Here is a 273,957-nt window from a genome sequence, read left to right as displayed (position 1 = left end):
GTGAAGAATAGGAGTTCAGGCAGCCTGGGCACCTTGCTCAGATCTGGCTGTCTGAAGCAAAAAAGGCTGCTGAAGTCATTGCATACCCTCCTTTCCCAGCTCACTTCTGGGTCATGGAGAAGGTTTTCCCATGAATCACAAGTTCCATGGAACCAGCCTGCTGCTATGAATGAGCTGAGCAGGAAAAGCCCATCTCTTCTTATGCGTCCTCATTCATTCATTCTTTCATTCAACAAACACTGCATGACAAACCAACCACTCAGTCTATCAGAGGAATGGAGATGAATGACACTAGGTCTCTGCCCTGAAGGAGCTAGCCTGGAGAGAGTCAAACTGGACACCACGTTCATTTTGGCCTCCCTGTACATCTCCTTTCCTGCTCCCCTGAATTCCTTCTCACATAGCAGTCACAGGATCATCTCAGACAAAGTAGACTCCCAGCTTAAACCTTCTAGAGACCTCGGTGAGGCCCTCCAGGATAGGGGGAGGTAGAGGAGCAGAAAAGCTTGTATTGAATTTAGGGCACCTGGACTCTGTAGGACTTCTACAGAGCTGCCAAGCAATTTGGGTATCTGTTTCTGTCCCAGCTCCTAAAATCACTACTTAGGGTGCTGAAGTCTGACCAGGGACAGAGCAAAGGGTAAAGATACACATGATAGACGATTCAAATCTCAAATCTGTTGAGTTGCAGTCTGGCTTATGGGAGAAATTCTTTATTTAGATGCTTCAGTGACCAAAAGATAGAGCATAAGCACGCACGTGCGCGCGCGCGCGCACACACACACACACACACACACACACAATACACAAAGGCATTTACAGGCGAAGGGACAGGGAGTGGAGGGAGGAGCCCACGAGAGCAGCTGTGGACTTCTCTGACCCAGTGAGAAGGGACCCAGAAGGTGACCCTCCATGGAACTCCTGTTTGAAAGCTATGAGGTAAAGTCCACTCCCAGTGAAGTCCCAGGCCATAAAGCACAGCAGTGTTGTAGAAACCTACATTTGGGGTCGGGGACATAGCTGTTTCCTCACTGCAGAAGCTTACACCAGCTCTCTCTTCTATTCCTCTAAGGGCCCATCTTGCTCCTTGGTCTCCAGAATCTCCTAGTGGACGATGGGGGAGGACTAGCACCACAGCAGCCTGGGAGGATGGTCCACTGCGCAAGGGGAACAAGAGGACCAGTAGGGCCGAAGGACAGCGGTCAACCTCGGAGCCGGCTGGCGTGAGGGCAGTTTCCCTTTAAAGGGAGAGAGCCACCCAGGAAATTTTTACGTGGGGACCTTCCCACATGACCCTGTGCCAGAGCACCTCTGATGGAGGAGGGGAAAGGCCTCTGTTGGCATTTTCTGTGATCCCACTGGGCACTGAGGCCTCCTTCGGCTCTAGCTTGTCCCCAGTTGCTGCAGGTCCTTAGCACCATTCAGGAACTGTGGAGAAGGGGAAAGAGGGATAGCAGTGCTCTGCCAGGACTGTGTCACTGCTCCAGGAGGAGACTTCACAGTGGGCAGCAGTCTGGACAACTGGCCAGCATTGGGTACTAGGCTCAGGAAAGCTCACGCTCTTTGGGGGGCGGGAAGTGTCACATGAACTCCAAGCCTCCGTGTGGCAGCCACTTCCATCTGTCCTTTCCTACCCAGGCCAAGGCCTGGAGTGAAAATTTCGGGTTTCACTGGAGATGCCTAGCGCTTAGGGAGACCTCTGTTCTTTAACTGCAGGGAGTGGTCCAAAAGTGACCTCTAGTGGAAAGACAGGCCTGGGGTCTCATGACATACGGCCCGGAGGGGCTGACAAAGGGGAAAGGTCATCCTCCAAATTACCACCCTGGGAAATCCCAAGTCCTGTCAACATCTCTGCTTCCCTTACCCTGACCTACAAGGCCGATTCCAAAGGGGAGGAGGAGAAGTAGATTTGCCTGGGCCGATCAGAGGCTGTCTATGGTCTACTCCTGCCTTAGGCCTGTGTATTCTCCAGGTGTAAGAAAGGAGGAAGAGGGAGCCAAGGGCTGACCATAGTAACAGGAAGCTGGCTCATGGCTGGTTCAACCTGGGTTGCTGGACAGAAACACCTTTAGTTTTCCAAGGTGGTTGAGTCTTTCTGAATGAGTTGCCTTTGCACGGGAATCTGGCCCAGAGGTGATGCCACTGTTTTTGGTGACCTGTGATTTGAGAAGGAACAAAGGCATAGGGTTAGTTTGTGGTGGTTGTGATGGTATCCCAGGTAGCTTATTCTAATGACAGTACAGCTCTTTCAGGGTGTGGAGTAATAAGCAGGGCAGCTCTTCTTTACTGAGGGCCACTGCATGCCAGGCACAAGGCCGGGTGTTCTGTTTTCAGTATCCTGTTTCGTTCTCATGCTAATTTTGCCAGGCAGGGGGACCAGCACCCCCATTTTATATAAAAGGAAACTAAAGTTCAGAAAGTATAAGTGACCTGCCCACAATAAGCTGTTTTAAAGTGTGGTAGATTCAGGACTGAAGCCCATGTGTTTCCTCTATACTGAACCACTTTTTCTGCCTATGGGCCCCTACATGACCTGGATGGGACAGGAAGACCATTCTCCCCAGCACATGGAATCAAGTGGCTCTCCAGTCATGACCTCACTAGTATCACCTGATACTGTCTGATTTGTTTTGGATTTGTTTAGGATCTCTTTCTACCATCAGAGAGGGATCAAAAGGATCAGAGAAAAGCATTGGTCTTGGTTCCTACCATAGCCCTGGTGCTCAAAACAGGGTTTGACACATAATAGGTGCACAATAAATCATTGGTGAATGAATGAAAGCTTTTCTCTAACAGCTCCTCTTATCAGGACTAGGACTTCACATATATTATCTCTAACATTTACTTCATCCCATAAGGTGAGGAAGAAGAGCTCCATTTGGAAATAGCAGAGCAAAATGAATGGGCTTGGAGTCAGAGGTTTGAATACTGGGTCTAACTCCAAGTAACCATGAGATCTATGGCAAGTTACTTAATCCATCTGATATTAGGTTTCCTTGGGTTGCAAAGGGTGGGAGTCCTGATTCAGAGATGCTGTTGCAAATTAAATGAGACTGAATTATGTGTTCAAGAAATTGTACTATAATCTTTGTTTTTTGTACCATAATCTTATAGAAAAGAAACTGGAGGCTCAAAGAGGTTTATTGACTCACCTAAGGTCATACAGCTGGAAAGTGTAAGAAGAAAATAGTAAACAACACTAGCATTTTCAAGTCTGGGTAGCCCCACGGTAGGGTTCTGACTGGTTCCAAGTTGTTTGCCAAAATTGCCACCAGCTAAGCTGCAATGCTGAAAGTGAGACGCAAGCCAAGTTGCGAGGGCTTGCCTCGAATCCATATCTAAGGGGAGCCTCATGAGTTCTCCCAGTTAAAGACGTATCTATCAATAAAGCCACAGTGTGGGAGAGGAGACTTCAGGCAGAGTAGAGAGGACCAAGAAGAGGACCAAGAACGTTTTGAGCCTAATACTCTGCATTTCTACCACCTTTAATTCACTTGGCCCTGTAAGCAATGCAGAGCCAGTCACCAAAGTCAAAGCAGTCATCTCAGCAGATCTGCCTGAAACTGTTTCCTCATCTGTAAAACAGGGATAGTTCCTATCTCTGAAGGTTATGTGTGGCACACCGTCCACACTACCCTGAGAAGCAAGGACTGAACCATCTGAGCCCTCCCAGCCGGACCTAGCCTGTTCATATCTCATGGCGCCACAACCCCCTGGTCAGCACTGCCCCAGAGGAGCATGCTGCGAGCCTGCCAAGCCTCAGTGTGAACAGTAGCTCTGCCTCGTAACACCACTCTGAGTGGTGGTCGCCTATGTCTGTAAATCAGAATAATAACCCTTTCCTCCCAGGACTATTGTGAGGATTACCTGAGAGAATCTGCTTGGCATATGGCCTGCAACAGACCAGGAGCTCAACCAAAGAATGTGAGTCATTTTCAAGATTATTACAGACAGACAACTCTTCCCTTTAAGTCTCTTCCCTTATCACCATTTGTAATTACTGGTGGTTTGCATGGTCATTGTTTTTGTCTCCTCCCATCAGAATGTTAGGTTATCAGAGCAGGGACTGAGTCTGTCAGACTGGGTCTGTCTGGGCTACCACTCAGAGGTGTACAGTATTTGATCAAGGACAGGACTTGGTCATATTTGGTAATAACCTGTAGAGGGAGCTCTTGCCACAGAACTAATGGCAGTGAAGACTAGGGTCTTCAAGCCAGTGGTGGGTTGGGGTTGGGGAGTGTCCCCAGTTCGACTGTTAACATGTTGCCAAAAAATTTAGGAGACCACTAAGGGAATCATTTATGTTTTTCTACTAAAACCTTCAGCTCAACAGATCTAAAGGCTGGGGAGAAGCTGACAGGAGAACTCACATAGGGGATACTTCTGTTGACTGACGGAGCTTCTGCTAACTAAAAAGAAGACTGCCAGGATTCCTTTTAAGCCAAGGAATACCTGGCTTTGTTCTGATTTGGAAGCCCTGAGCTCCTGCTGCAGACCCATGAATTTCAAAGTGTGATTACTTACTGGTTCTTGTGTTTGAAGCCGCTGACATGAGCTTGGTACTGTTCTATGGAGTTCAGCACTATCTTGCATGTCTTGCAGGGGTAGCCCTTCCCGGCTGAAACACACGTAAAAGTCAAGATGCTTAGTAATCCAATAAGAAGGGACCTGGGGACTCTGTGCTTTTGACAGCACGTGCAAATGCTCTTCTGAAGATGGTAGAGTGGAGGGAGCTTAGGTTGTTGGTCCTGGTAAGAATCCCAGAGGCCTCAATGATCAGGGGCACATGTATGCCTGTATGTTCCCTGGAGCTGAGAACTTCCTTGTCCGCCCCGTGTCCTGTACCCTTAGTCCCAGCATGGAGCCTGGTCCAGAGTAGCTATCTGCTGAGGAAATAAATGATTGATAGAACAAAGAGGTGACATTTGGTGTAACTGTCTTTCCCACTTTGACTGTGCCCTTAGATGAGAGATCTCTGGGAAGGCAGCCCTCTCCTTGGGCTTGCAATAACAGTAATTAATGAGAAGGCCTATAAGGAAAATTAATCTTTCTCTCTACTGTGGGGCTCACAGATACCCTTTCTCACTAACAGGGCTGCTCCAATGACAAAGTGGCCTTTCCTCACATGGTCTAGCAGAGAGAGCATGGGTCAGGAGCCAAGAAATGGGGCTGGACTCCTGGCTCTGCATTCATGTGACCTTGGCTAAATTCCTTTGCCTTTCTGATCCTCAGCTTTTCTCAACTAAAAACCAATTATACCATACCCATAATACTTACAATAAAAAGCAGTTATTATTTACTAAGTGCCTGATATAGTCATGCACTTCATATTATTTTGATTGATGCTCATAAGGATCCTATGAAAACCATCCTTCTCTTACAGAGGAAGAAAATAAGGCATGGTCACATGTCCACGAACACAGTTAGTGAATGGCAAACAGGAGTGGCTGACTAGGAGGCTCTACTTGCCCAGCATGCCTGGTGCCAGCTGCACAAGGCAGGCCACTGTGCACATGACTTCACGAGCCCTTTGACACACCTTTTGTCATCTGCCGTCCTAAAATCTCACGCTCTGGAGTGAGATCACCAAGGTTCAAACCCCAGCTCCATCATTTCTCATCTGTAGGATCACAGGCTAGGTGCTTAATCTCTCTGAGATGTGTACAAGTGGGGCTTCCCTGAGACTTAGGTTCCCTACCTATAAAATGCAGTTAATATTAGTGTCAACCTTATAAGGTTATTGTAATCATTCAAATAAAAGTAACTGACACATAGTAAGTGTCCAGCAAGTATGAGGTTTTGGCTTATTTGTATTTCACTCTTATATGTTCCATGAGTGATGCTGGCAAAAAAGTGGAGAGTATCTTTTAACCAGCCTTCCAAAGCAGCTGGGAACACCAACAATCTCCTCTAATTCAATAAGCTAGCCAATGTTCCCAGCTACCTTTGTTTCTCTTGTATCTTCAGGTATTTCCTGGAAGACATATCCTTTTAAAGCATTTAAGGGGAAAATTATTGCAATCAGAATTCAGGTCTTTTTTAGACACTGAAGGCCAGAATTCATGTTCAACACAAACAGGCAAAAGACTCATAACGGACTAGCAGAACCACCATCCCTGCAAGGCCCAGGGTGGAGCCGGGGGCTGGTGTGGGGGTAACGACCACCAGTGGTTAAGAGTCACTGATGCCCAGACTACAACAGCTCACTCATCATCTATTAAACACCAAGCGCCAAGACAAAATTTTGGATACTTATACCCTTGGATTCTTATAATAATGCTGGAAGATAGGTAGGTGGTGTTCTCCATTTATCAGAGCAGAAAGCAAGCTCAGGGAGGTTAAGTGACCTAGGATCAGAGCTGGATTTGCCCTCTGGTCTGTGCAGCCCCCATCCTTTCCTCTGTACCACAGGTCTCTGGACTTTCCTATGCAAAGTACATCTCACTGCAGAGTATACTGATCTGTAAGCTAGATTCAAATCATCACTTGGGGTAAGTGAAGAATTCATTGGTGCTTCTAAAAAACAGCTTTGTTCAGTACCCAGACTCATCCATTTTTATCTGGTTTTCATTTGACTTGTTTGATATTCTGGTTTCCCCCTGTGATTTTATGAAGAATAAATCACTAGAGCTCATTTTAAAACATCTGATTTATTTGGAAAAGCACCTGTATCTCCTCCCTTTTACTGCCAAGACTTTGAAAGCCCTGTTTACAACTGCTTCTCCATTTCCTTGTCTCTCAATTATTCTGCAACCTATCCCCCTACACACATACACTCTCTTTCTGAGGCCAATGGAGGCTTCCCTGTATCTAAACTTAATGGACAAAATGGATGCTTATGCAACCTTTTAGTATTTGGCTTCTCAACAGCGCCGGACAGCATGGGTGAGCCCCCTCCACCGTCTCCTGCCCTTGCTTTCGGCATGCCACACTCGACTTTCCTTTGCTGGTCCTTCTCAGTTACTTTCGCTGTCTCTTGTTTGACCTCCACCATTTACTATTGCCGGTTTCAGAGGTTTCAACTTGGTTTTCTTTCTTTCTTCTTTTACTATTTTAAATTGTGGTAAAATACAAATAACAGAAAGTTTACCATCCAATCTATTTTAAGTGTCCAATTCAGTTAATGTTAAAGGACAGTTCTGGGTTAGAAAAATTTGTGTTTTCATCATGTTAAGTAATTCACATTACTGTGCAGAACTTTTGTCATTTTTATGAAATTGCCAATCTACACCCATTAAACTCTCCATCTTTCCCTTCTCCTAATCCCTGGCAACCATATTCTACTTTCTGTTTCTATGAGTTTGACTACTCTAGATATTTCGTACAAGTGAAATCATATAGGAACTATCTTTTTGTGACTGATTTATTTCACTGTGCATAATATCCTCAAGGTTCATCCATGTTTATAGCATATCAGAATTTTCAGAGGGCTCAATCTTAGGCCCTTTGCTCCTTTCTCTCCAAACTCTCTAAGGGATCTCATTCATTTCCCTGATTTCAAGTACCACTTATTAGCTTCAAACATATGAAACAACCAATATTTAGCATTTTCTAACCACCAAAATGGTGGTATCTCTAACCGAGACCTTTCTTTTAGATCTACATCTATATATCCAACTGCCTCTTGGACATTCCTATTTGGATATCTCACGGGTATCTTAAACTCAGGCTGCCAAAACCTGGTTATTCACCTCGTGGCTTAAGGCTAAACCTTGACTGCTTGCTTTCCTTTAGCTCCCACATTGGATGGCCAATTCTACTTCCTACCTACCTCCTGAATCCATTTACTCCTGACTATCTCTACCAATGCTACCTTAGTCCAAGCTCCCATATTCTCCACTAAGAATTATTGCAACAGCCTCACTGTTTGTCTCTCTCCACTACCCTTCCTCCTCATTCTAAACCATTCTCCACTTTGTAACTAGAATGCTCTAATTAATAATGCTGAAGATGTGAATGGCTTCCCAGTGCTCTTAGGATAAAGGCTCAAATCTCAAACATGACCTACAATGCCATGATTGGACACCAGCTCATCTCCCCAGCATCATGTTGCCTCACACTATCCCTTTTGCTTCTGGGAGCCTTTGTACCTTGCTCCTTCATCTTAAGTTATCTTCATAGCATACCATTTGTTTCTTTTACTAAAGCTTGCCACACTTGTAGTTAATTGCTCAATGCCTGTCTGCTCCGCTAGACTCTAAGCTCTGTAAGAACATGGACATGTAATTAATATATGTTATATACACAATGCATGGTGTATATTAGGAAGGAGCTCAACAAACGTTTCTTGACTTTATATGAAATGAATAGACCTGAAAGCCTGTCCCATGTACAGAGGTTGAATCCTGCCAACTAGGGGATCAGAACGGGGCAGAGAAAGCCGACCTGATCTGTGCAGGAGGCAAGGCCCTAAAGAAGGGAGCGAAGGTGATGGGGGGTACAGAAAAAGAGGATTCCAGTAACCCAGAAGGGACGTTGAGAGCTCCAGTGACTGGAAGGATTTGGCTACCTGAATGATACGAGGGCTTAGTTTGGCATTCTTAAGTAAATGAGAGAAATGTGGGCCTGGAGTACAAAGCAAACTCCAAGTCTTGTTTAATCTGCTTGGTAGATGCTGCATCTCACCCTGGTGGGAGACATCTGGACACTCTGGGTCATCTCACATTTGACCCATACTTGTCATGATACACGCCAGAAACCCCGTGGAAACTATTCTGTGGACCTAACACAGAATCTTACCTGGATTTCAGTGTTGGCTGCCACAGTCTAGCATGGGAACCAGAACAAACCATTTCATCTTTCTGATGTTAATGTCCTCATTTGTAAAATGGGAATAATCAAATGTGCACAACACAGTTGCTGTGAGGATTAAATCAGGTAATTACATGTGAGAGCATCTAGCCTAAGGCCTAGACTATGGCAGCTATTGGTAAGTGCAGGATGACTGTCTGAAAGAATGAATGAACAAGGGTGGACTGAAGCCAGCAGGGAAAAAAAGCCAAGCTGCTAACAACCTAAATCGTTTAGGAAGGCAGAAGTCTTGTCAGTGGAAGTCCCTGCTTGCACATCCTAGGTCAACACCCCACCTCTGTAAGTAAGAAGGGGGTCAGAGTCAGTTCGATGTTTCTGCTGAAACCCTGTACTTGGAGCGCCTCCAGCCAAGTACACTCAAAGCTGGAGGCAGGGGGAGGGAGCTTAAGTTTTGGAATCAGACAGAGCTAGAGACCCCAACTGATGCTGTCATTTATTAATATCAGGTCATATCAGCTGTAAGACCTGAGCATGTCACTCTGAATTTCATCTTCTTTATTTGTAAATTGGGAAAATCACATTTTATAGAAATGCTGTGGGAATCAAATTATGCTGTATATATTAATATCAAAGTGGGATGTGATATCCTTTCCCCCCACCTAGGTTTTCATGAAAAAATTTAGTTGATCTGTAAAGAAATCAGATGATTTAGGCAAGAAAAAAATATCTAGGATACAGTTCTAGGATTAAACATGGTAATTTAGCCTTAGACAAATGGAGGAGGGTGAATACAAGGAGAAGGCTTTGGCTTGAGATAAAGAAAAGAATGGATACAAGTTAAGATAAGCGGCCTGAAACACTGCAGTGCCTGAATCCTGCCAATAAAAGAGACAGAGGGAATGGCCAGGCAGGACCAAGTAAAGGAGGGGCAGGGACTAGAGCAAAAGAGGGTCAGCTGTAAATCTGGCTTCCAGAGTCTTTCGAAAAACTGAAAGATACGGTAACAAATGTTTAGCACTGCCTAGGAGAGGCACGAACTCTTCAGCTGACTATACCCCTTCCTGGCTTTTTCACTTATCAAAATTTCCCATCTAGCTTTTGCAAGCATTTGAATTTGCAATGCTTGCTTCAGAAGACCTAAAGAGGAAAGGCATGCCTTTGATGGTCCAGGGAGCTCTAGCAGTCAAGCCCTGAATCAGCTCTGGGTGTGAGCTAGGCCCTTACCTGATGAGTCAGTGACAGCAGGGTCAGCCAGCCGTCCGTAGTGTGCCATAAGCTTGAGTTTGGTCTCCTGTTTCCTGTGTTTCTTGCCCACATAATGTTGCTGAGCCATGACAGGGTCATTGAAAGTCGCGTGGCAGAGGCTGCAGAACTTGTCTGGGTCTATCATCTCTCTATTCTGGTGCAAGGCTAAGGTGGAGGCCACAAGGAAAGGGTTTGTAAGGCGTTTCGACAGAGCTGTGGTGAGAAAGTTCAAACAGAAACAATGAAAACACCCAGAAGGTGCCAGGCTTTCATGTATGCTGAATGCAAAGAAAGGCTGGGTCACTAGTTAATCACACTTGCATATGGGGCACTGCCTGTGTGAATCACACAGTGAAAATCTTCTCTAATTGAGAAGATACGGGGGAACCCAGAGACTGGCTCCTTTGTTTGGCAGCTTAAACTACTTTAGGCACATGAATCCCTATTTTCTCATATTCCAAGGAGGTTCTGCACTTCTGCTACCCATCTGCCAAATTAAAATAGATGAGAGATGTACATGCTTGCAGTCTTTTTATCCCTCAGAACTCCCCAGAATGTCACACCACATAGAACAAGAAATGTGGGTGTTTTATTCCTATCCTTAAAGTACCCCAGTTATAGATCTGGAAGCCAATGCACAGATGTACATCCTGAGGGTCTAGAGGGTCATGTAGAAAAGGCACCACACTAAGGGGGCCTTTTAAGCTACACTGCCTTCTAGGCTGAGTAGGGGAGAGGAGAATGACACTGACATTTAGTTACGAGCTTTGTATATATATTTTCTCTTCTGGTCCTCAGAATTATGCTCTGCAGTAGGTATCATCTTGCCATGATACAGAGAAAAACCGAGGCTTAGAAGGGGGAAATGACTTACCCAAGATCACTCAGTTAATGAGTGAATCCAGGTCTGTATGATCCTAAAGACCATGACTTCTTTGCTATGCCAGGCTGCCAGAGTATGGCAGGGAGACAAGAAGGCTACAGCCCATGTGTTTACCTACAGAAAACACCCCTGGCTCGGGTCTATGAATTCAGTTAATCAGAGCCTGGTATGGACATATGTGTGAGCCTCCTGTGGGCCAACAAATGTCCTGACTATAGGCTGCACTGCTGCTTTAAAAAGTGGATGTCATGGCTCACTAATGAGCCCACATGGCTGGAATGGTATCAATCCAGTAACCACTGCTTTAAGAATGTGGCCTAGAACCCCCACCAATGGTGGAGGAGGGGTGGGGTTCAGCAGCACTCACACATGCAGATGCTCTTTCATCTCTTCCACTTCAATGGGGGAAGTTTTGAGGATTTTCAACAAGCCAGAAGAAAGTTGCTGGCTTTTCCTACAATGGTTTTCTAGTACAGAGACTCTTAATTCCCCTGGCTATTAATTTTCCTTAGTCATTATTTCAACAAGTCACTGGAAAAGTAATGTACATGTTGCAGAATATTCAATAAAAGAAAAAATATACAGTATGTGGTGTTGAGTGAAAAAAAAAAAGCAGGTTACATAGTAAACTATTTCTTTTGTCCTTAGTTCTGTAAAACAACTGGTAATGTGCAGAGAAACACCAAGAGCATTGTGTAAAAAGATACTTCTCAGTATTTTCCACCTTTTCTAGAGTGAATGTAGATTTTTGATATCAGAAGAGATAATCAGTCATTAAAACATAAAGGTCATTCTTTAAAAGATACTAAAGAGAACATCAGAGGTGAATGGTTAATTAAAGTTGGAGGAACCATTTAATGGACATCCAATAAAAATGAGGGCTATGGGAGTCTTCTTTCAGGAAACAACTTGAAATATAGAAAGAGAATTCTACAGGACTGTTCACTGTAGTGTTATTTATAAATACCAACAAAGGAGAGGGAGAAAACATAAATATTCATCATTAGAGGATGGTTAAATGAATGTGGTGCAATGGGATATTGTCATTAAAAATGTTTATGAAAAACTTTTTAATAACATGGAGAAATACAAATGTTCTATTAGCGAAAAGACTATAAAAGAAAATTATATACACAATATGATCATATCATTACTAAAAGACATATGTGCAATCTGTATGTGTGTACTGCTATTTTGAAATGCTGCCAACATATTAACAGTGTTTCTCTCTTGGTGGTAGGATTTGGGTGGTATTTACTCTTCTCTTTGTACCTTTTGCACTGTTTGAACTAGAAGTAACAATGAGGAGTATGCATTGTTTTTATAAAAACAATAAGGTTAAAGTATTTTACATTTATATACATAATCTAGACATACATAAAACAAATATAGACACAGATATACACACATACACATAACAAAAGATTATAGGAGAAACAGTACTCCAAAATGTTAACAGTGGTTGTCTTTGAATGGTAAAAATTATGGGTATTTTTCTTTCCATTTATCTATATTTTCCATACTTTCTACAATATTCTTGTATTACTTTTACATTAGAGAAGTGTTTAGTTTCAGAAATATAGTTATAAACTCATGTGTAACATGGAAATGTGCTCTAACTACAAAATTAAAAGTTAAAGCAGGATACAAATGGTACATGAACTATGATTATAACTATATAAAAACACATCTGTTATGTGGCAAGGGCCAAAAGTAAATATGAAAAATAAACTCTTGAATATGGAAACTTTGGACCAGGAATATTCCAGGGAATTTTCCCATTTATGGAAAGACAAGTTCATATAAATCTAAAGATAAATGATCTTATAAAGTTCTGTTCTTAAGCTAGTTTCCTTTGGCTTAATGTTTAATCTTTTTGGTACCATAAATGGTACCTACACTGACTTCACAAAAAAGCAACTAGTACTAGTATAACTTAATGATGAACAAATCAGAAGCAAGGCCAATGACATGCTCTGGGTGGTGAATGCCTGATCAACCATTGCATTTTATGTGGGGATTCCACTCACTATCTTGATTGTGCTGATAATACTGACAATAGGACCTGCTGGGTACTCTCTGGCAGTCCAGTGGTTAGGACTTGGCGCTGTCACTGCTGGGGCCCAGATTCAATCTCTATGTGGGAAATGAAGGACCTGCAAGCTGTGCAGCACGGCCCAAAAACAAAACAAAACAAAACATCCTAAAATGTCATTTATTGAACATCTTTATGTCTCAGGGCCCTTATATACATGATTTCATCCTCATAACCTATGAAGTAGGTGATATTATCAACATTTTATAGGTGAGAAAACTCAGGTATGAAGAAGGTCAGTCATACAGATGGTAAATAGCAGTGCCAGGATTTAAACTTGGGCATCCATGACTTTATCTGTTGTTTCATTGCTAGAATACTAGATTTGGGTGTGGTAAGACAGTATAATTATGAGTGATTTTTTTTTTTACCCTATTCTTCAAAGTCTTCTAAAACATAATTATCTTGTTTTCATAATACAGCAATTCAAAAAAGTACAAGTATTACAGATAGTATAGTCTACCTCTTGGTCCAAAATAGAGAAGAAAAATTACTTAGAAAAAAATGAAATAAAGATCAAAGAACCTTCAGTCTTGACTAACTGCAGTTAGCAGAGATGTAAAATCCTAAAAAGTTAGCAGTTAATGAGATGAAAGTGAAAGCTGAGCCCCAGTGGTGACAAGATAAAGGGGGTTATTTTAGAAGTCACTGCACTGGGAATGAATTCATGGCAGTTGCGAACACTGTTTGTTGGGCAGTAATGGCAGTGCTGAAGTATTTAGCTTTGAAAGGCAAGTCCTTGTCTCGAGAACAGGCAGCTTTGAGGATTAAAGTGAACAGGGCATAACCTGAGCACACAAAAAAGACAAGAATCTAACTTTTAACTTGGAATACATGGTAATAAGGGCAGGTGGATGCTAGGAGGGAAAAATCTAACTGAGAGAGGCAGGAGATAGAATGCTCTCCTGGTGTGCATAGCCTGGAGGACTTGGGCACTCCTGAGTTATAATTATTTGTCAGGACAAAAGCTCAGGGCTAAGAAGCTTCTATAGAGAAAGACTGATATAACCAAAGAAAGGAAGGTTAGGTGAGTATGACTCTGAGACTGCATTTCAATGAAGCTGTGTCTACTCTGATATTTTTAAGGGCTCTCAAAAGCAGTTCAACCTCTTCCAGTCTGTGGCCCCAGCGAGATTTCTGGGAGCACCTGGCATTGGTGCCTTGAGGACGGGAGGGGTCCCGATATAGCACCGCTCAGGAAAACCAGTACCTTCCACCTTAGTGGATTGCTGCTTCAGCTTTAAGTTCTTTGCGTGGGTCTTCCCCAGGTAGTGCGACTGGGCCACGACAGGGGAGGAAAAGGTCATGTTACAGATGGGGCAGCACTGGTTCTTGTCTTTGCTTCTGCTGCTCTTCTGGTTAGGAGAAAGAACACAGGTCTGATCACGCCACTGCCCAGCCGGAAAATCTCCACTGGTTCCCCACTGCCCGTAGGAGAATGGGCCTTCAAGGCCCTCTTCACACACTCACCCCAACCTACCTTTCTGGATTCTTTCTGAGCGACTTCATCCCATGTGCTACTCACCATTCCCCGTTTTGTTCTCTGCTACTTCCGTGTTTTACTTGGGCCATTCCTACTGCCTAGAATGATCCTCCTTTCTTTCCTGCCTGGCATATGTCTGCTTAGCCTTCAAGGCCCAGATTAAATTTATCACCTCTTCTGAGAGACTTTTACTCAAGAAAATTACTCAGTAAAGAATTATCAACCTGCTTTGTGTGATTATTCCGGAAAGAATTAACTTCATTCTTCCTCTATACTCCTGGAATACATTAAATAGACCTCTATCATACCACGTGTCACCCTAAACTGACAGTGTCATAGCTTAGGAGACTTTCCTGTGGACTAAAGTTCAACGTCTGGGCAAAGACCGTTAGACTCATCTGTGTTTCCTATCCTTAGCACCCTGGTGGAGACTGGCACACAGCAGATGTTGAGGGTTCACTGAACAAGCAGACCATTGGATTTTATTTGATGATTCTGACTGGGCTAGAAAACAATGTATTTCAAGCCTATATTAAGGGCTTCCAGGATCTCTTTCAGGTCTGCTCTCTGAATAAAATATTCATATAAGATAGGATTTTTCAACCTTGGTACTATTAACATTTGGGGCTGAATCATTCTTTGTTGGATGGGGAGGAGTCTGTGATCTCATTTGAACTACTGGACCACTCCGAGAGTTGAGGGATTGGAGATATAAAGAGATGAAGTGACTTGCCCAGAGCCACAGAGCTGATCTTGCCTTTCTGAATTCCACATCATAAGGAGGGCAACTAGGGGGTTAGTCCAGTGAATGTGGAGAAGGGATAAGCAAGGCCCTTCCAATCCTGTGGCCGCTGTGATAGGGAGGCACAGTTTGTCGTATAAACTCTAACTCACTGAACATCCATTAGGAATTGTAATTTGACTTCACAATGCCCTTACAAGGTAGCAACTATTCTCTCTACAGTGAGGTTAAGTAACTTGTCCAAGGTCACCCAACCAGTAAGTTGTAGAGCTAGTATTTGGCCCTAGTCTGCTGACTTCTCATCCCATAATATTTGCACAGCCTGCCATGGAACAAAAATAATGGTACACCTGAGGGATTGGGGTTGTTTCAGCATAATTCTCACAGTATTGCTAAGGCAAAAGCAAACATGTTTACATCTTGATCAGAGCAAGAATTTGGAAAAGTGTTCCTTCTACTTGTTTATTCCCAATATTCAAGGGCTAAACTCAGTTCCTTCCACTGGATCTCAAGAAAGTAAGCATTCCGGTTTCCTTCTGCTTTCTCTTCTTGAGTAGGGCATGGACAGCTGTCCTACTCTAACAAACCATTCGGTGTAATGTATAACATTGGCTCCATTTACTGAGCCCCTACTATGTGCCAGGCTCTGTGTTGGGGGCTTTAATAAACCTTCCTTCATTTTTGTTTAGAAAAATCCTAAAGGGTAGTTGATATTAGCATCCTCATTATTACAGAGGAAGAAATCAAGCCTCAGAAAGGATCAAGACTTGACCAAGTCACACAACAGGGCCGGGATTTGAAGCCAAGTCAGTCTGACTCAAAGCCCACACTCTTTCCACCACACCAACCTGCCTGCTGGCTTCATCAGGAAGCGAGTGGTCTCAACATGGCAGCTGGATTACCTGATCTGAGTCTAGCCTCTTCATTTCCCCCTTTAGTGTCTCCATTCCATGGATTGCTAGGTATCTCTTCACTTTGTTCGCATGTTTTTTGCTCTGTAAGAACCCAGGAAAAAAATCAAAGATACCCAAATGCCATTTCATACCTAAGGCACTCAAAAATATCTACTAGATTTTCAGTGGTTCATCCTCACAGAAACTTTTGAGGAGAGGGTAGGGGGAAAAAATAGTTTGTTGAATTCCTACTTTCTATAAGGTACTTAGATGCTGCCCAGTCTAATCATAAAAATTTATGAGAAAATTATCATCATCTCAATCTTATAGATAAGGAAACTGAGGCTGAAGATAACGAGGTTTCTTGACCAAGATGAGTAGCAGAGTTGTGATTCGACTACAGGTTTATTTAAAGCCAAAGCATAGACTTTCTACTATACCAAGCTGTAAGGGAACATATAAGTACAATGATCTTGATTTGGATGGAGAAATGAGACTCAGAAAAATTAAGTCAATCAGTCAAATTAAGACAATCAATCAAATTAAGACTCAGTCAAAAATTAAGCCAACATGCATGGAGGCAACATCTGGGTGGCTAAGAAGGAATTCACTGTGCAGAGAAAAGAGCAGGCTTGGCGTTGGGTCTAGAAAGTACTAAGGTACAAGGGCATACCTGATAGTGTGCCAGCTTCTGAGACTCAGAAATGAGCAAGGCGCAGCAAACCTTACACTGGGTGTTGGTGAAGAGACACTGGTTCTTCTGGATCATGTGTTCCACTAGAGAAGAAAATAAAAGCTGTGTGAGTTAAAAACCTGCCTCAATAGCACTGTCTTTGAACGCTGCCTCAAATGCAGGCACTGAATAATGGAACGCCATACTATTAAATCTGCCACCCCTCCCCTGAGGGCTTTCATGACTCAGGCTATATTCTTGTGCCACCGAACCTGTAACTTACTTTATAATTTTATGTAGGCCAACTTTCTTTACTAAATTCTTTTAAAAAGGAGTCTTTAAATTACAAACTTAAGTAAAAACCAATAAAAATGAACACATTAAAAAGAAAATAATTCCAGCTAGATACTGGTGTGAGAAGCTTGCAGAGCTCCGTAAAAGGAACATTAATAGAGCGGCAACTGGGAGGAGAGGTGTTAAGACGTGGTAGCAACCAACTGAGATGTCTTCTCAGGTAGAAATGGAAGGATTGAAAGACTTGAAAAGGAAATAATTCTCTTACTGTTCTTGATCTGATTTTGAAATATCTAAAATTACTCAACATGTCACGTAAGTTCCACACTATAGGAAACCACAGTTTTAACCTGTGCTTAATTGTCACACCTGAAAAACAAGGCCTTACTTTTTGAGGAGGGAGTGAAATCTCACTCCAGACATTTCTGTCATCATGACATTGATAATCTGAGGCAGGGGTAAGTCTAGAAAACCATGATGAGATGGAAAATCCATCTTTTTTATCTTCTACTCTAGATCAAAAAGTGGACAAGATTTCCTGGAGGGAACTTTTGGGTGGGGGACTTTCAAGGTACTTCTTATTGGGGAACTTTTAAGGTACTTCTTGGTGGGGAGCTTTTAAAGTACTTCTCCCACAAGAACTAAAGCTTATTTGTAATAGCCCTTTTGGGAAGAAGGGGTGTTGTCTGGCTATATTTCTGCTTGTTGGGGTCCCTTATTTATTTCCCCATTTTTCTCCTACAGTGTTTGGTAAATTTTTCTGAAAGACTTCAGCTGCCTCAGCCATCCTCAGAGAAACAAAAGGAAGTGGATCCATGAATAGATCTGGGCCAGAGCTTTTTAATTTTTATATATTTATCTTTGGCTGTGCTGGGTCTTTGCTGCTGTGTGCAGGCTTTCTCTAGTTGCAGCAAGCAGGGGCTACTTGTTGCAGTGCGAAGGCTTCTTATTGCAGTGGCTTCTCTTGTTGCAGAGCACAAGCTCTAGGGTGCATGGGCTTCAGCAGCTGCGGCACACGGACTCAGTAGTTGTGGCTCCTGGACTCTAGAGCACAGGCTCAATAGTTGTGGCACATGGGCTCGGCTGCTGTGTGGCATGTGGGATCTTCCTGGATCAGGGATTGAACCCGTGTCTCCTGCATTGGCAGGTGGATTCTTTACCACCAAGCCACCAGGGAAGCCCCTGAGAGCTTTTTAAAGGGAGGGCGAGAGGTTCCTCAGAATGCAAAGCCCACAAGGGGAAAATGTTAGGTCCAGTCATCCTCTCCTTGCCTAGGGATGTTGGATTATTTTATTAAAGGAGATGGGGTTCCCTCTCAAGATATTCAGAATCTGATTCCCAGAGACTAAACAGGGTAAGGACCATGTCATTTATGACTTTGTATCCCCAATATCTAATAAAATGCATAACCCAGAATGGTCCTCATTAAAAAGTCTACAAATAACATGTGGGTGTGGAGAAAAGGGACTCTCTTACACTGCTGGTGGGAACGTAAATTGGTACAGTCACTATGGAAAACACCATGGAGGTTCCTTAAAAAACTGAAAAAACAGAGTTGCCATATGATCCAGCAATCCCACTCCTGGGTATATATCCAGACAAAGCTATAATTCAAAAAGACACATGTACCTCTATGTTCATAGTAGCACTATTCACAATAGCCAAGACATGGAAACAATCTAAATGTTCATCAATAGATGAATGGATAAAGAAGATGTGACACCTATATTCAATAGAGTATTACTCAGCCACAAAAAAAGAATGAAATAATGTCATTTGCAGCAATATGGATGCACCTAGAGATTATCATACTAAGTGAAGTCAGACAGAGAAAGACAAATACCATATATCACTTACATGCAGAATTTCAAAATACGACACAAATGAACCTATCTATGAAACAGAGACAGACTCACAGACATAGAGAAGAGACTTGTCATTACCAAGGGGAGGGAGTGGGAGAGGGATGTATTGGGAGTTTGGGATTAGGAGATGCAAACCACTATATGTCGAATGAATTAAACAAAAAGGTCCTACTGTATAGCACAGGGAACTATATTTAATACCCCATGATAAACTATAATGGAAAATGATGTGAAAAAAAATCACTTTGCTGTACAGCAGAAATTTATGCAATATTGTAAATCAATTATACTTCAATAAAATAATCAAGTCTCTGAGGCAGGAATAAGCCTGGAATATGCAAGAAATGAAGAGAAGGACACTGTGGATACAATATGGTGAATGAGTGAACAGTGGTAGGAAATAAAGTGGGAGAGACAGCTTGAGGCCCACCAGATAATGCCGAAGAGTATAGGCTTCATAAACCATGGTCTGAACTATGGATTTTATTCTTAGTGCGATGAGAGGTGACAAGATATGGCTTACATTTTGAAAAGATGAGTCTGTTCATTGTGTCAGCAGACTGTATGGGAATAGGAATGGAAGCAGGGAGAGCAGGGAGGAGGCTGTTGCAGTCTTCTAGGCAGCAGATGACAGAAATCTGGACCAGGCAGGTTGTCAGCAGAGATGAGGAAAAGTGGATGGATTTGGAATTATGTTCTGGAAGTAGATATGACATCCAATTTCTCTGACTGGATGGCATGGGTAAAATAGGACAGGAGTCAGGGGTAACTCCTAGGTTTTGAATTTGAGAAACAAGTCAATGAGAAGTGGAGGAAGACAGTGCTGGAGGGAAAATTAAGACTTTTCCTTCAGCTATATTAAACATGAGTGGTCTATCATACACATGGGTAGAGATATCAAGTAGTTACTTAGAGATGCAAGCCTGGAGTTCAAGGGAAAGGTCAGAGCTGGAGATACAAATTGAGAATCATCAGTGTATTTATCACGTTTAAAGTGGTGGACTAGAAGAGGATGCCTAACGTAGCTAGAAAAGGAAAGAGTTCTTGGGACTTTAATAGTTATTTATTTATTTATTTTGACCGTGCTGGGTCTTTGTTGCTGTGCGGGCTTTTTCTCCAGTTGCGGAGGGTGCGGGCTTCTCATCGCAGTGGCTTCTCTTGTTGCAGAGTCCGGGCTCTAGGGTGCACAGGCTTCAGCAGTTCCATCTCGTGGGCTCAGCAGTTGGGGTTCACGGGCTCTAGAGCACAACCTCATTACTTGTGCCACACAGGCACAGTTGCTCTGCAGATGTGGAATCTTCCTGGATCAGGGATTGACCTAGTGTCTTCGGCATTGGCAGGCGAAGTAAAAATTCTTTACCACTGAGTGGACTGGATTCTTTACCAATCCCAGGGAAGCCCGTCGGCTTTTGAGTCCTGGACCCTCCAAATTTAGAAGTCAGGCAGAGAAAGTGAAATTGAACATAAAATGAGTATAAGGTGGAGCTTGCAGCTATAATAGAGTGAGGAGATCTTCTTCACCCAGAGCAACTATAAAACTGGACAAAGTTGACAGAAACAATCCCTTCAGTACTCTGGAAACTGATCAAAGGCACTTAACAATCTGGGAAGCAGTTATGCTTGTACATCTGCTGAACTCTGGATGAGAATAGCAGGGATCTGGGACTGCTCTCATCACCTCCCACACTCAGTAAGAGCAGAGGTTCTACCAGGAAGAGGCAGGATATGAGAACCAACAGCTTCCCCATGAAAGAGGGAATTACTTGAGTTGGAGTGGTGCACAATGCCCCGATCTTTTGATAATGTCAGTGGAAGCGATGGTCTCAGAGGCAGGTGAGCAGCAAAGGCCAAAGGCTCTACTACAACCTGAGGTTGGTCATGTCTGTGGCTGAGACTGGTGGCAGTGGGGACCTAAGAGGGCCTAAGGTGGCTAAATACTCCTGGCCAACTCTGGTTGTTCACATGCACAGAAGTGGTGCAAAAGAGCCTGACAGAAAGTAAATGTTAGGGGTGACTTTAAAATGGCCTGAACTTTGAATGCCCTTTCCTACATACCCACAGATCCAGCTGCAGAGGACTGAGGCCTTACTGGCTCCAGGTGTTACTGAATCACTGGCTGACCACTAAACAACATATAGATATGTGGAAGACATATTATAAAAATGAACCAAATTGGGAATATTTGCTCTTCAAGTTTTATTTTTTTAAATATGGAATGCTTCATGAATTTGCGTGTCATCCTTGTGCAGGGGCCATGCTAATCTCCTCTGCATTGTTCCAATTTTAGTATATATGCTGCCAAAGCAAGCACTGTTCTTCAAGTCTTAAGCCACTACATAGGCAGTTTTCTTCCAAGCTGGGAGGAAGCCCTAACTATTCCATTATGAAATCACATGGAGAGACCCTGAGACTACATGAAAAAAAGAGACACCTAGTCTCTCCAGAAGTTCCATCTACTATTGTTTCAGCTCTAGCCACCATCTGATTGCAATTGCAAAAGAGACCTTGAGTCAGAACTGTCCAGTCAACCCTTTCCTGAATTCCTGACTTAACAAAAATCTGCAAGAAGTTCATGAGGCTGGAGGAAGGTAAGGTCTACAGAGGGGAAAAAGAACTTACATGAGTTATCAGAATTCTGAGAAGGTGGCCTGAATGTGCATCCCTGTTGCTCAGATACAACTCTAATCCATCTACCAATTACCACAGGGAACAGGTTTGATACAAGCAATTAGGTGCTTAGAAAATATTGGAAAGACTGAAGGTTCTAGGCTGAGCCTTCTGGAAATGTCTCCAGGAACAATGCATGCAAAACTGTTCCAACATGTGAGCTACAGTCACTGAGGCCTCCACTGCAGCCTTGCTGAAGTAAGAAGCTCCATGTCACTGAACAGGCCTCTTAACCTATGAAGCTGGAGAATGGATGCTGGAACACTGATGTGGGAAGACCTTATAGTTTTACAATTTTTCTTGATAGTACCAATAGTCTTAGGAATGTGATTTTCACATTTCTGCCATCCAAATCTTATGAGAAAGCACCTAATTGGTAGGATTTACTTTGTATCTATATTGTAGATAATCAGAAGACCTATGGGGCAGAGGCTGAGAGATCTAGAATGGGAAACAGAGGGCTGATTTTCACAAGTCATGAAGGAGGGACAGCAAATCTAGCCATATCAACAGCTAAATTAAATGCTACTAGTTTAAACAGCCCACTGGACAGGCAGAGATCATTAGAGGATAAAAAAGCAAGAATCATACAATGGAGTTCTACTTAACAATAAAAAGAAATAAAGTATTAATACTCACTACAATTTGGCTGAACCTCAAAAACATGCTGAGTGAGAGAAACAAAATGCAAAAGACTATGTATTATATGTTCCATTTATGTGAAAAGTTCAGAGAGGGCAAATTTATAGAGACAGAAAACAGATTAGTGGTTGCCAAGGGCAGGAGGTGAGAGTGGGGATTTAATGTAAAAGAGCACAAAAGAGGGGCTTCCCTGGTGGTTCAGTGGCTAAGACTCCACACTCCCAATGCAGGTGCCCTGAGTTTGATCTTGGTCAGAGAACTAGATCCCACATAATCACAACTAAGACTTGACGCAGCCAAATAATAAATACTGCTGCTGCTGCTAAGTCACTTCAGTCGTGTCCAGCTCTGTGCGACCCCATAGACGGCAGCCCACCAGGCTCCTCCATCCCTGGGATTCTCCAGGCAAGAACACTGGAGTGGCTTGCCATTCCTTCTCCAATACATTAAAGTGAAAAGTGAAAGTGATGTCACAAAGTCATGTCCGACTCTTCATGACCCCATGTACTGCAGCCTACCAGGCTCCTCCATCCATGGGATTTTCCAGGCAAGAGTACTGGAGTGGGTTGCCACTGCCTTCTCCGAAATGAAAAAAAAAAAAACGCACAAAGGAACTAAGTGGAGTGATGGAAATATTCTAAGTTGGACTAGGGTTATGCAACTCTATACTTTTACTACAAATCATTGAATTGTACAGTTATATGGGTGAATTTTATGGTGTGTAAATTACAACTCAATGAGAAAACAGAAATTATAACTAAGAGAAAACAAAAAACCCAAGGTGAGTAGGACCTGGTGTTATAGGTATCTATCTAGACCTCAAACAAATCACTGGAGAAAGTGAGATCAGAGAAGTGAATTGGTCTTTTAGTGACTGTGTGCACTCATACACACATAAACAGTTCACTTTCCAGAGCACAGCTGCTGTGTTCTCTGCTTCAAGGTCCAGTGCATGCCTGCTCTGTCCCCTGAGGACAAAGGTCACTTCCTCTATGTGTACCCCCAACTCTTAGACTTTCCTCTTTACTGCACCCACTACATCATACTGCAACTGTCTTGGCATCTGCTTCCTGGACTAGACCACAAGCCCGTCCAGGGCAAGGACAGTATTTTCATCTTTGCAGCTCTGATTTCCAGCCAATCCTGGGAAGACAGTATTTGTCAAATGAATGAAAGGAAAATTGTAACTGTGCCAAACAAGTTTGAAAGCATAAGAATGAGGGAGATAGGAGCCTCATATTAATTTAACAGTCACACAAGACTACTTTAACTGGTAAAGTATATACAGGGTATAGGTCTGTCGTGTGTACCACCCCAAATTTAAACATATCTTCCTTGGATGTGGTCAAAAACCTCATTTTATCCCATGGCAATCAGTTCACAAGCAATAAATTAACTTCCAAGATTAGTCTGCTCAGCAAGCAAACAAATCTTTAGAGAAATCTGATTTCTCTGCAGATTACCTGACGGGATTAGCACAAAAGCCCAGTTTGTGTACTTCTGGGTTAGAGTTAAGCAGCTAGCTCTGCTAAGAACTGTGAAGTGGGTCACAAAACAGGGTCACAGCCGTTCTTTTTATTCCCCTCTTTCTATCTCCATCTTATCCAGGGCCAGGTCAAGTGCAGAGCAAGCTGGGAAGCCCAGAAATGCCCCCCTAGGTGGCCTTGTGTATTCTATTCTCCTCAACTTTGGGTCAAGCGTGGGATACAAACAAGAAGCTGGAGCCAAAGAATGCCCTGGCCAGGTTCTCAGGCTCCTGGCCCCCATATTAGAAAAAGGACCCAGTTGGTGGACACAAGAAAAGAGACACCAAAAAACAAAGGTAAGCCAGGACTCAGTCACCAAGTCCAGAAGGAACACTGAGGTAAGGAGGCGACCTTCTACATCTACAGCCCTCGGAAGTGTTGGGTATGAAAGAAGGGAGCCAAGAGGCATTAGGGATGGGTGAACCTGGAAACTGGGACGGTGAAGGGGCTACGAGGCTGGTAGGGAAGGTTCTGGGGGTCTCCGAGATGACCTAGACGGCAAGTCTATAGATTCCAGTCCTCGAATTCTGGAAGAGATGAGCTCTGGTGGGTGACGACGGCGGGGGAAAGAAGCCCACGGCCACAGCGTGAGAAGGCCCTTGACCATCTGCGCGCGATTCTTGGGGTGCCGCAGCCTGGATTTTTCAGGGGAGCTGGCCCACGGCACCCACGCCATAGAGTGGTGCGCTTGTCAGGGAGTCCCCTGGCGCCTCGCGCAAGGGGGCGGGCCGAGCGCCAGGGGGTGTGACCGTAGACCTGGGGGCCGGTCCACGTCCCCGCCCCGCGCTTCCGCCACTCCCCGCGAAACGAGAAGGCGGGCGAGGGGCTTCCAGCCTCTGAAGCCCCCGGACTCACCTTCCTCCCTCCCTACTGGTTGCGACCCGGACACTGCTTCCCAGAGGCGGCGCGCCCTCTCGCGGTCGAAGCGCAGCCCATCCGGTTCCCGGCCCTCCCGCTCCTCCGAATTGTTGTACGACCGGGCCCCGCCGCTGTCCGCGTTCTCCACCGTGCTCAATGCAGGATACTCCATCTTCCCCGCAAGCCCTAACCAGCCGATAGCCGCTCATGTATCTTGATCTCGCGAGATGTGGCTGGGAAGATGACTTTGCCCGGCCAAGAAATCTCGCGAGGTTTGGGCACCGCAGGTTCCTTTGCGGCTTTGGCACGCGCGCTTCTTTTTTGTCGCTGCGGAGCTCGTGTGGTGGATTCGAAAGTCGGTCTTTCCACGGCAGTCCTCTCCTCTGGGGCAGGGCCGTGCGGTCTTGGCTCAGGGTTCTCACCTTGCTCGCGGCCAACTTTTGACACTTCTCATTTTGTTCTCATGAAGGCCCTGTTATATGGGAATATCCTTTTCATTTCACTAGTAGGGCAACAGAGCCTCAGAACCTAGAAATGATTTACTCACGAGTTCGCTACTAGTAAGCGATAGAGCTGGGACTCGATAACTTTTATATTAGGTACCATTTGATTTCCAGGTGCTGACGCCTAGGCCAGAACTCTCCCTAAACTCCACTCCAAAATAACTGTCAAAAGTCAAAATGTAATCTTCCAACCCCACACCTGTTCCTTCCCTAGTCTTTCGGAGCCCCAATCTCTTGCTATGGTATTTGTAATGTCCTTACTGGTCCCTTCACTTACCTTTCAGGTATTCCCAAAACTGCAGCCCCAGCGATCCTCTTAAAGCAAGCCATATCGTGATACCCCATGCTTAAATTCTCCAAAACCTTCTCATCGTTCTTTCGTAAAAGTCAAAGTCCTTGGTTTAGTCGATAGGGTACTATACAATATGAATTCTCTTAACCTTCCTGACCTCATCAGCTACTGTGTTAGCCTCCAACCCCTATATTCCTGTCCCACTTATCCTGTTTTGGAATGTACTTCCCCCACATACCATCATGGCTCAGTCTCATTACTGTGTGCCCCTCCACATACACTTCATATCCTCCTTTACTGCTCTCTTTATTTTTTCTCCTTAAAACATTATCAGATATAACATGTACTTCTCTTTTTATCTTGTTTGTTTCCCCACTAGAAGGCAAGTCCCAAGAAAGCAGGAATTTTGTCTATTTTGTTCTCAGCTGAATCTCCACCACTTTGAAATAAAGCCCGAATCCTCGTAGGTGCATACAAAATATTTGTTGAATAAATGAAACTTTTGATATAAAGTTATTTCAGTCTTATTTATTCAGATGTTTGTTGAGAGTTTTCTATGAGCTAGATGTTTTGGGGCATTGGAATACAGTGGTGAACAAGACACAGAGGAGGGACTTCCCTGGTGATTCAGTGGTTAAGACTGCACTCCTAATGCAGGGGGCTCAAGTTCAATCCCTGGTCAGGGAACCAGATCCCACATGCTGCAACTAAAGAACCACCATGCTGCAATGAATATCTAATATCCCACGTGCCACAACTAACACCTGATACAGCCGAACAAATAAATTAATTTTAAAAAAGACAAGGAATTTCTAGTAGTGTTTTTTATTCTAGTGAAGGAGAGTGTAAAAAGTCAACAGGTAGAGAAAATAAAACAGGAATATATATTAGGTGAATGATAGGAGAGGAACATTAGTTAGAGTGGTAAGAGAAAGCCTCTGAAGAAATGACGTTTGGCTTAAGACCTGACTGAGGAGAATGGAATGTCCATGCAAAGAGCTGGGGAAGAGTGATCCAGGCAGAGGAAACAGTAGGTGCAAAGGCCCTGAGGCAGCAGTAAGCTTGCTGTTTAGGAGGACAAGAAAATGGACAGTATGACTGTAGTCCAGTGAACAAGGATGACAGTGATATCAAAGGAGGAGGAGGAGGAAGTACAGGAGAAGAGAATTTTGTTGCCTGAGATCACACAACTCATCAGTTACTTACATAAGTCTGTGAATTTTGAATTCTAGCTCTGTGCCAGGTCTCATGCCAGGCTCTGGAGCTTCCAGTGCAAGAGATGACTGATGTTTGTGCAGTGCTTTGTAGTTTATGAAGCACCTTTAGCATTAAAAAAAGCAATGACTTTATTTATAGTTGACTTAAACACGAGATCTTGGATTCTGAATCTGTGATGCTTCCAAGGTCTCTTGGTCGAATGGGGCAGCAGCCAGCAGGGAAACCAGTACGGGGGCCAATCCCTGTTATCTTACTCAAGAGCATCACACCGAGCACGGGGAGGCCTGCAGAGGCAGAGGTAGAGGGTCTGATTCGGCCTCCCTTCGGACCAAATCTCCCCACACTGTGAGAGCACCACAGGCAGCTTGGTCATATTGGTGGGGCCTGTGGGAACATTCTCAATCTTTCTCATCACCAAAAGTGCATCAGTGATTTTTCCAAACACCATGAGCTTCCCATCTAACCAATCACACTTAGAGCTGGTGATGAAAAACTGGCAGCCATTTGTACTGGGACCACTGTTTGCCATGGAAAGCAGGCCTGGAGCTGAGTGTCTAAGCTTAAAATTTTCATCTGCAAACAGCCCCTAGTAGACACTGGTGACTCCAGTACCATCTTCATTAACAAAATCTCCACCCTGAATCATGAAATATTTTATGACCCTGTGGAAGGTGTTCCCTTTGTATCCTATTGGAAGCCCATCTTTTCTGAATTCTGTGTAGAGCTGCCTAAAATTCTCAGCAGTCTTAGGCACAATGTCTGCAAAGAGCTCAGTCTTCAGGCAGCCAACTTCCTGGCCGCCAATGCTGTCATCAAAGAATACCATGGGATTGACAGGGCTTGAATTTGCCACCGCCATGGCTCTGACCCAGAAGCAGGTGAAGCATCTTTAACATTTAATCGTCACGGTGGTTCTCTTATGATAGATTCTTATTTGTCAATAAAGGCAGAGAGGTAAAGGTTTTATCAGGGTCACACAGCTGATTAGTGACAGAGCCTAGTCACTCTTGGACTTGAACATACCAGTCCTCAGGCTGCAAATCCGTGTCTTTTTGCCAATAACAGATGACCTAAAAACTGATGACTATATGTTACTTATCTTAAAGAGTATTTCTAGATACTTATATTTTCATTTTGTTGCTTGCTAAGTCACTTTAGTCATGTTTAACTCTGCAACCCTTTGGACTGTAGCCCACCAGGCTCCTCTGTCCATGGGATTTTCCTGGCAAGAATACTGGAGTGGTTTGCCATCTCCATCTCCAGGGAATCTGAATTATTCAGTTAGAAATACTGAGGGATAGAGAGCATCTCTGTTTAAGTCCCAGAACTCAAGCATATATAATTTAAAAAAACAACAACATGGTGGAGCAAATCTTGAGAACGGGATAGTTAAGATGCTTTAGGTTTTTGAGAAAGAATCCCCAGTTCCTCACTGTCAATCCAATCAGATACTCAAAATAATTTCCATTTATTCTCCAATGAATGCTGTCACGATTTGCCTCCTGTGTTGTTGCTGATGCAGAGTCCTGAGCCACAGCACTATCTGAGCAGCCATGTCACCGGTTTGCATCTTTGTCTCTGTGTAAATGCCTCTACTATTGGTCTAGGCCTGGACTCCTTATTGGGACTCAGTAGTCTAGGTAATGCCTTGTGTTTGTGGGGCAGACTTTTTTATTTCTTCCCTGTGGGAAATGAGAACCACTTCTCTGCATATCCTATGGCGTACTGTTGCTATGGGAGAAGAACAATCGCAAGGAAATGGCTTTGCCAAGGAACAGGAATTGACCACAGTTCAGCAAATTAGTTGGATACACACCAATTGTGTGCATTCTGGGGCATGCAAACCCATACTACAGAGCTTTTTAGTAAAATATGGTTCCTGCTCTCAGGGAGATTAGACTCTGGAGATGAAAGTATCTACTATATACATAATATCTGAGAGTATATGTTAACTGCTATAATGGAAGTGACAAATGTTTTGATTGTGCCCAGTACTTAATTTATAGAGGTGGCTGAGTTATGACACAGGAGTCCAATGCCATTGAAAGTTTTATTATGCAGAGTTCCCAAGAGGCACATGCAGGGACCTAAGCCCGAAAGTTGGCCAGGAGGCAGAAGGTGTGTATAGAAAGCTTTGCCCAGAGACTTTATTATGGTTTCCACAAGAAGGAATGGGTGAGGCAAAGAAAGAGATTGAGTTGGCTACTCTGAATAATTTTTCTTTTTTTTTTTAAGAATGTTATTTTAAAATATGCATTTATTTTTATTTTTGGCTGTGCTGGGTCTTAATTGTGTGTGGGCTTCCTCTAGCTGTGGTGATCGGGGGCTACTCTTTACTTGTGGTGTGTGGGCTTCTTATTGTGGTGGCTTCTCTTGTGGCAGAGCAGGGGCTCTTAGGGTGCACAGGCTTCAGTAGCTGTGGTGCATGAGCTCAGTAGCTGGAGCACATGGGCTTAGTTGCCCTGTGGCACGTGTGATCCTCTCCCACCAGGGATTGAACCCATGTCTCCTGCATTGGCAGGTGGATTCTTAACCACTGGACCACAAGGGAAGTCCCAGTTTGAATAAGCTCAACAGGGCTCTGGGCCATATGGGTGATCCCTAGTTTTCTGGTACCTGGCCCTGGGTGATTTAGGGCAGTGAGAATATTGGTTTGGGGCATGAGAGTCCATAAAGGAGGTGGTTAGGCATATTGGTTTGGATTGGTTGGTTTGCACAAAAAAGTGTGATTGAAGGCAAGTTGTTTTCTATCTCTATAAATTAGTGAACCCTGAGAGGGACAGCTCCATCCTGGTCTACAAGGCCCAAGACATTCAAAGCATCAATAAAATAAAACAGAAATGGAGAAGGACATGGCAACCCACTCCAGTATTCTTGCCTGGAGAATCCCATGGACAGAGGAGCCTGGTGGGCTACGGTCCATTGGGTCGCAAACAGTTGGACATGACTGAAAAGTGACTGAGCCCACATGCATCAAGCATCTACTGTATGTCCAAGTCTGTTTTGGGTGGAGGGTCAAAGAAATAACTACTACTGAGTTTGGGGAGGTCAGAGCATCAGCCAAATCACTGCCTCACAAGAAGTCAGGGCTGAGGAAGTCCTCCCAAAGAAGGGACTTCATAGATGGAGGAAACTCCACGTTGAGGCCGGAAGAGAGCAGGGTGGTAGCGAGCTGCTCTGAGAGGGTCTGCCGTGGCTGAAGGAAGGTGGGCACCCCCATGAAGGGGGCGATGGGAGCAGAAACATGGGTGCTGCAGGAGCAGGAAGGGGTATCTCGTCCACTTTTCCAGGTGGGCAGGGTCAGGACAGCTGACCCACAGGCCATTAGAGGCAGTGAGGCCAGAGTTCCAGGGACTGGTCCGAAGGCACACCACAGCCAGGTGGCCCCAGGACGCCAAAGCGTCCAGCCAATCATCTTCCAGCAGGGGAGAGGAGGCTGACCTTTGGCTCCAGGTGGCCAGGGGGTCCTTTGGGAAATGAGTGGTAGGACAGCATCCTTTTGGGAAGCCCAGATGGACCTGTTCTTGGTCTCTAAAAAACAGAAAAAAAAAAAACAAAAAACAGAAAAAAAAAAAAAACATGTCTTGTGTGGATAGGGTGGAACAATGAAGCCACAGTTGTGGGGATCATGATGGTTTCTGGGCTACCCTATATGAGGCAAACACATCTCTAACTGTTAGAAGAGGTCATAGATTAGTTGTTTGTTTGTTTTTTTAAACAGGATATGACCAAGTGTTATCTCAAACCTGAAAAATTAATCTAAAAAACAGCACGGGTGTTCCTGAGGGAAATGGTGGAAAAGCCACACTCTGGGAATGATCTTTGCTACAATCCTAGTCTATTTCTCAGGCTGGGTCATTTTTATTAGTGTCTTCAGGGAAGCAGTGTCTTCAGCAGATGCCAAATTTTAATTCAGTGGCTTTCCAAGGACAGATTGAGGGTATACTGGAGTTTGCTGATCCCAGATTGGGATTTCCAGAGGATTTTGAGAGGAGGAAGATTAGACTGGTTTCAAGTAGAGCTGCTCAACTTTTTCAGTGTCATAGCCCACTTAGAAAATGAGCATGTCTGTATGGCAAGTTAGAGTAAACAGATAAGACTGCTTCTTCTCTTCACCCTCGTGGCAGCCTAGGGATTCTAACCATTTTAAGCTCTACCAAGTCACCCTTGGGGAAGAAGAGGTGGATAGTCAGAGCCATATGCGGGGCAGTGGATGGTCATGATGTTTTGGACCTAGATGATATCTGAGGCAAGCCGCTGGGGATTAACCTCAATAATCTCTGAGGAAAAAAACGAACAAACAGGCAGTCGTTTAAAGCTGTTAGGTTCTCAGCTTGACGTCAACTGCTCCATTCTGCTCCCATGACTTCTGTGACCTTAGGTAAATTGTTTCAAATTTGTAAGTCGGTTTATTCATCTGTAAATGAAAAAATGATAGCCATTTTAAATGGTGGTTGTGAAGATTAACAAAAATAATCTCAAACTATCTAGCACATTGCCTGGCACATAATACATGGTAGTTGTTACCGGTTTATTCCAAGACCCACATTTTCCTGTAATTTAACAAATTGATGCTACACTCTAGTCTCCATCTCGGTAAAGACTGTATCACTTCAATCCTGCTTTTCTAGAGCCAGTTTTAGATCCTATAATTCTGAGAACCAGTTTCAATTAATAGTCTGTACATTTGATTGTGGGTCAGAGTGATATAGTCTAGTTAATGTATCTAATGAAATCTAGAATGGCTTAGAATGATCAATGAAGTTCTGTCATCTCTACCAAACGATTTCCAAGAAATTAGTATGGATCTTGAACTGGCATAGTAGTTTTAACCACATCAAATCAGCAGGCTTTATTTAGAGCCTACTACATTATGTGCCAGTGTCTTAGTCCATTTGGGCTGTTGTAACAAACTATGATAGATTGAGCAGCTTAAATGACGAGCACTTATTTCTTATAGTTCTGGAGGCTGGAATGTCCAAGACTGAAGTGCTGGCAGAGCTGGTGTCAGGTGGGGGCCTTCTTCCTGGTTCATAGATAGTCTGTCTTCACATGGCAGACAGGGTGAGGGAGCTCTCTAGGATCTCTTTTATAAGGGCACTAATCCCATTAATAAGGGTACCATCCTCATCACCTATTCACCTCCCAAAGGGCCCACCTCCAAGTACCATAACAGGGATATTAGGATTCCAACATCATAATTTTGGAAGGACATAAACAGCCTGTTTCAGTTAGGCATTGTACTATGCCCCCTCACTGACAAAGCTTTTGTCTCCCCATTGCTTTCAGGACAGGGTTAAAATGTCCCACTGTGGTGTAAGAGGTTCATTATAGTCTGACTCTTTCCCTCTCCACTTCCTTCTTCTGGTATTTTCCCAAGCATCTTGTTCAGTTCAGTCATTTAGTTGTGTCTAACTCTGCGACTCCATGGACTGCAGCACACCAGGCTTCCCTGTCCATCACCAACTCCTGGAGCATACTCAAACTCATGTCCATTAAGTTGGTGATACCATCCAACCATCTCATCCTCTGTCGTCCCCTTCTCATCATGCCTTCAATCTTTCCCAGCATGAGGGAGGGTCTTTTCCAATGAGCCAGTTCTTCACATCGGGTAGCCTAAGTATTGGAGCTTCAGCCTCAGCATCAGTCCTTCCAATGAATATTCAGGACTGATTTCCTTTAGGATGGACTGATTGGATCTTCTTGCAGTCCAAGAGACTCTCAAGAGTCTTCTCCAACACCACAGGTCAAAAGCATCAGTTCTTCGGCACTCAGCTTTCTTTATAGTCCAACTCTCACATCCATACAAGACTACTGGAAAAACCATAGCTTTGACTAGATGGATCTTTGTTGGCAAAGTAATGTCTCTGCTTTTTAATATGCTGTCTAGGTTGGTCATAGCTTTTCTTCCAAGGAGCAAGCGTCTCTTAATTTCATGGCTACAGTCACAATCTGCAGTGATTTGAAACCCAAAAAAATAAAATCTGTCACTATTTCCCCATCTATTTGCCATGAAGTGATGGGACCGGATGCCATGATCTTAGTTTTCTGACTGTTGAGTTTTTGTTTTTTTTTAAACTGATTGACATTTTAATAAAAATTTACAATCATCTCCATGGAGTATATAAAATTTTGCCTTTTGCTTTTCTTACTTATATTCAATTCACATTTTCAGTAAGCTGGTCAGAAAGGACTTAATGTCTTATTCTGGTATGAATTACAGCACAACCCTACTTGTGTATGTCTGTATTCAAACATAATAGGCCTGAATCCAAAGATGCACAAATATGAGTCCCATCATGCGTTCAGATCTGTATTCAATCTCCTGTCAATCTGTATGACCATCATGTATGTACATTATCAATGATTTGTAGATCTGTAACTATACGCATGTATGTCTGTATATGTGAAGGAATTTTCCAGGTGGCTCTGACTGTTGAGTTTTAAGCCAACTTTTTCACTCCTCTTTCACTTTCATCAAGAAACTCTTCAGTTCTCCTTCACTTTCTGCCATAAGGGTGGTGTCATCTGCATATCTGAGGTTATTGATATTTCTCCTGGCAATCTTGATTCCAGCTTGTGCTTCATTCAGCCCAGTGTTTCTCATGATGGACTCTGCATAGAAGTTAAGTAAGCAGGGTGACAATATACAGCCTTGATGTACTCCTTTCCCGATTTGGAACCAGTCTGTTGTTCCATGTCCAGTTCTAACTGTTGCTTCCTGACATGCATACACATTTCTCAAGAGGCAGGGCAAGTGGTCTGGTGTTCCCATCTCTTGAAGAATTTTCCACAGTTTGTTGTGATCCACACAGTCAAAGGCTTTGGCATAGTCAATTAAGCAGAAATAGATATTTTTCTGGAACTCTCTTGCTTTTTTGATGATTCAACGGATCTTGGCAATTTGATCTCTGGTTCCTCTGCTTTTTCTCAAACCAACTTGAGTTTCTTGGTTTACATACTGTTGAAGCCTGGCTTGGAGAATTTTGAGCATTGCTTTATTAGAGTGTGAGATGTGTGCAATTGTGCGGTAGTTTGGGCATTCTTTGGCATTGTGTTTCTTTGGGATTGGAATGAAAGCTGACCTTTTCCAGTCCTGTGGCCATTGCTGGCATATTGAGTGCAGCATTGTGTTTTAGGATTTGAAATAGCTCAACTGGAATTCCATCACCTCCACCAGCTTTGTTCCTAGTGATGCTTCCTAAGGAGACCCACTTGATTTCGCATTCCAGGATGTCTGGCCCTAGGTGAGTGATCACACGATCATGATTATCTGGGTCATGAAGATCTTTTTTATATAGTTCTTCTGTGTATTCTTGGCACCTACATACCATTTCTGCCCTTTATTGTGCCCATCTTTGCATGAAATGTTCCCTTTGTGTCTCTAATGTTCTTGAAGATATCTTTTGTCTTTCCTATACTATTGTTTTCCTCTATTTCTTTTCACTGATCACTAAGGAAGGCTTTCTTATCTCTCCTTGCTATTCTTTGGAACTCTGCCTTCAAATGGGTATACCTTTCCTTTTCTCCTTTGCTTTTCGCTTCTCTTCTTTTAACAGCTATTTGTAAGGCCTCCTCAGACAGCCATTTTGCCTTTTTGCATTCTTTTTCTTGGGGGTAGTCTTGATCCCTGTCTCCTGTACAATGTCATGAACCTCCATCCATAGTTCTTTAGGCACTCTGGCTATCAGATCTAATCCCTTGAATATATTTGTCAGTTCCACTGTATAATCATAAGGGATTTGATTTAGGTCATACTTGGATGGTCTAGTGGTTTTCCCTACTTGCTTCAATTTAAGTCTAACCCTAACCCTAAGTATCTTGTGCTCCACACATATTGAAAGGACTTCCCCACTGTGGTTTGTTACCCAACTAGGGCATCTTTTCATACCTATTTACCTTTGCACATACTGTTCCTACTGGCTTTAATGCTCTTTCACCACATTACTTTATCCATTTGACATGTTTCTTGAAGTTTCACCTCAAATCTCAGCCGCAGTATTACTAACTATGCAGAAAAAAGTTGATGTAGCAGGCCTGAGACTGTTGTTCTCTGAAAGTCCTGCTTTCAAGGTTGGCCTTTGGCTAGCATCTGGGAATTTGGATTTTAGGAGGGTTTCTAACTACCCTAACATATAGCAGTGGATCACTGAGCCTAAACTGTGCTAGCAATACGGTTTATGCTAAACACCTGCTTTCCTTTTGGAAGTCTGAAATTTTCGTGCATGCTTGGCAGAGTGCCTACACGACTAACCTCTGATAAAAGCCATGGATTCCTATGCTCAGGCATGTTCCTCTGGTAGACAGCACCTCACAAGTGGGGTTATAATTTCATCCTGGAGGTATTGATTATGTCCTGTGTGACTCTACTGGGAAGGGACTCTTGGATGTTCATGCCTGGTTTCCTTTGGACTTTGCCGCGTGCCCGCTTTCCCTTTGTTGATTATTTTTTGTCTTTTGGCTAAAATATATCATAGCTATGAGTACAGTTATATACTGAGTCATCTGAGGTCTTCTAGTGAATCACTGAACCTGGGGACTCCTGACACACCTACTAGATGAAATTCTCCTTAATGTTTCCTCTCTTCCAGGAAGAAGTAAACAACTCATTTTCTGCATGCTCCTATAACATTTTCCACTGCCTTTTTCTTTATTTACAAATATTTTGTTATCATATTTAATACATATAAAATATTACATATAAATTATAAACAGTGAAAATATAATGAACATTCATGAAGTCACCATCCAATCTGAACTAGGATGTTATCTGTCTCTCTACCTCTTCCTAACTGTTATTTTGAATTTTGAATTTATAATTTCCTTGCTTTAAACAAGTTGCATATATGCTTAGACAACATTTTGTTTAATTTTGTTTGCATTTGAGCTTCATAAGCATGATATCATACTGCTTGTATTTTTTTCTGTAATTGTCCTTTCTCATTTAACATTAAATTTCTATGTTGTTGCAAGCAACTATGTTTCATTCATAGTCACTAGGGGACAATATTTTATTGTGTGTATATACCATAATTGCTTATCTGTTCTACTACTGATGGACATTTGAGATGTTTCCAGTTTTTGCTTTTCAGCAGCGCTACTATTAACATTCTTATAATTAATTCTTGGGGCATTTGGGCAGGAGCTTCTTAGGATCCACACCTAGGAGCTGAATTGTCAGGTGGTAGAGTATGTGAGGAGAAGGCAATGGCACCCCCACTCCTGTACTCTTGTCTGGAAAATCCCATGACGGAGGAGCCTGGTAGGCTGCAGACCATGGGGTCGTGAAGAATCAGATGCGATTGAGCGACTTCACTTTCACTTTTCACTTTCATGCATTGGAGAAGGAAATGGCAATGCACTCCAGTATTCTTGCCTGGAGAATCCCAGGGACGGGGAAGCCTGGTGGGCTGCTGTCTATGGGGTTGCACAGAGTCAGACACAACTGAAGCGACTTAGCAGCAGCAGCAGCAGCAGAGTATGTGAATGATATACTTTATAAGCTAACACCAAATTGCTTTCTAAAGTGATTGCATCAATGTATATTCTCATCAGCAAAGTATAAGGGTTTCCACTGATTTTCATTCTCTATAGCACTTGGTACTAGCTAACTTCTTTATCTCTTGCCAATCTAATTGATGTAAATGATATAGGGCATGAACAACAGTACCTTAGCATAGAGAAACTTAAAAACCTGGTGAAAGTCAATGATCAAAGAGTACACACAACTGAATGAAGAATGAACATAAACTGATATTTGTTTAGGAAGAATTAGTTATTTGTCATATATGCTTTTTCTACCACAAAGGGAATCTTAGATTCCATGCAGATACCCATGCCTCAACTACGAATGCTATTTCAACAGGAAATAGAGAATAATGCTTTATTCAAATTTTATGATAATAAAAAATTGAGTCAGCACGTATATCCTTAGAATAAAATTAATACTGGTGATCAAGTCTTGCTCTGTACCTTCTCAGACTTATGACTATCTAAGGCAGTCATCAGTGGACTTTTTGTAGGCACACAAGGCAGCAAGCTTATAGTTACAGAGGCAGTATTGAGGCCAGTAGCTTAGTTGCCTGCACATGTGGACTTTTCTCGACAGGAAGGGCAAGGATATTAACATGAAAAGAAAGCAAACTTTTAAACAATTATTAAAACTGGTTAATCCACTCTTGAATGAACTTATAATTTCTAATACACCATAACCAACTAATTAAGAATAGAAAATGGTTAGAAGCATCCTATGTCTTAAACAAATATCAATCTATCTGTAGAGTGTGAACATGAAGCTGAAAATGAGTTCGTTAATTAATATTTGGCAGGTCCTCTATGATTCCTTGAATTTTATTAAATGGATAAGAAAATAAACAAATGGGTCTAATTGAAATCTTAATAGCTTTTGCCAACAAAGGAAACTATAAGCAAGGTGAAAAGACAGCCTCAGTTAGGGAGAAAATAATAGCAATGAGCAACGACAAAGGAATTAATCTCAAAAATATACAAGCAACTCCTCCAGCTCAACTCCAGAAAAATAAATGACCCAATCAAAAAATGGGCCAAAGAACTCAACAGACATTTCTCCAAGGAAGACATACAGATGGCAAAAAAACACATGAAAAGATGCTCAACATCACTCATTTTCAGAGAAATGCAAATCAAAACCACAATGAGGTACCATTACATGCCAGTCAGGATGGCTGCTATCCAAAAGTCTACAAGCAATAAATGCTGGAGAGGGTGTGGAGAAAAGGGAACCCTCTTACACTGTTGGTGGGAAAGCAAATTAGTACAGCCACTATGGAAAACAGTGTGGAGATTTCTTAAAAAGCTGGAAATAGATCTGCCATATGACCCAGCAATCCCACTTCTGGGCATACACACTGAGGAAACCAGATCTGAAAGAGACACATGCACCCCAATGTTCATCGCAGCACTGTTTATAATAGCCAGGACATGGAAGCAACCTAGATGCCCATCAGCAGACGAATGGATGAGGAAGCTGTGGTACATATACACCATGGAATATTACTCAGCCATTAAAAAGAATTCATTTGAATCAGTTCTAATGAGATGGATGAAACTGGAGCCCATTATACAGAGCGAAGTAAGCCAGAAAGATAAAGACCATTACAGTATACTAACACATATATATGGACTTTAGAAAGATGGTAACGATAACCCTATATGCAAAACAGAAAAAGAGACTCAGATGTATAGAACAGACTTGTGGACTCTGGGAGAAGGCGAGGGTGGGATGTTTCAAGAGAACAGCATCGAAACATGTATATTATCTAGGGTGAAACAGATCACCAGCCCAGGTTGGGTGCATGAGACAAGTGCTCGGGCCTGGTGCACTGGGAAGACCCAGAGGGATCGGGTGGAGAGGGAGGTGGGAGGGGGGACCGGGATGGGGAATACATGTAAATCCATGGCTGATTCATTTCAATGTATGACAAAAACTATTGCAATGATGTAAAGTAATTAGCCTCCAACTAATAAAAATAAATGGAAAAAAAAAAGTATGTTAGAACTTTTCATTCTATTCTTTATTTCTCCCTCCTTTTTTAATTCATTAAACATTTATTAAGCATCCTCCATGAACTAGACGGCTTCCCAGAGGTTAAAATCCCGTCTGTCAATGCAGGAGACATAAAGAAATGCAGGTTTGATCCTTGGGTCGGGAAGATTCTCCTAGAGGAGGGCATGGCAACCCACTCCAGTATTCTTGCCTGGAGAATCCCTTGGCCAGAGGAACCTGGTGGGCCACAGTTCATGGGGTCACAAAGAGTTAGACACAACTGAAGTGACTTAGAATGCAACCATAAACTAGATATTTTTTAGGTACTAGGGAATTTAATGTCTTTTTTCTTTATATGCTTTTTTTTTGGCGGCACCACATAGTTTGTGGAATCTTAGTTCCCTGACCAGGGATTGAACCCTGGGCCCTGGCACTAAGAATGCTGAGTTCTAACCACTGGACTGCCAGAGAATTCCCAATGTCTTTTATTCTAATTTACATTTAAAAAAATTAGCAGCTATCGGTTTATTTTCTTTTAAATTAATTAATTAATTACTTTTTGGTTGTGCTGGGTCTTTGCTGCTGTGCACGGGCTTTCTCTAATTGCCTTAAGTGGAGGCTACCATCTAGTTGAGGTGCATGAACTTCTCATGCTGGAGGCTTTTTTTGCTGAGGAGCACAGGCTCTAGGGCATGCAAGCTTTAGTAGCTGTGTCACAGAGGCTCAGTAGTTGTGGCTCACGTGCTTAGTTGCCCTGCAGCATGTGGAATTTTCTCAGATCAGGGATCCAAGCTGTGTCTACTGCATTGGCACATGGATTCCTAACCACTGAACTAGCAGGGAAGTCCCTCTAATTTACACTTTTATATACAACTTACTTAAAGTGTATAAATCTAAATCTTGAATGAATTTTATATATAAATACACCTGTATAACCACTGCCTATATTAAGATATAGAACATTCAGAGTCTCAGAATGCTCACTGTCTGTTCTTATCCAACAGAAATTATCTTCAATTCTATTTCTGTAGATTAGTTTTGCCTGATCGTGAGCTGTGTATAAATGAGTTGCTTAATTTCCATATATTTGGGGCTCCTTTTGATTTCTTGTTAATTTATTATTTAATTCATTGTGATCAGAGAACATACTATGTAAAACTTCAGTCTTTTGAAGTCTCTTGAGATTTGTTTTATGTGCCAGCATATTGGTCTATTTGGTGAACATTTCATTTGTATTTAAAAAGAATGTATTTTGCAGTTGATGGGTATAGTATTATATAAATATTCAGTTATGCCAATGTAGTTGATAGTAGGTTCAGATCTTCTGTATCCCTACTGATACTTTACTAGTTCTGTCAGTTACTGAGACGTGTGTGTTCGAGTCTCCAATAATGATTGTGGGTTTGTCTACTCTTTGGTTCTGTTATTTTTTGTTTCATATATTTTATTTCTAAAGATACAATTAGAAACTTGTATTTTCAGCTATACAAACACTTTTATCAGTGTGAACTTATCTGAAAGCTTATTTTGCCCAATAATAATTTAGCTAATTTCTTCTGTTTGTATTCGTATGGCACATCTTTTTTGATCCTGTTTTTTTGTTTTCTTTTAACCTTGATGACCTTATATTTAAAGTGTGTCACTTGTAAATAGCATATAGTTGTATTTTTAAAATCCAGTCTGATAATCTTTATTTTTTATTTAGAGTATTTTACTTCATTTCCATTTAATTTTGTTATGATATAGTGTGTGTATTTCTACTATTTTGCTATTTATTTTATTTGTTCTGTCTGTTCTTTGTTCCTTCATTCTTTCTCTTTTTTGTCCTTCTTTTGTATTGAACAATGACTTTAAAGAAAGTTATATATTTATTTTTGGCTGCTGGGTCTTCGCTGTTGCGTGGGCTTTTCTCTAGTTGCGATGAGCAGGAGCTACTCTAGTTGCAGTGCACGGGCTTCTCACTGCGGTGGGTTCTTTTGTTGAAGAGCACAAGCTTCAGGGCACATGGGCTCAGCAGTTGTGTACACTGGCCCAGTTGCCCCAGGCATGTAGGATCTTCCTGGGCCAGGGATCGAATCTGTGTCTCCTGCATTGGCAGACAGATTCTTTACTGTTGAGCCATCAGGGAAGCCCTGAACAATGATTTTTATCATTCCACTTTTTAGTCTTTATTTTCGTTAGCATTTGACTATTTAGATATTTGATTATTATTTGATTACTCTTTTAGTGGTGTGAACTGTGGTGCTGGAGAAGACTCTTGAGACTCCCTGGGACAGCAAGGAGATAAAATCAGTCAATTCTAAAAGAAATCAACCCTGACTATTCATTGGGAGGACTGATGCTGAAGCTGAAGCTCCAATACCTGGGCCGCCTGATGTGAAGAGCTGACTCATTAGAAAAGACCCTGATGCTGGGAAAGATTGAAGGCAAAAGAAGGAGGAGACAGCAGAGGTTGGATGACATTGCTGACTCAATGGACATGAGTTTGGGCAAACTCTGAGAGATAGTGAAGGATAGAGAAGCCTGGCATACTGCAGTCCATGGGGTAGCAAAGAGTCGGACATGACTTAGTGCTGAACAACAACATCTAGGGATTATAATAAACATTCTTAACTCACCATAATTTACCCTAAATTAGCATTTTTCACACTTCTTGAATAATGCTAGAGAATTAAAATAGCTTAATTCTAACAACTTTTGCTTTTTATGCTATTGTTTTATAACTAATTAATCAATTAATTAATTTTTGGTTATACCCCACATCATGGGGAACTTCCCTGACCAGGGATCCAATCTGTGCCCCTGCATGGAAAGTGTGGAGTCTTAACCACTGGATGACCAGGGAAGTCCTATATGTTTCAAAAAAATATACAATTATTAGGCTGCCAACAATCAGCTCTTCTTTAAAAAAAAAAGTTTATTTATTTATTTTGGAGAAAGAAATGGCCACCCACTCCAGTATTCTTGTCTGGGAAATCCCGAGGGCAGAGGAGCCTGGTGGGCTACAGTCAATGGGGTCGCAAAGAGTTTTACATGACTGAAGCAATTTAGCTCGGCAGCAGACTACTAGAATCCAGGTCAGACAGACTCTTGTTTACTGTAGCCTTAGTACATTGTGTTATTCTTCCCTGATGGTTCAGAGGGTAAAGAATCTGCCTGCAATGCAGGAGACCTGGGTTCAATCCCTGGGTCAGGAAGATCCCCTGGAGAAGGGAAAGGCTACATACTCTAGTATTCTTGCCTGGAGAGTTCCATGGACAGAGGAGTACTAGGGCACATAGTTGGCTTTCAGTTTTTATTGACTGACTGATGGAAGAAGCACCCAAGTGTCTTGAATGGAGAATCAGCGAGGAGATGTTGATTCTGAGCTTTGGAGGGTGATTACACATTCTCTATAGGAAGGAGAGAAAGTTAGTTTTAGATAATGGGAAAACTATGTATAACAGACAGTAAGGCATGTATGTGTGACCCTAGGAAATGGAAGCTGGAGTCTAGTCTGGAGACTGATAGGAGCTAGAAGTAGAAAGTTATGCTGAGAATACGTTGAGAGAGCTGTGCTTGTTCTGCGGGCAATGATGAGATTAAATATTTTTATGCAGAAAAATGATAGGATTGGGTTTTAAACATAAAGCTGGTGATAGTGCATAAGCTATTGCAATATGGCACCTGGTCCCATCACTTCAGGGCAAATAGAAGGGGAAAAAGTGGAAGCAGTGAAAGATTTTATTTTCTTGGGCTCCCAAATCACTGTGAACAGTGACTGCAGTCATGAAATTAAGACACTTACTCCTTGGAAAGCTGTGAAAAACCTAGACGTCATATTAAAAAGCAGAGACATCACTTTGCCAACCAAGGTCTCTAAAGAATATAGTCAAAGCTAGAAGGAAATGGCAACCCACTCCAGCATTCTTGCCTCGAAAATCCCTCGGACGGAGGAGCCTAGTAGGCTACAGTCCACGGGGTCACAAAGAGTCGGACATGACTGAGCGACTTCAATTTACTTCACTTCACTTCATGGTTTTTCCAGTAGTCATATACTGATGTGAGAGCTGGACCGTAAAGAAGGCTGAGCACCAAAGAATTGATGCTTTCGAACTGTGGTGTTGGAGAAGACTCTTGAGAGTCCCTTGGACTGCAAGGAGATCAAACCAGTCAATCCTAAAGGAAATCAGTTCTGAATACTCATTGGAAGGACTGATGCTGACACTCCAATGGTTTGACCACCTGATGTGAAGAGCCAACTTACTGAAAAGACCCTGATGTAGGGATAGATTAAGGGCAGGAGGAGAAAGGGGTGACAGAGAATGAGATGGTGAGATAGCATCACTGACTCAATGGACATGAATCTGAGCAAACTTCAGGAGATAATGAAGAACAGGGAAGCTTGACGTGCTGCAGTCTATGGGGTCACAAAGAGTTGGACATGACTTAGTGACTGAACAACAACATGACATGAGAGGGACCTGAACCAAGGCAGAGGCAAAGGAGGGGGTAGGTCAAAGTGCCTTTCTGAATTCAAGAGTCCATGACCCATAGAATGTGCCCAGGAGGGTGGTCCAAGAGGCTTCTAGCTGGAGGGAATACGCACAATAGATAGTATGTAAAGCCATTAACAGAGATAAGGAATATTTTAGGTGTGCAGGTTTAGAGGCAAAGACAATGAATTTTTGTTTTTTCCCCCAACTTTGTTATTCTGGTAAAATACACAGAACATAAAATGGTTCCTACCGTAACCATTAAATAATGTTTTTTTATTTGTTTATTTTGGCAGCTCCATGAGGTTTGGGGGGATCTTAATTTCCCAACTAGGGATCAAACCTAGGCCCTTGGCAGTGAACCATTGAGTCCTATTAGACTGCCAGAGAATTCCCCTATTTTAACCTTTTTAAAAAATGTTTGATTATTTATTTGGCTGCATAGGGTCAGAGGGAAAGAACCTGCATACAATGCAGGAGACCTGGGTTCAATTTCTGGGTCGGGAAGATCACATGAAGAAGGGAATGGCAGCCCACTCCAGTATTCTTGCCTGGAGAATCCCGTGGACAGAGGAGCCTGGCAGGCTATAGTCCAGAGGGTAGTAAAGAGTTGGACACAACTGAGCGACTAACATAGGGTCTCAGTTGCGGCACATGGAATCTTTGCTGTGGCATGCAGGCTCCTTGTTGTGGCTCAGGGATGCTAGAATGTGTGCAGAGGCTCAGAAGTAGAGGTTCACAGTCTTAGTCCCCCTGCTATATGTGGGATCTTAGTTCCTTGACCAAGAATTAAACCTAAATCCCCTGCATTGGAAGGTGGATTCTTAACAATTGGACTACTAGGGAAATTCCCTTAACCATTTTTTTTAAATTTATATTTTTTTATTTGGAAATGTTTATACCAGTACAGTGAAACTAAATTTTAAACACTGGGTGTCATTAGCTTGGATATCCTTAGTTTATTATAAAAGAGAAACATGGAAATTATTTACATGATGAAAGATTTCAGAACTTCAGTGGAATGGGCAGCTTCACGTGGTGCCATTTCAATAGTGACTTATTTCAGTCAACATATTTCCCAAGAATGTCACCATCTCTAAATAAGAAATAATCCTTGTCGTCTAGAACTACTTTGGTGCCTCCATATTCTGGGAGAAGAACTTTATCTCCAACTTTCACACTAACTGGTTGAATCTCTCCACCCTTTCCTTTAGAGCCTGATCCAACAGCTACCACCGTTGCTTGCAATACTTTTCCTTGTGATTTTTCTGGAAGCATAATGCCTCCTTTGGTTACAGTTTCGGCTGCACTTCTTTCAACTAATACTCGGTCAAAGAGGGGAAGAAACTTTCTAAATGCCTGTCCTGCCATGACTCCGGCTGCCACAGTTCGCACTCTGCACTCACGCCGCAGGCAAAAGGAGAGACCTACTGTCGGACCCTCCGGACACGTGAACTCTCTTAACCATTTTTAAGTGTCCAGTTCAGTGGTATTTTGTACATTCATACTGTGTAATCATTACCACCATCATTTCCAGATCTTTTTTTTTATCTTGTAAAATAAAAACCCATTAAACAATAACCTCCCATTTTCCCCTTCCCCTAACCCCTGGCAATCACCATTATACTTTCTTCTTTACAATTTTGACTACTTTAAGTACCTCATGTAAGTGGAATCATACAGTATTTGTCTTTTTGGGTTTTTTTGGCTTCACTGGGTCTTTGTTGGGGTGTGCCAGATATTTAGTTGTGGCATTCGAACTTTAGTTGTGGCATGTGGGATCTAGTTCCTTGATCAGGGATTGAACCCAGGCCCTTAGCATTGGGAACTCAGATTCTTAGCCACTGGACCACCAGGGATGTCCCAGTATTTGTCTTTTGGTATCTGGCTTATTTCACTCAACAGAATTCTTCAAGGTTCATCTGTGTTGTGGCGTATGTCAGGATTTCCTTCCTTTTTAAGAGTGGATAATGTTTCACTGTATGTATGTATATGCTGCTTTTTATTGATACTTATCCATTCATCTGTCAATGGACATTTGGATTGTTTTTTTTTTGTTTGTTTTATATATTACGAATATATACGCTGCTATGAACATGGGTTTATAGATATCTGAGACCCCACTTTCAATTCTTTGGGGTATATACCTAGAAGTAGAATTGCTGGATCATATGGTAAAACTGGGGCTTTCCAGATGGTGTTAGTGGTAAAGAATCCGCTTGCCAATGCAGGCGATGCAAGAGACGTGGATTTGATCCCTGGTCAGGAAGATCCCCTGGAGTAGGAAATGGCAAGCCACTCCAATATTCTTGCCTGGAAAATTCCATGGGCAGAGGAGCCTGGCAGGCTATGGTCCATGGGGTCACGAAGAGTCAGACATGACTGAGCGTGCTAATACTGTTTTCAGTTTTTAAGGAATCTTGATACTGTTTTCCACAGTGGCTATACCATTTTACATTCCCACCAACAGCGCACAAGGGCTCCCATATCTCCACATCCTCAACCAACACTTATTATCACTTGTCTTTTTGATAAGAGCCATTCTAACAGATGTGAGGTGGTATCTCATTGTGGTTTCAATTTGTATTTCGCTGAAGATTAGTGATATTGAGCACCTTTTCAAGTACTTGTTGTCCATATGTCTTGTTTGGAAAAATGTTTATTCAGCTATTCTGCCTATTTTAAAACTGATTATTTTTTCCTATTGAGTTGTGTGAGTTCTACATACATTTTAGATATTGTGAGTCCCTTCTTTTAATTATATTTTGATTATACACTAAGGAGTGGAATTGCTAGATTGTATAGTAATTCTGTGTTTGCCTTTTTGAGAGACTATTAAGCTGTTTTCCACAGTGGTTATACCATTTTATATTACCACCAGCAATGTGGTAGGATTCCGCTTTCTCCATTTCTTATTTTCCTTTTTTAAAAGAAATATTTATTTACTATTTGACTGCACCAGATCTTAGCTGGGGCATGAAGGATCTTTTAGTTTGGGCATGTGGGATTTAGTTCCCTGACCAGGGATCAAATCCAGGCCTCTTGCACTGGGACCCCTGAGTCTTAGTCACTGGACCACCAGGGAGCTCCCTTCCCCTTTTAAAAAAATAACTATCCTAATGGATGTGAAGTGGTATTTCACTGTGGTTTTGACTTGACTAGTAATGTTGAGCATCTTCACATATGCATATTAGACATTTGTATATCATCTTCGGTGAAATGTCTATTTAAGACTTTTGCCTGTTTTTGGATTGGGGTTGTTTGTGTGTGCTGTTGTCCTTGAGATGTGAATTTAAAATTCTAGACATTAATCCTTTACCAGATTTCAAAATTTCCCCCCTATTTTGTGGGTTGTCTTTTCACTCTTTTGATGGTGTCCTTTCCCGCACAAAATTTTTTCATTTTGATGAAGTCAGTTTAATTTTTGTTGCCTGTGCTTTTGATGTCTTATTCAAATATCATTGCCAAATATAAGATCATGAAGATTCCCTCTGTGTTGTCTTCCCAGAGTTTTATAGTTTTACCTCTTAAGTTTAGATCTTTGATCAATTTTGAGTTAATTTTTGTATATTGTGTGAGGTAAGTGTCTAATTCCAATTGTTCCTACACCATTTATTGAAAATACTGTTCTTTTCCCATTGATGGTCTTTGGACCATCCAACTTTGGTCCCAAGGTTGGGTTAAAATCAACTGACCATAGATACATGGTTTTATTTTTGGTTACTCATTTCTATTCCATTGATCTGTGTGTTTACTCTTTTCCCAGTACCAAATTATCTTGATTATTGTAATTGTAATAAAATTGTAATAAATTTGAAATAGGAAAGTGTGTTGTTTTGGCTATTCTTGGTTTTCTGTATGAATCTGAGTGTTAGCTTGTCAATTTCTACAGAGATAGAGATGGTATTGAATCTGTAGATCAGTTTGGGAGTGTTGTATATTAACTGTTAGTTCTGATCAGAACTGGATATTTTTCCAATTATTTGGATCTAGTTTAATTTTTTTTAACAACATTTTGTAGTTTTCAGAGTATAAATTCTACATGTCTTTTGTTAAAGTTTTGCCTAAGTATTTTATTCCTTATGATGGTATTGTAAATGCTATTTTTAATTTCATATTCAGATTGTTCATTGCAAATGTATAGAAGTATAATTTATTTTTATTAATCTTTTACAACTTTGCAGAACTTATGTTTTAATTTTTTTTAGTGGAAACCTTAGGAATTCCAACATACAAGTTCATTCCATCTGAAAATGGAGATAATTTTACTTCTTCCTTTTCAATCTAGATACCTTTTATTTCTTTCTAATTGTGTTGGCTAGCACTTCCAATATAATGTTGATTAGAGGTAGCAAGAGTGGAACATTCTTGTCTTGTTCTAAATCTTAGTGGGAAAGCATCTAATTTTTTACTGTTAAGTGTGATGCTAACTGTGATTTTTTCATAAAATTCCATTATGAGGTTAATTCCTTTATATTCCAAGTTTGTTGAATTTTTTTAATCATAAAAAGGTATTGGATGTGATATATTACGGATGTGATATATTACTGTTGTTATGTACCATATTAATTGGTTTTCAGATATTAAACCAACCTTGCATTAATAGAATAAATCCCAGTTGAACACGATGAGCAAATCTTTTTTTTTATTAATTATTTATTTTGTTTATTTATATTTGGCTGCACTGGGTCTTTGCTGCTGTGCATGGGCTTTCTCTAGTTGTGACAAGTGTGGGCCACTCTCTAGTTGTGATGCGTACTCTTGTCATTGTGGTGGCTTCTCTTGTTGCAGAGCACAGGCTCTGGGTGCAAATGTTCAGTAGTTGCATTGTACAGTCTCTGTAGTTGTGGCTCATAGGCTTAGTTGCCCTGCAGCATGTGGGACCTTCCCCATTCAGGGATTGAACCTGTGTCACCTGCACTGGCAGGCAGATTCTTAACTACTGGACCACCAGGAAAGCCTGAACAAATCTTTTTATAAAATGCTAAATTTTGTTGAGGATTATTGTGCGTGCGTGCATGCTTAGTCACTTCAGTCGTTGTCCTACTCACTGCAACCCCGTGGACCGTGGCCCGCCAGACTCCTCTGTCCATGGGATTCTCCAGGCAAGAATACTGGAGTGGGTTGCCATTTCCTTCTCCAAGGATTACTGTAACCATATTCATAAGAGATATTGATTGGTAATTTTCTTTTTTTATGATGTCTTTGATTTTTGGCATAAGAGTTATATTGGCCCTGTGAAATGACTTGGGAAATATTCTCTCAACTTCTATTTTTTGTTTAAAAAAATTTAAAAATTATTTTATTTTAGCTGTGCCATGTGGCACGTAGGATCTTAGTTCCCTGACCAAGGATTGAGCTGGTGCCCCCTTCAGTGGAAGCATAGAGCCCTAACCACTGAACTGCTAGAGATTTCCTTCTCCTTTTTTTGTGTTCTATTTTTTACAATAGTTTTTGAAGAATTGTTATGAATTCTTTAAATGTTTGGTAAAATTCAGTGATGAAGCCATCTGAGCCTGGGCTTTTCTCTGTGGGAGGTTTTTTAATCACTATTTCAAACTCTTCACTTACTTAGATAAACTCAGATTGCCTATTTCTTCTTGAGCCAGTTTTGGTAGTTTGTGTCTTTCTGGGAATTTGCCCATTTCATCTAATTTATAAATTTTTTGCCTACAATTCATAGAATTCTTTTATGATTTTTTAAATTTCTCTAAGGTAAATAGTAATGCCCTTCTTTCACTTCTGATACTGGTAGTTTAAGTCATCTTTGTTTTTATCTTGGTTAATATCACTAAATGTGTATCAATTGTGTAGATCTTTTTGAAGGGTCAGCATTTGATTTCACTGCTTTTCAACGTTTTTATAGTCACTATTTTAATAATGTCTGCTGTATTCTTTATTATTTCCTTCTTCGCTTGCTTTAGATTTAGTGTACTCTTCTTCCAGTGTGTTGAAGTAGAAGTTTAGGTTACTGATTTGTGATCTCTCTCTTTTTGTTTATTTATTTATTTTTGGCTGCGCTTGGTCTTTGTTGCTACGTGTGGGCTTTTTCTAGTTGTTTGAGCAGAGACTATTCTCTAATTGCTGTGTGCAAACCTCTCATTGCGGTGGCTTCTTTTTTTGCAAAGGATGGACGCAAAGGCACACAGGCTTCAGTAGTTGTGGCTCACAGAGTCTAGAGCAGGGGCTCAGTAGTTGTGGGGCACAGGCTTAGTTGCCCAGAGGCATGTGGAATCTTCCCGGACCAGGGATAGAACCTGTGTCCCCTACATTGGCAGATGAATTCTTAACCAATGGAGCACCAGGGAAGTCCTCTCTCCTTTCTTAATAACTCCATTACAGTCGTAAATTCCCTTCTAAGCACTGCGTTTAGTTGCATATAACAAGTTTTGGTATGTTGTGTCTTGATTTTCATTCATCTCAAATTACTTCCTAATTTCCCTTTAGATTTCTTCTCAGACCTGTTATTGTTTGGGAGTTCATTGTTTAATTTCCATGTATTTGTGAATTTCCCTTTTTTTTTTCCTTGCAGTTGATTTCTAATTTCTTTTTATTGTAGTGGAGAATATATCTTGAGTTATTTCTAGCCTTTTAGATTTACTGAGTTTTCTTTTTTTAATGGCCTAGTATAATATCTATCCTGGAGACTGTTCCCTGTTCCTTGAGAAGAGTATATATTCTGTTGCTGGGTGGAGGGTTTTATAGTTGTTTGTAAGGTCTAATTTTAGTGTTGTTGTTCAAGCTTTATTTTATCTCATTATATGAGGGTTTGTTTTATCCGTTATTGAAAGTGGGGTATTGGATTCTCCAAATTTGATTGTTGAGTTATGTGTTTCTTCTTTCATTTCTGTCAGTTTTTGCTTCGTGAATTTTGATGATCTGTTATTAGATGCGTTTATGTTTGTAACTGTTATCTTCTGATGTACTGATATTTTTATCATGATGATGTATCCTTCTGTGTCTCTAGCAACTTCTTTTTGTTTTAAAGTCTGTTTTGTATGATATTATTAATATTATAGCCATTCCAAATTTCTTGTGGTTGCTGGTTTTTGTTTTTGTTTTGACTGGGAAAATAACTTTATTTAGTTTGAGGCAGTGGGCAAGGGACCAGTCTCAGAACGTCTGGAACCACTTCATGGTTCCGGTAGCCTTGGTGGACTTGAGCATGTTGAAACACACAGTCTTGCTTAGCACTCACCCACTGTGACAATGTCGCTGATCTGGACATCCTTGAAGCAGGGGGAAAGGTGCACGGACATGTTTTTATGGTGCTTCTCAAAGTGGTTGTAGTGAAGGTAGTCTTGGCAGATGACAGTTGTCACCGTGCCAGACAGGATCTGCCCTCCAATGGAGACGTTACCAATAAAAGGGCATTTTTTTGTCAATGTAGGTGCCTCGATGGCATCATTTGGAGTCTTGAAGCCCAGTCCAGTGTTTTTGTAGTATGGAGGGAGCTTTTCCTTTCCAGTTTCCCCAGGTAGGACCCTCTTCTTATTTTGAAAGATGGCCGGTTGCTTTTGGTTCCCACGCTCATCTTCCAGGTTGCCTGAAAAAAGGCCTTGTTTTTTTGAATGTGCTCAGTTGCTCAGTCGTGTCCCACTGTCTGCGACCCCATGGACTGTAACCTGCCAGCCTCCTCTGTCTGTGGAATTTTCCAGGCAAGAATACTGGAGTGCTGGAATGGGTGGCCATTTCCTTCTCCAGGGAATCTTCCCGACCCAGGGATCCAACTGCGTCTCTTGTGTCTTCTGTGTTGGCAGGCAGATTCTTTACCACTGTGTCACCTGGGAACTCCTTCCCACCTCTTTTAAAAAATATAGACAGTTGGAAATCTATTTTTAAAAAAATATTTAGGGGTACTCTTTCTGCCCCCTTTTGATGCCTATGTCAGAAACTTTCTCTATCTCCTTTATACTTTAATAAAACTTTATTTCACAAAAGCTCTGAGCAATCAAGCTTCGTCTCTGGCCCTGGATTGAATTCTTCTCCTCTGGAGGCCAAGAATCCTGGTGTCTTTTCATGGGTCAACAACAGCCTTTCATCTTGGGGGCTCATCCGGGATCCTTCATGACAGGGTAAGGATGCTTGGAGCTCTAGTTCTTTGTTCTCGTAGCGAACACGTTTTCTGCTGCACTTTACTAACTCTACGGTGTGCTTGTGTTAATGAATGAAATGCCCTGCGCGAAGTAAGTGAGGAGCCCTGTTCTGCGGTTCCGCGGTGATCTCATACAGCTTACGGCAGAAACCTGTCGGGGGTTTATACCGACCTGCCGATGCCAAGAGGCATCCAACGTCTCCTTCGGGGACCGACCAGAAATGGGCAAAGCGTGTGTACTGAACTCTCCTTCTCGGTCAAACTTTCTGGTCTCTGACCATTTCATAACTCCTTGGGAATTAGAAGTACTAACCTAATCTATCGGATCATAGACTTACGGTAATATGCCCTTCTACAAGATTCAAGTTAATTGTTTTATGGCCTGGGATGAATCATCTGGTGCCAATATTATCCCAAAATACATCTCATGGATGAGCGGCGTGGTGCCATTCTGAGTTTTAAGACATTCCTTTCTTTCATCAACAGACTGCTGCTGCTGCTGTTAAATCGCTTCAGTTGTGTCTGACTCTGTACGACCCCAAAGACAGCAGCCCACCAGGCTCTCCCGTCCCTGGGAATCTCCCAGGCAAGAAAACTGGAGTGGGTTGCCATTTCCTTCTCCAGTGCATAAAAGTGAAAAGTGAAAGTAAAGTCACTCAGTCGTTTCCAGCTGCTAGTGACTATATAACATCCAGCTGAAGACTAGCAGGGGGTTATTCTTTCTGTCCCCTTCTGATGCCTATGTCAGAAGCTTTCTTTATCTCCTTTATATTTTAATAAAACTTTATTACACACACACACACACAATATTTATTTATTTGGCTGCACCAGGTCTTAGTTGGATCATGTGGGATTTTCAATCTTTGTTGTGGCATGTGAGTTCTTTAGTTGTGGCACTCAGGATCTTTAGTAGTGGTAGGCCAACTACACAGTACTGCTTCCCTATAAGTAGATATCACAGCTTTGCTTGGTTGCCTGGCCCTTGGTATCAAGACATTCTGACTCTCTTTTTAAAAAAAAAATTTATTTTTGGCTGTGCTGGGTCTTCGTTGCTGCATGGTCTTTTTTTTCTAGTTCCAGTGTGTGGGCTTCTCATCGCAGTGGCTTCTCTTGTGTGGTTGCCAACCAACCATCTCGTCCTCTATCGTCTCCTTCTCCTCCTGCCTTCAATCTTTCCCAGCATCAGGGTCTTTTCCAATGAGTTGGTTCTTTGCATCAGGTGACCAAAGTATTGGAGTTTCAGCTTCAGCATCAGTCCTTCCAAAGAATATTCAGGACTGATTTCCTTTAGGATGGACTGGTTGGATCTTCTTGCAGTCCAAGGGACTCTCAAGAGTCTTCTCCAACACCACAGTTCAAAAGCATCAGTTCTTCGGTGCTCAGCTTTCTTTATAGTCCAACTCTCACATCCATACACGACTACTGGAAAAACCATAGCTTTGACTAGATGGACCTTTGTTGGCAAAGTAATGTCTCTGCTTTTTAATATGCTATCTAGGTTGGTCATAACTTTCCTTCCAAGGAACAAGCGTCTTAATTTCATGGCTGCAATCACCATCTGCAGTGATTTTGGAGCCCCCAAAAATAAAGTCTGACACTGTTTCCCCATCTATTTCCCATGAGGTGATGGGACTGGATGCCATGATCTTAGTGTTCTGAATGTTGAGCTTTAAGCCAACTTTTTCACTCTCCTCTTTTACTTTCATCAAGAGGCTTTTTAGTTCCTCTTCACTTTCTGCCATAAGGGTGGTGTCATCTGCATATCTGAGGTTATTGATATTTCTCCCGGCAATCTTGATTCCAGCTTGTGGTTCTTCCAGCCCAGTGTTTCTCATGATGTACTCTGCATATAACTTAAATAAGCAGGGTGACAGTACACAGCCTTGATGTACTCTTTTTCCTATTTGGAACCAGTTCGTTGTTCCATGTCCAGTTCTAACTGTTGTTTCCTGACCTGCATACAGGTTTCTCAAGAGGCAGGTTAGGTGGTCTGGTATTCCCATCTCTTTCAGAATTTTCCACAACTCTTACGAGCTGTCAAATGTTGAGATATATAGTACTCATTTATGAGTCTTATTTGCAATATTTTATTATAGAACATACTGCTTTATTCATTCACAGCTTATTGTACATTTCTTTTTATACTTTTCACAAGGAAGCGGGCCTGAACATGAACACGTCTTCTGCACCCTTGTAGACATGAAATTGCTGGGTCATAAAAATGCAGATTTTAAATTTCAGCACAAGTGGCTGTTCTTATTTTATGCTTCTACCTTGCATCTGTAAGAGTTTTCACTTTCGAGTCCCTTCTTCTCCTGAAATGGTCAGACTTTAATAACATTTACCATTTGGAGATTGTTTTCCTTATCTTATGAACAGATAATTTCAGTATAACCTTAAGTTACACGCAAAAACAGGGCCAGACGAGGCTTGATGTGGCAGAGAAGACTTTCAAGGTTTCACGGTAGGGTTTCGCGGACTCCGTTACTACTACTCTTTGGTTTCTCTCAAAGTACTAGCAAATGGTAAAGCAAACGAATAAACTGCGAGACCACTGGGAGGTGCCCAGTTGGCTCTTGGAGATGAAATCTGCCTCCGGTTGATGACGACCCCCCCACCTCACACAGTTGGTATGTCCTGGTGGCTGCCTCCCCCCTCAGTGCGGATTGGTTCTGTCCTTGGTCGCCCGCGCATGCGCCCGCCCCGAGAGCGCGTCGCAATCCCGCGGTGTTCCAGGTTCGCGCGTGCTCGCCCGCCTCAGATTCCTGACGTGCTACCGGAGCTCGCGACCCACTGGACCTGAGAGGAGGGGCTCATCCGCGCGGCGCGGACGGTCAGTGAGTACCAGTCGTTTCGGCACACCTCCATCCGCCTTCTTCCCGCCTCCTTTTCTCCCTCAGTGGGGGCGCGGCCCACTCTTCTCCGGAGCGGAGCCTGTGACTTGTGGTTAGGACTCTCTTGATGCTGAGGCGGGTCTCTTTGGACGCTAAGGTGGGCGCCTCCTGACAGGACGGCCCTTCGGGACGCCAGGGTAGGCCCGTTAGGACCCCGAGGATGGCCCCTCAGGATACTGGGCGCTTCCGGACGCCGGGGAGTGCCCTCGGGACGCCGGTTGGGCCGCTGGGGACCTCGGATGGTCTTCCTCCCTCGACTGCCGGGCCCGCTCCCCTCAAACCGAGGGTGCGGCCTTCATTCTCCCCGGGTCCCTTTCGGCCCTTCTGGGTCTCCGGCGACCGGCTCCGGTCCCCGCTCACCCCTCGAAGGCGTCTTCCTCACGCTGAGCACCCAGGGAGGGGGCTCCGTTTATGCCGCCTCCTTCCGTGGGGCCTCACAGCCGGGACCTCTCTCGGAGTCAGGTTGACTGGGTCCCCCACCCCCTTTCTCCTCAACGCTCCCTATCTCCTCCAGGCTACTGTTTTCTCTTGGTTAGTGGTGTAAGTTATTTTTCCCAGAAATTAAGATTTTCCTTGGGAATCCTTATCGTCGTTTACCACGTTCCCCTGCCACAGTAGTAGTATGTTTCCGTTCTGTACGATGATAGTCTGTGTTTCAGGCCTTTTACAGATACACATTTGTTGAACGTTCACTACAGTCTTATGCTATAGGTACTCTTACCCTCTTTAACTTATGTATTAGATAACTGAGGATCAGAGACACACATGGTGTAAGCGGTTGAGTTGGTTTTGAATCCATCCAGCCTGACTCCAGTGTTCTTGTATATAGTCACTGAGTATGAATAAGTGAAAGTCTACTGTCTTTATTTTTTCCTGTCAGAGGTAGTGCCTTTTAGTTGAATCAAAAAATGCCTTTTTGAAATCAGATACATTGTACTTCAATTATCAGCATTCCCATTTTGAATTTAAGAAATTACCAGATGTTTGATTTTGAGTTTCCTAACGTGTAAAATCATGATAAAAGTGTCCTGAAATAATGAAACCTACCACGTAGAGTTTTCGGGAGGAATAACCTCTATAATGCTTTTGAGGTACCTAAAATAGTGTCCAAGGACCCAGTAAATAACTATTATTCACTGTGTTTGGATTCTGTTTTTACGCACTTATCTTAAACTGAGGCTGAGTATAAACTGGGAAATAGAGCATCAGGGTTGTGTGTGTATGTGTGTCTGTGTAGGCATGTAGAGCATCAGTGTGTGTGTGTGTGTGTGTGTGTGTGTGTAGTTGTGCATTTACTTTTTTTTAAATTGGAGAAACAGTAAAGCTCATGTGATCAGTTGATGAAGAGCTTGGTACCAGATTTCTTGAATGGTAACTTACTTCTAAAGAAGTAAGTCAGTCAGTCAGAGAGGATTGTTAAGGTCCCTATGCCTCCAAGCTTTCAGAGCAGTTTTGACAGGTTTGGTAGGTAGAATGTCAAGATTTTAAATTTTCTTGTCAGTGATTGATCTTCACATAGATCAAGATGATGGATGTGTTGAACAAAAATGACAAATAATATCTTACAAATTGGAGATTTTCAAGGATACTACCAACTGTAATATAACGAGTCTCATCTTTGGGTCGCCTTTCCTGCCTGTGCATTCTTTAAGAGACGTTTTGTTTCTGTTGTGATTGAGAAGAGAGTGTTGATATCTAGACTCTGTTCCTGCTTTGCAGACACTTAGTGGTAATTCTTTCTATAGCCTCTATTCAAGTAATTGAAGATAAGCCATTATTTTAGTGATTTTTTTTTTTTTCATTTTGAAAGATGGCAACTTTAGGAGTTGAATTATGTTAGATTGCTTGTTTAAATTGGCTGAACAGTGACTTCTTTAGGGACTTCCCTGGTGGCTCAGCAGTAAAGAATCCGTCTGCAATTCAGGAGCTGCAGGAGACATGGGTTCAATCCCTGGGTTGGGAAGATCCCTTAGAGGAGGAAATGGCAACCCATTCCAGTATTCTTGCCTGGAGAATCCCGCGGACAGAAGAGCCTGGCAGGTTACAGTCCATGGGGTTGTAAAGAGTTGGACACAACTGAAGCAACTTAGCACGAATGCACATGACCTTTTTTATTCTTAGAATTTCCATGGAAATAGTGTGGCTAAATGTCATGAAGCACTGGAATTTTGGGATCTGTCTGTGGGGTGCCTCTAACTTAATGCTTATTGATCCCTTATCTACTATGATTCTTTGAAAACCCACTTTGAGCTTGTAGGTGGTTCTGTGCTAAGGAGAACAGTTTTTATTTCGTTACGTATCTTTAAGAAATTAGATGTATTTGGTGGTGTAGCACCATTGCTATCAGATTTGAACATATTGGTTTCAATAATTAAATGTATAGGAAACACTTTAAAAGATGAAAGCTATTCTGTGCAAGATGTTTTCCTAGGGCACTATGATTCCTTCTGTCTGACCCATACTCATCCCTATTTCCAAGTCCTGTTCAAGCTGTTCTCTTAGATTCAAGGATCACCTCAAGTCTTATTATTCTCCATATAGCACTTGTTTCCTTCGACCTGTAATTTAGCCTTTTGTGCCCTTTAGCATTCAATATTGTGCCTATAGCATTCAATAAGTTAAATATATATAATTTAAGCATTTTATTGAATTATATTTTATAATTTAAATATATAGCATAAAGTATGCTAAGTCACTTCAGTTGTGTCTGACTCTTTGCAATCCCATGGACTGGAACTCGCCAGGGTCCTCTGTCCATGGGATTCTCCAGGCAAGAATACTGGAGTGGGTTTCTGTTTCCTCCTCCAGGGGATCTTCCTGACCCAGGGATCAAACCTGTGTCTCTTACATCTCCTGCACTGGCAGGTGGGTTCTTTACCGCTAGTGCCACCAATTCATCTAATATTTATGTGTCATACCTTACATCAGAAATCCAAAGATTAAGTCATGGAGTATTGGAGTCAGGATTTAGAGTCAAGAGATAGAAATGCAAGTCCCTGCCTTGTGACTTTGGGCAGGTTAGTGTTTTGAACATGTTTCCTCATAATAATTATATATACTTCTTAGGTTTCTATTAGGATTAAATAAAATAGTCATTCACTCACAAATATTTATTATTAAAAAAGTAGTGTTTGCCTATAGTGAAATGAACCAGTCTTAATTGTATAGCTCAATATGTACATCCATGTAACTGCCACCCAAATTAAGATATGAAACATTTCTAACACCTCAAAAGGATCCCCTGTGCCCCTTTCCAGTTAGTACCCTCCAAAGTTAACTAACTCCAAAGGTAACTAGTGTTCTGACTTGGTCACTTAGTGGTCTGACTTAGCTTAATTTTTTTAAACAGTTTATTGAGATGTAATTCATATACCATAAAATTTACCCATTAAACTGTACAATTCAGTGACTTTTAGTATTTTCACAAAGTTGTAATAACCATCACAACAATCAATTTTAGAACATTTCTTCACCCCAAAGAGAAATTACACACCCCTAATTCATCAGTACCAATCCCCCTGAGCCGTAAGCAATCACTGATCTACTGTCTGTGTATTTAGATTTACCACTATGGGTATTTCATGTAAATGGAATCATACAGTATGTGGTCTTTCTGGCTTTGTTTTACTTATCATAATGTTTTCAAACTTCATCTGTGTTGTTGCATGTATTAGTGCTTCATTTCTTTTTATTGCTGGATAATTTTCTATTGTATGGATCTGATATACATTTTATTTATTCCTTCATCTGTTAATGGACATTTGGATTGTTTCCATTTTGGGGCTCTCATGAGTAATGCTGCTTTGTGAATATTTATGTACAGGTTTTTGTGTGGACATAAATTGTAGTTTCTTTTGGCTGTTTACGTAGGAGTAGAATTGTTGAGTTGTGTGGTAACTCTAATTTCAACAGTTTGAGGGTCTGCTAGACTGTTTTCCAGAGACTCTTCTCTGTTTTACATATCAGTAGTGTATGTGGGTTCAGTTTCTCCACATCCTGGCCTACATTTGTTACTGTTTATCTTTTTGATTATACACCCATTCTGCTGGGTGTAAAGTGGTATCTCATTGTGACTTTGATTTTCATTTCCCTCATGGCTAATCTTTTTTTTTTTCCATTTATTTTTATTAGTTGGAGGCTAATTACTTTACAATATTGTAATGGTTTTTGTCATACCCTAATGGCTAATCATATTGAGCATCTTTTCACCCGTTTATTTGCTGTCTGTAAATAATCATTAAAGAAATGTGTACTTAGAGTCTGTGACTAATTTTTATTGGGTTATTTGCTGTTTTATTTTTGAGTTATAAGAATGTATATATATTCTAAATACAACTCCTTAACATATATGTGATTTTTAAGAATTGTCTCCAGTTCTGTGGACTGTCCCTTTGCTTTCTTGATAGTGTCTTTGAAGCACAGAATTTCTTGATTTTTGATGTCCAGTTTATCTAGTTTTTCTTTTGTTGCTTGTGCTTTTGATGTCATATATAAGAAGCCATTATCGAATTCAAGCTTGAAAAAATTTGTCTGTTTTCTTCTATGAATTTTATAATTCTGCTTCTACATTTAAGTATTTGATCTCTTTTGAGTTAATTTTTGTATGGTGTGAGGGTAGGGATCAGGTTTCATTCTTTTGCATCTGGCTGTACAGTTTTTCCAGCACCATATATTAGAAAGATGATTCTTTTCCCTATTGAATGGTCTTGGCACTCTTGTTGAAAATAAGTTGACTGTAAATATGACTGTATATTTCCAGTTCTGTTTCATTGATTTGTGCATTCATTCTTAGCTCCAGTGCCACACTGTTTTGATTACTGTAGCTTTGTATTAGATTTTGAAATCAGGATGTTTTAGTCCATCAACTTTTTTCCCCCAAGATAGTTTTGATTGTTTCAATTATTATTTTGAATTTCCACATCAATTTTAGGATCAACTTGTCAGTTTTCACCAAAAAAGTCAACTAGGATTTTATTAGGGATTGCACTGACAGTGTATGTCAATTTGAGAAGTATTGCCATCTTAGTATTGTCTGAACTGTTGCTGCTGCTAAGTCACTTCAGTCATGTCCGACTCTGTGCAGCCCCACAGACGGCAGACCACCAGGCTCCCCCATCCCTGGGATTCTCCAGGCAAGAATACTGGAGTGGGTTGCCATTTCCTTCTCCAATGTGTGAAAGTGAAAAACGAAAGTGAAGTTGCTCAGTCATGTCCAACTCCCAGTGACCCCATGGACTGCAGCCTACCAGGCTCCTTTGTCCATGGGATTTTCCAGGCAAGAGTACTGGAGTGGGTTGCCAGTGCCTTCTCCGATTGTCTGAGCTAGTGGAGGTGATGGAATTCCAGCTAAGCTTTTTCAGATCCTAAAAGGTGATGCTGTTAAAATGCTACACTCCTTATGCCAGCAAATTTGGAAAACTCAGCAATGGCCAAGGTCCTGGAAAAGTTTTCATTCCAATCCCAAAGAGAGCAATGCTAAAGTATGTTCAAACTACTGTACAGTTGTGCTTATTTCACATGCTAGCAAGGTAATGCTCAAAATTCTTCAAGCCAGGCTTTAACAGTATAGGAGCTGAGAACTTCCATGGGTACCAGTTGGATCATAGAGAAAGCAAGGGAATTCCAGAAAAACATCTACTTCTGCTCCATTGACTATGCTAAAGCCTTTAACTATGTGGATCGCAACAAACTGTGGAAAATTCTTAAAGAGATGGGAATATCAGACTACCTTCCTGTATGTGAAGTATGTGAAACCTGTATGTGGGTCAAGAAGCAACAGTTAGAACTGGACATAGAATAACAGACTGGTTCAAAATTTAGAAAGTAGTACATCAAGACTGTATATCGTCAACCCTCTTTATTTAACTTCTATGCAGAGTGCACCATGAGAAATGTTGGGCTGGATGAATCACAAGCTGGAATCAAGATTGCTGGGAGAAATATCAACAACCTCAGATACGCAGATAATACTACTCTAATGATAGAAAGTGGAGAGGAACTCAGTCTTTTGATGAGAGTGAAAGAGGAGAGTGAAAAGCTGGCTTAAAACTCAGCAATTCAAAAAACTAAGATCATGGTATCTGGTCCCATCACTTCATGGCAGTTAGATGGGGAAAAAGTGGAAACAGTGATGAATTTATTTTCTTGGCCTCCCAAAACACTACAGACAGTGACTGCAGCCATGAAATTAAAAGACACTTGCTCCTTAGAAGAAAAGCTGTGACAGATCTAGACAGTGTATTAAAAAGTAGAGACATCACTTTGCATCTGTAGAACTGATGCTTTTGAATTATGGTGCTGGAGAAGACTCTTGATATCCACAGCAAGGATATCAAACCAGTCAATCCTAAAGGAAATTAATCCTGATTATTCATTGGAAGGACTCATGCTGAAATTGAAGCTCCAAGATTTTTGCTACCTGATGCAAAGAGCCTACTCATTGGAAAAGACTTTGATGCTGGGAAAGATTGAGGGCAGGAGAAGAGGGTGAAAGAGGATGAGATGGTTGGGTGGCATCATCGACTCAATGGACATGAGTTTGAGCAAACTCTGGAAGATAGTAAAGGACAGGAGAGCCTGATATGCTGTAGTCCATAGGTTCTCAAAGAGTTGAATACAACGTAAACGACTGAACAACGACATTTGTTTTCTAGGCTGTCTTCACTCTTTCTCACTCTTTTTTTTCTGTTTGCTGCTGTGATTGGGTGAGTTCCAGCGCCCTGTTGTTAAGTGCAGTGACCCTTTTTTTTCCTGCTTCATCTGGTCTGCTGTTGAACCTTCACATTATTTTTTCCATTTCAGTCATTGTATTCTTCAGCTCTGTGACTTCTATTTGGTGCTTCCATTTATTTTCTGCCTCTGTTTTGAGATTCTCACTTTGTCCCTCCATTTTTCTCTTGAGCTTGGTGAATATCTTTATAACCATTCTTTTGTACTTTTATCAGGTAAATCACTTATCTCTGTTTCATTAAGGTCTTTTTTTGAGGTGTTAACCTTGTTCTTTCACCTGAAACATATTTGTCTGTTTTTTCATTTTCCTTGACTATGTGTTGGTTAGATACGCATTAGTTGGTTATGCATTAGATGAAATAGCCACTCTTTAGTTTTGAAAGATTGTCTCTGTGTAGGGGATGAATCTTACCATTCAACTTTGCCTTAGCTCTTGGTTGTCTCTCAAACCTTTGTGAATGTCCAAGCAGCCTACTTTATTTTCAGTGGCCCCCAGTAGTTTAAGATGTGCTAAGCCCTGTCAGTATCCCAAAGTGGAAGAACTCTGCTCCTAGGTAAAGGCTGATTAGAAGCCAGACTCTTAGGCTGCTGCCTTTAAATTATGCAGATAGGGACTTCCCTGGTGGTCCAGTGGTTAAGAATCTGCCTTCCAATGTAGGGGACATGGATTTGATCCTTGGTCAGGGAACCAAGATCTCATATGCTGCAGGACAGCTAAGCCTGTGTACCACAGCTACTGAGCCTCTGTGTTAAAACAAGAGAAGCCCTCGCTACAACTAGAGAGAAGTCCATGTGTCTCAACGAAGAGCCTGCACGCCACAACGAAAGATCCTATATGCTGCAATGAAGATCCCATGTGCCATAACTAAGAACTGATACAGCCAAATAAATGTTAAAAAAACATGCAGATTTCTTAAAAAGCTGGAAATAGAACTGCCATATGACCCAGCAATCCCACTTCTGGGCATACACACCGAGGAAACCAGATCTGAAAGAGACACGTGCACCCCAATGTTCATCGCAGCACTGTTTATAATAGCCAGGACATGGAAGCAACCTAGATGCCCATCAGCAGATGAATGGATGAGGAAGCTATGGTACATATACACCATGGAGTATTACTCAGCCATTAAAAAGAATTCATTTGAATCAGTTCTAATGAGATGGATGAAACTGGGGCCCATTATACAGAGCGAAGTAAGCCAGGAAGATAAAGACCATTACAGTATACTAACACATATATATGGAATTTAGAAAGATGGTAACGATAACCCTATATGCAAAACAGAAAAAGAGACTCAGATGTATAGAACAGACTTGTGGACTCTGGGAGAAGGCGAGGGTGGGATGTTTCAAGAGAACAGCATCGAAACATGTTTATTATCTAGGGTGAAACAGATCACCAGCCCAGGTTGGGTGCATGAGACAAGTGCTCGGGCCTGGTGCACTGGGAAGACCCAGAGGGATCGGGTGGAGAGGGAGGTGGGAGGGGGGACCGGGATGGGGAATACATGTAAATCCATGGCTAATTTATTTCAATGTATGACAAAAACTACTGTAATGATGTAAAGTAATTAGCCTCCAACTAATTAAAAAAAAAAAAAGAACTGAGGGAGTGGTTACAGCAAGAGAAATCTGGCAGGAGGTCAGAGAATACAGGGCATACCATGTAAGACCATATTAAGAGAAAAATGTCTTAAATATGAAACAGTGAAATATTGAAGTTTTAAATAGTGGAATATTATTTATTTTGTTTGTTTTGGCCTTGCCATGTGGGTTGTGGGACCTTAGTTCCCTGTCCAGGGATTGAACCCTCCAGTCAACAGTGAAAGTGTGGAGTCCCAACCCTACTGGACTGCCAAGGAATTCCTAAATTGTGGAATAATTTAATATTTGCAATTTTAAAAGGTGAAAGCTTCAGTGTATAGAGAAACTTGGACAGCAGGTGGGGCAAGGGTGAAAGTAAGGGACCTAGTTAAGATATTGTTCACATGCGAGTTGCTGGTAGCTTGGAACTAGGGTGGTAGTGGAAATGGACTATGAACTTCCAGATGTTCAAGTTGGATTTAGAAAAGGCAGAGGAACCAGAAATCAAATTGCCAATATCCATTGGCTCATTGAAGAAGTAAGAGAGTTCCAGAAAAACATCTCCTGTTTTATTGACTACACCAAAGCCTTTGACTGTGTGGATCACAACAAATTGTGGAAAATCCTTAAAGAGATGAGAATACCAGACTACCTTACCTGCCTCTGGAGAAATTTGTATTCAGGTCAAGAAGCAATAGCTAGAATCGGACATGGAACAACAGACTAGTTCCAAATTGGGAAAGGAGTATGTATATTGTTATGTATGTATGTATATTGAGTTATGTATGTTATGTATATTGAGTATGTATACTGGGAAAGACTGTATATTGTTACTGTGCTTAATTAACTTATGCAGAGTACATCATGCGTAATGCTGGGCTGGATGAAGCACAAGCTAGAATCAAGATTGCTGGGAGAAATATCAATAACCTCGGATATGCAGATGACATCACCCTTATGGCAGAAAGCAGAGAACTAAAGAGCCTCTTGAAAGTGAAAGAGGAGAGTGAAAAAGTTGGCTTTAAACTCAAGATTCAAAAAACTAAGACCATGGTATCTGGTTCCATCACTTCATGGCATATAGATGGGGAAACAATGGAAGCAGTGAGAGACTTAATTTTTTTGGTCTCCAAAATCACTGCGGATGGTAATTACAGCCATAAAATTAAAAGATGTTTGTTCCTCAGAAGAAAAGCTATGACCAACTTAGATAGCATATTAAAAAACAGAGACATTACTTTGTTGATAAAGGTCTGTCTAGTCAAAGCTATGGTTTTTCCAGTAGTCATGTATGGATGTAAGAGTTGGACCATGAAGAAAGCTGACCACCAAAGAATGATACTTTTGAACTGTGGTGTTAGAGAAGACTCTTGAGAGTCCCTTGGACTGCAAAGAGACCCAACCAGTCCATCCTAAAGGAAATCAGTCCTGAATATTCATTGGAAGGACTGATGCTGAAGCTCCTGTATTTTGGCCACCTCATGTGAAGAAATGACTCATTGGAAAAGACCCTGATGCTGGGAAAGATTAAAGGTGGGAGGAGAAGGAGACAACAGAGGATGAGATGGTTGGATGGCATCACTGACTTGATGGACATGAATTTGAGCAAGCTCCAGGAGTTGGTAATGAATAGGGAAGCCTGGCAAGCTGTAGTCCATGGGGTCGCAAAGAGTCAGACACAACTGAGTGACTGAATTGGAAGAGAAAGCTTGCCCCAGCTTTTACTTTCCTCAAGGACTCTCAAATTTCTACTCTGTATACACCATCCTGCTGCCAGGTTTATATAGGAAACTTGGGTCTGCTGTGGTTTTTGCATGCATGTACACAGCCTTTCATCAGTCTGGGATATTTGGAGACTTTATGAATCCTCTTATGGCTGTCTGTCTTCTTGGAATTTCCTGATAAATGTTTGATTCACTCTCTGGTTTGTTGCTTGCCTCATATAGGACCCAACCACAGGCTGTTGGCCACTAAGATAGACTAAAAATGTTCCTACCTAGTGAGTCCCCACCAGCTGTGAAAGTGAAATTGTTTATATTCATGTCCTTCCTTTCCTTGGTTGGTAGAACTAGGGTTGGGGGATATACGGGAGAAGCTCTTAGTATGAATTGCAGAGATTCATGGTGTTCTTACCCAAAGTTAAGTAGTTTTCATGAATAAATATTTTAAATTTTGTTATATTCAGTTAGTTTCCAAGCTGAAATTTGTCAGCTTTTTAAGTTTCTGTTTGAGAAAAGATTTATTAACCTCTTTATTGTCATGAGAAGTAATCAGAAGTCTGTGGTTGAATTTTGGTCAGAGTATCCACCTGTGTAACCACCTCCTTAATCAAGATACAGAACACTTATCTCAAGAGGTACCTTTATGACTTTTACCAGCAATTTCTCTCCCTCCCCCATTCTGGCCTGAGGCAGTTACTTATTACTTGTCTGTATTTTTTTTTTTTTTCCCCACTATTGATTATATTAGTCTTTTCTAGAATTTCAAACACAGGCATCCCTTAAATACTGTGGTTCAGTTCCAGACCACTGCAGTAAATCAAAATAAAGTGAGTCACATGCTTTTTTTCCCCCCCAGTGCATATAAAAGTTATGTTTACACTCTACTGTAGTCTGTTAAGCTTGCAGAGTCTAAAAAAATAATTTTGTTGTTGTTCAATTGCTTAGTCATGTCTGACTCTTTGTGACCCCATGGACTGCAGCACACTAGGCTTCCCTGTCCTTCACTATCATCTGGAGTTTGCTCAAGCTCATGTCCATTGGATCCATCTCCAGTCGGTGATGCCATCCAACCATCTCATCCTCTGTTGTCCCCTTCTCTTTCTGCCCTCAATCTTTCCCAGCACAGGGTCTTTTCCAGTGAGTCAGCTCTTTGTATCAGGTGGCCAGAGTATTGGAGCTTCAGCTTCAGTATCAGTCCTTCCAATCAATATTATGGGCTGACTTCCTTTAGGATTGATTGGTTTGATCTCCTTGCTGTCCAAGGAACTCTCAAGAGTCTTCTCTAGCACCACAGTTCAAAAGCATCATTTCTTTGGCGCTCAGCCTTCTTTATGGTCCAACTCTCACATCCATACAATGTATATATTTAATTAATGGGGAACTCTACCCAATACTCTGTAGTGGCCTATATGGAAAAAGAATCTAAAGAGTGGATATATGTATAACTGATTCATTTTGCTGTACACTTGAAACTATTAATAACACAAAATTTATAAATTGACTATAATGAAAATGAAAAAAAGACTTGCTAAAAATTGCTGTCATCTGAATCTTCATTGAGTTATAGTAGTAACATAAAAGAAATCACTGATCAAAAAAAAGAAAAAAATGAAAAAAGTCATTGAAAGTGGATCACCTTGATAAATATAATGAAAAAGTTTGAAATGTTGCAAGAATTACCAAAATGTGACACAGAGATACAAAGTGAGGAAATGCTGTTGGGAGACTTGCTTCACATGTGATTGCTACAGATATTCAGTTTGTAAAAAATGCAATATCTGCAAAGTGCAAAAAATGAAGTATGCCTGTAAATGGAATCATATAGTATTTACTTATTTGTGTCTTGCTTCCTTTGTTCACCATAATGTTCTGTGTAGTTTAATTGGTGAAGTAGTTTTCTGTGGTATGGATAGACCACAATTTGTTTATCCATTCCTCTATTGGTGGATATTTGGGCTGTCTAGAGATTTCGCCTATTATGAATAGGGCTACTATGAATGTGACTTTATTTCTTTTGGGTAAATAGTTTAAATGGCTAGGTCATGTAGTAGGTGTATGTTTAACTTTTTACAAAACTGCCAAACTGTGTTTTCAAAGTAGCTTTATATTCCTACCAGCATTGTATTAGAGTTCTAGCTGTTCCTGTATTCTTATCAATGCCTGATTTTTTTATTTTAAATTTTAGCCATGCTAGTAGATATGTCGTGGTATCTCATTTTATTTTTTTCCTTATCAATTTTATTGCAAAATGATTTATATGTAATAAACTGCATCTATTTGAAGCATATAGTTTGATGAAATTTTCCAGTTGTATACACTTGTAATACTGTTGCCAAAATCATGATACAGTGGGTTCCCATCACCCTCAAAAGCTTCCTCATGCTCTCTTCTGTCCTTCTCTTCTTACACTCCTGAACATTAGTAACCACTGATTTACTTTTTGTCACTATAGGTTAGGTTACATTTTATATAAATGGAATAATACGACCTGTACTCTTTGTGACTGGCTTTTTTCTTTGGCTGTGCTGGGTCTTACTTGCTGTGTTTGAACTTAGTTGCAGGATGTGGGATCTAGTTCTCTGACCAGGGACTGAACATGGGTCCCCTCCTTTGGGAGCATGGAGTCTTAACCACTGGACCACCAGGGAAATTTTTCATTCAGCAAAATGATTTTGAGATTCACTCGTATTTTTGCCTGTGTCCTTTTTATTGCTGAGTAATAATCTGTTGTATGAATAAATCACGATTTGTTTATTCATCTGTTGATGGACATTTGGGTCATCTCATGGGCTTCCCTGGTGGCTCAGAGGGTAAAGTGTCTGCCTGCAACGTGGGAGACCTGGGTTCGGTCCCCGGGTTGGGAAGATCCCCTGGAGAAGGAAATGGCAACCCACTCCTGTACTCTTGCCTGGAAAATTCCATGAATGGAGGAGCTGCAGTCCATGGAATCGCAAAGAGTTGCACATGACTGAGCAACTTCACTTCTTAGTGCTTGACATTGTGTGAAAAGCTTCTGTGAACATTACCGTACAAGTCTTTATGTGGTGATAGGTTTTTGTTTCTATTGAGTAAATAGTAGTAAGCAGAATGACTGGCTTGTATAGTAGTATACATTTAATTTTAAGAAACTGCCAGACAGTTTTCTGTAGTGGCTTATAACATTTTATATTTCCATTGACAGTGTATGAGAGATCCATGTATTCCTCATTCCTGCCCACATTAGTGTTTTCAGTATTTTTAATTGTAACCATTATAATGGATGTGTAATGTTATGTCATTGTGGATTTAATCTCTATTTTGATAACTAATGATGCGGAACATCTTTTTCTGTTTGTTTTGCCTATTGGCTATTAGTACATTTGCTTTTGTGTCCATAGCTTGCTCATTTAAAAAATTGGTTTGTCATTTTATTATTGCATTATGAGAGTTATTTGGGCTTCCCTGGTGGCTCAAGTTGGTTAAGAATCCACCTGCAGTGTAGGAGACCTAGATTTAATCCCTGGGTTGAGAAAATATCCTGGAGAAGGAAATGGCAACCCACTCCAGTATTCTTGCCTGGAAAATACCATGGACAGAGGAGCCTGGTGAGCTACAGTTAATGGGGTTGCAAGGTTGGATACGACTTAGCAACTAAACCATCACCACCATAAGAGTTCTTTATATATTGTGACTATGAGTCTTTTGCAAGATATATGCATTGCAAATATTTTCTCCCATTTTATGACTTGTCTTTTTGTTTTCTTATTGGTGTCTTTTGAAGAACATAAGTTTTAAGTTTCATTGAAGCCTAGTTGGTTGGTTTTTTAAAAATTCTGTGTCTTTTACTCTTTGTATCCTGAGAAATCTTTGTTACTCAGGTCACAGAAATTTTACCTTTAAGTGTTAGAAGGCATGCACAAACAAAAAAACCCCAAAATGTAAAAAGGTGAAATAGTCATAATTCTTAAACACAAAAACAGTAGGAGACTGGTTATGCGTGTCAATTTAAATCTTCGGGTTGTTTCTGAAAATGAAGGGGTTTAACTAGATCATTGGTAGTTCTAAACTCTTTTGGAGTTTGAACTCCTCCAAGAGTTGGATGAAAGCTATAAGAATTCCCCCCCCCCCCGCCCCCAAAAAAAGAATTTTTCCCAGGGTGCATACAAAAACAAGACAGTTTTGTACACAGTTTCGGGAGATTGTGAATCCCTTGAAGCCTAACCATAGGTCCTTTGAGGGCTTGTGAATTGACAGGTTAAGACCCCTTAGCCAGCAGTTCTTTAAGTATTTATCTAAGATTTATGTCTTTAATTTGCCAAATTCCATTATACTTTCCCCTCAGATGTCTTAGCTGTTTCTTTCTTGGTCTCCAAAGAGGTTTGTTTTGTTTTCCTTTGGGCAATTTTCATTATGGCAGTAACAGACCTAAGTCTAAAAGGAGGGATAGAGCGAGTGGTTAAAACTGAAAACTTTAGTGATTTTAGTAATTTGTATTAGAGTATGGCACCGTTTATACAAAGTTTTGTGTTGTGTGTGTTTTTTAAAATATCTGTTACAGTTTGGTGTTTGAAGAATTGCTCCCACAACTGCAGGATTATCATTAAAGTTAATTAAAATTAATTCATTTTACTTTCAGTTCAGTTCAGTTGCTCATTCGTGTCCGACTCTTTGCGACCCCATGAATCGCAGCATGCCAGGCCTCCCTGTCCATCACCAACTCCCAGAGTCTACTCAAACTCATGCCCATCGAGTCGGTGATGCCATCCAGCCATCTCATCCTCTGTCGTCCCCTTCTCCTCCTGCCCCCAATCCCTCCCAGCATCAGGGTCTTTTCCAATGAGTCAACTCTTCACATGAGGTGGCCAAAGTACTGGAGTTTCAGCTTCAGCATCAGTCCTTCCAATGAACACCCAGGACTGATCTCCTTTAGGATGGACTTGGTTGGATCTCCTTGCAGTCCAAGGGACTCTCAAGAGTCTTTTCCAACACCACAGTTCAAAAGCATCAATTTTTCGGCGCTCAGCTTTCTTCACAGTCCAACTCTCATATCCATACATGACCACTGGAAAAAACATAGCCTTGACTAGACGGACCTTTGTTGGCAAAGTAATGTCTCTGCTTTTTAATATGCTATCTAGGTTGGTCATAACTTTCCTTCCAAGGAGTAGGCGTCTTTTAATTTCATGGCTGCAGTCACCATCTGCAGTGATTTTGGAGCCCAAAAAATAAAGTCTGACACTGTTTCCACTGTCTCCCCATCTTATTTCCCCTTTAGGAAGTAAAAATATGTCCAATTTGTCTAAAAATTTGTCTAATAGTGTTATAGGTTAAATCTTTCCACATATTCATGTTTGATGTATTTTTTTCCTTTCAAATTGACAGTTGATGTCTCGTTATCTAATAGGATGTTAATATTTTGTGTCAGTTTGTATTTTTTAAATATAATCAATAGCTTTTTTCATGTATGCTATAAATATTTCTCTAATTTTGTTGTAAGTCTATGTATTTAAATATATATAGACTCAAAAGTTTAGGTGGCAGGTGCCTGGGCTGGTCCCTAGCTGAGCCATCGCCTGGCTGGCTGGTCCCTGAGGCAGCTGCTGGGGTGAGGGGTGGGGGTGCCGGGCATGCGGCCTTTCGCCATGTACACCTTAGTGGTGTGTGATGAGAACAGCAGCGTCTATGCCAACGAGGTGTTCCAGCTGCTGCTCGCCACCGGCCACTGGAAGCGGCTGCGGCGGGGCAACCCCAGGTTCAAATTGATGCTGGGAGGAAGGAACCGGCTGCCCTTCGGGAGACTGGATCTTGAGCCTGGGCTGATACAGTTGATGAATTATTACAGAGGGGCTGACAAACTGTGTCACAAAGCATCTTTAGTGAAGCTCATCAAAACTAGCCCAGAACAGGCTGAGTCCTGCACATGGTTCCCTGAGTCCTACCTGATTTATCCAACCAACCTCAGGACCCCAGTTGCTCCAGCTCAGAGTGGAATCCATTCACCGCTCCATAGTTCACGCACAGACAACAGAGAATTTTTCCTGACTTCATATAACAGAAAGAAAGAGGAGGGAGAGGGCAATGCTTGGATCACAAAGTCATTAGCCAGAGCCAAAGGTGAAGGCATCCTCCTCTCCTTAGCGGCTACAGAACTGTTGGATTTCATAGACAATCAAGGCCAGGTGCACATGATCCAGAAATACCTGGAGTTCCTGGATCTGTTCCTGGAGCCTGGTCATTGCAAGTTAGACATACGAAGCTGTGTCTTGGTGGACCATCAGTTTAATATCTACCTCTATAGAGAGGGTGTTCTGCAGACTGCTTCAGAACTGTATTAGGTGGATAATTTCCAAGATAAAACCAGCCACTTGACCAATCACTGCATTCAAAAGGAGTACTCAGAAAACTATGGGAAATATGAAGAAGGGGAATGGAATGTTCTTTGAGGAGTTCAGTAAGTACCTAACAAGTGCTTTGAACGTCACCCTGGAAAGTAGTATCTTACTACAAATCAAAGACATAATAGAGATACCTAATCCTATCTCTTTTGGTTAAATGTGTGTTGATGGAGCTTTGGGAGTTTGTGCTTTCAAGGAATTGTTCCATTTCAGTTGTCGAGTTTAAGGACAAAAATTATTTGTTATCTCCCTTTATTATCCTTTTAATATCCATATGATCTGTGGTGATGAAACTTTTAAGAATCCTTATGCTTAATCCTTTAATTACCTTATATTGGTAATTTATATCTTCTCTCTTTCACTTGCGGAGATTGGTTAGAGGCTTTTCAGTTTTATTAATCTCTTCTAAAAATCAGCTTTTGACTTTATAGATTTTCTCTGTCATTTTTGTTTTCAGTTTCTTCGTGTTCTTTATTATTTTTATTCTTCTGCTTTTGATGGACTGGCTTTTCTTTTTCTAGTTTCCTTAAAGTATAAGGTCAGGTCACTGATTTGAGCTATTTAGTTTTTTTTTAAAAAATACAAGCATTTAATGCCATCAGCTTTCCTATAAGAACTCCTTAGTTGCATCCCACAGATTTTGTTTTCGTGTTTTTGTTTTCATTTTATTAAAATACTTTCTAGTTTCCCTTGTGGAAAAAAGAAGTTTATATGTAGTTTAAATTATTAGAGAAATGTAAATCAGAACCACGATGAGGTATTACTTCATACTGGTCAGAATGACTAGCGAAAAGCCTACACATACCAAATGCTGGAGAGGGTGTGGAGAAAAGGGAACCCTCCTACACTGTTGGTGGGAGTGTAAATTGGTGCAGCCACTGTGGAAAACAGTATGGAAGTTCCTTAAATAAAAGTAGGGCTGCCATATGATCCAGTAACCCCACTCTTAGGTATATATCCAGAAAAGATGAAAACTTTTAATTTGAGAAGATACAGATACCCTAGTGTTCAGCACTATTTACAATGGCCAAGACATGGAAACAACCCAGGTGCCAATCTGGTTGGTAGGTTTAAGATGTGCTGGTGGAGGAGTGGGAGCTGGGGAAGGGGGTGTGCATGCACATGTGTGTGTGTGTGTGTATCTGTGTATAAATGAAATGGAGTATTGTCCATAAGAATAAATGAAATAATGCCATTTTCAGCAACATGAATGGACTTAGAGATTATCATACTAAGTAAAGTCAGATAAAGACAAAATATTATATAATAACACATGTGGAGTCTAGAAAATAATACAAATGAATCTATATATAAAACAGAAACAGACTCACAGACATAGTAAACAAACTTATGGTTACCAAAGGGGAAAGGATAAATTAGGGGTAAGGGATTAACAGATATAAAATGCTATACATAAAATAGAGAAGCAGCAAGGATTTACTGTATATCACAGGTAACAACAATATTTGATATCTTGTAATAACCTGTAAGGGAAAATAATCTGAAAAAATAACTGAATCACTTTGCTGTATGCCTGGAACTAACACGGTATTGTAGATCATCTATACTACAGTAAAAAATTTATGTGTAGTTTAATATTTTCATCATTTTGTGTGATTTCTTCTATTTCTTCAAGACTTAAGTCATTTAAAAATAAACATTAAGAATAGAAAAGAAATTTGTGTTTAGCTTCTATTTTTACGATAGGGAATGATATTGTGAGTGACTAGATTGGAAGAGTTTGCGTGTGTCCTTTCTTACTGTCCCTCCCTTACTACTCAGGTTGTCCAGATGTTTTTTGACAATGAGGTGTAACGTTTCTCTTAGGAGTAATTGAATGATTAAACAATTTGAGAAGTTTGTAACACAGTTAACATTCTTTTTAAATCAGTATTTCAGTCAGTGAGTCTCTGCTTTGGTTATACTAGAAAATCATCTGGGAAGTTTTTTTTTTTTTTTTAATTTAGGTAGATTTCATAGAACGTAAAATCCAGCAGTCATCTTTTTAAAGTGTATAATTTAATGGCTTTTTGTACATTCAAAATGTTGTGCAACTACCACTGTGTTCCTTTTTTTTTAGATTTATTCATTATTTTTGGCTTTGCTAGGTCTTTGTTGCTGTGTGTGGGCTTTCTCTAGTCGTGGCAAGCAGGGGTTATTCATTGTGGTGCGTGGTCTTCTCATTGTGGTGGCTTCTTTTGCAGTAGAGCATGTGCTCTAGGTGCGTGGGCTCAGTAGTTGTGGCTTGCAGGCTCTAGAGCACTGGCTCAGTAGTTGCGGTGCACAGGCCTAGTTGCCCCAGTATATATGGAATGTTCCCAGGCCAGGGATTGAAACTGTGTCCCCTGCATTGGCAGGCGGATTCTCTGGACCATCAGGGAAGTCCACTTTCTAATTCTAAACATTTTCATCACCCCAAAAAGAAACCCAAGGCCATTAAGTAGTTACTCTGTATTTCTCTCTCCTCAAACCTCTAGTTTTCTTAATCTGCTTTCTGTCTCTGTAGATTAGTCCATTCAGGATGTTTCATACAGACAGAATCATACAGTTTGTAGGCTTTTGTGTCTGGATGCTTTCACTTAATGTGTTTTCCAGGTTTATCCATTTTGTAGCATGTATTAGTACTTTGTTTCTTTTTAAGGCTGACCAACATTCCATTGTATGGATGGATGTACCACATTTTGTGTATCCATCCATCATTTGAATTATTTCTGTTTTTGGCTATTACGATTAATGATGTTAAGAACATTTAAGTGCAAGTCTTTGTTTGAATACTTGTTTTTAACTTTCTTGGATGTTTACTTGGGAGTTGAATTACTAGATGTATTTTAATTTTTTGAAGAATTGCCAAGTTGTTTTCCACAGCAGCTGCAGAATTTTATATTCACACTATGAATGAATGAAAGTTTTAATTTCTCTGCATTCTTGCCAACATTTGCTGTTTTCTCTAAGGAAAAAAACGCAACTTTATCGAGATATAATTCACTTACCATATAATCCATCCACTTAAAGTATACAATTGAAATTAAAAAAACAGAACTGCTGTATGAGTCAGCAGTTTTACCTCTGAGTATTTACCCAAAGAAAACAAAACACTGATTTGAAAAGATATATGCATACCAGTGTTAATTGCAGCATTATTAATAAAAACCCAAGATATGGATGGAGACCTTTTTGCTATTGAGTTGCAAGAGTTCTTTATTCTGTATACAATTTCTTTATTATATAGATGCTTTAAAGATATTTTTCTCATTCTTTATTTTTTTTTAAACTTGTCTTAATATTGTGGTTTGGAGCACAGAGGTTTTTAATAAGATGAAGCCCTGTTTATTTATTTTTTCTTTCATTGCTTATGCTTTTGATAACATATTTAACAAACTCACCTATCCACGATTACAAAGCTTTATGCTTATGTTTTGCCTTAGAATTTTATAGATTTTGTTCTTTCATTCAGGTCTTTGATCTGTTTCATGCAATTCTTTGTTATGTGAGGTAGAGGTCCAATTTCATTCTTTTTACATTTGGATATCTAGTTGTCAGAGTACCATTTATTGGAAAGACTTATACTTTGTCCATTGAATTATCTTGGTACTTTTGTTGAAAGCAGTTGACAGTAAATGTGTGGATGTTTTCTGAACTCCCTGGTCTTTTGTTCCATTGATCTTTACTTTTATTCTTGTGCCAGTGCCACACCATCTTGATAATATAGCTCTGTAGTAAGTTTTGAAATTGAGATGTGTGAGTCCTTCAGCTTTGTTCCTTTTTTTCAAGATTGTTTTGGCTGTTCTGGGACCTCTGTTTTTCCTCTGTTTTGCCTTTCCTCTGTGAATTTTAGGATCAACTTGTCTGTCAACAAAAAAGCCAGTAGGAATTTTATTAGGAATTATGTTGTATCTGTAGAGCAATTTGGGGAATATTTAACAGTATCAAGTCTTCTAATTCATGAACATGGGGTGTCTTTGCACTTATCTTTTATATCTTCCAACAATATTTTATAGTTTTTGGTTGCAAGCTTTACACTTCTGTTAAATTTTGTTAAGAATTTTTTTATTTTTGATGCTATTAAAATGGAATTTGAAAATTAAATTTTTGGATTATTTATTGCTTATAGATAGCTGTTCAGTTGATTTCTGTATATTGACCTTGTGTCCAACAATCTTACTGAACTTGTTCATTAGTTGTGATGGTTTTTTAGTGGATTTCTTAGTTTTTTTTTTTTTTAATTGAAGATCATGTCATCTACAAAAAGCAATAGTTTTACTTCTTCCTTTTCCATTTGGATTTTTTATTTCTTCTTATTCCATAATCTACCTGTTTAGAACCTGTGGTATAATGTTCAGTAGAAATGATGAATGCAGACATGCTTGTTTTATTCCTATCCTAAGAGGAAAGCATTCAGTCTTTTACCTTTAAGTATGATTATTTGCAGTGGATTTTTTAAAAAAGATGTCCTTTTTTGGGTTGAGGCACTGATATTAAAGAAAAAAGCTTTTAGATGAATAATAATATGCAGTCAGAGAGCCAGTTATTTAAGTTAATGCTTAAGGAACTATGATAAATTATTATATTATTCCTATTGAAATGTCACTAAAAGAATGAAATTTATATATGTATTTTTTCCTTTATAGAAAAAATACAAATTTTAATTAGTAAAAGAGTTCAGAAATCCAATTTTACTTCTGTTAGATAGGTATCTTTTTCTTTTATATGACCAAATGTTAATAGCATCTAGAAAACTTATATATTAAGTAAATTATTTTTCCTTCTGCTGCTGCTAAGTTGCTTCAGTTGTGTCCGACTCTGTGCAACCCTGTGGACAGCAGCCCACCGGGCTCCTCTGGCTGTGGGATTCTGTAGGCAAGAATACTGCAGTGGGTTGCCATTTCCTTCTCCAATTTTTTTTTCCTTCTATTTCAGACAAAAGGATGCCGCGGAGAAAGAAAAAAGTTAAAGAAGCCTCTGAAGCTCAGAACCTGGAGAAGAAAGATGTAGAAACTACCAGTTCTGTCAATGTGAAGAAGCGTAGACTTGAGGATGCATACATTGTGATATCTGATAGTGATGGAGAGGTCAGTATTCTAAAGAGTAGAGCTCTAGGTCTCAAACTGGGCCTCCTTATCTGTGACTGGTTTGTTTGTGAGACTGAACTTTAATGACATCTTGCCATACCATGCGGCTTTTACTCAGCTTTGTAAATGGAATTAAAAATTACTTAGAAGAAAGTAGTCACACAGTTTGGTTGAGGATGGATCATAGCTCCTCAGTTTTATAATGTATTAACTGAAGGTGATATTTTAAAACCATTTGAATACATCAAATATGAAAATTTTCATTTGTCTGTAAAGTGAGAGAAAGACAGCTTTTTAAGTCTCTAGATATACTCTGTCCAATGTGGTAGTAACTAGCCACCTGTAGCTATTTAAATTTTAATTAATTAAAATTAAATAAAAGGAAAAGTCAGCTCCTCTCTTGGACTAGTCACATCTAGTGTCTGCTGTGTTAGCGCAAGTATAGAATATTTCCCTTCATTATAGAAAGCTTTGTTGGACAGAGCTGTAATATATTTTAAATCTTTCCCTTGGTCTGTGTTTCCATTTGTTTATTGGAGATTTTGCCTGTTTGTAGGTCACATCCAGTAAGGCAGTAAAGTAAGTCACTTTTTTCATCTAAGTTTACCTCTTACTCTCCTTTATCTACTGTTTCATTTGCTGGTAGAACCACTCATTTGCCTCAGGTTATAAAGCTCAGAATTGTCTCTGACTCTTCCTTTTAAATTGAGTTGCTTTTGTGACTGACTTCTTTCACTTGAAAAAGGAAATGGCAACCCACTCCAGTATTCTTGCCTGGAAGATCCCATGGACTGAGGATCCTGGTATAGTCCATGGGGTCGCAAAGAGTTGGACACGACTGAGCGACTTTACTTTCACTTGACATATGTTTTCAAGGTTCATTCATATTGTAGCATATAACAGTACTTAGTTCCTTTTACAAAATTTTTATGTATTTATTTATTTTTGGCTGAGCTGGGTCTTTGTTGCTGTACACGGGCTTTCTCTAGTTGAGGTGAGCAGGGGCTACTTTCTAGTTGTGGTGACAGACTTCTCATTATGGTACCTTCTCTTGTTGCAGAGCACAGGCTTTAGGGCGTGCAGGCTCAGTAGTTGTGGGGCAGGGGCTTAGTTGCCCTACTGCATGTGAAATCTTCCCAGATCAAGGATTGAACCTGTGTCCCTTGTGATAGCAGGCAGATTCTCAACCTCTGGACTACCAGGGAAGTCCTCTTCATGCCTTTTTTCCCCTACAGTGACTGCATCATTTTACATTCCCATCAGTTATATACTGGGATTCCAGTTTCTCTACATTCTTGCTAACACTTGTTATTTTTAAATGTTTAATTTTTATATCACCCTAGTAGGTGTGTAGTGGTTTCTCATTGTGGTTTTGACTTACATTTCCCTAATGGCTAATGAACTTGAGCATCTTTTTTGTACTTGTTAGCCATCTGTATAGCTTCTTTGAAGAAATCTCTGTTCATGTAAATCCATGGCTAATTCATGTCAATGTATGACGAAAACCACTACAATATTGTAAAGTAATTAGCCCCCAACTAATAAAAATAAATGAAAAAAAAAAAAAAGAAATGTCTGTTCAAGTTCTCTGTCCATTTATACATTGCAGTTTTTCTTTCTGTTGTTGAGTGGTAAGTTTTCTTTTTGTATTTTGCATATTAAACCTCTTATCAGATACATTATTTGCAAATATATTCTTCCATTCTAGGAGATGTCTTTTCACTTTCTTGATAATGTTTGATGCACAACTGTTTTAAATTTTAAAGAAGTCCAAGTTACCTGTTTTTTTCCCCTTTGGTTATTTAATGATTTTGGTGTTATATCTAAAGAATTATTACCAAATCTAAAAAAAAAAAAAATTATTACCAAATCTAAAGTCATGAAATTGATCCCTAAGAGTTTTCTAATTTTAGCTCTTAGAGTTTGGTCTTTGTTCCATTTTGAAATAATTTTTGTGTATGGTATGAGATGGTGTGTGTGTGTGTGTGTGTAGTGGTAAAATGTACATAACATAATTTAGGATTTTAACCATTTTTAGGTTGTACGTATTCACATATATATTGTTGTTGAATGGTGAAAGTTGCTCAGTTGTGTCCAACTCTTTTCGACCCCATTGACTCTACAGTCCATGGATTTCTCCAGGCCAGAATACCAGAGTGGGTAGCCTGGAGATCTCCCGAACCCAAGTCTCCCACATTTCAAGCAGGTTCTTTACCAACTGAGCTATCAGAGAAGCCCTAAACATGTTTCTGCCTGTTTTTGAACCGGAGACCTTTTGTGTATGAGGTGAATGTGATAACCGCTACACTACAGAAATGCCCGTTGAATTGTAGGGGTTCTTTATAGATTGTGGACAGTTAGCCCCTTGTCAAATATATGATTTGTGCATATTTTCTCCCATTCCATAGGTTGCCTTTGTACTCTGTTGATAGTCTTTTTATGCAGAGTGGTTTTAAATTTAGTCCAGTTTACCTGGTTTTTGTATTACTGCTTGTGCTTTGGTGTCATATCCAAAAAGTCATTGCCAAATCTTCCATGTCATGAAGCTTTTCCCCTGTGTTTTCTTCTGTGTGTGCTCGGTCATGTCCAGCTCTTTGTGACTCCATGCCAGGCTCTGCTGTCCGTTGAATTTTTCAGGCAAGAATACTGGAATGGGTTCTCATTTCCTTCCCCATGTTTTCTTCTAAGAGTTTTAAAATTTTAAGTGTTATATTTAGGTCTTTGATCGATTTTGTGTTATTAGCTTTCGTGTATGGTCTAAGGTAGGGATCTGACTTCTTTTTTGCTTGTGAATATCCAGTTTTTCCAGCACCATTTGTTGGTATTTTAACCTCGATATTTGTTTATATTTTATTTGGATTTCTTGCAGGTAGCATACGGTTTGAGGTTTCTAATTTTATACCGTTTGAGAATCTCTCTTTTAAATTGATGTGGTTAGATTATTTATATGTAATAAAGTCACTGAGGTACTTTAAAAGGTACCATCCAACTGATTGTTTTTGCATTGGTTCTTTGTTTTCTTCCCATTCTTGTTGATCTAATTTTATTTTTGCACTATGTAGAAAATTGCTTTATTGAATAAGTTAAATCTACAGAGAAAGATATATTCAAGTTATCTTGCTTCTCCATTCTGTACACCCTATTCCACATCCTTCACTCCATTGATAACCAATTTCATTAATTTTTTTTTGTTTCAACATTGCTTTAAAGCAAAAATAAGCCCATTCATGTTTTCCCCCTCTCTCTTTAAATATTTCTTTATTTGGCAGTACTGCATCTTAGTTGTGGCACATGGGATTTTCGATCTTTATTGTGACTTGAGGGATCTAGTTCCCTGATCAGGGATCAAACCCAGGCCCCCTGTACTGGGAGCGCAGGTCTTAGCCACTGGACTCCAGGGAAGTTCCCATTCATGTTTTCTTAATTCTGCTTTTTATGTGAAATGTTGCATATCTATTTGCATCTTGTTCTTTTCTCAGAACAGTGTATCTTGTAGGTTATTCCTTTCATTTTCTCATTGTTTTCTTGTATTTCTTTAGTGGCTCTTTCAGATTTTTACTTGAATCTGTTTTCCTTTGGAGACCCCCTTTTTTTTTTTTAAATGCAAACCCTCTTGCATTGTTGGTGGAAATGTAAATGGATACAGCTACTATGGAGAACAGTGTGGAGCATTCCAGATCAGCGGCAGCATGCAGATTCTCAGTTGGGGCATGTAGGATCTAGTTCCTCTACCAGGGATCGAACCTGAACCCCTTGCATTGGGAGCTAAGAGTCTTAGCTCCTGGACCACTGGGAAGTCCCCAGTTTTCTTTTTTGATATGGTTTTATCTGTGTTCAGTTTGGGTTTTATGAAGTTTCAATTTATTTGTTCCTTTTTTGGTTGGTTTATGGTTTGAGTTTTCTGATTCTAGGCTTTTCTTAATCTGTAGATGATTCTTTAAAATTTTTTGGGGGTGTGTTAATTTCCTTTTCTGGGTTGGTGATTAGAGGAGAATATTCATAAACTTAAATGTTTATATTTTCTCTTTCCATTTTATAGTTGCTTGGTTTGAAATTTCTTTTTTTATTCTTGTATTTACTGGATAAAAGCTTCCCTTTTGTCTTTTCAGTGTACTTCATTTTAGTTTCTTTTATGGATGGTATTGTTGATATTAGAAGAGAGGTTGGCATGTTTATTTTTTTTCTTCAGGACCTGTCATTTCTTTCCTCCTTTCTTTTATGAAATCTGAGGAATACCATTTCTTCTTTGTGTATCTCCCTCTTTTCCATTGGTAGTACGTCTTTGAGGTTGCCATTTTTGTTCCTCTCACTTTCAAGCCCTTTAAAATGTAGCTGATTATGTGAAATACCACCTCTTGGACCAGTGTTTTGTCTTAGTGTCAGACATTTTGATTTTGAAGGTGGTTTTGTCTGTGTTCTTAAGTTTTTCATCTCTTTTTCTTATTTTTCATATAGTCTCTTAAGTCTTCTCTTTCTTTGTTCTGTTTACTCATAGATTTGCAGTAGCACTGGGAACTCTGTTAGAATTGGCTATTTCTCTGCTCACTGGTTATTTGAATTCTGTGGTATGTTTTGTCTCCTAATAATGTTGAAGGTGTTGGTCATAGGTGGTGTTATTTCTGGTTCTTATTGCATGCTAAGTCGCTTTAGTCATGTCCAGGTCTTTGTAACCCCATGGATTGTAGTCCATCAGGCTCCTCCGTCCATGGGATTCTCCAGGCAAGAGTACTGGAGTGGGTTGCCATTTCCTCCTCCAGGGAATCTTCCTGACCCAGGGATGGAACCCAGGTCTCCTACGACTCCTGCATTGGCAGGCAGGTTCTTTACCACTAGTGCTGCCTGGGAAGCCCTGTTGGTTTTGTGGTTTTTCTGGGAGAATGTATGGAGAGGTGGCTCAGTGGTAAAGAATCCAGTGCAGGAGATGCAGGGTAGATTCCTGGGTTGGGAACATCTCCTGGAGGAGGAAATGGCAACCCACTCCAGTATTCTTGCCTGGAAAATCTTATGGACAGGAGAGCCCAGCTGGCTACAGTCCACAGGGTCACAAAGGGTCAGACACAGCTAAGTGACTGAGCACGCATACACAATTACTGTTATCTTCTAGACCTTTCATTTTCAGCCATTCTGGATCCCTTTGTTATAACCCAGTCTCTTAAATATATATATAGCATTGAGTTTAATTTTTTGTTATATTAATTTTATTTCTTTTTCTATATTCTTTGATTTTTGACTCTGCTTTTGGCATATATTTTGGTATATCTTATTTTAGAGTTTATATAAATGCTTTTCATAGTTCCTTCCTTTTTTTTTTTTTAAATTTAGCTTTCTGTAATTTGGTTTGTCAGTTGTAAATAGTATCCTTTGACTTTCACTTACAGTGCATGCAATAGAAAATGAAGTTATTTTACTTTCCATTTCTGATTTCTCTCATATATTAGTTGTGTCATTTCTACATATAATATTTACACATTTTCTTCTATTCTTATCTCTACTTCGGTTTTAGTCTTAGTTCTAAAAGTAAATATGTTAAATACTACTATCAATTCTTTTGCCAGATTTCTCTAATCATTTTTTAGTTGAATAGTGCTTGATTTTTACTAGATTTGTCAAGTAGGCCTTGTGACTATATTATTTCCTAAGTTGTTAAGTTTTTGATACTGTTTTTCTATAGTCTTGTTATCTGAAAGACTGCTTGATGGGGTCCAACATCCTTGGTTTAAAATTTTCTCTTTCCCCTTGAGTTTCTTTAAAATGCTGCCTTCTTGATTTTTGCTTTGTATGTTATGTTTGGTAAGTCTGGTTTATTTTCCTTTTTTTTGGTAAGTGACTAGTCTTTTTTGTTAGTCTGAATGCTAAGAATTTTTCTTTAGGGTGAGATAGGTATATTATGTGTATGTGTTAGGAAACTGATTGGTCAGAGTGAACTTTCAATATGTCAGTTCAGTTCAATTGCTCCGTCATGTCTGACTCTTTGAGACCCCATGGGTTGTAGCTCGCCAAGCTTCCCTCTCCATCACCAACTCCCGGAGCTTGCTCAAACTCTCATGTCCATTGAGTCGGTGATGCCATCGAACCATCTCTGCGTTTTTTCCCTTGTAAATTTTATTTATTATAATCTTAATGTTAGTTTGTTTCATTGTTTGTTTTCTTCTTCAGAGATCCCAGTTATACATTTATGGGATCACCTTTGCCTGTATTCTTTTTTTTTTTCATTTTTAATGATATTTATTGTTTTTATCTTAATTTTACAAGCAATACCTGTTGATTGTTTGAAACATATAAAAGCCTAAACTAAAAAATGATAACCACCCACAATTCCCACCCTGTAGAGATAACCACCATTAGCATTTTGATTCATTTTCTCCCCCCCACCCCACACACAGAGTAATTAAAGTATAATTTACCCACAACACTATATTAGTTCCAGGTAAACAAAATAGTGATTTGCATCCATTTTATCCAATCTTTGGTACTTGTTTCCTCACAATAAATATTTTATGGAAATTTTCATTTTTACCATTGGTATAGATTAAAAAAAGATACCTATATAATTGTGAATTGCATTTCCATATACATACAAGCTCTTTGTGTATGTTTTTCTGTGAAGTATTTTTTGCCTATGGGAGGATGCTTTGTATTGATTTGTAAGAGCTCTTTATATATAAGGAAAATTAGCCCTTTATTCTAATAAATATGTTACATACTTTTCCTTGGTTGTTCTGTTGCTTTTTAAAGTACTGATTTAAAAGAAGTGAGTATGCACTGGGCTTAAACTTTATTACTGACTTTAAAACATTGAATCAAGCTTTCTGTGAACTTGGGTGCATACTTGCTGGTATTTTATAGATAGACCAGTTTTTATATGAGTTTGAATATGACATAATTATATCTGTATATTACAGTTTTTATTTTTATTGGTTCTGAATCTACATTTTTCTTTTTCTACCATAAAAATCTTTTTCTGATGTTTTCTTTGAACATTTACAAAAATGTTACAAAACATTTACAAACATTTATAAAAACACTGATTCTTTAGAGGTTTAGTAGCCTCTGTTAGCTGTACAGGAGGGTAGAAAGAGTACTACTTTTAATGACAATCAACCTGATCATGTTTCTTGTTTTGCAACAGGAGCCACAGGAGGAAAATGGATTGCAGAAAACGAAGGCAAAACAGTCAAATAGAGCAAGGTGTTTGGCTAAAAGAAAAATTGCACGTATGTTTTCATTTTTGTATTGAGAATGGTTTGGAAGTTTCAGCAATCATAGAATTGACACTAGTTTCTTCATTAAGAAGAGGTTTCTCTGAATAAGACTGTGTGTGGTTCTTGTTAATTCTGGATTCCATTAAAATTTGTGGGGATCACAGTTACCTAGGGTGTATACAATTGATTATTAAAGGCAGCATGTTGAAATTAAGAATGTGCCCTTTCAGAGTTAGGCACACTTGGTTTTGAACCCCTGCTTCCACTTACTATGTGGACTTTAGTCAAGCCACTAAAGCCTACTGCTTTATGAAGTAGAAATGAAGATAACACGTAGAAAATCACTTACTGGCTCCGATAATGGTGTTACTGTTTTGATCACTAAAATTCTATGTGTCTACTCTCAGCACTTTATTCTGGTCATCAGATGTGTAAAGTTTTTTTTTCTCCCCTACACCAAGCAGTTCTCCAACTCTTTGCCCTACAAACTGTCCAAACTGGGTGCCCTACAGTTTACAGAAATATGACACTGTCAGATCCCACAAGCTAAAGGCTTAGTTCTGCGTGACTTCCCCTTCTTTCAGATGACAATTGCAAGTCCAGGTTGTTACCTGTGCTTCTGACTGACTGGCTATAAATCAGAGGTTCCTGTGACCCCTTTTTTGTGTTCAATTAATTTGCCAAAGTGGCTCTCAGAACTTAGGGAAACATTTGCTTATTAGATGACTGGTTTATTATAAAGGATATAACTCAGTAACGGCCAGATTGACTTCCCCGGTGGCTCAGATTGTAAAGTGTCTGCCTACAGTGTGGGAGACCTGGCTTCAGTCCCTGCGTTGGTAAGATCTTCTGGAGAAGGAAATGGCAACCCACTCCAGTATTCTTGCCTGAAAAATCCTATGGACGGAGGAGCCTGGTAGTCTACAGTCCATGGGGTCGCAAAGAGTCAGACATGACTGAGCAACTTCACTTTCACTTTTATTATAAAGGCTATAACTCAGTAACAGCCAGATTAAGATATAGGGCAAGATATAGGAGACCTGGGACCTCTTTGACCTACCCAGGCATGTCACCTTCTCAGTCCCTGTACATGTTCACCAACCTGGAGACTGACCAAACATTATAGTTCAGGTATTTTATGAAGGCTTCATTATACAGGTATGATTGATTAAATCATTGTTCATTGGTGATTGGTCTAACTTCCAGCCAGTTGCTCTTCCTACCTGGAGGTTAGGGAGTTGGAATAAAAGTTCTAATCCTCTAGCAGCTTGGTTGGTTCCCCTGGCAACCAGCCCCAATCCTTAGGGGCTTTCCAAAAGTAAGTTCATTAATAGAATCTCTCGTGTGCCTAAAAGGTAATTGTTATGAATGACAAAAGATACCTTTATTGCTCTTTTCATTTAGAAAATTCCAGTTGTTAGGAGCTGTTAGGAGTTGTTAGGAAATTCCAGCATTATTAGGAGCTCTGTGTCAGGTGCCAAGATTCAATATATATTACTATGAATCACAATATCACAAAAATTATTTATTGGAAGTTTCTTCTCTTCTGACTTTGTTACTCAATTGTGAAGTTATTTAATAATAATGATTGTATTTTTGCATTTTAATGTCATGTGAGATGTTTAAGTATTTCAGTCAACTTGTTAAAATGTATGTTAACTAGCTGAGATTATTACAAAACATTGAAGATAAAGCAGAATTTTTTCACATTCATTTGAATTTAGGTGATTTAAAGTATAATTCTCAGCCTTATAAAATTAACCATAATTGTTGTTTTTGCTAAATCATTGTGGTATATCTAGAGGTGGTTATCACTATGATCTCCATGAGGCAGCAGTGAGCAGTGGCGTGAAGTAAGATCTTAATTCCCTGGCCAGGAATTGAACCTGGGCAATGTGGATGAAAACCAGGAATCCAGACCAGCAAAGGCTAGAGGCTATTTTTTTTCCTGGATCTTTGCCCCTAGTGAAAGATGCATTTATCATGGAGACAAAAACTGTAAATGCAGGTATAAAGTTTATTATTAGAGACATAGCATAAGAACAAGTGGGAGAGCATACAGAGAAACTGTTTAGTTAAGATAGAAGCAAAGCAGAGATGCACCTGGAGAGAAGGGTGTGGGCATCCCCCATATTGAGGAGCACAGAAAAGAGGCTGTTAAGTCATTTATATAGGACAGTTCTTCCTAATCTTCTTTAGCCAATTATCTGGTTTCTTTTTCCACACTTGACCTGTCCTAACCCTCCCCTGGGTGTGCACAGATATTTCAGTTAAGATGGATCCCACCGAAAAGGCTTATGGAAGGGGGTGGCAAGGCTTAACTGATCTGGCGTCCCCTGCCCTTTTGACCCCATGAAGGATTTTTGCATATGCATAGTGTCTCCTTTGCCCTAAGGATGGGGGAGTGTGTGACCTCTTAATCTTTTAACAGGTTTTAGTCCCACTCTGTCCCTGCCCTAAAACTGCCCAATATCCAGTTATTTACCCTATTCTTGTTGGTTTTTATATTGAGGTATAGATCTTGAAATATAGACAGGAGTCCAGTCATAAATATGTAGTCCTGGAGCCCATATGTCTCTTATTTCAGGAAATGTAAACAGGGGCTGGTAATGAATGACCGACCCTAGGAGGTATGAACTGGAGGCCAGTTGTAGATAGCTGACCTGGGGCCCATCTATCTCCTGCCTCAACTGTGAATGTGTATTAGTCACTCAGTTGTGTCTGACACTTTGTGATCCCATGGACTGTAGCCCACCAGGCTCCCCTGTCCATGGGATTCTCCAGGCAGGAATACTGGAGTGGATTGCCATGCCTTTCTCCAGGGGATCTTCCTGACCCAGGGATCAAATGCAGGTCTCTAATCTGCCTTGACAGGTGGGTTCTTTACCACTAGTGCAACCTAGTAGCTCAGACAGTAAAGAAGCTTTATGTGTAGTAGGTTTTAAAGTCAGGTAGCAGCAGTCCTCCTGCTTTGTTCCTTTCCTTCAATACTCTGTTGACTATTCTAGATCTTTTGCCCTTTCCGTATAAACTTTTACTTTTTTCATTCTGAATGCCTTAATTTGTATTAGTTAATAAAATATGTAAAGATTTAAGTGGGCAGACAATTCCCATCATCTTAATAAAGGCACTGTTTCCTTTGGAAAAGAAATTAGATCGAAGTAGTTATTATTACTTTTTATCTGAGCCTGGCTAAAAGATTTATTTCTGACGAAGGAGTGAAAGAGGTCTCCACATACACAAAAAGGACTGTAAAAGGGAGATGAGAAAATGAAGCTTTCTTCCTGAGATGATTTAGAGAGCAGAACTAGGACACAGACCACAGGGAAGATGATTTGGTTTCAAGAAAGAATTGTGTACTAGCTGAGCTGTCCAAAGATAGGGTGGGTCACCTGGCCAGGTAGGCAGAAAGCTGGCCTGGATGACTTTTAAGATTCTTTCCAGCTCTGATATTATATGAGGCTCTATTAAGTACAGAAGGAAAAAAAAAAGACCACGCTTTTTAAACAGAATATCACAATTCTGGGGGCAAAAGTTGCTTCTGATGGTTTTCTGTTGGCTGACAAATGAACATTGCCTATGGAGTGTGGAAGAGACACATTCTTAGTAGTGAAAATTAGGTTTACTCTGGGCCAGACTGGAATCAGCTTCTTTTTACATGCAAAATCTTAAAAAAAAATTTCAACCATATACTTGGCATATAGTGGGGGCTTTATAAATATTTATTGAACATTAAGAACTGGTAGCTCTGCTTAAGATTATTCCCATTTTAGGGAAGAAGAAATAGGCTGAGGCCAATTAAGTGACTTTTGTAAGATTATCCAACCACTAAGTGGGTGAGTCTTTATTTAAACAAGGACTATTAACCATCATACTCAGGTTCAATGAGTGAAAGAAGTATTTGATAGGAGTTTATCTCAAGCTGACACATATGTGTGTGTGGACCTGATGGAGGCAGAGCAGTGATCAGTGCCTTTGTCTGAGACCATGTTTCTCTTGGGAGACAAGCAGACTCCAGAGAACATGTCCTGGGACTGGTCAACTCTCCAGATGACCATGCCCTCCTTCTGATGTAATCACTCAGCTTAATCCAAATCGTTTCACTGATGTCTTAGCAAAAGCAGTGTTTTCATTTTAGTCCAATGTTTAATTTGGTAGGTGGGGGTGTGGGGCATGGAATGCCCCAGGCTGGCAGGCAGCATTGGTTGGGGTAGGTGGTTTGCTTTTGTTGTTGTTGTTTAGTTGTTCTGTTGTATCTCTTTGTGACTCCATGGACTGTAGCCCGCCAGGCTCCTCTCTCCATGAATTACCCAGGCATGAGTACTGGAGTGGGTTGCCATTTCCTTCTCTCCATATAAACTTTAGAATGAGTTTGTTTGTATCTACAAAATACACTGGAATTTTGAATTCAGTTATATTGAATCTACAGATCAGGTTTGTAAAATTGGTATCTTGACATTATATAAGTCTTTCTATCCCATGACATGGAATTCCTTTAGTTAGTTAATTTTTACTTGATTTTGTTAATCGGAGTTTCCTAGCTTTGCTCATATGGATCTTGTACATTATTTTATTACCAATGTAAATGGTATTGTGTTTTAAATTTCAAATTCATGTGTGCATATAGTGCCTGACTCTTTGCAACCCCTGGACTGTAGCCCACCAGGCTCCTCTGTCCATGGAATTTTCTAGGCAAGAATATTAGAATGGGTTGCCATTTCCTACTCCAGGGGATCTTTCTGACCCAGGGATTGAACCTGTGTCTGTTGCATCTGCTGCAGTGGCAGATGTATTCTTTACCATTGCACCACCTGGAAAGCATGATTTCAAATAACACTTATTCATTTCTGGTATATGGAATGTGATTGACTACTATTCTTGTATATCATAACCTTAGTATAGCCACTTCTAGGAATTTTGTTGATTCTGTTGGATTTTCTACTTAGATGATAGTATGATTTGTGAACAAAGACAGTTTTACTTTTTTCCTCCCTTGTCTGTATGCCTTTTATTTCCTTTTCTTGTCTTATTGCATTAGCTGGTATGTCCAGTACAGTGTTGAAAAGGAGTGATGAGAGGGCCATTGTAGCCTTTTTCCTATTTATAATGGGAAAGCTTTGAGTTTTTTCCTTTTAGTATGATGTTAGCTATAAGTTTTTCTTTATTATTCTCCATCAAATTGAGAAAATTCTCTATTCCTAATTTATCAAGAGGTTTTATCATGGATGAGTGATTTTATCCATTGCTTTTTCTGAATCTGTTGAATATGATCATGTGATTTTTCTTTTTCATTCTGTTTATGCATTGCATTATGTTACTTAATTTTTGAATGTTGAACTAGCATGCACATCTGGGGTAAATTCCATTTGGTCCTGGTGTATAGTTCTTTTTATGTATTGGTAGGTTCAGTTTGCTAATATTTTGTTGTTTTGCATCTGTGTTCATGAGACATATTGGTCTGTACTTTTCTTGTAACGTTTTTGTCTAGTTTTAGTGTTAGGGTTAATGTGATCACATGGAATAACTTATGTAGTATTCCCTCTGCTTCTGTCTTCTGAAAGAGATTGTAGAGAATTTGTATAATGGCTGTCTGAGGAGGCCTTACAAATAGCTGTGAAAAGACAGGAAGCGAAAAGCAAAGGAGAAAAGGAAAGACATACCCATTTGAATGCAGAGTTCCAAAGAAGAGATAAGCAAGGAGAGATAAGAAAGGCTTCCTCAGCGATCAATGCAAACAAATAGAGGAAAACAATAGAATGGGAAAGACTAGAGAGCTCTTCAAGAAAATTAGAGATACCAAGGGAACATTTCATGTAAAGATGGTCTCAATAAAGGACAGAAATGGTAGGGACCTAACAGAAGCAGAAGATACTAAGAAGAGGTGGCAAGAATACACAGAAGAACAGTACAAAAAAGATCTTCACAACCCAGATAATCACAATGGTGTGATCACTCACCTAGAGCCAGACATCCTGGAATGTGAAGTCAAGTGGGCCTTAGGAAGCATCACTGCGAACAAAGCTAGTGGAGGTGATGGAATTCCAGCTGAGCTATTTCAAATCCTGAAAGATGACGCTGTGAAAGTGCTGCAGTTAATATGCCAGCAAATATGGAAAACTCAGCAGTGGCCACAGGACGGGAAAAGGTCAGTTTTCATCCCAATCCCAAAGAAAGGCAATGCCAAAGAATGCTCAAACTACCACACAATTGCACTCACCTCACACACTAGTAAAGTAATGCTCAAAATTCTCCTAGCCAGGCTTCAGCAATACGTGAACCGTGAACTTCCAGATGTTCAAGCTGGTTTTGGAAAAGGCAGAGGAACCAGAGATCAAATTGCCAACATCCGATGGATCATCGAAAAAGCGAGAGAGTTCCAGAAAAACATCTATTTCTGCTTAATTGACTATGCCAAAGCCTTTGACTGTGTGGATCACAACAAACTGTGGAAAATTCTGAAAGAGATGGGAATACCAGACCACCTGACCTGCCTCTTGAGAAACCTGTATGCAGGTCAGGAAGCAACAGTTAGAACTGGACATGGAACAACAGACTGGTTCCAAGTAGGAAAAGGAGTACATCAAGGCTGTATATTGTCACCCTGCTTATTTAACTTATATGCAGAGTACATCATGAGAATGTACTGGGCTGGAGGAAGCACAAGCTGGAATCAGGATTGCTGGCAGAAATATCAATAACCTCAGATATGCAGATGACACCACCCTTATGGCAGAAAGTGAAGAAGAACTAAAGAGCCTCTTGATGAAAGTGAAGGAGGAGAGTGAAAAAGTTGGCTTAAAGGTCAATGTTCAGAAAACGAAGATCATGGCATCCGGTCCCATCACTTCATGGCCGATAGATGGGGAAACAGTGGAAACAGTGACTGACTATTTTTCTGGGCTCCAAAATCACTGCAGATGGTGATTGCAGCCATGGAATTAAAAGACGCTTATTCCTTGGAGGGAAAGTTGTGACCAACCTGGACAGCATATTAAAAAGCAGAGACATTACTTTGCCAACAAAGGTCCATCTAGTCAAGGCTGTGGTTTTTCCAGTGGTCATGTATGGATGTGAGAGTTGGACTATAAAGAAAGCTGAATGCTGAAGAATTGATGCTTTTGAACTGTGGTGTTGGAGAAGACTCTTGAGAGTCCCTTGGACTACAAGGAGATCCAACCAGATATCCTAAAGGAGATCAGTCCTGGGTGTTCATTGGAAGGACTGATGTTGAAGCTAAAATTCCAGTACTTTGGCCACCTGATGTGGAGAGCTGACTCATTGGAAAAGACCCTGATGTTGGGAAAGATTGAGGGGAGGAGGAGAAGGGAATGACAGAGGATGAGATGGTTGGATGGCATCATCGACTCGATGGACATGGGTTTGGGTGGACTCTGGAAGTTGGTGATGGACAGGGAGGCCTGGCGTGCTGCAAGTTCATGGGGTTGCTAAGAGTCTGACATGTCTGAGTGACTGAACTGAACTGAACTGAACTTAAATATTTGGTAGAATTTATTAGTGTATCCACCTGGGCCTGTTGCTTTTTGTTGTTCAAGGTTAGTTATGAATTCTATTTCTTTAATAGATATAGGTAGACTGTCTTTTTTTTTTTTTTTTAATGTGAGTGTTGGCAGATTGTGTCTTTCAAGAGAATTGGTCTATTTCGTTGAGGTTATCAAATTTGTGGACATAGAGTTGTTCATAGTATTCCTTTATTATTCTTTTAATCTCCAAGAGGTCTGTAGTGATGTCTCCTCTTTCATTTCTGATACTAGAAATTTATGTCCTCTCTTTGTTTAGTCAGCCTAGCTAGTGGTTTATCAATTTTACTGATTTTAAAAAAAAATACATCAGCTTTTGTTTTGGTTCATTTTCTCTGTTCACTTCTCAATTTCAATTTCATTGATTTCTGCTGTAGTTTTTATTATTTTTTCTTCTGCTTACTTTGTATTTAATTTGCTGTCTCTCTCTTATTTTTTTTTCCTGGTTTCCTAAGGTTAGATGATTGACTTTAGATCTTTTTTCCCAGTGTATGCACTCAATGCTGTTAGATGATTGATTTTAGATCTTTTTTCCCAGTGTATGCACTCAATGCTATAAATCCCCTCTAAGCGCTGCTTTTGCTGCATCCCAGAAATTTTGATAAGTTTTGTTTTCATTTTCATTTGATTCAAAGTATTTTTATATTTGTTTTGAGATTTCTTCTTTGAGCCGTGAGTTATTTAAAGTATGTTGTTTAATCTCCATTTATTTTGAGATTTTCCTGTTATTTTTCTAATTGATTTCTAGTTTAATTTCATTGTGGTCTGAGAGCAGACATTGCATGATTTCTCTTGCTTTAAATTTGTTAAGGTACCATGCCTGGTACGTTGTGGGAGTGACAGAGTCCTGTTTGTGGGAGGAGGTGGAAGATGCAAAGCAAACAGGTGGATCTGTAAAGAAACCAGCCTCATAGAGGGAGGGGAGGAGCCCAACTGTGAGGCGTGTGGGCTGAAGAACCATGTCCAAAGTGGGAGTACGTTAATCGGGAAAGTTATGAATTGGACAACAGCTTCTGGTTAACCAGATTCATTTAACTGAAGGGCTCCGGCTTCAAAGGGCTCTAAGATGTCCTTGCAGAAATTGCTGGAGTCCTTATGGGAGAACCACTTCCAAGAAGAGCAGTTTCTTGTAGCGGATATGCCAAGATTTGGATCGGGATAGACACTTGTGTCTTTCCTCTGAGGCATGGCAGTCTTCCCTTGGTTCAAACTGCAGATTACATTTAGCCCATGGTTGCTGACCCTTATATGATGGGCAGGATGGCCTGTGCCAATGTCCTCAGTGACCTCTGTGCTATGGGGGGCACAGAATGTGACAACATGCTGATGCTTCTTGGAATCAGTCATAAAATGACCAACAGGGAAAGGGATAAAGTAATGCCCCTAAATATACAGGGTTTTAAAGATGGAGAAGAGGAGGTGGGAATGTCTATAATGGGTGGCCAAACAGTAAACCCCTGTATTGCTAAACCCATGGATTGTTGTGGATACAACTGTCTGCCACCCCAATGAATTTATCATGCCAGATAACGCAGTGCTGGGTGTGCTTGTGCTGACAAAACATTTGGGGATGCAAGTGGTCATGGCTATGCACCAGTGGCTGGACATTCCTGAGAAATGGAATAAAATCAAGCTAGTGGTCCCTTAGGAGGATGTGGAGCTGGAGTACCAGGAGGCAATGATGAACATGGCCAGGCTCAACAGGACAGTGGCCGGACTCGTGTGTACATTCAATGCCCATGTGGCCACCAACATCACAGGCTTTGGGATTCTGGGCCACGCACAGAACCTGGCCAAACAGAGAAACAAGGTGTCCTTTGTGATACATAATCTTCCTATCCTGGCCAGGATGGCAGCTGTGAGCAGGGCCTGTGGAAACATGTTTGGCCTTATGCATGGGACCTGTCCGGAGATGTCAAGAGGCCTCCTGATCTGTTTACTTTGTGAGCAAGTAGCTCAGTTCTGTGCAGAGATAAAATCCCCCAAATACGGTGAAGGCCAACAGGTATGGATTATTGGGATTATGGAAAAGGGTAACCACACAGCCAGAATCACAGACAAGCCCCAGATCATTGAGGTTGCATTGCAGTTGTCCACCCAGAATGTGAACCCCACACCTGGTGTCACCTCTTAATCTGGGCTGAAGCAGCTGTGTGGTTTTGTTTTAAATAGCTATTTCCTTTATTATCATTTCAATTAGAGACTATGAACAAAGAAAGAATAAGGAAAATAAAAGTTTTTATTTTTTCTTCACTTATTCCTTCTTTGGTATTCTTCCTTTGTTAATATAGGTCTGAGTTTCTGATCTAGATAATATTCCTTCTGTCTAAAGAACATCTTTCAACAATATTTTACTCTGCTTTCCTATTGCTTGTGTGGTTTCTGAGAAGTTGGATGTAACTCTTATCTTTGGTGCTCTATAGGTAAGGTGTTTTTTCCCTATGGCTTTTTTCAGCACTTTATCTTAGATTTTCTGCAGTTTGAAAACTATATGCCTTGCTATAGTTTTGGGGGTGCATTTTTGCTGGTTGGTGGTTTTTTTTTAATTGAGGGATAATTGCTTTACAGTGTTGAGCTGGTCTTTGCTGTACATCAACATGAATCAGTCATATGTATATATATGTATATATTTTTATATATATATATATCCCCCCTCTTGAGTCTCTCCCTATCCATTCCCTTGGAGGAGGGCATGGCAACCCACTCCAGTATTCTCACCTGGAGAATCCCCTTGGACAGAGGAGCTGGGCAGTCTGTAGTCCATGGGGTTGCATAGAGTTGGACAGGACTGTGTGAATAAGCATAGTGTATATATGTCAGTGATACTTTCTCAGTTTGTCCTACCCTCTCCGTTCCCCAGACCATTCTCTATGTCTGCATCCCCATTTCTTCTCTGTAAAAAGGTACATCAGTACTATTTTTCTAGATCCATGTGTATGTGTTAATATACAGTATTAGTTTTTCTCTTTCTGACTGACTTCACTCTGTGTAACACGCTCTAGGTTCGTCCACCTCACTACAACTGACTCAAATTCATTCCTTTTTATGGCTGAGTATTATGCCATTGTATATATGTGCCACAACTTCTTTATCCATTCATCTGTTGATGGACATCTCGGTTGCTTCCCTGTCCTGGCTATTGTCAGTAGTGCTGCAGTGAACACTGGGGTGCTTGTGTCTTTTTGAATTGTGGTTTTCTCAGAGTATTTGCCCAGTAGTGGGATTGCTGGGTCATAGAGTAGTTTTTTTACTAGTTTGTTAAGGAATCTCCATACTGTTCTCCATAGTGGCTGTATCAATTTACATTCCCACCAAGAGGGCGGTACGGTTCCCTTTTATCCACATTCTCTGCAGCATTTATTGTTTGTAGTTTTTTTGTTGATGGTCATTCTGACCGGTATGAAGTGATACCTCATTGTAGTTTTGATTTGCATTTCTCTAAGTGATGTTGAGCAATTTTTTCATGTGTTTGTTAGCTAGCTGTATGTCTTCTTTGGAGAAATATATGTTCCTGCTGTGCATTTTTCGATTGGGCTGTTCATTTTTTGATATTGAGCTGTATGAGTTTCTTATATATTTTGGAGATTAATCCTTTGTCAGTTGCTTCATTTGCAGTTTTTTCTCCCATTCTGAGGGTTGTCTTTTAAAATTGCTTAATCTTTCCTTTTGCAAAAGCTTTTAATTTTAATTAGGTCTCATTGATTATTTTTGTTTTTATTTCCATTACTCTAGGAGGTGAGTCAAATAGGATCTTGCTGTAATTTATGTTGAAGAAAGTACTGCCTATGTTTTCCTCTGAGAACTTTATATATAGTTTCTGGCTTTACATTTAAATCTTTGATCCATTTTGAGTTTATTTTGTGTATGATATTAGAAAGTGTTCTAGTTTCATTCTTTTACATGTAGCTGTACAGTTTTCCCAGCACCACTTATTGAAGAGGCTGTCTTTTCTCCATTTTATATATTCTTGCCTGCTTTGTCAAAGATAAAGTGCCCATAGGTGTGTGGGTTTATCTCTGGGCTTTTTATCTTGTTCCATTGGCCTATATTTCTGTTTTTGTGCCAATACCATACGGTATTGATGACTGTAGCTTTGTAGTATAGTCTGAAGGCAGGAAAGTTGATTTCTCCGGGTATGTTTTTTTTGAGATTGCTTTGGCTGTTTGGGGTCTTTTGTGTTTCCATATCGATTGTGAAATTTTCTGTTCTAGTTCTGTGAAAAATGTCATTGGTAGTTGGATAGAGATTGCATTGAATCTGTAGATTGCTTTGGGTAGTATTATCATAATAATAATTCTTCCAATCCAAGAATATGTTATATCTCTCCATTTGTTTGTGTCATCTTTGATTTCTTTCATCATGTCTTACAGTTTTATGCATAGAAGTCTTTCATTTCTTTAGGTAGGTTTACTCTTAGGTATTTTATTCTTTTTGTTGCAATGGTTAATGGAATTGTTTCTTTAATTTCTCTTTCTTATTGTTAGTGTATAGGAATGCAAGGGATTTCTGTGTGTTTTATATCCTGTGACTTTACTATATTCATTGATTAGCTCTAGTAATTTTCTGGTGGCATCTTTAGGATTTTCTATGTATAGTATTATGTCACCTGCACATAGTGAGAGTTTTATTTTCTTCTCCAATTTAGATGTTTTTTATTTCTTTTTCTGATTGCTGTAACTGGGACTTCCAAAACTATATTGAATAATGGTGAGAGTGATTACCCTTGTCTTGTTCCTGATCTTAGGGAAATACTTTTAGTTTTTAAACAGTGAGAATAACGTTTTCTGTGGGTTTGTTGTATATGGCCTTTATTGTGTTTAGGTAGGTTCCTTCTGTGCCTACTTTCTCGAGAGTTTTTGTTTATAACTGAGTGTTGAATTTTGTCAAAAGCTTCCTCTGCATCTGTTGAGATGATGGTATAGTTTTTATCTTTCAGTTTGTTAATATGGTGTTTCACATTGACTTGTATATTGGAGAAGCCCCAGGATAAACCCCACTTGATCGTGGTGTATGATCCTTTTACTATATTGTTGGGTTCTGTTTGCTAAAATTTTGTTGAGGATTTTTTCATCTGTGTTTGTCAGTGATATTGGCCTGTAATTGTCTTCTTTTGTGATGTCTTCATCTGGTTTTGGTATCAGGGTGATGGTGGCCTTGTAGAATGAGTGGGAGTTTTTCTTCCTCTGCAGTGTTCTGGAAGAATTTGAGGAGGATAGATGTTAATGCTTCTCTAAATGTTCAGTAGTATTCACCTGTGAAGCCATCTGGTCCTGGGCTTTTGTTTGTTGGAAAATTTTTGATTATAGTTTTGATTCAGTGCCTGTGATTGGTCTGTTTTTATTTCCTGTTTCTTCCTGGTTCAGTCTTGGAAGATTATACTTTTCTAAGAATTTGTCCGTTTCTTCCAGATTGTCCATTTTATTGACATAAAATTGCTCCAAAGTCTACAGTCTCAGGCTGATAGCAGGTATTTAATCTGCTGCACCTGTAGCTGCAAGAGCACCTTCCCTTCCTCTTTGTTCAAATAGTGCCTGGGGCTTAGCTTTGGTTTTGTTCCCACCTCTGTTGAAGCTTCAATACTTTGGCCACCTGATGAGAAGAACCAACCCATTGGAAAAGCTCTTGGTGCTGGGAAACACTGAAGACAAAAGGAGAAGGGACGGCAGAGGATGAGATGGTTGGATGGCATCACTGACTCAGTGGATGTGGATCTGAGCAAACTCCAGGAGATGGTGGAGGACAGAAGGACCTGGCATGCTACAGTCCATGTAGTCACAGAGTCAGACACAACTTAGCGACTGAATACCAGTAACAGCTGCTTGTAGGCAACCCTCTGGTGTCTGTTCCCTGCCAAGACAAGAGGGGGTGAAAATACCAGCTTATTATGGCTCACCTTTCAGTCAGGCTGGGGAGATGGAGGGGTATGGCAGACACAATTGGGGTGTGTGGGGAGTACCTGCTTCAGCAGAGGCCTGTGAGAAGTTGCTATAGTCTGAGGTGGTTCATGCACTCCCCTAGGGTAGTTGCTCCCTGGTTGTGTGTCCCTTGTTAGAGCCAAGCCGCATAAGTTCACAGGAAGGTGTAGACTGTGACCTCTGCCTCCTGACAGCTTGGTGGCAGCTGCTACCTTGGGGTTGGGACCGCAGCGGCAGTTTGTTTCCTGCCTATTGCACTTACCTTGGCTTTGACGGTGCCAGTTGGCCTGAGTGCCTCTTTCTGGGATCATAAATTGCATTTGCGGCTAGTGCCACTTCTGGCCCTTGTGCCGGCTTTGGTGGTGGCTGGCCAGCGTATCTCCCTCTGGGGTTGCAATCCACAGCTGGGGCTTGTCCCACGTATGGCGCTCTTGAAGGCTGGGTCCTGTTGTCAGTGAGTGCACAGTTTTTGAGGATCCCCACAGCAATGATCTCCTGTCTCTCTGTCAAGCCCAACTCCCTGGACTCCCTCAGCTTTGTTGTACTAGCCACTTCAGAGTATCTTCACAGCAGTCAACCCCAGTCCTCTCCCTGAGGTCCAACCCCCAAAGCCCTCAGCATCCAGCCCATACTGGCTGCAGCAGGGAGTGCCAGCAGCATCTTGGCTGGTAAGTGCTGGTCAGCAACAAGCTCGTGGTGATTTCTCTCCATTTGCCTTCTGAGCACATGTTGCTGCATTCCCCTCTGAGGTTCCACAGCTCTTCCCCAGCCCTGCAGTGAGGGGGTTTCCAAGTGTGCAGAAACTTTTTCTTCTTCACAGCTCCCTCCCCAAGGGTGTAGGTCCCCATCCCAAATCCTTTGTCTCTTTTTTCTCTTACAACTTTTCCCCTACCTCATTCTGTGGAGATTGGTTTGCCTTTTTGGAAGTCTGGGGTCTTGCCAGCTTTCAGAAGGTGTTCTGTAGGAGTTGTTCCATATGCAGATATGTTTTTGACATATTTGTGGGGAGGAAGGTGGCCTCCTTATTTTACTCTGCCATCTTGTGGAATCTCCCTGTTTAGTGTTCCTTAAGCTTCTTGGATCTGTGGTTTAGTATCTGACCTTAATTTAGGGAAATTCCGAGTCATTATTATTTCACATAATTCTTTCGCTTCTGTTTTTCTCATCCTTCTGGCAGTTGCATTATGTGTTTTATTACTCTTTTTGTAGTTCCACAGTCCTTGAATATTGTCTTATCCTTTTCAGTCTTTGTTCTCTTTATGTTTTAATTTTGGTGGTTTCAATTAACTTGTCTTCAAGCTCAGATTCTTTTTTAAAGGTGTGTCCAGTCTACTGATAAACCCATCCAAAGCATTCTTCATTTCTGTTGCAGTGTTTTTAAACTTTAGTATTTCTTTTTTTTCTTTCTTAGGATTTCCATCTCTCTATTTACATTTGCAAACAATCTGTCCTTGTTTGTGCTCTAATTAATCCTTTAAAGCCCTTATATTAATCATAATTGTTTTAAATTTCTAGCCTGATAATTCCAGCATTAGCACCATGTCTGGTTCTGATGTATAGTCTATCTTTTCAAATTGTAGTTTTTGCCTTTTAGTGTGACTTGTAATTTTTTCCTGATAGCTGGACATGATGTACCAGGTAAGAGAAACTACTCTAAATAGGCCTTTAGTAATGTGGTGTTGCTGCTGCTGCTAAGTTGCTTCAGTCGTGTCGGACTCTGTGCAACCCCATAGATGGCAGCCCACCAGGTTCCGCCGTCCCTGGGATTTTCCACGCAAGAATACTGGAGTGGGTTGCCATTTCCTTCTCCAGGGGATCTTCGTGATGCAGGGATCGATCCTGGGTCTCCTGCTTTGGAGGCAGATTCCTTACCATCTGAGCCACCAGGGAAGTTCCCTAATTAAGTCTCACTATTTCAGTCTGTGGACTTCACAAGTGTTTCTAATTTTTTACTCCCTCTTTAGGTGGGCGAGGATGGCTAGAGTAGGTTGGAGTTTGGTATATCCCTTCTCACAGGTCAGTTATACTGTTAGTCTAGACTGATTACTTAGTTTCTGCTAGGTCAAGCCTTGCTGGAAAGAACAGAGTGCCCTGATATATTTCAAAATAGCTCCTCTCCTCTACCCTCTTTGGGACATTTAAGAGGAAGTTTCTCCTACATTTATTGTGAGAACCTGGTTAAAATCTTGGAAATAAAACTTACAAGTCTGTGGGCCCCCTTTGACTGAGTTTCCCTGGAATTTTTAACTCCCAGACTTGTCCACACCAAGCCTCCAGCAATTTGTCCCTTACAATTCAGATTTTCTTGGCACTGATTTCTGTGTTAGTTTTTACTCTTGAATCTCTGCTCTGATAAGCCATGACTCCCTGTATTCCCTTGTTTGTCTCTCCATCTTGGGGGCAACAGTTTGCCCTGTGCCCTCCTTTCTCACAGATCCAGGAAGAGTTGTTGATTTTTTCATTTGCTTTATTAATAGCTTTTTATTCTTCAGGACAGAGCAATGACTTACTTCCAGGTTTCTTATATATGGAATCAGAAATTGGTTCTATAATTTCCATTATATTTTCATATGGCTTTTATAGACTTATCATTTTAATATATCTTCATGATTAGTATTTTGATAACATATGAGTCTCTTGAGTTAACATGCCTTATATAACTTAACAGTGGCTTTGTTTTTAGGAAACTTTAGTATGTGTGTGTTTGTGTTAGCTGCGCAGTCGTGTCCAACTCTTTGTGACCCCATGGACTGTAGCCTGCCGTGTTCCTCTGTCCATGGGATTCTATAGGCAAGAATACTGGAGTGGGTTGCTGTTTCCTTTTCCAGGGGATCTTCCCGACCCAGGGATTGAACCTGGGTCTCCTGCATTGCAGGCAAATTCTTTTACCATTGAGCCTCCAGGGAAGCCCAGGTTATAGTGTAATGAACATACTTTTGTGTGTAACACATTTTTTTCTTTTCAGTGATTGTTCAGGATAAATTCCCAGAAGTGGTATCACTTTGTTTGAGAATGCACATCTATACGGGTGCCTACACAGTGCCTTGACGCCTTCAAAAGTGTTCTATAAACTTAAATTGTAACTGGCAGTGTGTAGATATATTAAATTTATCACAGTTGCAGAGCTATGTCTATTTTGCAAAGAAAGTTCTTTGGAAAAGATTTGGGTAGGAAGATAATTTATCTTTTGTTGTTGCATGAAATGTGCCCTGTCAGAACATTTGTTCTGTTCTCTTGGTTTACTTATTTATTTAGGCCATGCTGGGTCTTCATTGCAGTGCACAGTCTTCTCAAATTTTGTCGTACAGTCTCTAGAACACGCAGGCTCATTGGTTGCAGCACATGGAGTTGTTGCCCTGTGGCATGTGGGATCTTAGTTCCCCAACCTGGGATCAAACCCCCATTTCCTGCATAGGAAGGTGGGTTCTCAACTGAGCATTGGACCACCGGGAAGCCCCTCAACCTTTTTAAATAACCACAAATTATACAGGTTATATCTATTTTTGTGTTCTGGATTGTTTGGATTGTTAACAGCCTGTTTGCACATCTCAGTGGGCCAACCTGAATGTTGGGAGATGGTAATCATCATAAATTTTGAAGAGCATAATCAGAATCATTTGATAGGTTAGTTGAGCCAATTCAGTTAGAGATTCTAATGTTGACATTTCCTCCTGGCTGGAATTCCAGTTTATTTCTCCCTTTCTTCTAATGGTTGGGTTCTTATATTGTCGAGAGGTTAGGTAAAATATGTCCTAGCCAGTAGTTTTTATTAGACTTTAGTCTCAGGTCATGGTTATATAAAAAACAAGAGTCAGTAACTAGTGAATAGGAGTGTCCTTTTAATTCTGATTGTGGTTAAAGTAAATAGTAGTGGTAGCTTTGTCAGATTATGTGCTTGTATATTATTGTTTGTTGTTTAGTTGCTAAGTTGTATCTGACTTTTGTGACCCCATGGACTATAGCCCGACAGGCTCCTGTGTCCTTGGGATTTTCCAGGCAAGAATTGTGAAGTGGGTTGCTATTTCCTTCTCTAGGGGATCTTCTTGACCCAGGAATCAAACCTGCATCTCCGGCATTGGCAGGAGGATTCTTTACCACTGAGCCACCTGCGAAGGCAGGTGTTATTGTTAGTGAAAGATAATAATCTGAAGTTTTGGATTTCTTTAAATAATACATAATAACAGTAAATAATTTGTTAATTGATAGTAATGATAAACAGCTATTAGACACTTGTTATGTGCCAGGTACTATTCTAAATATTTTTCATGTATTATTTAACCCTCGTAACAGACTTAAATACAATTACCTCTGTTTCTCTTGTGTGTGAAGTAAAACAATTATTATTAAATCGTATTTATATGAGAATTCTAATGTTAAGATTATGTTTACATTTACTTTAGATACATGGTCATGCAGATTAAAAGACACAAAGAAAAAAGAGGGAGGGAGGTTATCAGAGACCAGCACCAGTATCCAGGTTTAGAGGATAAATAACCTGCTCAAAATTTTACAACTAAAAAGGCATGCAATCAGGAATTAAACCTAGGTAGTCTGGCTGTGGGGGCTTCCCTGGTGGCTCAGGTAGTAAGGAATGCGCCTGCAACGTGGGATACCAGGGTTCAATCCCTGGGTTGGGAAGATCCCCTGGAGAAGAGAACGGCAACCTACTCCAATAGAATTGTCTGGAGAATTCCATGGACAGAGGAGCCTGGCAGGCTACATACAGTCCTTGGGGTCGCAAAGAGTCAGACATGACTGAGGGACTTTTATTTCCTTCCTCAGTCTGGCTGTGGAGCTTCATGTCTATGTAGTTGAAAACAGAATCCTTACTAAGTTCTTGTTTTCATGTTAACGTAACAGCAAAGCCTGCATCTCTCCAGAATCTTTAGGAAATATGTTGTTCTGTCGTTCAGTTGTGTTCGACTCTTTGTGACCTCATGGACTGCAGCACACCATGATTCCCTGTCCCTCACCATCTCCTGAAGTTTGCCCGAGTTCATGTCCATTGTATCGGTGATGGCATCCAGCTATCTCATCATCTGACTCCCTCTTCTTCTGCCCTCTGTCTTTCCCAGCATCAGGGACTTTTCCAGTGAGTCGACTATTTGCGTCAGGTGACCAAAATACTGGAGCTTCAACTTCACCATTAGTCCTTCTAATGAGTACTCAGGTTTGATTTCCTTTAAGATTAACTGGTTTGATCTCCTTGCTGTCCAAGGGACTCTTAATTAGGGAGTACAAGATATTTTAAAAGACTGAATATTACAAAGAACTCATTTTGCATTATTACATGGTTTTGGTTCTCTTAAATTGAACACAAAAGATATAATCAACATCAACATTTTCTTGATGACTTAGTGACTTCATTATGAATGAATAATCATGTTGTAAGAATGTCAGTCTTTTCCATTTTATCCATTCTATTGATATATAGTGGTAGTTCATTTTAACTTGCATTTTCCTCATGATTAATGATCTTTTCTTATGCTTAATGATTGTTTCTTTTGTGAAGGATTTGTTCAGATCTGTTGTTCATTATTGATAAAATTAGATGGCTTGTTTTCTTACTATGAAGTATAGGTATTTCATATACTTTGGATACAAGTCTTTTGTCAGATTATATATATTGTGAATATGTTCTCCCATTTTGTGACTTACCTTTTTCTTTTCTTTCTTTTTTACTTAAAATTTTTTTTAATTAAATTTTTTTTTTACTTTTTATTTTTGTAACAAAGAGAAGTTTTATATTTACTTTTTTCTTTCTGTATCACGTCTAAGCAAAATTTGACTACCCCTCAGTTACAAAGATTTTCACCTGTGTTTTCTTCTAGGATTTTTATAGTTTTAACTTTTACATCTAGATATGTATTCCATTTTGAGTTAATTTTTATATATAGTGTGAGATAAGGATTAAAGTTTCATTTTTTTTTCCTTATGGATATCCTGTTGTTCTGGTACCATTTGTTGAAAAGGTTTGTTGGTGGAAATCAATTGAAAAAAATTTGTGCATCTTTTTCTGAATTTTCTATTACATTATGTTTAATGAGCTTGTTTGGATTTTCATTGGGATTGTGTTGAATCAGTTTAGGGAGACTTGATATTTTATTTTCTGAATTATGTTGCTATTATTTTTTTCTTTAGTTTTTATTAGAATTGACCAGTGGTGAATGTCAGATAGCTTTGGATTTTCTTTATAGTGAGGTTTTTAATTACAGATTCATATTCTTTAATAGGTATAAGGCTGTTCAGATACTCTTTTTCTTCTGTGTCAGTTTTCATAATTTATGTTTTTCAGTGGGTTTTTAAAATTTGTTTGTTTCACTTAAGTCAGTGTTTCTCAGTCCTCTTTTCATTACTGTTCCCCGAAGGATCCTTTTTAGGCTTTTTTTTTCCTAGCCACCACTCTCCCCATGAAATTTTAATGCCATAGATAATGCTATATATCCTATTTATGTACCGACTTGTACACCTCTGTTTTATATATAAAGAGAGCAAGATTTCTTGGACTTCCGAGAACCAATTTTTGTCCACTTGGGGATGATATCATGCCAGTTGAGAATGCATGTTTGTTTGTCAAATTTGTTGGCATAAAGTTGTCCATGGTATTCTGTTATTCTTTTTATGACTGTAGAATCTGTAGTGATTCCTTCTTATTCCTGTATTGTTAACTTACATGTTTTCTTTTTCTTCTTGATCAGTCTAATCAGAGATTTATAAATTTTATTGACCTTTTCATTGGACCAGGTTTTGGTATTAAATTTTGTTTTCTGTGTTGCACACCATCTTCTGTTTCATTGATATCTGCTCTTTATATTACTTTCTTCTTACTTTGGGTTGTTTGCTCTTCATTATTTAGCTTATTAAAGAGGAAAGCTTGGATCTCTGATTTTAAATTTTTCTTCTTATATGATCATGTAAAGCTGTTCATATCCCTGTAAACATTACATTAGGTACTTCCACAGATTTTGACTTTGAAAAAAAGTCTAGAAAGGATTCTTCAGAGAAGAATAATGAAAAAAGGACTGAGAAACACTGAATTGAAACAAATTAAAAACATCACTGAAAAACATAATTTGTGAAAACTGATACAGAAGAAAGAGAACATCTAAATAACCTTATGTCTGTTAAAGAATTTGAATTCATAGTTAAAAACCTCTCTATAAAGAAAATCTAAGGCCATCTGACGTTCATTCACTGGTTAATTCTGATCTGTTTTCATTCTCATTAAGATCACTTTACATTTATTTGGGTGCATTTTTTTATGTTGGGATTTAATCTTAGGGATCCCTCATCCTTACTGATTTTAGTTTACTTTTTAAAAACAGGTTTAACATTTACCTGATTAAGTCAAAGATATACCAAAAGGAATATCATAGTCAAAGGTATATCATAGTCAAAGAAATGTCACTCGCTCCCTTATCCCTTCCACTTTGTACCCAGCTACCTGTATATAACCATTTGGATTAGGTTCTAATTCATCTTTCTTGTGTCACTCTTCACATAAATTAGCATACTATATAATCTTTTTTGTGTTTTGCTTTTTTTTTAACTTAATAGTGTATCTTTAAAATAATTCTATTCCTAGAGCATAGATACCTTCCTTGTTCTTCTTTACAGTTTTATGTATGAATACCGAAATCTATTCAAGCAGTGTCCTATGATGGTCATTACATGGATTACAGTGTTTTGCAAATTCAAACAACGCTGCAGTGAAAAATGTAGTACATATTTGGTTTTGTTGTCATTGTTCAGTCACTAAGTTGTGTCCAACTATTTGCAACCCTATAGCCTACAGCATGCCAGGCTCCTCTGTCCTCCACTGTCTCCTGGAGTTTGCTCAAATTCATGTCCATTGAACTGGTGATGCTATCCAACTGTCTCATCCTCTGTCACCCTCTTCTGCTTTTGCCTTCAATCTTTCCCAGCATCAAAGTCTTTTCCAGTAAGTCAGCTCTTTGCATCAGGTGGCCAAAGTATTGGAGTTTCAGCTTTAGCATCAATCCTTCCATGAATATTCAGGGTTGATTTCCTTTAGGATTGACTGGTTTGGCCTCTTTGAAGTTCAAGGAACTCTCAAGAGTCTTCTCCAGCACCGAAATTCAAAAGTGTCAGTTCTTCAGTGCTCCAACTCTCGCATCTGTACATGACTGCTGAAGCAGGCTGGTTGGTCTACAGGTTACATTTCTTGCCTCTGGCATGAGAGGTCCCAGTTTCAGGTTCCAGATGAGACCCCAAGGTGCGAGGTTGTTGCTGAGCTGTGAAAGACACCGGGATTCTTTACCTGCAGAGGAGAGGGATTCAATCCGGGGCGAGTGATGAAGCTTGATTGCTCAGAACTTTTGCATGATAAAGTTTTATTGAAGTATGAAAGAGATGGACAAAGCTTCTGACATAGACATCAGAAGGGGGCAGAAAGAGTGCCCCCCTGCTAGCCTTTAGCAGTATGTTACATACCTATCAGCGAGCTGTTAATTAGAGAAAGGAGATGTCTCAGAGTGGCACCAGGCCCCTCACCCACACCATGCGTTTTGATATAACATTGGCACCAGGTGAGTCATCCTGGGCCATAAAACGATTGACATGAATCTTGAAGAAAGGCAGGTTTCCAAATAAATATATAGTTTCATTAACATAGATAAGGAGAATAGTATATGAGTAAAACCTATAGGTTTGTTGAGCCCTTATCTAAGTCTTAAGAACAGACTTGGAGACAGACTTTAGTGTAAATACATAGTTCTTTAACATAGCTTAAGAAAACTGTTTCCATAAGAAGAATGCATTGGTTAGCTCAAGGTTTGAAAAAAGTTAAGTTCAGGTGGAACTAGGTGTTGTCATGGCAACACAGAATTTTAGGGAAACCTTTTAAATTTGTATAGAGAAGGGAAAAAAAATCTGACACTTGTGGTTTGTTTTCTCCTGCTGCTTAAAAGAGAGAGAAAAAATGTCTAAGACTTGCAGCCTATTTCCTCTGTTTGGAGACCCCTGGCCTTCCTGCCTGTAACCCTCTCACTACTAGAAAAACCATAGCTTTGACTATACAGACCTTTGTCAGCAAAGTGATGTCTTTGTTTTTTAAATATGCTGTCTTGTGCATATTTATTTTTTAAAAAAATTGAAAATATATCATTAGAGTACATTGCTCGAATTGGGATTGCTGGGTCATATGTGTAGTTAGTCACTGCCAGAATCTTGTCCATAAGCATTATACAAAATGGCAGTATTCTTTTTTATATTTATTAGCTAGAATAATTCTCTTTTGAAGTATTGTTTTTTAAATTTATTTATTTTTAATTGGAGGATAATTGCTTTACAGTGTTGTGTTGGTTTTGCCATACATAAGCATGAATTAGCCACAGGTATGCATATGTCCCCTCCCTTTGGAACCTCTCTCCCATCTCCTTCCCTCCCCTCCCTCACCATTCCACCTCTCTAGGTTTGTCACAGAGCACTGGGTTGAGCTCCTTGCATCATACAGCATATTACCAGTGGTTATCTGCTTTACATATGGTAATATATATGTTTCAGTGCTACTCTCTCAATTCGTTCTCCCCTCTCCTTTCCTCACTGTGTCTAACAAGTCTTTTCTCTATGTCTGCATCTCTACTGCTGCTCTGCAAATAGGTTAATCAGTACCATTTTTCTAAATTCCATATATATGTGTCAATATACAATATTTGTTTTTATTTTTCTGACATAGTTCATTCTGCATAACAGGCTCTAGGTTCATCCACCTCACTACAACGGACTCAAATTTGTTCCTTTTTATGGCTGAATAATACTCAATTATATGTAGGTGAAAGTGAAAATCACTCAGTTGTGTCCAACTCTTTGTGACCCCATGGACTATACAGTCCTTGGAATTTTCCAGGCGAGAAAATGAGTGGTTTACGGTTTCCTTCTCCAGGGGATCTTCCCAATCCAGGGATCAAACCCATGTCTCCCGCATTGCAGGCAGATTCTTAACCAGCTGAGCCACAAGGGAAGCCCATTGTATATATATATACACCACACACACATATATATACCACAACTTTATCCATTCATCTGTCGATGGACATCTAGGTTGCTTGCATGTCCTGGCTATTGTAAATAGTGCTGCAATGAACACTGGGGTACATGTGCCTTCTAGAATGATTTTTCTAAGGGTATATGCCCAGTTGTGGGATTGCTGGGTCGTATGGTAGTTTTATTCCTATTTTGTTAGGGAATCTCCATACTGTTCTCCATAGTGGCTCTATCAATTTACATTCCCACCAACAGTGCAAGAGGGTTCCCTTTTCTCCACACCATCTTATAACTCTTTAAAGAGAAGCTTCTTTTCATCTATCTGGTTATCTGGTAGTATAGCTTATACTAGAAGAATAGGACAAAAGCTTGATTCTCTATCCTTTTTTTTTTTCTCGTTTTCAAAATAATTGATTCATTATTGATTGAATAATATATTGTTAACATTCTTCAACAGTGACCAATTAGTTTTTTTTTTTTTAGGTACTATTATGAGTTTATAGATTTAAACTTATTTGTGTGTTAGTCACTCAGTTGTGTCCAACTCTTTGTGACCCCATAGACTGTAGCCTGCCAGGCTCATCTGTCCATGGAATTCTCCAGGGAAGAATACTGGAGTGGGTTGCCATTCCCTTCTCCAGTTAAACTTATTTAGTATGTTTTAATTCATTGTATTCATTATCCTTGTTGATGTTCAGTGGTCTCATTTTTGGCCATTGAGAACCTTTTTAAGTTGAGTCTTAAGTTCTTTTGATACGACCCTAGTAGTATCTGGTAGATTCTTTGCTCATAGCTTTGACAGATATTCTAATTTGTCTTCTATTAATATGTTTCATTCTCCAGACTTGCTGTCAACTGTTCCTCTCCAGGGTACCCCAGTTGCTTTTAATGGGAAATGGTGTTTGGGGATGACACTCGGTTCTTTAGAGATGTTCTTTTCTACTGGATAAATCAGAAAATTCTGAAAAGTAAAATTACTCTGGCTTGATGTTAAGCATAAAGCAAATATGTATCAGTATGAAGTGATAGGTATTGAAAAAACCTGGATTGGGAGTTAGGTCCTCTTATTTATTCACCAGATATTACCTGTCAGGAGCCAGGTATTCTTCTCTTGTGCTGAAGATACAACAGTGAAGAAAGTAGGCAGAAACTCTGCCTTCATAGGAGCTCACAGTTTGGTTAATCCTGGACTCTTATAGCTACTGCTACTGATCTTTACTGGTACATTACCTTTTGGAGCTTTCCTTATTCACAAAATTGTACTAAGTGGTCTTTAGTGTCTTCGCTTAAAAAGTTTAATAATTCTGTTTCTTGTCTACACACTTATTTAATGTCTATGGTGTCACTCTCTCTCTTTTCCCTATCTTCTTACAGAAATGACAGAAGAAGAACAGTTTGCTCTGGCTCTCAAAATGAGTGAACAGGAAGCTAGGGAGGTGAACAGCCAGGAGGCGGAAGAAGAGGAGCTCTTGAGGAAAGCCATTGCGGAGAGCCTGAATGTAAATATGCTATGTTGAAAAAGTTTGTGAGGATTGATCAGTAACATTTTATTTCTGCAGTGTCATGGCTAATTAGGAACTAGCTGTAGTAAGTAGTTCATATGGTTTTCAATTAATAGATATTTCCCATTATCATTTTTAAAATCTTGTGTCGAACTGTGAACTCAATTTAGTGTTTTGTTAATTCTATATGGAAGAGTTTTCTACCTCACAAATTTTCAGTCCATGCCTTAAGAGAACAATAGTATTTGGCAGCTTCTGAAAAGAGTTACTGAGTACCAAGAAACCAAAAGAGAGCAAGATAAGGTGCTTACTTCCCCTGTATTGTGGGGAATGAGAACAAAGGGAATGAGAACTGGAGGTGGGTTATGAAGAGACAGAATGAGCAGTATTAAAATTTTAAACATAATATTAAATTGTGATTTGAATATGTGTAATTGAAGTTATTTTAAATGTGAAAGCTGTTTGCCAGTGGCAGATCCTGAGCCATCCTTTATGCCATTCACCTTTCTACATTAGAAAAAGGTCTAGTATAGTGATCTAATACAATGCTTCGTACATAGTAGGCATGCAGTACACATTGTGGAATTTATTTGAATTGAGCATCTACGTTTTGGAGAAGAGAGTCTCTTAGGGACAGTGGACTCCTCTTTTTGTACTTCCTATGATCCTTCATGTATCGCTATCTTAATAATAAACCTGGTCTGGTGTGGGATCACTTGTTTCAGAGTTGCCGGCCTTCTGATGCTTCTGCTACCAGATCTCGACCTCTGGCCACTGGACCATCTTCACAGTCCCACCAACAGAAAACCACAGACTCTGGGACCACTGAAGGCATGTCTCCCTGTTCTGGCTCCTTCTTCTCATCAAGCATAACCATATCAGAGGGATATCATGCTGAGAGTAGATATACAGAAATGTCCAGAATCCCTTTGGTGGTATTAAAGAGGTTAAATCAGATAGTAGCTGAGATCTCACTAATATGCAGCATACTTTTATCTCCCAGGAGAAGCCAACTTTTGGTTAAACCCAAAGAAGAGCCTTTTTTACCCACATTATGTAATTCTTGATAAGTGATAACTTACCAAACCCTCTTAATAAAAAATGGTTTGTCCTTAGCCCTACTTTTTCTCAAATACCTACAGGCATATGGCAGCTGGTACCTCCATCACTGTTTAAAGGCTCACATATCAGTCAGGGAAACGAGTCTGAGGAAAGAGAGGAGCCTTGGGACCACACTGAAAACACTGAAGAGGAGCCGGTCTCTGGCAGCTCAGGAAGCTGGGACCAATCAAGCCAGCCAGTGTTTGAGAATGAGAACTTTAAATGTTTTGACAGATGTACTGGCCACTTGGCTGAGCACACACAGTGTGGGAAGCCACAGGAAAGTACTGGGAGGGGTTGTGCTTTTCACAAAGCTGCCCAGGGTAGGGGGGACACATCTAGGCACTGTCTGCATACCCCAGCAGATGCCAAAGGTCTCCAGGACACTGGGGGCACTGTACACTACTTCTGGGGTATTCCATTCTGCCCTGATGGAGTAGACCCTAACCAGTATACCAAGGTCATTCTCTGCCAGTTGGAGGTTTATCAAAAGAGCCTGAAAATGACTCAGAGGCAGCTCTTAAAAAAAAAAGGTTTTGGGGAACCAGTGTTACCTAGACCTCCTTCTCTGATCCAGAATGAATGTGGCCAAGGAGATCAGGCTAGTGAAAAAAATGAAGGCATCTCAGAAGATGTGGGAGATGAAGACAAAGAGGAGAGGCAGGAGTCTAGGGCATCTGTCTGGCACTCAAAAACCAAGGATTTCCAAGAAAGTCCAATTAAAAGCTTGAAAGAGAAACTTTTGTTGGAGGAAGAACCAACAACCAGTCATGGTCAGGTAAGGGTCAGTGATGCTGTGATTAAGGATGATTTATTCACAGATTAAACAAGGATTATTTTAGCTGTTTTTTGTGTCGCCCTCTCCTCTCGACTTCTAAAGTAACACATATATGCTCACTATGAAAAATTAGGAAAGTACAGAAGAGTGTAAAGAAGAAAAAATTGACCATAATACCAGCACCAAGAGGCAATCATCATTATTTTTATGCATATAAAGTTATTTTTCCTTTTAAATTTTTCAACAAAATGAAGACTTTTCTATATAAACTTTGTTCCTTTCTCCTACTTAAGAGCTTATCTTAGATCTTTTCCTATTCCTTAGGCATTCTTGAAAACATTATTGTATCAGATGTATGTATCAGTTTATTTTGTTTTAAAATATGTATTTCTAAAAAGTTAAGTTTTTGAATAGGTAGTAATGTTCAACTGACTTAAAATTTTAAAAAGATATAAATAAAGTTTGTCTTCTATCCCCATCCCCAGCCAACCAGTTCCCCTTCCTGGAGTCAACATTTTTTACTGTTTTCTAGTGCATCCTTCTGAGGATTTCATGTGGTGCAAAACAATGTGTATGGATACTTTTCCTCACCTTTTACACAGCTGATAGTGTACTCTTCATTATTCTGTACCTTGCTTTTTTCATTTACTGTCTCTATGGGATCATTCCATAACAGTACATAAAGAATATCTTCTTTTTCTTTTGGAGGGAGAATGTGTAATACACTATGTATGGATGAGTTTAATGTATCTAGTGTTCCTATTGGTGGACATTTAGGTTGTTTCCAAAATATTACTATTACAAACACTGCTGCAGTGATTATTATTTTTTTTTTTTTAAATTGGAAGAGGATTATTACTTTTGTGCATAAGGTGTTTCATCTACATGGGAAATTTTTTAGGGTAACTTGTTGATGTAGTTGGTAGATAAAATATATATGTATTTACAATTTTGATAGCTGTTCCTAAATTGCCTTCTGTAGAGGTTGTATGAGTAGCAGCTTTCCCCATACCCATACCAGTACCGTATTGTCAGGACTTCTTTTTTTTTTTTTTGGTCAGGACTTCTTAATCTTTGCCAGTCTGAGGATGAAACACAGTAGTATCACAGTGCAGTCTTAATTTTCACTTTTCTTATGTGTGCTTGAGACCCATTTGTATTTCCTTTTTTTGTCTGCTTACATCTTATCGGCATTTTTCTTTTATATCAGTCTTTTTCTTAGTGGTTTATAGGCATCCATTATGTATTAGGGGAAGTAGTCCTCTGTGATAGGAAGTGCAGGTGGTTTTCCAGTTGACTTTTTTACCTCTTGTAATCCTGCGTTTCTGATTTTTGCTTGAGATTTTCAATAATTTACTGAAAACGATTCCCTATTTGGGCACATTTGCCTTTTAAGTCTTTTTCTGAGATACCTAGATTATATTATATATATTTGTATATATGGTAGGTTAAACTTATATTCTTTTTTTCTCTGAGTATTAACAATCATATAATTACAGATTCTTTATAAACTAATTTTCAAGGATATAGAATATTTTATTACTGTACTGCTTTGTGTTGCTGTTTCTGTTATTGTACTCTGAGTTTTTGGTTTTGTTTTACAGTTATGCTGTTTTTTTCTTTTATCTCTTTTAAGGGTTCAAGAAATGGTAGCTATGAGAAATTTCATTGCATTGTGTAGAGAGCATGGATTTGGAGTTTGAATTTTTATTTTAGTGTTTTAGTAACTGCCGTTGAGAAAGCCATTTAACTTCTGAATCTCAATTTAAAAACATCTGTAAAATGAAAGTAGTTATTCATATCTTTCAGTAGTTTTAATGAATAAAGTGAATTATGTAAAATGTCTAGTATAATGCTTAGGAGATAATAGCCACTCAGTAAATGGTAGTTTTCTTTAAGGGACCAGAGGTTATTGATTGAAAATATATATGGGAATTTTTCTTCCCTAGCAGCCTTCTTCATCCATGTTCTAGAAAGATAGCTGTGTAGAAAGATAAAGCATTTTTCCTAACAGTTCTTCCAGTGATTTGCCTCTCTTTCAAAGGAAAGTTAAGTTATGCTTATGATAACATTTTGTTTATTCATTGTGATTCAGAGATGCTTCTTCTTAAAAGAATAAACTAAGTCCACAGAGTGAATATTTAATGATTTACTGTAATTCAAGTTGTTAGCTTGAAAGATCCCAGGGGCTGGAGTTTTTAGAGCATAGACTTGTGTCAGGTTCTGAGGTTTTAAACTAGTGCCTTTAGAATAGACTGGAAGTGATTAGAACCTAGTAGCTGGCTTTTAAGTTGAAGTTCTCTAACTTCATGAAGAGGCCACCAAATACTACACATAGTTATTATTTGGTACTATTTGGCTTCAAGAACCAAGTCAAGCTAGCTTAATTAAAAAGAGGACTTGATCATAAAAAAGATAGATTCTCATAAATTCTCAAACAGAATGGTAAACCAAGCCTAAATAAGGTCTAGGTTTAGAAAATTCATCCCTGGCTCATAGTTATATCTGCTTCATTTTTCTCCCTGCAAACTGGCTTCCTTTGCTTCTCTGCTATACATGGTAGGTGGAAGACATTGATCCTCCAGTTCCCAAAGGTAAATACAGGTTACAGGAGATTTATTCTCTCCAAATTTCAACTGCAAACTTCTAGGAAATGACTTACAGCCCATGTGGAGTTATTAGTCCTCCCCAGCCCAGTTGTCTGTGGTTCAAAGGGGCCATGATCCAAATTGTACAAATGGCTATGAGCCCACTGCTATACTAACGTTCAAGGGGGTGAGGAACAGTCCTCAGTAAAAGGAGATCAGGTAGACAACCTAGTAAATACTCAGTTTAGTCATTAACATTAATTTTAGAAATCATTTAGAACTTGAAAAATGCCAAAAAGTGTAAAGAACAAGGTTGAAAATATCCACAGTCTTACCATCCAGTGATGTATTCCTTCATCTTTTTTTCTATACCTATTTTTTTCTATAGTTTAGATCATACTACTATATTTTTGTATTTTAACTTAACATACAAACATTTTCTGATGTTAAAATTACTTATAGATCTCATTTTTAATGGCTGTTTATGAGTTTACTATAATATTTAAATTATTTTCCTATGGAGGGATATTTCAGTTGTGATTAACATCTAAGTAAAACTTTTATTTATTTAATTACACTAATTTGTGTCTTTAGGGATAGGGAACCAGAAAGATACTGGGTTAAACAGTTATGAATATAGAAAAGAAGACCTACTGTTTACTGCTAAATTGCTTTTAAGAAAGGTTGTTCAAATTGGTACTGTTTCCTTCCAGCAGTGTATGAAAATGCCTAGTTCACTGCATTCTTGCCAATGTAGAATAGTATCTTTAAGAAACAAAGAGAAATTAATATCCTAATTCTGTCGTCAAATGATGAAAATCTTGCATTTGTAATTTCACATCTTGGCCTTCTGCTTTCAGGAACTGGGTAGAAAGAGTTTATGTGCTTGTTAAACATTTTCTATGGCTTTGTATCACCGACTCAATGGACATGAGTTTGAACAAACTCTGGGAAATAGTGAAGGACAGGGAAGCCTAGTGTACTGCAGTCCATGGGGTTGCAAAGAGTTGGGACACGACTAGTGACTGAACAACAGCATGACTTTGCTGGAACTGGCCATATTTGAGACTCCTTGGTTAATAGAGATAGCAAGAGTCCCAGAAATAAGGACTCAGAGAAACATTCACCTTGAGGCAAATTACTTAGTCTATACGAAGGTTGCAAAAACTTTGTATAGACAAGCAATTTGAATCAGATAACTGGTTTCTGGCATCACTGCAATTATAGAGAAGATTTTAATGAAGATGGAGGGGTCATCTAAATGGCTTTACAGCAGGGAGAAGAAGGGTAGTATATTGATGTGGTCATTACTTTTCAGGGTCTGATCTTTAATTTTTAGTCCAGGTACTGGGATTTCTTTCCCAGGTTGTGTGAGAATATGAGAACTGACTTTGACTAACCAAATATCAAGCTGGTATGTATACCAAATCTCTATTACTTTATTGTGGAAGACGGACATTTTCATTGACCATCACATCTTTTTCAAGGATGAAGGATCTGGAAGGCTGAAATAATAATCAGAAAATGGAAATTTTAAGGAGTGGTTCAACTAGGTTGTGGAAAGACCTAATAAGCTACTAGTGCCTGACAGCAGAGAGCATTTCTGTGGTGATCAGATGATGTGCTTTCACTTGCAGATTACGGTTTTGAAGCCACTGCTTGATTCTGGGTCTTTGGATTTTTCTTTTTTATTTGTTGCAAACTATCCATTTCCATTAGCATATTTGTTCATGCGGAGTACAATGTCTTGATTAGGCCACAGCTTCCTTAGTGAAAGTTTCATTCCTGTCATGCTTCTCTGTTCATTTTGATTAGCTGTGAATAGTCTAATCAAATTTTGTTTGCTTGTTTTGCTCTCTTATTTTCATATTCTTGAAGAACCTTACTTTGCCTCTGTGTTTAGATCACTGCCTTTGAGGTGTAAGTTTAGAAATTAAAAATGATTTATTGAAATAAAGACAGTTTGGGATTCTGTATTGACATAGTTAGGAAGAAGATCATTTGGAGTCAGAAAGGTCCAAGCTTCACTTTGAACAACTCTATGATTTTGGGAAGATGATTTAACCTGTTGAAATTTCACGTTCCTCATTTTTAAAATAATTTAATAGCTTCTACCTCAGAAGGTTCTTGTGAGGATTAAAGGAGATAACACATGTAAAGTGATTAGCATAGGCCTGACACATAATAGGTGTAACGATAACTAAAAAAAAACTACACTGGAAAAGATCAAGATGTGCTTTAGCCTAAGGTAGAGATGGCAGTATCTCATAACTTGTTGGTTAGTGCCTTATTTGTTTCTGAAGCCTAATAAGTCTTGATTGGCTAGTCATTCCGATAAAGTAAAATTCTATTAAATGGACACCAGGTGTCAGTATTTATCTTTTGGTGGTTTCTTAGATAACAGGAACAAAACTGTTTTGTCACCACTGAGTTCAAGCAAATAAAGTATTTATTACTGTTGTATTTTAGTCCTTTTGACAGTTTTGTTCAACCCTCCTTTTTCATGATGACTACATTCCCAGTCATTGTACAGCTTTATCTTCTCTTTGACTGAGGACTCATTTAGGCTCTTCTTATTTGTTAGTATATTTCATCATTTACTTGAGAGATAGAGAGGTGCCTAACTTGTTTAGGTTATTTATATTCTGTTAGGAGACCCTGAAAACTTCAGCTTTATATCTGTTGGAAGAAGCCTCACAGCGCAGGTACTTCCTTAGAAGTACCCCTAAGTCAGCAGTAGCTGCTTTTCCCACACTTTTCCACGTACCTACATTTAATGAGTTAACATTTGCACCAACTCTATTAACAAAGAAAATAATTTTTTCCTTATCTGGTCCTTATTTGTTGTGTTTTTTAAAAGATATCTTTTGTAGCTAAATATTAACCATAGTGGCAGGTTCATAGTGAAAAGAATCTTTATAACTTTTTTTTTTTGGATAGCCTATGTTATGTCTTGGTTCTACCAAGAGATACTTCTTTCCATTGAGAGCTGAACTTTTCTCTGTATTTCTTCCTTCCACAACAAAAGCTTCATAATTGCTTTTCTGAAATCATAATTCATTTGACTCACTAATATTTAATGCCTTGTGTTTTACACGGTGCATTGTATATATTATCTTGTTTAATTCTCACAATAACACTGTGAAGTGGGTTTTAATACTATTTTAAGATGAGGAAACAGATTGAGATGTTACTTATCAAGGATTAAAAGTTAATAGGTGATTCACCTGTGATTTAAATTCCAGTGTTCTGATTCCACAGAATATGTTCTTTTTACTTAAACTCACTGACTTTTGTAAAATGTTTTATTCTTATTACTATATGCTGAGTGTTAATGTTGAACAATTATTTTTTTTTTAAAGGAAGAAAAACCAGTTCATCTGTGCCTATATATTTAGGATGTTACATCTTTCTTTACAGTCTTCCCAAGGACTCTTTGTTGAAGAAACTTCTGAAGAAGGAAATTCTGTACCTGTCTCACAGAGGTAAGATTAAATATTATCGTGGGTCTGAATTCTCCTCTGATAGCACCAGAATAAAAGATCGCCACATGAATGAGACTGTATAGGAACAGCTTTCCCAGGGAACTTTTAGCTCTTTTATACACAGAGCCAAAGAGAAATTGTTATCTTCCAGTTCTCAAATAGGCATCTCATAGAAGCCTAGTGAAGTAGGGTGGAAGAGATCTTAAAAGTTTACTTGTCTAACACAACTGTCTTGGCACAAATTCCATCTACACTGTTCCTGAAAAGTGGTCACATCCTGCTACTGTCTTAACGACACTCGCTTCCTATGCCAATAACAAGGCTCTAGAATGATTTCTTTACGGTCCTTGTCCTTTCTCCCTTTGTTCCTTATGCTTATGCTTATTTTATCCACATATCCAAACCATATACATCTTTTTAAAAGTCTTAAGATTTACATCCTCTTTGAAGCATTTATATTATTCAGGCCACACAGAACCTGTATCACCCTCACTCCATATCCAGTGTCACTTTTAGTATGATTTTATCTCATCTTTCCTTAAATGGCTGTATTTGTATTACCTTCTCAGTTATTCTTGATGGATGGATTAATTGGGGTTACCTTCTTAAATCTTCCTACTTTAATAATATGTGAAGGTTGATTTCATGCAAAGATGGGCTCAATAAAGAAGAGAAATGGTATGGACCTAACAGAAACAGAAGATATTAAGAAGAGGTGGCAAGAATACGCAAAATAACTGTACTAAAAAGATCTTCACGACACAGATAATCACGAAGGTGTGATCATTCACACTCACCTAGAGCTGGACATCCTGGAATGTGAAGTCAGGTGGGCCTTAGGAAGCATCACTACGAACAAAGCTGGTGGAGGTGATGGAATTCCAGTTGAGCTATTTCAAATCCTAAAAGATGATGCTGTGAAAGTGCTGCACTCAGTATGCCAGCAAATTTGGAAAACTCAGCAGTGGCCACAGGACGGGAAAAGGTCAGTTTTCATTCCAATCCCAAAGAAGGGCAGTGCTCAAACTACTGCATAATTGCACTCATCTCACATGCTAGCAAAGTAATGCTCAAAATTCTCCTAGCCAGGCTTCAGCAATACGTGAACCGTGAACTTCCAGATGTTCAAGCTGGTTTTGGAAAAGGCAGAGGAACCAGAGATCAAATTGCCAACATCCGATGGATCATCGAAAAAGCGAGAGAGTTCCAGAAAAACATCTATTTCTGCTTTACTGACTATGCCAAAACCTTTGACTGTGTGGATCACAATAAACTGTGGAAAATTCTGAAAGAGATGGGAATACCAGACCACCTGACCTGCCTCTTGAGAAACCTGTATGCAGGTCAGGAAGCAACAGTTAGAACTGGACATGGAACAATAGACTGGTTCCAAATAGGAAAAGGAGTACATCAAGGCTGTATATTGTCACCCTGCTTATTTAATTTCTATGGAGAGTACATCATGAGAAACGCTGGGCTGGATGAAGCACACGCTAGAATCAGGATTGCTGGCAGAAATATCAATAACCTCAGATATGCAGATAACACCACCCTTATGCAGAAAATGAAGAAGAACTAAAGAGCCTCTTGATGAAAGTGAAAGAGGAGGGTGAAAAAGTTGGCTTAAAGGTCAGCGTTCAGAAAACGAAGATCTTGGCATCCGGTCTCATCACTTCATGGCAAATAGATGGGGAAACAGTGGCTGACTTTATTTTTCTGGGCTTCAGAATCACTGCGGATGGTGATTGGAGCTATGAAATTAAAAGACGCTTGCTCCTTGGAAGGAAAATTATGACCAACCTAGACAGCAATATTAAAAAGCAGAGGCATTATTTTGCCGACAAAGGTCCATCTAGTCAAGGCTGTGGTTTTTCCAGTAGTCATGTATGGATGTGAGAGTTGGACTGTAAAGAAAGCTGAGTGCAGAAGAATTGATGCTTTTGAACTGTGGTGTTAGAGAAGACTCTTGAGAGTCCCTTGGACTGTAAGGAGATCCAACCAGTCCATCCTAAAGGAGATCAGTCCTGGGTGTTCATTGGAGGGACTGATGTTGAAGCTGAAACTCCAATACTTTGGCCACCTGATGTGGAGAGCTGACTCATTGGAAAAGACCCTGATGCTGGGAAAGATTGAGGGCAGGAGAAGGGACGACAGAGAATGAGATGGTTGGATGGCATCACCGACATGATGGACATGGGTTTGGGTAGACTGCGAGAGTTGGTGATGGACAGGGAGGCCTGGTGTGCTGTGGTTCATGGGGTCACAAAGAGTCCGACACGACTGAGTGACTGAACTGAACTGAACTGTAAGGTTGATTGGTTATAAACTGCATTAATTAGATCAGACATCCAATTACTTTTCTCTTTTATCATTAGTTGACCTTTGAGGATTATTCAAGAGCTTAATTTTGTGTTAACTGACTGTCATCTCCCAAACAGAAGTTGAGGCCCAATTGTCATTTGCTGTTACTTAAGTTGATGTTCTTAGGCTTTTGGTTAAGTTGATAGTACTGGGTGTTTTCTTTCTGAGCTGAAGAATGTGACTTTGGTTTGATTTTCCTGCTGTTAAGACAGTTTTGTAAGTGGTTTTAACCGGAGTAGCCTTCTGCTTCCTGCAGTCCTTTCTGCTTTGTTGTGGTGAGCCTTCTGCAGGGCAGATGTAGGTTTTAATAAATGATTATACGCTTTGTCACCAGGAGAGAGTTGGAATTGCAGGCAATGTGGTTTGACTTCAAATTGATTAACCCATTTAATAAATGTCAGCAAATTGTTTTGTGATGGACCCTTTGAATAGAGCTCTAATATTACATGCAGAATAAACTGTATCTTGCTTAGGTTTGTAACAAATGCTCTGAGATATTTTATTTAGAGGGAGAAATCACTTGTGGTTTCTTATCAGCATTTAGTTATTTATCATGAATCAGTGGTGGTTATTCTCTCCTCTCTGTGGTTCTTCGTTGATGTGATGATTTATGTTTTTAAGCATTTTCTTGCATACTTGATTAAACTAATTGTAAAGCTCTGTGAAGCATGAGGGGGCTAGCTCAGATGCTCAGATCTCTCAGCTGTGTGCTCCTGTGTCAGGAAAAGATTGCGCTCCATGAGCAGTCAGGGTAAACCAAAAGATTGGATGAGGGTAGCCTTTCATAATTATGTTTTCCTCAGAAGAGATACTTAACTTGGTTGGACAGATTTTTGCTGTAGGCAGTTTGGAATTGTATCTTATTTTTGTTGCTTGTAGAACCACATCTTGAGATAAATAGGAAATTAAACTGCAAGGTGAGGGAAAAGCTATTGTGTCAGAAGAATCTTCATATCGTCTCATGAGTTTACACAACCCTAGCTTTCAGAAGGCTGAGATGGAGACTGTAAAACAATTTTGACATCCTTATATTGGAGTAGACTTTTTTTTTTGGTCTTCTGTGGTTCCATGGAGAGTCCTTACCCTTCAGCCTTCCTTTGTGAAGACTCCAAAAGGGGATTCTTTTCATTCAGTGATTTCCCTGAAACCATAGTTGTAAGCATATTTATTTTCCCTATTTTTGACTTGGAGTTTTCACTGCTGATTCCTTGCTTCCCTGTTGTGCTTTTGTGGTATTGGACAGCAGGTATCAGATTACCTGTGGCTTTGTGAAAGACTAACCATTGCTTTTGGTCCTGTGTTCTGATTTATTTTACTGGGAATTCACGTAGGGTTTGATTCTTTTTTCAGCGTTGCTGCTTTGACCAGTAAGAGAAGCTCAGCCTTTATGCCAAAGAGTTCTGCAGAGGAAATCACCGTGTGTCCTGGTAAGTACTCCACTGTATTTTTACTAGTTTCTGGTCCCTACCTTTTTGTGTCTATTAATTTTTCTGACTTTTCCAACCCACTCTTAGGAGGTTTATGTGTGATTGATGTGTGTATGTGTTCATACAACACATATATATACACATAACACTTTTTTTGATGAACATTGGTTCTGCATCTCACCTTTTCTCTTCTTAGAGATAGTTTGAAATTAATATGGCTCTTTTGTTTGCTTGTTTACTTACTGGTGTCATCAGAGATGGCAGCAAAGCCTTTGGAGCATTTAATGCTACATTCAGAGCCAAGAGGACTTTATGGTTTGGTTTATGGGTTCTCAAAGTGGGTTGTCCTCAAATTTGCCTGTCATTGAGCAGTTTTTTCCCCTGAGGCTTTTACTGGTTAGTTTTACATTGCCATTCATGGAGTCTATTGCATAGGGAGTTCAAAAATTGAATTTTGTGCACAGTTCTGTCATTGACTTATTTTTAATCTCCAAATAGATACTTAACCTGGTTAAGTATTGTACTTTGCTTTTGTTAATAATAATGATGAAAATATCCATGTACTTTGTTTAAGGTTTGAGAAGATGTTAATTGAAAGTTGCATCTGAAAAGGTTTTGATATACAAAATAATTTAAAATGAACTAAGATATCCATTATCTAAGTGAACTCTTGAGTTGAATCATTGTATCATATGAAGAATTATTTTGTGATATGAATCACTACTTTCTAAGGAATTTGTTTTAGCTTATATATGTATATATATGTATGTATATTTGGCTTTTCTTAAAAGTGAGGGCTAATATATAAGTTATCAGTAGCCTCATTCGTCTTAATGTTTAAACTCTTTGGACAGTGAGAATTGGACAAATGTTACCTTAAGTCACATCTAAGGTTGCATATAACCTGTTGGAGTCAGAGAGACTCGTAGTTTTCTTATTTTGGTTTCTTTCAAGTTTTTTCCCATAGAGACTCATACTTAATTTACACATTAGTCTAGGAAAGTCCTGCCAAAGTTTAAACATTTGGCAGCATATTGTAAAAGTCTTTCTTTACTTATTTTTAAAGTTTAACTGTGTCATTTTTGTTGAAAGTGGTTTCTTTATTATTTGAAGTTTATGTGAATTATTGTCTAATGATGTCACTACCAAGTGCCATGATTTTGGCAGAAGCTCTCAGGAATACGGTGTTATTTTTGTGAAAAAATGAAAATGCTCCCTCTCTATCTAGGCCTCTTGACTTATGTCATCCAGAGGGAAGCAGTAAGTTAAGGATGATGGCATGTGACATCACCCTGGGATCTTGCAGGAGGAACCTGCAAATACAATAATATTGAAATCCCTAATGAGAGGAAAGTTAATGAGGAAAAAGCAAGCCCTTCATCACTGTGGTTATATAACTTTTGTGATCATGATTTGCTGTCATTAACCTTCTAATTAACTCCAACTGTTTGTTGATATAAGCCACTTCTAAATGAGTTAGGTAAAAGGTTTCCCTAACATTATTGTTCTTTTGCTAAGAAAGTATAACTACTTCTTCATGGAGCTAGACTCCTGAGTCTCTATAATTTAGTGACTTAAAGACTTAAACATAAGACACCATAAAACTCCTAGAAGAGATCACAGGCAAAGTATTTTCTGATAAAAATTGTATCAATGCTTTCTTAGGTCAGCCCCCCAAGGCAATAGAAACAAAAACAAAAATAAACAAATGGCACCTAATAAGACTTACAAAGCAAAAGATAACCAAATGAGTGGGAGAAAATATTTTCAAATGATACAACCGACAGGATTTAATTTCCAAAATAGACAAACAGTTCATATACCTCAACAACAAAAAACAAACAACCTAATCAAAAAATGGGCAGGAGACCTAAATAGACATTTCTCCAAAGAAGAGATTCAGATGGCCAACATGAAAACATGCTCAACATTGCTAATTACTAGAGAAATGCAAATCAAAACTTCAGTGAGGTACCATTGACTTCACACTGGTCAGAATGGCCATCATTAAAAAGTCTACAAATAACAAAATGCCAGAGAGGGTTCGGAGAAAAGGGAACCCTCCTACACTGGGAATGTAAGTTAGTACAACCATAATGGAAAACACTATGGAGTTTTCTCAAAAAACTAAGAATTACCCTATGATTCAGCAGTCCCATTCCTGGGCATATAGCCAGACAAAACTATTGATGTAATTTAAAAAAATGCAGCACTGTTCATAACAGCGCTGTTTACAATAGCCAAGACATGGAAGCACCCTAAATGTCTATCAACAGATGAATAGAGAAAGATGTGGTGTATGTGTGTGTACACATGCACACACACACAATGGAATATTACTCAGCCGTAAAAAAGAATGACATAATGCTATTTGCAGCAACATGGATGAAAGTAGAGATTATCATACTAAGTGACGTCTGAGTTAGAAAGAAGGATAAATACTGTATAGTATCACTTATATGTGGATCTGAAATATGACACAAATAAACCTACCTATGAAATAGAAACAGACTCACAGACCTAGAGAACAAACTTTTGGTTGCCAAGAGGGAGTGGGGGAGGGATGAGTAGGAGGCTTAGGTTAACAAATGCAAACTGTTATATACAGAATGTATAAAAAATAAGGTTCTTCTGTATAGCACATAGAACTATATTTCATTTCCTGTGATGAACCATAATGGAAAAGAAGGAAAAAGACATGTATATGTATGTATAACTGAATCACTTTGCTGTACAACAGAAATTAACACAACTGGTAAATCAACTATACTTCAATAAAAATAAAATACATAATTTAGAAGCTATGTATAAAAATTTGTCCTAAATGAGTGAAACACAGATTAGTATAGTAGTCCATCTTACCTATTTTGTTTTGTCTCATATTGCTTATAGTTCCCTGGGTCTGATACTCAAATTATAACATCATCTTAGTGAAGAAGCAGGATTACAACATCATGCCCACATTGTGCATGATGCTAACATTATTTATTTCTATGAAGCTAGTGTCCTCTTAATTAGTCACTATCATTGAATACATAGTTAAATGTTTCAGCCATTTACAGAAAGCTTAATGAAAGACTTTTATTGTTACAGTAGTACAAGCAGTGAGCAACTCTTTTCTTTTCTAACAGATTAAATGTCATTTTTAAAAATATCTCTCAGGAAAGCTTGATAGAGAAGATTTTGAAGTTTATACACTCTAAGTCTTTTTCCAACAAGGTGGTGAAATCTGTGTGTGTATCCAGTTTCAAAAAAATTATGATGTATTAAAGTGTGGTTAACACTAGAAATGTATATAATCATTTGATGATTGAGAAGCTACCTCAGTACCTTTTAAGTATACTATTTGCCCAGCATTGGCTGCTCATTGTATTTGTGAAGCACAGAAATACTGGTTAGATGTATAGTGTGTATAGTGTAGATAACAGAAAACTTACTGGATTGTGTTCTCAAATAAATTTCCTTTCTGGACTCATTGTCATCTTTTGAAATATTGTTTCTGTTCTTATATCAAGTGATAGATGTCTAGACCAGAGGTTGACAGACTTTTTCTATTAAGTTGGTACAAATATAATTCAGTTTCAGACTGAATTTTAAATCATTATCACTAGGCTCAAACACATCTTTATTAATCAAAATAGGAACTGTTACAATCAACATATTCTGCCAACTAGAAATAAGTTTGTTTATTCCTGTAACATAAAAATCTGTGTTTTGGAATTCAGTGAACTCTTAGAAAGCATTTTCTGCCTCCTGCTGGTTGTGGAAGCACTTTCTCTGCAAAAAGGTATCGATCAAGATGGTTGAAGAAGTGGTAGTCGTTGGTGAAAAAAAATCAGGTGAATATAGATGAGGCAAAACTTTGTACCCCAATTTGGTCAACTTTTGAAGCATTGGTTGTGTGATATGCAATTGGGCGTTGTACAGAAGAATTAGGCCGTTTCTTTTGACAAGTGCTGGCTGTGGGCATTGCTGTTTTTGGTGCATCTCATTGATTTGCTGAGCATACTTCTCAGATGTAATGGTTTGGCTGGGATTCAGAAGGTTGTAGTGAATCAGGCAGCAGACCGCCAAACAGTGATCATGACCTTTATTGGTGCAGGTTTGGGTTAGGGAAGTGCTTTGGATCTTCTCCGTTCAGCCTCTGAGCTGGTTGTCTCCAGTTGTCATATAAAATCCACTTCTGGTCATCACATGTCACAAGCTGATCTAGAAAATGGTTCATTTTTGTTGCATAGAATAAGAGAAGAAGACACTTCAAAATGACGATTATTTTGACTTGTGGTCAGCTCAAGGGGCACTCACTTTCTGAATTTTTTCATCTTTCCAATTTGCTTCAAATGGCAAATGATCATAGAATGGTCGACATTTTCTTTAGCAACCTCTTGTGGAGTTGTAAGAGGATCAGCTTCAGTGATTGCTCTCAGTTGGTCATTGTCAACTTCTGTTGGCTGGCCACTGTGCTTGTCTCTCTTGTATTCTTTGTGAAGCTTCTTGAACAGCCACTGCACTCTACGTTCATTAGCAGTTCCTGGGCCAAGTGTGTTGCTGATGTTGCAAGTTGTCTCTGCTGCTTTACAACCCATTTTGAACTTGAATAAGAAAATTGCTCAAATTTGCTTTTTGTCTGACATCATTTCCCTAGTCTAAAATAAATATAAAATAAACAGCAAGGAATAAATCATTAGCAAAAAAACAAAATGAGAAATGCACATTAAAATGATGTATAACATAACTGCATTTATTTAAGAATGTATTCTAATATCAAACAGCAAATTTCAGCAGTACAAAACCAAAATTACTTTTGTACTAACCGAATATAAAAAGACTAGATAATAAGTATTTTAGGCTTTGTGGGCCATACAAAGAACTTGAAATTACTCTGCTATTTTAACTTGAAAGCAATCATAGACAGTATAAAGAAGAATGAATGTGGCTGTGTCCCATTAAAACTTTATTTTCAAAAACAGGCAACTGGCTCTACTTGACCTATGAACTAGTTGCAGACCCCTGAACCAGAGCATGAGGGGTCCCCATCTTACTGGGTTGGCCAAAAAGTTCCTTCAGTTTTTAAAGTAAAAATAAAAGACACATTTTTTATTTTCACCAAGAACTTTATAGAACAGTGTATTCATTGTTTTGTTCCACTGCCTTCTGCCATTTTCCAGGCAACTTCATAATTCCATTTTCCCAAAACTTTTTATTTTTTTTAAGCAAAGAACTGTTCCAGGTGCCTTTTACAGTCTTCCAGGGAAAGGAAGTTTTTTCCATTAAGAGAATTTTGTAGAGACCAAAATAAACATACATCTGAAGATACAACTTTTGGCGAATACAGCAGAATGACCTTCCTCGCCAGGATATAGCAGTTTTTGCCTGGTCATCAGAGAAACGTGCATCATGCATTATCTTGATGGAAGATTATGTATTTTCTTTTGACTAATTCTGGACCTTTTTCATTGAGTGCTGCTTTCAGTTGGTCTAATTGGGAGTAGTACCTGATGGAATTAATCACTTAGCTTTCCAGAAGGACCTTGTAATAGAGGGCTCCCTTCCAATCCCATTATATATACAGCATCACCTTCATTGGATGATCAGCCTTTGGTGTGGTTGGTGATGGTTCTTCTCACTTGCCTCATGATCTCTTCCATTCATCATTGTACAGTATGTACTTTTCACTGCCCGTCACAACTTGCTTTAAAAAGCATCATGTTTTCACTACATTTAAGTAGAGAATTGCACTTGGAAGTATGGTCAAGAATGTTTTTTCTGCTTAATTTATGTGGCACCCAAACATCAAAGCTATTAACATAACCAAACTGGTGTAGATTTTTTTCAACACTCGATTTGGATATTTTGAGTGTGTCGGCTTCCTCCTGTGTGGTTAATGTTGATTATTCTCAGTTAATGTCTTGATTTGATTGCTGTCAACTTTAACTGGCTGACATGACTGTGGAGCATTGTCCAGTGAGAAATCTTCTGCACAAAATTTTGCAAACCGCTTTTGACACATTCGATCAGTCACAGCACCTTCACCGTATACTGCACAAATCTTTTTTTGTTTCAGTGCATTTTTACCTTTCTTGAAATAATAAAGCATGATATGCCGATAATGTTTTTTTTTCTTCCATCTACAATACTAAAATGGCTACACAAAACCCACCAGTTTTGATAGGTTTTTAAAAAAATGTATGCTGAACAACAGCTGTCACAATACAATCTAATAAAATTGTTTGAAATGAAGTTAAAGACAACCAAGTGCTAGTAGAGCCATTGTACTGAAAAAAACAAAAAAAAAACCAAAACCTTTTGGCCAACCCAGTACTTGTTATTGCTAGTGGCCTATACAGTGCCTGGAATTTCTTTGATAAACATGTGTTGCATTAATGTTGAATTAATATATGCTGCTTAAAGAATAATTAAAGAAAGGTGTATCTTTGAGAATGTATTTGTATTTCTGCTCCCAATTTTTATATCTTCTCTAATCATCCTTTTAGCCTCAGAATTAGCATTGGCAATGTTTTGTTTTAAATGTGTAAATGTACTTTAAAGCCAGAACTCTGCTGGAAAAGAAGCCAAATGGATTAATAGATGAATGGATAAACAAATTGTGATATATCCATACAGCGGAATACTATTAAGCAGTAAAAAGGAATGAACTACTGATATATGTAACAACATGAATGCTTCTCAAACACATGCTAGAAGAAAGAAATCAGACACAGAACATGACACGCTGTGTTATTTCATTTATATGACTTTATGGAAAAGGCAAAAGTGTAGGAACATGAAGTAGATTGATCATTGCAAGGAGTCAAGTGAGAGGAGGATTGACTGCAGAGGGGTACATAAGAACTTTTGAGGGTGCTTGAAATATTTTATATCTTGATTGTGGTTATGTGATATAAATGATGCCATGTATACATTGTATGCATTTGTCAAATATAAATGATTGTAATTATGTGATATAAAGATGCCGTGTATACATTGTATGCATTTGTCAAAACTTACTGTACACTGAAAATTGGTGAATTCTGTTGTATATAAATTATGCTTCAGTAAAGTTCTTTTTTTAAAAATGGAGATCAGCATTAAAAATTAAAAAAAAATTTATTTAGTTTTGACTGTGCTGGGTCTTCGTTGCTGTGTGGGCTTTTTCTCTACTATGGTGAGTGGGGGCTACTCTCTAGTTGTGATGTGTAGGTTTCTCATTGCTCTGGCTGCTCTTGTGGAGCACGGGATCAATAGAGTGCAGGGCTTCAGCAGCTGTGGCATGTGGGCTCAGTAGTTGCCGCTCCCGGGCTCTAGAGCACAGGCTCTACAATTGTGGCACATGGACTTAGTTGTTCCGTGGATCAAACAGTTGTTTGATGGAACAAAGTTGTTCCGTGATCAGCAGACCAGGGATCCAACCCATGTCTGCTGCTTTATCATCTGGATTCTTTAACTGCTGAACTCAGTAAAGTTTTAAGAAGAAACAAGCTTGATTTATATTGCTACTGCAGTATTATCATACTCTAAGCTTAAGGAAATAAGTGTTTTCTTTTAACTATGAAAATACAAAATGAAAATTAATGAAGTTTTGATTTTTTAAATTGCAGAGACACAACTGAGTTCTCCTGAAACTTTTGACCTTGAAAAAGAAGGCTTTCCAGATGGCAGAGAGACCCTGGATGAAGTAAGAATAATGGCAGATAAGGAGGTGAATATTACCTTTAATTTTTCTCAGTGTTTTCTTTCTACTGGTCATCCTCTCTCTGATGCAGTATTGACTTTGGATGAAGAGATTTAAGTGACAGTGGGGTTAGGTTTTTATCTTAGATTCTTAAAAGTGAGTTCAGTACTATTTCTAAATATAACAGTAGTTCCATTTCTTCAGTATTTTAATATGCTTTATTATGTCTAGTACAGATGGGGAAATGGAGATTTAGGATGTTTGAGTAATGTCGACCTACAAAAAATAGTCACAACCTAGAAGTTGAGACTTATGTTTTATTTGGGGGGAATTTTTAGGGGGGAGGAGTCAGGTTATATAGAAGCTCTTAAAAAGGAGCAGGTAGTCTAAACGTCAAAAGATTATTGTTAATGAAGGAAAACCAAATAACTCAAGGAATTTAATGCTTTTCTATATATGGGAAGATGCAAGAATCTGGGCTTACTGAAATCATTCCTTTCATATGCATCTCAGCTGTCTGGGGCCAGTTCTCACCATGGGGAGTGGTTGATGGCTCCTGATAGAAGGCATTGTTCTTCCTGGACTCAGAAATTCACATTTGGAGGGCCAGAATCCCTGATGGCTGTGACATTCTTGTTTATTGATGTGACAGGAAATACTCCATTTCATAGTAATTTGCTGAAATTCAAACTGCTAATAATGATAGTACCAGAATTTGAACATAGATTTGTCTCCAAAGTCCTGGAGCATTTTCCATTTATAAGTAACAGAGATGAACAGTCTTGGAGAAAGTTGCTACCTTTATATTATGACATAACTTTCAGCCCTAATTTTGAGATGTGATCAGAAATGCAAAATCTGGATAGCAGCATGATAAAATAAGTCCAGATCTGTATTTGTACTAGTACCTTTCCTAAGTTCACACATCTGACATTAACCGTAAGGCTGATTGACACAAGTTCATACACCTGATTAAGATTCAGTGCATATTTTTTCATGTTGAGTCTGACAAAACAATTTAAATATCGATAACTCTTTTAAAGAATTCAGACCTTTAAAATCTGTTGTAAAAAGTACCCTGAAACTTAAACTGGTTTTTTGTGAAAATAAATTTTTTGGTTACACACGTGCATACCGTTTTATTCTGAGCAGTTCTCTTATTCTGAGCTTCATTCCCTTATTCCTTTTTATACTCTACATTTTTTTGAAAACAATTTTTGCCTTAGAAGTCATTAATAGATCCCCTTCCTAGTTTCTGTACTGCAGGTAACTGAGTGGAAATCCTGCTTTCATGACTTGTGTACGCTGTTTGGTTCCCTGGAACCTGATCTGTCACAACTGACAGACAGAGATTCCCTCATGCCTGTGGTGTGAGTTTCCTGACACCTTTTGGTGAGGAGCTCCCTGTTTAAGAGCTGCTGAAGACAGATCCTGCTACAAAGTGTCAAAATGGCCCCAGGTTCTTTTCCTAGGGAGAAACTATAACCTTCTTAATAGGAAGGGGGAACAGAGTGTTGTTAAAACATAGTTATCCTAACATGCAGAAGAAGTTCTGCAAGCCTTTAGCTAATCAAGGCTGATTTCTTAACGCATCCATGACTGTGGAAGAAACAAGTCTTTGGGACAAAGAGCAAGAACCCTATTTAAAAGTTATGTATGTCTGCAGCACTACACATCAAATAGATGGAATTGCATGGTCTTTTTCACATGTAATGTCCTCTTTTTGGTGTTGCTATTTGCTAATATCTGTGGATGCTCTAAATAGTCTTAGAAGTTAACATTAAAAGAAGTTAGAGATGCTGTAGTTTTTAAGTTATTGCACAATCACTAGTTACAAATAACTTACTAGAAAGATAGAAGCTGGGCATTTTATGTGTACAATGATAGTATTACAAAGGGTGTGGACTCTTGCCCTTGTAATCTGTGTATAGGGTCATTTACCCCAAATTTTCTTGTTTATTGTGCAAGGAACTTGAGTATTGGAACTAGAAGACATGACTTTGAATTCCAACCCTATCACCTTGGTCAAATTAATTCCTTTGTTCATTTATTTGGCAGATATTATAGTTTGTGTACTGTGTGCCAGTCACTGTTTTGGAGTCGTGAGATATAGGTAAATAAAAAAACAACTCCTGCCCTCAAAGGGACACATAAACAGATAATTATAATGTGGTTTGACAAATGTAATGTTAGAAAAATGCCTGAGACATTAGGGGAGGACATTAGAGGAATGCCCTAATGGAGAGGAATGCTTTTCTGAATTTCAGTTCTTCATTTATAAAATGTAGACAGAAGTAGCCTATTTAATTGGGTTGCTCTGATGATGAAATTAGATAAAGAATATGAAACATTGCAGGGATTTGGCACAGGTAGAAGTATGCATGTGAAACTGCTTTATAATACATTGTGGCTGCTCAGTGATATTAGCTTACTAATGACACAGAATTGTTGGCAGTATTTGAAGTATTTGGAATACCCTTGCCAGAACTGTAGTCCCTCTTGATTTGATTTCCTACAGTGGTAAGGTTCTTTTGGAAATACTATTTTTGGAATATCTTGTTTTAGTGGGGGTCTCAGATATTTGTACTCAGAAGTCTGTTAACTTTATTCAGACTTTATTCAGGCTTTATTCAGACTCAGATACAGTTGATCCTTGAACAACAAGGGGGTTGGGGTGCTGACTTTTCGTGCAGTTGAAAACCTGTGTATAACTTATAGTGGGCCCTTGGTGTCTGTGGTTTCTTCCTAACACAGCCAACCGCAGTCATTTAGAACTGTAGTATTTACTGTTGAAAATATTTGTATATTAGTGTACCTGCACAGATGTAGTCAGTTTAGTCAGTTGGTTAAGTAAACTGTATTAAATAGACTGTGTCTAAGATAAAAGGGGAGATAAACACTTTCCTAAACTATGCATAAATCTTATGGGGAATGGATAAGGGAGTTGGTGACTGTAGGACATATTCTCATTTTCATTGGATCTGTTTCTTGAGATGAAGTTTCTTTTCAGGCCAGCCTTTAAGAGATCATGATTTGGTATACAAATACCTGTTTTGAGAAAATACACATACAGTATTTTAAAAGAAGTAGAAGCAGCTCTACAGAGACCCAGTCCCTGATTGCATAGTCCTCACAAAAGCTTCTTGGCTTATATTTTTTTTCCTCTTGAGGCTCCTCCGTTGTAGCTAATTTTTAAATAAACATTTTTAATGGTGCTGGGAAAAAAACTTAGGTAAACATAAAAATGTTTAGAAACCTTCTGGATTGCCTATGAATGTGATTGGAAGTGGTCTTGTATTCACAATAAAACAATAATAGATCAGCTTCTCCCTCTTGAATACTATAATAATAGTTGAAGGTACCTTCTCTGCATTTTATAGAGCTGATGATGGAATAAAAAGAAGTATAGTACTGGATGTGAATACAAGTAGCATTCATGTCATATAACTTTTCTATGCGCGTGTGTGTTAGTCGCTTAGTCGTGTCCGACATCTTGTGACTCCATGGGCTACAGCCCACCAAGCTCCTCTATCCATGGAATTCTCCAGGCAAGAATACTGGAGTGGGTTGCCATTTCCTTCTCCAGTTTCTATGCTTAGTGAACTTTAGAATGCCGAGTAACTGCTCAACTGCCACTAACTTTCAAGACTATTTGCAAATTATAGGGTATATTGCTTTTTCTTCCTTCTGCTCAAATGACTTTGCACTTACAGGACAACTTTTCCTTATACAAAGGAACCTGTGTTTGTGAGAATCTCAGTGACTAAGATTGAAATAAAAAGCACCTAGAACTTTTAGACCCACTTGACTTACCCCACATGCTAGAGAAGAATAATTTTAGAACCAGAGTGTCTCCCAATACCTGGCAGAGTCAGCCTCCAGAAACAAAGTGGGTGGGGAGTGCTTTTTGTTTTTGTCACACTATGGTGAAATACTGAGTTTGGATGCCACCATGGGTTTGAGCCTGCATTGTCCACTTAGTCATTTTGTGATCAGCAGATTACTTTGCCTTTTCAAGCCTTAATTTCCTCTTATATAATAATGGAGCAAGTGATACCTCTGACAATTAGGTTGTTGTGAGGTATGGATATGGAAAATGCTTGGCCAAGCCTGGCGTAGTACAGAAACTCAACCACTCTTGGTTCCTTTCTTATCTTTCTTCCCCCCCCCCCCCCATCTTTTTTTCTTCCCCTTTCTAAGTAAAAAGCAGGTATGTGTTGAAAATAACATTTTCTGACAGTTGTAGAAATTGTTTTACTTGGTATTTATTTAGATGGCCTGTTTCCCTCTCTGCTGGGTTACATTCACAGGTGGTAAATTTCAGGGATGGCCTAAATTTAGAGACTAAAAAGAAAAAAAACAAAAACAAAACCCAGTTTTCTCAGAGCTTAAATTATCTATCCACTGCAGTTTTGGTCTCATTTTGTTCTTGTATCAGAAAAGGGTTTATTTTGTTTCCTATAGTAAAGCATAATGACGGCCTAGTTGCTCCTTGCTTTTAAATGGAAGCAGTGGCTATGCAGGATAGTTTCACATTGATTGGATAGGACATGCTGTCCTTTGAAGCAAGTGTTAGGCAGTAGTGGCTGCAGTGCTCACGCATACTGTTGAATTAATCACTGCAGAGTTCTTGGCTCTGACCTGTAAAGGTAAAATAAAACTGCCTCTGAGAGATACTGGGAACTGTAGGAACAATGATGACTACAAAACACTGAAAAGGGAGTAAGAATGGCTTTGTCAGAATTGTTTTAATGATTGCCTTCAGGCCTTCTTAAATGTTTGGGTCTTAGTTATGTTTCCTCTTTCAACTCAAAAGAAACAAATAAAACGTAAGAGGTGGTTTGTCTTACTGGTATAAGCTGAGGCCTAGATTCTTAAATTTTAGTTGTGTTGCTTGAGCTCTTTTTTTTCCCTCACTCCTGATGTCCGAAGTTACTTATAATGATCACAGTTCTTTTTGTGTGTTTGTGGAATTAATTCTTTCTTTCTTTCAGTTTCATTGAGATAGGATTAATATATAGTGCTGTTTTGGAGAAGGAAATGGCAACCCACTCCAATATTCTTGCCTAGAGGATCCTGTGGACAGAGGAGCCTGGTGGGCTGCTGTCCATAGGGTTGCACAGAGTCAGACACGACTGAAGCAACTTAGCATGCATGCATGCATTAGAGAAGGAAATGGCAACCCACTCCAGTATTCTTGCCTGGAGAATCCCAGGGACGGAGGAGCCTGGTGGGCTGCTGTCTATGGGGTCGCACAGAGTTGGGCATGACTGAAGCGACTTAGCAGGAGCAGCATAGCGCCGTTTAAGGAGTACAGTATGATTTAACTTACATGCATAGTTAAATGATTATCACAGTAAGTTTAGTGAACACCTGTAATCTCATATAGATATAAAATTAAAGAAATAGAAAATTTTTTTCCTTGTGATGAGAACTCTTAGGATTTACTGTAACAAGTTTCTAATATATAACATACAGCAGTGTTAATTATATTGTTACATTGTAAATTACACCCTAAATACTTATTTATCTTACAGTTAGGAGTTTATACCTTTTGACTGCCTTCATAATTCTTTTGTGAGATTGAATAACTGTCTTTAAGATGCTGTTGCTAATACAAATTGAAACATAGCATACTGACTTAACAAGGACAGTGCCTTGCAGTGGGGTAGAGAGGAATGCTGTCAGATTTTGGAGCCCAGTAATCCCTGGTTTGAATTTCAGCTCTGCCACTTATTTGTTCTGTAACTTTGGGCAAGTTGCTTTACTGTTTTAGACAATACTTTACTCAAGTGTAAAAAGAATGTAGTAATCTTTGCAAGATTACCATGAGTTTTAAATTAACATTATTAAATGCAGAATGCTTAGCACACAGTAGGCAGACACTGAATGAGTATTAACTATGTTAGTGTATCTCCCAATCTACTGTCCAGAATTTGGCAAAATGATTGGTCTCATTGAAAGTAAGTAAAATACAGGATGGAGCCTCTTGCAGTTCTTTTTGGGCAAAGATACTTTGTAAAGCTAATACAATTGCTATTTGTCATGTTCTTTAGGTTCTTCAAGTTGATAACAAGAAAGATGCTGAGAAGGAAATATCTACTTCTATCTTCTCATCTAGTGCCCAGGTATCCTGCCCACTCTGTGACCAAGGCTTCCCACCCACAAAGATTGAGCGACATGCCATGTATTGCAATGGGCTGATGGGGCAAGATACAGGTAAAGCCACTCTTTTCTTTGACTATGTGGTGGTTTTGTAGTCATGTACAGTACAGTGCAACAGTATTTGCACTTAAATCTTCAGTATTTAAGTTGTTGATTTTTTCTATTTAGCTAAGTTTCTAGTGCTTTTGACATTCTTTACTACATTGGCTGGCATGCTATTTTGTTGCACATACCTCAGAACAAGGGGATGGAAAAAAATCTTTCTTCTTTTAATGTTTCAAATTTATTCTTTGCTTTAGGCAGGCCATTTTACTTTAGGCAGGCCAAAGATCAATGTGATCCCATGGACCTTGCATTTCACATTGTATACAAATACTGAAACTCCTATGAAACTTGAGGAAGTAAGTTCTAGAGTTGCCTGTTTTTCATTCAGAATAAGTCTCTTGTCAGGGGGTTGTGTGTGTGTAAATTTTACCTAAAGACAGTTACAGCTGAAAAATATCCCTAGTTCCTATTCCTCTCCTATATGTCTCTGATGCATCACCCTGGAGCTTTTGATTATCTCTCAGAGAGTGCACCAGAGGCTTTGGTTTTGGTACAGCATGAGATATTGGCCAAGAGAATCTGCTTGTTCATCACAGTCCTTGAAATACCACCCCTGATCTTGCCTTTCTAAACTCTAAATATGATAGAATCTGCACAGCTCTCTGTGGTCTAAATATAATAGAATCTGCATACCTCTTTGTGGTCTAACATGTTGAATGTAACCATTCATCAGAAGATTAGAAATGTTCAATATTTTTCTCAGTTCTACTTGGTTCCCATCACTTAGAGATGTTTAATCTGAAATTGTATAATTGTGAGGTAAGGGAAAGAAAGACACATGTTACTTAACTTTTCTGATGTTATACATTTCTCATTAGTTAAATAAGGAAGTACCTAAACTTATAATTTAAATAAATTTCTTGATTTTTCTAATTATAAAGTAGTACCAGTTCATTTTTAGTACAAATAATAATAATGGCATACATTTATTGAGTACTTGAAATGAGTCAGGCACTATTTACATAAATGGGACCATGCCACATATAATTCTGTAGTTTGCTTTTTTTTTTTATTTAGCAGTAAATTTAGATCTTTCTATGTACAGATATAATTTTTACATAGTTGAGATCTGACCGTATGTAAAATTCTGTTTTTTCTACTTATAGCATTAAAGTTTTCCCATGTCACTAAAAGTTAGGTGTAAAAATATTTTTAATATTATATTAAAATATTTAATATAATATTCTGTAATCCAGAGTGCCTTCATTTACTTGTCATATATTTAGAATGCTTCATGTTGCCATGTTATACATACATGACACTGAGCTTTTTATGCCAAAAATTGTTGCTATATTTTGGGGTTATTTTTTAAGGATATATTTTTAGTTTGGCTGCTAGTGAGAAAAAGATGGACTCCACAGTCCAGTCAGTCTGAGATTGAGTCCTGCCTCTGTCACTTACTACTCTGTGACCCTATGCTAGTTCCTATTCATGCATCTGTCAACCAATAGAAATGACCTTATTTGGTTTTTATGAAGTTAAATAAGATATTTTAAGTAAAGTGTTCAGTACAGTGCCTAGCACATAGTAAGTGCTTAAGAACTTTGAGCTGCTGTTATTGTTCCCAGTAGTGGAATTACTAGGTCAGATATTTTGTTGTGATTTTTTAAGGGTTTTTATGAATAACACTGTAGTCTTTTAAATACACTGAAAGTTGAAGACCTAAATCTGGTCAACTTCCTTTAATTGAAGAGCACTGTAGGACTAGGATTTTAGATGCAGTTTTACTTTCATATAACTCTTTAGTTTGATTTTTAGTAGAGTGTTTTAGTGGCTGAAAGAATTCTAAGGCTGGACATTTGGTGACCAGAGAAGGGAGAGACTGTTTTGTCTATCTCACTAAACATGCTTACCCAACTGGTATTAGTTACTTAGTCAACACCCCACTCAGCACTGAGGTTCAGAAATAAACGAGTTTGAGAAACTGAATCCTCATTGAGCTCTACGAATAGATGACCTTCTTCCAGTCATAGTTAAAAGGTAAAAAGTATAGAGTAGATTTTACTGACATTTCCTAGATAGACCACTGATAGTTTGTGCTTAAACAGGAAGTTTTGGTATTCATTTTTGTCAGATATCTTTCAGCTTTATGATACTTGCTTTTGAGCTTGTTCTTCCTTATGGGATGTGGTGGGGCAACTCACAGCACCACCTTCTTGATTTAGGCTTGTTTCTGAGTTTTCTCAAACCTAATGCAGACTTATACAGAATCAGGTTATTCTCATTGAACTTGTTGAGAAGCTGACACCATCAGGTAGGCAAAGTAGACTGAGACTTGCATTGTTATCTGTTCAGAAAGTCTTTCAAGTTCTCGAGTCCACTGGGCCAGTGATCCTGTGTATTGCTGCTCAGTTGGATTGACACTCTGGGTCTTGAGGACTCTTTGAAACATTATAGATTTAAGTGTATTTTCCAATATAATTGGAAGCTCTTATACTCTTGACACTGTATGTCTTGGGGCTCTGATCCAAATGTCTCAGACCTCCATCCAAAGATGTCTGCGGTATCCCAAATGACAGTCATACTTTTTCTTAAGGAAATTTGTTTTAAAAATTAGTTCCTTGGTGATCCAGTGGTTAAAAGACTGCAGCAGGGGGCACGGGCTTAATCCCTGGTCAGGGATACTGCTTGTCACATGACAAAGGCTCCCCGCCTCCCCAAAGAAAAAATCCAAAAGTATGATGAAGACAAGTTAGAATACTGCAAACTTCAACACCAGCTTGTTTACCTAGAACCAGAAATTTGTTTTTTTTATACTACCTATTGCCTACCTACTTTAATTCATCCAAATACTTAATAGAAACACCTTTTTTAAAAATGATGCTCGACCTTGTGTGGGTTACTAAAGAAGTTACCTAAGAAATTAATTATAAGATGGCACAAAGTGAATATTGTGTACTCTGACAGTAAGTGCACCAAGAAAAAGGAGAGCTGCAGTGAATAGGGATGATATTGCCAGAGAAGGGTGGGCTTAGCCTCAGCTGGATAGGTTTGGACAAACCCATAGGAAAGTAGCGGGTCCTTTATCCCCCTGTGGGTTAGATAAGGTAGGAAGCAAGGGAAACAGCCACTAAATAACAGCTTCCTCTTAATCTTCCTAGTAATGTTAGCTTACCTAAATTATCCTTTCTGGTGACATTATTTAGGCCTTACAGGAAAATTTGGAGTAGGGAGCCCTCACAAAAAATGTCACTCTCTGCTTTTTCCTCTGCTTTCCTGGGGACTGAGCTTGTGGCTCTGAGGTGGGGTAGGGGAAGTACATTAGATGAATTATGTGAAACATGTACTAGTGTGACTGGCATATAGTAGGTCTTCAGTGAATTTGCCGTCATTTGATTTCTCTACCAGCTTGCCTGTCCTGTCTTCCTTGTCATGTATTTTAGTGTTTGTTCTGGTTCCTCTTAGCCTTATGACTGAAGAGAGAGGGCTGTCCTCAACCTAATATTTTAATCTTTGGTAAAAGGAAGCCTCTCTTAAAATGGAGGGGAAAAAGTTTTAACATGACCTCTGGATGAGCGACCATTAGCCCAATGCCTAAGGGGATGCAATAAGAGAGGACTTTCTTTCCAGAGCTAAGGATCCAGCTTTCCCCTTCTTCCTATTTTTCCCTGAATCTGATCCTAGACATGCTTGGTTTGGCTGTGTAAAAGAAATAGTAATTAGAGTCATTTACATGAAGTGTCTTACCATTTATGCCTGTTACCGTGCAGCACAATAACAATTATGCATATCATTAAATATGTGTCTGATTAACTTTGCTGTAAGTTTTATTTGATTATAATACTACACTCTGGTTGAGTTGGCTCAGTCTGCTCAGTTTGTTGCTCAGTGACATGGCTGTCTATTCACAACTGTGGAAAAATTAAGAGAGTGTTCTTAAAAGGCACTGTTTGAGGAGAGACGATTTGCTAAATCAGTCTAAACTGTGACAGAAGCAGGTTGCCTTTACATTTGCTTTCTGGAGAATGTCTTTGAGATAATTTTTTCCTTTTTGTAATTTTATTTATTTTATTTTTGGCTGTGCTGGGTCTTCGTTGCTGTGCAAGCTTTTCTCTAGTAGAGTGCAGGGTCTACTCTCTAGTTATGGTGTGCAGGCATTTCATTGCAGTGGCTTTTCTTGTTGCAGAGCATGAGCTCTAGGGTATGCAGGGTTCAGTAGTTGTGGTACATGGGCTCAGTAATTGTGGCTCCAAGGCTCTAGAGCACAGACTCAGTAGTTGTGGCATATGGGCTTAGTTGCACCCCACCGTGTAGAATCTTCCTGAATCAGGTTTTGAACCTGACTGTCCTGCATTGGCAGGCAGTTTTTTTTTTTTTTTTTTTTTACCACTGAGCCATCATTGGCTCATTTTATTAAACATCTAGGAAGAAAAAAGGTATTCATTTACTCATCCAATAAATACTTATTAAGTACCTACTATTAATACATGGCAGGTATAGTCAACAGAATATACAAAGTCCATGTTGTCAGAGATGTATTCTAGTAGTAGACTACTTCAATAAACAAACATAATATGTCATGAGAGAAAGAAAGTGAAAGTGTTAGTCATTCAGTCATGTCTGACTCTATGACCCCCTGAAGAGTAGCTCTCCAGGCTCCTCTATCCATGGAATTCTCCAGGCAAGAATACTGGAGTAGGTTGCTATTACCATCTCCAGGGGATCTTCCCGACCCAGAGATTGAACTCAGGTCTCCCGCATTGCAGGCAGATTCTTTAATGTTTGAGCTACCCAGGAAGCCTCCTATAATATGTCATGTTGATAAGTATTTTAGAGAAAGAAATCAAAAGAAGAGGGGAATAGAGAGTACTGAGGACAGGAGGTGACAGTTTAAAATAGGTGGTGTGGAAGTTTCCATTGAGAGGGTGACATTTAAACAGAGGCCTGAGTGAGGGAATGAGGTAGGAGAATTTTGAGTGGAGAGGAGAGAGTGTTACAGGCAGTGGGAACAGTAAGTTCAGAGACCCTGAGGTGTCAACAGCCTTGGTGTGTGTGGGAAATGACAGAGAAGCAGTGTGGCTGGAGTAGAGTGAGGGAGAGATTAACAGAACCAGAGAGATAATTGGAGAGGGGACAAGTGAACAGATCACATAGAACTCATAGGTCATTAGTGAGGAACTTTAGCTTTTAAATAAGGAAACATTGGAGGGATTTGAGCAAAAAAAAAAAATGAATTAATATTTGAACAAAGGATCACTCTGGATGCTGTGTGAATAGATTGTTGATTGACAAGGGTAGAAGCTGCGAGAACAGCCTGTGCTTTATTTTTGGTAATATGATATAGTGAGAGAAACATTGGCTTGGAACTAGGTAGAACTGAACTTAAATTTCAGCTGTAATACTGGTCAGCTGGGTAATATTTGACAAATTACCTTACTCTTTGAGGATCAGGTGCCTTATTTGTAAAATTAGTCTAGCATCATTAGTATTGTCATGAGAATCAGAAATACTTTTATCAAGTACCCAGCACTGTGTCTGGATTGTTTTAGATATTCAATAAATGGTGGCTGCTGTTATTGTTCAATATTTCAGCTAGAGCTAAAAGAAGGATGAAAGACAGGGAAAGGCATTAGAGCCAAAGTGCTAAGAATAAGTTAGTGAGAAATAGATCCTAGCTGAGTTAGGAAAGCTAAAGGCATTAACTGTATACTCTTTGGGCCTAGATACAGAGGTGTGAATACTGCTAGGAGTGGATTTTCTCTTCATGGATATTTCATGGAAACATAATGGTGGGTAAGTGCATGGGTTGTTGTTCAGTTGCTCCGTCATGTCTGACTCTGCGACCCCATGGACTGCAGCACGCCAGGCTTCTCTGTCCTTCACCATCTCCCAGAGCTTGCTCAAACTCATGTCCATTGAGTTGGTGATGCCATCCAGCCATCTTGTCCTGGGTCATCCCCTTCTCCTGCCTTCAATCTTTCCCACCATCAGGGTCTTTTCTAATGAATGAGCTCTTCACATCAGGTGGCCAAAGTATTGGATCTTCAGCGTCAGCATCAGTCCTTCCAGTGAATATTCAGGATTGATTTCCTACTGGTTTGATCTCCTTGCAGTCCAGAAGACTGTCAAGAATCTTCTCCAACACCACAGTTCAAAAGCATCAATTCTTCAGTGCTCAGCTTTCTTTATAGTGCAACTCTCACATCCATACATGAGTACTGGAAAAACCATAGCTTTGACTATCAGGTAGAGGTAAGAATCCTTAATGGAGATTTGCCTGAGAACTATCAGAGAAATACTGAGACCTAGAATAGGTTTGACTTGGGTGACTCAGCAAAAATCAGAAGACCTGAACTTCTCTAGGTAAAACATTTCTTAAATTGGACAGAGTTGACTTTTTCAGTTTTATATATGTGTATTTACCCACCTGAATGTAATTTGTACTCCTATTCAGTCTTCTCACTTGTATTAATGTGGCTTTTCTGGTATCTAGGAGGATTAAGTATATCACTGTTGACAACTAACTATAGAGGTGTTAATAATACATGTCAGTAGTTAGGTGTATTGTTAGGAAGTAGCTTAAGTTTAGTAGAAATAGCATGGATTATGGAAACACACTGACCTGTGGGGAGATATACAAATCCAAACAAAGTGAGATTATAGTACTATTGGGTAGATAAGACATACACATGAATAACTGTAATGCAAGATCAAAACTACTAAGGGGCATAAAGATAAATTCTGTGGTGTTTCAGAAGAAACATGATAAGAGATTTAGAAGAAAGGCATTAATGTAAAACAGCAGGCAAAAATCGAATCATATAAATAGGAAAACATTAAAGGTGTACAAAAGAGCATGCAATTCAGTGTGATTGTAGTATGGACATAATGAAAATAAATGGTAAGCAGTTGGGGAATGACAAATGTAACGTGAATTATATGAGTTAATATAGGACAAGGTTTTTTTTCAACCTGTAAAAAATTATTTATGTGTTTACTCCAGTGTAGCATATAGGACTCTTTTGGGTGCAAGCATTAGAAATACAATTCAAGTGAAAAGTGAAAGTGTTAGTCACTCGGTTATGTCTGACTCTTTGCAACCCCATGAACTGTAGCCTGCCGGGCTCTCCTCTGTCCATGGAATTCTCCAGGCAAGAATACTTGAGTGGGTAGCCATTCCCTTCTTCAGAGGATCTTCCCAACCCAGGAATCAAATCCAAGTCTCCTTCATTGCAGACAAATTTATTACCATATGAACCACCAGGGAAGCCCTGGTAATCTTAAGCAAAAAAGAGAGTTTAGTTTGCATCATAATTAGGAAGCCTGGGATAGGCTTCAAACTGAGCCATATCTGAGAGCTGAGATGATGTTTCTCTGTCTTTTGACTTTACTTTTCTCTATTCAACAGATAGACTTTCTTGTTGTTAAGGGACAGGCAAAGTGTCTGCCAGCAGCCATAGAGTTTTAACCTTTAATGGAAAAAAAAGGAGTTCTTTCTCCTGAGACCATAAATCAATCTAAGAAAGACTCTGATGGTCTTTATTTAAGTAACCACCCCTGGTTTAGTTAATATTATCAACTGGATGGTTATGTATCATTTATTAATATGTCAGAACAAGTAACAGAAAGCCCTGTTAGTACTTATCAGAAAATTTTATCAATTCTGATAACAGAAAACACAATATTAATTGATGTAATTAAGTGAGTTTAACATGTAAGGTTTCTCACATAACAACATATCTGGAGTGAGGTAGTGGCTTAGTGACATAATGAGGACCAAAGCTTTTCTGTTTCACCTCTACAGTCCTTGACTTGTGGTTTCTTGACTTACGGTTTCAAGATGGCTGTTATATCTCTAGACCTTAAATCTGTTTTCCAGGCAAGAAGAAAGGATAAAGGAACATGATTGTAGGTTGTAATTACTGCAGTCTATTAACTCATTCCTATAATAATCTCATGGAATTGAGTTTATTCCAAATTGTGGAAAAATTAGGTCAGTTATAAATTTAGTATTTGTTCATGTCCTTTATGCATGTGTTTATGTGTCTTTATGTGTCTTTGAAGTCAGTCATCGATTAATTTGCTGCTAATGAAGTTTTGTGTTAGGTGCTGGGAGTGCTCACAGGGTGATAAGGTGATAAGTGCTCATAGAGCTGATTGAACCTCAAATTTGTATTCAGGAAATTCACAGTCCAGTGAGGCAGACAGGCTTGGACACGACTAATTAGAATACAAATCAGTTGAAATGCTAAAATAGAGGCACTAATACCAGGTGTGGGTTTTTAACCACCACCACCACCCATTATTGAAAATGGGCATCTAAAATAGCAACAAGCCTTGTTAGGTGTAAATTGTCTGAATTTCTGATGTTTTCTTTAAACCACATTACAAAAAGTAAAATTACTGGATTATATGTATAAAGTTTTAAGACTGTTTTCAGAAGATTCTACTCATTTAAATTCTCATTGGCAGCATATGAGAGAGTGTTCCTTTCACCACACCATTACAAATACTGAGGAATGTTACTTCTTTTTTTGTTTTTAAAGCATGGTATATTCATTAGATAATCAGTGATATTTCATTATATTTTATATTTCTTTGATTGGTACAGTTGAATTTGTTTCTTTTTTTTAAAAGCCAACTTGTATTTCTTCTTTGAAAAATTGTTATCTGAACTTACCAAGTATCTGTTGGGTTCTTAATATTTTTCTTATCAATTTATGTAAGTTCTTTAGAAATGGTATTTGTCTTTTGCTTCAAAGGTGCTTTCCAGGTTTTTCCCACCCACCCATCAGTTCTTACCGAGTTTACAGATTTGTGCAGCCTGGCACATCACCCCCTTCTTGTGTTTAAACAGTCAGAGCTTTTATTTCTTAAAGCAGAGGCAGGGCTGATCCTGTAGAAAAATCCCTAATCAGTGCCACTGGTATGGAGAAAAGAGCATTGGAATCCATGCAGTTAGGGGGAGGGCTGCAAGGAGAAATTGTAGAAAATTCATTGCTGCTGATAGTGGGAGAAGGAAGCTGAGAGGTAGGAAGAGATGGTGATCTAGTACAGAGGTCAGTACGAGCTGGAAGTGATACACCTAAGGTAGATTCATCTTTGATAGACTTGACCCCAGACTGTTCGGTGTTTCTGTAGAGGCCATCATCTTATTTGAATGCCTGCTGACATAGAAATACATCATAACTTTTAGCCACTGGGTGAACCCTTAGACCAAGTACCTCCACTCCAGACTTGTGATGTTCCATTGCTTGTAACTTTCTCTTGTATGTAACTCTCTCCTCTTGTATGAATAATGTAAAAAAAAAAAATAATGTAAAAGAACTGTGTGGTTCTGTCCCATTCCTCCATGCTTGTCGTCTGAATTGTCTTCTGATAATTTTTGTTCCCCCTTTCTGTAGAACATTTCCTTGTATCAGCTCTGCTGTGATGCATACTGTGTGATGTGGCATGTGAAATGGCAGTATGACTGCACTCCACATCTGCTTTAGTCCTCTGTCTTCACTCTTCCCATTTTGTGTCTCTGAACCTTGACTTTGTCTTTGTTTTAGTTATCCCTACTCATTGTGACTTGCTGCTAAAGAGCCAGACACCAGGATTTCTTTTAGCATGTTTTTTCCTTCTAGATGTGCTTATTCCTTCCTCGAAAAAATAAAATAGCTCTTATTAACACCTGAATAATACCCAAAGCATTATGTATTGAAGGAATATTAACAGCTAAAAACTACTTAAGAGAAGCTCTCTCACTTTTCATGATTTAGTCACACGTTTTAATTCAGGCATCTAGAGCATTTTAAGAAAGAAGAAAGTTCAAGAAATTAATATTAGATGGGTTATCTCCATTATAATTTTCATAGAACCACAGTCAGGACTATAAGTATCTTAGAGGTTAAGTATTTTTGTTATTTCCATTTTATCCATGAGGAATCTGGTATTAGAGAGGTTTAGTTCTTGTCCAGCATCAGATAGTTAAGCAACAGAATCAGAGCCTAAACCCAAGTCTGCCTGACTCCAGAGCTAGCGTTTTCCTTCACTGCTGTTTTCTCTCTGCCTTTCTGTGTGTAGAGATGGGAACAGTCGAGGAAAGTATCGAGGAGGGCATGTAAGCCTCAGTTTTAGGAAGGCAGAATGCAATCCTTCACCCTTGAATGCAAGCGTGAAATCTGATCTCGTCAGAATTGACCTTGTCAGCTTTTCAGTTACCTAGAAGAAACTGCTTGATGGATTCAGACTGTTTTCTGGTGAACAGAGTTGGTATGACATAAGTCATCTCTGAAAACATGTGTGCAAAGTCAAAGGATCAGATGAACTATCAGAATTACTTCTGGTGGTGGTTATGGAGATTGGCCATTCACAGACTTGTTACTAAGGAGTTTTCTAATGGCCTAATATAAAGGGAGCACTTGATAGCAAGATAGATTTGTTTTCCCATTAAGTAAAAGGGTTTAATCTGTCAAGTCTTTATAAATCATACCTAGTACAGCTACCATTTATGAGCATCTGCTATATACCAGAAACTGCCCTTTTCGTATATTCTGTTTTAATTCTCACAACAATCTTTTGTAGTAGGAAACGAAGGCTTGATGGGGAAATAATTTCCCCAAGGTCACATCCATGATAAGTGGCAAGAACTCAGAATTAAAGCAACCAGCTTTAATTCAAAAGCTTGTACTCCAGAGAATCATCCAGGAAATATTCAGATTTGTTAAAAAATTTAAGATTACTGAATACAGTATGATAGTCAATATTTTAAGAATTTATAGTAAAACTGTGGTTTTATAGAATAACAAAGTAATAATAACAATTTTGAAACTGAAGTCTTCTTGCTGGGAGTGGGTAGAGACAGATGATGGAATCAAGAAGAAGCACAGTTAGCTAATCAGTGTTGATAATAGTGTATTTCTTAAGTTAGGTGATTAATTTGCACATATATTCTTTTGTACACATTATGAAAACATTTTAAAGAGCTTGTATGTTTTTATTATGCTCCATTGTCTCCATTTCACTTTTGTAGGAACCTTGATAAAGGCAGCTACTAGTAAAATTCAGAGAAATTTATTTCATAGGGAATTATTTCTCCATATGAAGCTCATTGAGTATTATCTTAATTTAGGCTCAGGTAATAATATGCAGCCACTGGATTAGATTGTCATTAATAGTTTTTAACTACCTCTTTGGGTTTTTTCCAGGTTCATTTATCGGTGCCACATGTCTTCCATACCAGTTTCTTAAAAAGACAATGGCCAGTTTAACTTTGATTATTGTCTTGGAAAAGGACTTTGTGTGTGCATGTTTATATTAATTGCAAGAACACTTCAGACATAAAAATGGAAGGAATATTAGTGCCTTGAAACCCACATGTGCTGCCCAGTCATCAACTCATGGTCACTGTTTCATCTGTATTCCATCCATAACTCCCACTGCCTAGATTATTTCAGATCAGATCCTAGATACCATTTCATTATTTTACAAGGTATCCCTGAAAGATAAAATCTCTTCTTTAAAAAACCTTAACTATTAATATAATACTGTTAGGCCAAAATTTTTAATATAAATATCTGGTCTGTTTAAATCTCCTTGAGTCTCATAATTGGTTTTTATAGTTGGTTTGTTAAAATAGTGTTCTAAACAAGATTCTCATATTGCAGAACATTTTTAATGCTAATAGCTTAGGCTCGCTTAATTTATAGGAAAGTCAAATTCCAAAATATTCCTTTTTAAGACTGAAACGTTCATGATTAATAACTTACAAGCTTAGTAACAGTAACTGTGTCACTGTTGTTTTTATTTCCTCCTTGGCATCTTAACATAATGCTAAAAATAAAATAAAAAAAAAACATAATGCTATGCAGGAGTCCTTAGAAGATGTGCTCTTAGAGCAAAAGTTGACAAACTTTTTTTTTGGCTGCACTGTGTGGCATGCAGGATCTTAGTGCCTGGCCGGGGATCAAACCTGAGCCTCATGCCAGGGAAGTACAGATTCTTGACTACTGGATAGCTAGGGAAGTCTTTGACAGACTTTTCTTAAAGAGACAGGTAGTAAATATTTTAGACTTCGCACACCTTATGGTCTCTGTCACAGCTTTTCAGCTCTGCCTTTATAGTATGAAAGCAGCCATAGACAGTATATAAGTGAATGGGCTTCCCAGGTGGCACTAGTGGCAAAGAACCAACTTGCCAGCTCAGGAAATGTAAGAGACTTGGGTTCAATCTCTAGGTTGGGAAGATCCCCTGGAGGAGGGCATGGCAATCCACTCCAGTATTCTTGCTTGGAAAAATCCCTTGGACAGACGAGCCTGATGGGATATGATCCATAGGGTCGCACAGAGTTGGACATGACTGAAGCAACTTAGCATGTACGCACAAGATGGCTTTGTTCCAATTAAAGTTTATTTATAAAAATAGGTAATCAGACCATAATTGGAATGTCCCTATTCTTCCACATTGGCTTTTCACAGTGTGTTTTGTAGATCAGTAGAATTCTGGGGATTTTGGATAAGAGCAGGTAGGCTAGCGCTAATACTGTTGTTATAGTCCACCTTCACTACCCATTCATCCAGAGCTCTACTTTTATTCATTATATTTATAGGGTCTGGAATGAGCTTTTATTTGAAAACAGGATTCTCTTGTTTAGAAAAAAATGTTGAAATTCACGGGTCTATAGAATGTTCCTGGTCTTTATAATAATGACACCTACTATTACTACTGCTTTGTGCTAGGCACTGTGAACTTATGTGCTTATCCTTATCGCACCTGATCTTTGCAGCAACCTTGCAAATTACATTATATCACCCCCAGGGAGAAGTAAGTAACTGTCAAGTTCACTGAGCTAGTAAGTTGAATTGTTTGACTTTTTATTATCCAGATGGATTTTCTATATGTCCTAAATTCCAGTCATTTGTGAATAGTATGTTGTACAGATATTTTCTTCTAGTCCGACTTGCCTATTCATTTTCTTATAGGTGTCTTGATGAGCAGAACTTTTAAGATGGAGTCTGATTCATTAATTTTTTTCTTTTACGGTTATTCTGTTCAGGCTTATGATATGTCTTGGATTAATTTTTGTGTATGGTTGCAGTAAGGATTGAGATTTATTTATTATATGTGCATATCTAGTTATTCCAGCACTTTTTGTTGAAAAGACTTCCCTTTCTCATTGGGTTGCTTTTGTGGAAGATCAAATGACTAAGTAAGTAAGGCTTGTGTTTGGGCTCTGTTATATTTGTTTATCTTTATGCCAGTACCTCAGATATCTTGATTATAGTAGTTTCATAGAAAGTCTTGACGTCAGCTAGCAAAAGTTTGCTTTGTTCTTTTTAAAGATTACTGTGGACATTGTAGGCTTCTGCATTTCCATAGAGATTTAAGAGCCAACTAATGAGTTACTTTAGTTCAGTTCAGTTCGATCTCAGTTGTGTCCAACTCTTTGCGACCCCGTGGACTGCAGTACGCCAGGCCTCCCTGTCCATTACCAACTCCTGGAGTTTACTCAAACTCATGTTCATTGAGTCGGTGATCCATCCAACCATCTCATCCTCTGTCATCCGCTTTTCCTCCTGCCTTCAATCTTTCCCAGCATCAGGGTCTTTTCAAATGAGTCAGCTCTTTGCATCAGATGACCAAAGTATTGGAGTTTCAGCTTCAACGCCAGTCCTTCCAATGAACATTCAGGACTGATTTCCTTTAGGGTGGACTGGTTGGATCTCCTTGCAATCCAAGAGACTCTCTAACACCACAGTTCAAAAGCATCAATTCTTCGGCACTCAGCTTTCTTTATAGTCTAGCTCTCACATCCATACACGACTACTGGAAAAACACTTGACTAGATGGACCTTTGTTGGCAAAGTAATGTCTCTGCTTTTTAATATGCTGTCTAGGTTGGTCATAACTTCTCTTCCAAGGAGTAAGCGTTTTTTTATTTCATGGCTGCAGTCACCATTTGCAGTGATTTTGGAGGGCCCCCCCCCAAAATAAAGTCAGCCACTGTTTCCACTGTTTGTCCATCCATTTGCCATGAAGTGACAGGACCAGATGCCATGATCTTTGTTTTCTGAATATTGAGCTTTAAGCCAACTTTTTCACTCTTCCCTTTCACTTTCATCAAGAGACTCTTTAGTTCTTCTTCACTTTCTGCCATAAGGGTGGTGTCATCTGTATATCTGAGGTTATTGATATTTCTCCTGGCAATCTTGATTCCAGCTTGTGCTTCATCCAGCCCAGCGTTTCTCATGATGTACTCTGCATAGAAGTTAAATAAGCAGGTTGACAATTTACAGCCTTGATGTACTCATTTCCTGATTTGGAACCAGTCTGTCGTTCCATGTCCAGTTCTAACTGTTGCTTCCTGACCTGCATACAGGTTTCTCAAGAGGCAGGTCAGGTGGTCTGGTATTCCCATCTCTTTCAGAATTTTCCACAGTTTGTTGTGGTTCACACAGTCAAAGGCTTTGGCATAGTCAGTAAAGCAGAAATATATGTTTTTTTTCTGGAACTCTCTTGCTTTTTCTGTGATCCAGTGGATGTTGGCAATTTGATCTCTGGTTCCTCTGCCTTTTCTAAAACCAGCTTGAACATCTGGAAGTTCACAGTTCATGTACTGTTGAAGCCTGGCTTGGAGAATTTTGAGCATCACTTTGCTAGCGTGTCAGATGAGTGCAATTGTGTGGTAGTTTGAGCATTCTTTGGCATTGCCTTTCTTAGGAATTGGAATGAAAACTGACCTTTTCCAGTCCTGTGGCCACTGCTGAGTAGCCAGTAAGTTACTTAGTTTCCAACTTTGTTTCTGGTAATGTTCTCTTTCTTGAAGTGTATTTTATCTGATAGAACAACTAGACAATTCTAGCCATTTCAGCTCTTTTATGCCTGCTGCTTGCCTGGTGTATGTTTTTCTGGACGTTTACTTTTAACATGAAAGTGAAAGTCGCTCAGTCATGTCCAACTCTTTGCGACCCCTGTGAACTGTATATGTATAGTCCATGGAATTCTCCAAGCCAGAATACTGGAGTGGGTAGCCGTTCCCTTCTCCAGGGGATATTCCCAACCCAGGGCTCAAACCCGGGTCTCCCACATTGCAGTGGATTCTTTACCAGTTGAGCCTCCAGGAAAGCTCACTTTTAACATAAATATATATATATATATATTTTAGATATATATATATATATTTAAAGTATGTGTCTTGTAGACACCATATCGTTGTCATTCTTTTTACCCATTCTGACACTGTCTAATTTTTAATTGGAAAATTTAGTTAATTGTTTAATTATTGCTGTGACTGGATTTAGGTCTACCATTTTGTTTTTAAATTTTTGTCTCTTTTGTTTTTTTCCTTATTTTCTATCTTGTTTTGATTATTGAAATATGTTATAGAATTACTTTTTTTCACTTTTGTTTTTTAAAGCCACAGCTATTTTTAGTGGCTACTCTTGGGGGAAGGTAGTCTTCCACAGTCTTCTTAGAGTTAATACCACTTTATGAGGCGTATAGAAGTCTATATAAGTCCATTTATTACCTTACCCTTTCTTTTATGCTGTAGTTGTCATATATCTACATATATTATAAATCCTATAAAACAATGTTAGAGTTTTTTGCTGTGGATTGTAAAGAAATTAAGAGGAAAATGATCTTTACTAGATATTTACCATTTTTTATATTCTTCAGTTCTTGATGATCCCCTTCAGTCTGAAGAATTGCCTTTAGTATTTCTTACAGTGTGGGCCTGCTGGCAACAAACTTCCATAATAATTCCTTAATAATCTTTTTATCTGGAAAATGTCTTGATTTCACCATGATTCTTTTTTTTTAAGTTTATATATTTTAAAATTCTGTTTGTCTGATTTTTAACTCTTTTACTTCTTAATCTTTGCCATAATCATTGCATTATTAAGATAAATGAATTAATAAGCAAATGCTATTTTATTAATATAACTAGTATGAAATTTAAAACTTTCCCAAAAGTTAGTGCTGAGCTTGGTTTTCAAAGAGAACCAATCAGATCAGAATTCATCTTTTAACTCCATATCTAGCTCTTTTTGATTTTATTAGTTCTATTAATATATATTGGTTTTTTTCAGTCATTGGGGTTCAACTTCTTAGGATCAGTATCTTTTGAATTATCAAATGCTGCCATATTTTTTTCAAGTACTACATCTCTGACATCCATTTAGGATTCATCTGCATTTCTGAAATCCTGTTCATAGGGCACTGTTCTGTTCAAATATCATCAATTGAGTTCTATATGATTTAATTCCAGAACACTCAATCCAACAAATATGTTTGAGGGCCTCGTCATCATTCTTGAAGGATGTCTTCACTGAATATAGAATTTGGGGTTGATAGGTTTTTCTCTTTTAGCAACTTAAAGATTTTGTTCCACTATCTTCTGGCTTCCATAGCTTCTGATAAGAAGTCGTTCAAATGGTTGTACCCCTCTAAATTGAAAACAAGTCACATTTTCCTGATTCTCCTTGTATGTTAAATAATTAGGGATTGTATCCTGGAACCTGTGAATTTACATTGTGGGTGTTCTAGCATGTGTTTGATTTCTCAGAAAAGTATTGTATTTTGTTTCATCAGACAGTTCACTGGATTAGAATAAACTACATACTCTTGTTTGGAGAAGCAGTTCAAATCTCAGTTTGGTTATTTATCCTTAACTGCCGTCTGTTTAGTGTGTGAATGGTTCTGGAGTCAGCCAGAGACCTGGGCAGAATTTCTTCAAAGAATATGGAATTTCTCCTCTCTGGCTTTTCCTTCTACAATATTACTCACTTTGGATTGGTCTCATGTTTTCTTATGATTAAACTTATGTTAAAATCTTTTTGGCAGGAATAATAACAAAGAAAATGTTACATTCTTCTAAGTGCATCATGTCTTTTTCAGCTTGGACTGCTCCAACGAAGTACCATAGATTGAGTGATTTATAAACAACCAGTTGTTGGATGGCAACAACAATGGTTGGATGGCATCACTGAGTCAATGGACATGAGTTTGGGCTGGCTCCAGGAGTTGGTGATGGACAGGGAAACTTGGCGTGCTGCAGTTCATCGGGTTGCAAAGAGTCGGACATGACTGAGCGACTGAACTGAACTGACAGAAACAACTGAAATTTATTTCTCACAGTTCTGGAGGCTGGAAGTCTGTGATCATTGTGCCAGAATGCTTGGGTTCTGGTGAGAGCCCTCTTATGGGTTGTAGACATCTGACGTCTTGCTTTGTCCTCACATGGCAGAAAGAGAGAGCCCTGGTCTCTTCAGTCCCTTATAATCTCATTCATACAGGCTCACCCTCTCTACCTAATCACTACCCAAAGGCCCTGTATTCTAATACCATCACATTGGGCATTAGGATTTCAATATATGAGTACTGGGGGAACACAAATATTCAATCCGTAACATATTACATCAGGGAGCAAATGATACCAGTTTTGTTATTGGGGTTCTTAAATTTGATCCTCTAAGGTAGTGTCTGCCAGATAGATCTCCTTCCGTAAAGGTACCTTTCTATTTTGTAATCAGTATGTCATCTGTGGGATAATATACTCTGAGGCTGTATAAATAGCCCATTCCCAAACAGACATTCACCCATGGTTTTAGCATCCATTGGCGAATATTGCTTAAATTAATTGTTACTATAATAGTAAATGGTGATTTTTTTTTTTTTTTTATTCCTGCCATTCTTCTGTAAGAGAAACTTTCCCCTTTCCCATTGAAAGTGAAAGTTTTAGTCGCTCAGTTGTGTCTGATTCTTACTCTATGGACTATAACCTGCCAGACTTCTCTGTCCATGGAAGAATGGACAAGGCAAGAATTCTGAAGTGGGTTGCCATCCCATTGTCCAGGGGATCTTCCTGACCTTGAAATCGAACCTGGGCCTCCTGCATTGCAGGCAGATTCTTTACCAACTGAGCCAGCAGGGAAGCCCCATTAATTTTTTAAAAATAGGATATAAATTCATTTTTTAAAATGTAATGTGTCATAATTAATTCTTTCTGGCAGCTTGTTCACATTGTTCTAAATTTGACCAGTGAAAGTCCTTTCAGGTGCCTTGTATAACCTTTTGTCATGTGCCCATCAGTTTTACTTTCTACTCAAAGAAGTTACAATGTTGTTTTGACTTTTCCTATGTTAGCCATGGAATTTGCCATTTATCCAGAAGTTCTCCTCTTAGTCATTATGCTATTTTGCCTTCTGACAATTTTTTTTAAGCATTATATCTTCATTATAGAAGATATAAGTGGAAAAAAATTTTTCTAACTGAAGTGATGTTGGTTTATAACACTGGAAAATTTTACTCAGAAAAATCTCATCCATGATTTGGCCCAGTCCAATATGACAGAGGATGAGATGATTGGATGGCATCACCGACTTGATGGACATGAGTCTGAGCTAGCTCTGGGAGCTGATGATGGACAGGGTAGCCTGGCATGCTGCAGTCTATGGGGTTGCAAAGAGTCTGACATGACTGAGCAACTGAACTGAATTGATCCGAAGCCATTGTTAAGTTTGATGTGTATCTTTTCCTTTTTTTTGTTTTTATTTACGGGCATATCTTGTTTTATTGCACTGTCTTTTAGTCTCTGTGTGTGTGTGTGTGTTTACAAATTAAATATTTGTGGTAGTCCTTTGTCAAGCAAGACTGTCAGCACCATTTCTCCAACAGCTTTTGCTCACTTCATTTCTCTGTGTCACATGTTGGTAGTTCTTACAATATTTCAAATTTTTTCATTCTTCTGTTATGGTGATCTGTGAGCAGTAATATGTAATGTTACTACTATAACTCACTGAAGGCTCAGAAGATGGTTAGCACTTTTCAGCAATAAAGTTTTTTTTTTTAATAGGACTATAGTTGCTTTATACTACTGTGTCAGTTTCTGTTGTACAGTGAAGTGAATCAGCCATATGTATACATATATACCCAGCAATAAAGTATTTTTAATTAAGGTATGTACATTATTGTTTTTTTAGACATGATGCTATTATATGCTTAAAATGCTACAGTATAAGAACCTACTGTATAGCACAGGGAACTCTACTCAGTACTCTGTAATGGCCTATAGGGGAAAAGAATCCAAAAAAAGAATAGAGATATATCTGATTCACTTTGCTTAACACCTGAAACTAACACAACATTGTAAATCGACTACACTCCAATAAAACCAGAGAAAGAAGGTGCTTCGTTGGTGGCTCAGTGGTACAGAATTCACCTGCCAGTGCAGGAGACACGGGTTCGATCCCTGATTGAACTCTCTGTAACTAGAGAAAAGCCTGCACAGCAACTAAGACCCAGCACAGCCAAAAATAAAATTATTTTTAAAAATTAAAAATGAGTATAGTATGGATATAATTTTCATATGCATTGGGAAACCAGGAAATATGTGTGATTTGCTTTATTGCAGTATTTGCTGCTTTGCACTTGTCTGGAACTGAACCCGCAATATCTCCGATGTATGCTGGTAATTAGCTTTGAACAGCAGGTTTATTTTGAGACCATTTTAAAATTTTTATTGTTTAACAGTATAATAAATCACTATGAACCCATTTTCCAGCTTCAACAGTTATCAACATATGACCAATCTTTTTTTATATGTAACATTCCTCCCATCCACCTCCTACTAGATTTTTTGAAGCAATTTTCAGACATATTATCTATAAATATTATAATACTAAAAGATAAAGAGTATTTTTTAAAAAAATACAGCCACAGTACCATTTTTTATACCAGTCAGCATCTCCCTTTCCTCAGTCATATCATAATTTTTTTTTAATGGTTTGTTCAGATCAGGGTCCAAACAAGGTTCATGTGTTATATCAAGGTTACATGTGTTAAATCTTGCAAGTTTCTTTCTTTCCTTTTTATTATTATTCATTTGTCTGTGCTGGGTCTTAGTTATGGCATGTGGGATCTTTAGCTGCAGCATGTGGGATTCCTGACCAGGGATCAATATGGGCCCTGCATTGGGAGCACCGAGTCCTAGCTGCTGAACCACTGGAGAAGTCCCAGTGTCTTTCAAGTTTCTTTTAGTCTCTGTATCCTCTTCTCTTTGTTTTCTTTATAGTTTGTTAAAGAGATTAGCTTTTTGTCTTTCAGAATTTCCCTCCTAAATTTTGCTGATTGTATGCTTATTGTCATCTTTAACATGGTCTTTTGTTCTGAACTATATTTTCTGGACGCTTCTGTTTTGATTTGAGGCTTGATCAGATTCCATTTATTTAGATTTTAAAAAATTTTTTGTTGTTGTCGGCCTCGCTCTTTGTTGCTGCATGCAGACTTTCTCTAGTTGCTGTGAGCGGGGGCTTCATTCTGTTCCAGTGTTGGTGGCTTCTCTTGTTGCGAAGCACAGGCTCTAAGCACATGGGCTACAGTAGTCGCAGCACATTGCGTCATGTGGGATCTTTTATTGCAGTTCTGAGACTCTCTAGTTGTGGCGCTTAGGCACAGTAGTTGGGCCTGGGGCTTACTTGCTCCAAGACATGTCAAATCTTAGTTCCTCGACCAGGGATCCAACAGGTGTCGCTTGCATTGCAAGGTGGATTCTTAACCACTGGTCCACCAGGAAAGTCCCTAGATTTTTTTTTTAACAAGAGTATTTCATAGGTGGTATATTATATCATCAGAGAAGGCAATGGCACCCCACTCCAGTACTCTTGCCCAGAAAATCCCGTGGATGGAGGACCTGGTAGGCTGCAGTCCATGGGGTCGCAAAGAGTCGGACACGACTGAGCGACTTCACTTTCATGCATTAGAGAAGGAAATGGCAACCCACTGTGAGATATGTACTGTCTGGTTATCTCTCTTTTATAATGTTAAGATTGATTAGTGGGATCAACCTAATCCATCCATTTGAAAGTATATTCAACTAATAGTCATTGATGATCATTGCCCAGATCCATTATTTCATTAAGGGTGTCTCTCAATATTTAAATAATTTTATAAATTATCAGAGGAATACATGCTCATTGAAAAAAACTGGCAACATAGAAGGATAATCATCCAAAACTAACCATCCCCTAATCTCCTTGCTGCAATTACAGTTAATATTTTGGTTTATTTCCTTTCAGTCTTTATTTTAAAATTTCTGCATCGTATTTCATTCTGTATTTGAACACTGGGTTGTTTAAATTTTTCATTGTTATAAAAATGCTTTGATAGAATATATGATAGATTTTGTCTAAATTCAAGTGATTTCCTCAGAGTAGATTCCCACATGGATCAGAACATGTGAATTATGTTTAAATTCTTTATGAAAGTTAAAGTGTTAGTGGCTCAGTCATGTCTGACTCTTTGCGACCCTATGGATGTAGTGCGCCAGGCTCCTCTGTCCATGGAATTCTCCAGGCACGAATACTGCAGTGGGTAGCCATTCTTTTCTCCAGGGTATCTTCCTGACCCAGGGATTGAACCTGGGTCTCCTGCATTGCAGGCAGTTCAGTTCAGTTCAGTTCAGTTCAATCGCTCAGTCATGTCCAGCTCTTTGCGACCCCATGAATCGCAGCATGCCAGACCTTCCTGTCCATCACAAACTCCCAGAGTTTAATCAAACTCATGTTCATCAAGTTGGTGATGCCATCCAGCCGTCTCATCCTCTGTCGTCCTCTTCTCCTCCTGCCCCCAATCCCTCCCAGCATCAGGGTCTTTTCCAATGAGTCAGCTCTTCGCATGAGGTAGCCAAAGTACTGGAATTTCAGCTTCAGCATCAGTCCTTCCAGTGAACACCCAGGACTGATCTCCTTTAGGATGGACTGGTTGGATCTCCTTGCAGTCCAAGGGACTCTCAAGAGTCTTTTCCAACACCACAGTTCAAAAGCATCAATTTTTCGGCGCTCAGCTTTCTTCGCAGTCCAACTCTCACATCCATACATGACCACTGGAAAAACCATAGCCTTGACCAGATGGACCTTTGTTGGCACAGTAACGTCTCTGCTTTTTAATATGCAGAATCTTTGTATATTGTCAAACTGCTTAAATAAAAATGCCAACTATTAAAGCAAAAGATTGTCCTATAAATAGACACATATACTAGTAGGGACTACACAAGTGATTGTTTTTCTAAGACCTCCAAATTATTTAATACCTCAGATTGAAGAAGTTTATTCTTAAAAATATAATGGTTGTAGACCCTTTATTTCTATATCCTAAGTAGGAATTGTGTGGTTTAAGACACAGAATTAATTCTGTTCTCAGAATTAATTCTTTCCTTTAAGTCTCAGGGTGATGGGGGCACTGCCAAGCACATTTTTATATGAGTATTTTTGTCTTATATGGAAAAATATTGAAGAAACCATGCAGGAGTCAACTACAGCAGCACTGAAGATTAAGGTCATTTGCTCAACATTCAAGTGTACTTTTTTGAGAAAGGCAAGCTTATCTCTTCAACTTGAATGAAAATTGCTACAACTTGAGTAGGGACAGGATGCCTGTGTGCCTTCTCCACAACAGAGAGGGCAGTTTGGCATTGTGGTACTGGCTTTGGATTCTTAACAGACTTGGAATCGTATCCAGTTTGAGGATAGCATAGAAGTTGTGAAATAATTTCTGAGAGTAGAATTATAAACTGACTATGGAGTATGGAGACATACTAGGATTGCTAGGCCATACTGAGGTGCTGCTTGAGGTTTTTGGGTCTTAAATATAACATAAGCATAGTCAGCACATTTGTGCTGCTTAGGTAGGGACACGTAATAGGTGGTGAAATAGAATTAACCAGAATTGGGTTTTGCGAGACAGTACAGTAGAAATAAGTTGAGAAAATATTCAGAGGAATGGTTGGTATGATCACCATGAGATCTAAGTTAGGTAAGAAGGAAAGTGAGGATGTTACAGGATGATGGATGATGAAAAGGTGATGGCCTGAAATTAGATGTTCTAGTGGGGCTGAAGGATTATTAGAATTAGAGTATTAGAAGGAGTGAGCTGGACAAGATGGTGGTGGTGGTCTTGAAAGTAGCATGATTATTATTGACAGGCTCAATCAGGATTCCTCACTGGAACCGCAGAACACAGAAAATGAATCGAATGTTTTCCTTACTTGTCCCAAGGATGATACATAACTGGTTGGTACTATTCTAAATGCAGAGGACAGAGGTTAATGCATTACATGCAATGGATGCCTGAAGGCATTATGCTTACTTCTCTCTCACAATCCCACTTGAGCAAAGCTAAGATCTCATCCATGGGAGCTGATAGCAAAAAGGTCAAGGAAGTGAGAGGACAGATACCAAATTGAACCATAACTAACCTAAGGTTGAACTACAAAAAACTGCAACTTGCATATTCTTCAGCTAATATATAGGCATTAAAATCATCAAGAATAATGGCAAGAGGGGCAAAAACAAAGTAAGTCATCTGTTAAAATGTTCAGTGAGTGGCCAGAAAAGTGGGTGGGGTGGGTGATGAAGGGGATAGTAGATAACTTCTTCAAGGTGGAGTAGCAAGGGCAGCAGAATGGTTTGTGCTTCAAAAGAGGTTTTTCCAGTAGTCTGGAAGCAACAATGAGGAGTAAGAGGGTAATTACCTCTGGGTCAGTGGTACTGAGTTATAAGGAAGAGGAAACAGCCAGTACTTGAGAGGGTACAGGGAGAAACAGTACCTTCGGAGGACAGCCATCTTTTATTTACAGCAAGAAGATGAAGAGTACTTTCACAAAGAAGGTTAAGAACGTCAAGGATTTTTTTTATCACTGACCCAAATTCCAGAGGGCAGTTATTGTGAGAGCAGTAGTGAGAGACTGGGTCATATTAGAAAAGTGTGCCCAGATGACAGATTAGTCATGTGGGAATGAGAATCTAAGTGATGAGAGAAGCCACCGGAAGCTTAAATTTCTCAGGGTATCCAAAGTAAGCAAATTTAAGGCAATAAAGGATTAGTCCTGGTTATCTCTTAAAGAAGTGCTAGCCAGTGGAACTGTCTGTAGTGACAGAAATGTTCTGTAACAATAGGACCAAACATGGTAGCCACAAGTCGCATGTGGTTATTGAACACTTGAAATTTAACTCACGTGACTGTTGAGCTAAGTTTTAAATTATTTTTAATTCTAATTAGGATTTAAATTTAAATAGCCACATGTCTCAAAGTGGTAGATAATGGTCAGTTCTTTTGGTAGCCTTTGTGTTGGGACTAGTCTCTTAGGGAAGACTGGCAACACTGAGGCAGGCAGCATGCAAGTGGAGCAGGCGTTTCCTTTTTCCTCTAACATTTCACTAAGAAATGTTAAGTTGGAGGACAGTCAGCCTTAACAGGAACATAAACAACTCTGTGGCCTCCCATTATTTTCTGCTGATGTGGTTTTGAGGCTGAGGGAGACAAACTGAGAATAACTTGTCATTCTGCCAAATCTCTCTTCTTTGTACATATATACGTTTAACTCAAGGAGCCATTGTCTTCACTGTTTACAGTTCAAGGTCTTATGTTTTTATTTTTGATTGCTTGTCTGCTTTGGATTTTGAAAATAAATGTGCTGATGCTTACATAGTATTGGTAATTGTTCTGTAACGGTTTGGTTATTTCATTTTATTTGTACAAATTAGAATGGGAAACACTTAAGAGTAAAACCTAATCCGATAGGCTGGTAGGTGTTGATTTAAAACTGGGCTTATATCTTTGGATAAGACTAAGAAATAAATACGGAAGACTAATAACAAGAATTACATGGTAATAAACAAGTAATGTTACCGGAGTGCTTTCTGTGCACAAACACTCTTAAACTTATTTGGATTATTTGTTGTGAGCCTTACCAAAACCCAAGGGGATAGATGCTTATTATCATATCATTTTGTGGTTAAGTCAGCTGATACTCAGAGAGCTTAGGTAGCTTATGGAAGGCAACACAACTAGTAGAGTCCCAACTTGGGAATGGATTTGTCCAACTATAAAGTTGATGCACATTATTCCATTGTGTGTCACTGCTTCTTTGTATCTTGACAGTGCCAAGTCAAGTCCCAAATGCAGTTTCTTAGGGTGTTTTCCATCCAGTGGTTTATAAAAACCTGAGTTAATGGTTGTAGGTTTATGGGTGATGCTCTCAGTGATATTCCTCCTTTCTGTTTTGCTTACCTTGCCTAGGTAGTTGTTCTCTTAGAGCTGTCCTCAGACTCCATTGTTCCCTTTTGAAATCTTTGGCTCTTGTCACCAGCAACTGAGTTTTTGGATTTAAGTTTCATATTGAGTTCTCATCCTATAGCTAGTTGAAATGGCTCTCTCAGCACTCATAAACCAGAGTAGAAGACTCTTTTAGAGCAACTTACCACCTTTCTGCTCCTTTGTAGGGGTAGTAGTTTTCAAAGGAAAAATGTAGCTGCAAGGCCCAGTCCAAGTCTTCTCTGATCATAACATTTAATATAGAATTAGCATATAATTCTCAGCCATCTGCCAAATCTCTTTTCCACCTGCCCATTTATCATTTTTTGTCTTCCCATCCTTTGCTGTCTTATTTCCCGGGAAAGGCAGCCTGCTCTTAGAGAAGAACATATATTTCTTTAAAGTCAGACTCATATTGTATTCTTGGTGCCATGTTTCTTTGTTGTTCTTTTAGCTTTGTGATCTTGGTCAGTTTATTTCATCATATATAAAATACAAATAGTGATATGTGCCTTGCAGGACTATTTTAAAGATTAACAATTATGTTTATTAAGTCCCTGATACAGAAAAGGTTCTCATAAAATAAGAGTCCTTTTTCCCCATGAATCCCTTGCTGTGACTTAAATTGACAAATATTTATTAACATCTAATCTTTGCTAGACTGTGTGGGGATGGTAAAGAGATCAAATAAAAATCTGGAATCTCTGGATTCAGAAGTTCTTGTGATATAGAAAAACGACTGACAAATAACAGAAACGTGCTATTTACAGAGGTATAAATTAATATATAGAGAGCTTCCCTGGTTGCTCAGGCAGTAAAGAATATGCCTGCAACGCAGGAAACCTGAGTTCAATCCGTGGGTTGGGAAGATCCCCTGGAGAAGGGAATGGCAACCCACTCCAGTATTCTTTCTTGGAGAATTCCATGGACAGAGGAGCCTGGCAGGTTACAGTCCATGGGTTTGCAAAGAGTCGGACATGACTGAGTGACTTAACCCCTTCACCTTCATATTAATATAAAGTGCTGTAAACAATTTCTTTCCCAGCCCTGTTTGTGGAGTGGTTTCCTAAGTATTTCCTTTGGAAAAATACTTGACAGTCAAGATGGGGGACAAATAGAGAGGTGGCAGCAAACACTTAAAGATTTATGTAGTCTGAAATGCTAGTCTTTTAAGAATTGATTTCAGCAAGGCCCTTGATAAAATCTCTCAAAGTCCTTGTACATAAGTTGGAGAAATGTGGGTTAGCTGATAGAACAGGAGGTGGGTTTTGTAGGTGGTTATACAACTATGTCCAGGATGTTTTTCTCCTGCAGTACTTTATTTTTACTTACAAAATCTCTGAGTTGGAGGGAACTTAGAAGTAGATCATCTAGTCTAATTTGTGCCTAATTCCTCACTATAAGCTGGTCTCTATTTCCCCTTTTGAAGAGAAAAGGGAGAAACTTAAAAAAAATTTTTTTTTTTTAAATTTTCTAACTGGAAGTTTGTACTTCTTAATCTCCCTCACCTGATTCCCGCCCATGCCCCCTCCTCGCCCCCTGCTGGCCACCCCTGGCAACTCCCTGTTTGTTCTTTGCTTCTACGACTCAGTTTCTGTTCTGTTGTATTTGTTTGCTTTATTTTTTAGATTCTGCATATAGGTGAAATCATGTAGTGCTTGTCTTTCTCTGTCTGGCTTACGTCACTTAGCACAATATCCTCTAGGTCCATCCATGTTGTTGCAAATGGCAAGGGCTTTTTTTTTTAATGTCTGAATAATATTCCATTGATATACATATCACTTCTTCTCTATCCATTCATCTGTTGATGGACACTTACGTTGCTTCCATATCTTGGCTACTGTAAATAATGCTGCAGTGACCATAGGGATACATATATTTTTGAATTAGAGTTTTAATTTTTTTCAGGTAAATGCATATTTCTTAAAATTTTTAATTCAGTTTAGTATAGAAAACTATATAGTGAGAAATATGTCTACCACCTATTCTAGTCCCCTGGTGTCCCTGTCATCCTCCCCAGAGACAAGACATTATTAATAGTTGCTTCTGTATATGATCATGTTTTATTATGCATATCTCTTTAACATTGTATTACAGTGATTTTAGTGTATGTGCTGTCTCCCTTAGTAGATTGTAAGCTCCTTAAGAGAAAGAACTATGCCTCATAATTTCCTGTTATCTCCCCAGATTACTCACACATTAAAGATTCTCAATAAATATTTGCTTGATTAAGTATTTAAAGGAAATTTGGACTAGGGGAAGATAGGCTTCTCTGGTAACATGCCACAGTTTTCTCTGTCCTTGGCCTAATCATTTACAACCATTTTTCCCCAGTGACTTGGATGAAGATGTAGAAAGCATGCTTGTCATATATGCAGATGAAGCAGAGCTGGAACAGAGAGCTAGTATAACATCAGATGACAGAATCAAGACTTCAGATGATCTCAACAGACTGCAATGTGCAACTGAAAAGAACAGGGATAAATATAAAGCCCTGTTGAAGGGGAAAAATACCCAACAGTTTAGTTACCCAAATATAGAATTAGGAGACCTGTCTTGATAGCATTTTGAAGATGATTTGGGAGGAAGGGGGATATATTTTAACTGCCTTTAAGTTCAGTTTAAGCCAGTAGAATACCAATATTGTCACAGTCTTGGCTGAATTAGTCTGAATGAGGTAGCTTGTGGTTCTTGTGTTCTCTTTACTGGTCAGATTGCTTGTTGGAATATTGGATCTGTTTTGGGGTGCCACACATATGGAAGACTTAACAGATTGGGGTATATGTAGAGGTTAACTCGAAAGATAACATGGGTATAAGAATCAGACAGATCTAGACTGTGTCCTGGGTTCTTCCTAGTTGTGTTAGCTTGGCAAAGTCAATTCCTTTGAGCTTATTTTTGTACCTTTAAAATAGGACGGAATAATAATACCAGTCTCTGGAGGATCACTAAAAGGATTAGAGCTACCCTAGGCCTTCAAAAGGGTCTGTATTCTAGGTCTTATTACAGATTAGCTTAATGACTAGATAAAGTACCTGTTTTGAAGGTTACAAGTAATGCAACTTGTTCCATGTTCAAAGAACTGACTTGTGGAAAAGGGGGTAAATGTATCCATACAGCCCATAAATGCAGATTGAGCTAGAAATGTTGTTTAGCAGTAGAATGGGTTTCTCTAGGAGGAAGTGAATTCTCCTCAGTAATTGAACACAGTCAAGTTGAGACTGTATAATCACTTGTCAGGGATACTTTTAGAGGCATTTTTATGAGTGTTAGGTTGGACTAGAAGGGTAGGTAAACTATGGTTTGCCAGAGTCAAATACAGTCAGACATCTGTTTTTGTAAATAAAGTTTTAAGATGGTGAAGAATCTGACTGCAATGCTGGAGACCTGGGTTTGATCCCTGAGTTGGGAAGATCCCCTGGAGAAGGACATGGCAACCCACTCCAGTATTCTTGCCTGGAGAATCCCATGGACAGAGAAGCCTGATGGGCTATAGTCCATAGGGTTGCAAAAGAGTCGGACATGACTGCAGTTACCTAACATGCACCACACCCCATTATAATGTTGCCTATGGCTGCCTTCCTGCTATAGGAATGCTCATGCCCAGTTGAATAGTTGTGACAGAGACCATATGGCCTTCCAAACCTAAACTACCTACTGTCTGGTCCTGTACAGAAAAAATTTGTTAACCTCTGGTCTAGGTAAATGCTTCCACAACCTAAGTTATTTTGTGAACTGATAACCTTTCTAAATCTTCTGTCATGGGAATTTCAAGTGTCAAGAGGGACAAAGGCAAGGTTTGAAGTGAGACGTTCATAATTCTTGTTAACTGCAAGGAATGAAGACTGAAAAACAAGTTGGTTAATTAACTTCCAAGACCCTTTAAGAGAGTGTGATTTTGTAAACATACCTTTTGGTATGAGAAAAGAATTTGTATGCCACCTGGGCTAAAGCTGTCTATATTCACTAGAATTAGGAGGTGGTCCTAGTGTAGTGGAAAAGACTGGTTGTGTTAACTGTTCTGAGCTCTGCTTTTCTCACTGGTAAATGGAACCCTTTCCAGTGTTTTATAAAGATTGGAGCTAATGTGGGCACTCAGATGTAGCTATCATTGCTATGTATCAAAAAGCATCTTATTAGAGCGTATATCACACCAGACAGAATTTTCATTGGGAAAGTATAAATCCTTCCCCTGAGTGCTGCAAGTTGAGGTAGTACACAAAAACTTTTCTTGGTGTGGAATAGATCTTTAGATCTAATGGCAAATAGAGGAAAAATAGATCTCAATAGCAAATATGGAAATACCTTGCAGCTGGCAGTTTCAGTCCATATTATGCAAGTACTATTCTCTATAGTAGAAAGGCAGAGGTTTCCTAGTCACCTCTCCCATTTGGAACAGAATTTTAAACTTTTCTACTTCCAGTACATTTTATATTTACAGACTACTGCCAGCTAACAGATTTTCTTTCTTTCTTTCTTTTTAATATTTAAATTTCTTATCTTTCTTTTTTTGTTGAAAGTGTTGACTCGGAGTCAAAGAGAGGCCTTGAATAGACGTGACAGTGCGACAGCTGCTCAGACTTCCCAAAATGTTGACAAGTAAGTAGGTGCACTGTGTTTATGGAGCTCTTGCTTAGCATACCATTGCTTAGACCAAATGAGAGACCAGTTCCTCTCTTACCCTGGGTTTCTTTGACCAGGCAATCAAATCGTTGCTTTAACACCTGAATTTCTGTTTAGTATTCTCAGTTTATGTCGGTATTGGTGGCCTCTTGTGTCCCTTTTTGTTACTCTGAAAAGACCCTGCCACCCACTCCACTTCCACATTGCTCTGAGCTTTCTGTTTTCTTTGAATTTGCGTTTTGGTGTTTGGTGCTTTGGGGAAGCAGTGAGCTATTTTGCAATGTAGTGGTACAGAAGTTGAGTTGCAAGAAATTGGGCAATATTGAAGACTTCCTTGGGTTGTGGATTGCAGCTTGACTAAGAATGCACATTTGTTCCCAGCGGAGGCAGAGGCAAGGGGGAGGTCAGGTATAAGTACTACCTCCTAAAAGTAAAGATATCACCAACAATAAATTAGAGCAGTTAGTAATTAGAAACATTTTTCTTTGAAACACAGATCCTATCTTAGACTCTAAATTTCATAGCTGCCTTCCTTAATCCAATTGAGCAGAGCTGATCCACTTCCTTCTTTTAGAATCCTACCATAATGCAGATATTCTTCTAGGACTGTATTCATCACACTATTGCACTAATCTTTTTTTCTTTCATTTTTGACATTTCTGTCTCCCTGGCTAGTCTGTGAGTTTAATATTTGAAGACAGATACTTGCCTTCATTCGTGTTTATATCCCCAGCATCTAATGGAATGTGTGTGAGACAGCAACAACAGTAATACCTCTTTGTTGAGCTTTTAATATTATGTGCCAGCCACTGTGCTGAGTGCTTTATTTACTTTATAACTATCACAATTGTTGATATGGTAGTCTTTTTTTCTTTTTTAAAAATAGCTATAGAAACTGAAGATAAATTATAGGTAACTAGTTAAGATCATGTAGCCAGAACTGGCAAAGTCTACCTGACTCAAAAACTTATGCTGCTTTTACAGTGCTGCTTCTCTCGTGTAAGTAGGGTATTAATAATGCTTTTTACATTAATGGATAAATCTTGAAAGGTACACTAGTCTAACTTTTCTCATAAAGCAGAGTTTCACTTGTAGTCTTTCTGATGATTAATTACTTGAGAGACTTATTTCTCCTATTTTAAAGACCTCTCAGAGAAACTTTTCTTAAAGGCAGTCTAAATCTTTCTGTAGTAACTGAGTCGCAACAGCCAGAAATTTTGGAAGGTTTTCTTTAGCTTCTTAAAACTAAGATGATCTGATGAGTCAGGCAATCCTGGCTTCTGACAATTATTAGCTATAGGACATTGGGGAGAGTAGTACCTTCCTAACTGGGCCAAGGAATTAATTGAGAAATTGTGTTTAAAGGGCCTTGCACCAGTTCTCACCACAGAGAAAATACTTCATGAGTGTTCATTTTCTTCCTTTGTCTCCAGGGATTCCATTTTCACTGATGCCAATAAACCTTACCTCAAGGACACAATTTCCTCTCTTTACACAAAGTCTATGTTATAAAAAGATAAAAATAGCTATATATATGAAGTTATGCAAAAGCCGGTGGCAGAGCCACATGGTTTTAGTAACTTCCTAGCTGTAGAATTGAGGAAGGCAGCATATAGACAGACTTGATTTACTAATCAGACAAGTTCACCCTCCCTGGTAGAAATGTCATTTTTGATTTAATGCTCTTGGTGTTCTCTTTTCTGTCTAAATTTTTAACTTCCCTTTGAAAAAACTATTACACTTAATTTGAGAAGAGTTTGACAGAATATTTTATGAGTGAAGAGCAATCAGCATTGTTTGAGTTAGTTAGAAGAGCTTATTTCATTATCATCCTACTGCTGCAACAGCAGGATACAAAGAAACAGCCAGGGAAAACCGCTAATCACTCAGTCCTTTGGATTGGCATTGAGTTCATTTTATTGATGATCCTGCTGAGCGATTCTGCTTTGGTTGACATTTCTCCTCCATAGAATAACTTTATGATTTAAAAACACAATTTGAGATGTATCTAGGAGCATAGAGGCAAAAGCAAATATTTTTTTTTTTTAACTGCTTTTTCTTCATTTTTTCCGTTTGGCTAGGGATGAGAAGTGTTACCTCTGTAAATCCCTGGTTCCGCTCAGAGAGTACCAGTGTCACGTAGAGTCCTGTCTCCAGCGCGCAAGACGTGACCAAGGAGATGAGCCTGAAGAGGGTGAGCGAGTGCGCACAGCTGTGGGGAGGAGGCGTCCGCAGCGGCTGAGGAACCTAAAGGTATGTGTGGAGTGTTTTAGGAAAGGTTACCTAGTTCTTCACATTTCTGTTCGGGGCTTCCTTTCTCCCCTTCCTCCCTCTTTCCTTTTCTTCTGTTTATCTTGAAACTAGATTTATGCTTTTTAAAATTATTTTTTCTTTTAAATAAAAGTAATATATACTCAAGTAGTATATACTTAATATAGAAAATACAGGAAGTTAAAAAAGGTATGAAGAATCAGGGGGAATTATCACCCATAATTTAGTTACTCAAAGATGACATCTTTTAGTATTTTGGCCTTTTTTTTCCCAGTCTTTTTCTTCCTATGCATTTTTAATTAATTGTATATGTACATACACAGTTATTGTAGCATAACAAACTTCCTAAGTATATTTTTAAACTGTTTCTGAAATTACTCTTAATGTTTGTATCACATAGTCAATTAACCATTCTCATATTATTGGACATTCAGATTGTTTCCAGTTCTTTTGTATTATGACGCTATGTTTAAAGCATTAATTGGTCTTTGTATTATTCCCTTAGAATAGATTTCCTGAAGTGGAGCTCTTAGGGCAATGAATCTAAACAGTTTAAAATCTCTTGAAACGTATTGCCAAATGACTTTCCAGAAAGTATTTCTAGTCATACCCCCACTGCCAGGAACATATTCACGATCAACTCTGCTGAACACCTCGTGTTCCTAGCCTTATTAGGAAGTCATAGGATCTGACCCTGGTCACTGGGAAGATGTGCGTTCTGGCCTTTGTGATTAGAGAACAGGAAGAGCAAGTCTTGGCTTTGCAATTAAAGATAAAGCAGCAGCTCCATATTCTAGACTTACTGACATAGCAATCATTGCACACCAAGATGGAGAAGCCATAATATGTCATGAGGGGAAAAAGGGACCCCTGTATGAATGGGGTGATTTTTGAGGTTGTAATTTGGAATTGAGGCTTATGGGTATGTGTTTATACCATAGAGAGTTTTTTCTCTGGCATCACTGTCTCTAAAAGCTAACTTGAAACTTGTTATTTTCTGTTTTAAACTTCTCCAAATCTATCATAGGTCAAAGGTTATAGAATAAACCACAATCACAGAAAACGATTCAAACTGATCACATGGACCACAGCCTTGTCTAACTCAATGAAACTATGAGCCATGCCATGTAGGGCCACCCAAGATGGATAGGTCATGGTGGAGAGTTCTGAGAAAACGTAGTCCACTGGAGAGGGGAATGGCAAACCACTTCAGTATTCTTGCCATGAGAACCCCATGAACAGTGTGAAAAGGCAAAAAGATATGACACTGAAATATGCACTCCCCAGGTCGGTAGGTTCCCCATATGCTTCTGGAGAAGAGTGGAGAAATAACTCCACAAAGAGTGAAGAGACGGAGCCAAAGCGAAAGCAACGCTCAGTTGTGGATGTTACTGGTGATGGAAGTAAAATCCGATGCTGTAAAGAGCAGTCTCCTTGGAAGAAAAGCCACAATCAACTTAGACAGCATATTAAAAAGCAAAGACATTACTTTGCCAACAAAGGTCCATCTAGTCAAAGCTGTGGTTTTTCCAGTAGTCATGTATAGATGTGAGAGTTGGACTATAAAGAAAGCTGAGTGCCGAAGAATTGATGCTTTTGAACTGTGGTGTTGGAAAAGACTCTTGAGAATCCCTTGACTGCAAGGAGATCAAGCCAGTCAATCCTAAAGGAAATCAGTCCTGAATATTCATTGGAAGGACTGATGCTGAAGCTGAAACTCCAATACTTTGGCCACCTGATGTGAAGAACTGACTCATTGGAAAAGACCCTGATGCTGGGAAAGATTGAAGGCAGGAGAAGAGGAAGACAGAGGATGAGATTGTTGGATGGCATCACTGATTCAACGGACATGAGTTTGAGCAAGCTCCAGGAGTTGGTGATGGATAGGGAAGGCTGGCGGCGTGCTGCAGTCCATGGGGTCACAAAGAGCCGAACACAACTGAGTGACTGAACTAAACTGAACTGAGAATAATTTGCCTTGACTCTGGTATCCATTCCTGGATATATTCTTGGCATAAAGATGTATCTGTTAATCATATTTGCTTTTTTACTGTGTAAAAGTGATAAGTCACTCAGTTGTGTTGGACTCTTTGAGACAGCATGGACTGTAACCTGCCAGGATGCTCTGTCCATGAAATTCTCCAGGCAAGAATACTGGAGTGGGTTGCCATTTCTTTCTCCAGGGGATCTTCCTGACCCAGAGTTTGAACTCAGGTCTCCTGCACTGCAGGCAGATTCTTTACCACCTGAGTCAGCAGAGAAGCCCCCCCACCTTTTTTTTTTTTAATTGTGTACCCTCCTTTATTAGAAAGCAAATGACTTCCATTCAGCTATGTCCCCACACCTCTTCTCACGTGGAGATATCTGTGATCTAGGCTAAGGAAGTTGTATTTTATTTTATTTTTTTAGGAAGTTGTATTTTAGACTGTCTGTGTAACCTTTTCATCTCTTTTTCTCTGACACAGGATAAAGGCCAAAATGAAGGTCGTCTCCTCCGTCTCTTGGAACAATCTGAGTACAGGACTGAAGGTGAGGCCCTCAGGACCAGTTTTCTGAGCTTCTGCCTAAGGCCTTCCAGTAAACATAGCCACTACCAACTCTTTTACTACAGTTTTTACTAGAGTTATGAGGGTACACATTTGACCCAATCAGCTGGCCTTTGAGACTTGATCTAGATCATCTCTCCCTAAGGAATATGAAATACTCTGTCTTATTTATCATGTGTTTTGTTTCAGCTTTTATAAAGCTTGAGCTTTCTACTGTCTGTTAAACTGGGGAAAAAACATTTCCAAATCATAGGGCAATGGCACAAGCCCTAAATACCTTTTACACTGAAAACCAGACATTAGTGTCTTCTCCTGATGTTTCGTGCATTATTCATGTTACCCTTAGCTTAGTGTCTCTACCTATCCTCCTGAGAGTCTGTAGCATTGCGTAGAGTTAGTGATACCAGCTTCATATATTGAAATGATTATATCTAGTAAAACTCCACATATATTCCCTGATGTAAATAGGCTCTTGATAAATGTTAGCTGCTATTATTGTTGTTCTTGTTGTTGGTAGTTGCTTTTGTTAAAATTTACTAGTTGTAGATGAAAGAGGAACTTTTGCTTAGGTCTGATGAGATTTGCTTGCCATTTAGTTCTAATAGTTCATTCCCACCAAGTAAATCTGTTGTGTTTTGTGATGACTATAAAAAGGCTGCCTCTCTGAGCCCCATAGCCTGCTGCCTTTAGGTCAGCAGATCATAGATCTGCAGGTAGCATATTTCCCTTGGCAACTCATTGTTCCTCAAGTCCAGACTTGTAGTAGCGTTTATTCAGTGGTTATTCATTCAAAAGTGTTCACCTCTGTACTTCTGCAGCTAAGCCTATTGGATGCTAATGCTCACATTCCATTGGTCTGGGGATTGGAGATCTGAGCTACCTGGATAAACCTGATGAAAAGCAGTGCCCAGAACATAGGAGCACATGATCAGTGAAAAGTATTATGATTGTAGCACTACTAAAAAAATTATTACTTTTTCTCTCCTATCACAGATGCAGAGATAAAGACCAAGTTTTCAGAAACAGGAGCCTTCAGGTGAATTGGGGTGTGCATTGAAGTGTGGCTGTCAACAGTTTTAGAAAAGTACAGGCCTGGTCCTATATTCTGTGTATAATGTGGTATTCAAGCAGTTGAGGTAGAAAGCTGTGGAGCTGTGTGACCACTCTTGATATAACTCTGTGACCCTCATATGTCTAGGCTAAGAATTGGATGACTACCTCTGTGCACTCATGGTGTTAATGTAAGCACAGAAAAAGCTGTCTTACTCTTTTTTGCCTGTCTATCCCTACCCAGCCCTCATCTTTTGACTTAGAATTCAAGCAGTTTGGGAATTTGGGTCTGAAGCCTCATTTCCTCACTGCCTGACTGTGTAGCTTTGGGTGTATGATTTACCCAGTGTCCTCAGCTGTGAAAGGGAAATGACAGTACTTATCTGATTGAATTATTCCAAAGATTATGTGAGCTAGTAGTATATGTAAATACCCCTGAGACACATACTTATTGCTTATTAGTAGGTGTATCTTGAATTCTGATGTTTTTTTCTCCTCTCTAGGGTGTCTTCACCAGGGCTAGAAGAAGCAGGCTGCAGCAGAGAGATGGAGAGTTCCCTTACACATCTCGATTCAAATGAGTCTCCCATCAAGTCTTTCGTTTCTGTTTCAGAAGCCACAGATTGCTTAGTGGACTTTAAAAAGCAGCTTACTGTCCAGCCACGTAGCCAGACACAAACCAAAGCAGGCAGAGGAAGAAGGAGGAAATCCTGAATTTCTAGGGTCCGAAGGTTGACAAAATCATTAGCAGTAGAAGTCTGCCATGTTTGTGGCCTGCAGTTCATTGTTAAGGAAGTTTTGCCCCTACAGTTTCTACTACCAGCATCTACTCAGCATTCTGGTTTTTATGTTTTCTATGAGCTATACAGACAACTGTGTGTAGTGTTCTGTTTTATAACAATCTGTTTGAATTCACATATAGTTAAAAAGAAAATTTAAATATATTTATCTATGTTTGTATGAAGTCTTATTTCAATAAGATGGAGAGTTTCCTTTTTGTCTCTGTGTTGCAGGGCTTGGGGTGGGGTGTTTTAATTATGGAGCTAGTTCTCAGACTCATAAATTGCATGTTTTGGAATTCCATTACTGGTCTCTGACATACTGCATATATTCACTGAATGTGTAGTGTACAGTTTTACTGTTTTGACCTTCTCTGACATCATTCTGGAAGATGCCAAGGGATTGAATACTACTTCTGTTCTGCTGTCCTTACTGTTCAATGACTTGTTGCTTCATCTTGCTGCCTTACCCAGTTAAGAATTCTCAGCCAGAGCACAGGACCTTTGAAGGAATATGCCCAGTCATTCTTTCCAGGAATTTGTAAATGAACTCTCAAGTTATTAATTTCTATACAATTATTTTTTCTTCCTGGATTAACCAGTGGAGATGCCTTTCATATTCATCTGCTAAAGCTGAGATTGCTTCTCTTGCCAAAAGAGGCCATAGCAGCAACAGGAAGTAACTTCTATTTCAGTACATCAGTAGAAGAATGCATGTTCTCACCCTTGTTGCTCAGGATCTTCCAGTGAAGAACAGAGCTGTGGTCTATCCTCAGTGCACAGACAGACTCCAAAGATGAGAGGATGCTGAATGGCAGAAGCAGCTACTTAAGGGAGATGACCAAACAAGGATGCTGAGAAAACTAGCACTGGCCCAAGTTGATTTGATGTTGTAGTGGAAGTTGGTATGAGGTGACTACCAAGCAGGAAAGGATCTTGGGACAGGATAAATGGGACACCACTCAGACTCTCCTGACTTCTGATTTACCGAGTCGAAAATTTTCTTTTCCTTTATTTTTTAAAATTTATTTTAATTCATTTATTTGCACTGGGTCTTGGTTGTGGCAGTAATCTTTAGTTCGACATGCAGACTCTTGGCAGCATATAGGATCTAGTTCCTTGACTGGGGATCGAACCCAGGCCCCCTGCATTGGGAGCTCAGAGTCTTAGCCACTCGACCATCAGGGAAGTCCTTCCTTTATTTTAAAACAAATGTGAAGTATATGTTAGACTGGGAAGTTGAGAGATAGCTTAATGTAGGGCACAGCACAGGCTTTTAATGTACTGTTTCCTGCCTAGCTGCCTTTGCATACAAGCTCTTAGAGTTAGAAGAAGGTAGGATGGCAGGCTCACTCTGTTTCTTCCATGTTGTGGTGTTGGATGGCACTGACATTGTGGCCAGCATCACATAAATAATTGCTGTTATTTTTTGAGCATTTGCTATGGTTCAGGCAATGCGTGTGCCTTCGTTTAATCTTCACAGCAGTCTTATAAGGTAGGTATTGCGCCCCCCATCCCCCCCCCCCGCCAATTTTCAATTTTCAGATGAGGAAACAAAGGCTTAGAGTAAAAAAATAAAAAACACTTTTTGTCCTTGGCAGTGAGACTACAGTGCTCTGCCTCTTCAGTCCTAACAAAAACACTAGTATTGATTATTTTCCCATTTTCCTTCTAATGAGAAGTAGTTTATCAGTTATGTCCCATCACTTTAACTTTCACTAGTTTTCTTTCTCAGTAAATGGCAGTTTATTGGAGGTAAAGTTCTATAAACAGGGTAGTATGTTTATCTCTCTGCCTGGAGATAAGAATAGGGAAAGGACTGATTCTGGAAAGGGAATTATTTAACTTATAGTTGAGCAGTCTCCCTAGAAAATGAATCAGTGGCAAATTGTTGGAGGAGGGTGTAGATCAGCAGGACTACTACTGATAGGCTTATTTGTTAACTAATGTGGAAACAGATATCTCCCTAGGCCCTCCCATCTCTGTCTTTGGAAAAGGCTGCTTGCTCATTTGTCTTATTCTCCCAATACTAGTGGTTCTGTGTGAGGGACCTTAGACAGTGAAGAGGCAAAGTCAGTGGAAATAGTATGACTTCAACTTGAAACTGGCCACCTAATGCGAAGAACTGACTCATTTGAAAAGACCCTGATGCTGGGAAAGATTGAAGGTGGGAAGAAAAGGGGACAACAGAGGATGAGATGGTTGGATGGCATCACTGACTTGACATGAGTTTGAGTAGACTCTGGGAGTTGGTGATGGACAGGGAAGGCTGGCGTGCTGCAGTCCATGGGGTCACGAAGAGTCAAACACCACTGAATGACTGAACTGAACTGAATCTGAACCTCTTGCTTCTGATACAAGTTAACATCTCTGAGAGTTCCTTTCCTTTTCTCTGAATTGGGGGAAAGCTTACAGGGTTCTAAAGAGTAAGATAATGTATATAAAAGCACAGTATCTATCTCATAGAAGGTGAGTGAATGGCAGTAGTTGTTATTTCAGTGTGATGCTAGTTTTATGTGTCTTAAGTAGTGTCACAGTGAGAGGTGGAAAAGCCAGAGAGGTGATGTGCAGATGTGAGAGGATACAGTTTGATGACCTTAGTTCCATCAAGTGCCAGCCTTCCAAAGCAAACTCAGGTGTCTAGAGCTTGCCTCAGGCCATCAGGTTTTGGGGTTTTGTTTCTTGTTTTTGTTTTACTTCTTAAAGAAGGGAAGCAGCTGTTCTGCTAGTGTTGTCAACTCGAGGAGCTGGGAAACTCCATGAAATTCACAAGGCATTGTGATGAATGTGGAAGGAGAAGGTAACTTTTCTATTAGGCATGGTGGTTGTGTCATTTCACTTCATCCTGATAACAGCCCCCTCTACCCTGGTTGTGTCATTTCATTTCATCCTGATAACAGCCCTCTAACCGAGGCTGTGCCTTGCCCATTTCCCCTGGGCACTCATTGTTCTATTGCATACCCACAGGGTCCTATTGCAGGGACCTGCAACTCTCTGCCTTAGCACTTCTCTAGGCTAGTGTGCGGCATAGCTGGGAGTGCCAGGAAGTGAGGGCCTCTGAGGCAGCCCTCAACCAGTGAAAATGGAATTTGGAGCATAAATTCCCCAGCCTCCTCACCTCACCAGAGTTCCCTCAGGGATTGAACTTCAGGAGCTCTCAGCTCAGCAGCAGCTTAATTATGTATGTTCTGTTGACTTCCTTCCCTTTCTGTCTCATTTCCAACTCCTGTCAGTGCTTCCTAGATCAGGGCTGGGACTGAGGTGAGGGGCCCTCTTTAGTTCATGCAAAGGAAGAGTTGACACTATGAACTTGACAGGGTTTCTCCACATTTTGTAGCTGGCACTTCCCATGCATTGCCCTAATCCTAACCCTGGCCTAGATTGCTTCCCAATTAAATTGCACTCAAATTAGGTCCACTTCTGGAGGAACCTGTCCTAAGGCATTAGTCTTTATGTTTTATACATAGAAAACTGAGGCTCGGCGAAGTGCAAAAACTCACCTTGTCATGCAACTCGTAAATGAGATGGGAGTCAAACCCAGGTCTGTCTGACACCAGTGCTGATTCTCTACTATTCCACACTACTTCCTAACCCCACTTGAGTCACAAAATCCAATGGGAATTTTAAGCTTGGATGGGCCCATTCTCATCTGTGAGGCAGAGCAGCTTTGGCCCTAAGTTGAACTAGAAGATGGGAATTAGGGTGAGGAAAAGGCATGTAGTAAGTAGGTGGTAGTACCAGTGGGAAGATGGAAGAATGTATAAACCCTGAGTGGGAAGGCTGCTGAAGCCATATGTACCAGGAAGGCAAGAAGAGTTAACTTATTTCCTCTCAGTTTCAAGAGCCCTGTACTATTGAGGTTGTGGGAGAGTTCTTCAGTTTAACAAAAATTAACTGATACCTCTTCCCTGGTGGCTCAGATGGTAAAGAATCCACCTGCAAAGCAGGAGACCCAGATTCCATCCCTTGCTGTGAGAAGCAAGCCTGGGAGCAGCTCAGAACACGGATGGCCTGGCTCTTATCCCAGCCATGGTACCTGGGCTACAGCCTACCTCTCCCCCAGCTAACTGCCTCTCCTCTTTCCTTAGTTCCTCCTGAACAGCTGGAGATTGGTGTTTAGGGTCTATGAGCCTTGTCAGGACTTGTCCTTCCCCTTGGTTAATGGTCATCTGGTGTATAAAGAGAACTGCTGATCCCTGCTATGCCTCTGCTACAGTCAGGGCTGTCATAGTAGTTCACAGACCCCAAGCCCAGGCTGCCTCCTCCCTCCATAGGCTCTGACATAGGCCTTCTTTGACACTCTGCCTAGGGTGCTGGGACCCCTGATGCTGGGGAAATAGACATGGGACTTCCAGAAACATAGACAAAGAGCCCTGGCGTTGCTTGTCAGAGGTGTATCCTCACTCAGGTTCAGGAGACAGCAAACTGTCAGCATGAATCACAGTTGGGCCTTTGGCATTCAGTTCTGTGTTCTCTCCTAACTAAACAAAGTTGAGAGAGATGAACCCCAAGCTAGGCAGGCTGCTATGTTGTGAATGATGGCCACTCTGTCCTCCCCACACCCATTCCCAATATTCCTGCCTTTAGAGCTTATCTGCCTGATTGCTGCCCACTAAACTGTGCAGAGGAGCTGATGTCTGGCATGTTGCCAGGTCCAGTCATGCCCTAGACTGATAGAATAGGTATCATCCTTGGTCTCCATCCTGGTGTCATGTGTAGGCCGAGTACTGGCTCAGCTGGTAAAGAATCCGCCTGTAATGTGGGAGACCTGGGTTCGATCCCTGGGTTGGGAAGATCCCCTGGAGAAGGGAAAGGCTACCCACTCCAGTATTCCTGCCTGGAGAATTCCATGGACTGTGTAGTCTAGGGGGTTGCAAAGAGTCGGACATGACTGAGCAACTTTCACTTCACTTCACTGTTAATGAGGTAGCCTGAAGTTTTAAAGTATCTGCTCACCAATTTTGAGGGAAATTGGTGCAGTATGTCTAGTTACCATGGTGGGTATCTTAGTCCATTTGGCTTGCTATTAAATAGTACCACAGACTGAGTGGCTTATAAACAATGGAAATGTATTTCTCACATTTCTGGCAGCTGGATGTCTTAAGATCAATGTGCCAGCATGGTCAGATGAAGGCCCTCTTCCAGGTTGCAGACCACCAATTTCTTGTATCCTCACATGGCAGAAGAGGCAAGAGAGCTTTCAACGACTTATGATGAGAACACCGGTCCCATTCATTAGGGTTCCACCCTTAGGATCTAATTATCTCCCAAAGACCCCACTTCCTAATACCATCACCTTCAGCATGAGGCTTTCAACATAAGGATTAGGTTGGTGGGGGTGGGGGAAAAAACTATTTAGACCACAACACTGGGCACAGTGATACCCCAGCCTTCTGCACATTCCAGAAGACTAGTTCAGGGAAAACCGGCTGGGTGGCCCACAGCTCCACTGCAGCTTGAGAGTCCTCTTCCCCTTCTGGTAGAGAAGTTCCACAGTGTGAAACTACTGTTAACCTCTTGGCCTATGGACTAAAGGCTAAACTCCACAGTCTGGCTGCCTCTCATCCCACCATATGTCCTCACCTACATGTGTCATCTTGAGGTCCTTGGAGCTGCACCCCAATTCCGTGAAGTTGCCTGTGCTCCGTGATTTTGTACATGTTCTTCTCTTTGTCAAGGACACACTCCCACTCTTTCTTCAGGGCTCAGCTTCAACTTCTGCCCACTCTAGGGCAGGGTTAGTCTCTTCCTCTTGTACTCCCACATTGCCTCTTGCTCATTTAGTAAGTCCTTTTATGTTTTGGAAAATTGTCCATTGAATTGGGTATTTCCCAGGCTAGGTTCCTCTAGCTCCTTTCCAGGAGTGAGACACCACCTCAGAACTCAGGCTCAGAGTGCTTGTAAAATGGAGCTTTCCAGTATTGCAGAAGGGAAATCCTAGGGCTCTTGACTCAGTTCAGGACTGTCAACTTCCTGTGGTGATCTTGCTTAAATTTGCACCATGGCCCTGCCTAACCTAACCTCCCCCAGACTCAGAGGGAAGTGCACCTTCCTGAATTAGCTGGTGTCTAGTGAGAGGGCGGGGCTTGGTGAAATTGTAACTCATGTCACTGGTGAGTTTCACTTTGGAGGGCAAACCAGGCTGGTGGATGTCTCATTGAGAAAGAAGAGTTCACATCTAAGGAGAGTGACCAGCTGCTGCTTCTCCCAGGTAAGAGCCTCCTCTAATTACTGCCAACCTCAGTTCCAGCACCTTGCCCTCATCTCTCCTACTTAGTCCATCCTGGATGAGTGGAGGCTAGAAAGACTAAGTTGGCTCTTCTTCACTGGTGGTTCCCATCCTTGGTAGAGGTCCCTGGCATACCTTTCAGAAGGAAGGCCTGTTCGATGTAGTTGATTCAGTTGAAAAATGCCGAGAGGTCCCCCCTAGTTATTCAAACATGAGACACTAGGCTGGGTTCAGGGATCTAGTAATATGGGAGACATGTCCCTCACCATAGGGACTCTCAGCTGGAAGAGACACAAATGAATGCATTTACCAGAAGTGTAAACACTGGGGTTACTTGAGGGAAGCTTTATAGTCTCTGATGTGTAGAAGTGTTGAATAAATATTGAATAGAAGAAGGAATGAATAAGAGTGAATGAATGAATGAGCTAGCTGGGCCTTGAAAGGAGAGTGAAATCTCACCATGTGTGTATCCTTAGGCCTTCCTTTCCCAAAGATAATTGCCTCATTTACCCCATTTTATCCTCAAAAGAGACCTCTAACATATGTGGAACATATGTTTGACAGATTTGAGAGAGAGTATAGGTATATGTGACTTTGGGGAGAATTGTTGGAAACTGATTTCCTGGTTCTCTAAATAAGAAAAAACTCCCCATCTCTCAATTTTTCTAGCTGCTCGACCAGCTTTACTGGCAGCTGCTTAGGCCAAGCTCTCTGCTGGGCACTGTAGAGATAATGACTCAGATACAGCAATTCCAGGGAAGGCTGTGAACAAAGGCTGAACAGCCAGAGATAGGACAAAGCTCATAGTGTGTCCGGAATATGAAGGGGAGGAGCAAGAGAGGAAGCTTGGGTTGAGGACAAAGTCAGGGGCCTGCAACGCCACAATAAAGCGTTGGGGACTTGTTTTTTCTGCTGTAGAAACCATCACAGTGTGAAGGTTGTCTTCCTTTCTTAGGGGAGATGGAACTGGGGAATGACATGATAAAAGTCTATTTTTGCACAGTCACTCTGGTGACATGTTTGTTGTGGGTAGGGTGGGGAGGTAGACACACAGCAAGAGTATCAATTAGGAGACTGTTGGAATAGTCAGATGGGTGGGAGGTCTAGGACAGTGTCTGTGGGAACTGGGAGACGGGGACACACAGGGTAGCTCTTTCCACTCTCAGCTTTTTTAGCCTGAGAAATGAGTGCGTAGAGAAAATGAAGGTCAGGGATGTATAGAGGCAACATGAATGCCTCCAGCCAAGGTGAAGGACAGGAGAAGAATTTCATGGGGAAAAGTGAAGGAGAAAATGAATGTGACTTTGACCATTGAGTCTGAGGAGCCTTCTGCAGCAGAAGGAGGCCAAGAAAGACTGATGGGCGCAGCCAAGGGAGAAGAGAACTTCGCAGTGAAGAGAATTTTCATGGCTTTGCATGCCTGAGAGGACGAAAGGGTGGGGACTGAGGAAAAGGCTGGGATTGGGCAGTCAGGAGATCACAGGTGATGATAGGAAGGGCAAATTCATGGATGTGATGGGAGGGGCAGGTGGGGAGAGGTTGCGATGGAGGGAAGGCAACTTTCCCAAAGTTTACCTGCTACCGGAGAGGGCCAGATGCCTTCTGCCCATCTTGGGCCCTCCACTGCACCACCCCTGAAGGGCACTTGAATCCTTGAAGTCTTCTTTGGAAACTTCCTGGTCCCCTTTTAATTCATATCCAGATGAAAAAAAAAAGGCCTTGAGATGGAGAGGGAGTCTTCCCAGGTGGCGCTAGTGGTAAAGAACACCCCTGCCAGTGCAAGAGATGTTAATCCCTGGGTCGAGAAGATCCCCTGGAGGAGGGCGTGGCAAACCACTCCAGTCCTCTTGCCAGGAGAATCCCATGGACAGAGGAGCCTGGCGGGCCACAGTCCCTAGGGTCGCAGAGTCAGACACGACTGAAGCGACTTAGCAAGCACGCGTGAGATGGAGAGACCTGGTGCAGCTGCTCTATGGAGAGCTGTGTCCTCAACTTCGAGCACAGGCTCTTTCAGGTCAGCATCATCCCACTTTCTGAAGCCCACCGTGTTGTCTGTGTTGTACATCACAGTTCCCAAAGCATTTTCCCTATTGTCACTCTCTTTAACTCTGTGACAACCTTGCAAGGGTAGGTACTATCATCTCCTGTTTTTTACACATAAAGAAACTGAAATGCAAAGTCATACATGCCCAAAGTCATAGCACTAGTGGAACCCTTTTCTGAAGTGTAGATTCTTCCCTGTCCCCATCTCTCTTCAGCATAAATTCACTCAACTTGGCATGAAGGTGCCAAGCCAGCCTGCTTGCTTCTGTGGTAGATCTTAACCCACTCCCCACTTAGCTCACACACTTTGTTCCAAACCTCTAGCACATCCCTGAACTCCCAAGTGCAGCAGCAAGTCCACCTGTCACTGCCTGTGTCAATCATACTGTGATTACCGGTAAAGCTGTGAAGTCCCTGAGGGTGTGGCCTAGGTCTGCTTCATCTGTACACCCGCACATGGCACAGTAGGCATTGTTGTTGTTTTAGTCGCTAAGTTGTATCTGACTCTATGTGACCCCATAGTCTGTAGCCCACCAGGCTCCTGTGTCCATGGGATTTCCCAGGCAAGAATACTAGAGTGGGTTACCTTTTCCTTCTCCAGGGGATCTTTCTGACCCAGGGATCAAACTTGTGTCTCCTGCATTGGCAGGCAGATTCTTCACCACTAAGCCACCAGGGAAGCCACGGTAGACATTAGGGACTGGTAAATGTGAATGAATGACAGAATGAATGAATGGCTTTGGGATGAGAAATCAGCCTTGCCAGTGCTCTCACTGTACATGCTCTGGAAAATGAGGGCCTTCTGGTTGATTTACTAAAGAATCTTTGATGGTCAGAGATTCGGAGCTCTGCCCACATCTTCCTACCTGGTCCCCTTCAGAAGGAAGAAAGTTAAGGGTCTTCATCACAGCCTCTGAGGTTCATCACAGGCCGTGGAGTACATGGTTCATCTGGACTATCCTTTTCCTCCCATAGGAGGCCACCCGTCACCATTGTGGAACCACATGGACTCCATTGGGTCTCTAGGGTTGCAGCAAGGGGAAGGAGCCCCCGGCTGCCCCCAAGAAGGCTTGCCCTGCCCCTCAAATAGTTCTGAGATGGTAAGTTCAACACTAGGTCCCTGTCTTATGCCTCTTCATGCCTCTTCAAGCAGGAGTGGCCCCACCACAGAGCCGTGGGCTCACACCCACGCAGCCCTTTCCAGCTTACTGAGCCTTTCATATCTGATCTAGTGACTTCCTCTTTCAAGACTCCACACCATTGAGAGGTGGGGTTTATCTTTTCCTCTAACAGGTAAGGATGAAGGAGCTTAGAGAGGTGACGTGCCTTGAGTTTAAGGCATGACAGGAGCTTGAGCTGAGGTGTTTCAGCTCCAAATGTATCAGTTTTGGTACGTTGGGTTGTCTCAGTCTAGAAAGGACCCTCCAGGGTTTTTCTGGTAGAAAGCTTAAGGCCCTTCCCCTCCTTACTTCTCTAGTCATTCCTGTACATCTCTTTCCCCTCAACATGGCCACTGCAGTCAGGCACACAGGGATGATTTCAGTGCTGAACTCAACTTGGGAGGTTATTGTGGTCCGTATACCTCAGGTTAGCTCAGAGTTTCTCTCTCTCCTGTCATCTTGACCAAGATTTAGAAGCCCTTCCCTACCACACCCTTGAGCAGGAAACACTTGGGTAAGCATTTCGTATCTCTTCATCTCTGTTTCTTCATCAGTGCAATGGAGGAAAATAAAGTCTAATCCCCCCACCCTGGCAGATTCAGTGAGCTGTTGGAGATAAAGGAACTGCACAGAGGAGGCATTCATGAAGGGGTTCTTGAATTGTTCCCTGCTGTTTCTTTAGTTTCCCAGCCCATTCTGACATCTGTTGGATTTGGCTTGTTGCCCACACTGTGGGGGCATCATCCCTCACTGCATTTCTTGTCCCCACTTTACCCTTGTCCAAGCTCTGCCCCAGACCCTGCTGTAAACATTTCCTCTATGCACAGCCCATAACTGGGCCACAGAAGGGAGCAGGGACTCTGCTGCAGTCTGCCCTGCTGGGCTTGCCTGCCACCACTTCCTCTCTTACTTCACACCACTGTCTATTGAGACTTGCACACTGGTCCCACACCAACCCTGCTGGCTCAACTGCACACACGTGCAATTTAAAGACAGTTCTCTTTGGCTTTGGGGGAACTTCACATGCAGCCAAACATCCTGTGGCCTTGGGTCCCCACTCAGCACCACAGGCCTCAGTCTCAGCTCCCCTTCCCATAGTGATCTAAGAACCACATGGTGTTGGAACCCGGCGCCACCTGCCTCCCTTCCACGTCCGTTCCCTCAGGACTCTGTTTCCAGAAGGGACATGGAGTCGGGCTTCCCAGGCTGGTTATAACTTGTACTCTGAGAAAAGGGGAACCATGTTGAGCTTGTCCTGTAGACCGGCCACTGTCTCACCTCTTCACATCTACTGTCTTCTCAGTCCTCACATTACTGAGAAGAGGGTGATATTTTTACTCCTGCTTGACAGAGGAGAGGTGAGGTGATGGACCCAGACTGACCAACACAGCATGTTGGTCAAAGAGTCCCACATTGAAGTCACATAAAGTTCACCCTCGCTCTCCTGGCTGAGGTCTCTCCCCACTCCTCTTGGGGGAGGTTGAGGGGGGAGACTCCAGTAGCTTCTCCTGGCTGCTGCACGCCCACCAGCACGGGCCAGGGAGTGTTATTATTCTCCTGGTGTTGCAGAAGAGGTAAGTCTGATCATGTCAGAGAGAAGTTTGACTTGCCCAGGGCCACACTGCCAGGAGTTCCCTGGTAGCTCAGAAGTTAAAGAATCCGCCTGCATTACGGGAGAACTGGGTTTGATCCCTTGGTTGGGAAGGTCACCTAGAGGAGGAAATGGCTACCCACTCTAGTGTCCTTGCCTGGAGAATTCCATGGGCAGAGGAGCCTGGTGGCTACACTGCAACCCCATGGGGTCTCAAAGAGTCGGACATGACTGAGGGACTAACACTTTCACATTGCTAGGAAGTAGCAGGGCAAGGACTCAGATGTAAGCTTTCTCACCCCAAGTTCTTGATGATGCAATTTCTTCATCAGCTTTGGGTTCTTTTCAGGTGTTTTTATAAGGCTTCACATTTATTTGGAAACATCTCTGTAGTCAGAGAGGTCTGGATTCAAGTCCCACTCTTCCCCTTACTACTTGGATTAGGCAGATGACTGGCCTTCTCTGAACCTGTTTCCTCATTTGTGACATAGTAATAGCCTCTCCTAGCACACATGGCTACTGAAAGCAGTAACGTGCTTTGAAACTGCTCATCTGGCACTCCAGTTAGAATCCTTTGCTTCTGTAGGGATCTGTTTCCCATCCTCTTCCTAAGGCAGGGGTGGGACTGAGTTGCTTCTGTCTCCCTCAGTGGGCAGCCTCCCCTCCCTGGCTCTCCCTGCCTCCTTATCCAGGTGCCTGAGTGGTACTTTTCAGATATGGGCCCAGTGTGGGGCAGGAGGTCATAGGAATTCTTTTTTTTTTTTAGGAATTCTATTCCTATGAGATGGGTGGTGAGGGTCTGGGAGAGTGGAATCAGGGCGTGGGGCCCTCCGAAAAACTCAAGGAGACTGCTGAGGTCTCTTGGAAAGACAGGCCAGAGGGTTGTCCAGGGGAGGTTCGCACACAGACTTGAGGTACTGGAGCTTTTCTTAAATTCCACTGAGCTTCTGGTGGAGAAGAAACTGGTGTCCCATCCTCTGCTTTCCCTGCCTGCCTGCCCCTCCCTTCACTCTGATCCACTCCTGGCCCAGCCTTCCCCCACATCCATCCCCTTTGCTCTGAAGAAAATCCCTTTGTGTTCTTCCTCCAAATCTTCAAATGGCTCATTCCTCTCCTTCATTTAGGTCACTTCCACAGGGAAACCTTTCCTGACCAATATCCAAAAATACCTCTTCCTCCCCTGGTCACTCCTGAACTTCTATTTCTGCCTTTCTTTTCTCCCATTACTACCAGAACCATATTATGTGTTTCTGTGCTTATTTTCTGTCCTCTACACTGGAATCTGACTTCCACAAGAGCAGGCTAGGCTGGTTGTGCAATATATGGTGCTTAGAATAGTGCTGGGTACATATTAGGGGCTCAGTCAATGTCTGTGGGAAGGATGGCCGAACTGTGGGAGGACTGTCCTCCACAGTGTGGCCCCCCAAACTTTCCTGGGCAGGACTTGCCCAGGTGCCACAATGGAGCATATCAGAAGAGGGAAGCCCCTGAACCCGAAGTGCATTCACACATTTGTTCATTCATTTGTTCACCCAACAACAATGCACTGAGCAGCTTGGCTCTGGGCACTGGGGAACCAGAGCCAATCAGTAGTGGGGTGATAGCGGAGAGGCCTCGCCATCCCTGAATTCGAAGAAGTGGAGGGAGGTGCAGAGAGCTGACAAGGAGCCGTGCGGGAATAAAGCAGGAGAAAGTGTGTGGGTCGTCCCTCCAGAGAGGAGCCTTCTGAGTGTGCAGGAGCTGGTGCAGGCTGTGGGTGGCGGGAAAGCCACGGGTGTGTAAAACGGTGAGGAGGGGGGCTGGATAGTTGCTGGGAGAGCAGCAAGGCTCACGGGGCTCAAGCAGGGCTCAGGTCAGCCCCTAGGAAAGCTGAGGGAGGGCTGCTGCTCTGAGTTAGGGAAGGGAGGTGTGAGCTGGGCCAGGCTGGCCTCTGTCCTTATTGGAGTTGGGGGATATGGCTAGGCCAACAGGCCGCCCGCCCAGATGTCTGCCCGTTTCTCCTCAGGTGCAGGAATGCCTACGGCAGTTCACGGTGACAGGGGCGCAGCTGCGGCAGATCCAAACCAGCCTCCTGGGCTCCATGGAGCAGGCCCTGAGGGGGCGAGCAGGCCCTGCCCCTGCTGTCCGGATGCTGCCCACATATGTGGGGTCTACCCCACATGGCACTGGTGGGTGGCACAGACTAAGATGTGTGGCCAGGCCTGCAGAGAGGGTTCTGATCTGGGAGAGAGGTGGGGGTGGGAGGGCTGTTCCTTACCCCTTGCTCCATCGCTGAGGTCCCTTGATGAGCCTACACAGGCCTTAGGAATGTTTCTGGGAGGTGCAGGCCTTGGTCTCACCAGCCACATGCCTTTCTGTGACCTGCTTACCCACAGAACAAGGGGACTTCGTGGTGCTGGAGCTGGGGGCCACAGGGGCCTCGCTGCGTGTTCTATGTGTGACCCTAACGGGCATCGAGGGGCACAAGGTAGAGCCCCGGAGCCGGGAGTTTGTGATCCCCCAGGAAGTGATGCTGGGTCCTGGTCAGCAGGTGAGCACTCAGTGCATAGTCCGGGCCTGGCGGGGCCACCAGGGCTCCAGTGGGCAGAGTTAAGCCCCCAACCCCATCCCACAGCTCTTTGACTTTGCCGCCCGCTGCCTGTCTGAGTTCCTGGCTGTGCTGCCCGTGGGCAATCAAGGTCTGCAGCTGGGGTTCAGCTTCTCCTTCCCTTGTCACCAGACAGGCCTAGACAAGGTGAGGCAGAGTGGCTATGGGGACAGCGGGTGGAGGGGCTGCAGGGCCGTGGAGGTCATTGGATTGACCTGACTTTCCTGCCTCCAGAGCACCCTCATTTCCTGGACCAAAGGTTTTAAGTGCAGTGATGTGGAAGGCCAGGATGTGGTCCAATTGCTGCGAGATGCCATCCAGAGGCAGGGAGTAAGTAGAGTCAGGGGAGCAAATAGGGCTGTGCCTTGGGTCTGGGGGGGCCCGCTTTCCTGTCCTGTTGGTGTCCTTTATCCACTGAACCCTGGGGTAAATGCTGCTGCCATTCTCGTTTGATGGGCTTCCCTGGTAGCTCAGCTGGGAACTAAACCCAGGAGAATCCAGGAGACCCCAGTTGGATTCCTGGGTGCAGAAGATCTGCTGGAGAAGGGATAGGCTACCCACTCCAGTATTCTTGGGTTTCTCTGGTGCCTCAGATGGTAAAGAAACTGCTGCAATGTGGGAGACCAGGGTTCGATCCCTGGGTTGGGAAGATCCCCTGAAGGAGGGCACGATAACCCACTCCAGAATTCTTTCCTGGAGAATCCCCATGGGCAGAGGAAGCTGGCTGGCGAGCTACAGTCCGTGGGGTCACAAAGAGTCGGACACAACTGAGTGACGAAGCACACAACACATTCTCATTTTATAGATGAGGAGACTGAGATTAAGAAGGGTCAAATAAATATTGAGGACTAAAGGGGAAACAGATGAAAAGACTTGACCCTGTCCTAAAGGACCCTGCAAGCCTAATGGGGACAGCATCCCAATAAATGATTGTCCCTGTTGAGAAGGTGGTTCCGATGACTCTGGAAGCACAGGAAGGGTGCACTGTGACATGAGCAGAGACCTGAAGGAGAAGTTTGCCAGGTGCCTAACCTGCGGCTGGGGAAGTTCTAATTTCAGTGAAGGGCATTTTCAAAAGTCTGAATGGCTAAGAAAGGCTGCTCTGGATCCACGTGGACTCGCCACTGTGGGTGCTGTGTGAGTAGCTGGAAGTCAGGACTGAGAGGAGCAGGCTTGGGAAGACAAGCCAGGACCAGGGCGAGCAAGTGAAGTGCGTACAGCGCAGCCTTCAAGGTGACATGCTTGCTTACCCTTGTCCTGGTCCTGTGAGGAGCACTGGGGTTCCAGAAGTAGTGGCTGAGGCTGAGAGCCTCTGGGACCTCCAGGGCCTGAGACAGGGGCAGAGGAGCCAAGTAGCAGTAGTAAGAGGGGAGAAAATCCTTTATAGGGTGGGAGGGCCTCGAGCATACATGGCACAAAGGTGTGGGGCATGTGGACACACCTTTGGGGGACCCTGCATGTCTCCATCAAATCCAGGGCCCCAGCCCCACCCACCTCCCAGGCTCCCCAACCTCTGTCCTCTCTGTCACCCAGGTCCATGGCATTGATGTTGTTGCTGTGGTGAATGACACCGTGGGAACCATGATGGGCTGTGAGCCAGGGGTTGGGCCGTGTGAAGTTGGGCTGGTTGTAGGTAGGTCACGCGGGTGTTTGTGATAGTGGATGGAGTGCCTGGATGCCTGATGGGCAGGCCCTGATGGGGTTGTCCCTGCCAGACACCGGCACCAATGCATGTTACATGGAGGAGGCAAGACACGTGGCAGTGCTGGACGAGGACCGGGGCCGCGTCTGCATCAGCATCGAGTGGGGCTCCTTCAGTGACGAGGGGGCCCTGGGGCCAGTGCAGACCGTCTTCGACCGCACCCTGGACCATGAGTCGTTGAACCCTGGTGCCCAAAGGTGGCCTAACTTCTCTCTAGGTCCTACAACTGCGTTGTTCCACTCCTGCTCTATTGTACTCTAGCCTTTAGGCCCGCGCCTCCTGCTCCCCACTTGCATCCTAGGGGGCCCTGGCCAGTCTCAAAGAAGGAATGGCTCAAGGTTCTAGAATCCAGAGTTTTCCACTCTTATTCCTGACTCTGGCCAGCTCCAACAGGGGTTAGGGGTTGGGAGTAGTCAAGCAAAGGGTCTCCTACCCTCCTTGGGTCCTTCCAGGAGTCCCCTTGAATTTCATCTAAGCCAGGGGGGTAGTGTGGTCTAAGTAAACACCCAACTATCTCTGAGGAAGTCATTTGCTTCTGGACCCTTCAGTCAGGGACCCCAAAGAAAATGAGCCCTCTTTGGGAGTTCTTGGAGGTGGGGGTAGGAGGGCTGAGGGCTTAGGCAAGGCTCTGGTCAGCCACCCTTCCTGCCTGTAGGTTTGAGAAGATGATTGGGGGTCTGTACCTGGGTGAGCTGGTGAGGCTGGTGCTGGCTCACCTGGCCCAGCGCGGGGTCCTCTTTGGCGGCCACACCTCCCCTGTCCTGCAAAGCCAAGGCAGCATCCTCCTGGAACACGTGGCTGAGATGGAGGAGTAAGTGCAAAGGGCGAGGGGGCTGTGACAAAGCGACTCCCTGACTTGGGAGTGGGGGGGGCATGGTTTTCCCCTGACGGAGCTGTGCATGGAGCTTTGGTGGGGGCAGGGAGCTTCTGGCCTCCTTGAGCCCCAAAGCAGCACCCTGTCCCCCTTAGTCCCTCTGCTGGGGCAGCCCGTGTGCACGCTGTCCTGCAGGACTTGGGCCTGAACCCGAAGCCCTCAGATGCTGAGTGGGTGCAGCGTGTGTGCGTGGCTGTGTGCACGCGGGCCGCCCAACTCTGCGCTGCTGCCCTGGCCGCTGTCCTCTCCCGCCTCCAACACAGCCGGGAGCAGCAGGCTCTTCAGATCGCTGTGGCCACCGGAGGCCAAGTGTTTGAGCGACACCCCAGGTACTTGGAATACAGCGTGAACCTGTGTGAGCAGGTCACCAGAGCATGTGTGTGGGTGTGATACACACCCAGAGGGCACTCTGGTACCATGGGTGCAAGGCAGTGGGTGTGAATGGCTCCCTAGCAGAATAAAGATGGATGGAGGGTTAGGGGAGGTCAGAAGAGGTCAGAAGAAAGAAAGAGGGTTCTCTTGGGTGTGTAAGGGAGGGGATCACAGGAACACTGGGTGCATGGCTGGTGCATAGATGGGTTTCGAACTGAAATGATTTGAAGTGAGGGAGCCCAGGGATTTGGCATGCTGCAGGGGTCAGGGCCAGGTGCCAAGCCAGGGCACACCTGCTGTGTGTCTGTTTAGGTTTCTCAGTGTCCTACGGGAGACAGTGATGCTCCTGGCCCCTGACTGCGATGTCTCCTTCATCCCCTCTGTGGATGGGGGCGGCCGGGGCGTGGCAATGGTGACTGCTGTGGCTGCCCGCCTGGCTGCCCACCGGCGCCTGTTGGAGGAGACCCTGGCACCATTCCGGTTGACCCGGGAGCAGCTGGCAGCGGTGCAGGCACAGATGCGAGAGGCCATGGCCAAGGGGCTCCAAGGGGAAGCCTCTTCCCTCCGCATGCTGCCCACTTACGTGCGGGCCACGCCTGATGGCAGCGGTAAGGACCTGGCCTGAACGTGGAGCGGGGACACGGGCTCCCAGGGGTCACAGCATGTATGGGGCTGGAGCCTCCAGCTTCATCCTAGCGCTGAGGGTCTCTGCCTCACAGAGCGTGGGGACTTCCTGGCCCTGGACCTGGGGGGCACCAACTTTCGAGTCCTCCTGGTGCGTGTGACCGCAGGAGGTGTGCAGATCTCCAGCCAGATCTATTCCATCCCGGAGTGCGTGGCCCAGGGCTCTGGGCAGCAGGTACCCGCAGCCTGGAGCTGATGTCAGGGGGCAGGGAAGGGCCTAGTGGCCCGCTCCCTGACTTGCTCCTACCCCGCAGCTCTTTGACCATATTGTGGACTGCATTGTGGACTTCCAGCAGAAGCAGGGCCTGAGTGGGCAGAGTCTCCCCCTGGGTTTCACCTTCTCCTTCCCGTGCAGGCAGATGGGCCTGGACCAGGTGAGAAAGGCGGGGCCTGAGGAAGCCATCCTCAGAGGCTTTCCGCCAACATGTTCTTCATGGAGTGGGCAGGAGGTCCAGAGAGGGCTTTCTGGGCTGGGGAGGGGACCAGCTGGAGGCACTGCAGGGCTGTGCCTTGAACCTAGCCTCAGTTTTCCCAGACTTGGCATGCTCAGGTGGAAGGGATGTGGTAAAATGGCCTGGAATCCAGGGCCATGGAAAGACATGGGATGGAGAAGGACGTAGTTAGTTATCCCTAGAGGCTGTGGGCAGGAGAGTGGAGTCAGGGTTAGGTCTGGGCACCTGGGAGCAGTGTAGGCCTGCAGGCTGAAGGCAGAGTTTGTTCTGTCTCTCAAAGCGGCTTGTGGTTGCATGGTTTATTTGTCCTTATCCCATTCCCAGCCTTGCTGGTGTTAACCTGGCTCAGGGTTAGGTGCCTGGCTGGGGTTGACAGGGGGCAGTCATAGGTCTAGATGCAATACCTCCACATCCTTCATCAGGAATGCTTGACTTCTCACGCATACCTCTAAGGACTGCCACGGAGACAGCTCCTCCCAGACCTCTGATCCAAGTTCCTAGGAGTCTTCTTCTCAACACCCCCAGCTTCTGCTTGAAAGCTCCTCTGATGAGGAGCTTGCTGGCCCTGAAGCTGCCCACCAGGTTCTTCCACGCCTGTGCTCTCTGGAAAGTTCTGCCTCCTCTACTCCAGCCAGCCTTCCTGTGGTTTCCCCTTCCCCTCTGCTCCTGCTCTGACCTCTCAGACAGGGACCTCTGTGCTCCAGTTTCCTTTGGATCATGCAGCGGGCAGTGTCTCTCTGCAGTGGCTCCCTCCAGTCTAAGCATTCTGGCACCTTTTTATTATTCCTTGTAAGGTAAGAGAGAAGGGCTTTCCAGGTGGCCTAGTGGTAAGGAACCTGCCTGCAATGCCGGAGACAAGGGTTTGATCCCTGGGTCAGGAAGATCCCCCGGAGAAGGAAATGGCAGCCACTCCAGTATTCTCGCCTAGAGAATCCCATTCTTGCCTGGAGAGGATCCTGGGCTATAGTCCGTGGGGTCTCAAAAGAGTCGGACACAGCTTAACAACAACAACAACAACAAAAGGTGTGAAGCAGGTGGAACTCTGTGTGCAAAATCAGGCATGCAGGAAACGTGGTCCTATTCATTTTCTATAACAGAGCTCAATTTCTATGTTAAGCCAGCGTTCTTTTCAGGAGTGAAAACTTAATGTTAATTCAGGGACCCCCTTATTCAGGCAGGGGCCCCTCCTTTGCTGTATAGAACGTGCAAACAAGCCGGGGGTTTGGGGAGACATCTAGGTGCCGGCTATTTGGGCTCCCCCTCTTGCTCTCTTGGGTCTTGACATCTCCCTTGACACCTCACGTTCCCCTCCGTGGAAGGAGGTCAGAGGCCATTTCTGTTTTCAGATTATCCAAATCCCTTCTGTTTCATCCCCTCCCCTACAGCGGCAGGCCCAGGGTAGAGGGCTTAGGACATCTTTCTCAGAAAGCCATCCGGAACCTGGCTCTGACTCCTGCCCACCTCACCTTCCCCAGACCAGGGGGTCTTCCCTCATCTGGGAGCAGGGAAGCTTTGCTGTTACTCACCAGCTGGCTCTCCCTCTTACCCACTCTTTTGCTCTGGTTTCTCTTTTTGAGACAATGAGCACAGACCACTCTAGCCGTGGTCCTATACGAAAAGGAATAAAAGGAAACTACTGGGGGAAATGTCAGTTTATATTTCTAAAATCTCCTGCCCCAAAGATTCCCAGATCTGCTCTTCGTGCTTCTACTTGGACAGAGCAGTCATTTCTCCTGATGGTGGTAGAATAGTTCCCCCATCCCCATCCCACCCAGGGGAAGCACAGTAAGAAAAGAACAGCCCCAAGTTCAGCCGGGCTGCCGTTACTAAGTCCCCAGTTTAAGGCCAGTTTCTCACGGGGAATCGCTGTGCCCCTCCTGTCCTGCTCAGGCGTCTGCCTCTGGCTCTTCCATTCACCCCTTGTTTGCATCTGAGACATGAGTGTGAACCTCCCATTGACTCAGCTCTGTCCCGGCTCGGAATTTCTCCCTCTCAAGTGGCTCTTGCTAGTTGTTTCTGTAGGAGCGGACTCTGCTGTCTTTTAGACCGCTCTCTGTCCTTCCCTTTCTCAACACACAGCACTCATTCCGTTCATTCCTAACCCGATTACAAAGGACCATTCCTTCTAGGCAGATGTCTTAAAATGGCCAGACCTTCAGACCATCTCAGCATTCTGGCACTAAAAATAGAAGCCGTTGGTTGGATGGTTATTAATAGGCTTCTTCACACTGGAGAGTTGAGAGGGGGCAGAGGGCAAGGCCCTTAGCCATGTAGGTAGAGTAGGACAGCCTCCCACTGGGGAGGGAATCGTATACACTGTATTCCGATGGGATACAGGCTTTGGGGAGGCAAAGTGAGACTGCAAGGGGCCTCCAGCTTCCTGCCTCCCCTTGGTCCCACCCCAGGGCATCCTCCTGAACTGGACAAAGGGTTTCAAAGCATCTGACTGCGAGGGCCAAGACGTTGTGTGTCTGCTGCGGGAAGCCATCAGGCGCCGACAGGTAAGGAGTCTGTCTCCAGGGCTGCTTTGGTGCAACAGGCCTTGAAGGGAGTGAGGGGTCTCCGTCTGCCTGCTGGGGGGCCCTCTGCAGTAGAGACCTCTGGGTCTGGTGCTGGTTGCTGTGACAACCGCGTTGCCCAGCAACTAGAGGCATCCTTTTTTGTGCAGGCAGTGGAGCTGAATGTGGTTGCCATTGTCAATGACACGGTGGGGACCATGATGTCCTGTGGCTACGAGGACCCCCGTTGTGAGGTTGGCCTCATTGTCGGTGAGGAGTGCCCTGCCTTTTGTGACTCTACTGCCTCCTGTTGATTCCTCAGGTTGGACGTTCCCCTCGCTTTGGGGATGTGGCAACATTCCAACCTGAGCCCATGGGGTCCTGGAACACTATTAGGTTAAGAGGAGCTTGGGTGTCTAGCCCAGCTCTGCTGCTGACTCATAGTCATTTAAGCTCTCTGAACCTCAGTTTGCTTATCTGTTAAATGAATGTGAGCTTTGGAGTGTTACAGATTTGGGTAGAAATACTAGCTATGTCAGGCTTCCCAGGTAGCTCAGCTGGTAAAGAATCCTCCTGCAATGCAAGAGACCCCAATTTGATTCCTAGGTTAGGAAGTTCCCCTGGAGAAGGGATAGGCTACCCACTCCAGTATTCTTGGGCTTCCATGGTGGCTCAGATGGTAAAGAATCCACCTGCAATATAGGAGACAAGGGTTCTATCCCTGGGTTGGGAAGATCCCCTGGAGCAGGGCATGGCAACCTACTCCAGTATTCTTGCCTGGAGAATCCCCATGGGCAGAGGAGCCTGGTGGACTACAGTCCATGGGGTCATGAAGAGTCGGACATGACTGAGTGACTAAGCACAGCGCAGCACACTAGCTCTGTCACTTCCACCTGTATGACTTTGGGCAAATCGCCAAAGCCTCAGTTTCCTCATCTCTAAAGTGGAGATGATAACATAACAATGCCAGTCTGAAGGGGTGATGAGGATGAAATGAGAGGGGACAAAGTCAAAGTGTAGCAGGATGCCTGGCTCAAGACACACACAGTAGTTGGAATGCAGTGGACCCCAGGGATGGGAGTGTGCAGAGAATGAGTTGAGATAGTCCTTTGAGTAGTCCAAGATTCTGTCTTTATTAAGCTCCTCTCCTGTGGCAGTTGGAGGCTGGATGTAGGGACAGGAAGACATTAAAAAGGGGGAAATATCTGCCTTCTTGGAACTGACTGTTTAGCGGGGATTGAGTCCAGAGAAGCACATGGCCATCATAGAGAGCTGAACCCAACTCTAAATGCCAGGGTGATGAGGCCAAGATCAGAAAAGAAGTGGTCCCAACATGAGTGAGACTTGAAAAGAAAGCCTTGAAAAAAGGGATTGGCTAGATGGAGGAGGAGGGCTCTCATAGCTCCTTGGACATCCGTCTCTTAGAGCGGGGGATGTGTGGCAGCCTAGCAGGAGACTGGGAGCTTCTTGATCATAGTGCCTGGCACTGTGCTGGAGAGAGGTGGCGCAGATTGCTATGTGGATAAGTACCTGGATGAAGGAGTTCTGGGGGCCAACACACCTGCTTAGGGCTGACTGTGTGTTGGGGAGAGGAAGGAAATACCTCTATCCAGGGTGTGCCCTCTGTCTGTAAGCTTCTTGGCATCAAGTTCACATCTAAATGTCATGTTCCCTCTGTGGTTTTTCATAACTTTTGAGGCAGGAAGACTCACCTGTGCTTGGGCATCCCATGATGCTCTTCTTTGCACCTCTATTTGGGCAGCATCATAGCTGGCTGCTCATTGCCCTGGCTCTGGCCACTGTGGGGCTTCTCCTCATATCTCATTTTTATGTCCCTGGTTCCTGGCCCAGCACCTGCTGTTTGACCAAAGACCTGGAAGGCCAGTCCAAGAAGGTGTGGGCCTCTCACCTGTGTGACTGTGGGGCTATCACATATCTCCCAGGAGATGACATGACTGTCAGGCATTTGGGGAGCACCCTGAGGCAGCATGGGAGATGGACTGATGGTGGTGCTGGTAGGGGAAGAAGTGGAAGCCCAGGGGGCTTGGTGGCGGCAGGGTCTGAAGAAGGGATGTGAGAAAGGAAGGAAGGAGACTGACCTGGCCCTGGAACAGGCCAACAAGCATGTGGAGATGGAGGGGTAGGAAATGAGCCATCTCGGTGGGAGGGGCTCAGAGGGATCTTGTGGGCATCAGTCAATGCAGACACCCCATTTGGCCCCTCTGCAGGAACAGGCACCAATGTCTGCTACATGGAGGAGCTCCGGAACGTGGCAAGTGTGGATGGGGACTCAGGCCAGATGTGCATCAACACGGAGTGGGGTGCCTTTGGGGACGACGGCTCTCTCAGCATGCTCAGCACCTATTTTGATGCCAGTGTGGACCAGGCATCCATCAACCCCGGCAAGCAGAGGTATGGGTTGGGCCAGGCAGGTGTGACTGGTGGTGGCCGGCACTAGTTGATATGGCGGGTGGCTGGTGGTGGCTGGGGCTGGGGCCTTAGTCCTGTGAGCACACACACATGTTCATGCAGGTTTGAGAAGATGATCAGTGGCATGTACCTGGGAGAGATCGTCCGACACATCCTCTTGCATCTGACTAGCCTTGGAGTTCTCTTCCGGGGCCAGCAGACCCAGCGCCTTCAGACCAGGGACATCTTCAAGACCAAGTTTCTCTCTGAGATTGAAAGGTGCTGAGGCCTATATTATGTCCCTCAACCTCCTAAAGGACTCTCTCCTGGGGTGGAATGCTGGTTGGAGGGAGGTCCACCCCAGAGGACAGAAAAGTCATGAGAGGGGGTGCTCATGCAGGACCCTGCCCCTCTGTTCCCTCCTGCTCCCAGTGATAGCCTGGCCCTGAGGCAGGTCCGAGCCATCCTGGAGGATCTGGGTCTGCCCCTGACCTCAGACGATGCTCTGATGGTCCTGGAGGTGTGCCAGGCTGTGTCCCAGAGGGCTGCCCAGCTTTGTGGGGCAGGCGTGGCTGCTGTGGTGGAGAAGATTCGTGAGAACCGGGGCCTGGAAGAGCTGACCATATCCGTGGGGGTTGATGGGACCCTCTACAAGCTGCACCCTCAGTGAGTCTGGGTGGTGGGCTCGGCAGGGGGGCCATGGCCAAGTGGGACTGGACTGACCTAGGCTCACGCTGGCCTCTCCCCCTCACAGCTTCTCCAGCCTGGTGGCAGCCACAGTGCGGGAGCTGGCCCCTCGCTGTGTGGTCACCTTCCTGCAGTCAGAGGATGGGTCTGGCAAAGGTGCAGCCCTGGTCACTGCTGTTGCCTGCCGCCTTGCCCAGAGGACCCGTGTCTGAAGAAGTCTCCAGAAACCATCTCTGATGGTCCAGGGCTGGGACCCTGTCTGTCCATAAGCCAGGCCCAGGCACCCAGGACTTTCCAGAATAGCCATGTGTGACCCCTGCTGGGGAGACCCCTAGCTCTCCCTGAGAGAAGTAGCACTTGGGTTAGCAATATATATATATAATTTATTTACATTCACGTCCGCTAAAATCCCTACGTGCCCTGGCGGCCGGGCAAGGCTGTGTACATAAGGCCAAGTGTAAGTGCACGAATGCACTTAAAACAGAGTCAGGGCACAAACTTCACACCACAGGCCCCAGACGGGGCACCTGCCAGCCCCAGGAATGGGCACGCCATGGCACACACACTCGCCATTGTCCAGCCCGGGACTCCCATTGCATATTCACATGCCCTGTTGGGCAGGGCTCCTCATGGCTGGGGGCGGGAGAGGGGGGACAAGGAGGAGCCGTTGGGTGTCCCTGGGTGGGTGGGAGAAGGGCAGCATGTGAGAGGCAGGTGTGGGCTGACACCGGGCCTGAGAGACGTGAGCAGCCTCTGGGTGTACGGCATGAGATGCGTGTCGTGGGGGACATGGGTGACAGGAGCACACAGGACATGCGTGGGCACATGGCCGTGTGGTGGTTGTGTGCCTGAATGCAGGGGCCGCCCCCTGTTCAGCTGTGGCCTTCAGTTCCGAAGGCTTGGAGCCGAGCCCCTCAGATGTGCCCCTACCCATCAGGCACGGAAATGTTTGCATAAGATCCAGCTCAGCCAGGAGCGCTGGGGCCTCATCCCGAGCCCATCGCATGCGTGCCTGCCTGTGTGTATGCGGCCCCCTGGCCGGCGCAGGAGGAGAGGTAACATCACACGCACAGACACACACACCGACGGGCTGGTTCCAGCCTGGGCTCCAGGCGCCATCCACCCTGGGACCCGGGGGGCCCAGGCAGAGTCAGAGCAGGTGCAGTGCCAGCCTGGCCGCGCAGGCCGTGGCGGGGAGGCCGTGCGGGCAGGGTCTGAAGGGCCAGTGAGAGGGGACCGCGTCCGCCAGGAGGGGGCCTGTCCGCGCAGCTCTCCCCGGTGGTGGGGAAGGGCCCTGTCTTGGCTTCTGCCTGTTCCTGGCGGGCGCCAAAGCTGGTGAGAGTGTAGGCGTTGTGGGCCTCGCCGGCCTCAGCACTCGGCCTCTGACACTGTGAAGAGGCCGGCATCTGGCTGGCCCAGTCCGGCCACTGCTGCCGCCAGCTGGCTGAGGTTGCCGTTGGGGAAGTGCCGCGCCTCCCACAGGTTGAGGATCATGGCTGTGGGGCTGGGCTTGGAGGCAAAGAAGCTGAGATGGCTGCAGAAGGGAGGGGAGCGCATCAGCGGCCTGGCCTCACCGGGGGCTGCCGCCTCCGCCCTCCTAGACCACCTGAGGACAGGGCCTCCCTTTGCTCAGCCAAGGGGAAGTCCCAGCTGCTGGGGCTGGACCACAGGCCCCACCGTGCACCTTGTCCACCCACCAGCCCCCAACCCCACATCCCTGCCTAAGCTGGGCTGCAGGTGGCCTTCACGTCCCCTCCCTGCCCCCACCTCCCACCCACCTGTCCAGGTGGAGTTTCTGGGCCAGAGTCCGCCAGTCGGCACCCCGACTGCAGGGCGGGTCCAGGCTGGTAATGATCTTCTGCCGAATGAGGAAGGGGATCTTGAAGGCACTGGGGCCCACTAGGGCTGGGACCCCCCCTTCACTCTCCAGGACCAGCAGCTCAGCAAATCTCGTGTCCTGGGAGTGGGGAAGGATGGAGGTACCTGTCAGAACTTGCCCAGCCCAGCCCACTGTTCCTGGTGCTGTGGGGGGGACGCTTGGACTACCCTAGGGCACACATGGGCACTGTTGCTTCTGGGCACCCACCATGGGCCAGGTTCCTGCTCCCTGGAGTGTGGAGGTGCAGCGACCTGCCCATAGTCACACAGCCAGTGAGGGGAGGAGCCTCTGACCCCATTCTACTCTCCGCTCCCTAGTCACCCCTGCCAGCCTCTGCTGACCACTGAATTCCCTGCTCTCCTCGCCATCTCTACCCTCCACACTGCTTCTTCACTGTTGCCTCATCTACCTCGCACTCATCCTTCTGAGCCCCAAACAAGCCCCTCCTCTCATGGAAGTCCTCCAGGGCCCCCAAACCAGCTGTGTCCCCCTCCCGTCCTGTGGCTCCTCTTCACGGTCCCTGTCTACCTCTGTCTACATGTGCATCTACACCTCCCTCCTCAGGACACTTGGAGGAAGCTGCCACGCGGTTTCTAGGAGGTGGGCTTGGGGGGCCACGTAGGCCCAGAGCGGGGAGCAGGTTATGCGGTGCAGCCCACCTTGGTGATGTTGAAGTTGACGTTGAAGCTCTGCCCATCGCCCTCCACCTGCCACACCCACACCTTGCAGGCCAGGTCGCTGGTGCTGGGGCTGACACGCTCCAGGGTGAAAGTGCAGTGCAGGTACTGCTGCGTGCCATTCCAGATGTGATAAAAGGGGATCTCCTGGGGGCAGGGGGGTGGGTTACGGAGAGGTGGTGTCAGGGGGGCCAGGCTTGGGTGAGCCGGGCTCCAAGCACCCTGAGTGTCCTCACCTGGTAGCTGACGAGGAGCTTGCTCTTCCACAGGGAGCTGGGCACATCGTGGATGGACAAGCGCAGGTTGTGGTAGCTGTCCTTGAAGTGCAGGACGCGGGGCTCCTGGATCAGCTGTCCTCCCAGCTGTTTCTCCATCTGTACCACCTCCTGCAGTGCCCCGGGTGTCAGCCAAGCCCGCGGGGGCGCCCTCTCTACTGCCCCCCTCCCAGGGCCGGGGTGGTCAGCCCTCCGGGCCAGCCTCCGTGTGGCAGGTACCTTGAGTGCGTCGTGGGTGTCGTGCAGGCAGTAGACTCGGATATTGTACTCCAGGGAGGTGCAGGCCACTGGGGCGAACAGGAGCAGCTTGAGGCGCTTGGCGGCAGCCACGCTGAGGGCCTCTCCCACCAGGGCAAAGCGGCCCAGCTGCTCCGTGAAGACGTAGCAGGCGCCGGCCTCTAGCTGGCAGTAGTAGAGGTGAGAGGGCGCCTCCTCACCCAGGTGCAGCACGTCCTGTGGGCAGGCCCGATGGGTCAGCTGGCGGCCAGCTGCAGCTCTGAGGACCTGACGGGTCAGCTGGCAGCCAGCTGCAGCTCTGAGGACCTGACGGGTCAGCTGGCGGCCAGCTGCAGCTCTGAGGACCCGACGGGTCAGCTCGTGGCCAGCTGCCTCTCTAAGGAGTGGCCAGAGACTAGGGCGGGTGCAGGGCCCGGGGGCCAGGCAGGAAGGCAGACTCCACTCTGAGCCCGGGGGGATGGGGGAGGCTTCGGGCTCACCTCCCAGCTGCCTTCGCAGGACTGCTTTTTGAGGCGCAGGCTCCAGCTCTCGGGGCTGGGCTCCCCACAGTGGTCCATGGTGAGGATGACGGGCCGTGTGAGCAGGACTCCGGGGGGCCCACAGCTAACGATGGGACTCAGCAGGGTCTGACAGCCAGCTAGGGGCAACCTCAAGTGGGGAAATATGGGTGGGAAGGGAAAGGTGTCAGGGGGACCATCTTGGGAGCCTGGGGAGGGGGCTGTGGAATTGGGTGGCACTTAGGGATGCACCCCGCTTCCCCTGCCCTCCCTTGGGCCAGGCCAGAGCAGGCCCCACCTTAGCGGGGCTGGGTGGGGGGAGGGCAGGGGCACCAGGGTGACAGCAGGTAGGGTCGGGACCACCCCCAGCCCCATCAGCAGGGCCCATGCCCACACCTCACGTCTTCCGGCTTGTGCAGTGTGAGGTAGATCTCGTAGATCTTTCCTCGGGGTATGGCGTCCGGGGGGATGAGGAGGCTGATGCCTGTGACAGGGGGTGCCGGGGCTTACCAGGGCCGCAGAGCCACCAAACGCCCCACTCTACCAGCCCCTCCCTGAGCCTCCTGCCGAGGACTGACTGGTGCCAGCCTGGGACTGCCAGGCTGGCCAGTGGGCACAAAGCTGAGGGAACTCATGTGGCCAATGCATGCCTAGTCAGCCTGGGCACAGAAGCTTCCCATGTTTCTGTAGGATGCTGTAGGGAGGATGCTGTACCACCCTCCCTCATCACCCACTTAAAACCTGCCCCGCTCCAGGATAAGCCCAGCTCCTGGTAGTTAAGGCCCTTGGCCCTGGGCCTGGCCTGCCCTGCACACTTGCTATTCTGAAGCCACCGCCCGAGCTGTGCCTCTGGGTGCTCATCCTCCTGGCCTCCCCGAGCTCCTCTCCTCTCCCTCCGCTCGGCCACTTCTGGGCAGGTACCTCGGCTCTGTCGCTCTGTGCTGGGTATCGGCCCCCTTGTGGGTGGGGCTGGGCCCTTTAACAATCCTGCCTGCTCTGGCAGCCCTCCCTAGTTTGGATGCCACTGCACACGTGTCCTATCTGGCTGATTCACCTTTGTCCCAGTGTCTAAAGGGGCAGCATCTGAAAGCATCTGCTGGGGCCCGGGAGGGAGAGCGAAGCCAGAAGTGGCGGATTTGCGGCTCCCGCCCCCTTCCTGCTCCCGTGTTGCCTCCCGGCGCTGCCAGGGCGGTGACAGACAGTCTGAGTGACCCACGTGTTGGTGCTCTGTGGCGGGGTATGCTCAGCCAGGTACTTATTCAGCGAACGCAAACACTTAAGGGAAAACCATGAGCCCTGCTCTCACGGAGCACTCAGCCCGCAGGGAGACAGGTGAGTGGACGGCAGCAAAGGTTGCTGGGTGTTGGGTGAGAGCAGAGAGGCGCACAGCCCCCCTGGCCACCACCCCACTGGGAGGTGAGGGGCAGATGGTCACTGAGCACCCACTGGTGCCTGCCCTTTTCTAAGATCTTGACAAGGACCATCTCCTAGCAGCCCCCCTGAAGGAGACCATGAAGCAGAGAGAGAGAGGGAGAGCTGCCAGACCAGAAGAGGAAGTAGCAGTTAGGCCAGTGGGCAGGGGCAGAGAGGCCGTGTGTGCGAAGGGCAGCCCAGTGTACTTGGGTTCATGAAAGGACACCGAAGCTACTAAGTGCTGGAGAAGCGTGTGGGGGAGGGGAGGCCCCAGGGGTGAGTCCTTGTGGTTCTGTCATGCGGGCTTTGAAGGGGAAAGTGGAAACTCCAGAAAGGGACATGGTCAAGTCTGGCTCCTATGAGTAAATGCTTGCAGCTGTGAACCAGACAAGAGGCAGGTGTGTTGGCCGAGGCCAGGAGAGGCCACAGGAAAGACAAGCAGAAGGAGGCAGGCAAAGTGGAGAAGAAAGAAGGATGCAATCGGTGCATGAATGAAGCTAGGGTGGAGACGAAGGGGGAAAAGTGAAGAAGAGCAGGAGGTCAAGGTGACTCCCAGTTTCTGTCTTGAGCAACTCAGACTGCACTGTCCCTGAGGTAGGGAACATGGGGAGGGAGGAGGTTCTGGGGGAGGGTGGGAGACGGTGCTGTTTTAGGCATGAGGAACCTGAGGTGCTGTGAGACATACAGATGGAGCTGCCCAGGATGCAGCTGGGTGTGCAATTCTGTCACCCAGGAGAACCGCGGAGGAGTGGGAGTGATCTATACAGACACGGCGACTGAGGCCGTGGAGTGGGTGAGATCAGCCGGGGAGAGGGCCCCGGGAGGAGCTCTGAGAAACACCTGCATTTAGGGAGCAGGCTCCAGAAGCAGCTGGAGGGGGACGTGGAAGTCTGGGCTATGCAGGGTCACTGAAACTTAGGGAACAGGATGTCAGGATGGGAGCAGGCAGTCACACCAGGCACTGTGGCTCTTTCTCAGATGTCCTAGGGGTTTCCGTGAGGGGCTGGGTGGAAAAGCCCCTGTCCGAGTGTTTTTCCTCTGCTCTCTCTCCACTAGTGCCCCCCAGCTCCCTGGGGCCTAGGGCCCGGCACACACAGGCTGGCTGGCTGTGTAGGTGAATGGCAGCAGTCCTGCGTCCTTGGGCAACAGAAGGGAGACAGCTCTGGCCTCAGTCTCAGTGCCAGCCCAAAGACTGGATCCTCTCCAGTACTCTGTCCTCTTTCCTTGCTGGGCTGGCCCAGCTCTCAGGCTGAGGCTGAGAGGCACTGGAGGAACGTCAAGGCTGTCCCGCCCTCCTCCAGGAGGGACTCATGCTAGCCTTGCCTCCTAGAGCTCCCTGGGGGGCACCCTGGGGGTGTTACCCACCTGTATTAGGGATCATCAGCCGGCCCCCGAGGAAGTTGAAGGTCCCATAGGCCATGTTGCTGGTGCCGCGGGGCAGGGAGCGGAAGTAGTTCTGGGTGGAGAGGCGGGAGACGAAGTCCTCCGCGTCCGAGGTGGGCGAACTGTGGTGCAGCGTGTGGCGGCCGCTGCCCAGGGGGCTAAGCAGGTGCCCGTTGGTGAGCTGGAACTTGGGGCTGGGCCCATCTTGCCGGGGACACAGGCTGCCCTGGTAGGTGGTGGTGGTGGTGCTGAGGTCTGGCTGGATGGTGAGCAGATGGGGACTGTCTGCAAGGATCAAGAAGGACTCAGAGTGGCACAGGGGCTGGGAGGGTGGGGGCGGCCCTGTGTGGGCAACTCTTGGCGTGGAGGCCCCGGCATGAGTGTGGGCGGCAGGAGCAACCCACCTGCTTTGCTGGGCTTGATGCTGACGGGCTGGAAGCCTGAGGTGAGGATGGACGAGTCGGCCACGTCCGAGTCCAGTCCCTCCTTCTTGCGGCAGTACACAAGAATGAGGACGAGCAGCAGCAAGAGGAGGCACACAGCCACGGCTATGAGGCCCACATAGAGGGCCACGTCCTCTGGGCCAGAAGCAGCTGTGGGAGAGAGTGCAGCCTTGAGAGGGGTAGGGGGCAGGAAGCCAGGAAGGAGAGGTCAGCAGTCTACACCCCAGGGGGATGGGGCCTCCACTCCTCGGGCATCAGCGCCAGGGAGTGGTGGGATGCTGGCAGCAAGGGGCATGAAATATCAGCACGCATGCATTCCAGTCCTGCATTTGCCACTGCCCCGCTGTGTCACTCTGAGCAAACGGCATGCCTCACCGGCTCAATTCATACTCAAGTTGCTGCTGAAGGAGAATGGAGGCAGGGAAGAGCCACTTCCCTGGGTGGCCTGGAACCTGGCTAAACCGGCTCTTCCAGGGCCATGGGGCCAGGGGCAGCTGAGGATGAGGGTGAGCTCCTAGGATCCCTAAAGCAGGGAATCTGCTTTCTGGGGCAGGGCATTGGGTTGGGGGATTCTGCCAATCTGATTCCTGGCCAACCCCTGGACCAGGAACAGGGATGCTGGGCTCTTCTCCTCTTCTGCCTCCCCCCAGGCCTGGGGCAGGGCTGAGGAGAGAGTGATTGACTGCCTGGAGAAAGCGATATTGATTTTAGAAGGGTTTTGCATAATGGAAGAAATGTCCATCAGAAAGGAATTGACACAGATAATTAGGTTTTTAATTGAAAGAATGGGGGAGGGTGTGTTCTAGAGAAAAAAAAATCCAACAGAGATCTTTAATTGTTAGTTATGGCCTTGTAATTAACAGGCCTCACAAGCCTGGTGTCCCCACAGGACTTGTATGTGCACTTGGGGGACGGGGCAGAGGTAAAACTGTAGGAGAGGACGGGAAGGCATTTGGGAGACGATCCCAGAAGCTTGGTGTGCACGGTAACAGCACCGATGTATGCAAGTCTCAGGGCAGGTATGGGAAGTATTGGGGTGTATGTGGGCACATGTTGGGTGTGTTAGGGATGGGGGGATCCCCCAAAGGTTCTGAGCTTCGAATAGAAGGTGCAGCCTGTGGCAGGGGATGGACTCCCTGAGCCATCACCGCCGCAGGGCAGGGCAGGGCCAATCCTGGCAAACGTAAGCGAGCTCCTGGGTGGAGGGGACTCACTGTGCACACAGAGGTCGCTGGTACAATTGCGGGTATCCAGGTCAGCGCCTTGGCACTCCTCGCCTCCATTGCGGGGCGCGGGGTCTGAGCACTCACGGCTCCGCCAGTGGGTACAGTCGAGCCCACAGGCTGACCACTTGCTCCACGGGCTCCAGCTGCCATCCACTAGACACAAGACAGACATGGACAGAGAGGAGATGGCATGGTCAGCCCAGGGAGCTATAGCCCAGGCTGTCTGCCAGCGTGGCCCTGCTGGGCAGCCGGACCTGGTGCAACGCCAGCGCCAGGGCCAAGCCTGCCAGTCTGCAAGCCCTCTGGTGTCCAGCGGGCCTGGATGACGCATGCTCATGACAGGAGGCACAATGACGCTGGGCCTGCTCGGCTCTCCCCACACCAGGGACCGTCTTGGCCCTGGGGCAGTGAGGGCCCTCGGTTGCACGATGACCCCCTGATCCCAGGCGTGGGTGGCTCTGCAGTACCAGGTTGGGCCCTGCCCCACATGGACTGTCCCTGTCCCGATGATACCTCGGACCCTGTGACTCGGCCCCTCCGCTGAGGCTGAGCCTGCACACAGACTGAGCCCTGCCTCCGATCACACTGAACCCCATCCTGGCCTTGGACTGAGCCTGGCCCTGCGTGCGGTTGGGTGGGATGGAGCCAATGGGGAGCAGGCTGGTGGGCACGATGGAGCCAGGGCACGGAGATGGCGTGGTGAAGAGCGATGCGGGAGGTGGCGGCCGCTGGTACCTGGGCACAGGGTGGCGCAGGCTGTTTTCTGGACATTCTGCCCCTCACAGAAGGCGCCCCCGTTGAGAGGCGCCGGGTTGGTGCAGCTCCGGCTCCTTTTCTGCCAGCCGCGCCCACAGCTGGCGCTGCAGACAGACCACTCAGTCCACGTCGACCACCCACCGTTCACTGGCCGGACAGAGAAGGACTGGGTCAGGGAGCGGGGGCTTCCTTGGACACACTGGCCCAGGGGCCAGAGCAGGAGGACAGAGGGGCTGTGAGCTAGAAGTGGGCAGGCTGCAGCTGGGCTGAGAGAAAAGCCCTGGAGGGGAGGCCACGCTTCTGCCCTTCTGCCCCCTGGAGCCTGGCAACGCCCACTCCACAGTCCCTTTCCCGGTGGGCACTGCAGGCGCTCAGGACAGCCAGCCCTAGGTGCAGCTCCCACACGGTCCTCCAACCCAAACCCCAGCCTTTTACAGGGTGACTCCCGTACCCCTTCTTCTGTCTGCTCCTGGGGGTGCCCGGGTCACTCTACTTCCACCCTGGGGTCTGTCATTTTTCTAGACTTCCATCTTGTCCCTTCATCTCCTCCTGCACCATGTCTCCTGACCACAGATAAGCCAAGGGATGGTCCGGCCACCAATAACACCTCTGTCCAGACAGGCCCCTTGGCTCCTTGACAGCCATGGCCAGCCCTTCCCCCATCCTTCCCCATCAGGCCACGGCTTGGTCGGCCCGGTCCTGGCTCTGCAGACAGCCAGCCACATGTGGTTGCCACGAAGGCACCCCAGCGCCTCTCCTATGCCCGGAGCCCTTCCACCCCGCCAGCACCGGGGCCCACCATAGACGATGACAGCAGCGGAGGCGCTGCGGCGACGAGCCACGATGTTCTTGGCCACGCAGGTGTAGTTGGCCGTGTCGGCCAGGCGGGCCTGTCGCACCACCAGGCTATGCTCCCGTGTGATGTACACGTTGGGGTCCATGGATGGGTCCACGAGGTCCTCGTTCCGGAGCCACTCCACCTGGGAGAGGGAACCATGCCACTGCACCGCCTGACTGTGCTGGCCCTGCCCAGAGTGAGCGTGGCCCCTGGGTCGGGGGTGGGGGGGGATCAGCCTGGAGGGCTGGAGGGCTGGGCAGGGCGGGGCTGAGACCTGGGAGCACTGCCCACCTGGAGCGGCACCGCAGCCCTGCTCACCTCGGCTGGGGGGATGCCCTCCGGTGGGCGGCAGGGCAGCACGATGCCCTGTTCCAGCGACACCTCCTTGGCCAGGGGCTCCTGCTCAAAGTTCTTCCGCAAATCTGGGGGCAGAACAGAAGCGTCCCCCTGGCTGAGTGCCTCACGCTGGGTCAGCCTGGCTGGTCCTGCAGAGATCACGGCACAGGCCAGGAAGAAGCGTCCAGTGCCCGGGGGGAACGTAGTGGGTGGCTGGGCGGCACCCGTAAGCACTCCCTCCAGCCGTCAAGGCAGGACCTGAGGATTTCTACGGGACCTCCTCCCAGGTGACACCCTGGGGCCCCTCTGCCCCAGACTCACAGGCAATGCGGATGTAGGCCTTCTGACTCTTGGTGGTGCCCGAGGAGCTCCACGCCACACACTGACACCAGAACTCCTCCAGCCCGAACACCTTCTCCACCTGCTGCCTTGACACGTTGATGCGGACCTCCATGGAGGGCAGTCCTGAGAGGGGCGGGGCGGGGAGCAAGGGCCGTGTCTTGCGTGTGGTCCTCAGGGCCCAGTCCCCTGCGGGGTCCCTGCACCACCACACACACTCCCTCCGCTGAGCAGGAGAGTGGGCGTCACTGGGGGCAGCCCTCTGCCTGGAGAAGGGGCTCCTGGGCAGTCCATCTGTATCTCCTGAAAGTCAGGAGCGGGTACTTGGTCACCCAAGGCCTATCTCCCTGGAGCCAAAAAAAAGTCAGGAAAGGGGTTTCCTGCTATTTCAGAGACAAAGTCACGGAGGAACCTGGGGCAATGGAGGCTGACCTCTAAAGGACCCCAGGCAGAAGGGGTGAGGCAGACAGGCCAGCCCAGGGGGACTTTGTGGGTAAAAACCAAAGGTAACGAAGGATCTAGGGCTTCCCTGGTGGCTCAGATGGTAAAGGATCTGCATGCAGTGCTGGAGACCTGGGTTCAATTCCTGGGTCAGGAAGATCCTCTGGAGAAGGAAATGGCTACCCACTCCAGTTTTCTTGCCTGGAGACTCCCATGGACAGAGGAGCCTGGTGGGCTACCATTCATGGGGTCGCAAAGAATACACCACTGAACTACTAACATGTTCACTTTCACGTAGTTATCTGGCTGGCCTCCTGGGGTTAGCAGGTAGATCCTGATGTGTGATGATATAATAACAGCTATTAACAAGATAATGACAGTGATTATGTAGTATGATAATAGACCCCTGGGGCTTAGACAGGGTTTCCGTGCTGGCTTATCTTCTCCAGTCTGCTCCCTTGGAGGTATTTGCTCCCATTCTGTGGATGGGGAAACAGAGGCTCATAGAGGCAGCGACTTGCTAGAGGTGCCCAGGGCTGCCTGCTGTCTGAATCCAGAATGTGTTCAGGATTCATGGGGGTGGGGGGGTGGGGTGCTAGGGGTGCCCCTCATACCAGGAGAAACGCTGGTGATGGGGAGACACAACCCACAGAGGGGAAGCTGGCTTGTGATGGGTGTCTGGGACCTTCTTTATCCTGCATGGACTAGAACGGAAGGATCCCTTCTCAAGGGTGGACACAGTACCCAGCCCCCACACATCTGCCACACCCAGAACCAGGTGTGGGGTGTCTTGGGAGGGTCCAGGCCTCTGAGGACCCAGAAGGGAGGGGGGACCCCAGCCCTCCTCCAGCCCTCTGGCCCTTAGCTGAAACCAGTGTCCCCAGGAGTGAGAAAAGACTGTTTGTTTCCAATTCCTCCTCCTCCTGACCCCAATTTCCCTCGGGTCACTGGCTTATCAGAAAGAGGGAGAGAGGCTGGTGCTTCCATTGTTAACAGAGAAATTCAATTAGGGCTGCCTTGCAGGAGGAGCAGCGGCCCAGTTGAGCAGGCAAGCCAGGAGGCTGTTTTCTGTCTTAATTTCTCTAACATGTCTTTCTCTGACCCCTGCCCAGACCCCTCCTCGTGAGTCTCTCCGGCTCCCACACAGGTCCCCAGATTTTTCCATCACTTGCCCTTGTCCCCTTACACCTTGAGTTCTCACAGGAGATGGGGGGCTCACCTCTGGCTGAGGTCGCTGTCACTGGAGATCCCTCCCTTCTGGGCACCGCCTGCCCCATACTCTGAGGCACTGGATGTGAACATCCTTAGGGGTGGGGTGAGGGCTGAGAGGTGAGAAGGGGTCCCTCACAGTGTCTGTGTATAGGAGAGGGGCCCTGGGCACCAGCTATCTGTCAAGCATCTGAGAAGGAGCTATGCACCTACTTGGGGGTAGAGACAGGGTCCTCCCTCTCAGCCTCTGGGGTTAGTGGTAGGAGACTTGCAGAACATTCTGAACCAGGCATTTTTCCTCTCTTGGTGGACAGGTCTATGGAAGGACTGCTCCGTCTCCCAGGGTGGTGGGGGGAGCTCACGCACCACCCAGGCAGCTTAGCTCACGGAGAACAGCACTAAATTTAAAGTGCTCCTATTTCTTTCTCCCTGTCTCCTCCCTCTTCTGTCCTGCCACCTCCTCCTCTCCTTCTTGCTGCCACAAATGAGGGCCAAGTTTGTCCACGAGCTCTAGATCCAGGCAGCGCCCTTGAGCCATGAAAGCTCTGGGGGTGGGGGAGACCCGAGCCGGCTGGGCCTTGAAGTGAGGGGCTGCGCCCTCCCAGCTGCAGGTTGCTGAGCAGCCGGGCTCCCAGCACCAGTTTCTGGGCACGGCTGTGTCTGCACCTGCCTGGTAAATGGGAGCAGATGCCATCCTGGGGGAGGGCAGCAGGAAGGTGGGGGTCCCTGCTGGCCCAGGTCCAGGAGCAGGTCGGGTGTGTGGGGAGGCCCTGGTGTGTGCATGCTGAGTGTTTCTGGGAGGTGGAGGGGTGGGAGTGGGGGCCTCTGAGGCCAAGCGAGTGCATAGGATACCTTCTTACCAAACTGCTTTTCATAATCAGTCGGTTTGTTTAACACACAATAAATAATATAATACTCCCAGACCAGAGTCCAGTACTTGGTAAATTTCCAACTTTTACACCATCAGTGGGTTTGGGTTTAAGGGTTTTCAGGCTTTGGTCCCTTCCCCCTGGTCCCCTAGATGGGGAATGGGGGCAAGCAAAGGGGAGACCAGATACTCTCTCCTGGGGTGTCCACTCAGCCATCCCTACCCCCATGCAGGGCTCCAGATTTGGGCTGACCTCTGCCTCTGTCATGCCTGCCTGACCACAGGATGCCTGGGTCAGGGTCTTGGGTTTGTGTGTATCATGGGTGCCACCCACTGCCTGGGCATCCATTTGTGTGTGAGGAAAACCGATCTCTTTGCCTCAAAGCACTCAGTGACTTTGGGTTAAGAAGTCAATAAGATCAAAGAAAATTCAAATGGGCTGGCCATGGGAGGCCTGAGGTTGGAGGCTCAGAGCAGGAGGGGACCCTGGCGGCCACGGGTGGGATGTGTCTCTGTGAGCTCTGCTCTCTGCCTGGCTTGAAGGGACCAAGGCCAGGAGAGCCTGTGGGACTGGCCTGGACTGTGACTCCTTTGCAGGCAAGAGCCTGGGTCTCGCCCAAGCCGTGGATACCAGACCTCACAATGGCAGGAGACAAGGAGGGGTATATATGGGAAGCCTGGAAGGACAGGCTGTGAGCAATTGGGGGCTGGCCTGGAGACTTCCCAAGAGGTTGCAGGACAGGCCCTCAAGGCTGCAGGGAGACAGGCTGTGGTGATTTCCTCTTCCTCCCCTGTTCCTTCCCAGGGGGACCTACCTCAGCAGCAGGAGGACTCTTGATGCTGCAAAGTGAGGCTGGGCCCTGGGCATGGGGCAGGAAGACCTGGAGCTGGGCTCCAGCTGGGTATGAGAAATCTCACAGGTGCCCCCAGCAACCTGCCAAGGGCTGCTCCTCATCCCCATTTTACAGATAAGGAAACTGGGGCCACAGACCCTATCCATCCCCTTCCTGAGGGTAGGAAGCAGAACTGGATCACCAGCACCAAGAGCCTTGCGGGCTAAATTCCTAGCACCTCACCCAGACCTGGCACATGGCAGGTGCTCCATTGACACCTGAGGACTGCAAGAAGGCTGCTGCCAGTAGCAGGTGTGTGTAAGGCCAGGACAAGGCAGGCTCAAGGACTTGGCTGAGGGCTCATGCTGAAGACCAGCCCTGCTGACCCTGCTAGGGTAGGATGGCGTGTGACGTCTATGGCCCAAAAGACCTGTTTGGAGCCCTGGATGAGTCAGAGCATCTGTAACACGACAGACTGGCTCTGAGGACTAAATCACACGCTGCCCAGACTCAGGGCTTGTCTGCTCACACCTGCGTCCTTGTGCAAGCTGCTGTGTTCACCAGGGCAGGGCCCTGTCCCCTGGCCTCCCTCTGCCCAACCCTGCCTCCACAGTGCAGTGCGGCTGCAGTTCCTCGTCCGCTGACCACCCCTTCCACCCCTACTCCTGCTGCCCCAAGCCTGGGCCTCTGGCCAACCTGCTGTGCCCTGCATTTGTCCTTTGACCTGCTGGTCATTCCAGGTGGTTTTAAGACTGGGGATGGATGGCAGCCCTCACTCTGGAATTCCTTCCTGGGCCGCCCAGTTTCTTCTGCCTGGAGCATGGGCCACCGCTCTGGGCCTTGGTCTCCTGCCTGCTCTTGGCATCACTGTGAGTTGTTCTGGGTGCCCCCTGCTGGCCCTCTGACTCAGACTTCACTCAAGTGGCCATACCTGGCACAGGGTCCACGTGCTCTGTGCCTCAGGCTGCCTGAGCCGTGGTGGGAAGGGGCTGTGGGCTTAACCGGAGGACTCAGCCTGTGTGGGGGGCTCCACGGAGTGTCAAGGTGAAGTGAAGTCGTTCAGTCGTGTCCAACTCTTTGCAATCCCATAGACTATAGCCCGTCACGCTCCTGTCCATGGAATGCCCCAGGCAAGAATACTGGAGTGGGTAGCCGTTCCCTTCTCCAGGGGATCTTCCGGACCCAGAGATCGAACCCAGGTCTCCCGCATTGCAGGCAGATTCTTTATGGTCTGAGCCACCAGGGAAGCCCCTTCAAGGCGAAAGGGGCCGGAAATGAGCTCAACTGGGGTCCAGTTAGTGAGCAGGAGAGGCTGCTGTCAGCTCCACCCAGCCTGTTCTCCCAGCACAGGTTTCCAAACAATGGCTCTCTGCCCCCACCCCCAGGGCTGGAGGAGGGAAATGAAGGGGCCCACAGAAGGGGCACTTCCTGGGTCTGTCTCTCCTGTCAGACCTCCACACGGGCCCCGAGCGTCACCCACAGCACCAGTCATGGCACTCGGTAGCCTTGAAATCCCACACTACCGTGGCCTCACTCCAGAGCTGAATGGGTGAGGCTCCTGGGTGGCCCCAGTCCCCCGGCACCCACTCCACCCCCTCCTCCCTGACACGCCTATCTATCTGCCTCCAGGCCTTTGCTGGCACTGTATCCTTTCCTGGGTCACCCAGGACACCCTTCCCCTCTTCTTGCCCTGGCCAGGGTTACACGTCCCTGCCCTGAAGAGCCCACCCCGGGCAGCCCCAGCTCCCGGGACTCATGGAGAGGTGGCCGTGCCGCCCACCTTCTCTGCGGGGTTGTGTCTCCGGTTGGGGAGTGGTTGCTTAGGGAGTGAGTGCACCAACAAACCATCACGGAATTGAGGTCTGTGAGCTCTTCCGTCGTCTGGGACCCACTCTTTCCAAACCTGTCTCTGCTTGCACCGCTCACCAGGCAACCAACCCCTCAGAAGCAGCGGCCAGGACCTGCCCCACCATCCACAGCTCTCTGGGATATTTCGGTGGGGAGGCTTCCCTTTCACTCCCCCACCAAGCAATGAAGTCTGGTGGAGGTAGGCCTCCCAGAGGCGGCCTTGGTGTGTACACGGGCGGTCCTGCCCGCACAGAGCTGATTAGTTTCGCCCTGGCCTCTGCTCTCAGGTGGGCAGCCCTCTCTGCGTCTCCGCTGCCTCGGCGGCCGAGACGCCCCCGACCAGCCCCTCGCGTCCCCTTCCCCCGCGCCCTCCGGCCTCACCGCTGCTCCCGTCCGTGCTGCGCTCGGTCACGTGGTCCACCTGGCGCACCCACTCCCCGTTGCACTTGAAGAAGATCTGCGTGGCGGGCGAAGCCTTGCACGCCAGCAGCACCGGCTTGTTCTTGACTATGTACACGTCCTCGGGCTCCACCAGGAAGTGGGGAAGCAGGTCTGGGTTGGAGCCGGGCACCGGGTTGGCCACCGTGGCACTCTGCTGGGCACCTGCGGCAGCAGCAAACAGGGCCGGTGAGTCCGGAGGGGCGCGCTGATGGACTCGGGGGCCCTCCTGGGGCCACCTGCCTGCTCAGGGGCCAGGGCCAGGGCCAGGGCCAGGCCGTGGGGAGACACCTGAGGGGCCAGGCTCTGCCGCTTCCGGTCCAGTGGCCTGGGCTGCCCAAGTGGGCCCCTCCCCAACCCTCAGCAGCCCTCCCCACCTCCCCGCCCCCCGCCCCCCGCCTTATGAAGACCTGTGGAGACCTGAAACGAGACAAAGGCGCAAGTGCCAGCATGTGGCGATTGTCAGGGCTCGTTACTCCCCTGGTAGGTCAGGGATCTGGGGAGGTGCCAGCGGAGAGCTGGAGGAGGCAGAGGGCCCCGGCAGCCAGGGGTTAGGGGTCAGGAGTCGCTTCCTCTGGTGCCGGGCTGCCTGGGGGAGGGGGCTGCTTCTGGCTTGCTCCCCATTCTGGCCCCTGCACTTTGTAGGAGCTGAGAAAATAGCATGTGAATGAAGTGGAGGGAGGCTGTGGCAGGTTCGGATGTGAGGGGTGCTGGTGGCAGGGCTACAGGTGAGGCCCCTGTAGGGGGGAGGGGCGAGCTGGGGTGAGCCTGGGCTGCTGGGTGGGAGGGTCTCAGGCAGGGTGGGAGCCAGGAAGGGGTATCTGGGAGCCTGAGCCTAAAGTCTCACTATTTAAGGAGAACCGAACATGGGTTTCCTTCTAATTTTAACTGAAAACCACAGCTATCCCACAAGTCATTTGTTGCTAATTACACAGGTAATTGGCTCTGAGGCTTTGGTGGAAGTAAAACCCTCAGCTGTCTGCTCCCCCAACAGGACCCGGGGAGGGTGGGGAGGGGTCGGAGGTAGAGTAGCCTCAGCCTCCACACCCACCAGACAGGCCCCCTGACAGCCAGGCCTCTCTTGGGGCTGCAGTCACTTCCCCCAACACACACTCCTGACCAACAGGGGCCTCTGGGCATATGGAAGGAAATGCTTGGACTTCAGAGACCCTGCTAGGGTGACTTGGGTGAGTTACCCCTTCTGTGGAGGTCCTGACTGCCCACTGCAGGTCTGGAGGTGTCTCCCGCAGCGGCTTCCCAGTTCCACTACCCTCCTTACCCGCAGCCCAAAACCCATGGAGGGCTTCTAATAGGAGGCCTGGCTCTTTGCGCCCAGGGGGCATCTACACTGCTCTTTCTCTCTTGCTGGCACAGGACCCTCTCTTTCCAAGGAGGGAGTCCCCTCCCCTCAAGACTGTGATTTTGGGGAGGGGATCTGTACCTGGTCTGTAGGCGCCAAGGGAGTGAGCTGGGAAAGTCTGCAGAGGCTGAGAAACCTGCTGTGACTTCAGGTAACCCCCACTCCCCCCAACCCCAGGCTGTTTCTCTGCCTGCAAAGTGTGTGTGTGTGTGTGTGCGTGTTAAGTCACTCAGTCATGTCCGACTGCAACCCCATGGACTATATCCCACCAGACTCCTTTGTCCATGGGATTCTCCAGGCAAGAACACTGGAGTGGGTTGCCATGCCTTCCTCTAGGGGATCTTCCTGACCCAGGGATTGAACCTGGCTCTCCTGCACTGCAGGCTGACTGTTTACCATTTGAGCCACCAGCCAAGTGGGGAATGGTACCCAATTCTTTGGGCTCTTGTGAGGGGAAGGGACAAAGGCACAGTGCGCGGCCAATGTCAGTTGCTATCCGCATCCAGAGCTTTTACACGACAGTGCCAAAGGGCTCCAGCTCCCTCCCAGCAAGCTCTTCAGGGATGAGGGCTGGTGAGGAAACTGAGGCACAGAGCTTGCCCCCAGTGTCTGCAGCAGTGGGCTCATCCACCTCTATCCCCAGCCTGTCCCCACGCCTCCGTGCACTTCGTGCTACACTGGAATGAAGGCTAAGATGCCTGGAACCACACTTGCAGTGGGTAAGACAAGCTCCCCTGGTCCCACCCCAACCCCTCCTGAACAACCTCCATGGGGCTTGGCCAGTCTGCAGGTGTTTTTTAGGGTGAGGAAGGTGGGGGATGCTGGCAAATGGGAGGAGCCCTCCAGATACCTTACAGATGTGGAGTCTGAGGCCTGAGGGAGAAGCCACTTACCCTGTCCCCCAGCTTCAGCCCTGGGCTCTGGGGGGCCGCATGCTGACACTTTGATGTGACATTCACTTGTCACTCAGCAGCCCTGACCCAGGCAGCGGGCTCAGCCAGAGCGAGGCTGAGTTGCGCTCGGGTTTCCCAAGGTCTGGAGGGTGAACAGCAGGCGGGACCCCCAAGGAGGGGTGCCTCTCTAGATGCCTCCTGGGGAAGCCATGGCATCTCTGCAGACCCCAGGGCTGCACAGAGCAGAGCCCATGGAGGTGGGGGCAGGCATCACAGGCTCCAGAAGAAACCTGAGCAGCAGCTTCTGTGCCTGCCCATGCCCCACCTTGCTCAGGCTTGATGTGATGGCCCAGGTCTGCCTACTGGCTCAGGGCTGGGTGGGCAGGGGTCCTAGCTGGGGGCATGGGCACAGAGAAGGCGCGTGGCCCCCCAGCTTCCCTATCGATCACTGCGCCAAGCACTGCTCACGTCAGCCGCCCGCTGAACCCGGCACAATCCCTCATGTCTGCATTTAACTGCTAATGAAAAATAAATGTACTGTGACCAATAAGGGACATAGCTCACTTCTCCCGGGCCTCCGCCACGCCACATGGGCACGGTCTCCCCTCCCCACCCCCCGGTGGGGCATTTATTGGGTGGACCCAGGGGCCCCCTCTAGGCTGCATTATGCCCTCTGGCAAGGACACTGTAAGGCAATGGGTGGGGGTAAATTCAGCCCCTCTTGGGGCTGCTAGAAGCTTCCTGGGTGGTCAGAGCCAGTTTCCCCTCTGTCTGGCCCCAGAGCACACTACGTGACCTCCACCCTTGTGGTCAGCACTTGTGATCCGCCTTCCCTGCTCACTGTCCCAGTTGGGTCTCTCTCCTGGACTAAAGCCCAGTAAGAGCCTGGGGTCTCTCCCTCTCCACATTGTAGGCCACCAACATGAGTGATCTTTGCCTTTAACATGAAACCCTGTATTTGCTCAGGGTCATACGCTATATGATGCCTTCAAAAGGGCATGACTTCATGTGCCAGCCTGGATGGGAGCAGAATTTGGGGGAGAATGGGTACATGTATATGTGTGGCTGAGTCCCTTCACCATTCACCTGAAACCATTACAACATTGTTAACCCGCTATTCCCCAATACAAAATGTATGTTTTGGTGTTAAAAAATAAACAAACAAAAAAAGGCACGACTCCACCCCCTACTGCAGCCTTCCTCCTCTGATGGCAGAGGAAAAGGCCCTACCTTTTCCTCAGGGCCAATTCTATTCACTGCTTCTGAAAGAGGACTCCCCCACCTGGCCGATTTCCCCGCTTCGCCTCTAGGACCCATCCTCACTGGAGCTGAAGCTGTTATCACAGGAGAAGCAGGCGTGTTGCTGACGCCTCTGTCCCCACTCCCAGCCTGTCCTTCTCTGGCTCCTGCCATCCAGCTCAGGCTGCCGAGTGCCGGGGAGGGCGCGTGGGGACAAGGATTTGGGTACCCACTCCTGCTCCCTTCTGACTGTGAGGTGATGAGCATGGGAGGAAGGCTTTCCCAACTCGGATGCTGGGGCTGTGGGACCACAGCAGGGTCAGAGCCCGCCAGCATCACCCCCGAGCTCTTCAGAAGCTCCGCCCACCACACCCTGGCCAGGCCTCTCCTGCTTCCCCAACCACCCTCTCAGAGTTCAGTTGGAAGACGTATTTCACTTACTAGTGGATCCCTGATGGGTTCTTGATCACTGAGAACTGCAGATGGGGCTTTACTAATGCTCAGGCCTTGAAGTGGGAACCCCGCTTCCAGTGAGCCCTGGGGCTGGCTGGCTGGCCTCCACGCATCTCAAGAGGGCTACCAGTCATTGGCCCAGGCAAGACCTGGGCTCCTGCCTGAGCAAATTCAGGGTCCAGTGGAGGCGGCAGCATGCCCAGTCCTGAATGTGGTACATACCCTGGAGTAAGGCTCAGGGGACAGTGTGGGCACAGGAGCAAGTCGATGAAGAGTATGGAGCCAAGAAGGCATCCTGGAGGAAGTGGCTTGTTAGCTGAGGCTTGATGTCTGGGTGGGGGAGTTCCCAGATGGACCTCACAGGGCCAGCCCACTATGGCCCATTCCACTGAAGGCCCCCCATCCAACCCTCTCCAGCCATCCTGCCTCCCTCCACACATTCCTCATGAGGGAGATCTCTGCATTGCCCTGCACACGGCACCCCAGAGGCTTCCCACTGCCCTCCCAACAAACTCCAGGGACACACGCCTGTCCCCTCTCTGACTCCCTCCTACTAGTCTTCCCTACGCTCCCTCTGCTCTGGCCATGCTGCCCGGCTCCCGGTCCTCACACAAGCCCAGCTGCGTCCTGCCTGACAGCTTCTGCTGTCTCCTTCTCCTCCTGGCCCGGGCACTCTGGGCTCTGTTCAGACCTTCACAGAGGAACTGCCTCGGAGCCCTTACACCCACACTTTCTGAATTAGCACCCCTATAACCTGCTTCTTTGGGATTGTCCTGATCACTGCCTCCTGTGCAGTGTTACAAACCTCCATCCATAGTTCTTCAGGCACTCTGTCTACCAGATCTAATCCCGTTAATCTATTCACCACCTCCACTGTATAATCGTAAGGGATCTGATTTAAGTTGTACCTGAATGGCCTAGTGGATATCTCTACTTTCTTTAATTTAAGTCTGAATTTTACAAAAAGGAGCTCATGATCTGAGCCACAGTCAGCTCCAGGTCTTGTTTTTGCTGACGGCATAGAATTTCTCCATCTTTGGCTGCAAAGAACATAGCCAGTCTGATTTTGGTACTGACCATCTGGTGATGTCCATGTGTAGAGTTATCTCTTGGGTTATTGGAAAAGAGTGTTTGTTATGACCAATGGGTTCTCTTAACATTGTATAGGAGGCAGTGGCCAAAAACATCCCAAAGAAAACAACATACAAGCAGGCAAAGTGGTGTCTCAGGAAGCTTTATAAATAGGTGAGGAAAGAAGAGAAGTGAAAGGCAAGGGAGAAAGGGAAAGATACACCCGTCAGAATGCAGAGTTCCAGAGAATAGCAGGGAGAGATAAGAAGGCCTGTCCCATGAACAATGCAAAGAAATAGAGAAAAACAATAGAATGGGAAAGACGAGATCTCTTTAAGAAAATTGGAGATATCAAGGGAACATTTCATGCAAAGATGGGCATGATAAAGGACAAAAACAGTGAAGACCTAAAAAAAGCAGAAGAGATTAACAAGAGGTGACAAGAATACACAGAAGGACTATATCAGAAAAAGTCTTAAAGACCCCGTATAACCATGATGGTGTGGTCATTCACCCAGAGCCAGACAGCCTGGAGTGTGAAGTCAAGTAGGCCTTAGGAAGGATCACTATGAATAAAGCTAGTGGAGCTGACGGAACTCCAATTGAGCTACTTAAAATCCTAAAAGATGCTGCTGCTAAAGTGCTGCACTACATATGTCAGTAAATTTGGAAAACTCAGCAGTGGCCACAGGACTGAGAAAGGTCAGTTTTCGTGACAATCCCAAAGGGCAATCCCAAAACTGTTCACACTACCACACAGTTGTGCTCATTTCACATACTAACAAGGTTATGCTCAAAATCCTTCAATAAGCTGGACTTAGAAAAGGCAGAGGAGCCAGAGATCAAATTGTCAACATTCATTGGATCATAGAGAAAGGATGGAAATTCCAGAAAAACATCTATTTCTGCTTCATTGACTATGCTAGAGCCTTTGACTGTGTGAATCACAACAAACTGTGGAAAAGTCTGAAACAGACCACCTTACCTGTCTCCCAAGAAACCTGTATGCAGGTCAAGAAGTAACTGTTAGAACTGGGCATGGAACAATGGACTGGTTCCAAATTGGGAAAGGAGTATAACAAGGCTGTGTATTGTCACCCTGCTTATTTAACTTACATGCAGAGTTCATGCATGGTACATCATGCAAAATGCCAGGCTGTATGAATCACAAGCTGAAATCAAGATTGCTGGGAGAAATATCAATAACCTCAGATATGTAGATCACACCACCTAATGGCAGAAAGCGAAGAGGAACTAATCTCTTGATGAGGGTGAAAGAGGAGAGTGAAAAAGGTGGCTTGAAACTCAATATTCAAAAAACTAAGATCATTGCATCTGGCCCCATCACTTTATGACAGATAGATGGGGAAACAATGGAAACTCTGATAGACTTTATTTTCTTGGGCTCCAAAATCACTGGGGATGGTGACTGCAACCATGAAATTAAAAGATGCTTGCTCCTTGGAAGGAAAGCTGTGACAAACCTAGATAGCGTATTAATAAGAAGAGACAACATTTTGCCAACAAAGAGCCATCTAGTCAAAGCTATGGTCTTTCAGTAGTCACATACGAATGTGAGAGTTGGAGCATAAAGAAGGCTGAGTGCCAAGGAATTGACGCTTTTGAACTGTGGTTCTGGAGAAGACTCTTGAGAGTCCCTTGGACTGCAAGGAGATCAAACCAGTGAATCCCAAAAGAAATCAACCCTGAATATTCATTGGAAGGACAGATGCTGAAGCTGAAACTCCAATACTTTGGCCACCTGATGCGAAGAGCTGACTCATTGAAAAAGACCCTGATGCTGGGAAAGATTGAGGGCAGGAGGAGAAGAGGACGACAGAGGATGAAATGGTTGGGTGGCATCACTGACTCAATGGACATGAGTTTGAGCAAGCTCCAGGTGTTGGTGATGGACAGGGAAGCCTGGTGTGCTGCAGTCCATGGGGTTGCAAAAAGTCAGATACAACTGAGTGACTGAACTGACTCAATGGACATGAACTTGAGCAAACTCGGAGATAGCGAAGGACAGAGGAGCCTTGCATGCTGTAGTCCATGGGGTTGCAGAGTCAGATGTGACTGAAGAGATTGAACAAAAATAATTACCCGCTTCAGAACGCTCAGCAACTTACAGAATCCTTTATTTCTGGAGTGTTTGTTGAGTGACTGAATGACTGCCTCCTTTTTCCCCCTTGAACTTCAGATTTGCCTAAGGACGGCCCCCTTCACTCTTGTCCTGCGGGGAGACCCAGAGAGAACTCAAGTGGCCCACAGGCAGAGATGTGGTTAGGGAGAGGGTTCTGCACTCCAACCTGCCCCCCCCCACACCCCAACATCCTGCTGCTCTGATGCTGAGCCTCCCTTTTCTCACCAGCAGCCTGGGATGATAAGACGTACTCGTGTAACTCTGAGGCCCAGGGTGGGTGTGAAAGTGCTTTCAAGTGCTTTATTTTTAAAAGCACCACGAAAATGTGAGGTGTGATTAATCAAGCTATTAATGAACTCGTATTTACTGAGCGAGGACTCAGTCCCATGGAGCAGGGTGGGAGGGCTGGGGGCAGGGTGTCACCTGGCCTCACTCAGCTGGGAGCTGTGGATGGCTCAGTCCTGGTCCACAACTTGCTCCTGTTTAACCTCCCAACAGCCAGGCCTGTGTCAATGGTGAGGGGGAAGGGCGGCAAGCCCCTGCTTTTGCCACTTCCCCGAGAAATGTCCTGGGTGTGAAGATGGGGGGAGGAAGGAGAGGGGGCTAGGGGCCTCCAGCCTCTCTGTTTCTCCTCCTGGCTGTCCATCCAGCACTGCACCCCCACCCCTGGGTGCTGCGCTCCCAGTCTCTCCAGCCTGGAGACATGCATTTGGTAGGTTCGCTTGGGGCCTGGGTGTCCTGCTCCGCAGGCCTGGGTGGGGCGAGGAGAGTTCACAGGACGGTGCGCCACACACTTTGCCTGGCATTCGAGGCTCTACCTGGCCTCGCCCCCAGGGCCTCCCTTCAAGTGTGTAGGTTGGCATCTTGACCCTTTGCAGTTGCAAAGTGTTTGTTGCTCAGTCATGTCTGACTCTTTGAAAAAGCATGGACTGTAGACTGCCAGGCTCCTCTGTCCATGGAATTCTCCAGGCAAGAATATTGGAGTGGGGAGCCATTCCCTTCTCCAGGGGATCTTCCCAATGCAGGTGCATATCCTGGCCAGGGCCTTGTCTCCCTCCGTTGTCCGGCTGACAGTGTCTGATTTTCTGCAGGGAATGCCTGGCCCCTCCCCCAACTCCATCCATCTGGCCATTCAGTCCAGGTGGGCTGACATCACCTCTGGTCCCAGAGGTAGGTAGGTGGCACCAACTGGTGCCCAGATGGGCAGGTCACCCCAAAAGATGGGACTTTGGGATTTGGTGTGGGCTGCTGGGAAGAGAGAACATCTCTGCCTGGACCAGTGCAGGCCATAGGAGGCCAAGGGAATGGGAGGCTGTCCATGGGCCTGAAGGAGAGGCTCGGAGAATGGAGGCAAACAAGGAAGAAAAGAGATCGACTCCTGACTCCGTGGGAAGCCTGGGGTCTCAAGAAGCCGGAAGGCAGAGCTACGCCTGGATTCCTTTCTTTGCCTGAAGCCAGTTGGAGTGAGGATCCTTTCATTGCTTTGGTCCAGTCCCTATCTGCTCTCTGCCTGGGTGACTTCTATTTGTCCTTCTAGGCCTGCTCAAATACCCGCTTCTCCAGGAAGCCTTCCCTGACCTGAGAGCTGGCTGCACCTCTCCCAGGCTCCCACAGGCCCTGGCCCTAACTCACCTGGGTACCTTCCACACCTTGTGGTCGCCATTTATGAATCTGTCTCCCCACTCAGAATGTAGGTGCCTTGAGGGCAGGGACTGAATAGTGACATCCCCCCAACCCTTAAGCATCCCCCAGAGCCTGGCCACGGACTGACACACAGCGAGTGTCCAGTGAGTGCTTGTTGAATGAATGTTAAATATGATTCCCTTGACAGGGACTAGAGCCCAGAAAGGAGGGTTGAAAGAGGGGGACACACACCCAGCTTTGTCTGGAAGCTAGCTCTGCTTACTTTCCAAACAGTCAATTCTAGAACCCCCCTGTGTTGGACTGTGGGGAGGTGGACCAGGGGACAGCGGAGAAGCTGTTGTTCAGGGTCCAGAGGAGACAGAAGGGCGGGAGCCATGGCCACAGTGGTGGGGAGCATGCAGAGGGGGTGCAGACACACACAGGAACAGGGATTTGTGCTCTCCTGCCCATCTGCACCCCTGCAGCCAGAGACTCCCTCGCGAGTTACTATTTTTTAAATGTGGGCAATTTTATGATGAGGGAGCTTCACTCAGAGGCTCTGATAAGCAGGGGTGAAGTTCACATTTGCTGTCGGAGAAACACACACAGCGGTGGGTGGAGGTGTGGTGGGTGGGAGGCCACGAGGAGACAGATCTGGGGGCTACATGAAGGACTCTGAGTTTCCAGGTGGCAACTCAGAGCCATGGACCTGCCTGGAGGTGACAATGGGGTGCCATAAGGCCACAGCAAGCTGGGGGTGGGGTGTGCCTCGGTATTTTTCTAAATCCAACATGTAAAAACCTCGCTCTGTCCACCAGCTGCTTCTGGGGCTCATTGCCTGCTGCAGACCCCTGTGCCGCCCCCTGCTTCTTGAGCCTCAGTTTCCTCATTTGGGGCAAATAGTGCTGACCCGGCCCCAGGACGAGGTGGGTCAGGAAAACCACCCCTGGGGCCTCCGGACATGCCCCAGTGCTGCTCTTCTTTCCCTTCTCGGCCCTGTGGTCTGTCCTTCAATCTTCTGTCTCCCTGGCTGTGGCTCCAAACATCACAGGACTCCCCGGACGGCAGGGGCGGTCCTGAGCTCAGGCTCTTCTGCCCTGGCGTGCGGTCAGTGAATGAGGGGATGGATGACTGCAGGCCCTCTTGTCAGGGAGCATGCCAGAGGTGGCAGACCGGAGTGACAGCCCCTCGCCGAGTCCCTCGGAAGGAAGGGCTGATCCCCTAACCCTTGCTCTCACACATGTGTGAGTGGCACTGTGGTTTCCATGGTAACGTGTGTGTGAAAGTGTCACAGAGACAGCAGCCACCTTGCCAAGATCGGAGGAAAGTCACCCAGCTCCCCAGCGGGCTCCAGGGGCCTGGTCACAAGGACAGACACGGGCGTCATGGGGAGGACAGGCAGACGGGCTGAACTGCAAAGAACAAGGCAGTTGGGGCTGGGCACGATGCCAACTCAATGGCTCAGAGGACAGTCACACCGTGTGGGGTGAGTGACTGGATCACTCTGCCCACCAGCTGTCGCAGACCAGGCTTGAACCTCTGGCGGCTGCCCTCAGGTGCCTTCCAGCCCCTCCTTGTTTCATAGACAAGGAGCATGAAGCTCAAGACTTGTCTAAGGTCACAGAGCCACAGAAGAAGGGCCTGCTCTCCACACCCACTGGCCCAGGCCAGGCCTAGGGAAGGAGTTACGGGCCTTTCCTGGAGCCAGACCTGGCCCCCCATCACACCACCCCTTGCTCAGTTGGTTTACGCACTGACCCTTCTCTGCTTCCTAAACCCTCCAAGCTCACTCCTCCGCAGGGCCTTTGCGTAGCTCCTTCCTCTGCCTGCAACATGCTGCCCGCTGCTCTGCCACAGGGCCCTCCTCTAAGCCCTCGAGTCTCATCTTCAACTTTACTTCCTCTAGGAGGCCATCCTTGACTGCTACATCTGAGGTGGTTGTTCTTCAGTCATTCAGTCGCGTCTGACTCTTTGCAACCCCATGGACTGCAGCACACCAGGCTTCCCTGTCCATCACCAACTCCCAGAATTTACTGAAACTGATGTCCATTGAGTTGGTGATGCTATCCAACTATTTCATCCTCTGCCATCCCCTTCTCCTCCTGCCTTCAATCTTTCCCAGCATCTGGGTCTTTTCCAATGAGTCGGCTCTTTGCATCAGGTGGCCAAAGTATTGGAGTTTCAGCTTTAGCATCAGTCCTTCCAATGAATATTCAGGGTTGATTTCTTTTAGGATTCACTGGTTTGATCTCCTTGCAGTCCGAGGGACTCTCAAGAGTCTTCTCCAGCACCACAACTCAAAAGCATCAATTCCTTTGGCATTCAGCCTTCTTTATGGTCCAACTCTCACATCCGAACATGACTACTGGAAAAAACAGAGCTTTGACTAGACAGACCTTTGTCAGCAAAGTGATGTTTCTGCTTTTAAATATGCTGTCTAGGTTTGTCACAGCTTTCCTTCCAAGGAGCAAGAATCTTTTAATTTCATGTCTGTGGTAGGCCCTTTTTTATTTTTGGCTGCACCATGCAGCTTGAAGAATCTTAGTTCCCTGATCAGGGATCGAACCCTCACCTCCTGTAGTGGAAGCATGGAGTATTAACCACTGGATCGCCAGCGAAGGCCCTCAGGTAGGTCCTCTAAACCAGCCCCTCGCCCCTTCCCCAGTCTACTTTCCTCAGAGCACCCACTGCTATCTGAAGTAGTGCACTTGTTTGCTGCTTTTTGTCTAGGTTTCCTGCCCCTGAAAGCTGTTGTGACAATGGAGACCACACTTGTCTTGCTCATGGCGATAGTCCCAGGCCTGGCACACAGGTGGTGTTTGATAAACACATGCTGAATGCACGAATGAACCAACTCTGTCTTCCAACTTTGGTCCAGAGCACTGCTAAGAGCCCCTAAACCCACCAGTGAAGGGGACTTAGAAACTACCAGGTCCCGGGGGAAAGAGTGCTTGAAGGGGGGATAGACCTCCAGGGAGCCCCTCCCAGGGCCCCTTCTGGCCTCAGGGTCTTGCTTTGGACCAGAGAAATAGTTAATAAAGCTGAGGCCTAAATAAGCATTTGATTAACAAACGATAAAATAGCTATTGTGTCCCTGAATTAAGCTGTAATTGTGGCTGATAATTGGCTGGTTAGAATTTAATAAGCTGCAATTAAATAGAATGGAATCCAGGGTAATTATGTGGTCGCACAGCCCAGAGAGAACCAGGGAAGGAAGGCTTTTCCCTGCTTTGGAATCTTCTGCCAGTGCCGTGTGTGTGTGTGTGTGTGTGTGTGTGTGTGTGTGTGTGTGTGGCTGTGGGTGTGGCTGTGGGTGTGTTTCTGGCGATGGTGGTCATGGCGGGGTGTGTGTGCGAGGCAGGCCTCCTCTTTCACCTGGCAGAGGTGGGCAGGTGAGTGCAGGCCCAGCCCCTCACCAGTGCTTGGCGGCGGGAGATCGTCATCTGAGCCCTGTCAGGGCCTGTTGCAGCTTCAGCTGGAAGAGACATAAAAGGCTCCCTGGCAAGTGTTTCCTGCGAGGTGGGAGGCCATGGGATGGAGGCCAGGAGGGCACTGGGGACGTGAGGGAGGCAGGCAGGAGGGGAGAGGGTCTGCCTGTCTTCCTAGTGAGAAAACTGGGGCTCAGATAGGGCAAGAACTTGCTCAAGGTCACACAGCCATTAGCGGCCGGGCTGGGCCAGATTCTCAGGTTGGATCAAGAGTAATTCCAACTGGCCAGGAGGCTGGAAGGTGCTCCCCTCTTCCTGCAGCCCCTGCCAACTCCCTAGGCACCCAACCTCCATCCGTGTCCTTCACCAGGGAAACACATGAGGTGAGTAAGGAGGGTGTGACTGTGTGCACCCTTAAGACAAACTGTGCCCCCTGCTCCCCTTTCCCTCTCCTGTGGCTGGCCTGCCCATCTGAGCTCCCCAGTTGCTCAGCGGGACATTGCCACCTCTGCCCCCAGCCTAGGAATGGCCCCCTCTTGTCCGAGGAGATGATGAACAGCATCGCCGGGGCTCTGTTTATGACCCTATCAGCATTTTTACAATGTTGCTGGCAATTAATTTAATTAAAGACCCTGCCCTGGATATGGTGGGGTTTCATATCTCACTGGTTTAATGTGAGCCCCGCCTGAGCGGGGGCTAGCAGGGCATCCAGGGCTCAGATCAGGGTGCACAGGGTGGGACAGTGCACCCCCCAGACGGAGCCCAGAGATGAGACGGGGCGCCACCCGGTGGTCTGCCCTAGGCTGGTGGGACACACCACCCACAACCACAGCCAGCACCAGCACACACACGCAGGGTCTTACACACACACGCACACGTGCACACACGTTCACTGTCACACACACCTTACCCGGTCATACCATAGCAGCAGTGGTGAACTTCACATGGATTTTCTTATTTAATCCTCATGACAATTCTAGGAGCCAAACTATTTTAAAGCTCTAATCTCCAGGCGAGAAAACTGAGGCAGGGGACAGGGAAGTACATGCTGAGTGATGGATTCCCGCACAGTGCCCCGCGCCCTGAGCCAGGTCACACAGATTCGGCAAGTGCATCGGACACGAGCCACACAGCAGTGCCCAAGTCAGACCCCTGCCCTTGCCCTGTGGAGCATCCAGTAGCCACAGCCCCGCCCGGGAAGTCCTGCCCACTGCCCACTGCCCACTGTCCCCCAGCCCACATCCGGCCAGGTGGCTGATGCCCTCACTAGGATGGTGACCCCGTGGCCAGGCCATCCTGTGACCCCATTCTCAGCAGGGACCTGAAAACCCGTACCAGATCCGGCTCCTACTGGCAGGGGTGGTAGGTGGACGCAAGCCCAGCTCCTCCTTCGTCCCTTGTCCATGCAGCCGCTTGGCTGTGCTCTGCCCTCTCCTGGGGCCCTCCTTTTTCCATAGCTCCCCACCCCCACTACCTCCTGCTCTCCAACAGGGCCCCTCACTCCCCCCACAGCTGAGCTGCATGCTGACATCTCCCCTGCCGCCGGATGCCCCCTCGACCTCACACTGGGCATGTCCCAAGCTGGCTTTGGTGGTCCCCCGAACCTGCTCCCAGAGACTGTGCTCAGCTGGCAGGGACACAGTGGGGCTGCCGGGCCTTCTTGTGCCCTCACAGTCTCCCATTCTAGCTTCCCCCAACCTCTCTCCTTCCCACTCCCTCCTTTCCTGCACTTTGGGGCTACTCCCACCCCCAGCCCCTGAAACCTGTCTTTAGGTGACCATCTCCTGGCTTTGTCAACGATGCCAACACAGCAGCTATTTCTAGAAGGAAAATCTAATCCTGTCCTTTGAACCCCTGCAACAGCTCCCTGTGATCACAGGGTAAAGGTGGGTTCCCCAAACACCCCCATATTTCCCACACACACCCAGTGTAGCAGCCTCAACTCTGGCACCAACCCACAACCTATCTCCCTTGTCACTTGCAAGCTCAGGAGTGTATCTACCAGCGAAGTGCCCAGGGCATGGGTTCTCTGAGGGCGGGAGCAAGGCCAGTCCCCACTCTGCCGTTACCTGGCTGTGTGGCACTGGGTAAGTAATTGCCCTCTCTGGGCCCCAGAAGGAATGGGACGGCATCAGGGGTGGCGAACTCAGTGCTTCAAGGGGCTGATGAAGCCCAGGAGAAGTGAAAAGTGAAAATGCCCATCCCAGGGGCCAGCTCAGCTCAGCCAACCACTGCCACGTGGCAGACCAGCCAGGTGGAGTTTTTTTTTTTCCTTTCAAGAGAAGCTAGAAATCATTTTTATGTGAAATTTCCTGTTTTAAAATGTTGACAACTAATTTAAACATTTAGACACTGTGTGGGCCAAACAAGTTGTCAGGCCAAAGCCAGATTGGACAATGTCCAAGGTCTCCTTCGACTGTACAGAGCTAAAAACTGGGGTCACAGCAGGGTCAGGGGGAGCCCTGTCCCCTCCCCCGCTCTTCCCACCTTTGCCAGCACCCATCCTATCATCCTGTCTTCACCTTGGGACCCCTCTTCACAATGGTCTCCCGAAGAAGGTTTCCTGGGGCCTGGAGGGGTCATCTGCCCATCACCCCAGGGTCATCATAAGGGTCACCCTCAGCTGAGGCCTGAAGGCACTGCTCTCTCCCAGAGCCTGGAGGTCTGAGAACCAGCAAGAAGCTGCTTCCTGGTGGGGATAGTGGTGGGTTAGGGGCTGCCCCACCTTGCCTGCCTTTGCTCTGGGCCTCAGATCCTGAGAGGGGAACTGAGAGAAGGTTGCTGGGGATGAGATCACAGGCAGGTTGGGGGTGGCACTCCACAGAGAAAATCTCTGCTACAACCTCCCCAAATCTAGGCTGGCAGGAACCCAGGCCCAGCTATGGCCTTAGAGCTGGGAAGAGGGTGTTAGACCGCACCCATCAAACCCCAACAAGACAGTAATGAGCCCTCACCCCATTTTAATTACCCGCTGTCCAAATAATTACCAGCTTGTTTATTTCACTTAATGGCAGCTGTACTTTTTTCTCCTGATATTGATTTCATGTTTTCCTGGTTTGTTCATTATCTTTCCTGCCCCTTTAATGTGCTTGGAGGTCTTGCCACTGGAGGAGACGGGGCTGGAGGAAGCGGGGTGGAAGAAGGAGAGGTGCTCTGGGCCTTGCTGTGTAGCCTGAGGTGAGCTACTGCCCTCTCTGGGCCTTGAGTCCCAGAATCCCAGGCCCCTGCACACCCTCCTGTCCTTGATGTAACCAGGGTGGAACATTTGAAAATGAAAGATAGGAGGGAGAGCGCAGCAGGAGAGAAGCAAGTGTACTTCCTCCCAAGGGCACCCTACAGGATGGGCAGAGACTCAGACAAGCCAGAGGGCAGGCGGGGTATGGAGAAGGGGAGGGGGCAGTGAGGGGTTACTAAGGGCAGAATGAAGTGGGCAGCGGGTACTCCTGGAGACCAGCCTGGAGCAGGCTGCAGTGTGGAGGGCCACTGGCCAGTGGGGGTGCAGAGGGGCTGGTGGGTGGCCTCCTTACCCCCGTGTCCCCCAGATCTGATGGGGGAGGGAACAGGGGCGTCTACCTTCAAGAAACCCAGCCCCTCCCGGGCCTGACCTCCATCCTTGGCCTCTGCCTCACCTACCAGACATTGTAATGGCAACATGGGTGATGCTCTGATGTCATCCAGGCTGTGAAAGAACCACTCATTTCATTGATTTGGGGGCGGGGGGTGGACAGCAAAGAGAGATAGGGGCGAAGGGGAAGAGGAGGGCCACGGCTTCTTTGGGTGAATATTTAGAGCCTCTTGAAGGGGTCATTAGCTCTTAATAAATCACTAATAATTGCATGAATATTTAAATCTTAATAAAAAAAATACAGTAGGTCCAGTGAGTTTCCCTGTGTGGGTATTTATTGCTATCAGCCTGGAATATATAAAAGTTGGTATCAGTCTGACTGAACTGCTGTTATCGCCACAGCTAAACGGGTAATTGGGAGTGAGAGACGCTATCAGCGGATATAAATTACATACAGTAAACCGAGGGCATTAACTGAGGGTTTATTATCAATTATCTCTGCACTCGTTCCCTTTAAAACGAACTTTAAGTATATTAATGAGAAAATTTACAGGTCTTAATGAATTGAGGGAAACGAGTGGGTGCCAAGGGCCCCCACATTTCCACCCCCATGCAGTGCTCTCTCTGGGACCCCCAGTGGCCTGTTTCTGGGTGGGGGGTCCTCCCTGCAAGGGAAGCCCTGGAGGGAGGGCTCTTGGGTCAGCGTGCTGGGTCACAGACACTTGCTTTCCTGCCAGGACCAGCGGGGACTAGCGGGGACAGCCGGTCAGTCTCTGAGGCTGGCAATGGGGCAGTTTCACCCAGTCAGCCTTTCTTCCAACAAGACCCTTCCAGGGCCTGATCCTGGCTGTTGGATATGGAGAATCAGATGGGGCCTGACTTCAGCGAGCCGTGAATGAGGCCGAACTTCATCTCCGCCAAAACCAGAAGACAGGCATCGCCGTCAGAGCAACACAAATGGATGGTGAGGGGCTGGGAGGCCAAGAGGGAACGTGAGTTTGGGTGGGACTGGAAGTGCTCGTGGAAGCTTGGCAGGCAGGGCATTCGTGTGGCATCTGTGTCCACCTGCTCTGGAGCACATCCGCCCTCTTTTGATATGCCAGCTTACTTCAAGGTCAGTGCGACCTCTTTCTGGGCCAGTTCACCACCCAGCAGCCTTGGCTCCCTCGGGGACTCCCCGCCAGGGCTGGGCTGCTCTCCCTGCCCATCCTCGGCCTCTCCTGCCAGGGTTTGAGTAGCAACCTGGATTTTCCACGAAGGGCAAAACCCAGGTCCCTCTCTCATGAGCTTACTCGTGGGAGACAGATGCTGGCCTGATATCAGGGGCATAAGTCCAAGGTTACAACCAGTAGTCAGAGAAACACTGGTGGCAAGAGAGCACATAACCTGGGGGGGAGTGCTGATCCGAGGTGTCCAAGAGGACTTCCCAGAGGTGGTGTCACTGAGCTATGTAAAATGCCTTGAAGACCCGAGGGTATCCAAGGATGCTTGCTCCTCTCTATCAAAGCCAAGAAAACCATCTGTTTAACTCTTCTGCCCCCTTGCAGCCTAGGTCCCTTCTCTTTCCCCCTCCCTGGGGCACCCATTCTGCTCTCCCTCCTGCTTATTCCTAACTCAGCCCTACAGTCGGGCTCTCACCTCACTTCTCCCCTCTGCCAAGGAACCTCTCTGAGTCAAGAGCTCCTCTTGGCCTCCACCTGGAGGGCTCAGCCCTGGCTCCGCCCTCCCTCCTGTTCCTCTTATCTGTGCTCCTCGTTCCTGGAAAACGGCAGGCTTCAAAAAGGATGTCGGAGCAGAAGACTCCGAAATCCCGTGGCAGGACCTTCAGGCTTGTCTCTGCAGGATGCTTCCTCCCAGTCATCCTGTGTGGCCTCACCAATGGCCCGCTCCCCGCGCAAACAGCACTATCACAGCCCTGGCTGGGCATCTGCTGGCTCTGCCTCTTCCGTCTCTTGGTCTCCTGTCCCTTCAGATGTCACAGGCCACCATCCTCTCAACTCACCGTCCAACACCCGGCCTTCCATCTGTTCTCCTGCCCCTCCAAGCTCAGTTCTGCCTCAGAGCCGCTGTGCCTGCCATTCCTGCTACCACGGTGCTGGGGCTCTCACTCACCATTGTCCAGATCTCAGCTCACGGCACCTGCTTGGAGCGGCTCTCCCTGAGCTGCCCAGCCAAAATAGCATCGCTGTCATTTCCTAGTGCCTCCCTGACCTCTGTCAATGGCAGCATCCTTGTCAGCCCTCTGATGGGTTCCCTATTTGACTTGTCTTTTTTGTTGTCTGTTTGCCTGGAACTAGAGGCCCTGTCACTGCATATTTCTGAGTGAAGGAATGGCTCTGTTTCTGGAGAACCTGCTCCGTGCCAGGCCCTGAGATCTGGCATGCCACTGAGGGCCTTTGGGACACACAACATTCGGCCGGGGGCAGGCACAGAATGCAGTGTGCATGCCCCACTGCAGGGCTGGGATGAGGCAGGAGGGGAAAAGGCTGGGGCCTGGAAAGAACAGTAAGGAAAGGCATTCTGGGCTGGAGGAGCAACAGGAGTAAGGAGTTTGAGGCAGGACGGATCTGGTGACAGCATGGATGGGATGAGAAAGGGTGTGAATCTACCCCAGGACACTGAGCTTGGAAAAGCCAGGAAGGTTCTGGAGCAGGGCTGATGGGATCAGAGACGAGGAGAGAGATGGCTCTGTTGGGGAGAGGGAGGGGAGAGAAGGCCGTCACTGGGGGGCAGGGAGCTGTCTGCCTTAGAACAGGTTGCTGGAGAGCAGGAGTGGATGTGAAAAGCCTCTGGGGGGTGGGGGCCAGGGTAAGGAGAGTCACCATCCTGGCTGGGAGGGAGGCGGGCGGAGAGCAGAGACGAGTCTGTCATTTCCTGCCTGGTTGAGTGGGTAGATAGTGATGCAGCCAGGCGTACACAACTGGAGAAGCCATGGCCTGCTACTCACACTTGGGGGTCGGGTGCGGGGGAAGGGCAAGATCCATGCCCTTTGGAAAGGTGGGGTTCCTCCGACAAGCTGAGAGAGCCACAAGCCTGCCCTGCTGCAGACACAAATGTGTGATAATGGCCGGCTGTTGGGGCCCTAGGGTGGGGGTCCATGGCTGGACCAAGCTGGCCCCATGACTCCCCGTGAGCAGGGCCGCCCAGGGCTGGGCTGCTGGGCCTCTGTCTTCCAAATGGAACAACAGGAGGCCAGGCTGCCTTTCTGAGGCTGCAGACCGCTGGTCCGCAGGCCCCTAGGTGTGTCCTGTAGGTTGAAATCAACTTTTGGAGATTAGGAATTTTCACACCAGGTATCTACCCCCATTGACGAGTTGGAAGCTGGGGTCACACCAGGCCTTTGTGTCCAGGAGCCACCACTGGCGACACTCTTCAGGCACGGCACAGTTCGTCATAGCCCCTGTGGGCCCATCCACCCACTACCCTGGCTTGCTAGAACGATGGGGTGTCCAGGTTTGGCTCAGGTCATCCCCAGCCACCCGTCTAGCTTAGTCGGGACACGGCTACCCACTCACACACACCTCACCCAGCAAAGCCCGGTGGCCTGAGGGACCCCAGTGTGTCTCCAGGACATAATAAGGCCTGAGGGCTTTGATCTCTCTGCTGAGACACTGCCTTCAGCTCGGACCTGCATTTAGTTACAGCTTTTATTTAAAAGGTGCTTTTACTCCCCCAAACACCGCCCCATTGACTTCACTCTCCAGCCTTCCACCTTGTTTCCACGCCTCCGGGGCCCTCTCCCTTCCCGTTATCTCCTGCCTCTGTAAATAATCCTCTCCTCTGTGCCTATAATTAGCCCCAAGTAGAATAATTCATAACAAACTTTATTTCTTGTGGCATCTTTCTTGCTAACGTGTCACTGAGTACCTCGCAGGATCAGCAGGGGGGAAACCAGACTCAGGAAACAGCTGAGCGCCGGCTCTGAGCTCCCCGCTTGGCTGTCCTCACCCACGGGAGCCAGGTCTGCAGGAAAGACCTGGCTCATTCTCTGCCAACCTAAGCAGGCAGGTGGGTGCTGGGGCGCGGCCAGGGTGGATCCAGAACATGGATGACTGATCCGGACACTCTCCCCTGGGTGATCCTAATTATAACAGTAATCATAATAATAGCAACTCACAGTTCTATGGTGTTTACTGTGCCGCCGGCTCTGCTTTTAAAGAGCAGTGTCGTCTTTTTATTTTGACACATGAAGTAAAATGCACTCCCTTTAAATCTACAGTCTGGTGACTTCTGACAAATGGATCCAACACCACGATCAAGAAAGAGAACAGTGTCGTCCCCCAAACGTCCCCCGAGCCCCTCTGCTATCAGTCTGTCTACCAACCTCAGTAACCACTGATCTGCTTTCTGTCGCAATAGTTCTGCCTTTTCTAGAATCTCATAGAAATGGAATTATACAGTATATAGGCTTTTGTGTCTGGTTTCTTTCCCTTACACAATGCCTTTGAGGCTCATCGACATTGTTATCTCAATCGGGGATTGGTTCCTTTTGATTGCTGAGCAGTATTCCATTGTGTGAATGGACTGTGGCTTGTTTATCCATTCACCAGAGCTGTTTCTAGATTTTGGGGATGACAAAGCTGCCTTTGGCGGACACGTCTTCACTTCTCACGGGAGTGGGATTACAAAGGCAAATGGAAAGTGTGTGTTTAACTTGATAATAAATTCTTTTTGTTACATATATTCTACATGTTTATATATAACGTCTCAATTTCCTCAACAACTTTTTGAGTTAGGTATTATCATTATCCCCATTTCACAGGTGAAAAACTGAAGCTCAAAGAGGTGAAGTAACTTGCCAAGGGCATGCTTTCCATTTGCCTTTGCAATCCCACTCCCATGAGAAGTGAAGATGTGTCCATCAAAGGCAGCTTTGTCATTCCCGAAATCTAGAAACAGCTCCGGTGAATGGATAAACAAGTTACAGTCCGTCTATACCATGGAATACTGCTCAGCAATCAAAGGGAACCAATCACCGATTCAGATGACAATGTTGATGGCAGAACTAGAAGTCTGGCTCTAGAGTCTGCCCTAAGGTGCTGGCTATACTGCCGCTCAGAGCTTTTCTGGGCTCAGCCCTGGGCAAGGTCCGGGATGGTGGACAAAGCTATGACCTGGGAGCTGAAAGCCAGAATCTGAGTCCCACCTCCCTCTGTGGCTAGTAGAGTGCCCACACAAGTCCCTCTGACTCGGGCTGATCCGTGTCTACAAGTGGCACCCACGGTTGCCTGCATCACTGACAGCTCTGTGGTTCGAAGAAAATAAACTGGAGCAGACATTTGGCGCCCCCTACAGCTCCAGCTCTGTGATGATGACCATGCTATCCTGACCCCAGAATATTCCAAGTTTAGCAGAAGGGACAAGAATGGTTCCTGAAACACCCACTGCCTGCCATGACTTCAACATGTGACCAAGTCACACTGCATCCATTCAATGCCTAGTCATTCATCTTCCTCTGCTATAGACTGAAAGTGATCCCTCAAAATTTATTTGTTGAAATCCTAATCCCCAGTGTGATGATATTAGTAGGTGGGCCTTTTGAGGTGATTAGGTCATGAGGATGGAGGCCTCACGAATGGGATTAATGCCCTTATAAAAGAGGTCTCAGAGTATTCCCTAGCCCCTTCCACCATGTGAGGACACAGAAAGAAGATGCTGTCTGTGAACCAGGAAACAGGCTCTTGTGCTGTGCTTAGTCACTCAGTCCTGTCTTACTCTTTGCGACCCCATGGACTGTAGCTCGCCAGGCTCCTCCATCCATGGGGATTCTCTGGGCAAGAATACTGGAGTGAGTTGTCATGCCTTCCTCCAGGGGATCTTCCCAACCCAGGGTTCGAACCCAGGTCTCCCACATCACAAGTGGATTCTTTACCATCTGAGCCACCAGGGAAGCCCAAGAATACTGGAGTGGGCGGCCTATCCCTTCTCCAGGGGGCCTTCCTGACCCAGGAATCAAACTGGGGTCTCCTGCACTGCAGGCGGATTCTTTACCAGCGGAGCCGCCAGGGAAGCTACCAGGCACCAAATCTGTCAGTGCCTTGATCTTGGACGGCCCGGCCTCCAGAACTGTGAGAGATAAACTTCTGTTGACGAGCCACCCATGGTGTGGTGTTTTGTTACAGCAGCCCAAACAGACTGAGATGCCCTCTGTCTGGCGGATGGAGATTTCCAGTGAGGAAACCAAAACCAGAGTGAGGAAACCAGAGGGCAGTAGCTATCTCTTCCTCAGTCCTCAAGGGCAGTGGGGGCACCCAAGAAGAGGGCAAAAATGGAGATGCAGGAAGCTCTCCCCAGTCCCACCCCCACCTGCCTTGAAAGGCTGTCAATGTGGGATAGCCCGGGCAGGTCTCTCCATCATCTGGTCCCATTTGTCTCACTGAAGAATGAGATTTCTCTGAAGTTGGCTTGGATGTAATACATCCCCTGAAAGCGTTAGTCCCTCAGTTGTGTCTCTTTGCAACCCCAAAGATGGTAACCCACTAGGCTCTTCTGTCCATGGGATTCTCCAGGCAAGAATACTGGAGTGGGCTGCCCTTTCCTTCTTCAGGGGACCTTCTCGACCCAGGGGATAGAACCGGGGTCTCCTGCATTGCAGGCAGATTCTTTACCATCTGAGGCACCAGGAAAGCCCAGGTATATTCTCAGGGTCAGTGATTTAGAAGATGATCATCAGGAAGGCCTGGGACAAGAAGCCTCCCTCTTGTTCTGCCCACTAGCTGTCTGTAGGGAGTGCTCACAGGGCTCACAGGGGACAGAGAATCTCCACTAGTCCCTCACCTGAGCTCTGCTCCAGACCATCAGCATCTGGGCAGGGTGAGGATCCCTGTCAAACAGAGAAAGAGATCAGGAGATGTGGCTACCCCCCTGCTGAGCCCAACTTCTTATTAAAACAGAAGCATGGAAGGGAAAACTGCTGATGTGTTACCCCACTGAGGGAAGCTGCAAGGCTCAGTGGTGGGAATGAATAATGGCTTTGTCCCCTCCCCAGACTCACAGCCCAGCCCCTGTCACTGCATCCCCTCACACTTACCCACCCCACCCTATGCCTCTGAGTGTCTTCCCTCTCTGACACTCAGCTCTGGTCTCCTCGGTTTTAAACCAGCAAGCTCTTTACAAGCGCTTCCTCTCCCTCAACAACTCTCTCAGCCCCCACCCCCCCAAGGCCAGAGACACCTGAAGAAGGTTCACACTTCAAAGAGGAGGCAGTGAAGCCATCGCGGGAAAAGGAACCCAGGGTGCTGCCTGCCTCCTAGTGTCTGCTCTCTTGGGACCCTGCTGACCATCCCCCAAGTGCCACTACTCTCAGGCAAGTCCGCCTTCTTCATGTATGTACTCTGCTTTCTTGTCATGTTTGGACTGGCCCTGCCAGGACAGTTCAGGGGCTAAAAGAGGGCTACCCGCAGATTGGGCAAGTCCAAATGTTTGCTGGGGGTGAAGACATGGGACGGCCCAGGCTATGGCACCTGGGACAGCCCATGCTGCCCAACCAGCCAGCCCTCCCCAGCCAGCCAGCAGCTCAGCAATGCTGTTATCTCACCCCATTGAGTCAATGTGACAGCAGTCATCCATCACCCAGCTCCAGCATACGTGCCCTAGGAAGCATGTCCATTCCCCTCAGTACCTGCAGATCAGGGAATGGTGAGCAGATAGAAGGGAGAGGTAAGCACAGTGCTGGGAGGGATCAGAAGAGGTAGACGTGACTCTCCAAAGGAAGAGACAGGAGTGGTGTTGGGAAGGCAGGGGCACTTGAGAAGGTCCTTGAAGGTGGCACAGAGTATCGGTAGATGGATTAAACAGTGCAAAATCACAGAACCAGAAAAAATAGCATGCTCAATAACTGGACACCTATGACCTGCCCTTCCAGCCTCCATCTTCCCCATTTCCCCAATAGCAGCTCCATTTCTTTGAGGATCTCCTGCTGACCCATATTCAGTCATGTGGTTTTGGAGGAAATGACCCCCCTTCCCAGCTCTGGAAGTAGGCTTTGATTGGCTTAAACCAATCATCTTTCCTTCCCTGGCTGGGGAAAGATTTGGGAGGGGCATGGGGACTGGTCAAGGAAGCTTTTTCCCAAACGCTGTGGGGCAAGGGTGCAGGGGCTGGGCTGCTGCGGTCATTCTGTCCCAGACAGGGACAGTATGGAGTGGTTGGGGGCTGCCCTGAGGAGGCCAAGGATGTTGCCAACACCAGAGAAGGCAGAGCCCAGAAACAGAGAGAGTGGTTCCAGAGTGACACTGCTTCAGTCAATGGACCAAACCTTACCCGAGGTCAGCCATACTTCTGGGCCTTCCAGTTACAAGAGTCAGTAATATCCACCGACTGTTTAAGTCTTGAGTTGAGTTTTCTGTCATATTATAATCAAAAGGTTCTTAACTGAGACTCCAGTTTGGTTGGAGTATAGGGAGCATAAAAAGAAAGTAAATGATAGAACTGGCAAGATGGATCAGGAACATTTTACCAATGGATTGAATGACAGGTTTATTTCCATAGGCACTGGGGACTCATGGGGCCCGAGTGGGTCACACTGGGTTCCCAGATCCTAAAGTACCCTCTGAATTGGCCTCACAAATCCCTATTTCCTACCTCTCCAGCCCCCTTCCACCAGAGTTAAGCTGCAGAATCAGGTCTGTAAGAAGCATAATCTGTTCATCCTCCACAGCCACCTTTCCTGGAACAAGCTCTGGGGACGTCAGTGGAAGCCTATGGTGTGGGGAGTCCTCACCTGGCAGAATGGAGGCTCCACAGGGAAAATGTTCGCTTCATCCCCTAGTGCGTTGCCAGCATCTAAAACTGGCACACAGTAGGTAGGTGCCCAATGAATCTTGGCAAATGGATCAATGATTTCTCTGGAGATGGTGGCAGAGGAAGGTAGCAGAGGTCGGAGGGGCAGGCCCAGAAAGCCAGCCAAGAAACCGCGTGGGGCTGTCCACGGTGCTGAAATCCTTGCTGCACCCAGCACCGCTATCCGTGGTGCTAAAACAGAGCTCACAGCTAGCTTACTCGGGCCATCCATAGTGACTTGGAAAGGGCTCAAAGCATCTTCGGAACCACAGTGAGGAAGCAGACTCCATAACCTTGCCTCCCCTGCTAATCCTAGTCCCCCAAGACCTTCTGCACAGGATAGATAACCTGGCACAGGCCCAAGAAGGCCTGTTCCTTGATGGTGACCCTGTCCCCAGTGCAGATATCAGTCCATCCTAATGTGCCCAAGCTCTCCAGGGTTGTGGGTCCCTGAAGGGTTTGAACATCAGCCTCTGTTCAGCCAGCCTCTGCTGGGGACCCGGGGAGAGGCAGCCAGGCAGAGACGGACTCTGGGCAGGCAGCCGGGGAGAGAAGCTGCAATGCCAATAGCATTAACTGGAAGGTCTGGCAGGAGATTCTAGTCCTCACCGGCTCATGGGCAGTGCCAGGCAAGGCGCCTGTGCTAGGAGACAATACACAGAGGAGGATGGTGGGTACTGTGTGATGACAGGTGAGATGGCAGGGACAAGCTAGAGACACAGGTCAGCATGAGAATGGAATTCTGGGAGCAGGGCTAAGGAACTCATGGGATGGAGTTTATGAGGGTGTAGAACAGCAATGGGGGTGATGGACTGGGGAGGAAATAAAGGGAGCTTCAGAAGAGAGGTGGACTGGTGAGAGAGGAACAAGCTAGCCCTAAATGCAGACTCTCCCCTCCCTCTCTCTCTCACACACAGGGACCGTATTGTTAGATCTGGCCCAGGCATTTGGCTCTGCTGGGGACTTTCTCTCTGACATCATCCCCACAGTGTGGAGACCTCCTAACATTCTAATTTTGCCCAAGAACTACACTGATTCTGCTATCCATGAACCTATCTAAACCCTTCTGGAAGCAATTTGTATTTCCAGCCTGTATCACCTCTAGGGAAAATGATTTTCAAAGTTTATTCCCTGCTGAGTGCAGCAGGATTTCCTGTTATCGGTTTTAAACTTCCCTCTCTTGCGTTTTGGTGGAGGGTGAGGAATGGAGAGGGGTTCATTCTGTCGGGCTGGGATTCAGTGAAGGAGCTGCATCCCCTCCTCTATACCCTTTCTGATTTTATAGATTTCTACCATATTCCCTCTTAGCCTCTCTTTGTACACTGAAGGTGTCCCGGGTGGGCTAGAATGATTTTATATGACAGTTTCCTTCTCATCACAACTCTCTCAATAACAACCACTCACAGTTGCACTGAACTTACAGTTATCTGCACATCATCAACTGGGTGAGATCTCAGTCTCTCCTACTCTGTGAAGGAGACCCCAAGGGATCATTACCTGCATTTCACAGATGTACAAATTGAGGGTCAAGGAAGGGAAATAAATTTCCCAGATTATGTAAGTCTGTAATAAAACCCAGGGTCCCCTCAGTCTTGGGCTGGTGCTCCCCTAAGGAGACAGGACCACACAGAATGCTGGATGCATATATACCTCACTCATGTGTTGGGAGTAGAGAATATTTTTGGCTCACTTCAAATTCCCTTCCCAGCCATATCCAGGCTTCTATTGCCCTTCTGGATCTCTCTTTAGGAAAGAAGCTTCAAATACCCTCCACTAGACACCATCCACATCCTTTTCCCCAAACAAACTTGCTGGCCATTCTCTGCCCAGCCTGTTGCCTGTCAAGATAAGAGTTTCCTAAAGCTTATCCCTCATCAGCCTGGCATGTTACTTCTACCCAGGAGAGTTTAGATTTAACTGCAAACTTGGTGATTTCACTGTACACATTCTCTTCCAGATCTTTTATTTAAATGTTAAAAAAAAAAAAAAGATTAGCTCCAATTCTTGGCCAAGCACACGTTACACTTTTCTATCCAGAAGACTGTTTTTTCATTCAGACCTTTTGCTTCCCTTCTTTGTCAGCTTTTTATCAACGATAAGATGGTTGCTTCAAATTCCAGATGAATCTGGTTTTTAGACACACTTATATGTGGAACTCACACTCCAGAACACTTAGGATACATGCAACTGGAGAACACGCGCACACACACACACACACACACACACACACTGTTTATCATGGCACCTATTTATACTGACGCTGGTGCCTCTACACCCAGGCTCAGGCTCAGAAGTATCTACCCTGCCCCCACGTTTCCCTCCACACTCACTCGCACACCTGCACACTGAGGAGGAACTTGGCGCTGCTCTTTGAGAAACCCAATGATTTCATATGTTTGACAGGAGGGAAGGGGATGGAGCCAGGCAGGGAAATGCCAGCACATAAGAGAAATGGATCAGAGGCCCCGGAGCATCTGGAAATGTTGGGAGGGGATCAGGGAATTTCCTGAAATTTGGACCAGGGTGCTTACAGAATCCTGGATGAAGACCTCTTTCAGCTACGGGCAGGGTGCCCAGCTGCCTCCACCTGGGAGTGGTCTTCTGAATCTCACACACTGAGCATGCAGTGGACAGGCAGGCAGCTGCCGTTCACACTGAGAAGAGCAGGCAGCCCCTGAATGGGCCTTGTGGAGCAGGTCTCCATACTTTCCAAGCATGCATGAAGGCACCTCTTCACCCATGGGCATACACTTGTTCAGTCACATCAATGCTGATGTCCAGGTGTGCAAACCAACCCTGGCCACAGGCACCATTCCTAGGCTCACATGAGGCACAGGAACATCTGTCACTCCAACCAAGCCACCCTGAGATCACCTCTCTCCCGGGTCACAGTGCCTGCAGAGTGCAAGGGTGGCCCACAGTACCAGGCGGGGACTTGGAACTATTTAATGTTTTCATGAGAAGTGGCTGCCACCTGAAATCCCCAACAGGTGATAATCCCCAGCCTAGAGAGTCATGTGAGCACCAACCAGGGCCCAGAGCACCTCCATTGAACTCTCACACTGCACTGCCTTGGAACTGTCGCCCAGCCTGCCAGCCACTCTGGCCCCACTACTGGAAGGGAACACACCGAGGCGGTCCCTGCCAGAGACCTCACAGCGCCCGCGTGTCTCCTCAGAGAACTGGAAGGGGCACTGGCAAGCGGAATTGTAATTAGGGAACCATCTCCCAGCACCTGGGGAGACCTTCTCCTGCAGAGGGGAGGGTGGGGGAGCTCAGACTCCTGCAGGGGTGTAGGCAGAGGGCAAGAGGGTGGGAGGCACTCACATGCCGGGATAGATATGTCTCTAAGTGGGCAGAGCCCTGCTCCCCTCTGCCTCTGTGCTGCTGCTTGGGAGTTCTGAAGTCAGATCCCTCTTGCTCTCTTTTTCGTCCACTCCTGGCATTTTTCTTCCCCTCAGGGTCCTCTGAGGAGAAGGCTCCATAGAAAGATCTTTAAATGAATGGCCCCTCCTAGGCTCTGGGGAATATATTAGAGTTCTGAAGAGATGGCCAAAACGGGGGAAGTAATCCAGGGAAGACAGGGAGACATATTGGGCAGGACGGCCTGCTAATGCCAGCCATGCATCTTGGCAGGGCTGGGAAGCTGTGGGTCACTTCTCATAGGCAGTCAGGACAGGGCCTGAGAGAACGAGGGAGTGGGGAGGACCCATTATCTCAGCTCCTTCTTTGTTCTCCTCCGCACTTCCAATAACGTGCAATTATTTCATTTCTTCATTTGTTCACTGGCTCGTGGCCCATCTCCTCCACCAGAACATCGGCTCTGGGAGGGTGTGTGTACGGCTCCACCCTACTTCCCGGCATCCCCGGGTCTGGATGAGACCCGCCCCCACCCCCCAGTGGAGGTGATGCTCAACAATCATTCGTTGAAGACATGAGTTGAGAAATGAACAAATGAGTGGGTGAGTGAACGAATCAATGAGAAAATTCACCCAGGGCAGATTTGCACTCAGCCTGCACCTGAACCTATCTGGAGACGAAGTCAGGCCCCTGAGGCTGCCCAGAGTAAGCCCCACTCAAGTCCGTGGGAATAACCTGAAAACTCTCTCAAGTTGGGCTCCTTCCTACTCAGCTGTTCCTGCTGCTCCCTGGGCCTTAACCAACTACCACGCCCTCTAGGCGGGAGTGGTCACCACTTGTGCTATCCCGTGCTTGGCACCAGGCAGAGAAGAGAAGATCTAAAGAAGCATGAGTCTCCGCAGAGGCCAGCCCCATGCAGACCCCTGATTCTCCTCTCACCCCTCCTCTGTCCAGGCAGAGACAAGCCCTGCCCTTCCACCTTCACTGGAACTCTGCTGAGTCTGGGGTGCAGGCCTTGTCAGCCCTCATCTGGACCATCTTGGTACTGGGCTTTTCTCTCTCACCCACTGATCTGCCACTGGGCCACCATGAGCCGTCTAAAGCCTGATCACGTGGTTTCCTGGATTTAAAGTCCCCAGCAGCTTCCCCACTCTCTCTGGGATGGCTGGAGGAGACTCCTCAGTGTGCCCTGGGGGGCCTCGCATAATGTGGACTCAACTCTTCACAGCCTCAACTTCTGCCACTATCACCATGGCAACGGCAAGGACAGCAGCTAACAGGTCCGAGCTCTCATCACACACTCTGCCCTGAGCCGCACGCGTGGCTTATTTGACCCTCTCACGATAGCATCATATAGGATAGGCGATTGCTGTCCCCACTGTACAGATGGGAAAGTGAGGTGTAACGAAAGCAGTCAAGTGACTTGCTCCAGGTAGAACCACAATGTTACAACAAGAATTATTATTAGAGCTAAAATGTTTGGAGCCTGAACTCTATTCCTGGCGCTGTTCCAAGCATTCCACAACTGCTACTCCACACAGTTTTCAGACCAGCCCTCTGAAATCAGACTGCCAGCCAAACACTTGACTTGTCCATGCCTCGGTTTCCATGGCTGTAAAATGGGGAGCATCATGACAGCACCTCCTCAGAGGTCTGTTGTGAAGCTTCGACGAGACAATGTGTAAAGATGTTTAGCACAAAACAGGCTGGTTTCTGAGCAGCGCTGTGCCACAGCAAGCTTTGGGAAGACGCAGGCACAGCACTGGGGCTGGGCCAGGTGAGGGCAGGATAGGGGAAGACCTCTTCCAGGAGGTGGCAGTCAGACTCTGGGGGGTCTTGGGGGTTGGAAGAGGAGAAGGTGCAAGATTGCAGGGTTGTGGGGAGGGCTGACTCTGGGCAGCATAGGAGTCCAAGATGGTACCCAGGGCACTGATCTCACGTGGCTGGAGGATATTTTAGGGGAACAGGCCCATGTGCCAGCCCTGGCCCATCACTGGCATGGCTTCCAGGAAGTGGAAAGAGGGGACGACCCTAGGTTCACCCTCCAGGGGACACAGCCCCCAGGACACTCTTGAACACTCCTGGGCTTTGATGCAAGGACCCCTGCTGTATCTCAGTAGAAGGTGATGTACAACACCCTGGCATTGGAGACCCGGCCCCAGGGATGGGGAGAAGGGGCCCGGGGGGACTCCATACCAGCTGACTGGAGTTGCCAGCTGCAGTCCCATAAATCGCACCCTGGCCCAGGCTGGCAGTCCATTAACATGAAAGATTTTATCGCATTTTACAACCTCCCTGTCTTGTACGGCGACAGCAGGTAATTAAAACAATAATTGTTTTCTGATGTTGCTTCTGCTGAACGATAAAAGCTTCCAGTTATTTTCCTTTCACTGGGGCGGGTGGGGGAGGGGTCTGATGATCTGGGGGTATGGCGGTGGGGTGCAGGGCCACAGAAGTTTGGGAGGTGCACAAGGGGGACGAAGGTCCCCTGTGTGACCCCCCCAGAATGAAGCCTGCAGGCGCCTGATTTCCACTTGGCCAGGCTCTGAGCATGTCCTGTCACACACACATGCCAGTGCACATGTCCCTGGTTCATGCCCAGACCTCAGCTGCTCCGGGAGCTGCTCTGGAGAGGGCCACCCTGCTTGGAAGGCCCTGGAGGGAAGGAGAGCATCCCTGGTCAAGAAGACGGGCAGAAGCTGGGTCCCTGGAGGAGCTGGTCTGTCCACAGCCCTAGGGAACCCTCAGTGGCTCCCATTCACTCGGAAAGGGAGGCACGGACAGGCTCTCAAGAGTGGGCATGATGAGGAAGTTGGGGGTCAGAGGCTTGTGGGTACCAGCCCTAGTGCTGATGAACCTGTACTCCCAGGTTCTTTGCCTGGGACTTGCCTGAGCGCGCTGGTGTCCTAAAGTCCCATAGAGAGCTTGACTCAAGGATAGCAGGATGCACAGTACAGTGAGGGGTCTTCTGGCCCCCTGAACTATCATCTATCCTCCCCTTTCCCATCACACCATCCGTCTACCCATGCATTTACCCACCCCTTCATTCGTCCACCCATCTGTCCTCTCTCCTGCCTGTCTGTCTATCCATCTGACACATACCGACCTTCTACTTAGTGCCAGCATTACTCCAGGCTCAGGGCACACAGTGAGCAGTGGGTGGGCCACAGCCCCTGGAGAATCTTATGTCCTAACATAAGGGTGGACGTAGAAAAGAAGAACACAGTCAGTAAAGAGGGTCCTCCAATGCGCCTAAGTGCTGCAAAAAGCTAAGTCGGGGACAGGCTGCTACTTGAGGTTAGCGGGCCTGGTTTCCACCTCCTGGTCCTGAGAGTTGCCCCCTCCTTGCCACCTCCAGCTTCACACCCAGGAAACCCAAGGTGGGTACAGGTGGGTGTGGGACACTGACTGGCGTGATCTCTGCTTGTACCTATGAATGACATCACACCTGGGGGCTCCCCCACCCTCCCCCCCAACAGCCCCCTAGGCCTGCAGTCAACACCCTAATGCTTAAAACAAATACTTCTTAATCACTAAAAATTGAAATGATTTCATGTGAAAATGTTAATGTATTCGGAATCACAGCCACGCACTGCGTCTGACAAATTAGCACCCAGCCCGCCGCACTGTTTGTAGCTACATTTATCCCCGTGACGAGACACACGCACAAAACGGAGCACGGGGCGGCAAGGGCAGCTCCGCACGGGGGCATGTGTGGCGGAAGAAGGCAGGGGTGGGGGAGATCAGGCACGGGAGGGCAGCGAGAGGCCTGGCCCTTCCCCGACAGCCCGCCTGACCCACTGCAGGGCCGAGTGCCCCCCAGTTGTCCCCACCCCCCTGACTTGCCCTTTGATGCCAGTCCTGGGCCATGTAACCCACACCAGGCAGGGTTGGCTGGCCTGGCGGCAGCCTCATGAACATAAACATGAATTCAGGCTACTGGCAAAGCTGGGCACCAGGAGAGGAGAAAAACAATTTTTGCAAGAATTTAATGATTTCAAAAATAAGCATAAGTATGTGGAAAACTGGAACCCTCGTGCACTGCTGGTAGAAACACAAAATGGTGCAGTTGCTGAGGAAAACAGTCTGGTGATTCCTCAAGAAATCAGACCTAGAATTACCATATGACCCAGCAAATTCCACTCCTGGGTATATACCCAAGAGAACTAAAAATGGGTGTTTAAACAAATACTCACACACAAACGTTCAGAGCAGCATTATTCACAATAGCCCCAACACTAGAAACAACCCAAATGTCCATCAGCTGATGATAAAGAATAAATGAAATGCCATCTATCCATACAATGGAACATTAATTAGTCATAAAAAGAAATGAAGCACTGCTACATGCTACAACCTGCATGAACCTCAAAATCATGCTAAGTCAGAGAAGCCAGATAGTAAAAGATACACATCATATGATTCCATTCTCATGAAATACACAGAATAGACAAATCTGTAGTGAAAGAAAGCAAGCTGGAGTTTGCTAGGGGCTGGGGAGAGGGGGGAATGGGGGAGTGACAGCTAATGGGGTCTCCCCTGGGGCTGATAAAAATGTTTTGGAATTAGATAGAAGTGATGGTTGCATAACATTGTGAACGTACTAAATTGTGCACTTTAAAATGGCTAATTTTATATGAATTTTACCTTGATTCTCTATATAATAAAGTACTCAAGAAGGGCATGATTCTCGACCGCATTGGACTTCCCTAGCTCATTTTAGGGAGTCATATCTGACACTGGGAGGCAGTGGGGACTGCAGGCCTTGAGACAGCAAGGTGGTGCTGAAGGGGCCTGTCCTACTTTCTCCCCACATCCTCCCTCCTCCCCACCCTCACCCGGCTCCTGCTCTCCATTCTAGGGCCTTGGGTCCAGCACCAATGCAGCCCAGGCCCAGGTCATCTCCGTATTTTCCAAATGAGGCAGAGGGTGGGCCCCTCTGAACTAAGAGCAGCCTGGGACTCAGGTCTCCTGACTCCCAGTCCAGGGTGCTGTGCAACCAGCCCAGGCCTGGGCTCTCTTGATCTGCCTTCAGAGGGACTTTAATCACTCAGCTCCTGTGACTGCACCTTTCAGGAAGCTGAGGGGGCACATGGCATAAATGAGCACAGAGACAAGTCACACTTCCTCTCCACCCAGCTCACAGTTCCCTGAGCCCGGATCACACTGCACCTCCACAAATCATGCTCTTCCCAGCCTTGGGCCACTGCCCACATGGCTGGCTCTTTCTTGTCATTAGGGTCTCAGCTCACAGATCACCTCCTTGGAGAGGCCTGACCATCCAGGCTAATATGCCAGACAACATGCCTGCACCTAGCTCACCCAGGGTCACAGGTCACATGGCCCTCTCTGCTTGCCTTCCAAATCCTGGAAAGCATTCCTCATAATGAGTCTGTCTACTTTTTATGAGAGTGGTGATGGCGCTCACCTTGCTCAGTGAGTATCCGTAGGTCCTCAGTAGGTCCTCATCAATGATTACTTAATGACTGATGTGTTCGCATCTTCACTCAGCCCTGTCCCCCAGTCCATCCTCTTGGCTTCCTTCAAAAGTTCCCTGGGGCCCTGGGCCTTCTGCCCAACCCCCGGCACAGATCTGCGCTCAGAGGGCCTGGGGCTGGGACCTGGCCTTCGGGGGCCGCGTGTGACTCAGGCAGTCACTTCCCCTCTGAGGCTGCCCGCAGAGAGCTGTGTGCAAGAACTTTGCAAGCGCTGAGCAACTCAACCATCCAGCCTCCGCTCTCTGTAACCAGGCTCCTGCTCCGAAGCCCTCGAGGATCCCTTTCTGGCTTCTAATGTCCGTCTCTTGAAGTTCTTCAGATTCCAAGTGGCCGTTACTCCCTGCCCACTGGTCTCGTCCCTTTCTCTAAGCCTGGTTCATGCTTCTGGGCACAGGAACTCGGGCACCAATTTCTGGTGCCACTCGCTCATGAGTATGCACACACACGCCTTCCAGGCCTCGTCTGCAGGGGCCTTCCCTGCAGCCCTCCTCGCAGCTGCCACCCTGTCCTCAAAACTCCTCCCCGGACTCCTGGGCTCTCTCTGTGGACTCCTTCTGGCTTCCTCAGAGTCACTCTCCCAATCCTCCATTTCCATCTCAGCTGCAGCCATTCCCCAGTCACCCCTTACAACAGGACTCGAGCTCACAGTGACCAGCTCCTTCTGAACGGGCCTTGCATCTCCACTTCCTGCCCTCCATGCCCCTCAGAGCACCCGTCCCAGGTTTCCCACAAGCTTTCAGACTCTTCCACCTGACTAGCTGCTGCCACCTCCACTGAACAGGTGAAATCTAAGGCCCCAAACGCAGGCTCTAGAGCCAGAAGGGAGGGGAGGAAGGCTTCCGCATAACTTCTTGGTGTTGTACTGGGGTAAGAATGCAGCCTCAGGGTGCCTGGGGCCAGGGGTGCAAAAGACAGAGGTCAAAAGACGGTGCAAAAGACACCAGTCAAGGAGGTAGCCAGGTCCCAGCCCCTGCCCCCCCAGGAAAATGGGCTCTCAGCGCCCAGATCCAACTTTTCAAGGGAACCCCCAAATCTAGAGTTGTATATGAATTTACTATCGTCTAGAATGTTCTGTCTGCCATGTGAGGTTGCCATGCCCTGCACACTGCCACCCAGCCACCTCTGGGTGGGTACTTGGTCCCCATTGTCATATCTTCCTCCCGAGACCTGGTGCTTGGGTCCCTTCAGGTACAGGGCATTGAAATCCAACCAAGCTGGCACAGGCCTAAAGCAGGAAATGCTTGGCTCAAGCGCTGGGAAGGCTAGGGGGCAGCTCACAGGACTGAGGGGAGAGCTGCGGGCTCCTGAGTCTCTGGGGCCACCAGACAGCTCCCTCTCCTGCCTGTCTCTGTGTGTTGGCCTTACTCCCCTCTGAAGCCAGGCTCCCTCCATACAAGGGGGAAATGGCTGCCAGTGGCCCTACATCTCTGCCTGCATCTTCACAGCTGCCAATCCCAGAGGGAGAAAGGAGGGGTCCTCCACTGCGAGGTGGGAAAACCATGGGAAGGATCCTGATTGGCTTAGCCCAGGTCCCACGGCCACTATGGACCAATCACCGTGCGTAAGATCTCCACTAGGATTTGCCAGCCTGGTCAGGTGTTTTCTAGGAGGAGGGTGGGGCCCCCTGATTGACAGATCCACCAGAACCTCTCCAAGGTGTTGGAGAGGAGGTCACCTAGAGAAGACTGCTATGCCGGTGACGTGTGCCGAATAGTCAAAATAATGGGCACCAAAGAAATGACAAAGTTCCATGAGGTGAGGTCATCCCTCCAGATAGCCCAGTTCCCAACGGTAAGGCGCTTCTCAAGGCCAACCAGTAAGAGTGGGGCTGAGGGTGGAGGCCAAATCAGTTCCAAAGTCCACCCTTTCCCCTTTACTTTGGGACCTCACCAAGGCCGCCTGCTACCACTCCACAGTCTCCCTGACAGGCCCCAACAGAGTCTGTTTCAATAGCCCCACCAACGGGGAGCTCCCTGCCTGCCAAGGCCACAGGTGTCACTGCTTGTTAGGAAGGTCTTTCTCAGTCTCTCATGTCTGACCTGCTGGTCTTGACCCTACCCTCTAAGGCTATACAGAACAAAGCAAATCCACTTCCCCCTCCTGCCTACAGTGCCGTGAATTACACAGGACTGCCCCATCATCGCCCTGACCTTTTGAGGACTTCTCTCCAGGACATGATTTTGTCTCTCCCTCGGTTACCCCTTGGATCTGCCAGCCCTGACCACCCCAGTTATACTTTCTTTGCTTCACCTGACTAGAACCAGTTTCTGTTACTTGTGGCCAGAGTCCCTGACTGATGTCCATGCTCTAGGCAGGGCCTGGCAGGGTGAAGCTCACAGCTCTGTAAAGCCTGCTTGCAGCTTCTCCCGTGCTGAGGCTCCCCGTCCCTGTTCTGCTTCTGACATCACTTTCCCAGGCTTGAAAGCTCTGAATCATGTTTGCCTCCTTCCCATCCCTCACCCCCTACATGCAACATGCAGTGGCTCCTCCCTTCAAATGTCTCCCACATCCATCTCTCTGACTCCATCCCCACTGCCTGATCCCTGAGAAGGGAGGCCTCGTCATTTCTTGCCTGGATGACCGCTGCAGCCTCCTGGCTGGTCTCCTTGCCTCCAGCCTCTCTCTGCTCTCATCCATCCTCCATGTGCTGCCAGATTAATCTTCCTTAAACACTGCTCACTGCCTGTCACTCCCCAGCTCAACGATGTAGCCAGCCCTGTCGCTCACTGGTCCCCCACAGGCACCGTCTGCTTCAGCCAGGCTGTGCCTCCTGGCTCCCCTGTACACGCGCTATCGCCAGGGAATGCCTATGTGCTCCTTCCCCTCCCTTCACTGTCTGGCCAGCACTACCACACACTAAGGTCTCAGGCAGAGTCCCTCCCCTCCTCCGGCCTTGGGACACCCACAGTTGGGAACAGAGGAAGTGATGTGGCCAGGGCCAGCACTGAAGCCACAATCTAGTCTGTAGGTCAGCAGATGGGTTGTCCTTGCCTGGCCTGTCTGGGCTCTTGAATGTTGCTGTGGCCCCCACCACCTCTCCGCTCTGCCTGTCGTGGGAACGCACCTTGGCTTCCAGGTTGTTCAGGAGTCACATCTGGTGAAGTCCTCTGGATGAGGCATCTCTCACTACATCAACCTTCCTTCTCAGGCCCCCTCATGAATGCCCATCACCCCCGAATGAGCACCTTCCCAAGATTCTAGATCTGCAGGGTCCTGCCCTGATGCTCCCCGCCACTGTTGTCAACCAAGAACCTGCTCCCTCCACCACTTAAGGGGGTGTCACAGAGGGAGGCCAAGAGTGAGCATCCCTGTCGATGTCCACGCAGCATCTGCAGCAGCTCCCATTTATAGAGCATCCAGTCTGGGTCTGGCACTGGGCTAAGTGTTCCAAACAGAATAACTCATTTAATCCTCGCAACCTTACGAAGTAGAAGCCTTTCATCATCCAGATTTTCTAGATGAGAAGATTGAGGCACAGAGAGCTGAAATCACCTAAGGTCACCCAGTTTAGGATTCTGTTTCAGAGCCCTGACTCTTAACTGTTGAGTGCCTGACACCCCATCCCACAGTCCACTGGAGAGCTGAGGAGGTCAATGGGTCCAGCGGGGAGAGGCCTAAGGAGCCATTGTCACTCTCTTTTTGTGACCACTTCTTCAGAGGGCTGGGGTGACCAGGGGAAAGCAGTGTGCTGCAGCCAGCTCATCCTGGCTTAGGAGAGCCTGTTGTTAAAATTTCTGGAATTTTGCAAGCTGGTCAACATCACATTGGTAGCTTGAAATAGGCCATCGTGGGAGTATTTACACCATAGAAATTGGCAGCTCTGTCCCGCACTTTCCCAGAGAGCCAACTGTTAAACATTCACCAGCACATCACTGCTGGGGAGGGGAGGCTGACCACCCTCCGAAGGGCATCCTAGCCTATGCATGCCAGGCTTCAGGCAACTCACCCCAAAGACAAGCCCCCTCAGTGGAGCCAGGAGTCTTAAAAGCAAGGGGTCTTGAGAAGATTGAGTGGGTCTCAAAGATGGGCCTCTGGCTGTGTGATCCCAAAAGATCTGAAGGAAAGCACTCTCAGAAAGTGTCAGGGCAGTATATTCTAACCAAACATGCCCAACATGGAAAGTTGGCCGCCAACCAAAAACAGTGCCATTGATGGGAGGCACGGAATGGAGAACTAAGCTGGGAAGCCTAAGCTCAGGTCCAGCAGAGGCTTGTGCGAAATGCCAAAACAACTTGGGGCAGAAGGGGCTTGGAGGAGGAGGCCCAAGAAAGGGTGGGCCTTTTGACTCGTTGGGAGGTGCTGGAAGGCCCGCCTCTCCACTCTACCATTTTACACCTGAGGACACTGAAGTGGAGAGGCAGGATAAACACTAGTAAGAAAGCAACAAAGGCAAGAGGTGAGATCAGGACAGGCTGAGTGGTTGCTGTGAATGAGCTCAGGTCTCTAGGTCCTAATAAACCACACCCCAGGTCCAGGCCTGTGCCTGGAGATTCATCGGGCAGGAGATGAGTTGACTGCAGTCATGGGGCAGGAGATGAGTCGACTGCGGTTCAAGAAACAAAAAAGTTTTATTCGGTGGATGCATCAGTTATGTTCTTTGAGTGCAAGCAACAGAAGTCGATTCTCACAAATTTAAGCAGAAAGGGGGAAGTTCTAGTGAGAAAGTAGGTTGCTGAGAGAAGGGGAAAGAGGCTTAAAAAGCAGGCTCTGAAGCAGGAAAGGAACCAGGATAGGGAATTTACCAACCTGCCTTACTTGGGCCCTGCTTTCAAGATGAAGGGCCCTGCTGAACACTGACCATGCCTGTATCAGGGGAGAGGTCGGAGGGTCCCGGTGGGGCTAGGAATGGAAGCTGGACAGATACAAACCCAACAACTGTCCACTGCAACAGCCACAGCCTGGTGAACCTGATGCAGACCCCAGGCACGATTCTGATAGCACATCTGAGCCAGCTTCAGATGCCCAAGGCTAGCAGGGACACTGGGAGACAGGCTGGGACCCCCAAAGACCTGTCACACCAGGCCAGCTTCCCTTATCACAGAGTTACTCTCTGATAGGTTAGGCCCAGGCTGGAGACAGTGTGCCTGGACTTCAGCCAGGTACCTGATAAAATATCTCAAGATCCGCAAATGTAGATGCACAAACCAGGTGATAACACATTAAAGGGAACGCAAAATCTTTGGAATGGCCAGCACTGTTTTCTAACACAGCCGATTAAATGACTAATGTTGGTCCACACTTGGGTCTTTACCTTTGAGCCTCAGGCTGTGTGCCCTTTGAGCTGGTCAGGATTTTAATTTAATACTTGGATAAAATGCACTGATAACATATTGGTTAAATTTGCGGATCGTGTGCCCATCCCTTCTCCCTGGACAAGAAGCTGTGAGTGGTGGCAAACAGCCTTGGTAAGAGGACAGTGACATAGGTGGCGTGGGCCCAAGCTAACCTGCACAACCATAACCACTGGCTGTGGGGAACTGGCTCATTCTGACAGCATTTGAGTTAGAACAATGAGGAGAGACCAGGACATTTGTTGGATGGCTCAGGGAAGAGAGATTCTCTATTTTTTTTTCCTGGATTGGGCCTGCAAGGATGTAGCTCTGATAATTCCTGGCAGCTCCCTTGGGACTGAGAGGAAAGGTTTTTGGAGAGTGGCAGCAACACTTCCCTCCCCTGCCAGAGAGATGAGGGATGAATCCTGGTCACATGTTTTCCCTGGATCCAACCATGCCTGAAGCCAGAGCTACCCCTGGCCTTTCAGTTACACGCGGCAAAAAATCCTTCCCGCTCCTTTTTTTGCTTAAGCCATTTGGGCTGGGTTTTTCAATATTTGCAACAGACACACTTAGTATCCTATGACAGTCCGTGCCACAGTATTATGTCACAGTGGAATGCCCTCCTGGGACTGATATCCAGAGAAGCTAACAAAGACATCGGGGATAGAGAAGGGGACTTGGAACCTGCTACATGAGGAACAGCTGTGTGGACAGGAGGTGCCTGACCTGGGAAAGGGCAGACGGGGCCTTGTATTAAGTAACTGAAAAGGGAGAATCCAGCCACTGTGGCCCCAGAAGGAGAAGTCAAGAACTACCTGGGGGAGCTTCCCACCCGTTTCCATCTCATGTAAGAAAGTTGTTTTGAACAGTCCCAGTCATCCTGTATGTGTGGCCCTGGCTAAGTTGGAAAGCTGACCCCCAGGGATTTTTATAATTAAAATCCTGTGGCCTGGACATCCCAGCCCAGGTTTAGAAGGAGCCTGTACCCTGGTGGCAGGGTGGTATGAAGAGGCAGGGTGTAGTGGGGAAATGGGCTCTGGGAGACAGGGGATTAGGGCTTCCCAGGTGGAGCAAGTGGTAGAGAACCTGCCTACCAATGCAGGAGACCTAAGAGACGCAGGTTCGATCCTTGGGCTGGGAAGATCCCCTGGAGGAGGGCATGGCTATCCACTTCAGTGTTCTTGGCCTGGAGAATATCATGGACAGAGGAGCCTGGCTAGCTACAGTTTTTAGGATCACAAAACGTCAGACACGACTGAAGAGACTTAGCACACACACAGACTTCGGATTAGCCCAAGATCATGCAAAGAAGCAAGGTCCCGTGACTCTCCAGTGGGCTTTTAAGTCCATGGGACCCCAGACAAGGCCCTGACAGTAAACGGACATATGGGACTCTGTTCCGTTCCCTGCTGGTGTGGGTGGGGGAGGTGAGGCCGAGCAGTAACAATGTGCCAGCTCTGCCATTTCTCCAAGGCTCAATGTTCTCACCTAACAAATGGGACTAACCTCACCTACCTCCTGGGTGGTCCTGCGGTTCCGATCACGCGATGCCGGTAGAGTCCAGCACTGGACACGTTTCCTACCATCACCAAGGTAATTATGACCACAGATGTGACAGTTTCAGACACCGAAGCCTCCTCCTATTCCCGCCCCAGGCTTCAAATCCTCTTAGCAGAAGAGGAGACATCCAAACCCCATCCTGAAACCCCAGGCCTGCCTAGGATGGCAACGCGGGACCTCGGGAAGCCGTGCCCTCCCTCATCTGGAAAAGGAGACGGACCCCAGCGGCGCACGCCTACGGGAGGTGCTCCAGCAATCTCCTCCTCTCCGCCGCGAGGTCAGCCGGGGGGGCGGCTCTGGAAGCGCTACCCCCTCCAGACCGCCAGAGGGGCCCACCGCCCGGCCACTTCTCTGGGGACCCAGGGGTAGGCGGCGGGGGTGAGAGCTACAGCCGGGCGAGCGCGGGAACCGAGGAGCCGCAGAGGCCGCCTTGCCCGGAGGCTGGACGCCTGCTCCCCGGGCGGCAGCCGAGCGCTCAGCCAGGAACTTGTTAACAGGCCCCGAACAAAGAGCCGCTAATCCGGCGGGCGGCCGCGGGCGGGCTGGCGGGCGGAGGGATCCCGCCCCTTCCCCGCGCGGCCGCCGAGTTTACCGCGCACTCATTACCCGGCGCCGGGCGGGGGCGGGGGCCGGGGTCCAGGCCGCGGAGCTGGACGCTCGGTGCCCCTTCAGGATGGCCCCGGGGCGCGCCCCTCCCCAGGGCCCGGGCGGGCGGGCGCCGCGGCTAATTACTAATCCCTGGGCTCGGGTTCCCATTGGCTTGGGCACCTGCCGCCCCTGGCCGCTCACGTGCCCAGCAGCTCGCCCGCCCAGCGGGAGGCTTGCAGCTAGCCCCGGACCCCCGCCCGCCGAGCTATCCCGGACAACGTGGTGGGGGTTGTTTGGGAAGAGGAGAAGGCTCTGGTCACGCTGGGACGATAAGGAATCCTTCCTACGTGCCAGTGCCCGTCATCCCCCTTTTTTATTTTGGTGCGGGAGGGGGAGAGAGGGGCCGGAAAGATGTGGATATGGGAAAAACCAACAGCCCCTCGACTCCATCTAGTCTGTGCTCCTGTAAGGAAGGGGTAGGGTCTAAATCGGGGTGTATCTCCCTGCAGGCGCTGTGCTAGACTTGCTGGGGTGGGGCACGGGGAGTCGCACCTGCCACCCTGGCCGGGGAGGTCTACGGTAGGGGTGGGTTACAGGGGTCAGAGCTCCCTCTCCAAGGATCAGTCTAGACTGACTGCCCCTCCCCAAACCTCAGCCACGCATTCGCCTGGAGCTCAAGGTGACCCCGAGCCTTCCAGAGGGACACAGCTCTGACATCCTGGCGTGGGGAGGGGCCTGAATCTGGGGGACTCACCCATCAGGACTCGGGGCCTTGGTGCTCTCACTGTGGACAGGCAGGGAGTTGAGTCCCCTCCCCCCTCTAAGTGGGACCTCAGATAGGCCCTTTGTGGCCTACCCTGGGGAGTAGCTGCGACTTAGGCCTCTCCTGATGGCCACGAATCTCCCTGTCTCCTCCATCTCACACAGGGCTGGGATGGCCCAGCCAATGACCACTCTCCCTCTGGAGACAGGGAGGGGCAGGGGATTTCTGATCACTGCCCTACCCCTGTCATCCCTCAAAGGGGGCAGAGAAAAGACACCAGGCCAGACCCCATCCCCAGGCCTCTGCCCTCTTTCCTGGACCCCTCGCTGCACCCTCTCCCACAAAGAGCGAGGACTCCCCCACTCTCTGTGGGAGAGGAGAGGAAGGAACAGTGCCCTTGGCCATATCCGTCACCTCGATTGCTCACATTTATTGAGCACCTTCTGTATGCCAGGCTGGACATGCATCAGTCTGCCTAATCCACACAAGGACCCAGTGAATTAGGTCCTTTTATAATATTTTGGCTGATTCCTAGGTGGCGCTAGTGGTGAAGAACCCTCCTGCCAATGCAGGAGATGTAAGAGATGCGGGTTCTATCCCTGGGTCGGGAAGATCCCCTGGAGGAGGAAATGGCAGCCCACTCAGCCTAGAGAATCTCATGGACAGAGGAGCCTGGCAGGCTACAGTCCTTGAGGTCACACAGAGTTGGACACGACTGAAGCAACTTAGCATGCATGCACACATGATATTTTGGAGACATAAAATGAAGGAATACAGGGAGGAGCTACATCCATGGCCAGGACTAGGGTGAGGCAGAGGGTGTCGAGAGCACAGATGTAAGGAAGCTTTTGCTCTCAGGGGCAGACCCTGCACTTGCACGACTTAAATCTTGCACCCTAGGCCCCTCCCTTGCCTCACCCTCGTTGACGTCCTGGTCCAAACCCAGACCCCAGAGCCTGCCAGCTCAACCACCCTACCACCTCCTATACATGCCTGGGGTTCTGGCTCCTAGGGGGCCAAAGGCTGTCTGCGGCATCTTCTATCAGTCCCCGGGAAGTGGGTAGGCCTCAGGCACTGGCATGCTGACCTTCTGGGCATCCTGCGAAGGCCTGTTTTTGCCACTGGGGGGTGTTCAACCAGCTAAACAGGACCTGGCTTCCTTGCCAGGGTGCTGGAACTCCCAGCTCCCACCTCTGTGTCACAGTCACCTTCGGGCCTGCTGCAACAGCCGCCTGGTTCCAAGGCAACACAGGCAGCTGCTGCCAGTGTGGTTGGTGGCTTTGGCAGGTGCTGGGCAGGTGTGAACAGTTCCCGGGGGAACCTGCTGCTGAGGGCACAGTCTATCTCAGGCTCACGAGGCAGCCTGTCTGGACATAGCCCCCAGTAGTTATCCAGCCCAGTGCGTTAGCATACAGAGGAAGAGCCCAGAGAGGTTAAGTGGTTTGTTCAAGGTCACACAGCAATCCAACAGCAGGGTCTGAACCAGAACTGAATTGCATCTAGGATGCCCACCCCTGCTTTGCTGCCATGTTCTGTATGTCAGAGTGGGTCACCACAGATCCAGGACAAACTGGGCCCAAATTATCATTTTCACAGAACCTCCAAAGTTCTTTGCACACTGTGGGGACTGATGTTTGAATCAAGTGTCTGAACCAGGTGCCCTGTGAGGCGGGGTGGGTAGGAGGCTTCTTCCAACTAGAAGCAATGACTTCTCCCAGGGGCAGCAGGAGGTGAAACAGCTTATACAGACATGGTCTTCTCTCTCATGTACAAGGTTGGGGCCTGACACAGCTTAAGACCCCACCCTGTCCTAACTCACTTCCCTTCAAAAGGCAGGGAAAATGGAGGAAGGAGGCACACGGGTACCTGCTCCATGTTGGGGTCCACCTGGGCTCTCAGTGTTGCCCATCAACTCGTTATTCTAACCCCAGGGAGCAGAGGTGACCGCATTCTCCAAAGGTGGGAACAGGCTGGGGAGCAAAATGTTCTCATCCAAGGTCAGGTGGCTTAGACTGAAACTTGCCTGCCCCGTCTGCCTCCAAAGCCCTGCCCTTTTCACTCCACCTTGCAGGCTCCCCAGAGGCAGGAAAGGAAGTAAAAGTAAAGTCGTTCAGCCGTGTGCCACTCTTTGCGCACCTATGGACTGTAGCATGTCAGACTCCTCCATCCATGGGATTTTTCCAGGCAAGAATACTGAGTGGGTTGCCATTTCCTTCTCCAGGGGATCTTCCCGACCCAGGGATGGAACTCGGGTCTCCCACATTGCAGGCAGACTCTTTACCATCTGAGCCACAGGAGGACCCTTCAGTACCACTCTCGTGGGAGCAGACAAGGGGAGTGGAGAGCTGGGTCAGCAGAATTGACTGCAGAAAGCTGGGCGCCATCTGGGTGGTGAGGAGGGTTGGGGCCTGGGGCTGGGCTCTGCTGGGTCTGGGAACTGGGAGCCCTGCTTGGTGCTCACAGAGCCTCCAGTCTTGGTGTCAACATCAGGCCTGAGCATCAGGGTGGGGCCTGAGGAAGAGGCCACTCGGACAGATGGTCAGGGTCAGGATGGGTGGCACCACCAGAGGGGGATGCCCCTCAGCCCCACCTTCCAGGGGCTAGAGTCTGCAGGTCTGGGGCCCAGAATTACATTATTCACATGAGAAGACACCCACCTGGGAACATCTATGCCTGGGAGGGCTGGGGTGGGCAAGGTTCCTGTTCCACAGACATGGGTGCACCTGTGTGAGGGACCCACAACACAGTCTCCGGTGAGCTGGTTTGCCATCTGTGTGGAGGCATCAGCTAGCTGGTGCTGGCCCTGGACAGGAGCCATGGCTGGCCTCCCTGGAGCAGGGCAGTCTGTGTTTAGGTACAGGGATGGGGGGCGGGGAGCAGGACAAAGAGAGCTGCAAGGGGACAGAGCAAACTTTTCCCCACTCCCCAGCCACAGCTCCCACCCCACCGCCCCCCTGCCTAGCCAGAGAACTCAAACTCAAGCAGAGGAAATAAAGAGAGAAATGAGCATTTGACTGGCCATGACTCGGAGCATGTTGGGGGCTGAGAACAGGGTCATGGTGCCATCAACAATGGCAATACTTGTGGGAAGCCCTGGCATGAGTGAGGAGGTGCCCTCCCCCCCGCCCCAGATGCCTCTGGCAGCTGCCCCAGGCCACTCCAGGGCTGAAGAATCAGTACCTCTGTCCTGGAGCCCACTTGGAGCTTACCAGTGGGCGTAGCCCCCACACAGGTCTTACGAGGAGTGAGGGAGGCCTCTTGGAGGGGGCTGGATTGAAGCTGGAGGCTGAGATGAGCACAGCACAGTGGGGACTAGTAGCAGCAGTGAGGGCTTGGCCTGGTTCTGACTAGAATTTGAGGATGTTGGGGTATAGGATGGGGATCGGGGCTGGCTGGCTGGGGGAGGGGGCACCACGTGTTGCAAGGCAGGAGAAGTACAGTGGGTGGAAGCCAGAGCTTGTCTGGGAGTGTGGATGGCCAGCCCGCCAGCGGTCACAGTCAGGGAGGACACCTAACCTGCCAACATGTCCGCCCAGGGATGTGTGTGCTGCAGGCGTTTCCCTAAGGGCTCCTGGGCTCGGGGTTCAGACTTTACCTGCTGCCACCGAGGTGCCACAGAAGGCGCTCTCGTGCATTCTAGCCTGGGCACCAGCGGCATCAGTCTAGGTGGAGGATGCAGAGGAGGGAAGGAGTGAGGGGTGGCCACGGCACCGGCCCAGGTGAGAAAGGTGAGGGGGAAAGGGCTGGGGTGGGGAGGACAAAGGAGGAGAGGGACACGAGCAAAGTCACAAGGAGGGCTGAGCTGGAGAACCTGGTGACGGATTAGACATGAAGCGTGAAGGAGAAGGTTAGAGCCAAGAGAGACTCGAAGGTTTCCCGCCCCAGGCTGGGGGAAAGGGGGAGGGGGCCTGGGAGGACGGGCTGCAGGAGAAGGCTGGCCTGGAAAGAGCAGGTCTGGGCATGTGCATGAAACAATGTGTGTGTGTGCGCAGGGGGTGTGTGTGCACGTGCATGTGTGTGCATGCATGCATGTGTGTGTGTGTGTGTGTGTGTGCGTGTGTGTGTACAGTTGTTCTCAGGAGGCAGCCAAGCCCAGCACTAGGGCCCTCCCCTGGAGAAGTTCGTCATTCCTGGCTCAGGGCAGTTTCTGCCTCTGAGACTTCATGGCTTCAGTCTGCAGGTCTGGGGCCCAGAGCAGCACAAGGCAAGAGAAAGGGTTGTAAGGACAGGGGAGTCCTGGCCCCTATGCGTGCTTGCTAAGTCACTTCAGTCATGTCCAACTCTTTGTGACCCCATGGACTGTAGCCCACCAGGCTCCTCTGTCCATGGGGATTCTCCAGGCAAGAATACTGGAGTGGGTTGCCATGCCCTTCTCCAGGGGATCTCCCCACCCAGGAATCAAACCTGTGTCTCTTATATCTCCTGCACTGGCAGGTGAGTTCTTTACCATTAGCGCCACCTGGGAAGTCCCCTGGCCCCTGGCTGAGGCCAAAGTTGGCTGCTCCTAGGAACCAGGTCCATCAGTGCCTCTAGGTAGGGGGTCTGGTACCTGCATCAGTGCCAGTCCCCAGGCTCCTAAAGGAAGTTCCTCCCAGCACAGGGCAAGAGAAGCAGGAGGGCCAGAGGACCAGCCCTCTCCTGTGGGAGCCTAGGGGGCCACCAAAGAGCAGACGCCCCTCCCAAGGCACGGTGACTGAGAGCAGGGTATCTCCTAGCCCTAAAGAATGAAGACCCCCTCCCAGCAACCAACGACCCCAGCTGATGGGGGGTGGCAAGTGGGTCCGGATCAACCCTGTAGGTGGGAGAGGGGCTGAGAAAGCGACCATGGCCCAGGGATGCCCCCCAGCCCCCCCTTTCAGGAGGTCCAGTTCCCCATGAGCCCCTCCACTCAGGAGTGCAGAGATCTGAGACCAGGAGGCCGGCAGGTGTGTGCAGCCCCCAGGGGCGGGGAGGCAGGTGCCAGCTGCGTGCGCAGGTATGAATGAGAAAAGCCTGTGAGACAGGTGGTCTCTGCATGTGGGGGCACAGAGAGGGCCCCCTGGGTGAGTGTGCCAAGGGACAGGCTTTGGACAGAGGGTGGGCACCTGGCCTGGGGAGCAGGAGGCTCCGGTCCCGCTGGCCCCTTGCGCCCCCAGCAGCCTGGCTGGCTGTCCCTCCCTCAACCCATTTTTCACTGGCTGCTGTTGCCAAGGAGCTGAATGGGCAATGCGGGAGGGGCCAGGGTCAGCGCAGGGCCAGCCTGCTGGGCACATGTGCCTGGAACCTGCGGGGGCCAGCAGCAAAGGGGCCCCAGATGACAAGAAGGACCCCATGCCCTTCAGCAGCCCCTTGCGCAGGCCTGAGGGCTGATGCCGGAGGCAGGCTCTAATCCAGGGCAGCCCTGCGGCACTGGTGCCCACCCGCCAGCGCCCTGGGCAACCTTTCACGAGGCCCCAACAGGTGCCCCACGGCCCTGGGATGCGGTTCCTGGACTCTATGTCCTCCTGAGGGATCCACCAGGCACCCCCCGGAGCTGCAGCACCCGGACTCACCAGTACCCATCACCCTCTCGTCTACACATGCTCACCTGTGCCACTGCTCACAACCATCACACACGTGCAGCGGGCCTGCCGCCACGCACGCTCATCTGGCCACACGCATACCCGGGCTGCACACATCGCCAGCCCCCGTCATCGCCAGGGCACACATGCCAACCCAGAGCCCTCACACGTGCTCACGTGGGCGACATGCAGATATGACCACACAACCTTCCCGCATGCATCTGACTCAGTAAACAAGCCCTGGGCCCCTACCGAGTATCTAGCAACACCTCCCCTGTGCGTGGAGCATGAACACCCCTCAGCTCACCACGGTCAGTGGTTCAACCCGTGCCCCCTGAGCGATGCACACATACTCCTAACACGCACGTGTGTGCAACAGGAACACACAGCCAGTGGCAGTGCAACCTCCCAAATAAGGAGGGGAGGTCAGGGGGCAGAGGGGTTTGTTAAAGTGAGGATTCGGTGGGCGGATGCTGGGGAGATGGAAGATGGATGGGGTTAGGGAGGGGGGCAGGGTGGGGAGGGCGGCTAGCCGGTGTATGCAGGATGCACTACGCAGAGACCCCTGAAGGAAACGGACATCGGCCTCAATCATCAGGCTGGTTTCTGAGCTTTCACTCATTCCTCTCCAGTCTGGCTTCCTTTCTCAGGAACCCCAGTGCTCCCTTCTGACACCCCTGGGATTAACAATGGCCTGGCCAGGCTCAGCAGCAGCCCCCAGGGTCTCAGGGCTGCAAGAATCAAGAATTGCTAGGGCAAGCTCCATGCCCCCCTGATCACACAAATGACCCCCTCCCGTCCACATAGGTGCTCAGCTCTGCTGAGTGCAGGGGGGCGGGCAGCCATCAGGAGGCCCCAACAACTCAGCCTAGGTGGAAGGAAGCTCTGGGAGAGCAGACAAAGGATGCAGGGGAACTCCTCCCACCCCCAGGAGTGGACTGAGGGCTGAGTTATGGGGCAGGTGAGGGTGGGCAAAGGGACACGAGGGGAGGGAGAAGGGTTGTGGAGAGAAACGGAGTGGGGAGAGCGGTAGAGCTTCCACTCACACAACTCTGGTCCCTATGCACCAGGAAGGCCAGGAGCCACAGCCCGGGGCCCCGGACCCTGGTGCTTAGACTGTGCGGGACTGCAAGGGCTCGGGGGCTGGTGTATGCGCCTCCACGCCTGAGTGTGCGCGTGTGCGAGAGTGTGTGGCGGGGACAGAGGAGGACACTGTGTTCCGGACGTGGGCAGCGGCCAGGTGCCAAGCTGGGAATTGTGAGTAGCTGTTTGGGGCAGATGCTGCCGGGAAACCGTATCTTAAACCCCGTCCTCAATTTCCTGGGCACTTGGGATGTGGTCAAAACCCTCTCACCTGCTAACCGGCCAAGTCAGATTCCCTGGGGCGTTGATCTAAACCCCCAACCCTGCGCTGGGGCCGGGCAACCAGCAAACTTCCCCCGCCTGGAGGCGTGGGGCGTCTACACTCGCCAGCCCCACGCGCTGACAGCTGCTCCTGGACTTGGCAGAACCCAGGCTTCCGGGGAAGCGCGCGGGGAAGCTGCGCAGCGGCGACAGGCGACCCCCGCGTCCCGCCTCGCAAAGTTTGGCCTCGGGGGGCTCCCAACCCGGTCCGGCAGCGCGGGTCAGGGACCCCTAGAGCCGCGAGCATTAGCGAGCACGGTTCCCCGCAAACCTCCCCACAGCGCGCGCGTGACTCACCCGAACCGCGGAGCCAGGCGGCGAGGACTATGCCCAGGAGCGCTGGCCACAGGCCGGACCGGACGGCCATGGCCGCGGGCAGGCGGGCGGCCCGGGCGCGGGGCCCCGCGGACAGGAGGGCGCCTTTCAGCGCCTCAGCCCAGAGCCCCGGCCCCGGTCACCCCCAGGGCCCATGCCAGCGGACTGCGCTGCCTCCGGGCGGCCGGCTGCCGGGCGCAAGCGGCGCGTGCCTCCCCTGGGCACCGGGAGCGCAGCAATGCAGCCGGGGCGGAGCGCAGCGCCAGCCGCGCCGCGCACAGAGCCAGCCGCCGCGCGGAGCCCGCAGCCGGGGAGCGGGCCGGCGGGCGCCGCAAAACCCGGACTGGAGCGACGGAGCTGGGCGGCGTCAGGGCGGGGCGGGGGAAGGAAGGAGGGGCCCAGCAGCCCCGCGCCGCGCGAACGGGCCACCCCCAGCTCTGGGGATCCCTCTCGGCGTTGCCCGAGGCTCCCCCAGGGAGGGGCTGGGGTGGTGGGCGGGAGGCCTCCCACCTCCCTGCGCGATCTCCAGGGACCGGCCAAAAGTCTGAAACCCGGAGTGGATCGATTCTCCGGATCCGGGTTCTCCCGGGCCCGCCAGCCAGCGCACAGGTGGCCCGGGAGGGGCCCAGGGCTGCAGCGATCCCGGCGCGGCGCCAGGCTGCAGACAGCGGCCAGGGACAGCGGTGTCCGGCGGCGGTTCCGCGCAGCCCTCTACCCTCACCCCACCCTACTCCGCACCTTCCGGCCGCGCTCCGAGGCGTTCAGCGTGTTGCTGTAAGCCACCCAGCCCGCGGTTCGGATAGGGGACTGCGGGAAGCTCTCGGGCCCTGGCCCGCGAGCAGAGGTACGCGGGTAGGACAGACTAGGGGCCACCCGCAGTCCCAGCCACGGTACCAGGTGGGCCTCAGAGTGATCCTCGGTTTCTCTAACCCCACGGCACCGTTTACCTAAAGAAAACAACGCTAGGACGCAGCGCAATCAACAAGACGCGCAGTGTTTGCGCCCGGAGCGCGCACCTCGCCGGAGACGTGGGCGTGAAGGAACCAACTGGGTTTTGGGAGCTAGAGAGATCTGGGGTAGAGTCTAGGGGCCTCCGTCTTCTAGCTCTGTGACCTTGGGCAAGTCACGGTGTCTCCGGGAGCCTCCAGCAACGACCGCTGCTGGAGCCTCCTGTTCCCCACCCCCATTCCCTAATCGGGTTTAAATAAACAGAGGGTTGCTTTGAAGGAGAAAGGAAATGACAGATGCGCGCCATGTGCACAAGGAGAGTGGTTAAGAAAAGAAATCCTACTCTGTGTCGGGAGGAGAAAGAGGAGGGTAAGGGCAAGGTCGCAAGCTAAAATGCCTATAGTGGATGGGCATTCTAAAAGACCAGTCGATGATATATAATCAATTGATGCTGCACGCTGGGCGACAGAAGAATGGTCTTCGCTTCCACAAAGAGATATGAGCTCTCCTATATTTCTTGAAACACGAGGCCCTCTCTCGGTCTGTCTTTTGTTTCCCACTTTTGAGAGAGAAGGGTTGTGAGAAATGTTTTGCTTTCCTCTTAACTCTGCTGTGAAAAACACCAGACAGTGTCCAGTTAGGTATCTATAGGTACTGGGCTTCAGGGCCAAGGAGGCCAGGGCAGCGCTGGGGACTGGGCACAGGGTCCCATCTCCAGGCGCATCTGGTTCTTTTCCAGGTGCCAGGCTGACAGGGTGGGGCCCGATGGGGCCACATCTGCCAAAGTTTCAGTAGAAGCCATTGTATATGAAGTTTTTTTTTATTTAAAATTTTTAACTAAAAACAACAACAAAAATTACTTTCATTTGAGCCCAGATGAACATGTCCACAAATGTCCACCAGCTCTGGGTTTTGAACTCTGCTTTGGAGTTTGCTTGTGCATAGACTGTGTCAGGGGGCCCTGATCTACCCAACAGGACTGTGTGTGTGAGTTGTGGGGAGCAGTGTGCCCAGGCTGCTCCCTCTGACACTATACCTCATCCCACTTTCAGGAAAGAAATGGGTGAGAGAGGTGAAACAATAGCAGAATTTTCTTTTTCAGCCTCCATTATGGGAAGATGATTACGGACTAGGATTTGGGTACTGGAGGGAAGTAGTTGAGGATGAAAGACTGGGATTGGGGCTAGGGTATAAGATGATGTCCTAATGGCGTGGGCTAGACTCTGCTATTTCTATTACATTTGGTTTGATCCGCACAAGAAGTCCTATGAAATAAACATTATTATCCCTATTTTATAGATGAGGTCATTGAGGCTTGGAGGAGGAAAGAACCCTATGTCCAGGGCCAATCTTATTCAATGATTGAGAGGTTAGCTGAGATGACTCTGTGCAAGGTTTGATTTCAATGTCCATGCTCCTTAAATTTCATCCTGCAGTTTTTGCTCTGGGATGAGAACTTGGGAATGAGGTCTGGGGTACAGGAAAAGAAAGGGTCTCTTTCTCTATTCCGTTTAGTTGCTCTGGTCATTTCTCTGGCCCCCTCTCTTCAGCTGCAATAGGATGGTGTGTGTAGCAGTCATGATAGACTAGGTTGTGTTGTAGTAACAGCGCCCAAGTCTCTGTGGCTTAAGTCAACAAAGATTTATTTCTCATGGGTCCACAGCTCCAGACCTTCTTCACTCAAGGACTTGGGTTGAGAAAGCAGCCACTCTCCCATGAGGGAGAGGAAACTGGAGCTCCAGAGGTACCCTGTCCCCCCAGTCAATGGCTCAGCCTAGAAAGGACGTCACTTCCACCCACAATTCAATGGCCAGAACTATGGCCCCACTCAAGAAGATGGGAAAGTGCATACCTACCACATGCCTGGAAGGCAGTTACTGAAACACATGCACAGCAGCAGTGGCGATGGCCGCAGCCTCCAGGCCCAGCACGACCCTCCCCTTGCCTACTCTGCAACTCTGTGTGGGCTCTGGCCATGGTGGCCTCCCTTCTGTTTCTCCAGCATCCAGGCTCATAGCACCTCCATCCATTCCTGTTTGCTTTCCTGTCCCCAGATCTTCACAGGCATGGTTCCTTTTAGTCACTCGGGTTAGCTGTCCTCTTCCAAGTGGTACTCAGGGCCATGTCAGGTAAAGGAGTAGGAATTCCCTTGTGTAGATGGGCGAGTAGACGTCTCACCTGAATTCTGTGTAAGAATCCAGGTTGGAGGGCTGCCAGGAAGGGCTCACCTCAGACCCAAAGTTTGATGGCCAGATAAGAGGGCACCTGTCACCTCCAACTTCATTTACTCTTGAGCATCAGTCTCCAAGGGAAGGAGGAGCTAGATCCTCCCTGGGGGGACCCTCCTGCGAGTGTCTGTAGCCCCTTGCAATACCCCACCAACAGGGCAACTGCTCTGCTGGACAGATATGTCTCTTCTCAAGGGAGCAGGAATCTGCCCCTCATTGGGTTCATCTTCTGGGGTCACGTCAAGCGTGTCTGGCACGTCTTTTCTTCAGAAGGCTTACTTCTTCAACTTTGGAACACCAAGTCTGGATCTACCCTGGATTCTCTCTCTCCAGTTCTGCTGTTACAGGCACTCTTAACACATTGCCCCCCACCCCCACCCCCCCGCCCGCTCGCCCCTTGCAGGAGTTCTCCAGTGGGAGCATTTCTCTGAAGCCATCTCCTGAAGTGAGCTGGCATATCTCCTGGCCACATGGCCTTGTGCATGCATGAGCAGGGTCCCAGTCAGCTTTGATCAGGGACATCGTACAGTTAATGCCCACTAGACTGAAGAACTTCAGAGTTCATGGCAAGGCCATGGCTGACTTGAAGATGTGCCAGAAGCTCCTGTGATGGGGATTAAAATGCAAATCTCCAGGTCCTGTTCCTTCCCCATTCTGATTCATGGGAGGTGTCTAGGAATCCATGCTTTTACCAAGCTCCCACCATCCCCTACTGGTTATTTTTATTTTTTTCTTACTGGTACCAGTGGTCTGAAAACCTCTCTTTGAGGAGCACTGCCCTAGGTCTTTGCCATGGGTGCTGCCAGCAACAGGGTGTTACCCATCTACCCTGGGTTGCTGGTTTTCTGAATTTAAATTCAGAAACTTCAATTCATCCCAGTCCTATTCCACTGTATTACATCTAATCCCTCTCTCCCGCATGGAGCCTTCTCAGGATATGGAGGATGTCGGGCAGGGGGCTTGCTATTTTCTTCAGCTTCCTGTCATTCCCAGATGAGTCTGGGAAGTTGTATATGCTGTCAATCAAGTTGTTACTAAACAGGTGGCTCAGAGCAGGATCAAGGACAGCTCAGTGGCTCTCTATATGCTATCTACAAGTTGCAGTGGGACAATAAGTCAGCTCTTTCATCCACTTGGGAAATTTCTGATCACTCCATCCTTTAGCTCACATATAACTGCCACATCCACAGAATAAATGGAAATACCCTGCATAGTCAAAGACTCACGAGCCCCCTGCTTTGCTCTGATCTACCAGGCCAATAATCCAATCAAACAGGAAATTAGTTTGGCAGGAAGGACTTGTTCTTGGTGGCCCCAGATTGGCTCTTGATGGCCCCTGCCATGATTCCAGCATTCATATCTGCCCACTGCTCAGCATGTAGTTTCTCTCTTCGGGAAGCAGTATCTTCCCCTCTTTCCTTTGAGGGAGCACGCCTCCCCACCATCAGTGCATGAGATTCACGTGGGGCTACCCCACCCCAGTACCAGAGGATGGCACATATTTCAGGACACACAGCATCCACTCTTCCCTAAGCTGTGTGATTCATTCAAGGATGAACATGTGACCCAAGTCAAACCACTAAGGCTCGTTTCTAGGACTTTTGTTGGGACTAAGGAGAGAAAGAATTTCTTCTCTTGCTGTACTTGAAGAAGGAAAGAGGTGATCTTAGAGCTTCATTCTGTGAGGAGCACATGCCGGAGACTAAAGCTTGGGCAAAGAAGAGCAGAGCCTGGAGAAGAGAGAAAGGCTGAATCCTGGTTCTTCATTCAAATCCCCTGGATCCAGCTGCTCCTGAAGCTACCAGATACACACTTGTTTTTCAGGGTTTTTTTTTTGTTGTTGTTGTTGTTGCTAAAGCCCACTTGGGTTTCTATCATGTTTTATTTGAAAGAATGACACAGAATCATCCTTTATAAAAATCTGTTCTAGAGCCTCGCCTAGGATAGGGCAAGTATTTATTAGTGCCTAGTGTTTGCAAGGCTCAGTGTTACCCACTGGGGGAAACTGCAGCCTATGGGAGAAGACATAGCAGTCAGGCTGTAGTGAGAGCTCGGCTATCAGGCAGATGAATATGTAGGGGTTAAGAGGGTAGAGAGAACTAGAAACAAACCTCTTCACAGGACCCCCAGCAGTAACTGGACCAGTCCCTTCTGCACATAGAATCCCAACATCCACCCATTCCCTGAACCCAACACACACACACACACACACACACACACACACACACACACACACCCAGCATACCCTCTTGGAGTGTTTCAGTTTATACCTGCTCAAGTAAACCAGTTCATCCCTGCATCTTCCTGCTCACTGGTACAGAGCACTGTGCAATTTAACAAAGGTATCTTCCTGGTTCTTCACTAAGCAGATTTTCTTTTAGAATTCTGTCTTAATTCTTTCAGGTCATTATAACATCATTATCCTTGGTGGCTCAGATAGTAAAGAATCTTCCTGCAATGCAGGAGACCTGGGTTTGATCCCTGGGTTGGGAAGATCCCCTGGAGGAGGGCATGGCAGCCCACCCCAGTATTCTTGCCTAGAGAATCCCATGGACAGAGGAACCTGGTGGGCTACAGTCCATAGGGTCGCACAGAGTCAGACATGACTGAGTGACTTAGCACAGCACAGAATATTAAAAAAGCCATACAATATCCACTCAATCTCTGCTTCTAACACAAGTGGACTTTCCACACACTACTCACACAGATGCACACAATCAATAATATAATCAATCAATACTGAATCAATATTGAGCACAATCAATAAAAAACACATATTATCTCTGTGCATTTACATATGTAAAGATACTACCAGATATCTCCACTTCTTTCATGCACAGATTACTTTTTGTGTCCATGCTCCATGCAGTCCCATGCTACTGAGAATTTTGCGCCTGGGCCCCTCCTATGCCTCTGCTCAAGAAGTGAGGTGTTCTCACCATGGAGTCTTCAGGACCAAGGCCAGCGCCTAGCATTTCTTGAGGCGCTGTTTGCCCAGCACAGGGCTAAACTCTTCACCTGGTTAATCTCTATGGATTCTCACAGCCCCTTAGGACACAGATGGTGTTATAACCCCCACTGTGTGGACACAAAAACTAAGGCACAGAGAAGGGATGTACTTGCCTAAAGCCACTCAGCTTGTAAGGGATGGGACAAGGATTCTGCTCCAAAAATGTTTATTGAGTGATTGAAAGAATGTTCAGTCTCACAAATGGCTTTATTAGAGACTCATGCTCCTATGATATATGTGCTACCACACACACACACACAATCAGAAACACACAAGCAGAGATAACCTTTCCAGCTCCACGAACTCTATGGCGTCTGTGACTCAGACATTTCCCTGGCTACATGGCCCCCTTCTCTAACGTTCCCCACTGGGCGCTCTCAGGCAGGTTTGGAGGTGAGGTGTTCCCTGCTGAGGGGCCAGGGTGAAAAGGAGGGGGTGGGGGAATTATCAGGAAGGGGCAGGGGGAGCTGAGGAGGAGGAGGAGGACGGGATTGGACCAAGTGGAAACCTGGCACCATGCCCTCTGCAGATGACCTGATGAGCATTTTGCAGAGTTAATTTCATTAGCGTCTCTGGGAGATGAACAATTAGCAAGATGCTCTGATGCCTTTAAAAGCTTAAGAGAGGGAGAAGGATGCCTTTCTGGCTTCCCTATCTGACCGCAGTGTCCCTCCCTCCCCGTCCTTTCTCTGTGGCTTCCTCCATCCCCATCTCCCATCAACTCTCACTCCCCTTTCCCCTCTCCTGCCATCACGGAATCACTTATATCCCCCACCACCCCTCCCTGCTCCTCAGCCACCACGATGGCCCCTCCCTCCCTCTTCTAGGCTCCCATCTGCCCCTTGGCAGCCCCGTGTTGGACCACTGCCCACAGAGCATCAATTGGTCCCCTGTGCTCTGATCACTCAGACACCCAGGGCTGATGCTTGGCACTGGTCCAGTCTTGCAAAGAGCTTTCCTTTGGCACCCACAAAAGGCAGGACCAGGTAGAAAGTCTCTGTTTTTTTTTTTTTTTTTTTTACTGATTTTGCTACCGGGTCTTTGGCAATCCCCAGAGGAGATTACATACCTGACAACTTGGAGCTCCCATTGCAATCCCCGGGCTGGTGGGTGTGCAGGGCTGGAGTAACTTTCTGCCTCCTCCTTGGGACTGGGAGGAGGTTGGGGGAGTCCCTGGAGAGAGACCCAGGTCAGTGTGGCTCTAGCACACAGATGGATAAGGGGGGCTCCAGACACTTGGGTTAGTGTTTGTTTCAGCTTCCAATTACACACTTCTTGTGTTGGGATCACACTCCTCATTGTGACTTCTCCAAGTGCTGTCAGTTGGAGGGGTCCTGGTCCCGTGACCGGACTCCCCTGAGTCTCTTTGAAGATGCTTGGGGCAGCTCTGCCATAGTGAGGCCCTGCCAGCCGGGGCCCAGCCTTTGTGAGCTGAGATTCCAAGTTCTCCACGACTCGGTGGGGGTCCCAGACAGACCCTGTCCTCTCAGCTCAGGTGATCTCCGATAGTTCTATCTCCCTTCCACCTCAGAGCCCTCCCTCGGTCAGGGCATCAGGGAGGCACACTTGGAGCTTGCTAAAAGCCAGATTTCTGGACTCCCTCCCAGGCTTATTATGTGTTCTCAGCGGGGGGGAGGGGCCTGGGATCTGCATTTTAAGAGATTTCCATCTGGGCCTACTAGACTGAGAACCATGGCACATGATGTCAGGGTTTGTAGGCTGCTGGAGCCAGAAACTTTACCTTTACATCATTAATTCTCATCAGGGGGAATATCACTCCAGGGGTGATACTCAAAGAGTTGGTTCTTTGGGGGTGGAGGTGGGTGAAAAAATCTGACTCTTTCTCTATATAAAGCACAGATCTATATACAGTACATCAACAGATAGACAGGGTATCATGGTATTACAGAGAGGGGGCGATTAGGGAAAAAAAATGTAGAGGCTCCTTATGGGGGTGAGAGTGAAAAATAGGTTGAGAAACACTGTTTACTACTGAAAGGTCCTAAGAAGCATGAAAGCGTGACTCAAAACTGACCCTCCATACGGGGACACAAGCATACACACACCCGGTTGCACACACACACACACTCAGATTTGCACACGTCAGCACACTCTGCACAGAACGCATCCAGAGGCTTCTGCTCACACATATGCAGATATACACGCTTCCATCTTCACCCTCCCACACAGACACCAGGAGGCTCCAATAACACTGCATTAGTGAAGAGGGGACTAGGTTAGGATTTTAATAAGCCCTTAAATAAATAAATATATAAACCCCCTTTACCGGGGCCTCTGTGCTTCTTATTAATGTGACATCCTTGGCCTCACACTTCTTGAGAACAGAGTTGTCTCCGTGTGTGGGCGTGTTTCTGAGGCGGTGTGTGTTCTGCGCATGGCTGTGAAGGAGCTTGCCTGTGACCGGGTGTTGTGTACAGGTGTTTGTGAGGTGTGTGCTGGGGCAGAGTTGTGAGCAACAGGTCAGAAAGGATTATGTGTGTGTGTGTGTGTGTGTGTGTGTATACACTTGGGGGTGACTCTGGGGTTCTTAGCCAGATACTGGCCAATTTTCAGGGAGCCTGGGCTCCAAATTCTCTCTGTTCATCATTGTTTTGTTTACTTTTGTCAACACATAGTACGTGCTCCATAACTATGTGCTGAATAAGTGAGTGAATAAATGAATGTAATTATAAAGCATCTTGAGCTCTGTTCTGTGAATTAAACTTCATAAGCTGTTCCATGTCCTCGGTCTCACCATGCCCATTTTACAGATGAGAAAACTGAGGCCGGGGCATTGAAGGCAGCACGCTGCTCCATCACCATTAAGTAAGTGGTAGTTTATTACAAGTCTTCTGGTTCCCAGGCTTTACTCAGGGCCCATTGCTACTCTGCAGGCCTGAGGGAGATCCAAGTAGGGTGGCCCAGAGTCACTTCCAAAAGGGCTGCTGAAGAGGTGGCCGTGTTGGAACCCAACATCTTCCTGAGAGGTTTCTGACAACCCCCCTCTGCTTTTCTCTCTGCTCCTCCCTGGTACCACCAGACCCCTGGCCCTCTCAGCCTGCGGTCCCAGTCCCTGGAGGGCCAGATGAAGCTAGGCAGAGCAGATGGGCGATGCTCACCCAGCGAGGCGATTCTGACTCAGTCCCTCGGGGGCTGGTACAGACTGTGTGCCAAGGTTAATTAAACTGGTAATTAGAAGGAGAGATGCTTAATCTATCTGGTTAATAAAATAACCCCCTTGCATGAGCACGTGGACGCAGTTGCTTGGCTGGGCGGAAGCAGAGAGGCTGCAGCCCTGGTGTTATGGGATCAGTAGAGTGGAATGCTCCCTGCTCCCCTGGGCACTGTCCTCCCTCCCTCTCTGCTCCCTGAGTCCTAGAACCAATTGCTGGGTCTGCCTCTGTCACCTTAGGGTGGGATCTTGGGGGGAGCTGTGAGGAAGGTCAGGTGTAGGGAGGTAGCCAGGGTACCCTGTCCTGGGGATGCCCCAAGGTAGAAAGGCAGCACTCACAAGGTTTGCCAGCCACCAGCCCAGCCTGCCATGGGTTGGGGGGTAGGCTCTAATGCCAACTGGGACCCTCTCATGGCTTCCTGTGACTCTTCATGTCACTTCCTTCCAGGGCTAAGTCTGACCATTCTACTCTAAATAACATCCTTAGTGAATATCTTTAACAATTAAATTGCAATTTCATGTATAAAACATGAATACCTTATTTTTCTTAAAAAAAAAATTTAAAGACTGCAAATGCTATCCCTCCTCCCAAATCTCAGGTTTTGCCAGGGAAGGGACCACTGATGAAAGTCTGGTGGGTCACCTTCAGGGCCTGTCTCTGCTTGTATGCAGGTGTAACATGTTGAGATAACGAGGTGAAGTTTTGCTTGATGTTAGATTTTTTTATAACATAGTATCTTACTGTATCTCTCATTCTGCTGTGTGTGTGTGTTTCCCCCATTCAACGTGCAGAACTGATGTTTTCTTCAATCAGATTTCACCAGGATGGAAGTTTCCAGGTAGGGACAGGAGTCTTCCTCGCCCTCAGGACCTCATGCTAAGAATGGCCTGGGACCTGCATCAGGGCATTCTCTGACTATGGACTCTCAGCCCAGTGGGTCCAACCCTGTGCTCCCCAGGCTCCTAGCCCAATCCCATCTGCCTGAGTGCTCCCCCGGACCCTGTTCCTCTTCAGTGATTTGAGTGAGTTGGGATCACAGCAGTGCCCCCTTCCTCCTCCAGCCTCTGTTGCTGAGACACCGGGGCTGCTCACACAAGGCTGTGTGTGTGTGAGGCTGCCATGGCCTCACTGTAGCAGCCACCCCCATCAACCTCACAGGCACCCTAGCTCAGGCGGGGGGTCCTCAAAGCAACCAGCTGCCTCCTGTTTCCCACCTCTGAGAACCACCCTGGGGGACTGAGTGACGCCCTCCATGGGGGTTTCCTTGGGGACAAAAGAGCTCAGCTCACCTGTGTGTATGGCTTGCTAGGGAGAGGAGCTGCTGAGCTCTCTGACAGCTCCCGGCAACAGTGACAGGCAGGCCCAAGTGATCGGCAGAAGGCAGCAGGCAAGGGAGGAAGTGGGTCCCTGCAGTGTACTTACTGCAGGGTAAGGGGCTTTATTAACCTCCTAGTGATCAGTTTAATAGTTGTTGAAGTCAGGTGAATTCAGCAACTGGAGCAGGTGGCACTGAGGCTGTAGTGCCTGAGCTGATGTAAAGTGGGGGGTCTGAAGGGGCTTTAGCTACCAGAGCCCCAAGTCAGCTTCTAATCTAAAGGGGTTAACAGCACACACTTTTTAAAGGGCAAGAAACAGGTTAGAGAGGGAAGGTAGGGCTAGACAGGGCATGGGCTCAGCCTACCCATTCATCCACCATCCAGCCACCCATCTACTCATCCACCCACCCACCCACTCACTGATCTACCCATCCACCCATCTACCAACCTACCCACCTGTCTACTCACCCACTAACTCATCTACTCACCCATCTACCAACCTACCCATCTATCTACTCATCCACAAACTCATCTACTCACCCATCCACCCATCATTCCAGCTACCTACTTACCCATTTCCTCACTGACCTATCCACCCATCCACTCATCTACCCACCAACCCATCCACCCACCCATCCACAAACCTACCCATCCATCTACTCACCTACTCACTCATCTTCCTACCCACCTATCCACCATCCACGAACCATCTCTCCAACCATGAACTCATTCATTTAGCAAGCATTTCTTGACCCCTAGCTTTATGCCAAGCCCTGTGCTGCACATGGATCTTGTTTTCTTGGATCTCATTATTCCAGAGGGGCTGTCAGGCAGGAGAGAGACTGGCAATAAATAAACCAACAAGATGGTGAAAAAATATAAAACGGCCAAAAAATATGAAATGGTAAAGTGAGAGAGAGTGGAGGGGAGAAGGCCTGGAAGGCAAGGAAACTCTGAGAAAGTGATGTTCCAGCTGAGACCTTAGTGAGGAGAAAGTGACAATTGCTTGAAGATCTGGGGGAAGAGTGTTTCCAGCAGAGGGAACAGCTAGCACAAAATATCTGAGAAGGAAATGAACTTGGTGTACTTGTGCCCTCACAGGAAAAGCGGTGTGGCTGGGGCACAAGGCTCTGGCAGAAAGGGATACAGGGGGTTGGGTCTGAGAGGTGGCAGGGACCCAGATCCCAAGGACACTCGATGGGGAAGGAAGAGGAACTGGACTCTTCCAAGAGCAAAGGGAAGCCAGTGGAGAGTTTAGAAAGAGGAGTGATATGATGTGATCCACTTCTGAAACTCACTCTTCTTGATGCCTTAAAGTGATGACTGTAAAACAAGGCAGGGAGGAGGGTGGTGGCCATTGATTTCTAAGTCCCTTTCTGTTTCAAAATCCTGCAGTTTTCAATTCTAAAACAACGTGAAGGATGATCTCCAACATCTGGAGGGTGTTTTCACCATTTAGAATTCACATTTGTGGAACGATTCTGTGTAACTCTCACAGTGGCTCCGTTCAGTATCAAGGAAGTGACCTCCTCTGAGCACCAGCAGGGCAGCCCAGAGTGGAGCCTCCCAACCTGAAGCCCTGAGGAGTGCTGCTCTACGCCGCCTGCTGGAAAGGTGGGAATGCCGCTGTTGGTCTTGCTGTGAACATCTGTTATTTATGGCTGGGCCCCCAGACCCTCCCTTCTGGTAGCCGCAGTACCTTGTCCCTTTGGAGAACCTCCTCCACCACCACTCAGAGTCTTTGTGATTCAGGTAGAGCCACTACCTCTACCCTGGCTCCAGGAGTGATCAATCAGAGATCCCAGTATCCTGGCTTCCCATTATCCTGGTGGTTGGTTCAGGTTAGGCTCCCGGTTTGTGCCAGTGAGAATCAATCCTGGGACTTAAACCGGCACTTAAGCTTAATGGGAGATATTCCCTTTCAGATGGGGTTGTTCATCTGTCAGCATACCTGAAGTGAGTGAGTGATGGCCATTTATTGGCAAGATCCTGCCCCCACAGAGAGCTAACAAAGAGACAAGGAGAGAGACTCATTCTGTTAAAGCACCCTGATCCAGCCATACCTGAAGGCAACCTCCTCTTCCTAACTTTTCAATTACAAGAATTCATGAATTCCCTTCTGTGCTTGCACAACTTTGAGATATGATTTCTGACCTTTGAAGCCAAATGGGTGCTCACCAATGCATACTTGCACAACCCTTGAAGATTTATAAAAACACAATCACATGCAGAGCTGGGTTCATTCTTACAGCAGCTCTGGGAGGTAGGTATTATCATCTCCATTCCACAGAGGGGGCCAGCTCGGCCAAAAGTCAAGATGTGTTGCCGGGCGCAGGACTGGGGCCTGGATACAAGACTTTAGTTATTCTCATCTTGGAGGATGAGTGCAGTCTCTTTGTACAGCTCTCCTCCAGGTACCCCTGTCTGATCACGAGTAAGCTCTCTGTTCACCATTTGGCTACCAAGTAGCAGGCCCCACTTTCCTGGCTTCTCTTTCCTGGTCACTGTCCCCACCAGCCTGTGGTCCTTGTAAGCTTGGTGCATGTGGCTTCCCTCCACTGACACTTAAAGCAGGCAAAGCCCTTTTAGGAATGTGAGTGACTCTAGGGAGACAGACAAGGCCCCTAAGACCTTTTTCCAACCTGCTGGGAAGCCACAAGCCACAGGGGAGAAGTGGAATGTAGAGTCCCAGTCCTACTTTTCTCACAAGCAGTGTGACTTTGGACATGTGATTTAAGCTCTCAACTGCCTCGTCTGTGAGTGGACCTAGTAATACACCAGTTTCAGGTGGTAAACAAAGTCACGCCCATTTCTTCAGCTGCATTCCCCTCTGCCCTGTGCAGTTTCCTGGATGTGGGCTCCACTTTCTGGGGACACTTGGTCTCCTCCTCCAGGATCCACTCCTTCACTGAGGGCCTATTTATTTATTCAATGCCTATTGTATTCCAGGCTCTGTACCCAAAGGTGGGAAACAGCAGCGAACAAGACAAGAGCTTGCATTCTCTAGAACAGGGACACACTACAACCACATAAGGGAAATAGTTTCATATAGGTGCTCTGCAGAAAACAAATAAGCAAAACCCAAGGAGATGAGACCATGCTCAGAGGAAGGAGGGGCGCACTAAGAGGGGTGAGGAGACTTAGCTGCTGAGACCTAAATGATGAGAAGAAGGCAACCAAGGCAAGAACTGATGGTTTGAAAATATACAACAAAAAAATTAAAAATAATAATAAAAATTTAAAAATAAAGAAAACAGGAACTGATGGTTTGAGCATCCCAGGCAGCGAGCACAGCAAGTGCAAAGGCCCTGAGATAGGACCAACTGGAGGAAGAGTAGGCTGGCATGGATGGAGAGCTGAGTGAGGAAAAGGCGGCCCATGGAGTTGGAGAGGTAGATAGGGCAGACCCTGGGGCCTTTGTACACTATGAATAGGATTGGAGCTTTATTATATGTGCGATGGGAAACCACGGAGGGGATGTAGGCAGGTGAGGGATGGAGCCTGCACTCATTCTAGGAGGAGCGATCTGGCAGCTCTGAGGGTTTGCTTGGCAGGGGCAAAGAGCGAGCAGGGCTGCCAGCCTGAGCCCCTGTCTCATCCAGACCCTTCTGGAGCTCAGCCCACCCGTCCAGCCCACCCCCACCAAGCAGGTGGTGTTGGGAGCCCCTAGTGCTCTCTGCTCACCTGCAGATCCTTGTGACTAGTGCTGGGCACCCAGAGAAAGATGCACTGTGATAAACTCGAGCAGACACTATGGTTTCTCCACCAATGTCCTCAGCTTCTCTTTGATGACTCATCCCCAGGGATTAGCACCACCACCCCAGCCCCACCCCCACCTGCCCTCACGTGGGAAATGGTCCGGAGTTTCCTATTACTAAAGAAGCCTCCTGTAGTGTGGGAGACCTGGGTTCGATCTCTGGGTCTGGAAGATCCCCTGGAGGAGGGCGTGGCAACCCACTCCAGCATTCTTGCCTGGAGAATCTCCCTGGACAGAGGAGCCTGGCGGCCTACTGAGTTGGACACAACTGAAGTGTCTAAGCAGCGGCAGCATCACTGATAAAGACACACTTCCTTCCAGGTAATTTGCGTCAAAGGAAGATCCCTTCCTTCTAATGCCAGAGATGATTTCCCTCCTCAGTAGCACCTCAGGATTTGGAGGGGCCAGCCCCGCACCCCCCCTCCCCCGCCGGCATCTGTGGCTGCAGGAGGCAGGCATGTGAGCAGCAGGGTGTGCCCTCGGGTCCACGTGTGTGAGAGCTGATGACTGAGGGCAGGCGGCAGGCAAGGATCCTGGTGGAGCGGAGAGAGGCCCCAGGCTATGGGAATCCAGCAACCACCGCTTGTCTGTTCCCATCAGGAGAGCCATCGGCCTTGCCGGCTATTTCATCTGTGTTTATTTGTCTGTCTGCCTGTGTCTTGCTCTATCTTCTGATGTGTCTGTCTCTGAGTCTTCAGAGGCCCCTTCAGCTGGAGTCAGTGTTTCTGAAGTCAGACACAGCCCGCGTCTTTCCCCCCGGGGGCCAGGCACGCACGCGTTCTGGCCACGGGGAGCTGGTCCACGCCCCATGAGAAAGAGTAAAAACAGCTCCTCAGGCTGCGCGGTACTTTACAGTTTGCATGTCTCTGTCCCACGCGTATGTTTAATTATATCCTTGCCTTGTTCCCGAAGGAGTTCAAGGCGATAGTCCTCTGTTCTTCGCAGTGGCATGGGCCCCAGCCCAGACCCCGTGGTAGGCAAGGACACAGAGGTTCACAGGGGCTTCGTCAAGGTCATGGAACAAGCGCTCAGGCCAGAGCAGGGACCTGAGCCTCGAGCTTGGGTTGGATTGCTCTTGCAGGAAGTTTCCAGAGGCCTCCTTCTCCCGGAGATTTAGAGCTTACTCTGCCTGGGGGTGTCACTGGCCACCTGCTCTGTCACAGGTTCAGTGGGTAAAGGCAGGTGCCTCCTGGCTTGTCTGGGCCCTGGTACAAGCCTCAGTCCTTCCGTCTGGAGCCCGGGGGAGCAGTAAAGTGGGAAATCCCATGGGAAGGGAGATGGAGATTGAGACTCTGGGTTGGGGGTGGGGGCAGCAAGGGGTGGTGAATGCCCCTGCCTCTTCCCCACTCTGTGGCCTGGTCGTGAGGGGCTGAGGCCTGGGGAGGGCTGGGGGGGTCTGGGGGGGTCTGGAGGTGTCTGGCAGGGGGATGGAGAAAGAAGGGGCTGCCCAGATGACAGCAGATGACTCAGAGCCGAAGCTGCTGCCACTGCATCAAAGGAGGGGCGCGAGGGGGGACGATGAGGCTTGGCAACCGCTCCCCCAGCTGCTCTGGGTTTGAAGCTGAGCCACTTTGCTGGCTCCAGCACAGCGCGAACAGGTGGCAGCAAGATTGGCACAGCCAGGAAAATCCATCTTGCGGAGGCCAGCATGCAGCAGAGCGGGAGAGGAGCAGCCAGACGAGGGGGAGGAAGGAGGGGGGGAGGGGGAGGGGCTGTGGGGAGGAGACCCTCCACTCCCTTCCACAAGCCTGGCTATCCCCGGGGGCAGATCCTCTCTGCCCTCCCCCCCACCCCCAGATGTCTATATGTCCCCACGCAGCCACCTCTGCACACCCAGGCCAAGGCACTCAAGAGTCCTCAAGGACCCTGAGGGCTCATGGGCTGACCAGGTCTCCTCCTCAAAGGCTCACATAGGACATCTACCTTCCCCCTTTGCCCCACTGCCCACACCTCCTAGTCAGCTCTGGGATAGATGTTTGCCAGTTGGGTTGTCTGGCACTGGGGACAGTTGAGCACCTGGTGAGGAAAGAGGCACCTGGGCCTCCCAGGTGGGCTCCCAACTCCAGGAGCTGCAAGTCAAGCTTTTTCGCCTGGTTTCTGCTCTGTCAGGATGGGGTGGGCGGCCCAACATATGCAGAGGCATCTGGTGAGTTGGCTGGGAACAAGCCCTACCCCGTGGTGTGCTAACTCCTACCCCAGAGCTCCACCAGCATCTC

At 45.2% G+C, this 273,957-nt stretch overlaps 5 protein-coding genes, 1 long non-coding RNA gene, 2 other non-coding genes and 3 pseudogenes across 15 annotated transcripts; 4 read left to right on the top strand and 7 right to left on the bottom strand.

Moving 5' to 3' along the window:
• Positions 1-697: 697 nt before the first annotated feature.
• On the bottom strand, positions 698-24,848 carry ZNF346 (zinc finger protein 346). 2 transcript variants are annotated; one of them, XM_020874007.2, is made up of 7 exons: positions 24,615-24,848; positions 16,766-16,869; positions 16,102-16,194; positions 14,185-14,329; positions 9,976-10,209; positions 4,525-4,618; positions 698-2,156 (listed from the first exon to the last, which is right to left on the bottom strand). In XM_020874007.2, exons 1-7 carry the CDS (start codon positions 24,787-24,789, stop codon positions 2,069-2,071), a joined length of 933 nt encoding a protein of 310 aa, XP_020729666.2. In that variant the 5' UTR covers positions 24,790-24,848; the 3' UTR covers positions 698-2,068. The 2 variants fall into 2 exon arrangements, with proteins under 2 accessions (XP_020729666.2, XP_020729667.2); XM_020874008.2 differs by having other exon boundaries at positions 9,976-10,161.
• LOC139034506 (U6 spliceosomal RNA) lies at positions 21,129-21,235 on the bottom strand. Its single transcript, XR_011487052.1, has one exon. It is a non-coding gene; the product is annotated as a U6 spliceosomal RNA (small nuclear RNA).
• A 2,032-nt stretch (positions 24,849-26,880) lies between the features above and the next one.
• LOC110125130 (peptidyl-prolyl cis-trans isomerase H pseudogene) lies at positions 26,881-27,489 on the bottom strand (annotated as a pseudogene).
• A 16,000-nt stretch (positions 27,490-43,489) lies between these two features.
• LOC110125126 (10 kDa heat shock protein, mitochondrial) lies at positions 43,490-44,083 on the bottom strand. Its single transcript, XM_070458910.1, has one exon. It carries the CDS (start codon positions 43,998-44,000, stop codon positions 43,692-43,694), a length of 309 nt encoding a protein of 102 aa, XP_070315011.1. The 5' UTR covers positions 44,001-44,083; the 3' UTR covers positions 43,490-43,691.
• A 5,659-nt stretch (positions 44,084-49,742) lies between these two features.
• LOC110125129 (small ribosomal subunit protein uS17-like) lies at positions 49,743-53,592 on the bottom strand (annotated as a pseudogene).
• Positions 53,427-169,529, top strand: UIMC1 (ubiquitin interaction motif containing 1). Of its 6 annotated transcripts, XM_020873980.2 has the most exons (15): positions 69,548-70,085; positions 74,947-75,098; positions 82,228-82,312; positions 107,133-107,257; positions 107,986-108,091; positions 108,403-109,139; positions 115,148-115,212; positions 118,924-119,000; positions 126,599-126,699; positions 132,729-132,891; positions 162,477-162,555; positions 164,661-164,832; positions 167,316-167,379; positions 168,390-168,432; positions 168,950-169,529. In XM_020873980.2, the coding sequence occupies exons 1-15, from the start codon at positions 70,040-70,042 to the stop codon at positions 169,158-169,160; spliced, it is 2,226 nt and encodes a 741-aa protein (XP_020729639.1). In that variant the 5' UTR covers positions 69,548-70,039; the 3' UTR covers positions 169,161-169,529. The 6 variants fall into 6 exon arrangements, with proteins under 6 accessions (XP_070321250.1, XP_070321252.1, XP_070321251.1 ...); XM_070465149.1 differs by lacking the exons at positions 69,548-70,085; positions 107,986-108,091; positions 108,403-109,139 and adding an exon at positions 53,427-53,557; XM_070465151.1 differs by lacking the exons at positions 69,548-70,085; positions 107,986-108,091; positions 108,403-109,139 and adding an exon at positions 53,427-53,561.
• LOC110125107 (selenide, water dikinase 1 pseudogene) lies at positions 90,655-91,972 on the top strand (annotated as a pseudogene).
• An 811-nt stretch (positions 169,530-170,340) lies between the features above and the next one.
• Positions 170,341-170,413, bottom strand: TRNAG-CCC (transfer RNA glycine (anticodon CCC)). The gene has a single exon. It is a non-coding gene; the product is annotated as a tRNA-Gly (tRNA).
• Positions 170,414-175,252: 4,839 nt separating this feature from the next.
• On the top strand, positions 175,253-192,909 carry HK3 (hexokinase 3). Its single transcript, XM_020874021.2, has 19 exons — positions 175,253-175,436; positions 178,473-178,597; positions 182,254-182,416; positions 182,624-182,778; positions 182,863-182,982; positions 183,070-183,165; positions 184,369-184,468; positions 184,551-184,734; positions 185,193-185,348; positions 185,507-185,740; positions 186,096-186,391; positions 186,503-186,642; positions 186,722-186,841; positions 189,325-189,420; positions 189,588-189,687; positions 191,646-191,829; positions 191,950-192,105; positions 192,259-192,492; positions 192,581-192,909. Exons 2-19 carry the CDS (start codon positions 178,502-178,504, stop codon positions 192,723-192,725), a joined length of 2,775 nt encoding a protein of 924 aa, XP_020729680.2. The 5' UTR covers positions 175,253-175,436; positions 178,473-178,501; the 3' UTR covers positions 192,726-192,909.
• On the bottom strand, positions 192,876-257,744 carry UNC5A (unc-5 netrin receptor A). Of its 2 annotated transcripts, XM_070465148.1 has the most exons (16): positions 257,292-257,744; positions 208,393-208,614; positions 202,795-202,938; positions 202,456-202,559; positions 202,099-202,279; positions 201,279-201,446; positions 200,532-200,696; positions 199,279-199,467; positions 198,857-199,159; positions 196,475-196,562; positions 196,061-196,229; positions 195,564-195,797; positions 195,306-195,455; positions 195,052-195,216; positions 194,292-194,470; positions 192,876-194,047 (listed from the first exon to the last, which is right to left on the bottom strand). In XM_070465148.1, exons 1-16 carry the CDS (start codon positions 257,359-257,361, stop codon positions 193,882-193,884), a joined length of 2,697 nt encoding a protein of 898 aa, XP_070321249.1. In that variant the 5' UTR covers positions 257,362-257,744; the 3' UTR covers positions 192,876-193,881. The 2 variants fall into 2 exon arrangements, with proteins under 2 accessions (XP_070321249.1, XP_020729681.2); XM_020874022.2 differs by lacking the exon at positions 201,279-201,446 and having other exon boundaries at positions 257,292-257,740.
• LOC139034361 (uncharacterized) lies at positions 256,674-267,529 on the top strand. The gene is made up of 3 exons (XR_011486813.1): positions 256,674-256,847; positions 266,267-266,321; positions 267,460-267,529. It is a non-coding gene; the product is annotated as an uncharacterized lncRNA (long non-coding RNA).
• The last annotated feature ends 6,428 nt before the right edge of the window (positions 267,530-273,957 follow it).

Source organism: Odocoileus virginianus, chromosome 3 (genome assembly GCF_023699985.2).
Source record: "Odocoileus virginianus isolate 20LAN1187 ecotype Illinois chromosome 3, Ovbor_1.2, whole genome shotgun sequence".
Classification (NCBI taxonomy): Eukaryota; Metazoa; Chordata; class Mammalia; order Artiodactyla; family Cervidae; genus Odocoileus; species Odocoileus virginianus.
This window is presented reverse-complemented; position numbering and strand designations above follow the sequence as displayed.

What these genes read in the sequence shown, in the direction of transcription:
- LOC110125126 (XM_070458910.1), bottom strand. Translation starts at nt 44,000, where the DNA reads ATGGCAGGACAGGCATTTAGAAAGTTTCTTCCCCTCTTTGACCGAGTA.
- UNC5A (XM_070465148.1), bottom strand. Translation starts at nt 257,361, where the DNA reads ATGGCCGTCCGGTCCGGCCTGTGGCCAGCGCTCCTGGGCATAGTCCTC. An exon ending in CACAAGCCGGAAGACGTGAG is followed by an intron (nt 196,230 to 196,474) that starts GTGTGGGCATGG and finishes TCCCCACTTGAG; the next exon opens with GTTGCCCCTAGCTGGCTGTC. An exon ending in CAGAAACTCCACCTGGACAG is followed by an intron (nt 194,048 to 194,291) that starts GTGGGTGGGAGG and finishes TCCCTTCTGCAG; the next exon opens with CCATCTCAGCTTCTTTGCCT.
- ZNF346 (XM_020874007.2), bottom strand. Translation starts at nt 24,789, where the DNA reads ATGGAGTATCCTGCATTGAGCACGGTGGAGAACGCGGACAGCGGCGGG. An exon ending in ACCAGTAGGGAGGGAGGAAG is followed by an intron (nt 16,870 to 24,614) that starts GTGAGTCCGGGG and finishes TTTCTTCTCTAG; the next exon opens with TGGAACACATGATCCAGAAG. An exon ending in GGCTTCAAACACAAGAACCA is followed by an intron (nt 2,157 to 4,524) that starts GTAAGTAATCAC and finishes CTCAAATCACAG; the next exon opens with GTCACCAAAAACAGTGGCAT.
- UIMC1 (XM_020873980.2), top strand. Translation starts at nt 70,040, where the DNA reads ATGGGAAATATGAAGAAGGGGAATGGAATGTTCTTTGAGGAGTTCA. An exon ending in TATCTGATAGTGATGGAGAG is followed by an intron (nt 75,099 to 82,227) that starts GTCAGTATTCTA and finishes GTTTTGCAACAG; the next exon opens with GAGCCACAGGAGGAAAATGG. An exon ending in TCAGAAACAGGAGCCTTCAG is followed by an intron (nt 168,433 to 168,949) that starts GTGAATTGGGGT and finishes TCTCCTCTCTAG; the next exon opens with GGTGTCTTCACCAGGGCTAG.
- HK3 (XM_020874021.2), top strand. Translation starts at nt 178,502, where the DNA reads ATGGACTCCATTGGGTCTCTAGGGTTGCAGCAAGGGGAAGGAGCCCCC. An exon ending in TTGAACCCTGGTGCCCAAAG is followed by an intron (nt 184,735 to 185,192) that starts GTGGCCTAACTT and finishes TCCTGCCTGTAG; the next exon opens with GTTTGAGAAGATGATTGGGG. An exon ending in CTCTACAAGCTGCACCCTCA is followed by an intron (nt 192,493 to 192,580) that starts GTGAGTCTGGGT and finishes TCCCCCTCACAG; the next exon opens with CTTCTCCAGCCTGGTGGCAG.